Source organism: Epargyreus clarus, unplaced genomic scaffold, assembly GCF_041222505.1.
Source record: "Epargyreus clarus isolate Ecla_fem2 unplaced genomic scaffold, WU_Ecla_fem_2.2 ptg000014l, whole genome shotgun sequence".
In the NCBI taxonomy this organism is placed as follows: Eukaryota; Metazoa; Arthropoda; class Insecta; order Lepidoptera; family Hesperiidae; genus Epargyreus; species Epargyreus clarus.
The window spans coordinates 1,925,390-2,213,747 of record NW_027332222.1 but is presented as its reverse complement, the minus strand read 5'-3'; the positions used below and the strand labels follow the sequence as shown (position 1 = coordinate 2,213,747).

General features: G+C 36.4%; 3 protein-coding genes across 3 annotated transcripts; 2 read left to right on the top strand and 1 right to left on the bottom strand.

Annotated features, from left to right (window-relative positions):
- The first annotated feature begins 28,708 nt into the window (after positions 1 to 28,708).
- Positions 28,709 to 29,614, top strand: LOC140747522 (uncharacterized). Its single transcript, XM_073080030.1, has 2 exons — positions 28,709 to 28,735; positions 29,255 to 29,614. The coding sequence occupies exons 1-2, from the start codon at positions 28,709 to 28,711 to the stop codon at positions 29,612 to 29,614; spliced, it is 387 nt and encodes a 128-aa protein (XP_072936131.1).
- A 100,267-nt stretch (positions 29,615 to 129,881) lies between these two features.
- On the bottom strand, positions 129,882 to 243,893 carry LOC140747154 (neuroligin-4, X-linked). The gene is made up of 11 exons (XM_073079429.1): positions 243,734 to 243,893; positions 171,887 to 172,373; positions 169,364 to 169,581; positions 155,932 to 156,084; positions 152,198 to 152,398; positions 150,436 to 150,934; positions 149,985 to 150,075; positions 144,080 to 144,253; positions 143,524 to 143,675; positions 133,126 to 133,244; positions 129,882 to 132,361 (listed from the first exon to the last, which is right to left on the bottom strand). The coding sequence occupies exons 2-11, from the start codon at positions 172,228 to 172,230 to the stop codon at positions 131,364 to 131,366; spliced, it is 2,949 nt and encodes a 982-aa protein (XP_072935530.1). The 5' UTR covers positions 172,231 to 172,373; positions 243,734 to 243,893; the 3' UTR covers positions 129,882 to 131,363.
- A 25,800-nt stretch (positions 243,894 to 269,693) lies between these two features.
- Positions 269,694 to 274,351, top strand: LOC140747521 (uncharacterized). The gene has a single exon (XM_073080028.1). The coding sequence runs from the start codon at positions 269,694 to 269,696 to the stop codon at positions 274,257 to 274,259; it is 4,566 nt and encodes a 1,521-aa protein (XP_072936129.1). The 3' UTR covers positions 274,260 to 274,351.
- Positions 274,352 to 288,358: the final 14,007 nt, after the last annotated feature.

Genomic DNA, 288,358 nt, shown 5'->3' with positions numbered 1-288,358 from the left:
AGTCACCTCTTACGACATACAGAGGATACCGTAGCCCTAATCTGGTCCCGGGACTACAGGGACAACGGATCATTCACCTACAAGCCTAAAACTCCTGCGTACCCTGCTTGAATTTTTATAATAGGCTCCACTTAGTTATATTACACACGGCAAATTATATACCCATGTATGTATATGTTTATTAAACACGCCAAACATACCTACGTCTAAGTATGTTCCAAACTCCTCAGTAATGCCTACAAGTAAACTTGTTTAACTTAGACCTGTTTGCCAGAGGTCTCATAACAACAATCTGTGGGTATTGCTTGCAAACAGATTACGTAACGTCCCTAATATAACATGAGGATAGCTACGAGACCGGTCTATAAATGGGACACTAGAGTACACTTCAGATTTTAGTGTCGCTAGATCTACGACACAGTGTAGTGACGTATCATTTATATGTTATGTAGAAACTTAAGAGTTAATAAATCGAATAATTATTGTCGAATTTTAACCACTGCGGCAAAAAATATTAGTTAAACACAGCTGTCATCTTTGACATTTCACTTTTGTGTTGACATGCGTAACACATAAGTTATATTTTTTTTTCTTTTTACACTTCTTTACTATATCGACTCGAAAAATTAATACAAAGTTTTTCTTCACGTGTTAATACAGATATATATTCCAACATCCATTTTTATACATAGTATTACGGACGACAACGGCCTAAGAATTTAAATGTAAATGTTGATTAATGTAACTTGTGTATGTAATTAAGACTATGTAAATAAGACATTTTATTGCAATAGATATAAGTCCTACGTAATAAGAATAGATATGTAAGAGTAGGATAGCAATAGAGTGTAAGCATAGAATTGTAAGAGTAAGACAGGCTATGTTAGAAAGGGACGGCAATAGGACGCGGTTGCTGACTGAGCCTGCGCCTGTTGCGGTACCCAAAATAAGTACTTAAGCTCGCCTTTTTGTATGGAAAAGTCAAAAAAAGCGATCACTCTGCGTTTGAACGCCAGACCGAGCAGCCCCGCCTGCTCGCGCTCTAGTGTTTCCTAACCCAGAATTTTCTCTGGCCTTTCGGCCGGTTCTCGCCTACTCGATATTTTCGATAGCGGTCCGTGCTTTGTTTATTGCCAATTTATTGGGAATAAACAAAACTCACGTCCCGACGCGTTTGAGTTGGTGGATACCTAACGGTGCCAACGAAACCAGCTAGCGTTGACCCGGTGCGCTTCTCAGACCTCTCGGCCTGAGAGAAACCGGCAGACCCGATCCCACTGCACTTGGGCTATCCCAAGGGTGACGGTAGCAGTTACTTTCCCTTAGGGGTAATTGCATTTCCCTCCCCCTCCCCGTTAGCTCCCTGCCTCGGCAGGGAGGCATCCCAGGTTACCATGGCCTACATGGTAACAGATAGGTTTTTCGAGGCTCTGTCCTCCCTCTTGAGCAAGGAGCTCAATCGCCCATTTGACTCAGTCAAACTCCGCTCCCTTTGCGAGCCCTTGAAATCCGTAACGGATCCCCTGTCCGTTACTGATTCACCCGCATCCCCTGATGCCACCCCGAGACACGAGATGGACTTCGATGCCATCTCGCTCAAACGCCCCGCCTCCTCCGACGAATCGTCGGAGCACACCCTCATCACCGCCCCCTCCTCCGACGACGACCAGGGTTTCACCCCTGTCAAGTCGAGGAAGACCAAGAAACGACCGGTGAAACGCGTCGCTAAGGCGACAAGTGAAACCTCTTCCGAGGCCTCTTTCGAAGCCACCCCAGCCCCAGCGGCCCCCGCTCTGGCCCCCGTGCCAAAAGCCTCCACTCTGGCCCCCGTGCCAAAAACCTCCACCGAGCCCCAGAGCTCAACCCCCGCGGCTAAGCCCGCCAAGCCAGCCACGCGCTGCGAACCGGCACTTGCCAAGTGCAAACCGCCCCCACACATTTTCTTCAGAGATAAGTCGAAATGGTCCGACTTCTCTAAAACCCTAGTGGAAAAACAGATCCACTACACCAAGGCACGTAACCTTCGCGACTCTATTCGCGTTTCATGCCCCACCACCGAGGACTTCAGGAGCCTCATTAGGCTCCTAACTCACCTTCAACTCCCGTACCACACGTACGCTTTAGAAGAGGACCGCAAAATCAAAGCGGTCCTTAGGGGTCTCCCCTACGAGCTTCCCACCGACGAAATCCAAACGGATCTAGTCAACCAAGGGTTCCCCGTGGAAGGTGTACACAAGTTGTACAACCGCAACGGGGTCAAATACCCTCTAGCCCTGGCCATTCTAGCCAAGACCCCGTCGTCCAAGGACATTTTCAAGGAGAAGGAGCTCACAATCTGTGGCCTTTCTGAGATCAAGGTGGAACCACCTAACAAGCGTGGCTACCCTGCCCAGTGCCACCGCTGCCAGCTTTACGGCCATGCAGCGGCGAACTGCACTGCCCCCCCAAGGTGCGTCAAGTGCCTAGAACCCCACGCCACACGTGAGTGCAAGAGAACTCGTGAAGACGAGTCCCCTCCTGCCTGCGTGCTATGCACCACTTCAGGGCACCCGGCTAACTACCGTGGCTGCCCTAAAGCCCCCCGTCCCGCTCAAAAGAAGGTTGCTAAAAAGCAGCCCTCGAAAGCAGGCCCACCTCCGGTCAATTCGACCAATTTCCCGCGGCTAGGGGCCTCCAAAACCCCAACCGCTCCCATGAGTTGGAGGAAAGTCGCACCCGCGACCGCCCCACCAACCCCGGCCCCTAAGGCCACTCCCACTCCCCGTCCCACCCAAGACGCATCGGTAAGGGAACATATCATGTTCCTTAAGGACTGCGTTAAGGGCGTGAACCTCGACGAGATCATACTCGTCTCGCAAAAGATGCGTAACGCCAGCCAGGCGGAGCGCATCGCAATCTACTCTGAACACTTAGCGTTGTTCAAGTCCATTCAATGAGTAACGTTCATACTCAACCCCTTCATCCCGGTCGTCAAAAACCTAAAGGCGTCTCGCTTATCTCCTTCAATGCACGAGGTCTTAAGCCTTGCATTCCCGAACTCAAAGAGTTCGTCCGCAACAGGGATATCGACCTGTTGCTTGTTCAGGAAACTTTCCTCAAGCCCTCCCTTAAAGGCGTAAGTCTCCCCTCTTACGCGCTTGTACGTAATGACAGAGCCGACGACCGTCGTGGCGGAGGCACTGCCATTTACTACAAGAGATCCTTCCATTGCACCCCTCTGGAAACACCCAAGCTCACCAATATGGAAGCCACCATATGCAAATTAGGCATGACAGGACACCCGTCCCTGATCATAGCCTCAATTTACCTCCCCGCCAATAAAGCCCCTCTCCAAAGCGACTTGGAGGCCCTCCTCTCGCTCGGAGACTCTGTCGTACTATTTGGAGATTTCAACTGCAAACATACCGTTTGGAACAGTCGTCTGACTAACACCAACGGTAAGAAACTCTTAACCATTTCCCGCGCACTGGACTTTGATATCTTCTCTCCAACAGCGCCAACCCACTACCCCGATCGGGAAGACCAAGAACCCGACGTGCTGGATTTCGCCCTCCTTAAAGGCGTCGCGCTCAATACAAGAGCGATCGAAACACTGGACGATCTGGGCTCAGACCATCGTCCAGTCTCTCTACAGTTAGGTCCCTATGATCCAACTCCCCATACCTCCTCGAAAACCTTCACTAATTGGGAAGGGTACGAGAAATCTCTCACCTCGGCCATAGAGGCCCCCGATTCACCGTATACTATTCCCCCAGACTACCTTGTTAGCTCGGAGAAAATAGACAGTACGGTGAACTCATTCACCCAGCTAGTTCAGACTTCGCTTCATGACAACGCGAAGGTGGTAGAGGTCCCGAACCGCAAACTACCTCGCGAGGTCAGGAAGCTTATCCAAACTAAAAACGCAGCCCTCAGATGGGCCGCCAAGTATCCCACCCCTGTCCTTAGGAGGCGCGCTAACGCCCTCCAAAGGAAAGTCAGATCCCGGCTAGCCGAATTGAGGGACTCCAACTGGAACTCTCTCATGGAGGATATCCAACCTTCTCATAAGGCATTCTACAAAATCGCTAGACGATTTCGTACCGAAGCCTTCTCAAGCACTCCCCCTCTCACGCGCCCCGACGGCAGCATAGCCTTCGAAGACGCTGAGAAGGCCGAATGCTTCGCAGATAGCATCGCTGCGCAGTGCTCCCCCAGCACTCAACCGTGCGACCCTATCCACATTCACAAGGTGGAGGAGGAGGTCCTTAAAAAGATCTCTCTCCCTGTCACCTCTGCTCCCATTAAAATCACTACAGACGAGGTCCGGACCGTCATCCGCGGTTTGAAACCTCGTAAAGCCCCAGGTCCGGATGGTATCTCCAACCTGGCGCTCAAACACTTCCCCGAGCAGGCACTGACCCTTCTGGTCATTATCTTCAATGCCTGCCTCGATCTCAGCTTCTTTCCAACAGCCTGGAAGACAGCAACAGTTATCGGTATTCCCAAGCCTGGGAAACCGAAACATATTCCCTCCAACCACCGCCCCATTAGCCTCCTCAATGCAATGGGCAAGGTTTTCGAACGGGTGATCCTCGTTCACATAAGAGGGCACCTCTTCCCAATAGATGCTCCCCCACTCATCATTCCTCACCAATTTGGCTTTCGCCTCCAGCACTCGTGCCCCCAACAAGTCCACCGCATTGTCGAGTACATCACAAGCGGGTTTTATCCAAGACGTAACAAGACACTAGCAGTCTTCTTCGACGTCGCCAAGGCTTTTGACAAAGTCTGGCATGGAGGACTGGTATACAAGCTATACCATTCTGGTCTTCCTGATCGCCTAGTCCGCATCGTGGCTTCCTACCTTCAGGACAGAACCTTCCGCTACAGGCACGAAGGTATCCTCTCTCCCCCACGCCCCGTAACAGCCGGAGTCCCTCAAGGCTCAGTGCTCGCTCCTACATTATTCATATCGTACTCCAACGATATTCCTATCCCCAAAAATGGGGTGCAGCTCTCACTCTTCGCCGATGACACCGCCCTTTACATCCAAGGGCAAAAGGAGTCATCTGTCCTCGCCAAACTCCAACGCTCGGTCAACGAGTTAGGAGATTGGTTTAGGAAATGGCGCATCGAAGTCAATGCGGAGAAAAGCTCCGCAATGCGCTTCGACCACAAACGCAGGCGCTTAAACAACCTGCCCTCCGTCAAATTACTTGGGGCCCCCATTCCATGGAGGCCCACAGTAAAATACCTAGGAGTTACCCTTGACCCGGGCCTCACCTTTAGACCCCACGTCTCTAAGGTCACCCATACCGCCCGCTCCTACATGAGCCGCCTCAACGCCATGATTGGCAGACACAGCAAGTTGTCAGCCAGGAATAAGCGAACGCTGTATAAGGTTTGCATTCGACCGGTGTTAACATACGCCTCCCCAGTCTTCGCTCACGCGAATCCCACCATCCTAGACAAACTCCAGGTCATACAAAATCTCTTTTGTCGTCGGGCACTTAATGCCCCCTGGTATGTCAGAAACGCTGACCTCCACCGTGACCTGGAGCTCGCTCCAATACAACAAGTCCTCAGACAATTCTCTGAAGCGTTCTTTGACCGCTCAGAAAACCATTCCAACCCCTTAATCAAGGGTGCAGCGGACTATGCTGCCCCTCTTCCTACCCGTTACAATTGCCGTCGGCCAAGAAATATCTTGACCGACGCTCCTAACAAACTCTCCACCGATGTGGAGAATCTTCTGGCCGCCCACAGGGGCGTACAACTCTCCATAGAGAATCGTCTTCCCGACGATTCTAATCTTATTCATGATACGTTGACACCTTCAGTGTCATCTATCCAGCGGTAGCTCTCTAGGGAGCGCCGCTAGCGCCTCTCGCTCCGCAAACGAGAGGTCGCTATCCGATGTCGGCTGTACGGTCCCCTTGGACGAATGCCTTAAAGGAGTTTTTAGTGGGATGGTCCTCCCTTCAGGAGGACCTTTCAGTCAGCCCCACACGACGCAGGCACCGGCCGTCGCGGCCTGTAAGTGCTTGGACGCATTTTTTGCTCCTCCCTCTCCGTAGAGGGTCAGCCCTTTTTCCACCTACATCTGGGCGCCAAAAAAAAAAAAAAAAAAAAAAATGGAAAAGTGTGTACGCCTCGGAATAAAAACAAGAAGAAAAGAACTGAAGATTCAAGTTGGAGTTTTATTTGAAAACCCATAATCTACATTGGTCCTTCGAGAAGCCGGATTTAAAGAAGACTCAAGATGAATACGCCGATCGCAATGAACACAAGGGGTCGTGTTCGCTCCGAATCGGGGTACAGCGAGTCAGAAGCAGCCCCGGGCGCTAAGGGTGCGCCAGGGCCATCGCTACACCGAATTTATGAAGATTCTCCGCAGTCGCCGTCGACGGTCGCAGGAAATTCCCAAGAAAAAAGGATGGAGCACTCTCCGCCAGAAGGGGCGAGAGAGACAGCACCAGCGACGTCAACGCGGACGTCCGTCATGGGGCCACCTGCACGACCAGCTAGCACGCCACCAAGGCGTGAAACTTCATCGCCGGTGCGGAGACCTACATCGCCGGTGCGGAGACCTACGTCGCCGGCACACACCGCTCGCAGTAACACTTCAAAGCGAAGCATCGACGCACGTATGAAGATGGCACAATACGAAGCGGAGAAAGAACTCGCGGCTATAGAAGAGAAGCGGCTACTTATGAAAGAAAAGCTAATCAAATCGAGATTAGCCGCCGAAATGACTGCAATCGAAGCCGAATCTGAATATGCGGCGAGCTCATGCAACGAAAGGGTACAAGACTGGGTGGATAGAAGCATGGAACAACCAACGGCGACGAAATACAGGGAAGAACCGGAAGAGGTTCGCCCTCCCGTTAGTAAGCAACGGGGGGAGAACGCGAAATTCCAAGGCATTCAACGGCTAGCCGACACCTTAGAAAAACTAGTCGCCTCAAGACCGTTGCCTCGCCAAACAGCGGAACTACCTATATTCACGGGAGCCGTCGCCGAGTGGCTACCGTATAAGGCCGCCATGGAAGATTCTACAAGACTCTTTAAGTTCTCTCCAACGGAAAATCTCCTTCGACTGCGAAACAGCCTGCGAGGGGAAGCGAGAGAAACCGTGCTGTCACAGCTATTCACCGCATCTAACCCAGATATCATCATGCGCACATTAGAGATGAAATATGGAAGACCGGAATTCATAATAGATCGGGCCATGGAAGAGCTCAAAAAGATCCCGAAATTAGGGAGCGCGAGCACCGATCTGTATGAGTTCGCGGTGAAGATTCAAAATATTGTCTATACGATAAAAAGTATAGATAGAAGAGGCTACCTACGAAACCCGCTACTCGTTCGAGACGTAATGGACAAACTGAGTCCTCATCTCATAAGCAAATGGGCGGAGTACGCAGCCAATAACGAAGCACGCATCATGGAAGATAATGAAATGATAGTACTCTCCGAGTTTTTAATGGCCGAAGCGGACCTTATGATAAGGTACACCCACACAACGAAGCGAAGCGTTCCGGTACCCGTCAGAAGAGAAGTAGCACCAAAGCGGGTTGCTACCAAGGGCGTATACACTGCGGGGGAAAGTCAACCGGAAGAAAGAAAATGCTTCATGTGTCCAACTGGGGGACACTACACTACTGAGTGCGATAAACTCAAAGCACTCGACGTCAACGAGCGATGGAAGTGGGCAAAGGACAACAAGATGTGCTTCAAATGCATGAAAAGGAAGCACAGCAGGTTCACATGCAAAGCCAAGGCCTGCGGAGTCCACGGATGTACCTACCAACATCACGCGCTACTACATAAAGAAAAAGTAACGGAGTCTACGACTACAGTGAGCACTCCGGACGACGGCAGGGAAGACGAAGCAGCCGCGCTAGTAATGAGCGTCACGACAAGGAGGTCGCCTATTACATCAGTACTGCTCAAAACCTGCGAGGTGAAACTCAGCGGTCCACGGGGGGAGGTAAATACGTACGCCCTCCTAGACGAAGGGTCTACTGTGACGCTAATAGACGAAGAATTAGCGAAGCAACTCACTAACGGCGGACCGACTCGACCTCTGAACATAAGGGGTATTAACGATCAGAGAAGGATCGACAGCGAAGCGGTCAAGATTCGTGTCAAAGGGATACACGAACAAGAAGCCTACTTAGTGACAGCCCGCACAGTAAAAGGACTACAGCTACATCACCAACGCGTACCGCACAACTTAGAACGGTACAAGCACCTGCGAGTTGTACAAGATAGCATCAGTAAGGGAGAAGCTCGACCTCGCATATTGATAGGTGCCGACAACTGGCATCTAATAATATCGCGACAGCTGCGCGCCGGCAAGAGAAATGAACCCGCCGCGTCGAGAACTAAGTTGGGATGGGTACTGCACGGGTCGGTACCCAGGAAATCGATTTATCAAGACCAGGCGGCCATACTTCACATCTGCGCGAGCGACGTCCAACTACAGAAGCTCGTCGAGTCACATTTCGACGTGGACTCGCTTGGCGTATCGACTAAAGAAAAAATTAATAAGCATGAGAAGAGAGCCAACGACATTTTCGAAGCGACCGCCACAAGAAAGGACGGCCACTTCGAAGTGGGTCTGCCCTGGAAGATAGATAACCCCACGTTCCCAGATAGCTACGAGTCTGCCCTTAAGAGACTACACACGCTCGAGAAGAGGATGACTAAGGAGCCGGCGTTTAAAAAGGAATACGCGGCTCAGATCGCTAACCTTATACGAAAGGGTTACGCGGTGCAATGCGACGGCAGCGAAAGGGATAGCAACGTAAAATGGTTCCTGCCGCACTTCGCCGTCACCAATCACAACAAGCCGGGAAAAGTTAGAATGGTCTTCGACGCGGCGGCTAAGGTGAAGGGAGTCTGTCTCAATGACTTCCTACTAGAAGGACCCGACCTACTAGCTTCACTCACAAGAATATTGTTCGGGTTCAGAGAAAAGAGAATCGCCGTCACAGCGGACATCGAAGAAATGTTCCTTAGGGTTAAAATCAGACCCGAGGACCAACCGGCACAGATGTTTTTATGGAGGGACAAGCCTACGGACCCTCCGAGAAGATTTAAAATGGTCTCCATGATATTCGGAGCCAGCAGTTCGCCATACCTCGCTCACAGCGTAAGAAACCGCAACGCCGTCGACTATGAAAGTAAATACCCAGAGGCGGCCACGGCGGTCAAGGAGCGACACTACATGGACGATTACCTAGACAGTTTCCCATCTGAAGAGGAGGCTATTAAAATGGTGAACGAAGTTACCTACATCCATCAACAAGCGGACTTCAACTTAAGAAGATGGAACTCAAATAGCAAGACAGTTTTAGCTAGCATACCCGAAGATAAGAAGTCTGAAAGCGCGAATGTAAAGTTAGCAGCACACCAGAAGGAAAAGACATTGGGGCTGCGCTGGGACCCGAGCTCCGACACCCTCACCTTCAACACTGACATCAAGAGGGTTCCCGATGAGGTCAGACTGCGGTTGAGAGCACCGACTAAACGCGAAACCCTAAGCGCGGTTATGTCGGTGTACGACCCACTGGGGCTTATCAGTCAATATACGATCGTCGGCAAGATGATATTACAACGCTTGTGGCTCAAGAAGGTTGATTGGGACCAGGAATTGCCATCTGAAGACGCTAACCTATTCGACGAGTGGATAAGGCGACTCCCAGATGTCTCAGCACTAGCAATACCGCGGTGCTATAGCTACAACGTAACGCCGGAAACTCACATCGAGTTACACGTGTTTGTCGACGCAAGCGAGCAAGCCTACGCTACGGTGGCCTACTGGAGGATCGCACACGGCGATCACATAGAAACAATACAAGTAATGGCCAAGGCGAAGGTGGCTCCACTGAAGTTACTAACCATTCCGAGACTGGAGCTCCAAGCTGCGTTAATCGGGGCACGAATGGCTAACACTATAGTCAGGGAGCACAGCTGTTGGAAACCCAAACGAGTCATATACTGGAGTGACTCCCGCACCGTCCTTCAGTGGATAAGAAACGAGACGAAAAAATACACGCCGTTCGTCTCACATCGCCTAGCTGAGATCGCCGAGCTCACACATACAGAGGATTGGCGATGGGTGCCTACAACACTCAACGTAGCCGACGATGCGACCAGGCTTCAAACCGACGGGATCGACAGCCGGGACCGGTGGTTCACGGGACCGCAATTCCTACGAGCCACAGAAGAGCACTGGCCTACGGAGAACGGGGAAGGTGAAGAGACCGGGGAGACGTGTTACACCGTCTCAGAAGAGGACTCGGACCGCAACGACTCATTACCCGACATTAGAAGGTTCTCCAGTTACCTGAAGCTTATAAGGGCGACGGCACTTACTCAGCTATTCGTCGAGAAGCTTCGATCTAGAGACAAGACTCTACACTTAGAAGTGTCACACTTAGAAGCGGCCGAACGACGGTGGTTTCAACGCGCGCAGCGGGATTCCTTCAGCGAAGACTTAGCGCGGTTAAGTCACAACCAGCCGCTACAACGACACAGCAAATTTAAAAGGCTCGACGCAGTATTGAACGACGGGCTAATAACCGCAAGAGGCCGTATAGGTGCGCTCTATTCTACAACGCACTCTAATGAGCCGGTAATACTCGACGGGCAGCATCCCTTTACTCACCTGCTTGTCGAGCATTATCATCGCCGGGCGGGACACGCGAATAACGAACGAGTCGTCAACGAGCTCCGTCAACGATTCATCATACTGCGCTTGAGGCCTACAGTCAAGAAAGTAGCACGAGCGTGTCAATACTGTCGCGTGTACAAGGCGACTCCGACGACACCACCGAAAGGAGACCTACCTAAAGTGAGGTTGGACTCGGGGCACCGCGCCTTCACCTATTGTGGCGTGGACTATTTCGGGCCCCTAACGGTGACTATCGGACGAAGACACGAAAAGAGGTGGTGTGCACTATTTACCTGTCTCACCACAAGGGCCATTCATTTAGAGATCGTCCAGTCGCTCTCTACGGACTCAGCTGTTATGGCGCTGCGAAGGATGGCCGCCAGAAGGGGTTGGCGGCGCGTCATATACTCCGACAACGCCACTAACTTTAGAGGGGCCGACGTCGAACTGAGAAATACATACGGAGCATGGATCGCAGCACTACGGGACTACGGTCTGCAGTACAACACCGACTGGCGTTTCATACCGCCGGGGGCGCCACACATGGGAGGAGCCTGGGAGCGCTTAGTGCGTTCAGTAAAAACCGCACTAAGCACCACGCTCAAAGAAAAGTCGCCAAAAGAAGAGGTACTGCAGACGTTAATCACCGAGGCCGAGTACAGCGTGAACGCGCGACCGCTCACGCACGTCTCCGTGGACCCCGAGGACGAGGAAGCACTAACGCCGAATCACTTCCTCATCGGCTCATCAACGGGGCTACCGCGGACGGGGCCATGCACCGAGGCGGACCGCAGCACGTGGAGAAGGGCGCAGGCACTGGCGGACCAGTTTTGGCAGCGATGGCTGCGAGAGTACCTGCCTACGCTCATTCCGCGGGGGCCGTCCAACGCACAGGCGTCACAACTGCGGGAAGGCGATCTCGTAATTGTGGTCGACTACGCCTTACCCCGCAATACCTGGCCGAGAGGAGTCGTCGAGCGAGTTCACCCGGAACCTGATGGCATCGTCCGGTCTGCAGACGTCCGCACAAAGGGAGGTGTGTTCCAGAGGCCAGCGACGAAGCTTGCCGTCCTTCAGATGGAGGAGGCTTCGAAGAATCTACGCCGGGGGGAGAATATTACGGACGACAACGGCCTAAGAATTTAAATGTAAATGTTGATTAATGTAACTTGTGTATGTAATTAAGACTATGTAAATAAGACATTTTATTGCAATAGATATAAGTCCTACGTAATAAGAATAGATATGTAAGAGTAGGATAGCAATAGAGTGTAAGCATAGAATTGTAAGAGTAAGACAGGCTATGTTAGAAAGGGACGGCAATAGGACGCGGTTGCTGACTGAGCCTGCGCCTGTTGCGGTACCCAAAATAAGTACTTAAGCTCGCCTTTTTGTATGGAAAAGTGTGTACGCCTCGGAATAAAAACAAGAAGAAAAGAACTGAAGATTCAAGTTGGAGTTTTATTTGAAAACCCATAATCTACACATAGGTACATACAAGTGATATTAAATCCAATTACCTTTAATTTATTATCAAATTACCAAATTCGTTGAAAATATATCACACATTCGTCGTAATTTACAATAAAGTAGCACAGTTTTGGATTACAATTATATTAATTATAATTAAAGAACAAATATTATATAATTTATGAAACTGTTCATCTGTATATTATTGTACGTGGCTACCATATTACGCGATCGTTCAATAGCTGCAATATTATAGCAAAGTAATTTCATTACACAATTCAAATAAAAAATATAAAAATAAAATAACGAATGCATGACACATTTCACAATGGTTATTCGAAATTCTATTTTTGAAAAGTGCGTCGACATGCATCCGATGGGTGTCCAGTAGATGTCAAAAGAAAACACGCACGTTTTGACATGAGGTCATTCCGATGAATTGATTGTCATCCATCAGTACAATACCTAGGCGAGATAAAACCAATAATTACATTTTGTTTCAATGTGGTAGAAGAACGAATTGTTTTTTTTTGCGCGATAGAAGTAGCAAATGCAGTCCACGAGCTGATAAGTGGTCACTGTTGTCCATGGACATCTAGAATTCCCCATCCCTTTAACAAAGCATCAGCTACACCCATAACAAGAGTCGTAAGTTCTAAGACTAAGATAGAAAGCTTCAAATAACTGACACCCTTACCACACCGTTTAAAGAATGACACGGTTGCGTTGTACAGGTAACGCAAAAGCGTAAGAATAAAACTCTTCATCATCCCAATGAAATCATAATCAGGAATCGTGCCTCCCAACCAATGACACAGAATTCTAACTCATAATACTGTCATAATATTAAAAGATGTGAATAGACGGAACCCACAAAGATTGAAAATAGACGAAAATCCTTATGCCTAAATTCGAGAAACTTTTATCATATGTATAAAATAGAAAACGTCTCGAAGGAGGCTATAGTTTCAGGTTTTTGTTTTAGATCTCGTGTCAGTGTCTACCGACGTTACGTGACTTCGAGTGGCGTGACGTGTCCCTTAGGATGCGGTAGTAAAAGACTGATCGCTACACTATGCTTCTTACCGTTCCTTAAGATTATAGGAGATTTGTTTTAAAAAGGTCTGATTCCAATTTCAACTATTATTTATTCTTTTTAAAAAAAGTACCCGTTTTTGGTAAAAATGTTAGCGAGGTCAATATTAAACACGTTCCTAAAAACATATAAAGAAATATTCTCCCATCCTTCTAAATTAAATATAAGTAAACTTTAATTTCTCTAATACTTAGATTATTGATATTATTAATGCCATTATTTTCTACTTTGAATTTTTACCTGAAAAAATGACGTATCCACAGGCACGGTCGTCGGTCATACACTATATATTGTAATTTACGTTTCTTAATTTATAAAAATTTCCAGAAATACATCGTATTTGTGGGAATACTTTGTATTCTGTATTTTATGTCCGTTGTATAATGTTTATCTTTCCTTCTGTCAAATCTAAATTTCTGGTAGGAAAATATATTTCGTAAAGCATTACTTAAACCCTAATCTTCTTAATTATTTGGCTGTGTAAACTGTCATAGCTTAATTGGCTCCTGTCCCTGTCTGAATGAGAGACAATTACGGTAAATAATGATACAAAGACAATACTATATTAGTTCTCAAAAGCTCAGTAAATACGCCACATCTGTGGTTTTTCTTAGCCTTTGTTTAATTTAAGAACGTTGTAGAAATTCTTGTTCTTTTGTTATGTTCATTTCTTCAATCTATTCTACTGGTATTTTTATTCTATGTAATAATGTGTATTTATAGGCCTGTAGTTCTCAAAAGCTAAGTAAATCCTTTACATCTGTGGTTTTTCTTAGCCTTTGTTTAATTAAAGAACCGTTGTAGAAATTCTTGTTCTTTTGTAATGTTCAGTTTTTCTTTTCTACTGTTCTTCTTGCCCTCTATATGTCTAATAATGTCTATTCTTAGGCCTGTTAATTTTATTGTCTTTTTATATATTGTTTTGTTTTTCCGTTTGTCTGTTTGTTCTTTTTCTCTTTCGCCGTTCAATTATGTATGATGATCAGCTTTCAAGTTAATCAATTTACTTGTTTGTTTTTACTCTCTGTATGCTCGTCACTTTATCTATAAACACTATCACAATTAATTATAAGATAGGTAGATCCGATTATTCTTTCAATTATGTTTCATCTACATTTAAATTTTAAGTCTCACGTTTTATTAAAATTCTTTGAATTTTGTAAAAATATAATTAGGGTGCACTCATTTCTGTTTTATCTTTATTATCCAGTGTCTTAATTTATGTAACAACAAAGATCAGTTTTCTAGATCGCCATCGCCGAAGAAAATTAGTCAAAAGATAAGCAAACCATAAATTTCGAGACGAGTCTGGTGCATTAAAAATGAAGACCGTTTTCGCCGGCCATTTAGCAAAACAATTATTTATGAGCGCTCAAGGAAGCGCCTAATGTTTATGCCGACCCCTTATCTCGAGCAATTAGTTCGAGTTGCTTTGAGTCTACATAAAATTATTCTTCACTTTATTACCTTAAATACTTTTTTAAAAAAAGGTAAGCGAATATTTCATCTGCAAAAGCTTTTATCAAGGAAAATGTTTTGCGAATCGACGTAGCTATTTTCGTTCGTTCAAAGGTTATTATTAGAAGTGGAGAACCATGTTTGCATTTTTACGCTGACTAATATTTACAAGGACTGCTTCATTACACAAGGAGTACATTTACAAGTATTTACACGTTTGGTGTACAAAAATGTGCGAGGATTTATGAATTAGAAAGTATTTTTTGCGATTGTCCATTATTAGTACTTAATCTACCCAAATGCATAGTGTCTGTATTCCTAGTATGCAAGAATTGTTAACTGTGAATCTTTCATAGGATGAAATATTTAATGAATCAGGCTTAACGTAATTAGCACTCAATACAATAATGCCTACCAACTAAATTTTGGACATAGAGGTAATAATGTACATTCTATTATTTTCAAAATAATTGTATAGACACAAATATGAGAGTATCGGAGTAAATTTATAAAAATAATTTCTTTAATTAATTTAAGAAATTACCAAAATTAATACAAATAAAATAAAAATATTTCGTATATACACTTTAATGATCGTTATAGCTTACTGGACTTTTTGAATACAACCCCTGGGGTCCTCCCCTCAAAGCAAATAAGACCTACGGACCACTTAGAAATTAATAGTCAATGTTTTTTCTTAATCTTCTGGACAATTTATTATCAAATCAAGAGATAGAAAAAATAACTTCTTAATGACAAAGCCTTGACAATTTCCAGTTAAGAATAAAACTTATTATTATATCATAAAGTACGAAAGAATTATACTTTCTCTTTGTAAGTGGCTTCATAATAGTTAGCGGGATACGCTGAGAACTCACGCCTTTTTATTTAAATTCCATTTTCTATTTTACTACGCTTTTTAATGTACTATTTCTAAAGATCTAACATATATATGTTTTTAGCTACTTCCATTTGTGTTAATAGTAAAAAAAATGACACACATTTAGGGATGAATTATAATATTTCATACAGGTATCATTTTTTGTATAAATATACGAAAACTTATTTTGTATGTACTCGTATATGCATAGAAGATAATTAACATTGTCAACTCTGCTTGCGTAATTACTTATTTGCTGGTTTCACTCTCCCCTTATTCAGGGGGTCGCGGTGCACAGTTTAGAAAGCGCTGTATACCAAACTCTTTCTAGTTTAATCGACAGACAGACAGACACTGTGTTGTATGTACGAAAAGAAAGTTTTAACTAAAACGTTATTATCCTTTATTATATTAACGAAATTATCCTTCTTAGAATAGGGACCTCAAATAAATCCAAAACTATCCTTTTCCTAAGGGATATGTTAAGCCCGGGTCAATAAATGTTTTAGGGTTAAAGATCCAATACCCTTCCAATAACACATTCCTATTACAGACCTTTAGACCAAAATATCTGTGTGGCCCTTAAATCGAATGTTTAGGCTTCATTAAAATTCCTTTGTGGACCAATCGATCTACTAAGCGTCGATACACACTATGGCATGGTCACAGGGGATAGACTCTATATCTGTACATTCGGTCGTGTCGTGTTCGATACAATCAGTAAATTAATTTCTATATTCATTGTTAGTAAAATTGTGTGATCATACCAATCTCATAACTCTTTGGTCACAAAAATAAAAAAATATTACTAGATTCAAAACTTATTACTGCTATCAAAGTGTCTATAGGATAAAACAATATTTAAGAAATAAAAATATTTATGTTTAAACGACGAGGCGAAAGTTATTAAAATGAAACATAATTAAAATGTACTTGTATTTTAACGAAAATAATAATCATTCTCAGTTTCCAACACGGATGAATCATCATCATCAACCCATTACTGTCCCACTGCTGGGCACGGGTCTCCTCTCAGAATGAGAAGGGTTAGGCCATAGTCCACCGCGCTGGCCAAGTGCGCATTGGTAGACTTCACATACCTTTGAAAAAATTTTTTTTAAGTATTCTCAGGTATGCAGGTTTCTTCACGATGTTTTCCTTCACCGTTTAAGCAATTGATAATTAACTTCTAATACGCATATAACTTTGAAAAATCAGAGGTGCGTGCCTGGGATTTGAACCTCGGACCCATCGATCAAGAGGCCGTGTTTCGTAACCAATAACTAGGCCATCACTGCTTATTATTATTAACATTAGATACCTACATACAATTCCTTTATTTGTTCTCGTAATAAAAAGAACGAAACTCATTACGAAAATTCCCAAAAAGTCTATTCAGCGAGACCCTTAATTTATATTTAAGCACACATCCGGTCGGGCATCACAAAAAAGTAATGTTAATCGTACAATTTTTTGTACGAAATTCAATTTTACGATACATAAACCGTTGAGGTTGGTAAGGGAGTGCCTATATTTATTCGCGTTTAATCGGTGGAAATTTGGAAATATAAAATTAGTATTATGTATCTTTGGTACGATCATAGATTTTATTTTTTATAAAATAGGAGTAGCAGACGAGCATACAGTCCACCTGATGGCAAGTGACTACTGCCGCCCATGGACATCTGTAATCAACCCCAGATAGGATTAGATATTCCTACCTGAGGTTGGCCACAGATGCGCCGCCACCCCTGAGGACTAAGCTGGAATGCCTCGGTGAAGTCTGTCTCCCTTACCACACCCTTCAAACCGGAACACAGCAGCGCCAAACACTGCTGTTATAAAAACGAAAAAATGATTAGTAAAGATTAGTCGCTCCTAACAAGAAAATGTAACCTTTTGACAAGTGTCACTGTCAATTATTTTTGTGTTTGAAATATATTAAAATAATGCAGATTTTAGATCATTTACACATGAAACGATATTTCTTCGATTTCGTGACTTAACTGCGTATGTCGGCATTATTCTGCGTAAATTACAACATGACAGCCATTAAATGGCTGACAGAATCGTCAGCCGTTTAAGTCATTTAATGGCTTCCTTCAATTACAAGGTGGTGAGATATCTATACTTATCTATGGGTAAGATTAAGAATTTCTTATGTTTCTGATTTTAAAAGAATCTTTATAATTTCGTTCTGTTTTTAATTGTTAATTACCCCAGTCATGCACTGTCAGAAAAGAAATTGACAAATCACAGTTATTGGATTATAAGAAAGAAATAAAGCTTGATTCCGTTAGGCAAATATAACGTTTAAAGAATTGTATCATTACTTTTGTCAATGGGTAGGTAAATGAAATCCAGAAGGGTGGTGTATTCATGACATACTGACACAGACACATCGAGAGAGAGAGAGAGAGACATAGCGTAAAGAGAGAGACAGAGAGAATGAAAGAGAAAGAGATAGAGATCAGACAGAGATATAATAACATGTACAATTGCCCATTACATTTTCTTTCAAGATCTATCTCCAAATATCATACGAGGATGACAATCGTCTCGTCGTAATGATCAACGTACGAATTACGTTTAGCCGATATCATTGTCCACTGATTTGATTTAAGTTTTATATAATCAATAGTTCCTGTTTCCTTTGAATTTACTCTTACCTAAAAAGTTTAATGCCTCATGCAAGAACATTACGTAAATGCGGAAAACTCTGATATCGACCGGCGTCACCAACCCAGTGTGGAGATTCCCTAAGGGTACATTGTAATTGTTTGAAACGGCCCCTTTGCCCCCGAAAGGTATATAATCTGCCTCTTTTTATTGAAATTTCACCCACCATATCGTTGTGCGGTTGCTAATGTGTGTTTTACGGAGATTTCATTGTAATAAATGCTATTTGCTTCGACTGCTTTTCGTGTTTCAGGTGTGTTTTTACCTGGTAGTTTTGGAAAATGAATAAGATCGGTATGTGGTAGGCGTGACTGTGCATAACATTTATTTGACTGATTTTATACCAGATATGAAGTGTTATATTGTATCCAATTTATTACGACTATAGTTACTTTTATAAAGCGAGAAATTAGACCAAATAGTATGCATAGGCGTGGCATTACATTAGATTTATTTGAATGAAAGAACACCAGATAGGATACGCATTTATACCGTACTACTTACTACCATTTTAGGGTTATTCTTGGAAAATAAGTGCAAAATTTATAGAAATTGATTTGCATTAATAAGAATTTGATTTGTATAAAACCATACTTATCGCGCCACCTGAAGAAGACAACAAATGGTTAGATTCAAGGGCACCAAAGCAGTTGAAAGTGACCCCGATCGAGGGAGTTTTACTATCAGCAGTTGACCTCAAAAATTGATAGATTAATAGACTTACTATTGTTATGACAAAATCCAATATATTTTTACTGGCACTATCTAAGTTATCTATTGAATAAACATAACTTTTCATATTGTATCGGGGCTCTTATAAAATTTGCATTGAAAGCACGTACCGCGGCAAATTCAAAGCGTTTCCAAACGAACTAATAACTAATAGGAATGATCATCTCGTGATGGGAATAGGCGATTGTAAATATAGGGATGCTGAATATCTTAATATTGATAATGTTTTAAATAAGCACTATAAGCATAAATTTAATTAACCTCTTACACATAATGTACAGATTTCATTGGTGTGACTATAACGAACTAACTATTTATTATTTGTCACATTGTATTGTGAAAAATAAAAATAATAAAAATGTACCTACGCCTGATTCCCTTATTACACAAGTACTTGTGCGAGCATGCAGTCCACCTTGCCGGAAGTTGGTACTGCCGCCCTTGGACATATGTAATCAGCTCCAGATAAGATTAGATTCCTACCTAAAGTTGATTACAGATACGTTGATATATCTGAGAATTAAATTGGAATGCCTCGGATAAGTAGGTATGTCTCCCTTAACACACTCTTCAAAGCGGAACACATCAGCGCTTAACATTACTGTTACTAGGCAGAAATAGGTGTAGTGGTGGAGGCACAACGTCTATTTCTGGAACCACAATGCGTTCTACTACCTTTCAATATACAATAAATTGTAATGTAGTATCGTTCGAGCATCTGTTAGTGACCCTGCCATTTCTATACAAAACAATCGATGTATCATCAAACCATTACGGTGACCATGTTCTTTTGTAACATTGTCCTTACTTTAGAAACCTATAGCCATTACTATTTCCAAGAATCTTTGAAATGTCTATTTTCGTGGCACTCAAAGGTATCTTATGCAACAGGTGAGTATTATCACGCCGTACAATAGGGGAGCTTGTTAGTGCGCCAGACCCTTTATAGCACCCCGGTCACTGTTCAAGAGGTATAGACATTTTAACGATGTTCTATTTATACGTTCTACCCTATCGAAGTGTACATCTGAAACATTGATAAGTTACTTACATGGCTTCTTGTTAAAAAACTTGTATAACAAGGAAAACGACACACTTGAGAGTTCTCTTAAAAAGGTGTGTGAAGTATCAATCTGGACTTGGTTATGGGCATTGGGCAACAATCGGAAACGTTGATATCTTGATAAGTTAGTTATATTCTGGCCTTTTATACTTATCGACCCCAGTCCAAAGAACGTATTTTTAACTTTCACAGATTTTTTTAAATTTATAATCACATACACAACACTAAGGAATACAAGACACTTGGGAGTTATCGTAGGAAAAGGTGTGTCAAATTTATCAATCTACTCTTGGCCAGCGTATAAAATTATAGTCAGTATAACCTTATTGAACTTGCGAGCCAAATTTAAGGCAAGAATAAAATTTGTCCGTTCAGGAATTAGGTCGACGAAAAACAAGGCGATCCAATCTCCTATGTAAAAAAATTTGCTGCCCTTTAAAACCGAGTCGGATTCGGAAACCGAGGCGGCCTACATCCGTCCCATATGCCAGCGGTTATTTATTTACCCTAAATCCTTCTCATCTTAAGAGGAGAAACGTGTCTAACTTGGGGACATTAAAAAGAAAACGTTTCTACACTCACATCCCCCACCAGTATTCTTTGTGTTACGGGTGCCATAGACAAATACATAGACGAATACATACACCCAGCCACAGAAGACATAGTAAATTCATCATTTTGATATCTGTGGAATGCAGGATCGAACCTGGATCTTTCGGCGCGTCAGACCGTTACGGTGACCGCTTCGCTACGGGCTTTGTCTGCTTATATCACTCGATACTATTTGCTGAATGTCCTATGTTCCTTTACATTGAGCATTGTACGTACAAAATAATCTTAAAGACTGACTTCCTTTATCTTTTTGATTGAAAAATATAAACCACATAAATCGTAGTTTAAGCAGCGCTAGACGCAGGACTCTAAAAATAAATACTCCTCCTGACACACTCCTTCTGGCGATGAGGCAGTATACTAAGGATCGCTTAGAACCCGGCCAGCTCATCATGTCTTGAGAGAAAAGTTCTAGTGAAAAGCCGTTTAGATCGCTGGAGATACTGCGCTGAAAAGAAGTTCTTAGGTCCTTGTCCTATGTCAACTGATGAGCGTTAAGCGATGAAAGTATAAGTGCTAATCTTTTATTAATAAACTACGTTTAGAAAAATAATTTTAGTTTACTTAACGTGAACATAATATACATACCGAGCTCATAGATACATCGTATTGTAACTTGATATTATTTTATATTAAAATCATGGTCTTAAACAAATTTAAAAACAGACCCGGATAAATTTTCACTACTCAAAATAAGAAAAAATATATAGAGCCCTTGGGTAGTTATATAGTTTAATAAATTTATGGTATGTTGCAATTAAGTAAAGTAATTCTATGAAAAATATAACATACTCGTATCTTTTAAAACATCAAAACATTTCTAACTAATATTTAATTTATATTAATTCCTAAATATCAAAGTTAATTATTTAATTGAGATTAGAATCAAATACGCCAGAGTTAGCTGACAAACTAGTCTTAAGGCATATGGGAACTCATCGCTTGAATTAATTCGCTAGCAATTACTGGTAGGACAAGTCCCTTAAACTTCTCTCAGCCTTTGTAAATACTATGCCAATTAACGACGAAACTGCAGGGAATCCTTACATATAATTATTTATTATTTGATTAGCACTCTAAGTAACCTTCCCTTGAATATCTTATGAAAAGACAAAAAAAAAATATCGTATACAAGGAAGTTCTTGAATAAATATTTGATAATATTCCTTTCATATAAGTAGGTTTCATTGTAGTTATAAAAGAAAATCTGTTTGAAAGCCGTTATCACTCTTCCGCTTACAAATATTTTTGCATTATATTATAATAAATTATTTCTTACCCTTTTCTGTTATTTATTGTTGCACTTGCGAAAAGTTATTCGTGTTCATTATTAATAATATATTAAAAACGTGATGTACGTGATGATAAACCAGTCATATCTCTATCAGAATTTATCTGAAAACATTCGATATTTAAATATGATGGACCGGACCTATTATGATTTAAACAGAGCCATAATATTGCGTACTCTCTCAAGATTCTATTACAAATCTGTGCCCTTAGTATGTTTCAAGCACTCGATCAATGGAATCGACAGCTCGATCTGCATTACGTTACAATGACTTTTAGTTCCTAAGTGATCCAACAGAGGCGCTGCATGTAGATCTCTATGAGAGAACTCAATATCTAGTATCCACTCAATCAAATTTAAGCCTCCGCAGGCCTACACAACATAAATAATTTTCATTTCTAACATATTTTTTTAATATAATATATTAAAAAAATATTTTTTTTAATATAATATTTTTTTAATATAATATATTAAAAAATAATAATAACAATTTAATAATAAATTAATGCCTTGTAGGCAAAAAATAAGATGTCATAATTAAACTTATTTAATGGCAAAATTATACATTACTTACCTTATTTTAGGAAACAAAGATAAATTTATTTTATTCTTAGGATATTAATAGTAGTCTTTTCGCGCAAGGAGTGTAGTATGTACTTGTAGTGTTTTAAACTAATTAACTACAGACCCGAACAAGAAATAGATTACGGAACACATAGACAACATAGAATGGAGATATTTGGACAAATTTGGGTCAAACGGTGTATAATGAAGTTTCTCTTGTCAACTGGGTAAACGAACCCTACTAATTAACCGGGTTTAATCGTTTGTCCTCTTTAACCCGGAACTAAACAGTAGCACTATGTATTCTGTAAAGCATCGAATAAATAGTGTAGTTACATACGGTGAAGTAAGTAAAGCTTAGTAAGTTAAGTAAAGCTTAGCAGAGATGGCCTAGTGGTTAAGAAACTCGGCCTCTCGATCGAGAGGTCCGAGGTTCAAATCCCAGGCACCTCTGATTTTTCAAAGTTATGCGCGTATTAGAAATTAATTATCACTTACTTAAAACGGCGAAGGAAAACATTGTGAGGAAACCTGCATACCTGAGAGATTTATATAAAAAAATCGGAAAGGTAAGTGAAGTCCAACAATATGCACTTGGTCAGCGCGGTGGACTATGGCCTATGTACAATAATGGGTTGATGACGTGACGTGCGCAATGGAAATTAATTATGACTTGTTATAACTGTTCCTTACCATGAGTTTTCTAAACATCCCACAATTTTACGTTACGTTCACTCAATTCATTATTCTGTTCCGTTTGCTTGAGTAGACTGAGTAAACGTAACAATAAGTAAGTATTCAAGTCTTTTTGTCTACCTCACATGTTCGCAAAAAAGAGACAAAACATAAAGCGCCATTTTGTCAATGAAAACATCGTGAGGAAACCCACGTCAGAGAGTGCTTAAAAATAAGTTCTCAAAGGTGGGTAAAGTCTACGTATTCGCACTTTACCAGCTCGGTGGACTTGGCCAAAACCCATCACCGTAATAGGAGAGGAGACCCGTAGTGTGACAGTAATGTTGACGATGACGATATCTTGAAGTAAATTCACTAGTGCTATAAGAACTCATAAAAAACAAATAGCCCGACTGCTAAAGAATAATTAACTGTAAAGGTACTAAAATAATACATCAAACGTAGTTTTGGACGATTTTTCTTTGTTTTTTCCGACTGCAGCACCTTATCTTATCTCTAGGTAATAAATATAAATTCCGTTATTACAGTGTGTATTTCTTTCTTCCTTTTCAGATAAAGTTTATTTTTAGGTATTCAGATTTTGTTTTATAACACTAATGTTCACACTTAATCATTATACCTTTTTAACTAACACTTCATTTATTAGCACCACTTTTACGTCTGATATTATAGAGGCCCGATACCTTTTAGCTGATATCCTTATTTCGTAATCGATGAAATGCAAATGACTAACAAACAAGGGTTAGCTAGTTTGACTAATTACGCAAATGTGGCCCATAATGCTTACACAACAAACATCAGTAGATTCCATGAAAACGGCTGTTTCCATAATACGGAACGCTCAAGTAAAGTTGAATACAGGAAGTGGCCTACTTTAGTATTTACTAAAGATTGAATACGCGGTTCGAATAAGAAGAAATAAAACAAGTTTTTCTGTACCGAAAAACAATGAATTCATATTGTAGTCGGACATAATGAGGAAAGTAATTCTGCTTTTAAAAATATGACAATATTTGAAAAGTGGCCTACTTGTGGTTTCTTTTCAATTGGGGAAGGGATTTGCAGTACTTCCTTGATTCAAATTTTAAATTAAAAGTAGGCTAAAATAAAGTAACTTGATGTTGCAAAATACAGGCTTCAGTGACTACTTTTAATATGGAAGTTTTATTATGTTACCGTTAGGTTTAGTTATAAGAATAACAAAAAACTATGAAAAAATCGTCTAAATTATTATAAGTATAACTTAAAGGAAGTTTAGATTTTTCAAAAACAAACTTTTTGTGGAAGAAAATACACACGAATACAAGTTACACTTATGTAGCAATTGCTTTGATGACGACGTGAAAATATCTTGAGGTGACTTATATATATATATTATTATATACCTGAGATTTTTTTAAATTCTCACTTGATCAGTGCGGTGAACTATCCTCGGATATCCTATATCCATCTCAGGATGAGAGGAGACCCGTGCTTAGGAGTAAGACAATCATGGTTTGACGACAGCCAATTTATCTATCAAAAACTCATCTGCTTGGATGGGTCTTTGATTTTATACAATAAGAAGCTACCAATTACAAAATAACACACAAGTTACTAGAATTTCTGAACAAACTTCAACTCGAAGGGTATAGACCTATCTTAAATCAACAACCGCTTCAGATCCTCCCCTAATTGTTACCTAATCAAACAACTTATTAAGCCTGTAGGCATTAACTTCGAAGCTGTTGAAACCTCTTCGGTAGTTACTGTACCTTTGTATATTCAATCTACTACCTATAACATAATTATTATAATACGAGTAACTTTGTACAAATAATCCTTGTGTGATGTTCAAATTTTTAAATCCGTTTTTTTCACTTTTGTAGTGACGTGGTCGTCGTCAATCCATTACTGTGTCATTGATGGGCATAGGACACTTCTCAGAGTTAGTTGGCATTAGGCCATTGTCACACTGTGCTGGCCCAAAGCGAATTAGTAGCGAACTTAACAGAACGTTAAAAGACTTGGATCTATTTTTGAAAATAACTTCGAACTATTTAGTACGTGATAATTAATTTCTACTTCACTAAAAATTAAAAGATCGAAGAGAGGTTTCCAACCATCCAATTCCAACCATCTGATTGAGAGGCTGAATTTCAACCAGTACACTATCATTGCCTAAATATAATAATTAACATTCGTAGAGAAGTTTAACATACAGTTTGTGTTTATTCCCGTTAAGTGATACTATAGCTTTATGGTAATGATGATGGCTCTCAATCATGATCATGTGTGGTATTTAGGGAGGAAGCTGTGCGGTGGTAAATCAGAACAGATTTCGGATACAGCGGACGAGTTGCCGGCAATTCATTAAACGAGCAATGTGTCTGAGCTTGCTTGATGGACGGCCACCGGATTCTATTTGCTGTTTGGTTTGAGGTATAAGCTGAAGCGTGGTTATTGAAGAATCTAAATAAAAAAGTATAAGAAGACTTTTTAGAAGTTAAGGTGTTTGAAGTATTCAATTTACGCGACATTTATGTATGAAATGTTATTATGTATGAAGCATGCCACGGTGGTGAGTGATAGATGACAGCGGTAGGTGATCCGAAATAAATGAAAGGCGGCTAAAAATTGCGCGAGTTGTCGCATTGCTTGTTTATCGGTCGTGACATGTCGTGTCGAAGTCACATGTCAAACCTGGGTCAGTGCTCTAGTTACCTGTTATGGATAAAACAGGCAAAGTCCAGAGGCTTATTTAGATTGTAGCCGGTTTCCTCGCGATGTTTTCCTTCACAGTTTAAGCAAGTGATAATTAATTTCTAATACGCACATAAATTTGAAAATCAGAGGTGCGTGCCTGGGATTTGAACCTCAGACCCCTCGATCGAGAGGCCGCGTTTCTTAACCACTAGGCTATCACCGCTATATCTTTGTATATCGCTCCTGCTCTTGGTTTAATCCATTCGTTATAAGTGATTTGTTGTTCGGAACGCAACGCGATCGCCTGATTCACTCGCCCTGTTAATTATTAAATGCAATTACTGCTGCATATATTATAAAGCTTTGCTCTGCTCATTGTTTATTAGCATTGCTCGTTAGTAGTTCCGGTAATCTGTTACAAGATTACTGTGAATATGTTTAAGTTGAGTATTTTGGCTTAAATTTGAGGTGTTTTTTTTATTAAAGCAGCAGTGTGCAGTCAACCTTATGAAAAAGAATTACTGCCCAATACCTTTAATTAACCCTGTAAATCCTGTATTATTGTACCCTATAATGATTTAAGTCTTATCTGAGATCAGCCACATGATTTACTAACTCTATATTTTTTTCTAGTATTTTTTCTAGATGTTTGATTTTATTTATTTCATAGCAAGCTATGGCCAATAGGCCACTTAAGGTATCCTATCCAACTTCTGACTATTTCCAATTTTGTAAGAAGCGAGAGATCACTTCATATAATAATTACTCGGGTATAAATGAGGTGAATCTTACGGTCAAAGAGCCATATACATATTTAGTCAAAAATGTTAAAAAAAACTCTCGGGGCCGATAAATACTAAAATCTGAACCTTATTAGTTTAAATTTATCTTCTTACCTACTCCAGACTCGAAAAGGTTCATTTTGTAAAATATAACATGTCTTTTCATATTTTGTTAAATCTCTATGTTATTTACTTTAATAATAATGTGACCTTTTCATGTACACGCCTGGGAGAGATATGAAAGTTACCAACTTAAAATTTAAATAAGCTTACGAAAATCATCCATCATGAAGAAAATTCTCCGAAATTTTGAAATTACCACGCGACGCATTTAGTTAGCGTTCGTGTGAAAGCATTCATATCCACATACGAGTAGGGACATCTCCAAGAAACTAATTTGCATTTTAAAGAGTTAACGTGAACGTGAGTTACGTGTTCTACTGCGAGCGATGAAACGGTGGAAAAGATATGTCAGGTTTTACATATAAATCCATCGACGTATCAATGATAACTTACTTTAGTAATAAGTATTATTAAAGCTGTTTTAGCTTTGACAGCATAGTGTTCAAAATTTGTTCAATCGATTAGTGAGTCAGAATTCCAAGCATACGCGTCTAATTTTTCAAAATGATCTGTATGTTAAAAAATAATTAGCACTTGCTTGTAAGGAAATCCGACGCCTGATGATAAAGGGAGTGTGAAGTCCAATTCGCACTCGGCCTGCGCGGCGAATTGGGGGGTTACTACCATCCCTTAAAACAATATTATTTTAATCATACTTTGAAATTTCGTACGACGACCTCGTTAAAGTAAGATTGTTTTTATAACATTACAATAAGCAGTTTTGTATTATGTCGGTCAAAATTATTCATTCTTTTTTTTGCAAGAAATTTATCTATTTAAGCAAAATATGACAATTTCAGTTGGTTTTATACAATTGATAAGCGAAAAATGAATAAGGGTTTAAGTTTGTTCAACAGCATATGACAAAATATTTTACTGTTTTAAGGAGGTCGCGGTACGAAAAAAAAAAATGTTGATGCAATATTGAAATAAAACTTTCCTGGACTATGATGGTTTTTAAAAGATGATGGTAGTCTCCCTGGTTCCTTAACCTCTCCAACTGTGAGAAAAGATCTGTGCCCAGCATTGGATTAGGAGAGTCGTAGCGACTGACTGACCGACATCTTACGACCTGAGCTTGTATAATTAAAATAGAGAAATGTGTAATCTGGTGCTTTCAAATATTCTCGTAACTCGCTGACGATACAACAAGTGGCTTAATCTTTACACTAGACACGTGCGCGAAATAATGACTTTATATTTTGAAGCTGACTTAAATTTGATTTAAGTTATGTTTTTTATTTTGTTGTCAATAATGTTCTGATTATTACTTTACTAATAAAAATATAGGATCAAACGAAGAGGAAAAATAATAATGTGAAAAATACACTTACGCAGTAAGATAAAAGGTTTTTAAATATACTTAAGTAAAATACTATTAGATTTTACCCTTGATACTGACTATAAATTAATTGAAATTCATGAAATTTTAAATAATTAAAATTTCATGATTATTAAAATTTTTTACTGAGTATATTACATTCATAAGCGTCACATAAATAAGTCAAGTTACTTTCAACAAAAAGTTGAAAATTGATACTATATAACGGAGGTTCCGCTTTACAGTTTTCATTTTCACATAACATTGAAATAACCAAGTACGCGAATTCGTTTTGCAAAAATGTTTTACATTGTAGTATTATTTTGTGCTGTTATGTGCTAAAAAAATTTAATAATCATGAAATTTTAATTAATTAAAATTTCATGATTATTAAATTTTTTTACTGAATATATTACATTCATAAGCGTCACATAAATAAGTCAAGTTACTTTCAACAAAAAGTTGAAAATTGATACTATATAACGGAGGTTCCGCTTTACAGTTTTCATTTTCACATAACATTGAAATAACCAAGTACGCGAATTCGTTTTGCAAAAATGTTTTACATTGTAGTATTATTTTGTGCTGTTATGTGCTCAGCGTTGGGCGAAGATAAGGTAAGATATTGGAATTAATTTATTTCAATGTATTTTCAGGCATTAAATAATTACTGTTCCACTTCTGGTAATCCTTACGCTTTTTAATAATCAATATTTACCAACTTTTGTCTATTAAAGTTCGAAATTTGTCTATTTTTCAATGCAATTATTATTTAGTCCTCAAGGCCCCATTACTGTCTCACGGGTCATCTCTTATCAAGAGAGGGGCTTCCACCGCGTTGGCCACTAAACGCTAGGAACTAGTTACTACCAAGTCCAAAGAAATGGCCTACCTGAAATCTACCTCAGATACGTAACCAGTAACTACCAAAGGGTAGCAAACTAAAACGAGATATTTGAAGTTCATCTAGGTATCATGTTTAAGTTTCTGTTTCATGACACCTGTTTTAACAGAAGAGAGCACTAAGGTCATAAAGCAGAAAAAGATGATGAACCATGTTATGTTCTAACCTTTGAAGCCTGGTCAAGCGAGCGAACTTAATTAGTAAGCAAAAGTAATTTAAACTTTAATTTCAGATAATTCTTAACGTATCGCCGGAGCAAGTGTCATACATGCATAATAATGCGAAAACATGCGGCAACCAGTATGATGTCGACCCGCTTTTTGTCAAGAAGATGCTGGATTGGACCGTCCCAAATAATAAAGCGGTTAAAGAATTCCTCTACTGCCTTTGCGTCAACGCTGGGTACATCTCGAAGGACGGACGGTTTCTAATAGACAAAATGATGGAGATTGAAGTCCTGAGCGGCTCGAAGGAGGAGTACAGAAAGAATTTGGAAGAGTGCAATGAATTCGTCGGTGATGATCACTTGGAGACTACGTTCGAAATGGGTGCGTGTGTTCACAGGAAACAAGTGTTTAGAACACAGTCTTAGTCCTGTCTGATTTATTCTATTTCTCCGACGAAGCATCAGCAAATCTTATGCACTGTAACGTATTTTTATTGCTTTCTAAGTGGACAAATTGCGGGGTAACAAGAACAAATTGTGTGTAGAATAAATTTCAATAAAATTCGTTTGCTTATTTGTTTTTGTTTCTTATTTGTATCCAGTTCTTAGTAATGTTATTTGATACTACCGAAACATACATACAACATACAACTTTCTTCCGCAACTTTCATATAAATAACAAATTTATGTATCGTCATATTTCTGACCTAATGTGTTTTACCCGTATGTGACGCCAAGGATGCGCGGCGCCATTTCTTATCAAATACGGAAGGTCGACGGATGCATGCAACAATATAATTACGCTAAAATGCTGCTATAAGGCAGAAAAAAGAAGGCCCTGTATAGGGTTCCCTACCCAAAGCGTAAAAACAGAACCCTATTACCACAGTATAAGGATATAGATATTTATACTGTGCTATTACCAAAGCCTCAGCTGTTTGTCCGTCTGGCCGGCTGTCCGTCTGTCACAGGGCTCTATCTCCTGAACCGTAATAGATAGACATTTTAAATTTTTACTGAGTAATGTGTAAGGGTGGCCGCTATAACAACTAATACTAAAAAAAAATGAAAATTAATGGGAGTCCCCATACAAAAAACCACTATTACCCATACAAAAAATATCCCCATACAAAAAATGGCTTGTTATTATTCATATTATTTTCGTGATATTAGCACGAAATTCATTACAGTTGTAACATTAAACAAACGTAGGGTAGTCGTAAAATTAAATTGCCTCAAAGTTTTGAACATGCTCACAATGTAAATGATCTAATAGCATTAATAATGCTTATTTCGAGCGGTTTGTTATTAGAATGTTATTTATTGTTGCTTAGTTTCAACTTAAAGATAGGTCGAAGTTGGCTGTGAACCGATATTATAATATTTACTTTATAATTAGACCAATGAATAAGGTAAGTAAACGATATATTTTAACTTTAATTATAACTAAAAAAGACAAATAATACAAAACTCTTTATTGTAACACCAAATGAAAAGTAAGAAGTACAAAATTTTAAATTAATCTACGGTACAATTGACGGCTTTATCACTAAAATAGCGATAAATAAGCCTTTTAAACCACCTCGTAACAGCTTTTTTGTTTTTATAATAATTCTCTCGTTGATATTTTTATTATAAAACGTTAAAATTTCGTTAGATCGACGTAATAACTGGTGAAATAACTTTTGATAGGCAAAAATGTTTACATTCGAAATTTGTTTGCGAGTTGCAAAATTTATTTATGCATATTAGGTATGTATTTTCATATTTACATACAGTTATTTTTGTTATTTAAATTTGAGGTTACAGTTAATTTTGGTTAAGTGGTTTAGCTAATATTAAAGTTTTAACAGTCGAAAATAAAATATTCACTTGTAAATTTTATCCAATAAATATTAAAACGGTAAAAGACATCCATGTGCAAAAATGAAAAAGAAACAAGGCATTATAAGCTGCTACATTAAAGCAGATTGATAAGCAGATACATTAAAGCAGATCATTGGGAGGAAAGTGTTGTGCATAGATTGATTAATAACGAACATTATAATAAAGTGTAGTAAGGGAGTACTTTTCCGGAGCATTACAGTGTAGTCCTCAGAGTAGGGGCGCGTCTGTGGCCGTCCTATGGTAGGAATCTGATCTTATCTGGGTAAGAACGCAGATGTCCATGGGCGGCAGTAGCCACTTACCATCAGGTGGACTGCATGTTCGTCTGCTACTATTATGTTTAAAAAAAGTTAATATAATAAAGGTCAGATCAATTCATAAACGAACTTAACCTAACCTCTTTCGGTTATGTATTGGTCACAATATATTTTGACAATCTAAATCGTTTCCAAGTAACCGAAGGATTACCAACAAAATAAAATAGAAGACGAATCGCGATAGAGTACGTTGGAGTGCATTTCGCGGTACCTGCAGGTAAAGTTCCAGGATTTTAAATTTTGCAACGGAACGTTTTATGTATGCGTTTTATCCGCGTCTCGTTTCGACGGGAAAAAATATTTTAAACTCTATTTCAACTTTAGTACTATTTTAAATTATTACTAGCTGACCCGGCAAACGTTGTGTTACCAAAAAATAAAAAATGTTAAGGGTGAACAACCCTTATCACTTATGGGTATAAAAAATAGATAGTAGCCGATTCTCAGACCTACTGAATATGCATATAAAATTTGGTGAAAATCGGTAAATAAATTGAATAATATTGGAATTTATCACCGAGACTCGCGAGTAAAGTACTAAGTTTTATTTTTCCTCTTTTATAATTAAAAACTACATTTGAATATTTTTTTTTTATTTTAAATAAACTCAACATTCTTGTAATAATTCCCTACTTAAAATAAATATTAATTATCTAAATATAATCGTTTATGAAAACTTAATTAGCAAATTTAGTGGATAACTGCGCATGAATTTAACTTATTTTGGCAACTTAAACACAAATGACTTTAAAAACGTAAAATAAATAAATTCTTCAGTTAAAATATGTTTACTACATTATCGGATCAAAATACGATTTCTACTGAGATCCAGTAAGATATTCGGGTTTGTCAACAATTCGAAATCACGACGAATTCAAGTATCATGCACAATGCCAAACAGATATCGTACACCAGCGAGCACTAAAACGGCGCATGTAGTGCATTTCACAGTACCTGCAGTTCACCGGTGAAGTTCCGTGGAACGCGAGGGTTTTAAATTTTTGAAACGGAAACTTTTATGCTGGGTTTGTAAAGACCTAAAATCGTTATAACGCATAAAATGTTCTTTTTCTAATAAATACGCGCATTAAAAAGAAACAAATACAATTTTAAATTTTATGTTTTTTTTTAGGTATAAGGTATTTTAATATTAATATGTATTTATGACTTAAAACAGCAAAATTGCTTAAACAAAATTTAATTTAAAATTAAAATATACTTAATTTACAATAATATTTCTTATTTTCGTTTATATTCGTTAACTTAGGTAGATAATTGCTACATTGACATATAGGTAGATAGTTGATTATGGTAATTGCGATGTAATTATACAAATTACAAAAAAAGTTTTTTAATTATTTATTCATTAGATATGACATAACTGTTTTGTAAATTCAAATACCAGATTGGATTTTTTTAATGAAATTCAAATCTTACATGAGTGAACATTTTAAAAATTGATTATTAGTAACAGAAGCAAATAAAGTAAATAATCCTGTTTAACAATGAAGTCGCAGTGGAAACTTTGACAAACATCAAGTACGCTAGAATTCTAGGTAGTAGGTAGAAGCTAGGAACTCTAGGTACGCTAGAACTCTGCCGTGAGAATCGTACACAGGGGGCACTAAAACCGGCGCATGTTACCGTATTTCACCGTACCGGTATTTTGCCGGTAAATTTCCGTACGACGCTTTGTGGGTTTTAAATTTTACAACAGATGAACGGAAAGTTTTAGACGTCGTGTGTTGTAAATATTTTTCCTTTTTGTAATTGTAGTTACAGATGTACAGATAGTTACGTGAATGTGGGCACAATTTGTCGATTGACTGAGACTCGAGGGACTGAGAGAGACCATTTTATTAGCAACCATTTTCAAATAGTACAATGATACTATAGATCTGGTTAAATATATTTAACAATGTATAAGTTGAAAAGAATGGTCACTTACGTCGGTCTTATGTATTTCAAACGTATGAATGTATGTATTTGTATATATAAGTAATTCCTTGGCATGTGTTGTAGCCCAAACTGCTTAACAAATTTTATACTACATAGAATTTTGAACGCGAGTTTCAACAGTACTATTTACTTATTTATAAAGCCTCAGTCGTCTCAAAAATCGCGTCTAAATCAACTCAGCTGTTTCAAAGATCAGACATACATACAACATATTCAATATTCAAGCTAAAAAATACAAATACCTATTTAAAATCAGTGGTATAAAGTTTAACCTGTTCTTTACGTGTATTTCTAATAGAAGCGAGTCTAGTAAAATATTTCTAGGCAGAAACCTTTAAATTAATTTACCACTTTAAATTACTGAAACTAATTTTAAGTTTAAATTTATTTATATAACGTGTAAAAGACCTAAGACTTTGTCTTGTGCCAAGATCAACAGAGACTTAACATTTAGGTCATAAAATTTACCTTTATTTTATTAATAAATGTATGTATAATAGAAGCCTGTATTTACTAAAAATTAGTTCTTGGCAGAAACCTAGTCTTGTTCTAGCTACCTACGCATCGCCGATAATATTACAAGAAAAATCCTATTATCTTCACAACAATTGTTAATGGATGTGAGCAGGGCCGGATTTTGAGGTCTGGAGGCTCTGGGGCAACGAAGAAGCGGAGGCCCCTAGTTTCCCAAAATAACAAACAAGTTTTTTCGTTAAGTCTTTTAACAATTTGTTGCTAACAAATAATTTTATTTCAACAAAGACTGTAGTAACTGTAGTAAACACTATAGTTTTGTACTAAAAATGCGTATAAATTTGGAAAAATATGTAAAAGAAGTTGATCCATAAAAAAATGATTTTCTTTCTCAGTACTGAAGGGCCCTATCTTGTGGAGGTCTCATTACAGTAGCAATAAAATCCAGCCCTGGATGTGAGCGGTATATTTTCCATTAACATATAAGATAGTATGTACATAAATCAGCACTATATACACACAAGCAATGAAAACACAATTGGAAGTATAAGAAGGTTGAAGTAAGTAAGTAAAAGTATGGTTCGACGTATCTACGTAGAGAAATTGTCAGAAAAAATGGTTGATATTTCTATTAGAGGCGCATTTGAAGGTGGTAGCACCACCGCCACACCTATTTCTGCTTAATAACAGCAGTGTTAGGTGCTGCTGTGTTCCGTTTTGAAGAGTGTGGTAAGGGAGACATACTTTTCCTAGGCGTTCCAGCTTAGTCCTCAGGGGTAGCGGCGCATCCGTGGCCGACCTCAGGTAGGAATATCTAATTCTATCTGGGGTTGATTACAGATGTCCATGGGCAGCAGTAGCCACTTACCATCAGGTGGACTGCATGCTCGTCTGCTACTCCTATATTATAAAAAAATATAGTAAAAATATATAAACCCTACAAAGCGATAATTTTTTTTCGTTAGGTAGTCGCGCGGGTTGTAGAGCAGTATTTTCCGATCGGGATATACTACCACCGCCTCCTCTTCTTTGGTTATCGGAATAGATGCCGGCTGATTAACATATGAGGCCATCTTAGGACTTATTGATTGGGACCTGGATCTGATCGCAAAGTAGCAATACATATGTGATCAGATCCAGGTGAAACCTGCTTATATGGAGCTACTTTCATATGTGTGTATTTCATATGTGACTATTAACTGTCTGGTGGACTGTATGCTCGTCGGCAACTTTTATGTTATAAAAAAGGTGGTAGATTTCTTAGTTTTTTTTTTATAATAGCGCCGTCTTCAGAACTATGTACCTACTAAACTAACATTTATTTGATTTATTTTTGTTACTTTGTAGTGACATAGAAGTCTGTTTTATTTTTTTGTTATTTTTTTTAATATGCCTACTTAAGATATTTTACAGATGTCTATAAGAGGCAGTGACATGTAGTTATGAGATTCATATCCTCGTAGCTACTTCAATTTCATAAAAAAGGCACAATCATACGAGTATAAAAAGTACACAGTCTTCCAATCCTAAATACATAAACTTGTGTCCACAAATATCAAATATTTCTGAATACATCCGTTGTATCCTTTAATGTGGACAAATCCTTGGACGTATCGGATGGTCCAGTCGATCAGAGTGATAATCGAGCAGATTCGTTTCAATGGGAGTGGCTATTTTGAAAGTGCACGGTATAACTTAAATTTAAATTCGATCCCAAAATAACGACGTCTTTTACGTTGTTTTTAGCGTTCCGTACCCAAAGGGTAAAAATGGAACCCTATTACTAAGACTCCGCTGTCTGTCCGTCTGTCCGTCTGTCACAGGGCTCTACCGCTTAAACCGTAATAGATAGACACTTGAAATTTTTACAATGTATATAAATCGTGGGCACCTATAACAACAAATACTAAAAATAAAAAAAAGATGAATATAAAAGGGGGTCCAAATACAAGAAATCAACACCCCTACGTTACCTGTAACGACATCTTGGAACATAAAAGAAAATAGAAAACGTTTTAGTTTTCTGCGAGCGGGTAAGTCCAATTCACGATAATTCAGACTTAAACTATATGATTCGTAATAATTGTAATACAACAAGCAAGATGACGTTGATACAACATATTTCATCATTAATAATTTCAGTTCATTTAATATATTATAACATATTTAATAGCTATTTGATCACTTTGACTGTAACAGATACATTTATGAGTTCCTAGTACGATACGTCGATACTAATTGGTAGTAATATTTCTATTTCCATCCATCGACTAGTTTTTGACTGAATATTTTTTGCTGGATCATTGAGTAAAATACATAAAATTGTTCGATATTTGCACCTTTATAATATTTATGTAATATAATTTGCGTATAAAATAAAGATACGTACAATACACATAAAGATGGTCTATACTAGAAAGTAATAAGCATACACTAGGTTTCCAAGGTATAGAAAGAGTCTTACAGACCGTGTTCTCAATAGCCATAAATACAGAACATACTGTATTGGCAACATTTTACAAAATTTATGCAAAAAGCGATACCCCGGTACATAAAATATGACTCTTAATGTCACATGATACGAGAATAGACGCCCGTTTTATTTTCTCGAACCTTTTACCTTTTTCCTTTAAGCTCCGAACGGAAATTATCAAATACGTTATTGAAACTGGTTCTCTAAGTGAAAAGGACTCCGTTTGCCTTTATCGACAAATCCCGGCCTTAATGGCTTGTGAGAACATGTCTCTGGTTTTTTGGTCAAAGGTAGGATCATTTAAAATGTTTTGTGCCTACGAAGCTCGGAGATTGATGATCTGTTTGTTTTTAATCAGTTTCTAAAAAAATATTGTGTACCGAATTGTGAGTTATAACGGAGTTATAAAAAATGGTTTGGCATTTACCTTGGATTTATACTGATTTTTCAAGGTTTATGGATCGGTTTGCGTGTTTATTTGACCGCTTAGAAAGTTTAGTCTATTTAAAATAGGTAGTTAATTGTATCAGGCGTCATTTTGCGGAAATCCATTTCATTAAATAAGGATTAAAATTAAAGGATTTTTGCGAAGTAGTTTTAATCCTAACTTAATAGAATATGTGTTACAGCAGAAATCGATCACAGATACGTTGCCACTCCGACAAAGATGGTTGCCTTTTACAAGCCTTTCCATCGTAAGAACTGATGTGGCGTTGGTATATTCTATTGATCTACGTAAGCTCTACCATATTTTAAATGTAGTCAACTCCAGATAAAATTAGATTTCTACTTTAGGTCGGCCACAGCTGCGATGTTACATCTAAGCACTAAGCGTGTCTCCCTTACCACATTTGAAACCAGAACACAGCAGCGCTTAACACTGTTATTCCACTATAGATTTGCTAGTTAGCTACTTCATTTGAGAAACGACAAACAATTACCTTGAAACAGAAAAGCATTCCAGTCTCTCTTTCAAGTAGAAGATATACGTTAGGTTACAGAAAGGAATGGAAGAGTTTTATAAAATATTTGATCGCCAGAAAACCAGGTCCTTACCGCGTATTACGGGATAAGGAACGCAATAAATGTGACACGAATGCTTTAGGGTGACTGCGGGCGGCTGTTACACTGTCACGTTATATTGTGTTACAGTCACGTCACACTGATTTGTATATACCTATATACCATATAATTGCTGGTTATTCATATTTGTGTCAGTTTTTAAATATTTTTTAATTTTATATTTCATGCATATTCATTCTTGCTTAGACTTATGAGATGTCATCTAATTTTTGCAATGTCTTTTGTAAAAGAAGTATGATAAATTAATGAATAATAAATGATTGTAAATGTTGGGGATTGTGGAAGAATATAATTATTGTATTTTTGAAATCCCTTCCAAGTGTTTTAATAATTGTAAATATCCCCAAATAATCAAAGTCCTTATATAAAGTCAATGTTACGCTTCGGTGTAACAGGCGGTTTGTCTTAGCGAACTAGGCTATATGTTACCTGTACCTATAATTCGCGATTCCAGCCTTCACTATATTTTAGACAATTCTAACATTATTCGAAGATAAAATGCGGTTTAAAAGTAAAATATGTCGTTAAATCATGGTTAATAATATTAGGTTAGTGTTAAATTTTTGTAACGGAAGCAAACTTTAGTTTCTAGTGGTTTATAACTTGTTTCTATGGACGATATCCAAGGGGTCACTCTTGGACCTCAGATTTTTCAAAGTTTAGTGTATATAATAAATTAGTTTTCACTGGCTCAAAGGACGAAGGAATAGATCATGACAGAACCTGCATACCTGAGAGATCTTTTAAAAAATCTCGAAGATATCACTCCAACATTTCACTCTTGGTCAGCGTAGTAGACTATGGTCTTATCTGTCTTATTCTGAAAGCACACCCAGGATTAGTAGAGTAACAGTTATGGGTTGATGATGATAACACAATTATTTTTTATGACATAAGAGTAGCAAACGATCAGTAGGATGCAGATTATTCGAATGTCGTACCCTTCTATTGAGAAGCCACGCTTGAATACGTAGCTTATCACAGAAATCGTTGTGTGTGTGAGAGAAATGTGTCTAGAATGTTTATTTAAGCACACAGCAGTATCAATCGCCGTTACGCTTACTCAAATGAAAGCTGAAACGAAATAGCAGGGCGTGGAATCATTAACAAATTTAATTGCAATTAAGATTTAATTATTCCCTCCGCTGCGACCTTACGATGCTGTTTGGGGCCGTTTATATAGAAACTGGTGATTATCACAACACAGTTATAAAAAATACTCGGTTAAATATAGAAAAATTAAAATTAGTGTAATAGTAATAGTAAGTTTAAGGATTGTATACCTGTTATCGTGTAAATTAATTATTTCATATTTTGATTTAATATGACTCTACAGTTTGTGATTTATTACGCAGTATCCTGATTTTGATCTCTGATGAGGAAGATGATGGATGAATTGTTTATAGAAAGATTTATATAATGTTTCAAAAATAAATCGACATGTATATAAATTAATCCTTACACTCATAATGACTTTATAAAGAACCATTTAGGCGGAAAATTCGGCAAAGAAGATTTTAATACAATTTTATCAACATAATGGCTCCAATTGAGATGTTCTTTAAATACATGGGATTTGGAAGTCGTTTAAGATGGAAATTATGCTGTTTTTGGGCAGAAATAGATGTGGTGGTGGAGTCCAATCGCAAAGGGTTCTAGTTCAAGAACTTGTATTACTATTATTAATAGGTAGGTATATTTTTATTTGTATTACTATTAACTTATATTACTATTATTAATAGTTAGTTACTTTTGCATATGAGCCTTTTTTATAATAATAATATAGGAGAAGCAGACGAGCGGTCAGTCCACCTGATGATTAGTAGCTACTGCCGCCCATGGACATCTGTAATCAATTCTAGATAGATTCAGATTAGATTCAAAGATGCGCCGCTACCCCTGTGGACTAAGCTGGAACACCTCGGAAAAGTATGTCTCTCTTACCACACTCCTCAAACCAGAACAGCCATATTTGTCAAAATGTAAAAACACATGGTAAGGGTACAGATCACAATTCGTTTCCTTGGATTGATATTCTTGTCTTAACTGTATGATGGTAGAGTTTGTTTTTTATTTAATAGAGATTTGGTTAAAATGCTTTTGAATTAAGTTTCCACGTCTATTTTACGCATGTCAAAATTGAATATAGCACAATGTATTATTAATAGTAATAATGAATAGAAGATAGATGAATAGATATACAAATACAAGTTATAACCTCAGCCTCGATATAAAAATACAGGTTTAAAACTTGCCCAGGGTCAAGGTTCAAATCCCAGGTGCTTTGCTTTTTTTTAATATGAGCTTATTAGAAATTAATTATGACTTGCTTAGAAGGTAAAATAATACATTGTGATAAAAGTCTTTATTCCAGCCAAATTTTAAAAAGCCTTTTTAGGTGTTTGAAGTCTACAGATCCACACTTGGCCAGCACTGTAATTTATGACTTAACTCATCTTACTCTGAAAAACGACCCCTGCTTGCCCAGCAGTGGGACAATATTGGATTTACGATAATGTTAACCATTAACCAATTGACAAATTCTGATCTTTGTTTGTCAAAACATTAAGTAATAAGATATGAGTAAAATATACAGAACCTAAGACAAACAAGAGATTTGTGAGAAAACTGTAGCCCTAGCTTTCTAGTACATAAAAGTAATTTCGTACGTACCTGTAACTCTTCCTTTACCTTCATTTATAAGGAAAATGGGCCTCCAGTCCCGAGGGTAACATGAACCACTGTTCCCAATTTGGGTCCGTTATTAATACTCTGCCCTTATTGAAGATGTGGGTGTTAGAAGTATCTTCTTAGAAGTTTCTAAGGGTTTTCTACTTAACTAACACTGATGGACATAGACATATTTTATGTGACTGTTCTCACATGTTGGAATTGCTTTCGTTTTATATCAGCCGAAAATACTTAGCTTTACAATAATCATGATTTGTATATACTGTAGTATACACTATTATTGAATTGAAACTGTAAGTGCGCAATCAAGACATTTCTATCTATCTATTCTGATCTGAGTGTGTTGAGATTACGACTATTTCCGACAGGCAAGATGTTTGTAGTTGTAGTATAGATCTAGCCTAGATAATTAATATAAATGCGTTATGGATTTGGTTGTTGTATCGTCGTTGTGTGTGTCTACGACGTGTGTACAACATGTAGAATATACACATAATAATATGGTGCAAAGGATAACACAATGGAAATGAATAAATGAACTAGAATACATAAAGTTATATATCTATCATTTATCCAACCCACAGACTGAGTAAAGACAACGGATCTACACTGTCTCTATTAAAATTGGCTTAAGTTCTGAGAAAATATAATATAATCGGAACAAACCTTACCGACTCCTTCCCCCACTTCGCAATGAATTATGCATTATCAGAACATTTGAGGTTGTAACTGATAGCTGAATATACGAAGGCTCCGCAAACTCTCTTAAAGGTCAGCGATTGCTTTCTTGTTTTTACTTTACCTTGCTCCTTTTATAAAAAGGATTTTGAATGTAAATATTTGGTTTTCTTTGTCTTTTTGATGCTAAGTCCCTTGAACCCTCAATAAGGTTGGAGTTTGCTCTGACATTTTCTATGTACATTTTTGAAACATTTATATGTATTTGTATTTAAGTAACGTTATTTTGTGTTTCGTATTCTTTTCATCCTCAGAAAATCCTTTCATTTTAGATATAGCTAGTAAGTGGGAGTGCATAAAAAATAATTGGTATACCTTGGTACGTGCGCCGTATTGAATTAAGAATGACGGCATTAAACTTCAAACTAAACTTGTAGGCAAAATATCAGCGCAATGGGTTGGAATTAATTCGTTTTAAATTCAGATGCAAGATTTTTTACGATATATTTTTAAGACTAAAATATGAATTTACAGTGATGAAGTAAAATGAGTTAAAATGAGACATAATGAAATTAGAAGTTTTTGTATGCCTACACTCACTTACAAAGTTGTAATGTATGTATATTGTATATTAGCCAATATAAATAGAGAGTAGAAAGCGTCTAGAATATACAATTTTACTTTCTTAATTTAGTGAATCGGTATTTTTAGGATATCTTCATTACGCTTGAAACAGGCAACTCCTACGAGCAAGACCGTATAAGCGTTTTCTAACTAAAAGTTTCCTTAACGTAACTTTTAACAAAAATACGTAACGTTGAAAGAAACAAGTTTAAAGGTCGAAACAAAACAGCTGCGCCCTCAGCGGCCATGTTTGCTGAGCCCCTACATTACCGGGCACTTCTTGCCTCGGCTCGTTCGGGAAATTTTACATTACCGGCTCATGTTTAAAATTTGAACGTCAACAGAATTAGTATGAATTTATAGTTGTTTCCACGCTTCTTGTGTTACCGTATTGTCAAAAACATGTTTTTGTACTAGCTAGCAGTTTACCTTAATTTAGGTAAGACTAGGTAGTACTTACTTAGGTAGTTAGGTGTAGGTAGGACTTAGTTAGGTATTTAGGTAGGTGCTAGTTCATGTTGATGAACGTCGCTTTATGTCGTAGTCTATTGGCAGTGACATTCGAGGTCTGTTAGCGATTGTCGCCGACTGTCTTGTCGTTGGGTTGTCAGCTGTAGCCTTCGATAGTGGTTGAGAATAGTTGTGAATCGGTGACTATCTTTATTATGTAAGCTTAATGTTGCTCGTCTGTTACTTGCCTTACTGAATAGTCACCTGTATCATACAAACCTATTTATATGGCTTTGATAGGTTGGGAATCCTATCAGACGATGGTACTGTTACAATTGAACCACGTGGAGTTCTACTTTAAAGTCATTTGATGTAAAATTATAATGTATATATTTATAGTGATATACAAATGGAACATAAGAACATGTTCTATTTGTATGTCATTATAATTTTACCGTTTTACCTCCGTGAGATTGACTATAACTATCATTTATACGTAGGTACATTATTAGGTGGTGAACGCCTCGTGTAATTTAGTTCGCTACCTTTTAAATAAAAGCTACACAAACACTGCAACTTTACGGCAGAATTAAGTGTGAAAACGTTCGTAACTTTATCGCTTTCACGGCGTTTTGATCTGTTATAACGCATTTCGAGGAACGTCTGCTCTTGGAGGTATATTCTGTACATTCCTCAGCGAAGTTATCACTCCGTCCGAAAGTAACTTTGGTAAAATTATCCGATGAAAAAACTGTCAAACCGGTTTCATCCGAAAGTTGACATACGCTAGTTATTAATATTTAATCTATCAATCATATAAAATGGATGATGAAAATGGAATTATACAATTTTTACCTTAACACATTTCGATCTTTGGTACGAAAAACATTGAATAAATTGATCATTATTAATAACAAGCGATAACTATCCGACGAAATAACAATGAAATTTATTTATTCAGATGCCTGAAGGTATAAAGAAAAAGGTGTAGCCGTTAAATATACAATGTAATTCATTCTTAAAGCCATTTCGCAGCAGATGTCTTAAAGTGTGTCGGAATAGAATAAGCTCGAAATTTCGGACGAAACTACGGATTTCGTGTGTACAGAATAGACCTCCTGGGCTCAGCAAATATTAGCTACCGCTTGTATTTACAGGGTGTTTGAAATTTTATTTATCGTAGCTTTCACCAGCTGTTCTGTTTAAGATGTATTTATGGTACGATATTTTAGATTGAATTTCCGATATTGTTTTGTTCAAAATTTTGTTTTTGTTCCATTCGATTTGAAGTAAACTTGCAAACACTATCCATTTTGCATTTGCTTTTTCAAGTTAACACATATTTTATATTTATTATCGTGAAGTATTGATATTCAGTTTATATAGTTTAGTTTTGTTCAGTTTCATTTTATAATTGTAAATTTTGCAGTAAAACATATTTGCTAAAAGGTATTATTTTTTTACATACCAGCTAATCTTATAAAAACATTTCCTTATTAATTGACAAATTCACAAATTTTAAAAGTAAAAAATGATGTACTAATATATCCTAAATATTTAAATTCAATATCAACAAGAATAAGAACAATCCGAAATAAACAGTAATAAATCAGGGCACACTGTACATGAGAGCAAGGGCTTAGTAATTCCCGACGTCCTTGTTCGTTGCTATGTGGGCATTTATTTGTCCGAGCTCCCAGGAAGATTTCCAATGCCCTATTTATATTATTTATGATATGCTGTCATAATTGTAGACTTTGTAGCAAAACCTTATTTGATAGACGATTTTCTTTGTAACTATTGATATACCAGCTAATTTGTTTGTTTTTTGGTAACATATCTTATTATTAAAAGAAGTAAAATCATAAAAAATATTTTTCTGTGTATGCTTTGTATATGTATATATTTATCTATTACAACAAGAACAAGAAAATCCGAAATAAAAAATAATAAATTACAACACGCTGTATACAGAGCAAGGGCTTAGTAATTCCCGACGTCTTTGTTCGTTGCTATGTGGGCATTTATTTGTCCGAGCGCCCAGGAAGATTTTCAATTCCCTAAGAGGTTTTTTCTTTAAAGATTTTGATGTCCCGTGATAAATTATGAGGAAACTTAGCCTGTTCAAGGTAAAAAGTATTTTCAGTTTGAATTTTTTGTTAACGTTCTTTTCTTAAAAATTGCGGGTAATTTCTTTCAGTAATAACCTATATTGGATGTATTTTTAAACCTTTTATAAGCTTTATTGTTGCTTCGTTGAAGTCGACTGCTGTTTATATTGTTTTTAAAGGTCTGTAGGTACGGTATATTATTATACCGTTTTATTAAACCCCTTTTGTACAGTATACAATTTATACAGCTATCTCAAACGTATTTAGGTATTGAATAAGATGGGAGTGGAAAAGTAGTCGATTTTAGTAATAGTAGAACCTTGGATGGCTTGAGACAAGAGGTACTGACGTCACGTCTATTTTAAGAAACAAAATTGTCATTTTAATCTATTATTCCCCAATGTCGTTACAATGTAATTTTTAGATATATTTTATTACTAAATTTTTGAAAAAAATGTCACAAATTGAATCAGTCAGTAACTCTGTTTTAATAAAAAGATGGAAATATTGACAGCCAAACTAATTCTAGAGACAGGTTATAGTCGAGTGAACTCATTAGCCGTAGAGTAGCTACATAAATCGCGTAGACGTCATAATAAAAACCAATGAAGGACTGTTTAAAATGTTTAACCCTAAATAATATTAAAGTGTAATATTTTAATAAAATTGAAGTATCAAATAAGCGCACGCACACACACATATAGGCATACCGGACACCGGATTTTAAATTTCTCATTCTAAGTGATGTACAAGTCTTATGAGAAATAAAGATTCTTAAACCTAACCTTACTTAAGCGATTCTTGACCACCAAGAAATATCTGTAATAATAAAGTTGGAGTTCCACATGAATTCTGATACATATTTAAAGAAGAAATATTTGGTATTTGTCTAAATATTTTGCTTTGCAAAATAAAACCCTTGCTGGGCATGCCGAGTAAACTGGCTAGATTTGTCCCTTCGATTAGGGAAAGTCTATACTTTCCCTGGATACATCTCCCTAGATGGAGGAAGGTACGGGGTATAAGAGAACCACAGAATGGTCACCCATTAAAGCAACCATGTCCGATCTAGCTTAACTTTATAGATCAGTAGGTTTTATTGTAGCCGCAGGGCTATATGCTATCAACCTTGAGTTTTTAGTCCTATATCAACATAGATGTTCTCATTTTACTGCGATTTGTAATTAAGCGCCCGGATGTCGAGGTAAATAGATTTCCTACCATTGAATATATCGCAGGATTCTGTGGCAAATTTTATCTTAAGACTTGTGTACCACAAATGTATCTTATGTACAACAAATTCAGTTTTTATCGTGGTATCTTACTACACTAGGAACTAGTACACTGAAAACTAATTTACGCATGTCCTAATTAGCTATCATAACTAATGTAAGTAATGTAATAAAAGTTCAGCGACAGTGACACACTCTACCCTCTCTCTTTGTACAGAAGATAGAGTTTACAATACTAAAATTTGAAACTCAAATTTACACTATATATATTTTTAAACCAAATGGAAAGCGCTATTATCATTTACCTCTCAAATATATAAATTCTCACGAATAACTGAAATTCTACATCATAACTTCTGCTAAAAAGCCGCTATCAATATCAGCACGTGAATTGGAAGGACATGACACGGGGATCGCTTTTGATTTGTCACGTACTCGGCCCATATTTCGGCCGACTCGGGTTACTGTCTTTAAAGGATTGATTACAGTGTTTTATCTCAAGTTTCCTCAATATGTTTCGGCTCTGTCAAATGTAGGGACTTTCGTAGCTACGTAGCTAGTGTAACTTACTGATTTACACCAATATATTCAAAAAATGCACTCGATACAGTTGGATAATGTGGAGATCGTTTCTAATTTGTCACGTACTCGGCCCATCGTTCTAGGTAATATGTATAATTGTAGTTAATATGTATAATTGTATAATGTTAATTACTTATAATGTATTATAATTATTAATTACGTCACGTCAAAATCGCGTCAATATTATTAGTGTCTGTGCTATTTAGTAAAGGAGACACACACATATAAGGTGTTTCAACTTAGTCCTTACGGGTAGTAAGGTGTGTGTCCAACCTCAAGTATGACTCTTATCTTGTCCGGAGTTGATTGCAGGTGTCTACGGGTGGTTGTGGCTACTGACCATGAAGTGGACTGCATGCTCGTTTGCAAATTTTAAATAATAAATATAAATACCCATCTCATATCAGAAAAGAGTAGCGTTAACATTACCGTTAGCATAAACATTCGCGTTTCACGGAAGGTTATAGAGAAAAAAAACACATTTACTACAAAGATAAAAGGCACTAAAAGTTTATATAATCTTGTAATTTTTACAGTAATATAGATTAGATAGGTAGGTAAGGGTCTTTGCGATCTGGGTGTTTGGTCGTAACCACTAATGAGATGTTATTGAAAACCAATTCCGATAAAAGCCGAACGCCGGAGAGTTGGGTTTAACGATGGGAATAGTATTTATCTAAAAGCAAACTGCTTAAATATCTAGGTCTGGTTTTTGTGGGTTTATGTGTGTTCATGGTATTTATCAAAGTATCTAGTTTCATGAGATAGTACCAGGTTTTAGCCTATCACCAGTTATAAAATTAATTTAAAAAATATTTACCTATATAGTTAATATACTTTAGACATATGCGAGGAAGCTAATCAACTCGTATTTTATGTATCAATTTCACCAATATATAGTTATTGAAAATCCTTCACAAACGAGTACGTACCTACTTTCTATCTTTGACATAACATAGTTGAATGAAAGGAAATTAGATCCAATTAATGGATTCGGTACAAATAACTATCAATAACGATGTATTTTGATTAAAGAAATATATGAAAGTAATTATCTTGAACCAAGACTATTTATTAGTTGTCACTAATCCCTAAAATGTAGTAATCACTAATATATACATAATAATGTACGACAAAGCGCCATAATCTTGAGATAATCTCCATTAATGTTAAGCTTTCAATGAAGAAATCTATTCCCTCATAAACGCGTGGATCATGTTTATCCCTCACAATATTTGTGCCCGCTAGCTCTTCATTTCGCGTACGTGTGGGGAATTAAAATTTTATCAGCGTTTTCAACTCTGGATAACTACGGCGCGGGAACGATGTTGGTAATGCCGTGTGGTTGGATGGGGAGAAAAACAGGTATTGGGAAGATTATTGTTACATGTTATAGTGGATAGCGATATAATTGAGTGTGTAAAGCCGATTGGAGTAATAAAGTAGAAGTATTTATTTTAATGCCACTCACTCAAGTACACAAATAACACATCCCCACAATAATATGTAAGCCCTGTTAAAATCTGATATTCAAACCAAGAACTGTAATATATATATTTTTAAGATTAATGCTATGATTTTATGTTTTTTTTTGTGTTTAATACAATAACGATCTCTAGATGGGTATACAAACCTATAATACATACCAAAGGGTCTGAACCAAGTATTACATCTTTGAAACTTTTAAAATCCTAAGTTTAGGTTAGAATAATACTAATAATACAAATAGGTTCGACAATTATGTAAGAGAGATATATAAATACATTAAAATAGTCTTGTATTGGTGTATAGATTTATTTATGTACTATTCCATTATATGTCATGTATAAAAAAAGGAGCAAACATGGCTATCACTATAGATTCAAAACCTTAAAACAGACATTACACAACTTTGAAATACAAAGTAGCGAACAATTTCCATCAGCCGTTATCCGATGTTTACGACTTCACGAGACCCTAAAATTACCAATAATGTAAAGGATACATTGTAAAGGATTGAGGTTCGGGATCCGGATTGATCAATCGGGCTTAGTTTAAGGACTAGCCGTGTATCCGTAAAAGTAAGTTTTATAGCCTGACCGCAAACCACATATGGTATAAATCTGCGTGTATAGATTTAGACTCAGGTAAAAACCTCTAGAACTAAGGCATACGCATACCAAATTGTGCTGATTTACATTGTATAGCAATCAATATGGTACGAACAGTGAAGTAACACCGTCTCACCTATTTCTAGCGTCAATAAGTCTTCTTTGTAGGAGGAGGATGTAGATGTCGGTTGAATTACATAAGTAGCGATCTCAAAAACAATAACGCATCCTAAGTTGGCTTTGAGTAGCACTCCAAGAATATGAAATTGGTTAAAGCACATGGGTGATATGAATGATATAAAAATAATGGTTATGTTATGGTATACTATTTAGTATAAATGTAGTTAGGTATAATAGTATAAAATGCTACATATAATATTCAGAAATAATTTAAATATGTGCAAGAATACCAACAAGCCCGCCTATTAGAAATCAAGCTTTGCTTAGTTACAACAAGCTTTCAAAAATATTGTTTGCAAACGTCTTCTACACATTTCCCCCATTCTACATCACTAACAAAATACCAGGCGGCGGTATCCCACACCGGAGGCGTGAAGACACCTCTTATTAAATTCCCACCCCAGTTATGCACAGTTTGTGGAAGGAAACTTCAGCGGGATTGCACTCCTGTGGCCCATATCGCATAAACAGTTGATTTGAATAGTCGTTTTATTTTGAACTGAAGGGTAAAGGAGGGGAAACAGCGATTTTCTCTCAGATCAATTGATTTGATGTGGATGTGGGGAAATTTTTCGTCTTAAAGCGGTTGTATTTTCGCTACTTATTTTACCATATAGAAAGGTTTATACGTACCTATTGGTGTGTTAAAGCATAAATTTCTTTTCTTTTAAGATCTAGCTTGGAAGGTCTAGTTTATACTGTTAATGCAAAATAGTGATTTGATTGATTGATTACAGTTGTCTATGGGCGGCAGTAGCTTCTTTATTATGACGCTACTTCTATATTATGTAAATATAAAAAATACTCCCAATGCAAAGCTCCAACTTGTTATTTTTATATAGACCCTCACCTCACCTTGTGTAGAGGGCGAGGCCTTGCACTTGAGACATTTTATTGCCCCGAGTCGAATTTATTTTGTATACCCTACCCCATCTGCTCTCAAAGCTTTCATATGGTGTTTTGTGAGCAAAGCATTTTGAAAGGGAATATGAATAATATCCCTTTTGAGTATTCAAGTAACAATATTGGAGCTTTTATGAAATTTTGGTTATAAATGAGCATGCAGCGCACTTAAATAAAAGCCTAGCTGAGGTTGTAATGAACCTTGAAATAATTTGCCTGTGTTGAGTTTGGCGAAAAAATATTTATTTATTTATTCACAACTTACATCTAACATTACAGGAAAAAAATCCTAATGCGTTAGTGTAGCTTAAAAATAACAATAATTAACGTCCATTAAATACATTAAATATTAAATAAAAGAAATAATATAATATTATACTGCTACAAATAATTATTCACTTGGAATGCCTTTATATATATGTATAATATATGTAACACATATACATTTGAACCAGAATACAACATAGCTTCACTTTACCTTTATAAATGTGACGGTGAAATAACCTTGGTTGAAATAAATTCGTTTTCAAAAGCCAAAATAAGATGCTGCTGTGGATCGATAGCTCAATGTTTTGTTGGTCTCTTTTTGGCGGCCCGAGATTCGAATTCCAGGTATCTTTGATTTCGAAAAATTATCTCCGAATGTACATAAATAAGAAGCTATTGGAAAAAAATCTGTTTCAAGATAAATTGCCAGTTAGTCGGACAGCTATGGATCTTTTTTTTTATTAAATAGAAAAAGATTATTCCTTATCTCCGAAAAAAGCTCTATAGCATTGAACTGCGAACTATCTATCTCAAAGACGAAAGCAATGCATACAAATAGGTCTTGTATTTATTTTTTCGTACTATCTACATGGATAGCATAATAACTAGATGTTATCTTGTTACTAGAAATGTTCCGAGTTAATTAGATAAGGGACTGGCCTCGGCGATTGACCCCATCTTCAATCTAGACTAATATTATGACGTGAAGTCGCATTTGGCGGATCTAACGTACAAGTGAAGGCAGAATAAAGGATGGTTAGAAGTGGAATTATCTAAATTATTATTTTTATATTAGCAATTATGATTAAACTATTATATGTTTATTAAATGAGAGCAACAAATGAACATGCAGCTTTCTTGATTTTAAGTTGTTTTTGCCATCAATTCCCAAATAGGACTATGAATCTTTTTATTAGTCTCTACATCTCGAATATGGGATTCGTTGAACATGTTCTTCTGTGTTCTGTTTTGAAGGGCTTGGCAAGGGAGACATACTTTTCCGAGGCATACCAGCTTAGTCTTCAGGTGTAGCGATATATCTGTGACCAGGTAGGAATGTAATCGTATCTGGGGTTGATTACAGATGTCTTTGAGCGGAAGTAACCACTTGCCGTCAGGTGGACTATATGCCCGTCTGCTACTTGTTCACTTATTTATAAATAAATATTTTCATTCATTCATTCGCGTTTCCATACATTCATTCATCCATTTATTCGTTCAAAATAAATAGTTGAATGAATTACGCAGAAGAAGCTCACTTTTTGTCACTATTTTTAAACCTTTCAAACAAAGGCTTTCAACGACATAATTAATTCAGTTTTGACAATTCAACTAAAACAGTACAAAAAACAACGTACTGTAAACCGTATCTAATTAGCAACAGAACATCCTCGCGACGTGTTCGTAGTTAATTAGTTTAGGGACCGAGCGGCTGTACCGGTTTAATTGAGATTAGTACAATGTACTGCTGTTTATCAGGTCTACTGCCCGTTGGTTGCCACACGCTTTTAAGATTAGAACTAGAATATGTAGCACTGACATAGTATTAATCCGGGGTGGGATTGTTAAGAGTGTACCTCTGTTTTTTCCGGGATGCTATTGTTAGCCCTGTACCTCAGATTTTTCGAAGTTATGTGTGTATTAAGAATTGAAATAACTTCAAATCACTATATCTTATTTCTTTTTAACGTAAATTAGTTTTGTACTAAATAGAATGGTGTGATTGCTTTGGGTAGAATTTATTTTCCATATAAGGGTGGCAGCAGATGTATCAGGAAGTCTACTTGCTCCTTTTGGTACCTTTTATATTTAGAAATCATATAAAATATCACTTGCTTGAACGATGAAGGACATTATTGTAAGGAGAATATAAGTTTTCCGAGAGTAAAAAAAAATCCCAATTCTACCAATTCGCCGGTGTAATTTTTATTAATTCAACACTCAGTGAAATTAATTCTTTAACTCATATCGCGTTTTTTCCGAACACCAGAGCATAAAATCCCTGAGGATAGTCGGAAATTAAAACGGATGCCGGCAAGGATGCGACGTGACTCCGCGCCACCTTATCTTCAACGCTGTGTTATCTTACGGAAATATGAAAAAAAGATATATGGAGATTGAATGCCACAGAGGTTTCGGGAAGTTCGAGAAGAGGATGTAACAATTTGTTTAGGTGACGGGGATTTTTATCAAGACAGATAGATAAAGATAAAGTGGATTACTCGATTTGGCAAAGGCAATTTGAATTAGGTAATATTCATAGAAATGCATTTGTGACAATCTGGGACTGGCAAAGAAACTTGTTGGAAGTGGGCACTTACCATGACGTTAACTACATGCCTGTTGCCTCCTCTAAATCGAACTGTTTCATAGTGTATTTGCCTTCAATGAACCACAACGTCTAATACTACTATAATTATTATCAGATAGATTTTTTATTGTATAAAAGCAGCAAACGAGCATACTACAGTCTACCTGATGGTAAGTGGTTACTGTTCTCAATAGACTAACTCCATGAGAGTCGAACCTGAGGTTGGTCTCAGATTCGTTGCCACCCTTTAAGACTAAGTTGGGATGCTTCTTGTAATATGTGTTCCTTTAAAATATTCCTTTAAAAATTTAACTTTTGGAAGGTGGTAGAACCCTTTGTGGTTCGACTCTGGCTACACCACCGCCACATTTCTGCCCAATAACAGCAGTGTTAGGCGCTGCTGTGTTCCGTTTTGAAAGGTGTGATAAGGGAGACATACTTTTCAGAGGCGTTCCAGCTTAGTCCTCAAGGGTAGCGGCAAATCTGTGGCCGACTCAGGCCGGCTCAGGTAAGAATATCTAATCCTATCTGCGGTTTATTACAGATCTGCATAGGCGGTAGTAGCCACTTACCATCAGGTGGACTGCGTGCTCGTCTCTTACTCCTATATTATAAAAAAACTCAACAACGTTTAACTGTTATTAGGTAACTCTGTGATGCCACCTGAGGCAAACCGCAGTGGATTCTACCTTCTCATTATTCAGAACAAGAAATATACATCTAATTATAATAATGCTTTGATGTAAGATAACGAAGCGATCTCCATTTATATATTTGAGACGATCCATGAAATTTTAATTAAACATTCCTATGAGATGCTTGAATAGAAAAAAATAATTATATACGTTACGGTTTTACTAAGAAATTCTAGTCATTTTAATGAAATTTCAATGTTACTACACCAAATAATTCCAAGTCAATTCTTATGTAGAAATGATAGCGATTAATTTGTTCTCTTTGATCTGAGGGTGGGTTGCATCATGTTACTTTAATATTTACAAAAGCCTAACCAACTATCAAATCTATGGTCAAAAAAATAATTAGTTTCATCAGGTGTAGAGGTTGAAATTATATCATAACTAACACTTAACATAACGATAACTTTAATCCATCGAAATCGAGCATTACCTGCTCGATTTCGATGGATTAAAGTTATCGTATTGTCAATTTGCGTATCTGTCAACATGAACTAAAAATTGTGGTGACAGCAACATAAATGCTATTAATGACAAATTTGATGTTATAAAAAAAATGGTGCTACACAGAATTTTCATTTTCATACAGAGGTTACATTCGATCGCTACTATCAATCGTTATTGGTATTGTTAACTTTAACGCAAACTTTAAACGGGCGTTCGGTGCAACCCACCTAAGTCTGGATATTTATTGGTAGAAAGATGTCAACCGTGTTCCCGCTAATCAAGTTATTTTATTTTATTGCCTTGTTTGTCTATTGATTTCATCTGTTTTATTGTTAGGCTATAGATTGCAATAACAGATGGGAATGTACATTTTATTGCAATTCTATTCGTTCAGGCTATGTTACTGCTTTTTAATTAGATCATTTGTTAAATTCAATAATATTATATGTAAGTTTTGTGTGCGACTGCTGGACAAGATTCTTTCAACAACTGAGGAATATTTGAAGCATTCTGTAACCCTCTTAACCCTGGCGAGGGTAACCCTGTTGAGCCTTCTTGGGTTAGTAACCCGTGGGGCATGTTTTCAAACCGGAAATATAAGGGCTCAACCAGATGTAAGGTTTCCGACTAGGTTTTACGACTGCTATTCAAGAATGAAAATCGTCGCTGTGTCCGCCGTAGAACGAACGCGCTCATGCATTGCCACTTACGGTCACCCATCGAAGTCGCAAGCGTCCGACGTTGCTTAACTTTAAACAGTGAGCGAAAAACAACTAACGCAAAGAAATATGTCTTTAATTTTCATGTATTGAATAACTGAGCTAAAACTACAAACATTAGACTTTTATCTATTAACTCGGAACTCGAAACTTCAACACAGCGACGTCAATTGTAACTCCAAACCTCAACGCGTTCGGAAACCAAACTCGTCTAACCTCAGCCTTCATTAAAACTTGGGCCGCGTTCAAGCGACTTCCATTAAACTATACGTTTAAGCGCCACGCTAGGATTATCTGTGTAGGTACGCGCGATCTTTGTAAAAAAAAATACAGTAGCAAAAATACTAGTAGGTACTCAATACGCTTTGTCCCTGAAATTCCGGGACCAGAATAGGGCTACGGTATCCCCTGCCTGTCGTAAGAGGCGACTAAAAGGGGGCTTTGGGGTCGCAGGTGGCAAGAGTGGGACCTCGAACCGCCCGGCCAGCGGCCCCGGGAAGGACGGCGGTATGTGTGGTTGCATACCTCACCTGGGTGGAGCCCGACGGGGCAATGTGCTAAGAGGTTGCGTTCCTTTGGAGATCCCGGAGACCTCTACGCAGCGCCGAGGACGCTTTTGAAAGTTTCCCCCTCGTGAAAAAAATAAAGGTACTCAACACGCCTGTTATTAAGAAATTATAGTTGCGATGTACCTCCGGAGACGAACCACGAAGGATTTGAACAGTAGTACAAAATCTATCTTCGTCATCCAATTACCGTCCCACTGCTACGCACGAGTTTCCTCAAAGAGTGAGACAGTTTACGTCGTCGTCCACAACGTTGACTAATTGTGAATTAGTAGATTTCATGCATCTTTTAATTGAAAATATTTTTATAAAGAACTCTGTTTTACTTCACCATTACAACAAGTGACTGTTAATTTCTAAAAAGCACTACTTTGTAAGGGGATCTAGAAGCACCTTAGAAATTACTATTTTACTTTCAAAATAATGGTTAACTGTAGAATCTTTTATGATTCGAGAGCAACACTTATTTTTGAATTAAAAGTAGTATTTAAGAATTTGAATGGCCATAGCTAATCTCAACATAGTAAGACGGGTTCTCTCTCCTCTAAGTAACGACATTATTCCAATCTCCATTAAAATTACTAATTTTCTATACATAATTAACTACGTCATATATCCCGATCAAATAGTACTCACGCTTGATTAAACTGATTACGAATTAATAACTGCCTAATCGGATCATCAGTATGCTAATTTCACTGTTCAATTATTTTATTAATAAATTCGTCCCATTAATCATATCCTATTTCAATATTTCTAATTAATATTGGAAATGTATGATTTCTGATATAAGGATTCGTATTACTAAGCTTACGTTGTCCATCTGTCTGTATGTTAAGAGAATACGTCACTTGGTAGATCATCGTGTTATTCCTAGAATATATAATTCAAAGCTTCATGTACTCATCGTATATTTCACTAGGGGGTTAACACACGAGCGTCTGTCGACAAAAGTCAGCGACAATTGCTGACGACAGACAGCGACAAACGGCAACTTTCGGCGTGGGTCGTTGGATTTGGACATTGAACATCATCAAAACGAAACTTTATATTGTTACTATACTGATACATAAATTTTAATAGTGAAATATTTTAAACCGACTATCAGAAAGTGGGTTATATTTTTCAAATGTATTTAATGTACTAAACAAAGTAACAACATGATTCAAACCAATCATTTCATTATTTACCGTCGAATATGTAACCGCTACCGGGCTTATCGATTTGAAACGTTGGGATTTGTTGTTCCATATTTTTGAGATATTTTTAGAGCTACGAAACACACTTCACACGTCTCTCATACCACAATATCTCTCGAAGGAGTCCAACCCGATTCCGATTCAATTTGGGAACCGGCAGTAAAGGGTGTTGTATAATATGCACTATTTTATATTCACATTAGTTTATGAATTTGAAAGAATATAGCAATATATTTCAATAATATGGGATTGTGGGGAAAGGAAATTTCATAGTAAGAACTATTTCGTAAATGTATATTCATAAATATTAAAAGTGTATTTTCACAGAAAAAGAGAAAATTAATGTTATCTTCACTCGTAGGAAATCTGAATATCCAAAATTACAACTATATCTGAAATATGAAATGTATTGTCTGGAACAAAAGTCATCTACAATTTAATAACTATAACTTCAAAGACCGATCCGCTACAAAGCTAGCAAGAAAATTAATTAATTTTCATAATCAGATCCTCCTGTATCATCAGGTGTCTAAGTGATTTCACCTCGCAATGAACGAAAATTGAAGGCGTCGGAATACGTTGAAAGGATCAGCGGTTGAAGGCGAAATTCGCTCCGATGGATAATCCCGGCTTGTTATAATACTTATTCTCAGTTTGTTTTGGGTATTTTCAATGAAATTGAAGTGAGTTTGACTGCGTGATCATCATCATTATCATGGCACTGGAACGGGTTTCCTCCCAGAATGATAAGGACCATAGTCCACCGCGCTGGCCAAGTGCACATTTTTAGACTTCATATACCTGTGTTTTTTTAGGATATTTCAGATATACAGGTTTCCTCACGATGTTTCCTTCGCCGTATAAGCAAGTGATAATTAATTTCCAATACGGATATAACATCGTAAAATCAGGGGTGCGTGCCTGGGATTTGAAACTCGGACCCTCGATCAAGAAACTCGGCCTGCCTCACATATATTTCAAAATAAAATTTAAAATTTAGGCAAATATAAATATTCAGTAGATTAAACATAAAATACTTTGACAAATAAAGAATAATAACGTTTCATTGTCAACCGGTTGGTTCCCTGTCAAATAAAACGCTTACAAAATGGCGCCGCTATTAATACAAAATGGCGACGAACGAGCGATTCCCAACAAAAAGCTCGCTCTGTAAAATTAAATTCTAACTTGAGTAAATTGAGTGATTCTTCTCTGATGTCGGGCGACGTGCTTTTCTGGAAACTATTTCCTACAAAAATTGGAAAGTTTAACTTCAGTTTTCCAACTTTTAGCGGAAATATTTGGTAAGTAGGTTTATGAGTGTTATGAGTGTTTTTCATATTTATACATAACACGTGAGATTTTCCCGTGAAATTTTCTTGTAGCGGGCAAATTACGGTAAAAATTCTCATATAAAATTCAAATGTTAAATGATTTTATTTCAGTGTTTTACGATTATAAATATCCTGTTGACATTGATTAAAAATCGGCTAATACTATAGTTAAGTTGATTTACCACCCACCAACTCAAAAAATACATTTAAAATAGATATACCTCTTTGTTTCGGTAGCCTTTACATTTTATTATTACTTGTTTAATTTTAAATTATACTACTTTCAAGATTGAAAACATGGGGACATTTTATTTGTAATCGTTAGTCACAATAGCTCCACACACTTTGCTGTTACGATTATTCAGCACATTTCGTAAAGTCGCGCGTGTGTCAGCAGCCTTAGCTAACTCAATAAGCAAGTACATCTCGGGCGTCACTCGTCCGACTCAAGGAACGGTCAGCGTAATTTATTGACTCAGCGCAATGCAATCGAGCTCCAGGTGCCTCGGACTCGACGGAGATTGACGTGTAATGGAAACGTGTATTGATTGTGACGTTTCGTTTTATCGTTGGCAAAAATGTTTTACATAATCAGTCCTGCATAAATTTGAGTACATTTAACAATTGATAAATTGACTAACTTCTTAGTCCTTCCTACCTACTTCTTTGCAAGGACATGTAATGGAAACGTGTATTGATTGACGTTTCGTTTTATCGTTGGCAATGTGTAACATAATTCAGCCCTGCGTATTATTTGAGTACACTTAACAAATGATATTGATTGACTACATTCTTAACCCTAGAGTGCTCGCGCTATGAGCATTTTGCCGTCCGCGGTCAAAAAATCCTATTATAATAAATACGGTGTATTTGTCGAGATCAAGCTTCCTAGTAGCTGCCCCCTCGTGTCTAACCTACTAATTTTAGAAATTAGAAGAAATTTAAGGCGCAGGCGACCGCAGGAGGATGCGGTTATTGTTGGTGTGTCGCGTTTGGCGGCAAATTGCTAACTGCGCGACTACTCACGTAAGTAAAATTAATGTGCCTGATCTTTTAGTATTGTTGAAATATTGTTATTTTTAGTTGTATATAATGTTATTTTGATGTAAACATCGTAACACCATTGATTTTTATTGTGTTTTTGTGAATTATGGGCGATTTTCTATATTTTATTTTTTCTACTAACTAATATTTTTTAGGTAAGTGACACCGGAAAACTACAAGAAAATGAAGAAGTAACACGCACAAATATATATCCTCGGGTAAAGAAGGTATATGCGCAGTATGTCTATCAAAAACAAAAAAAGAAGAACCAAAAAAGGGTCCAATAGATGCGGACAGATACTGTGCAACGAACATTGTATGTGTATCTTTCCGGATTGTTTTGCTGAAGTACATATCGAAGATATAGGAAAACGTTTAATTTTGATATTTAGTTTCATTTTTTATGTGTTAAGGTAAAGATATTGCAAAAAGTTAAAAAAGTACCCAAGATATACTAAAGCTTTTTTTTTTAAATAATTACTAATTACAAAACTTTAGTAAATGATAATTTATGAAAGTCTATGTTTTATTCTATTCCTTTAAAATTATTAATGATTTATTTAACTAAAATTAGCAAAAATAAACATGTGCGGCAAAATGCTCACCACGCGAGCACTCACGTTTCATGGAAAGGCGCGACTACTCTAGGGTTAATCCTTCGGAGGCCCGGAAAGTTGATTGGAGGCCCCCAGTGTAAAAAGTAAATTTGATTTTACAAAATTACAAATGTTTCATAGACTTATTCGCCGACAAGCTAATAGCAATTGTTTGGAGGCCCCCAGGACTGAAGGCCCGGGGTAGACCATCCCTTACGCCCCCTTTCCCCTTAGTCCGCTAGAGGTTCCTATCTACTTCTTTGCAACTGATAATTTTGAAATAATTTAATATTGTTTTACTTTGGATGTTATTTTTTACATGATCGCCGTTCTCAATTTTTCGTACCATATATTACTCAATTTTCCAGCTCCTATTTATTTTTATCAAATTGAAGTAGTAAACGGACATAAAGTTCTATTAAGGATCTAGTGACCACTGTTACCAATTGACCTCTATATAAAAAATGCATTATTTCCCCGAATACAAAATAAATAAGGACCTCGTAGCTACCCTGTTTCTTATTCCCTAAAACAAATGACGTATAACACACACACACGCCAAAATTAATGATAGAGGGCCTTACTTGGTATATTCGCTACAACCCGGTACAATAAAATAATGATTTTAAAATGTTTTCAGGGGGTACAAATGCAAATAAGTTAGCGAACTTCACCAACCCACAACCAAAATATCTGTATGAAGGTAGAACCCCTAGTTGTTCTCGGAGGCCGCACCTATTTCAGTCTAATAACAGCTGTTAAACGTTGCTGTGTGTTGGTTTGAAGAGCGTGATAAGACAGACATATTTTTACGTACGAGCCGTTCCAACTTAGTCTTTAAGGGTAGCAATGTATCTGTGACCGACCTCAGGTTCGTGTGTCATCTTATCTAATAGTAATATTTATAATAATTAAATGGAACATACTTGAACAGTTTCCATTTACGAGTAATTCATCGATTAATTACTTAGTAAACAAAACTACACTACAGTAAATTCTCCAAATTAAAACATTCTCCATTCTATTCTATTCGAGATCGACGTTAATTAATGGGTTAGCAGTGTGCTAACAATATCTATATACAATAATAAGAATGTAAGCTTCGTGTGTCTGTACATATCAAACATATTTGTAATAAAATTAGGAGAACTGAAAATAAGTAATAATATCATTTTTTACCATTTTGAGAATGTTTGTCAGTATGCATGTTTGAAATTGCATTAAACCAAAACTATTAAGTTTAATTCAATTGATATATTAAAATATAATCTTTATTTCATTAAAATCGATCAACTCTATCAAAAGTTATTACAATTTATAGTGTGACGTACATTTTCTATTGCGTGACGCAATAGAAAAAGTACGTGACGTGTATGTGGAGCGGAGAATTTCAGTTTTCCGCTGTGCGCCGTGAGATATTAGCGAACGAAGTCGCAGGAACAGCTTGCTTTCCGATAAAATTGACGCTATGTTAATTTGTTCAAGAGTTTCAGGTCGACAATTAGTTGAATATCGATTCTACGTTAACAGTTCATTGGGTTCTTATATCAATTTATAAGGGATGTAGCATATTCAGACGGATCTCTTCAAAACATATCGAATGATAATGACGTTTATGTAGTAAGTAAGTAAAATGGAGGGTTGCAATATGTTTTTAAAACTATAACTCTACTGAAACATCTTTATGAAAAAAGCTTATAGCTAGTGCTATTATAGCTAATGCTATAAGCTTTTTTAGTTGTTGGCAAAATATAAATGAAAATTTTAAAGTGCAAAGATGTGGTAAAATTAGGCTTAAAGTTCCTACAAAAAACGAACTACTATAATTATTCTCAAGTTCATAAAAAAAAAGTTTATGCCACTGAACAACTACTTTACAAAGTTGTTGTACCTACATTAACCAGTTAAGTAAATTCAAATAAAAAATAATTGAAAAAATATTACGTTGAAGTTCATCACAATATTGAACCGTGTCATCACTATACGGAGTATGGTACGACACGACACAATAATGGCGGATGAACACGCGACTCTGACTGCTCAGTAATACATCGTGATACACTATACGATACAACCGTACTTTCATCCCATATGTACTAGTACATTGCCGCTAAGCAAGGCTTGTGAGTATTGTAGTTTAAGACTGCGTTGATTTATGAATAAACAATGAATAGTACAAAGGATATCTTGGATTTGGGGAAGCCGGGAGCATATCCCACCATACTGTTTCCTCTCACCACTCTTGGTTAACGAAGTGCGAATTGTTTGCTCATGGTCTTCGACATGCTTTAAGATTGTCATGCAATAATAACAAACAGAACCATCTGCTTAACGTGCTTTTTGAAGTCTTCAAATTTCGACAACCTATCCAACTACTCGCTAAATAGTTTTGCAACTGCAACTTCAAGGCACGACTCAAGTAATAGTTCTATCTCAAGACGAAATCCCAGGCGTAGGAGCCAAGAATTGAATTGTAGGTAAGGATAAGTGTCTTCGTCGTAAGAGGCCACTCAAAGGGGGCTACGGCGCTAGGGGTCGCAAGAGTGGGAGCTCAAACTGTCACCCAATGACTCCGGGAAAGATGACGGTATATGTGGCACTAGAAACACCACTAGAGGAGTGTAATTTGCTATTCCAGGGCTTTCAGAGCCCAGTGTTCCGTTGGAGATATCAAAGTCCTCTACGTTGCGCTGAGAATGGTCACTTTTTTAGTCTTAATAGATAGAAATCCCACATAACCCATTTTCGCCTTTGAAGGTTCCCATCGACAACAAAAAAAAAAACAAAAGAAAGGTATAACTGTCCTACAACGCTCTATAATTAGAACACAACTGCAGATAGAGCGGTGATGCCCACACTAAAATCTACCTACATAAAAGAACACCATTAATCTCGTAACCCAGCTGTAATATTACTAATTCATGAAGCAATAGTTTCTTGCTAAGTAATTCAAAGCTTTGGTTAGACCAGCTAAGGAAAGGTAGAATGTCGGTAAATAATTCCAGTGCATTCAACTCAGTTGGGGTTCGTGCCAAGCTCAAACGCGTCCTGGAAATAATCTACATTCGAACTCATTGAACCGGGTTAAGCTATGAATAAGCAATTGTGGGCAAATATTTTAATATTTTTAGTATGGTTACGAACAAATTCTGTGTTATAAAGCTAAGAACATGTTTTGTTAAACTATCCACAGTTTTACTTCTCCTTCTTTTCTTTTTCTTTTAAATGTGATCTACAGAAATCAAAGTAGGGCCATAATCATCAGTTTTGAACTGTTCGGCCGCGGACTGCTGCAACAAACGATAGCTGCACGCAAGGGACTTGTAGCCTTACACCTGTTATTAGTCATCAATCTATGCAATTTTTGACAATGTCTGGTATTAAGAAATTTTCAAATGTCGATCTTTGGTAGACAAAATTTGGATAAATTGATTATAAATAAGGCACTATTTTTGACCGCTCTTAATTTCGGACCGCGAACTATGTCAAGCATGCTTCATACATTTCTAAACATTTGGTCTAAGATTGTCTCCCCGTATTAAGCTGCCAATAGTCGTGGCGGATCTGTGACGTTCGTCTTGGTGACCGCAGTGAATTCATAAATTGGTAAGAAGACACTGACATTGTTTATTCATAAGAAAGAAGACAGAGACTAGAGGTCATGAATATAATTAACTCAAAACAGATCTCATTTTCAGGGTATTGTAGAATAAGGCAGTTCACTTCATGTCCCTCTCCATACTCTTAACTATGATAATTATTATCAGCAACTCATTGTAGTTGTCCTATAACTTGATTTGGATTTCATATTGGAAGGTTTAACAAGTCGATGGATATTACCTTTTCTCAAAGTCAAAGTGCTTAATATTCTTATATTGAGCACCGCTATAAGGTACTTATATAGTTTTCGTCGATGATACATATCATATCATTGGTTTTTCTGACAATATTAGTTCTCCATTAAATTGTATTCCTAAGTATTATGCATAATTTGTCTGACACACACACATCATTTGTCTGCAACTGGATCTAAAAATCGGATCACTGGAACGAAATAAACGCCATTGATGCACTAGAACCCATTGCAAGATAAAAGTGCAATACGTTTAGCAGCAATTTGCTAAAGGCAAAAATATCGGTACGGCAGTGCCACTACAATCGAACTGCAGGGTGAATTTAGAGTCAACGTTCAGTATATTTATTGAACAAGTTCAAAGTTGCAGTTTAGCGTGCGTACGTGGGGAATTGTTCGAGTTTTCCTTCTATAATTTTCCGGGAGAAACTGTGTCATATATACGTAGGTTTAACCTGTTACGAGTGACTTATTCTTCTGAGAAATCAATTTGAACGTATTGTTAATTGTTATAAAGCAAGTGTATATTATTTGGATGACAAAGACAATAAATATTGGTAGCATCGAGCTGATCTGTCAAAAAAAACAGGATGCCGCGAGTGAAACTATTCAATGTCTACTAGTAAGCTCTTCGGACTTCGTAGTTAGGACCCATTTGGTTTGTTTTGAAGAGGTACAGTACACTTACGGCGAAATATTGATGATGGAGTCAGGAGGCAAAAAGTGAAATTCTCCCATGAAGACTTTTTAAATATAATATGTTTGTCGGCGCAAATACGGCAGTTCTCCTAATATAAAATGAAATGATTATTAATTATTCTACAACGAATTCATTACCAATAGTTAATTATTTTGTGTTTTCTTTTAAGATAAATTAATGTAAAAACAATGTAAATCACCTGTATCTTAAAATATGAAAACAAGGGCACAGTGCGGATCTCCTTGGGATGTCGTTACGCTGGCCGAAGAATATACGAATCTGAACAATTCTCGTGTAGTTTTCTTTCGAAGATTTAAACATGAGTCATCAGCAACATAACGATAATTGTGACGTCAGCGATGCCACGCCTTTTAAAAATACGGATGGTGTTACTTCGTCATGTTATCATCGTCAAATATTTTAGATAACTCAATGTTATCTATTCAGTCAAAAAGATTACAAATAAAATTACTTTTATAAATTGATCTATAAAGTGATGTGATCACTTAATTGCATCTATGTTATTTTTACGCCAAGAGTCCTACATTCAATTCCTAAGGATAGCAAACGTTTGTTTGACGCACAAAATATTTGTGGCCTGGACATGTACACGGATAGGTTGCTTATAAAACAGTAGTTAAAGTACTCTTTAATGAACACCACATTTAATCAATTATTTTCATTCTATACTATCTTTAGTAGTTTATTGAGGAAGTGTCGAGGTTCTACTACGTTTGTACGGGATACATTATTCCAGCACAATACAAAATGGCTTCAGCCGCGCTCGTTTAATTTCCGCTGCACATAATAAAATATAAAAATACATAGGTCACTAGGATGCACATGATGTGCTGATTTAAGGGATTATTCCTGTTATAAAATCTATAAGGATTTTATCTGAAAGTTATTTCCATATATACGAGTAGATTAATTCTCGACCATCGATACGGAGCAGCTATAGGCACTAGCGGTCACCCAACAGTTTTTGGTATGTAGATCAATTTGGTATGTAGTCAAATGTACACGTTACACGTATAGTACGACGGCTTTAGAAAGTATTAATGTTGTTTCTAATGGTATATCTTATTATTTGGCACGCCCTGAAGGCAAAACGGTTCGGACGGATTTTAAGATATGGTCGGATTCGTCTAAATTATAGGAGTGACACAATGTTTTTAATATAAATCTCAAGTATTTTCCTATTTCATGGCCACCCTAGAACCGATGTACGTGCAGCTAAGTTCGTTGGATGCTCTCATAACCCTGCAAGTTTTTATGGCAACAGTGGCACATAAATACGTCGGGGCATATTCGATAACTTCTAAACTCTAAATCACTGAGCGTGTTGAGACAAGGAACTTTAGCGGCTTTGCCAGTTTAATATAAAATGCTATTGTAGAAGAAAACTCCATTTATTATTTAGGTTATATAAGAACGGACTACGGAAGGGTACTTAAGTCGTTTTTCCGTGCTAAAAATCCACGGGCCCCCATACTTTTTGAAAGGTTTTTGAAATAGGTGTATTGAAAATTAATTTTCAACTAAACCATTAGTGGAAATTCCCATGGTTCGACCTTGGAGGTCCCACCTCCACATCCATTTCAGTCTTATAACAGCAAACTTAAGCACTACCTTTTTAACGTGACAACGTCTTATAATTCAATAGAGCCGGCTGCAGGCACCAAAAACATGACTCATGTGGCGTTACCTGAGGCGTTCCATTTAAGGCTTGAAGTGCAAGCGAGAGCGCTGAACGAGCGACAAAGAGGCACAATCGGCCTCCGCGTTCGGCAGCGTTCGACATCTGTCTCTCTCTTACTTGAGTGAGCGATGCGTCCGCGTGGACAGCTACTATACAATTACATTTACATGTTTTCGTCAAGTATGAAGTGCAGTGAAAAGTGAATGTGGTGTCAATTGTTTATAGCAAACAAATAAAAACAAATCAAATATCTATCAAATAAATATAATGTCTATCAAAAAAATTAAATTAAAATTTTCTTTTGAAAAACGCAACCATTCCATCAATATTTTCTTATCACGTTGTCACGTTCAACTATCGTCAGTACAGACTTTATAGACAACCGATTTTTTATCCACGCTTTTTATTAGCTTGGGTTGTATCTATGTATGTATGTAACGGAATCTTTGAACTCGATTTTTACCCACTTTGAACGGTTTAATTAATTTAAAATTTTGAACAATTATCAAGAAACAATGACAATACATGATTTTAATCATGTTATCCCATTTTCTTCATCAGGTTCGTCAGGAATCAGGATTAACGATTTTCCTTGTGCGATATTAGCGTGGTTTTTAGTTTTTAAACTATAATTATTAAGTTTGAAATGTGTGTGGTCAGATAGAGACAGTTAGAATGCATCCTTTCTAACCACATAGATAAAATATTCAAAGTAGATAGTTCTAAGGTTTTTAGTCCTCAGGGTTGACCAGAGGCTACTCCTGAAGACTAAAATCCTAAGAACTATATACTGTAAAAGTCACGGCCTATGTGACCTCAGCTAAGACTCCTAAGATAGCTAAGACCTAAGCTAATCCTATCAAAGATTGATTATAGATCTTCATGGACGGTAGTTTGCACAACGTGGTGACGTTATCTTGAGGTCCTCCCACTTATAAAATTATGTCATTACCAAGCAGTGATAAAAAAATTTGCGAGCATTTGAAGAACATTTTACCGTTGAAATAAGCACGGAATAAATTGAAATTCCATTTTCATTAGTTCCGTATTTATTGCAACTGTTAAATTGGCTTTTAAACTTCATATTCTTTTTTCTCACTGGCAACGAGTAAACTTGAAGCGGAAAAACTTGAACGTGAAATAATTTATGAAGGTGGTAGAACCCTTTGTCTGAAGATGGTAGAACCCTTTGTGGTTCGACTCCGGCGGCACCACCGCCACACCTATTTTTACCTAATAACAGCAGTGTTACGCGCTGCTGTGTTCCGGTTTGAAGGGTGAGGTAAGGGAGTCAGACTTTTCCGAGGCGTTCCAGCTTAGTCTTCAGAGGTAGCAGCGCAACTGTGGCCGACCTCAGGTAGAAATATCTAATCCTATCTGGGGTTGATTACAGATGTCCATGGGCGGCAGTAGCCACTTACCATCAGGTGGACTGCATGCTCGTCTGCTATTCCTATATTATAAAAAAAAAACCGAGTAATGTACGTACGAGTAGCTACAAGATTGTTATTTCTCCATACAGTTTGGTGATCAGAAGGTTTTAGAACCCTTTATGGTTCGACACTGGAAAGACTACCGGCACACTTTTTTCTGCCTAATAATAGCAGTTTTAATCGCCGCTACTTCCTTCTCAGTCCTCAGGAGTAGCAACGCATATGTGGTCGACCTCAGGTAGAATTCTAAAATTATCTGAAATTGATTCTACTGAAGTCTATGAGCTGAAGTGGCCGCTTTGTATTAGGTACTTGCTTACTACTTTTATGTTATTCAAAATCTCAAAGGAGTATGAAGTGTATTATTTTTACACTTATTAAAGTGTACGTATAAAACGATCTTCAGGCGAGTTTCGTCATATATACGAAAATGCTTATCATTTACGTCCAAAATATGTACTTTACTACCTACGATATCCACAAAGAGAGGGAGTAAAGTATTTATTGGCTGACTCTTCCTCATATTTCAATTACGCATTGTTTGAAGTGAAACATGCCCGATCGTTTAATTTATTAACACGCCACACGGTAGATAATCTTATTCTGTATTTAGCTTTATAGTTGCCCGTAGTGAAACATGCCCGAGCACACAGTATTAGCACATCACCACGGTACGAAATAATATTGCTTAGTATTCATTTGTATTTCGTTGTTACTCGCGGGCAATGAAACATGCCCGAGCGTATAATTTATTTGCACTTGATGTACGTGTACAACACGAACTAATTTGTGCGGCTCAAGTTGCAAATAAATTAGATTTTTGATAATGTTCCGAGCTTGCAATCTATTTAATTTAAGCTCGAGTTTTGAATTAGTACTAGCTTACACATTTTAAATAATTCATTTGGTTTTCATGAGCAAATGAGCAGGGCGTTTCATTTATAACCGATTTCTGTTTGGCTGTTGGATGACGATTTCCTTTCAGAATGAAAAGGGATAAGACCATTGCGGCTATGAAGCTAGTGCATTGCGGATTGGAAGATTTTGTATAATTGTTACCTCTCGTTGAAGATCGTTAAGACACACAGCGCTGATGTTGTTACTTTGTCGGTTATAGCAAGTTAGAACTAATTAAAAAAAAAAACATACATATTTTTCTTATAGAAATGGAATCGTTCTTGGGAATATGGGCTCTCCTGAACCATCCGCCTAAGTGTATCAAAATTGGATAAAATTTTATTAAAAGATTTAATGGGTAGTAAACAGTTAGCGGTGGAACTACAAAAACTTGTAAAACATTCAACACAATATAAATACAATAGAATCTTACGATAACTTTTATTTCCCCGAGAACAAGCTGGTTACGCTTAATAAAAACGAGCGAATATTACAGAAAACAGCTCACAATGTGCACTTATCGGACAAATAGCGATATTTCGCACAAACCGTTATATTGAATGCTGGCGATTGCCAAAATGTATGGGATGGCCGCGTAATGACTGTAAACACGAAACGGCAGATTGCGGGCGATTTGTAAGGACTTGTTACGATGGTAGTACGTACGGAAATTATTGTCTTGTTTCAATGTGTTTACGTTGTTTACGAGTAATAGGACGAGCCTATTTGAAGTTTAGTCACCCGGGAACCACAAATACGTTTGAAGGGCCATGGTAAGGGAGTTAATAAGAAATCCTTTTTTCTTTTGTAATCAGATTATACTAATTATTGATAACCTTGTACTAAGTAGAGTCAATAAATACGGAAAAATGTTATCATTAGAAAGGCGTGTTAGTTACATGTTTACACACATAGACACATCGTTGAAAAATCATAATATAACAATTATACAACAACTAAAGTTCTCGAGTATCGGTGATTTTTAAAAACAAATAACACGACCATTTTGTGTTCTACCCAAAATTTGTTATTGGCTTCGATCCCCAGACCCATTACTATCTATAGCGGATTCCAATCTTATACAAAGTTGAATGAACGAATTGCCAAATCAATTACTCCACTCAAGGCAACACCGACTTAAGGGCGGGCAAGTAATTCGAATTGGCTTCCCAACGTACAAGTAGATATGGATCGATAATCCTCAGCTGTAGGTATACCTGATACCTTCGCTTTGACGAGTGGTAACAGGAATAGCGGGTAATTAGCTCATTGGTTTGACTTTGACATAAGTGGGCATGTATAGGATTATCACTTGCTAAAATTTTGAAGGGAAACGTCGGGTACCTATAGAGATCTATCGGGCCTGGGAGATCTTATAAAATAGCTGTATAAGTTGAATAAGTCTACCAACTTAGCCTGCGCGGTGCACTATGGCCTAAATACCTCGGTAAAGTCATAGATAAGTATAGATATATCAATGTCTGGTAATTGAAGGAAGCCATTAAATGACTTAAACGGCTGACAGAATTGTCATGGTGTCATTTGAAAAATGGCTGTAATTTACGGGGAACAATGCCGACATGCACATTTAAGACACGACGTCGAAGAAAAGTGCGAAGAAATATCGTTTCATTCGTAAGTGATCTAAAAACTAAATTTTTTTATATTTTTCAAACACTAAAATAGATGACAGTGACAATTGTCAAAAGGTTACATTTTCTTGTTAGAAGCAAGTAATCTTTACTAATCTATGGGTAACATTTGCAGTAGAATTAAAAACGGATGGATTTCAAGAAAACTAAGGTACATTTTTTGTGATATATCAGCACCTCGGAGCTATCTCTATTCAAATAAAATAGCTAATAAGCGTCCAATCAAGCTTATGGTAAGCTAAATTGTTACTACCACCTATGAACCTCAATAGACCAGAATAGACATTCCGGTAACCTAAGACAAGATGTCTTTTCCCACTATTTCTAAATTATCTAGAGTAATGTTACTTTACAGCGTTACCGGTAGGCGGACAAATTATGTTGCATTGTTTGGATCAGATTAGCAGATCAATTGTTATGGTACACCTTAAGAAAAACCTACGTCCAACCGAAGAATTATAAAGGATGATACGACGACCATAACATATCAAGAACAAACACCGAACCGAAACGAACAAATACGCTCAATATTGAACTATACCTTTACCTCCGCGACGTTCTACGCTACATAACACGCCACACCCTTATCAACCGATTGATTTCTCGTTCGGGTTCAGTAGCGTTTACATTATAGCCGACTGGTTACAAATTGTACGTCAAACATCTGTGAACTAATTTAAGCTACCAGCTTTCACGTCTCCACTTGGCTTTTGATATCGCTGGAGTGGAACAAGAATTGATCATACAAATGGCTTTAGACGTGTAAAAAGGATTTGATTATGAATTTTTTAGATATTTATTTCGACGCTAACGTTTACACTCATAGGTTCATATTATGTACGAGCTATGCCCCGCAGTTTCACTTACGTTTAAAGGTGTAAAAACTTTGCACTGACTTTTGCACCGATCATTTTTTTTAAATTAAAGAGTTCTAACTTACTCCTAATAATTTCAGCTAATTTCCTATGCAAATTTCGCCAAAATTGTTCGTTAAAGCTGTTTCGGAGATAAGCTGGAACAAACAGGCAGACAGACAAAAAACGTATGTGTTGTTGATTACAGGTGTCCAAGGACGCAATAGCCATTTACCGTCAGTTTACTAAATGCTTGTTTGCTACTCCAATATTATAAAAAAATCCGTTAGCACTTGTCAATTAAACTATAGGTAATAAAATCTTACTTCCAAACATTTGTTACTTAAGGTGATTTCTAACATATTTTTTTATAATATAGGAGTAGCAGACGAGCATGAAGTCTAACTGATGGTAAGTGGCTACTGCCGCCCATGGACATCCACCGCCCAGATAGGATTAGATATTCCGACCTGAAGTCGGCCACAGATGCGCCGCTACCCCTGAGGACTAAGCTGGAACGCCTCGGAAAAGTCTGTCTCCCTTCAAAACGGAACACAGCAGCGCCTAACACTGCTGTCATTAGGTAGAAATAGGTGTGGCCGTGGTGCCGCCGGAGTCGAACCACAAATGGTTCTACCACCTTCAACACCGTCCCTTTTTTTTACGTGGGGAAGCCCTCATTTCCTCCTGCTGCGGGGTCAGCTGGGAGGATATGCCGGACTCTTACCGGCTAAAACCCCACGGTGTTCCTCTGGACGATCTTTGCCGGGACTGCGGGTACGCTATAGCATTCGTCCGCGGTCCCGGCGGCGTTTGCCCACAGCAGGGCCCTTCTCCTTTTGGGATGGAGTTGGAGTTTACTCCATCCACTCATCTTTGAGCGGATGGAGTGGCGCGCGCGGGAACATCGTGCGCGCCACCTCGAGGCCTATTTATGACGTAGGACACCCCCGTGTCCTACGCCATATCTCCGTTATGGGGGTATGAGATGGGCGTGGGGAACCCTTCTCCTACGCCCGGTTTTCCGGCTGCGTAGCCTGCCCGGTGGCAGAGTTAGTGAACACCGAGCTGGCCCGGGGTTCTCCCGATTGGAGAAACTCCTCGTGCAGGCGATTTGCCTTGCACCTTCCCCGTTGACAGAACCATTTTGATTCCCGACGGGGGGTGAGCCGCTCTTAGTCTGGAACCTCCCCACCGAGCCTATCCGTAAGGATATTCCTACAGGCAAAGCCTTGGGGATCATAGGGTTACACAAGCCTTTCCACCGCGACAAGGTGGCAGCTCCTCGGAGGTAACCTTCAACATCTACCCATGTTAACTTACAAAATTATTAAAAGTCAGTACTAGGCATCTTATTAGGCAGTCCTAATAACAGCAATATTAAGTCCTGCTGCTACGTCGTTTGTATAAACGTTAAAAAACCCGTCAAGCTTATTTTGTCATTATTTTATATGAAAAACTTAATTAACTATTTTCCGTATAAAATCTTTGATAAGTAAAGAAAAACAAAAAGCAGCTATTCTGAATCTCCGACGGTAATTTACTGTAAAACTAACATTATCATAACTCCAATAAAACCAACTGTGTTATCTTCATTTCTATTTTACAATTTCTACTTTTTCATACATCTCATTTGAGTTTTATATAAAACTGAGTTAATAAAAGTTAAAATGTATGTACAAGTTTAAATTTGGCTGTGAAAAACCTACAGTGACCAATTTGTTAGTTTTTTTCCATCATCATAGATCAATTAAGCATATATTGGTCTGAAATTTGGCTTCACAAGCGAAATTTCTGAGGTTCGAATACCAGGGACCTGTGCTTTTTCAAACTTAGTGAAGGGTGTAGGCCATGTCCACCTGTGTCCAGAAGTAAAACTGTAATTGGTCGATGATGACGATAGCAATCTCATATACAGGTTCTATTATAGATACATAAATGATGGATCTAAATTTCTAATCAGGGTCCTAATGTTTGTGGGTACTTTTTTTATTTGTGTAGAGATTTGTGAGAATCTTAAAGTAGAACTAGGAACGCAAACATCGTTTTCAGTTTTCAAAGCAATCAAAATCCTTTGGACTAACACTGCTGTACTAAATCTCTATACTTTCTGCTGAACTACAAGAGTCAACTGTGTATTCGAAACTAGCTTACATTCAAATAAAAGAACAAAAACTGTCGTAGAAAATTTAAACATGAATATTTTTGTAACGGCCATTTCAGTTCGCATTGTACAGTATGCAGATAAGGTAAAATTCTGAATAGTAGTGGAATAGAATAGGAAAAAGCGTTGTGGATACTTTATAGTAGATACCGCGCTACTTTTGAATGAATCTCCGAGTTGGACCACAGATAGGCTTGGACAAAAGCTATGGTAGAATTCCATGTTTTTAGGGTTCCGTACTCAAAGGGTAAAAACGGAAACTACTCGTATTACTTCTATCCGTCTGTCACAGGGTTCTATCTCATGAACCGTAATAGATAGACACTTGAAATTATTACAGAGTATGTCTAAGGGTGGTCGCTATAACAATAAATACTAAAAATTCCAGAAAATAATTAGGGGTTGCCATACAAGAAACTTCTATTTTTTGACGTTTTTCTTTATCTATTGAACAATAGTAAGTAGACAGTTCAAATTTTAATGTACTTTAATGGCTGCTATAATAACAAATACTAAAAATAAAAAAAATGGTGCTACAGAACACTCCGTGTGCGGGTTCGTCTCTCACTTGGCCAATTATTATAACTCTATGCGACCTACATTTTAAGTGGTTAACGTAGCTTGTGGGTATGTAAAGGTGGTACTTGTGAACGGTGAAAGCGTCAGAACTAGTTGCAAAATATAACAGCTGCCGTGGTTTAGTTCCAACGTGCGATGTTCTAACTTTGTCTTTAGGAATAACTGTGCATCTGTGACCTCAAGGGCTAAATTAATATTAAAAACTGATTTAAAATGTCCAAGAACGGGTGTCACTGAAGTTACAAGACTTAAATTAAGTGACCACGATGATATGTATTTAAAAGACGAATACACAACAAATATTATTAAAATCTAAAAATAATTAATTAATTCCACTACTTTGATATGTGGGTATCATGTTATTGTGTATCAGGTATCATGGTATATGTGATTATTTATTTTAATTCTGTCTATAAGGCAGACAAAAAACACTTGCCAAAGGTTTTCGTCAAACATCCTCAAATATTAAACACTTGTTCTACCTCTCGGATAAGCTTGCTAAAGAGACGAAATTCTAACAATGTAAATATAAAAGAAAATAAATAAAGAAAGTTTCATGAGTGCAATACACACAGGAGTTGCCAACTCTTCAAAAATGTTGGGATGGGCAAGTAGAAGTTCTTTAATATTTACCTTTCAAAGGTCGAGAATATCTCGACTTGTCTTGACTTTCAAATTTCTCCCAGTGAATATTTCATTCGAATAAATTTGAAAGTTCTCAAGAAAAGGATTGGGTATACCTATTTCGGGACGTAAAGATTTTTTGTAATACTTCCATAATAAGCCCTTTACGCTGGATACAAATCTCAACTCAAAGTCAATATTAGCCGTTTTCAATTTTCAGCAGCTAATATAAATGCTACCTTCAATTTTATAAGGTCAGAGTAGAAGTATTTGGTAAGCACGATACTTGTAATTTTTATTTTTAACGAGCTTTTGCCCGCGGCTTCGCTCGCGTTACGAAGTAATATTTTCATCCCCTATTTTATCCCCTTGGGGGTAGAATTGATTAAAATCTTAGCAGATGCCTACGTCATACCAACTACCTGCATGCCAAATTTCAGCTCTATCCGTCCGGTGGTTTGGGCTGTGCGTTGATAGATTACTATGTCAGTCAGTCACCTTTGAGTTATATATATTTAGATATAGGAGTAACAGACAACCACCTCATGGTAAGTGGCTACTGCCGCCTATGGAAATCTGTAATCAACTACACAAGACTAGATCCCAGACTCGTAAGCTACAATGCCTCGGGTAAGTATGTCTCCCTTACCACGCCCTTCTAACCAAGTCGCAGCGCTTAACACTGTTGTTATAAGTCAGAATAGTGGTTGTGACGTCGGAGTTGAACCACAGAGCATTCTACCACCTTCAAATCAAGTTGGTTTGCTCATCATATTTGGTATATAATATAGAAAACTAGTTTTCGCCCGCGGCTTCGCCCGCGTTTAAAAGAAAATAGTATAACATAGTTACATACATAAAACTGAAAATTCGCACCTTCAACTTTGCTAAAGATCATCACTTGATTAAATGCATAGTTTACGACTCAATCCTTACTAATATCAATTAAAATAATCGATGTTTTGGGTCCAAAAGATCGATTCTCCGATTAATCGATCTTAGATCGCCATCCATAGTTCCCGTGGGATAAAAACTATCCTATGTCCTTTTTCAGGTCCCAGACTATGTTTGTACAACATTTTATTAAAATCGGTTCAGTGGTTTAGGCGTGAAGAAAAGACAACCAGACAGACAGACAGACAGACAGAGTTACTTTCGGATTTATAATATTAGTAAGGATTATAATTAGTTAAAATCTTTATAATTCGACTGCAACGGTACCAACAACACGCCTATTTCTACCTTATGATAGTGGTATTAGATACATGTTCTAATTCAAAGTACGGTAAAGCGTAATACGAGTATACCTAGTAATAAATCTGCGTTGTTCAAAGTTAGTCTCCAGGGACGCCAACGTAAACAGGTTGATTTAAAAGCATAGAATTTGCACAGATAAATCTAATATTTAATGAGCGCAAAGAAAGGATTTTCGAAAAATCATCAAAAAATAAAATTTCCCAAATTACTCTACCTCTAAGCCAAATCAAAACACTACTTTTATGACGACCATTGAACAACTGTCATCAAATGAAAAGGAAAAACTAATTAAAATGAAACTAAATGCTCTACAGTCTATCTGCATCTCTATTAAGTATGACGTTCTCGTTAAAGACGTCATAATTACACCCTTTGCGGAACACGCCGGCGGCGGCACAGACGATATTCTAGATTAAGGCTGACTACACGAGAGGAGTCATATAGTACATTGACATCCAAAGATAATTCTTCTAAGTATATATGTAGGTTATGTTAGAGAAATATAAATATGACATAATGTGTATAACTGAACATTGGTCAAGAAATCACGAATTGCTTATACGTTATAAAAATTATATTATAGCCAGTTCATTCAACCGTAAGTCTGCAATTCATGGTGGTACCTTAATATTACTGAGAAATAATATTAAATTTAAAGAACGTTTAGACATTGTGGATCTTTCGGTTGAGCGTTCTATAGATTTGTCTTGTGTTGAGCTGGAGAAACATATTGTGGTTTGCGTATACAGGCCCCCTTGTAATGATAACTATTATTGTTTTGAAACTGTTATGGAGGATGTTTTAAACATAATTTCCAAAAGTAATAAATTAATTATAATATGTGGAGATTTTAATGTAAATATATTGCACAATAGCTTATTAACAACTAAATTATTGTCTTTATTTAAATCATTTAACTTAAACAATGTTTTTTGTGAACCTACAAGGGTGACAACATCTTCAGCTACATGTATTGACAACATTTTTTGTAATTGTAATATTATAGATAAGTCCATAATAAATTGCATTCAGTCGGATCACAGTGGCCAAAGTGTTCATATTCTCTGTAATAATCACACAGAAAATAAAGTATTTTTGGAATATAGACTAATAACAAAAATGCGTCTAAAAAAGTTTAACCAGCAGCTATTAAATAGTTTAAAATTTTTAAATTATAATAACAATGTCAATAGTGTTTATTCAAATTTCTTTAAAATAATAAATACGGAGTTTAAAAAAATATTTATACTTAAAAAATATCAGAAATCAGTCGGTTTTAAATTCAATGAATGGGCTACCAAGGGTATTCGTATAAGTCGGGAAACTCTTTTTGACTTGTATAATAAAAGGGCCGATAGTCCTAGCCCCAAGCTTAACGAGCATGTTCGAAGGTACTCTAAATTGTTTAAAAGGGTTTGCAAAATTGCTAAGTCAAATTATTATCATAACAAAATAAAATCATCCGATAATAAAATAAAGGCAGTATGGAAAGTAATAAATGCCGAAGCGGGTAAGTCAAATATGTATACTGACGATATAACTCTTAATACTGAAAAAGGCATTGTCACATCACATAAGGATGTGGCACAAGAATTTGAATCCTTCTTTACTAATATTCCCATGAAAACTACACAATTTCTAAAGTCTTCGCCTGCTCTTTCTGTAAATTTCCTTAAAGAAAATGTAAAAAGTTGCAGTGATAGATTTATATTTAGACATGTTAATAGCAAAGAAGTAATTAAAGTGTTCAAAGATATAAACATTAAAACTACTGAGGATTTATGGGGAATGTCTATAAAAATTTGTAGTTTTATTATTGAGACTATAGCTCCTTACTTAGCCAAAATTTTTAATTTATGCGTTGATCATGGTTGCTTTCCTGATCTAATGAAACAAAGTAAGGTCATTCCTCTATTTAAGTCTGGTGACAACAAAGATCCTAGTAATTATAGACCAATATCTGTTTTGCCTGTTTTTAGTAAAATATTTGAAAAACTAATACTTAATCAATTATTAGTACACTTTAATTTTTATAATTTATTCCATAATAAACAGTTCGGCTTCACCAAAGGTAGATCAACCGTTGATGCGGGTGTTGAATTAATGCGAAACATTTTTGACGCTTGGGAAGATGCGCAGGATACTATAGGTGTATTCTGTGATCTTTCTAAGGCATTTGATTGTGTAGAACATAAAACTCTCTTGTTAAAGTTGGAATATTATGGTATACGCGGTACGTCTCTAAAACTGCTTAGGTCTTATCTAGATAATAGAGTACAACGAGTTCAGGTTAAGGGACACAAATCGTTAGGTTCTGGTGTTAAAGTAGGCGTCCCACAAGGCTCTATTTTGGGGCCATTCTTGTTTTTGGTATACATTAATGATCTACCGTATGTAATGCAGGACTTATCAAAGGTTGTGTTGTTTGCTGACGATACTTCCTTAATATTTAAAGTTAAAAGACAATCTAACGACGTGAGCGCTGTCAATAAAGCACTTGACATAATTCACAACTGGTTTAGCGCAAACAATCTTGTATTAAATAATAAAAAGACTAAATGTGTCCGATTTGCTCTGCCTAATGTTAAAAAGCTGACGATGAATGTTACCCTTAACAATGATCACTTAGAATTTGTAGATGAAACAGTTTTCTTAGGGATAAATTTAGATTCTAAACTACAATGGAGCCCTCAGATAGCAAAGTTATGTAGTAGACTTAGTTCGGCAGCCTATGCGGTAAAGAAAATAAGACATCTTACCGATATACCAACCGCTAGGCTTGTTTACTTTAGTTATTTTCATAGCATTATGTCTTACGGTATTCTGCTGTGGGGTAACGCTGCTAGCATAGATGTCATTTTTATACTTCAAAAACGTGCAATTAGAGCCATTTATAGTCTTCGCCCCCGTGAGTCCTTACGAGAACTGTTTAAATCTATAAATATTTTGACAGTGCCTAGTCAATATATTTATGAAAATATCTTATATGCTCGCAAAAATTATCCTTCTTTGGAAAAAAATTATAATAGGCACAGTCATAATACTAGAAATAAAGATAAATTGGCCATACCTCAATTTAGATTAAGCAAGGTGTGTAATTCTTTTATGGGGAACTGTATTCGTTTCTACAATAAAATACCAAAAGACATTATCGATCTATCCGAGAAAAGGTTTAAATCTACTATAAAATTAACTTTATGTGAAAAAGCTTATTATAATGTAAATCAGTACTTAAATGATAAATCCGTATGGTATGACAACTCCAGCTCCAACATCAAAAAATAATTATATGTACCACTATGTAAAATTGTATATTATTTACTCTTTAAAAGATGCAAATATGCACACGTATGGAGTTTCTTGCGCCGCTTCTTCTCCATAGCGAAATACCTTCCGAAGCGGTGGTAGTTTGTTGACTTTCAAAAAGTATTCTATATGAATCAATTTTGAATAAATGAGATTTGAATTTGAATTTGAATTTGTTAAATTACGTACTAATGCATGCTGTTCGTGCCTATAATTAAGGTGACACTTCGTTTGTAACTTATTTAGTCAAGCCTGTGTATTGGAGGAGATGGTGTACACTTTGTTGGTGCAACTAATAAAAATAAATAAATAAATAAAATAGAGAAGCGCGTATAGCATTGCTTTATATAGTCGCTGCTGTGTTCCGATTTGAAGGATGTGGTAAGAGTGACATACTTTTTCGAGGCGTTCCAGCTTAGTCCTCAGGAGCAACCGCGCATCGATGGCCGATGGTAGGAGTATCAAATTCTATGTAGGGTTAATTACAGATGTCCATGGGTTCAGGTGGACTGCATGTTCGTCTGCTACTCCTATATTATAAAAAAAAGAAACTTTAATTGATCTACGAGGTTAAGTAGTTAGGCGCCACCGTCAGTTGAATAGGACCACTAGAGTATTAAATCTTGTAGGAACCCTTGTGGGCTACCAGATCTAACCTAACATAAATCCTTAACACATCACTAAGCCGCATTAGGGCAGTGTGGTGAACACATGTCTTCCCGTTGTGTGGAGACACCGGAGATCTACAGTAGGATATAAAAATAGTCGCAGCCATACTAGAAATACCAATTGATCATTGAGATGTCTGCCTGAGCGAGGATCGAATCCGGAACCTTTAGCATAACCGATTAGTACCGTGACGGTTCTATTCCACGTCATATTGTTTCCTTATCATTCGAATCATGTTTATATTAAAAATTATTCTTAACAGGTGCCGGATCAAGTACCCGATAATTAGTAGTGTATAAGCAGCCTAATTCATTAGAGCTCATTACAAACAGCTGTTAATTCCGCTTACACTTCGCCGCCTTTGATCTATCTATTTGGTACTAACTAATATTTATCTCTGTTTTATTATAACGCAAGTGTTAAAAAGTACCTCATTTAATCAATCGTAACTGTAGGCTTAATAAAAAATATTTTTCAAAAATCTGACGCTCACACGTTTACCTGTATAATTTTTGAACTTTCATCCAAAAGCCATTAAAATATTTTTGTTTTGTATGAGTAAGTACGCAATTCTGAATAAATAAGCGTTATGTTTTTTAATGTATATATGCATGAATACTAATTTGACATTGTGGTTGATCAGCTTCATGAATTTTGACATACATATGTCTGAGGTGTCATTAGATTTGCCCAAAAGCATATCTTACATTGCACATGCACGGAGAAACCCTGCCATTCTTTCTCTTTCTATTTTCTTCTCTCTCTCTCTCCAAACAGACAAACAGACACATACACAAACACACACACTAACAAAAACATTACGCTCTTGAGGCAGTCTGTTAAAAACTTCTCATTGCTTTACTAATGTACATACAAAGTCATTACAGCAAGTGGTATTACGGCAATCAGGATAACGGGCATTACCGCGGGGTTCGCATGTGCTCAAAATGCTTCAATATCCATTGACCCCGTTTGGAAAGTGTGGGGCTAATCACACTTATAAGCATCAATACGTATCAACTACATCGTCGGCATCAACTACATACCCACAGTTGGGCACTTTGGAGGTGTTAGCACTCTCTGTAATTCGAATCTGGCGGCATCGTCAGTAGAAATAAGTGTCACACTTATTAACAAGAACTATAACTAACAACATTGCGCTGCTGTGTTCTAGTTTAAAGCGTGTGGCAAGGGACACATAATATATTTTGAGGCGACCCAACTTGGTAGCAAGGCACCTGTAGCTGAACTCAAATTGTAATCTAGTTTAGGGAAATATTCCCTTACCATCAGATGGACTGCATGCCCATTTGCTACTTCCACACCATTTAAAGCTGAACAAAGCAGCACTTAACACGGCTGGTACAAGGCAGAAATAGGTGTGGCCGCGGTTTGTCCGGAGTCCAATCACAGAGGGTTCTACCACCTTCTAGAGTCCTTGTCCTAAATAGACCTTGTATCGTATCACATTTAATTTCAACTACACAAACAGCCCAGAAACATTAAACCTAGCATTAGGCAATCAGGACGCGGGCATTAGTGAAGTCCACATGTGCTCAACGCTTCAACGTACATCGACCTCGTTTGCCGAATGCGGGGCTAATCACACTTATCGGTGCATAGTGCTCATCAGTATTAAACCGTTATTTTATGTCGTATTGCTTGTTAGAAATTCAGCTTCTCAATCGGGGGGTACAAAGTACGAATCCGAAGCCCGCAACTCTGATTTTTTCAAAGATATGTGCGTATTAGAAATTCATTATCGCTCAAACCCGTGGTCAAAGGGTATAGTAATGGGTTTACAACAAAATAATGTCTCGTGACAACATTGACTTTCCTGTTATAAAGATAGATAATAGACTTTCCAAAAGAGGTGGTCTGTTGTACTTACTTAGTTACTATAAGTAAGTAGGATTGAAAATTATATTGTATTGGAATTGAACAGTACGGAATTTAACGTGTAATAAAAGCGTGAATTAGCGAACGAGTCCGTATTCGCATGAGCCCGAAAGTCCTAAACATGCACTGACCTCATTTCTCTAAACTCAGCTAATCATACTTACCGACATCGATCTACTCTAAGCTGGAGAGTGAACGCATCAGCGTAAAAGCTGACATTGATAACATTTGTGTATCGTGCAATTTAATATGACGGTAATATAATAGTCGAAGTGTGCATATTCTGCAGGTATCGCAACCCTCTAACAAAGTTACACTTTTTTATTATATAGTAGTAGCAAACGCATGCAGTTCACTTGATGGTAAGTGGTCGTCTGCAATCATACCAAAAGATTAGAGTCCTTCATGACGTTAGCGATACGTCGTTACCTCTGAGAACCAAGTTGGAATGCAGATAAGTATGTCTCCCTTATCATACCTTTCAAACCAAAACACTGCAGAACTTAATATACATTACATCTTGGTAGTATCCTTACGAACGGTGCTGAAACATCCGACAGAGTTTGGCTACTAACCCAGACTTTATTCATTAATGCGAAATCAAAGCACTTGTAAACTTTACGGTATGACCGTAGCTTAATAATTTTCTAAATACTACTTAAAAGTAAAATCATAAAAAATATACCAACAAATATTCCTTAAAATGTGTAGTTAATTTGATGAATGGAGAAACATTTTTTATAAAAATAATATTAGCACAGTTATTAGCACGAACAAAAGGCTAGCGAAAATTTACGCGGAAAAACTGTTGAAGAAACATCAGGTGGTAATTACCGGCGAAACAATAGCGGATACTGTTTGACAAATGGTGGAGAATTAGTGCAATTTGTTCCGACCCTCAGCGGGAATGGGAATCGTGTATAATACGCATGTGTTGTGTGTATTTATGGTTTACAGTTAAACACATTAATAAAACAAATCACAAAAATAAATAAAAAATTGTATGAGAAAATCCACTTAGTAAAAGAAACTAGAGATTATTGTAAAAAACTCAACTGATAAAAATACTTAACTAAAAGTAAATTTAGCCTATAATTTTTAGATTAATCAAGCAATTTGAGTTTTAGGGCGTGCCAAAGAAAGAGACATACGTATCTGATATAGTAATACGTAATGATATACGCTTAAAATATTATTATTACTAAAAAATATTATTCTCCACAGTCGGGTAAAAAAGAGCCAATTCATTATGCTATTTCATTTCTGAATAATGTAACTCGAACACAACTCATATGTAATTTACCTCTGTAGGTCACACCTTGTGCGAAAGATACAATTCTCTACATAATTAAACTACAAAAAACTAACAGACGGTTAAAATCTATTTGAACTTAATCGTTTGAAATGACTGTTATTCATTACATTAGTTTACGGCCAATGCTTGGTAATATCAATAATATTTATTTATTTACTTTCTAATTGTTTCAGAGTCACTAGTTTCACATTTAGTATCAAACAATAATTGTTATTGGAGATGTATTTGTCAAACAATGGCGGACACTTTGACAAATGGTGGATATTAGTGCAATTTGTTCTGTCGCTGTACTCGTACCTGCATTATACTTGCATGCGGTGCGCTGATGGAACTGCCTTCACGGAAGGTGGACGAATTATTTGTCATTTAAATGTGTTAAAATACAACTGAAGTACCTTGTATATGGGAATGTAACAAAAAAATCTAAATATTTTAGTGAGACTGTTTAAATTACGGCCTTGTGGCCGTATATTAACTAATAATTATTGTTAATTGTCAATACTGGCAACACCAAGGCACGAAGCACTTGTGTGCCTGTAAAAAATGTGCTAACTCGTACTGTTTGTATATAAAATAAAAGAATTTAATTATTAATTACTACCAAAGTTCGACAAGCTTTTCCAACTAGAAATTATCTTTACAATTTTGAACTTTGTCATGTAAGAATCTATCTAATTCTCAATCTATTCAAGATTGAGAATAAATAAAGTGTCTAAGTGAAAATAACAATTCATGCTCGTACAACAAAAACTACGTACTACTACGTTTCGTCCGCGCCAAACTGCTAGTCCTCTCTGAAGGTGTTGCGAGCAGGTGTAGTCATACAATTTGCTATGGCGACGCGATTCATATTCAGAGCGGACTAGCAAATTTCCGCGGGCTCACGTCATATTACTAACAGCTCCCTGAAATCGAGTTGAGGCTAGCGCTACAAAGCTTGCAGTAATTGAGCCAGTTAGCGTGTGGCTAGCTTCTTCGAGATCGCTCGCCACTCGACATAGATATTCATTAGATTATCAGACGACTCCGGTAGAGCCTGTCGTGTTGGATAGAACTGATAGGTTAACTTAGTACTAGTTAGGTATATTAAGTGACTTGCGAAGTGGTTCAGTTTTATTAAACTTAATTATTTAAAACTTTATTAAAAATAATTCATAAAACGTTTTAGTTACTAAAGACTTAGAATTTGACAATTTAATTGAACGAGAAATTACCAAATTTCAATATTTCGTAGACAAAAATTTGATAAATTTTTTATAATATTTTTAATTACGGGCGTAAGTCAATATACTTCGTACATTACAAAGAATCCGTCGTACTAACAGGTCCCTGAAATCAAGTTGAGACAACAAAAACTACGTACTACTACGTATAGTCCGCGCCAAACTGCTAGTCCGCTCTGAAGTTGTTGAGAGCAGGTGTAGTGAAACAATTTGCTATGGCGACGCGATTCATTTATATTCATTATATTCAGAGCGGTAGACGGAGCGGTTTCACGCGGGCTATACGTCATATTACTAACAGGTCCCTGAAATTGAGTTGAGGCTAGCGCTACAAGGCGTGTAGTAATTGAGCCAGTTAGCGCGTGGCTAGCTTCTTCGAGATCGCTCGCCACTCCACGTAGATATTGATTAGATTATCGGACGACTCCGGTAGAGCCTGTGGTGTTGGATAGAACTGATAGATTAACTTAGTACTTGTTCCTTATATTGAGTAACTTATGACGCGGTTTAGTTTGTTACACAAGCAATCGTACTCACTGTTATATTAATTAATTAATTTGGCAACTATAAGCAGATAGATTTTGGTGAGTATATATTTGTGAGATTATTTAAAACAAGATTATTTCGTTTTCATTGCTTACTGTTGATTTGTCCAAATTTAAGTTACGACGTAACAACTTTCTTTACGAACTTATACGTTGAGCAGTGTAATTTTGTACTACACATTGCCAATAATAATTATTACTACACCTACATAAGAAGATGGGGAAGTTATTTGTATAGTAGTTATGTGCTATTGTTTACTAATTTGAGGTAATTTTTTTTTTTTTTAATTAAATACAGTGTATCTCAAATATATTGAACGGAAACTATTTTAGTACAGTTTTATTCAATATCTATAAATATAATGTTTTTCTGTGCTAGAATATCCGTTTCAAGAAGTTGATATTCGAACTAAGTAGGACCTAATTTAGAAGATTTCATTATAAGATAGTAATATAATCTAGTCGAAGCCTCTTCAGAACTAATAGACATAGATCCTATCACAGTGGATTATGATAAACTTAGCACCCGAAGTTTGATAGAATCGAGTTACACTAGTTAGGTATCAAAAGTATTTAACAAGGTTGAAAGTAAGATAAGATGAGCTAAGGTGAGGTGAGGTGAGGCGGGGAGAGGTGAGGTGAGGAAAGGTGAGGTAGGGCAAGGTGAGGTGACGTGAGGTGAGGCAGAATTATGTGAGGTAAATCATAGTTAATTATTTATTTATTATACACTTACATGCATCTATTCATGTATTCATCTACAAATTAAGTCTTATTAAAATTTACCTTTGATATAAAAAAAATAATTATTTCATTTGTCTGTCAGCTTGTAATATTTCAGTATGTACAGCTAATTTACCCGACAGCTGTTCACTGCTATAATTATAACTAAAATACTATAACGGGTTTTTATCAACCGCAATTACTCTACATATGCGCACCTATTCTATTTTATGAAATATTATCTTGTCATCAAGGGTTGAGTAAACGTTGCGTGGATGCCATGTAACCTTATTTAGCCTATTAAGATTTTACGACAAATGCCTATAAACCTATCTACCTGCACGGGGACCGTAAAACAGCTTACGTATGTTTACGTCTGCGTCGTAAAATTGAACGTCTGTCACAAAAAGTATATCTTATGTAGGCGCCCCATTTTTCCCTTTGAATTGTTGAATACTTAAAATTGTGCAGTACGTACATTTGTCTTAGATACATAAATGTTTTAGTAGGTGTAGATATTACATTAACCTTTCTTATACTTGGAAAATACCAGTGGCTGATATTGTAGTGTTACTTTTGAAGGCGTAGCAAAAGTCAATGATATATACTATTATAATTAACTATCAAAAGGTAACACATTACGGCTTTATAGGTAAAACGAAAAACAGCGAAAAAAATATATACATATGTCTTTCGTACGACGACTTACTTTATATTAAACTTTTGAAGCGGCTCTATACACTCCGGTAAAATTTTAAGTCTCCATTTTAAGTGTATTACGGTTCAAGAGATAGAGGTTTGTCAGACGGACGGACATGTAGCAAATCTTAGTAACGGGTTCACATTTTTACTCTTTACACAGAACCATAAAAAAGTAGTTATGGTCATTAGCTGTCTTTTCCCGTCTTACTAGAGTTCTTACAAATGCAAGTTATTAGTTAACTAAAGTTTTACTAATACTTAAAGGCTTATCAAATCAGACAAAGAGATTTTTACGTAAAATCCCTGGATGTAAACCAATACTCCGTGTCAAGCGCCATAAACCCACGTCATAATCGTAAACCAAATCGCGTGTAAGCGTTATAGTATCTTTGTCTTCGAGTTTTACTGAAATATACCTGCAGCGCATGAATACGTTTTACAAAGTTTTAAACGATTTCAATGGTTTATGAGTTGCTGTGGAAGTTCATTAAAAAGTATTATTCGTTTACAATATCGCGGTATAAAGTTTACATAATATCGCGGTAGCGAGCGAACATACAGTCCACCTGATGGTAAGTAGTTACTGCTTTCCATGAACAGCTGTAACCAACTTCATATATACGAGTAAATAAGAGGTTCCGCTTGAAGCCGATTATAGATGTGTTGCCAGTCCTGAGGAATACGTGTCTTCTATGTAAGTCATCGGCTACTTCACCACCCCATGACATTACAAATATGTGTGTTGGTGCCGGTGCTGGCACTGTTTAGAAATAGTTTCTATGTTAAAATATTTGTAAAGCGCTTCATTACACAAATACATTTCGTGATCAATCGTTATTAACACGTGTTAATATGTTTGATCACAAATACAAATGTATTTGTGATCAAACATATTAACACAAATTACTACCTATGCACCTGCTTGTTTCCTCAAAAACTCAAATATCTCGTTCTGTTCCGACAAAGCTGGAATGCAATTCAAAATGAATTCCCAAAATTTCAAAAGACTCCTAAACGAATTATGTGCTTTGGTTTGCAATTTCTGCGACTTCGTTAAGACCGTTACTCGTAATTTGCGAGTCACGTGAATTAGGATTTGGGTCAAGTGTGAGCGAAGTCTTCGCGTGTTTCTGTTTTATACTTACCAGAGCCTACAAAAGGCCGTATTAAGCTTAATTTTACCCGTGTGGTGTCATAAATAGTGCTAATGCATCTTAAAAAGTAAGCCATTAACCTTTAGAAATCATCTTTAAAGAGAGGGAAAAGAGTAGGGTGGGATTTTGCCGTAGTCATTACCCTTGGTAAAGTTGGTAGTATTGTAAAAGTTGGTAGTGATAGCCTGGTGGTTAAAACTCAAGAAGGTAAACATTGTAAGGAAATCTATACACCTGAGAGTGCTTTTAAAAGAGTGTGTGAAGTCTATCAAATCGCACTTGGCGCTCGCCAAGACGAGGTGGATATGGGACAAACCCCTCTAAGTCTGAGAGGAGACGCGTATCCAGCAGTGGGAATGCAATGGGTTGACAGCGATAACGATGACAACAACCACTGTCGGCTGTGCGTTTTGATGACGGTATCTACATAAATAAATAACTTCACAAGAAGATCACTGCTGTCTATCTCTTAGATATCATTCCTTAGATCTTTGGAGATGTCTCGTTGATAAACAATAAGATATGATTGGTTCTATTATACTTTTTGGAGAAGCATTGTTGATGAGTAAGACAATGATTAGTTTCATTATAGTTTTATCGTAGAGTGGGCATACAATAGGAGTCTATCCATTCCTCATCATAGACAAATCGAAACAAGAAATCGTATAACGGAAAATAGTTCACGAAACAATGTTTGATACAAATCTCGTAAGTTGGAAGGTATCTGTGGCATAACGGGAAACAGTCTCGAAAACTATCAAAAAGTTTACTCGGGAACGACGCTAATAGGTCCCTTAGGCGCTACTAGGGTTACGTTGGTTTTCGGGAATCTACGGGCTGACTTTTTATGGAATTGAAGTACCAAACTAATATGCAGTCCATATGATGGTAAGAAGTCATTTATGCTCATGGTATCTGTAATCAAGGTCATACAGAATTGGTGTTACCTGAGCATGTCTGATATGTTTTCTTTCCTAAGGAAGAAATTGGAACATCTCGTTGAGTGTCAAAAAAAATCAAATTTCTTTATTCAAAATAGGTTCTTTATAGAGCACTTTTTGAATGTCATTACATCTACAACCACTTCACAAGGTGTTTCGTTATGGAGAAGAAGCGACGGAAGAAACTCCATACATCTTATTCAAAAATAAATGTTTTATACAATGGAAAACTTAAACTAATGGTCCATGTGGAGCTGGAGCTATTTCAGACCACACCGTTTTATCAGTCAAATAATCACTCAGCCTATAGTACTTTTTTTTTACATAGCGTTTGTTTAACGACAAGTTTAAACGTTTTTTCTGTGAGAGTTGTGGTCGGGTATTATCATTTTTTTATCATCTACAGATAAGGAAATAAATAGGGTATGGAAGCTGGTTATAATAAATTTACGAAAAGTGTGACAATTTATATACTATATCGTACTGTATGTATTACGTAAAATTAATTTGTACCGAAGGGCGTCGTAAAATGTTAACGCATGACGCATGTGACAAAAACAAAAATCCAAACAACGTATAGAATTTTGGATTCTCACCCTTAATCCGATTTTCGTCAAGTTTAGAGAACCAAAGAATTTACAGGCTCAAGTGGGATACGGTTGAGTTTGGTTTTAATAAGATTTCTTTTTTGAGTGTTGTTAAATTGTGGACTTTTTGTTTGGATGAGGTCCATTATTTTGAAAAATAAATATTGCATGACGACTATTTACTGACGAACTTTACTAAATAAACTATCATCTAAATCAATTAAAAGAAATTAAGGCATTACGAGAGACATGATGTGATTATTATGAAGAAGTTTGAGATAGTAACGGTAGGTTTTACGGTAAAGAAAACACCTTGGTTTCTTTACCGCGAAAGCACATTTAATCGAAAATGTTGGTTATTTTAATTTTCATATAACTATGGCTGCTTAAAGTGTGTTGTTCTATAAGCTATTAAATAATGTTAAGTTCCAGCTCAATATTATATTGGTTTAGAACTCTAAAACCTTAGAAATGTATGGGTTTAATGACTTTATGTAGGTAAATGTTGCGGTGGATAAAATGAGATTTTTGAACGGAAGATCTGACGACCTGAAGAAAACAGCCGGTAAGCTGGAATTAGACAATCCTGCAGTGAAGAGGGCACAGAACCACACTAAGACACCGCTTAGTGTGGTTCTGTGCCAACAAGGGTCTATAGTTAAATACGAGAATAATGAGGTCGAAGAACCTATAAAGTAGATTTGAATTTATTATATTCGTTAAAAAAGCCGACACTTGGGTTTTAAACCTTAAAGGCAAAAAGTATTCCATTAGAATAACGTTTGAATAAATTTGAGCTGAATTTTAATCGAAAAAAGTTTATTGTAAGTTGATCGTTTTTACATAATTGAAAAGAGTTAGATACATTTTTTTCCTTCACCTCAAAAATAAGGTTAACATAATCTCTTTTTCAATGCTATGTATTTAACGCATAATTATATTTTTATTTATAGTATAGGAGTAACAAACGAGCACGCAGTCCACCTGATGATAAGTGGCTACTACAACCTGTGGACATTAGCAATCAACCCCTGATAAGATTAAAAGTCTTACCTCAGGTTGGCCACAGATGCATGTCTACCTCTGAGGACTAAAAAGGGAACGCCTCAGATACACTCCCTACGTCTCCCTTACCACACCCTTCAAAAAAGCCCATAGCAGCGCTTAACGCTGCTGTTATGAGGCAGAAATAGGTGAGGCGGTAGTACCTCCGGAGTCGAACCACAAAGGGTACTAACACCTTCAAATCTAACAGTCTTCCAGAATAAAATCTTACAGAATAGCATGGCTGTTAAGACATAGATGTTAGCTTAGTCTTTCTCTTCATCTCTTGGATTTGGAGTCAGAAATTCGATTTGAAAACGCCGCTGACTGATGGAGCGCAGTGTCTTATCTTAAATTCCTCTCCTATTATAAAAGGCTGGCTTTTCCATTACATTTGACATAGAGCCAAATGGAAAGCCGGAGATCTGATGGCAATTTTAGACAGCTTTCGTCGCGTTAGGGAGTGTAGAGACTTAGCAACGAGTGTTCGTCGAATGATTGTGATAAAAATATTGAAAGCAAGCATTTGTAACAATCAATTGTTAATAACTACTTTATGAATATTAGGATAGAATATTTATATGCAGTATATGGTTTATAATATCGTGTTATCAGGAATTCTTACAATATTATTAAAAAAGACAAATAAGCATTTCACAAATTCAATGCCATCAAAAACACTGCTTGTAAAAAAATCCAAGTCTCGCCATTCAGCTCTTCCACCGTAAAAAGTCGTGAGATCCATGCAATCCAAGTCACGCAGTCTCTACTTAAGAGACCTTCTGTCTTAAGATATTATCTCACTATCTAACCTAACAACATCTCATGGGACCATATCAATATTAAAAATATTTTATGATTCAAATAAATAGATTGGATTTGGCAATCGTACTAAACAAACTAATTTAATTTAATATACATATACTTGTGAGATGCATTGTTTTTTGACGTGACAACGTCTTAAATTAGGTTGCGGCTGGGAGTCACTTATGAAAAAGTGTAACGCCCGGTAACGTTACGATGAGTCACCGAACGAGAGAGAGGCCCGCCGAATGCCTTGCGTCTCTCTCCCACTCAACTATGATCGGTCTGCCGCGCGCGCAGCACTAGAGAATTAGGCGCATTGAATCGGCGCATGCTTGTGTCTCTGTCTTTGTCTTTCTCGAACGTTCTTGGCGTTGGAAAAACAAGAAAGCGTCACAATACAAGTTCACACGTGTGGTTAAAGTATCGTCAGCTGTGTCTGTAGTGAAAATATGGAGTGCTTAGATTCGTCATTTATCATTTACAACAACTACAACAATAAAGGTAAATAATTGTACACTGATATTTCATTATCGTAAACTATGATTGATTGATTAATTGTTAGATTGACACAAAAGTTGAGAAACTGAGTTTATAGGTTATGTCATACTATTGATAAATGTTGATAGTGTTAAGTAAATTATTAGTTTAAAATTAATTAATTAATTAATTATTTTCTTTTGAAAAATGCAACCGTGTCATCAGTATTTTCTTATGACGTTGTCACGTTCAACTATCGTTAGTAAACCGACTTTACAGACAACCGATTTTTTTTTATAATATAGAGGAAGCAGCCTAAGCTGGAACGCCTCGGAAAAGTATATCTTCCTTACCGCACTCTTGAAACTAGAACATAGCAGCGCTTAAGACGCAAAAATTGATCTAGCGGTGGTGCCGCTGGAAGCGGTGATACCACAAACAGTTCACATTGTGTTTTAATCGCATCATATCGCAGCACACGAGTAACATTACTACGATTGCCAAGTCCAATCTATTCATTTAAATCATAAAATATTTTTAATATTGATATGGTCCCATGAGATGTTGTTAGGTTAGATAGTGAGATAATATCTTAAGACAGAAGGTCTCTTAAGTAGAGACTGCGTGACTTGGATTGCATGGATCTCACGACTTTTTACGGTGGAAGAGCTGAATGGCGAGACTTGGATTTTTTTACAAGCAGTGTTTTTGATGGCATCTCATTCCTTTTTGTAGGTATGCCTACTTTTTTTCCTTTCCGGGACCTTCTATTACTTGAATATCAACAACAGATTTTTTTAAAGCCCTCTCACTGTCTTACGACAATGAGCGTTCTTTTTTGTAGGTAATATTTGTAGTTATTGTGAGAATTACTATTTGAAGAGTATATTAATAAAAAACATATTTTCCACTAGACCACGTTTTTATTCATTTCTATTTTAATCTTGAGTCATCGAACAATATCATTTTATACACAACCAGTAATAAAGATTACAATTTATGTTAAAAAGGTTCTTACAATACGCCCCCTTTATCTATATTACCCACCTTTAACAATCCTCTACATAAATACTAGCAAACATAACTCTTTCGTGGAACTAGCTAAATAGTTGAATCTCCCCACTAAACTCTGACACGGTAGACTACTGTTACTATCTGAGTTAACTTTTGTTTATTTCAAATCAACCTCCATTGAAGTTGTCACGGACTTACAAATGGACACACCAAACGCTTGCAATAATTTTAAAATACATTGTTTTTGGTCTCAAATAATCACTCAGTCATCTATAAGCATGCTATCACGCGAATGGCCAAAAAGAACTCAAGTTTAATTTTATTTTAGCATAAATTACGATCAGGCCTACAATCAGGCCGTTACAGGACCACTCTCTGAAATTAAATCACATATTATAAAGTTGTACAATTCAGTTTATTTCCTCTCTCTAACAGGATAACCTATTACTATCATTACTTATTATCAACAGATTCACGTTCCATTACTTCAGACTCGCTTACATCCGTCATATCCCTAGTCACATTACTTACATCACTTGTATCTGCACATACATAGCTTGTATCTTGCACTAGTCACATTACTTACATCACTTGTATCTGTAACCGCAGGCACACGTACACCTATATCACCTGTAACACCAGCATCAGTCACGCACTCTTTTCACTCATCATCTCTTTCATTCGAACATGATAAATTAAATCGAAAAAGTTAATATTTTAACAACTGGAATTACTCCCGTTATCCTCAGGAAAAACATCGTCTAAAACCTTAACACCTCGACTGATTGTGATTTCACGTGTCTTCGTATTAAATAATCGATATCTTCTTATGAATATCCGACAAAAATCATTGGTTTTGACTTTGCATCCAATTTTCGTCTTTTCTGTTTGGTATAAGAGTATACGCTGCACATCCAAATAAGCATAAATGGCTAACATCTACTCGTTTCCCAGACCATTTTTGTAGTGGCATGCAGTCTTTCACTGCCTTCGTCGGACTCCGGTTTTTGATATAAATCTCAGTATTTAACGCTCTTGCTCAAATTCGCTTCAATTTATAATAGACTTCTCGCTTTTTCGATAATAGTTCTGTTAGCTCTTTCAACCATACCATTCTGTTTGGTGGTATATACTATATATCGCTTTCTGATGTAGAATTTCATTTGTTGACAAAAAAATATCGTAAGCTCTATTAAAAAACTTCGTTCCACCATCTGATCTCATACACTTGTTCCACTTGCTAGTTGCCTTTTCAACGCGAATTTTATATTTTTTTCAATTTCGTAAAGTCTCACTCTTATGTTTGAGAAAATTAACATGTGTCATTCGAGTATAATCGTCGATAAATAATAACATGTACCTTGAACCGTTGAATGAAGTAGTTTCCATGGGACAACATAAACCTGTATGTACGATCTCCAGTACATCGTGCGCTCCTGTTCAGAGTTTTGGAAATGGTTTCTTACTAGTCGACATATCCGTCGTAATGTTTACATCATCAAGACGAGTCACAATATTCTTTAAAATTCGCATATATTCCAGATTAGTACGGGCTAGTCTTCTATGCCAATATTTATTTGACATTGTCAAATTACATATCGGTGATTTAACAAATTGTTTAAAATGTATACCATGTACGTTGTGGCCAGTTGCGATGATATTATCCATAACTTGTGTTGATGTTACTAATAGTGCAACCGTTTTTCAGGAAATTAACAGTAAATCCTTTTTCAGTAAGTTTACTCACCAATAACGAAATCATACTTAAATTATTAATCTGTATTTGTCTACTGAATTCAACCTGTAGTTATTTTTAAAATTATTATTTGCAAAGTATATTAATAATACATATTTTCAGCTAGACCATATTTTTCACCGAACAATATCATCTTATACAGGGTGAATTTTTCAAATAGGCCTTGAGGGCCAAATCCGAAACTATGAGGATTAGCGAAAAGTGCTGAAAGTGGTTACGAGGCCGATTTTGATAAAAACTATAACTGCATCATTAGTTTTTTAAAATATATTTTTCCGTAGCCGGGAATCGAACGAGTTCAGTTTTAAAAAAATACATCCTCTATATTATTCCACTATATGATAGTGTTGCTTATAAGGATAAAATTCTGGAAAGTAATGTTATGTGACAAATTAAAGTAAAAGGAAAATTTTGAAGAAAATACATCAAATCAAATCAAATCAAATTTTTTTTATTCAAAATAGGTTCTTTACAGATCACTTTTTGAATGTCAAAGCAACTACCACCACTTCACAAGGTGTTTCGTTATGGAGAAGAAGCTTAATAATAACTCGTAAAAGTTTAAAATCAAGAGAACGCTTGGATATAGTGGGGCTCTCGGTTGAACGTGTTATTGAATTATCATGTGTCGAGCTGGATAGCCTTATTGTGGTTAGCGTGTATAGGCCCCCTAACATAGAAAAATTTTCTAGATTTGAAGGTGTAATGGAAAATGTTTTGGATATTATTTGCAAATGTAAGAAATATGTTGTTGTTTGTGGTGATTTTAATGTGAATATTTTAGAAAACACCACATTGAAAGTAAAATTACTTTCCTTATTTAGATCATATAACTTAGAATATAGTTTTTTTGAGCCAACCAGGGTGACTTCATCCTCTGCTACTTGCATTGATAACATTTTCTGTAACTGCTCTGTAGTTGAAAAATCTATAATAAATCATATTAAATCTGATCACAAGGGGCAGTCTGTCCATATCCAATATAACATATCCAAGGAAGGGAACATAAAGTTTCTTCATAGACCAATTACAAGTCACCGTTTATTAAAATATAATAAAGTGCTACTAAATAAGTTGTCAGTTCTGAACCATAGCACTTGTGTTAATAATTTATATTCTGCATTTTTCTCCACAGTGCACACAGAGTTTAAAAAAATATTTTCTGAAGTTAGGTATGAAAAGAGTACTAGACTTAGTTTTTGTGAATGGGCTACTAAAGGTATTCGTCTAAGTAGAAGTAAACTTTTCGAGCTTTATAGTGAAAGAGAGAATAACTGTAGCCCTCACTTCAATGAATATGTTCGTAAATATTCTAAAATATTTAAATCAGTTTGTATGACAGCTAAATCTAAGTTCATACATAATAAAATAAAAAATGCTGATAATAAAATTAAAACAATTTGGAAAATAATTAATGCCGAAACACGAACTTGTAGATTAAGTATCAGTAAAGTATCTCTTACTACTGAACGTGGTCAGATTACCTCAGATAAAGAAATTGCACAAGAATTTGAAACTTTTTTCTCGAATATACCATTTAATACTACTAAATTTTTAAAATCATCCCCAATTAAAGCAGTGACCATCCTTAAAGAGAATTTAAGTCAGTGTCACATTAAATTTAAATTTAGACATATTTTAATTAATGACATATTAAAAGCTTTTAAAGAATTAACTGTTAAAAATACAGAGGACATTTGGGGAATGTCAGTAAAAGTTTGTACATCAATCATTAAAACTTTAGCTCCCTACTTAGTCACTATTTTTAATATGTGTGTTGATCAGGGCTGTTTCCCTGATTTAATGAAACATAGCAAAATAATTCCATTGTTTAAGGCAGGTGATACTAAAGATCCCAACAATTATAGACCCATCTCAGTACTGCCTGTTCTAAGTAAAATTTTTGAAAAGATCCTCTTACACCAAATGTTGCTTCATTTTAAACTAAATAATCTTTTACATCAAAAGCAATTTGGCTTTACTAAAGGCCGTTCTACCACAGATGCTGGTGTTCAATTGCTGCGACATATTTTTGATTGTTGGGAACAAGCACATGATGCTATAGGTATTTTTTGTGACTTGTCTAAAGCTTTTGATTGTGTTGATCATAAAACCTTATTGTTAAAATTACAATATTATGGTATTCAGGGAAATTCTCTAAAGTTGATAAATTCTTATTTAAACAATAGAGTCCAACGAGTGCAAGTAAATGGAGCATTATCAGCAGGTTCTAATATTAAAATAGGTGTACCTCAGGGCTCCATCCTAGGTCCGTTTCTATTTTTAGTTTATATAAATGATTTGCCAAATGTAGTAAAGGATTTATCTGAGGTTGTTTTGTTTGCTGATGACACTTCCTTGGTGTTTAGAGTAAAACGACAATCACAGGATATGAACGATATTAATGAAACTCTTTGCTGGATTCAGAACTGGTTTGATGCAAACAACCTACTCTTAAATTCTAATAAAACTAAATGTATTAAATTTATGCTACCAAATGTAAGGAGTACGGGGATGAATGTCGCTCTAAATGGTGAGACTTTGCAATTCGTCAATGAAACTGTTTTCTTGGGGATTACCATTGATTCTAAACTCCAGTGGGGTCCCCACATCTCTGCTTTGTCCAGCAGACTTAGTACTGCAGCTTTTGCAGTCAGAAGAATTAGACAGTTAACAGACATACCCACTGCCAGACTTGTCTATTTCAGTTACTTTCACAGCATTATGTCTTATGGCATTCTACTGTCGGGCAGTGCTGCTGACATAGACTCTATATTTACTATTCAAAAAAGAGCAATAAGGTCAATATATAGTCTGCGGCGTGGTGAGTCCCTAAGAGAACTATTTCCCATTATTAATATATTGACGGTGCATAGTCAATACATTTATGAAAATATTATGTATGTAAGAAAACACACTGATATGTTTGAAAAAAATAGTAACCACCATAACTTTAATACCAGAAATAGAAATAAATTAGCAATTACTAAACATAGATTATGTAAGGTGGCTAGATCTTTCGTGGGCAACTGTATTCGCTACTACAATAAAATACCCGACCACATTTTGAATCTCACAGAAAAAAAGTTTAAACATGTCGTTAAACTAACGCTATGTAAAAAAGCGTACTATAAAGTAAGTGATTATTTGACTGACAAAACGGTGTGGTCTGAATTAGCTCCAGCTCCACATGTACCATTACGTTAAGTTAACATTGTCAAAAACACATATTTATATATTTTTATTTACATATTTTTCATACCTTGGCATACTAATCCTTAAGGATTATACATAACATATGACTTATGTATAATTCTTTAGGACTATACATAAGTCATAACATTGAAGAATTTGTTGGTTAATCAACTAATTCTTCGATGGCCATAACGGCCATGACTTACGGCTTAGTATGAGAAAGTAATAGGTTGGCAACTAAGTTCCCGCCGAGGATTTATTTTTTAATAAATATAGATAACTGATTAATTAGTAAATTCTTATTTTTTGTTGTTTACAACTTCGTAATAACGTTGAATATGATTTTCAATATCTCTTTGTTAAGTAATCACTCGGATTTGACTCGAAAAAGTCATTCTCGCAAATTGTCAACTTTACATCTGTATGTAAACTCCGCATACGCATAGCAAGTTACAAACGCATAGCAATTTACAAATCTATTATAATGATCCTAAAAATAACCTTAACTAAATCGAATACAAAAATATAAATTCTTGGGGAACAAAACGTCCGCTTTCGAATGATTTAAAACATAAGGCCAAGAAATTGTTAATATGCGAAATGTTTAAATTAATGAATGGCGGAAACTTAACTGCCAAAATATTATGAAAAAATTTGAATTTTCTTAAAAATGAGGCTTTTCCTTTACTTTGTCATTTATCATTACTTTCAAGAATTTGATCCTTATAAGCAACACTATGAGGTAGTGGAATAATATAGAGGGTGTATTTTTTTTTCAAATATTACGTAAGTTGAAAACATGATTTTTTGTTTGTGTAGATATTGGTTTGTCTTTAATAGTAATTGGTAGGTTTAGGTCTAAAACGGATAGGGCAAAAGAAATTGTGTAATTAGGGTAATCCGTTTAAAAGTTATTAAGGATTTTACATTGTGAACTTTGTAAAACTTTATATGTAAGCTTATTTTCATACAGACATTTATTTAAGCGCAACAAGGCCGAAATTTGCTTAAACATTTGTTTCCTTGGAAACAAACTTATTATTATTTTATAATACGGTGACAGTTGCTTTACATCACGACAGTTATTGTATTTTGTGTATGTTACCGTTAGCATACACATTAACTAGTTAGTCTCAAGATTAGCTAGAAGATAATAATATGCAGATTAACTATGTAGTAAAATTCGAAACATCTTTTCAGACTTGTTCTTAGGGTTAAAACATATGCCTTTTTAACACGCTTTTTTACGACATAACGACGTATCGTGACACATAGCGACATCGTGCCGCAAAGCGATATTGTTTCTTGAAAATATGCAATGTTTGTCGTAAATTCATGACACGACGAAGCATCATGGCATGCACGAAACGACGTCAAGGGGTGAAAATTGATACAATCTTCGTTTTGTACTTTAGGTAATGGGCAAGCTAATCTGCGTTTTAACTGATTAGGCACATTAGCCGTAACATATAGTTTTATTCTCATGACATTTGTCAGAAATTCGGAATGTTTTTGATATCATATTACTCTTTAGGGTTCCGTACCTAAAGGGTAAAAACGGAACCCTATTACTAAGCTGTCCGTTTGTCTGTCTGACATAGAGCTCTATTTCTGGAACCTTAATAGATAGAAACTTAATTTTTTTACGGAATATGTATAATTATGGCCACTTTAACAACAAGTACTAAAAGTAAAAAGAAAAACTTTCAAATAAAGGAGTTTTTTTTTCTTTATGAGGAGGAAATCTTCAAAAGGTACCCGATGACGTGGAAGTGACGCAGGGTTATGTGGGACTTTTACCGCACTAAAACCCCCCGGTGGCCGTCCTCAATGTTTGTTGGAGAACTCCGGAATCTCCGACGGAACGCAACCGAAGTCCTCCAAGCGCGATGCCCCGATCGAGCTCTGCCCTGGGAGCAGTTTTCGCTCCTCCCAAACTATCCGGTGTTCACGACAGTATGCGACCACACATACCGCCGTCCTTCCCGGGGACACATATAGGACGGTTCGAGCTCCCACTCTTGCCACGCCCAACTCCGGCAGGCAAACAGGCAGGGGATATCGTAGCCCTACTTTAGTCCAGGAACTACAGGGACAAACATATAATGACCTGCTATTTTTTGGCGTTTTTCACTTTATCTATTGAACCGTAATAGATGTTATAGTTGACATTTTCACAATGCATTCTATGGCTGCTATAATATCAATTAGTAAATATAAAAAAACACATGTTTTTTGGTACGGAACCCTCAGTGTACGAGTTCGATTCGCACTTCACCCATTATTTGTATTGAAGTTAAATTGAAGTTGGAATTGAAAACTTCTTTTGTCTCGAGAATAAAAACAATTGACGTCGCCAATAATAGTAGGGGAGCCCAAGAGGGGATTGAGATTTCTGCTGCGCCTTGAGTATGTTCGTGTGACTCATTTTTTTACATCTTTCGAATCCTTTAAGAGCTATTCCCACCGTGAATCGAAAAATATCATACAAACTTTTCTTCACTCACTAAAGTGTAATCTATACAATCGTATAGGTCCAAACGACGCTCGAGTTTCTACCCATTTAGCATCATGGGCTCCCCTACTACTCGTACATTTCGCGGACAGGAACACAGATTCATTAACTGCAAATGTAACTTTGTAATCCTATATACTTATATAGGATACAAAGTTATTTTATGTAGTTGGTGTATCTAGATAACCGGACAGAAATTGCAAAATATTTTAGTTTTTCCATGAGTTATATACTAAACACTAATCGTATTCTCAATCTTAACCTTCTATGTCTGCTAGAAGTGCCTTAACATTTTGATGATCGGTCAGTCAGTGAGTGACAAAATTACGAACTTTGACTACTTGTAATTCTTAAACTACTGGTTCAAATTGAATGAAATTGGTAATACACCGTGTCTATACAATGCTTGCTTGGCTCCTGAAAATTCAAGCTTCTAGCTTCATATGCAACGAAGTTACAGGGGGTCAAAAATGGGCCGAATTGCTTCGGGAAAAGGATGGTACGGCCGTGCCGCTTCTTTTGGCTCGACTTGGCGGAGGCACTGCCGTGCCTCCAGATATTCTAATAATTACTTCTATTTAGTTTTACCACGTGTTTGTGACATGTGATTGTGCATTACACTCACATAACATTATACTCAGGATCGTTAATTAATGATTTTTAGCCAATAACTTTGTTCCCATTATACGGGTAGTTCAAGTACAGTACCTAGTTGAGTGATATCGATGAAGTCAAATTAAACTATTGGTTTGGAAATTTTATCACAGAATTTTATTCTCGCATAAGTACCTATCTAATGTCTTTGGGGGCGACGGCGATGCGATCTTGAATTCGGAGCAGTTATCTGCATACGGGTGTCGTGCCGGGCCAGTGAACCTGCATGCAGTACAATTTTATATAATTATGCGTCCACTGATGTCTTTGCTGTTGCCGTGCCGGTGTCGTCACATTCAAGAAGAGCTTAACGGATAAACGAAGGGAGTCCCCAAAAGAAATTTCGTTTTCATTCTCCCTTTATTTCGTGTGTTGAAGCGTTGGGATTGCTGAATCTAATTTTGATAGGCCTGATGTGCGGGCTCCAATCGTAATTTGTTTTGGTTTAAGATTGCGATTTTCAAAATGTATGGTTATTTAATAGCGGTTCATTTATTTTTAAAATGGCCGTATTAAATATGGGTTTAGAACGAGTAACTCGCTGAGGATTCTGGGTTGGAACTCAAGAAAAACAGCTAAATAATTGAGTTTTTTGTGTTTTAATGCACGTATGTATTATTACTGATTTGAAAAAAAGTGAATATTTTGACGTCAATAATCAATCCCTAATAGGATTGGGATTATAAGGAAGCTTTGAGAGTTGCATCAAAATTGGCTCAACCGTTCTTAATTACAATTAATGATGGGGATGATCCCCATCATCATCATGATATCCCAATATCAGGATCATTAAACAATCTGAGATCTATAGCACTGTAGTAATACTAAATCCTAACATTAACGCTTAGTGAACATTTAAATAAAGTATGAATCAGTGCTGAACAGTTAAATTGCACTTTCCTGAAATTTGGAATTCGCTGTAACAGAGTTCTATCTCTAAATTATTTGTTACATTATTAAGAGTGTAATATCAAACTAAACGCTAACATTCATGGAATTAGACAATGCAATTTGAAATTGAAAATGCACAACTCTGTAATGAAAAATATGTGTGAAATATATTTACTTTGTATAAGCCTACGGAGGCACTTACAAATTGTCAGTTACAATATTTTTTCTTAAACTACTACAGGATCACAACGCGATCTCAACTAAGAAGGTCCGGTAAGAAACTCAGTGGGTTTTTTTCATGATAATAATTACTATTTTATATTTTTTCTTATAACAACACCTATATTTCTCTTATAAATGCCATGCTAGTGAGGCCGCCACTCATCCGAGTCGTTTCAACTTAGTCCTCAGGGGTAGCAACACGGGCAGCAGTACTTACCATCAGGTTAACTACATGTTCGTCTGCTACTCCTACTATCTACCTACCTACTGATAAGGTAGGTATATGTAATGGTTTTATTTTGTTATGTCAGCATTTATACAATTTTAGTTACATTAATTTGATTTGTTAACCAAATTCATCTAATTCAGCAAAGTTATTACAACTTTAGACCTCCCTCCTGGATTCTACACATACTATTTATTAATACCACACAAACTTTATTACATCTAGCTGATCCCAACACCTGTTCCCAGAGAATTATTTCTCGCAATAGCTCCCTAAGGAATGCTAGGTCATGTGGCTAGGTATTTGAAACATATAGGTAAGTTTCGCCTTACGTATGTGCCAAGTAATTCGATAGTCGAAATGGGATTCGTCGAAAATAGTTTTAGTTTCTTTTTAGAATTGAAGTTCATCTGATGGTTGCTGTACGTAAATTACTATCATCAAAATCATCATCAGACCATCACTGTCTCATTGCAAAGTACGGGTCGTCTCTTTAGAATGAGAAAGATTAGGCCTAAGTACGAATTAATAGACTTTGGTCGCTTAATGGTTGAAAATGCCTCTCAATCGGGAGGTCTCAGGCTTGAATTCCAGAGAGGCTTTGATTTTTCAAAATTATTTGACTAGAGCAGTTAAACACTTCCCATTTTAAGTGAACCCGTGCCAACAACAATGCCAGCAAAAATGATGATCATAAGGAAAAAATTGACTTATTAACTAGTACCTACACTAATAACAGTAGTATATTATACAGACATAGACCTCGTATGTTTGAATAGATTTGAATATTTTCCATTCACAAACGTTTGTTTGCCTACAACTAGTTCTCATCGCACAAATATGTAGTTAGTTCAAGTTGGGGTAAGTTTAAACGCCCGAACTTTGAAACTCGCCCCCAATTTGCGAATTTCACTGCATATATTTACTTAGCAGTACTTCATTACTAGGGTTAGATACTTCATAATTTTAATCACAAGTCCCTTATTTTTCCTTCCTTATTATTATTTATTATACAGTCAATTTATAGGTTGGATTTGAATCTCAAACCTTAATCATCATCATCGTCTTATTATTGTCTCACTGCTGGGCACGGGTCTCCTCTCATAATGAGAAGTATTAGGCCATAGTCCACCGCGCTGGCCAAGTGCGTATTGGTAGACTTGACATACCGTTGAGATTTTTTTTATAAATCTCTCCCGTGTGCAGGCTTCCTCACGATGTTTTCCTTCACCGTTTTAGCAAGTGATAATTAATTTCTAATACGGACATAATTTCAAAAAATCATAGGTGGGTGCGTGCCTGGGATTTGAATCTTGGATCCCTCGATCGAGAGGCCGAGTTTCTTAACCACTAGGCTATCACTGCCTTCGCAATATCACTTTTATCTTTATCAATATTGCATTATCACCTTTATCATCCGTTATTGAAGCACTTTTAGGCACGGGGCTTCGGTCAGAACGAGAATCGTATAATGTACGTCTGTGTATTTAACAGTATTCGTGTCGTTAGCTAACTCATCATCATCATAATTATTGATGTCATCATCGCATAACTATTAACATCATCATAATCATGTTGATAATCATTATCCGGTATTGTACTACTTCTGTATATGGGATTCCTATCAAAATGGGATGCTTAAGAGTGTAAATGACTGTGTTTACTAAGTGTTTGTACTTTACGTACCAATGATGCAGAAAAAATTTAAGAAAGAAAAAAAATGATATTGCTTCATATAACACTTGTATAGGCTTGTAAATTTTACTTAAAACGCTTTCCTTCATTGTTTAAGTATGTGATAATATTTTTTTTATCCAGAGATGAGTGGGATTTGAACCAAGGATAGCCAACGTGAAAAGCGTAATAATATGTTAGCATATTTACGACAAAGATTTAATACAGGTAACTTATAACAAGCATTTACTACTCCAACTATAGCGAGTACGATAACTACAGCGACTTGTAGTTGAAGCAACAATTTAACTTGGTCCGATAGCGGAAGGTAGCAGATCTAAGGTTTTAAACTAGTTTGTTTATTTCATCTCCACGTAACTTTAAAGGTCTCTGGTTGAATCCCAGGCTTGTCCATTTTCTATAAATTTGTAATGGCAAGCGATGGTTCACCTGAGGGCAAGTGGTCAACTAGCTGTGCTGCAATAGATATCTGAAATCAACCGGTATGAGCGTGTCTACCATCTCTCCCAAAAAATAAGGTTTACTTTCGGTTTACGGCTACAACCGTTACAATTTTGGAATAGGTTGACGGAACCAGTTAAGATAAGAAAGATTTTACCTTTTTATAATAGAGTAGCAAACGAGCATGCAGTCCACCTGATGGTAAGTGGCTACTGCCGCCCGTGGACATCTATAGTAATCCCCAGATAAGTTTATATTCCTACCCGAGGTCGGCCACAGATGCGCCGCTACCCCCGAGGACTAAGTTGAAACACCTCGGAAAAGTATGTCTCCTTGCAACACTTCAATCAATAACACTGCAGCGCTCAACACTGCTATTATTAGACAGAAATAGGTGTGTTAGTGGCAATCTCTCACCTGTTAAAGGTGGTAAAACCCACAGCCTATCGGCTGAACCGAATCATTAATTAGAAAAGTTACAAGTATATGTTCATATTCAAATGAAGTAACTTATCTAAGTTAATCTATTATAATGCAGTAATTACTTGGTATACAGGAAGTGAAGTTATAACAAGTGCGAAGGTAAAGTTGGAGCGTCTATTTAACTTACGTTAATTAAAAGATTAGAGAGTAGTTTGCTAAGAAAATAAAGGTGGCGTCTTAATGCATTAAAATATCTAGATTATTCAGTCGCATAGACGTTTATATTTATTTATAAAAAAATCTCAAAGGTATGTGAAGTCTACTTACTATACGCACTTGGTTAGCGCGGTGGACTATGGCCTAATCATTTTCATTATGAAAGGAGAACCGTGCCCAGCAGTGGGACAGTTATGGTTTGATGATGACATATTTTCTCCTTTTCAGCTAATTATTTTGATCCTTTATGATAATTTGTTGGATCTACTTATTTGAAATAAACAGAGTTCAGCCAATACACTAATACCCTAATTCTAGACCTATAGAATATTAGATGCTCAAACAGTACCTAATAAATAAATAATTAATTGGGGCATTTGTTTGTGTTTGTGTGTCCATAGTGAACGGTCAGGTCGTATATTGGGTTACTAGTAATTTGCTACTAAATACATACAACCACATCTTATAAAAGAAAAAAATGTCATACATATTCTAAAGGAGTAGATATTATAGTTGTTAAAAACAGTACGTACATATTTTTGATGAGGAGAAAAAAAAAACACTTAAAAGGTGCCCAGTGCCATAAGAGTAACATTCGGTTATGTGGATTTTTTACCGCACTAAAACTCCTTCGGCCGACTTCAATGCTTAATAGAGGACTTCGGTATCTCACTAACTCCAACAGAATACAACCGGAGGCTTCTGAGCGCGTTAGCAGACTCTGCCCAAGAGAAGCATTTGACGCTTTTGGGTGTTGATTTAAAGATTTTAAATGTGAAACTAGATATTTCTAGACTTGTCCCTGTAGTTCCGGGACTAGAATAGGGCTACGGTATCCCCTGCCTGTCGTAGAAGGCGACTAAAAGGGGCCTTCCGGGGTTGCGGACGGCAAGAGTGGGAGCTCGAACCGTCCAGCAAGCGACCCCGGGAAGGACGGCGGTATGTGTGGTCGCATACCGTCGTAAACACTACATGGTGTGGGAGGAGCGAAAACTGCTCCCCCAGGGTAGAGTCCATTGGGCATCGCGCTTGGAGGGCTCCGGTTGTGTTCCGTTGGAGATCCCGGAGTTCTCCAACAAGCGTTGAGGACGGCCACCGGGGGGGTTTTAGTGCGGTAAAAATCCCGGCGTCGCTCCCACGTCGTCGGGTATCTTTTGAAGGTTTCCCCCTCGAGAAAAAAAAAAGGTATTTCTAGACTGCTACTATAACTTTAATGCAGTGACAGCAGATTTAGAAGAAGCAATATTGTAGATTCAACATCTTTCATGGCAAATCCTAATAACTTTTTATCCTACTTTCAAATAAATGTCAGGTATTATTAGTTTTGACTTTTCTGACTCCAAAGGTTTTTCTTAAGGCCTATAAAGTTTTATTAATAAGTCTCGGAGACTCGTAAATTCAAAACGCCCTGCGGCGAAGACTCCGTCTACAAATTCGTGTAACATAAATACCGAACATGATTTCATTTTTATTAGTGGAATTTAATTAACTTTCTACGATCGTTTAGATTTTTATTGATTTGTTGAAGGTCAAAATGATATCGTTAGCGATAAAATCTAGTCTCTGCGTATAAAGACGGGGATTTTCAATGTTTAAATAGCGATCGTCGTTTATGGGAAGCGTTAAGCTCTAATGCGGGTTGGCCAATATAAATCACTTAAATAGAAAAGGAGACAATTGTATGTTTTTTTTTCATATGTGAAAAAATAATAAATATATTATAGGAGACGAGCATTCAGTCCACCTGATGGTAAGTGGCTAATGCCGCCCATGAACTGTAATCAATCCCAGATAGGATAGATATTCCTACTTGAGGTCGGCAACAGATGCGCCCTTACCCCTGAGGACTAAGCTGGAACGTCTCCCTTACCCCACCTTACCTTATACCACACCCTTCAAACCGGAACACTGCATTGGGTACAAAACAAATACAGGTCTATGACTGCAACGCTTAACACAACTGTTATTAAGCAGAAATGGATGTGGCGGTGGTGTCGTCGAACTAAAAGTTCTACCATCTTTAAAATAAATGTCTCCATTTAATAGTTTACAAAAGATTACGTTTCTATGTACTTGTAGAAGGTCTTCCTCCTTTGTAATTTTCCTTATATCTACAAAGATTAAATTCTTTGATTTATTCTTTTTACTTTTCTCGTTTGCAAAAGTATTTTAATTACGTACTGAATCAACAGTGTATAAGGTTTTTGTAGATTATTTTCTTTAAATTCCTTCCATATCTTTTAAGGATTAAATTTCTATTTTTCCTTTTCCTTCTCCTCCGTTTACTATCGAGACTAATAAGACGGCCGTAAAGCAAATATTCTGGATCGTGGGCGAGCATTCTAATTAGGTATTGAATCAACGGTAATGTTAGATAGTGTTTACTGTTGCTGTCAGGGATTGAGTTGATTAATTATATGTCCAATCGTCAACCTATTACTGTCCCACTGATGGACACGGGTCTTAAATGAGAGTGTTTAGGGCATAGTAATGTATCTTTCGCCGTTTAAGAAAGTTATAATTGACTACTAATACTCGGCGTCTATCTGAGAGGCTGAGTTTTTTATCACTAGACTATCAGAGCTCTTTTATTATAATATGTAACGGTTTGTTTCCAATTTTACCGTTTAATTGTATAAATATAATTATTTTTATAAACAATTGCGTGCCGTATCGTGGATCTATCAATTAATTTGTTGATTGGTTTTTCAACTATTTTCGATCTACGTATCTGCGATTCAGCTACGATGGCAACAACACATATGCGCCGTTAAGGAGTCTAAGAAGGTCTAAGCTGAAACGCCTCGGATAAGTATGTTTCGCTTACCACACCCTTCAAACCAGAACACAACAGCAACACTGCTGTTATGTGGTAGAAATAGGTGTGGTGGTGGTGCCGCCGGAGTCGAAACACAAAGGGTTCTACCACCTTAAACCTCATGTCGATCTCATATTTTGGCATACTCTACAACCCAAACGGCTTGACGGATTTTAATATAATGACGTGTCGTTGGATTCATCTTATCTGCCGTAATACATACATAGACTACATAACGTTCTCTTGTTAGTTAATTATCTTTAAAAAGGCGCATTGTTTTTAATATATTTACTAGTATTCCTTTAGCATTCTCCCTTTATTATTGAAGCAAAAAATCCTCTTTATATGCAAAAATATCAAAGATAGCTAATGCGTCCGATACGCCACAACGCCTCGGGGCATCGTTAGAATTGCTGAATACCAATTTCGAGCTTCTCATTTCATTGCTTATTTTATTTTCCATCTCGCTAGAATTTATAAATTTCATTTTGTTGAATATCTTTTGTGAGGTGCGGAATAAGTCGCTGAATTGGTAATTACTTGGACCGTGGCTACTGTCTATGATTTAATTAACTAATTTATTAAAGCGCAATTTCGTTTTTTTTTCTAATAAAAAATAATAAGTTATATGTTATATCAGTAAATATTTCAGAAGATTTATAGTTTAGTTTTTCGAATTAGAATAAAGGTAAGTATGAAAATAATTATTATGTAGGATTATACCATGAAATAATTATTAAATTCTATACACTAAGCAAAATACTTTTGGGCCAGTTCGCCAATTAAAATAATATTCATTAAACCATAAGGATGTATTTTTACCAGACGTAACATGTGAGATAGTTAAACTAACGATGTATATCAAATCTACAAAAACAACGTTATTTTTTCATTTGTTTTCCTTAGTTTAGTGTTGCTGTTTTTTATACATGGAAAGATGCGAGCTAGGGATAGGAGCTATGAATGCGATTTAAGGGTCGCAACCGGCGAGCTAAGAATTTTCATAGCTTGCTAGCAGCATCTTACTAGCTAGTGGACTGTTTATGTATAGAATTGTCAAAGTTATAATACAATGAGTAGATAAAACCACCAACCTTGTCTTGCAAGTCGATCTGCAAACTCGAATCGTGTCCGAAGTGATCCACACGGCTCACAGCGTCCAAAGAAGTAGGCGCGGCCTGGTCTGAGGCGTAATCACTATACACTTCACAAGGCACACGCGATAGCACGGCTTATCCACGTAGATTATCGGAGCGAGAGGGCACTTACACTTCATCTGCATGATCCCACCGAGGGCAAAACCGCGACTGGTCGCACGAAGTGCCATTAAAAGACAACTCTTTGTCATTATTTTACATCTACCCACCTAAAAATTGACAAGGATTGAACAACTACATTAACAAAAATATTTTATGACATAACAAGATGGACTAACTCTTTCAATTAAACCATCTGCTAATATTCATAACTGCTACAGTTCAGTTCTATTTTATAAAATATTTTTAATACGCTCAAACAGATATCAATATACATCGACACCAAATACCATCGTTTCCTAGCTTTAATGCAATTGTTGCTTGTGTATGCAAATGCCATGGACACGAATAGCAATGCGGACGTACTCACCATCGGCTTGCAAATTGCGGCTGTCGTCTGCACACAGCTTTGGGTCTAATTCCGTCCCATGCCACTCTGGTCTGTTTGCTTCACGTTAGTGTATGTCAACTATCTTAAGTGTGCAGTTTGCATTAAAAGAGGTTAATTATCCCTTATATGAAATGAGAAATAATGTAATAGACTGGTTGAAACTTGATCTTGTAGTCGGTGAAGTCTGAGGTTCGAATCCCAGACGTACCTCTGAAATTCCAAAATTATGTTCGTATCAGAAATTAATACTAAAACGGTAAAGGAAAACATTATGAGAAAATCTACGCGGCTGAGAGTTCTTTAAAAAACAAAAAAAGATCAATTCTATTAGAATTCTGTTTAGATTCAGTCATGACCTTGTTATCCTCAACCCTGTTATTCTTGAAAACTTGGAACTCCTCGTTTACCTCTGCCTTCACAAAATATTCAAACTAGAACACAACACCTGAGGTTATACGGCTTTTAGGGGTTTATTAAGCTAAGACACGGTTACCTTAAAATAATCATAAAAAGAAACGCTTTCTAAAACTCAAAGTTATTCAACTAATTCATTACAAATATCAACAAATAATGCATATTGTAGAAAGACAAGGTATGGAAGGAATTAGAGCCAACGTGTGAGATATCGCTTGCAAGCCGATGCAGGAAGACCGCATTGCGATTCAGTGACTACGGAATCTCCATATCCCGGGACATTACTCCAACGGTGAATTGATGGATGCATGGAATTTGTCGAAAATAGTTATGTTACTGTTACTTGGTGCCTGTGCTTATTTTACAATACATTTAGAAGTTTTGTTTGTTGAAATTAAAAGTTCAATTTATTATTGCATTGATGGTCGTACGTTACGAATGTAGTACGGTAGTCGTTACGAAGTAAATTTTTCATCCCTATTTTATCCTCTTGGGGGTAGAATTGATCAAAATCCTTTCTTAGCGGATGCCTACGTCATAGTAGAAGATCCGAAGCTAAATCGAAAATTAATTTTCATTTTGCAGACAACCCTATATCAACGTGTTCACAATAAAACAGCGCTTCTACTGATATAAAATTTTATCTATTATCATCATGAGTGAAAGTAGTTGCCAGCGAAATACCTGTTTATACCTGACAACCCAGTAGTTCGTCCACGTAAATAATAGGCAACCCAAAGCCTGCACATTCTGTATGTTTTTAACATTCACTCAGAATAGAATTTTCTTATTATCTTGATGTTGCAAAATTTAATTTTCAATTAAATTTTAATTTTTCAAAAAATAATTAAAATTATCCTGTCCAGGATTTTTTTAGCAAACCCATTTTTAATGTATTACCCAATGTACTAATTTCATTATAAAATGAGTTTCATTCTATTATCAGCTCGGTCCAGTTCGATTTAGCTTCGGATCTTAGACCATCATAACATCTACCTGCATGCCAAATTTCAGCCCGATCCGTCTAGTGGTTTGGGCTGTGCGTTGATAGATCACTATGTCAGTCAGTCACCTTTGAGTTATACATATTTAGATAAACCATGTGCTTGGAAAAGGTATCAGGTATCAGTAATGATTTTGGTACTTTAGTATAATTTGATATTCAGCTTTAATTATTGTGAAAAATTTAAGCAAAACATAATAATACTATTATTTAAATGAATTTTATCGATCGTTATATGATTGTTTTAAAAATATTTTATATTTTGTACAATCTTCAAACAGAAATTATTATCATAGAAAATAACTTCTCTTTTTCATTATAAAAAGTCCGTAGCATAAATATCTTAAGTAGTTTCAAAAGCTATAATCAAACTATAACTTTTACTATAATAACTTAATTAATTGCTCCAAGCGTTAGTTATGAAATCCTTCACAGCATAATTACTTTCTGACTTATTTTCTTAGAAATTCTTATGAAGTAACTAATTTGTAACTAATTTGAAGTTACACTCGCAGTTTATGAAGATGCTAGGTTTGATCGCTTTCATTTTGCTTCAAGCATATCTACACTAATATTATAATGAGGAAAACTTTGTTTGTTTGGTTGTAATGAATAGGCTCAAAAACTACTGGACCGATTTTAAAAATTCTTTCACCATTCGAAAGCTACATTATCTACGAGTAACATAGGCTATATTTTATATGAAATATATTTGATAAATAGATTTTGAGGCGGTACAAAGTTTGAAGGGTCAGCTAGTCTTATTATAAAGGACTAGTTTATTTAATTTAAATATGCAATAGGTAACAAAGGTAATTATTATTAAGTAAAATTACGTAAAGACTTAATTCCCAAACTTATCTCGCATATTTTAGTATCTATAAATTAGTTGTTAAACAAAATCTTCAAGTAAACACTTGACTTAATAACGTATTAGCAATGCTCAGTAACATGAAATGATTTGCTTTCATACGAAGCCTGTGTGAAAAGACTTCAACAAACGGATACAAGGCTGGCTGATATTTTAAGGATTTAGGTTGCTAATTGAAAAAAAAAACATATATCAAACTATCGTAGCATTGTTTATAAAAGCTTATCATGAAAAACAGATTGTCATCACCAGGAAAGTTATAGTGTCCTTATTATCCTTTAAACTAAGCCCTTAAAACTTCAAAGTGCTTCACCGTAACAAGAAGAAAAACTGAAGGAATAAGGTATTCTGTGTGAGGATCGTACTAATCTTCCCTGAGTGCTTTCAGGCACCTGAACAATATTTCAAAGATACTTTATATTTTAAACCGCGATCTAACTTTTTGTCTCTTCGAAAAATTCCCCGACTTGAAGTTTTCTTAGAGGACTACATCAACATTAATAAGAAAGAAGTTTGGAGAAGACTAGCACAATGTGTCATAATACGACAAATAAATTAATCAAATAAAGTAAAAAATTATTCAAATCTATGTTGGTTCATTACATATTTCTGAAGTCGGCGCTCTTACTGGACACGCTGTTTACGCCGTTACCCAAGGAAATATTAATTTAAATTATTTTTACTGTGTACTGACATAGAAATCGGATTATTTTTTTTGTTAATTTTTTTTAGTATTATCTACTTTTTAATGAGTATTCCGCAATCAAGAAAAAATCCGTTTTATCGTGTGTTTTTTAAACAGTGATGCATTGAAATATTAAAAATCACAAACAATGATATAAATGAAAATCATCCTACGCGGGTCTTCATATTTTATATACCACATAAAGTCAAATCAAAATATTCAAGAGTGTATCCAGCTTGAGCGAATTTGTCTGGAATATCGTTGAGGGCACCGAGTGTAGTCTGAATCATTGCGTGGCATGGGGCTTGATCCGTCATTCTAGTCGAGTCTAAGTTATGAACGGAAACGGCAAATACAACTTAAAAAAATCCGTGTTAACAAACTGAATAATAATTAATTGAAAAGGAAAGTAAAGTAGCCTATCTCAATCTTATAATCAAAGTGAATCCAACGACATTTTCAACACCAACAAAATCTGTCACTCTGTTTGTGTTGTAAGGCCAATATGAAAATGACATAAATGTTATGAAAATGACAGCAACGCAGCAAAAATAAAAAAAATATATTAAAATAGATGGACTTATCGACTTTAATAAAATATCTATTACCTGAGCAGACAAATTGTATTCTTGTTGCTTGAACTTGTATTTTGTTAGGCGTTCTCCCAAAGTTCTATATTAAGTAAGAATTTCAAAAAGTCAAGGTAGTGTTTGTATCAGAAATTTATCATGACATGTTAGACGGTGAATATAGATATTGTAAGTAAATTTTAAGTCTAAATGTGTATCAATTGCCAAGCCAATGTGGTACAGTGAAGCGTACACCAGTCTGATTCTGAGAGAAACAGATTTTCATCAGTGTCCTCCGACCACCTGGAGGACTGAAAATCTGCACACGGAGCCTGGGCACAGGTCACACAGAGGACCGAACGCTGCACCGCTGCCTCACGGCAGTTCACAACACCGGTGGGCAGTGTACCCACTGAGGAGATTGCCCGGGTAAGGAGGGATCCCTCGAGGCTCGAAAACCCTGCGCCATGTGGCGAAGTCACGCCGCGGCATAGGACGACCATATAGCTAGATTTTTATCTAGGTAAGGTATTATACAAACTAAACGTTTATAATTAAGAAAATTTGTTACATTAATATAGGCTCTTTGTTTACAAGTGTATTGGTAAATCCGCCACTGGCCTGAGCGGACAAATTATTTGCTTGTTGCTTGCACCAAAGTCGAGCTTAGTTCCGTGCATTCAACGCCGGACTCAAATTTACATACAGCAGTACAACCAGAGCCCGTGTTGTGTATCCGTTGATCCGCCGCATCCCGTTCTTTGTTCACAGAAAATACTGCATGCATGCATGGATTAGTTATTTCGCCAATTTGATATTGTTTGTGGGTTATTTGGTTCTATGCCAGGTAGACTTCAAACATTTCAAAACTCTATAAGAATTAGAAATTAAATATGACAACTACAAAGTGTGAAGGAAACATTATGAGGAAACTTATGTGTCGAAGTTACTTAAATTAGTTCTAAAGGATCTATGAAGTCCGCCAATCCACATTTGGCCGTTGAAGTTTATAGCTTAGATCTCAATCATTCAGAAAAACAGATTTTTTTTCATATAGATAAGCTTCTTTAAAATCCAGAAAATTATACGAATTATTTTTATTAAAATCCCGATAGGCCAACTCTGTTTTAATAAACGAGTTTATTAATTTCTTTTCCAAAGGTCAATGAACATAAATGGTAACAGCAGTATCTGAAGGAATTTATCTAAAGAATACAAAGATCTAAATTGAAATACTCTGTACTTTATGATCACGTCCCGTGGTAAATTGTAAAAAATTTCATCAGAAAAATTCTAATTTGACTAAATTTCTAAAGGTATTAACTATGAGAAATGAGACTAATCTAATTTGGGTACTTAGTATAAGATTTATATTAGGATCTTATTTGTATGACTACGAAAAAAGTTAATTTATGTGTCTGGCTAGCTGTGACATATTTGGAATCCCATTTTAGGGTATAAGTCTCTCCTAAGAAATGACATATTCCTAGACCAAGTATAGTCGTACGCCATTATTGTTCCACTGCTGGGCTTGGGTATCTTCTCAGAATGAGTGGGATTTAAGCCATATGCCACCGCGCTGGCCAAGTGCAAATTGTTAGACTTCTCACGTCTCTGAGAACTTTTTAAAGATATTTCAAATATTCAGGCTTACTCGCGATGTTTTCCTTTACCATTATAAACCAAATGATAATTAGTTATTAATACGTATATAATTAGTGCGTGCGGGGATTCGAACCTTGTACTCCTCAATTTCGAGAGGCTTTCAACCACTATATCACGCGGCTGCAGATTTTTCATTTTAAAATGTATACATGAAGCGTAACACATATGAGTTACATGTATTGTTGTATCCCCATAGTGACTTAATTAACAAACATTTCCTATTACACGATAACATTGAAGCAATGTTAAAAGCTTGTAATCTCCAGTGAAATCAGGCTTTAACCGGATTTTCATTAAAGTAGAGGATCTTCTCTGGGTACTTAATGCAAGCTTACGAACAGAGCTTAATTCCTTAACAAGCTGTGGAGGTAAAGGTAGGAGATGGGAATTTAGTTTCCATTTCCCTTTCTTTATCCTGATAGTAATACGAAACGAGTATGCGGTTTTCTAAGACCTGATAATGAGTAGTCATCTTATACAATGGACACTGTAAATGAAATGCTATGTGAGTATGAGTTGTGGGTGGCAGATTTAATTTTCAAGGCGTTCCATTTATTCCTCAAGACTTCCTGAGTCTGGTATTAGTTCTAAGTATTTTGAGTACAAGTGACCACTGACTTAAGCGAAGTGTGTCGTTAATTAGGGTACCTGACAAATGAGTGATCGCCCACGTTCACGGTCACCAACAACTATCGCCCTCTGCCGAAGACTGTTGTCGGCTGTCGTTAGTAGCGGCTAGCGATCACCGATGGTCGTCAGTGCGGGCTGTTGTTTGCGTATTAGCTTACTGTCATTTTTATTTTACCTATTATACTGTATACCTCATAAAATTCGTTAAACCCAAACAAATAAACTGATATTAAAAATCTATCTGTTTTATCTTTTGCTTGTTACATTGTTTTCTTTTAGAAATAGAACAACTGAATAGGTCAGAGTACAGATTAGCAAGTCCCTCACGTAAACACACGCCACCGTCTGAAATGCTCTTTGAAACATCGCTCGGTCGTCGGTAGTTTTATATTTTGTTGTGTTTTATGTTACGTTTTATACTCTGCATACATATTAGATCAGTCTTTTATTGTCATTTTTCGATTGATGGAGCAAGCATTATTTAGCCCAGCTAAACATAATATAAAAAATACATGTTGTATGCAAGTCCTACATAATTATACTTAATGCCAACGAATTTATTATTTTTACAAATGTTTTTCTTTGGTAATAAGGCAACTATTAAGATGTGGTTCTGGAACTTTCATCTATTGTTGAATATATTCTTCGAAATAGATTCTTCACGTATAATTTCTATATACGTGTGATTTAGATAGTATTTATGTTATCAATGAGAAGCAGTGTCATTACCAAATGGTAACTGGAGAGACATCAGTTACCACGTTAATAGATTTTATTGATCAATAAAATTTGTATTTTGTTTATTGAGACATTGTTAACATTAAACAACACGATCGCATTATGCCAGCCTCGCTTCTACGTGGGATGTACCTTTAGAATTATTCTGTTAACACCCCTAAATAAAACATCTGAAACTTCGGAACTGGTACGATCGAAATACTGTTCGTCAGATTTTGCGATGTACATATGTCGAACTGAGCTGGCTTTTTTACTACTCTCTGCCTAATGCACGACACAGAAAATTGCAGTGTCGTAAATGTTTTAACACGACCATTCTTTCTGTGAACATGCAAGATGTGGAATGAACTTCCATTTATGGGATTCTCGGATCGCTATGATAATCATGCGGCTCTTAAAAATACCTATTTTTTAAGAGGCTACGGGCTACTTACTTTTTGTACCTACAAAAAGTAAGTAGCCCGTCTGTTTTGTCGTTTACACACAACCGAAGACTAATGTATAAACACAGATCAAAAACACTAATCTAAATTTATTACACACAAACAATATGGAACGCGCAGATCACTGTATCCTCGTAAAGACAAAGTTATAATCGTGGTTAAATGCAGCCTATTCGCTGGCATTGTATAAGAACATTTATTGTTAACTTGCTAAGTATCTCATAATTCATTTCTGTAGATATCATATAACTTAACATCAATGGAACGACGGAGAGGGTCGTCTTATCATCAGCGCACAATGTAACCAGCGCTGCGGAGGGAAATCAATAAGCAAACGAAGGCAATGTGACTTCCCGGCTGCCAAATTGATTTCCTGCATCAATCCGATAAACACGATATTCACGTTGTGCGTATAGTGTCAATAGTAAGATCGCGCGCATCTATCACACATATTTCTAGGATGGTATTTAATGAGGACTTGGATAAAAAGCAATGATTGATCATAGTTCGAATCCCAGCTACCTCTATTTTTTCAAAGTTATGTACTTATTAGAAATTAATTGCCAGTTGATTAAACGGTGACGGATAATATCGTGAATGTGCATTTCTGATTGCTCTTAAAAAAATCTCACTTGGCCCTGGCCGTGTACTATGATCTAATCCTTATCATTCTGAGGGAAGACACGTGACTAGTAGTGGGACAGTAATGGATTGAAGACGACTTTGTGGGTGATGGATATTTTTCCTCAAATTCTCTTGATATTCATTAGTAACTGTAGTCCAAATGTCTCAACGTCAGACACACCAGCAACCTTTTACCTAGAATTTCGTTCAATTCGTTATAACTAGCGGACGCTTTTAAAGTATTTCGAAATAAGTCTTACTTCTCTCATTCTTGATTGCACTGTTCAGCGAAGGTAAAAGTTCCATCCATATCAACTGAATCGCGGTCTTGCACAGTCCATTTATATAGCGCAATTTCAAGATGTGGGTTAAACTTTCTTCAAAGTTTTGTTGAAGAATTTTTGAGTACTGCAGTTTTTTTTTATTATCGAGGTATTTTTGTCTAATTTATAAAATTTAAATGTGTATGGACGATTAATCTTAAATTGGACCACTTATATTTTATTATAATTGAGCAAAAAAATATAATAAATAACTATTATAAGTACTTTACTTCATTTGGTTGCTTAAAAGCTTAACAGAGCTTTAAAATATGACATCAAAGTAGTAACATAATTCATAGTTGATTTCACAAAGTCAGAAATCAACGTCGTTAAAATTGGGTACGCAACAAATGCGTAAACTCACTTGATCTTTGAGCACAATAGGCCTCTCATTATTTTGCTCGAGTCATTTGACAAAGGTCACTCTCGGGACCTCAACGTTCTCTCATAAATATCGCTTACGTCGTTCCTAAAACACTTTCTTCATACACTGTTTTTTATAAATTAGAACTCCCTAAAATGTTATACGAGCAACCAGCGATGGATACAAAATTATTTGCGTCTAAATTATTCTCTCGCAATTTTGGCTACAATTTTGTTTTTGTGGTACTGATATTGTATACAGGGTGATTTATGAACATTAATTTAAATTACGGAGTGGATTACCATGTTGAGCTGCTTATTATTACATTATGAAACAGTGTGCCAATTTTCTGCCCCATAGGACTTGGGTAAAAAAATCAGATGAGTAATATTGTGTGTTGCTTTCCCTAATCAAATTTATATATTCAAATTTTGTACAGAAAATATATTTATGCTATAAATAGAAGTAATCAGACCTGCTGCCAATGTAATGTTAAATTAACTGTATATTATATTAAGTGCATTGTATGTATTGTTTAATGAACAGTGTACATCTATAACAAGTAGCTTGTCACAAATAAGACAACATTCTACCTGAAACATTTTACATCAAGAGTTTCGTTTTAATCATTTTGAATTATAAATTACAGATATTTCTTATATTAGACATATTTCATTTTAATATAGTAGTATTGTTGAAAGACAAATCTTGATTTTACCGTTCATTTTGCGAATTCCCAAAATAATTACCACTTAGATACCTAAAATTTCAATTAGCGTTGTAATCTGAAACTAACAAGAACTTCCGAAAGGTTTCTAACAAACGTGTAATGAAACAAGTCCGACAAAACCACCCTGTGGCGACCCAGCCGCCTAACATTATGGTAATGTGGAACTTTTGGAAGGAATCACGGTTTTAGTTCTACCAACTTCGTTTTGTCCCCCTTTGTTAAAACTTTACAATTGCGAGTCGGCGTAACTTCATTCTCTTCACTGTCTATATGTGAAACTCCACAATCGCGTTCTAACGGTTTTGTTTTCAATTGTCTATTCGCTTTGTCAAACGCTTCAGTGAAATCAACGCTGTCAGCGGAATTTGTGATGAAAATTTGAAAGTAACAAAATTGTTTCGTCGTTTGCGTTTTTCTTTCCCTAACTGTTATGCCTATGAACTCGATGAAAAGAAACTTTCAACAAATGTGTTAACTCAGCCGCCTAACATTATGCTAATGTGGAACTTTTTAAAGAAATCACGCCCTTAGTTTCTTGCTAACTTAGTTTCGCCCCCTTTGTTAAAACTTTACAATTGCGACAGTCTGCTTAACTTCATTCTCTCATTTTCTTCTCATTGGTAACTGCGAGTGAAACTTCACAATCGTGTTCTAACGGTGTTTTTGTTCGGTTGTCCATTTGTTTTTAGTGAAATTAAATATGTTAAAAGAAATACTACTTGTAGTCGTAAACCTAAAATAAATTATTGATTCATTACTCGGCCCGGGTCTCCTCTCAGAATGAAAAGGATTAGGCCTTAGTCCATTGGCCGAGTACGTATAAGTAACGTTTATTTGTGTAGGTCTCACGTATTCTCCGGTTTTCTCATGATGTTTTCCTTCACCGTTAAAGCTAGTGAATATTAATGTCTAATATCCACATAACTTTAAAACATCAGAGGTGCATGCCTATGATTCAAATCTCGGACCCCTCAACCTAGACGCTGACTCAATTACTAAGCTATCACTGCTTCGCAGAAGATAATTATTGCCACCTTATAAGAATAGATTTGTACATTTTTACGAGTACTTTACACCTTTAAGTTTAACTAAAACATCGACTTTAAAGAAAGCTAATTTACCTTGTACCATATCATTACCTTCCAAAGGTCATTGGAAACAAAGAAGCATCGATGACAGACTCGTTTATCATACGTACCAAGTCTTCGAGACATCATTCATAAAATAATCGTAAAGGGAAATCAGAATGGGTGGCCCTCATCATGTATTTACGTCCTGTATCGGCAGACATGAATTCGTTTTGTGTTATTATTGTACATTTCATATTCCACCAAATATTATGAGGTTTGGTATAGAGTATTGTTAGTTCAGAGGTTTTACTGAAGTTAGTTATTAGTTATTAGTTTATGAGTTATTAGTTTGTATGGACAACAAATAACATACAAAAGGCAATTCATATTACGTCCCTATGGACGTAATATGAATTGCCTTTTGTAATGTACCTATGTACATTTACATCCATAGGTAAATATTACATACATTTTTAAAGATATTTTTGAAATATTTTTTTATTCCTCCAGGTGGTAAGTGAACACTGTTGCCCTTGGACATTTGTACTCAACTCTGTATAAAACCAGGGTTCTCTGTATAAATCCGAATCCGATTATTCGATATGATCCGATTGCCACTCCTAAATGTTCAGATGTAAAAAAAACGCTTTCTACACTCACAGCCCCACACTAGGATTCCCTGTGTCGTGGGTGACATGGACACATAGGTATGGTCACCGCTCTGCGTAATGTAATGTTAGTCGGTGGCATGGTCCTCAGTTCTTTGGGTTAGGATCCTAGAAATATGTGTGGCGGTTGTGTTTCCTCGGTCGATCTATACGACCTCTCTTTACTAAATCTTGACCCGAGCGTAGCAACTGAGACTAGTTTTCAGTGGAGATTTACCTTAAGCTACATAAGCCTTGCACGTGTTACAGTGTCAACAGTTTGGAGACATGTTTGGAGAGTAAAATCAGAATATCCACAACAGCCTCCAAACGACTAATCTAATTTTGTATTGCTACGGAGTTTGCAGGTATTGTTATAGCAATACGGTGTTCATAAATGCAACTACAGCATTCTAAAATGGAATTTAAAACAGAAATGTTCAGTATGTAATGTTACGTTAATATGTCTGATATTTACCTAATTAAATATTTTTATTTCAATTATACGTATAATTTGAAACAAATTTGTCACATAAAAGTTTTGAAATCATTTTTCGGCAATAACTTAATAACTAAAACTTATGTAACAAGTGAAGCTGAAGCTACTTCAGCCTTTTTTCTTGTATAAATCTATTCGAGAAGAATGACAATGTACAGTGTACACAGATTTTTTATTGTAACTTTGTAATGATAAAATATTATTTGTCTCTGAATAATTAACCTAGCTAGTCTGTGGTTTCGTTACAAAGCGCTTTGTTTTGCTCTGTATACGTACACATGGATATTTCTCGTTCTATTAGGGTATTGGGTATGGTAATGCTAATTTTGATTTACGGTCCAGACATGTTTACCTATTTCCAAATATTTCTGGTTCGCCGAAACTAATAGTACTGTAGTTAAGTTAGGTGATTGTTAATGTTACTGAAATCCATTAGTAATTATTGTTAATTATGTCTAAGATATTGATAAATATGTTTAATCTTAACATATTTATCTCCACACGAATGAGTAGCGCAATTCGATTTTTAATGTGTGGTAAAAAAATAAAACATATCAATTTAAAAATTCCTCTGCCTGACCTTAACTTTTGTGATTATTTTCATCTGAAAACAGACCGAAGGAGTTCAATCGATTGATTATTGCCTAAAAGGCCGATTGATTGGACCAATTATGTATTATACAGAGTGTTTAAATAATCATGAATCTTTAATACTGTTAAGAGTTTGCATTGATAGAAGATCTCTAATCAACCCCAGATAAGATTAACTTCTGCCTGAGGTCAGCTATAGATCCGTTGTTATCCCTGAGGATTAAGTTAAAATATTGAATTTGTGGTTTAGAAAATAAAACATATAACTCTATAAAATCGTTTTTTATTTAAAAACAGATCGAAGGAATTCAATCGATTGATTATTGCCTAAAAGGCCGGTTGATTGGACCAATTATATATTATACAGAATGTTTAAATAATCATGAATCCTCAATGCCGTTCGGTGGTTCTATTGAAAATTTAAACTCGAACAAACTTGGCCGGAATATTGAATACCTCGTTTCTATTATCTGACTTTGATAGTCAGGTTTGCTCTTTAAATATCGCTGAATTGCTCGGAATTGTGTAGACGGATGGTATTCACTTGTTTCGTTTGAAGAATATTGAGTATTCCGTTTTATGTTACATTTATTACTAATTTTAAATAGGTATGTCAAAATTTCAAATTTTTGGTAGGTATACGATCTTTTATGATTTAGAAGTTGCAAACGAGTAGGCTCTCCACCTGATGGTCAATGGGAATAGCCGCCTATGGGTATCCGAGGCCTACCTGAAATTTACCACAGATAAGTTTCTACCCTTGAGGACTTAGATGGAACGCCTCGGATAAGCATGTCGACTTCTGTAAACTTCTCGGAAAGACAGTTGACTTATACTATACCTATACCTAGCTACTATTATAAATACGATTGTTTGTTTACCTACTACGATTTCACGTCTTAACTACAAAATCCATTACCATAAAATTTTGTACTTGTATCTTGTTGCCGAGGGATGGGAAAAAAACAAGTATTGCCATCGACCTATGTCCGCGTCCCAAAGCTAATTATTTATAAAAGATGAGCCATTTATTTCTTAATGTGAATATTATAAATTACGTAAGCATTTTTCCAATCCATTTCCATTCCATTCCACTTTTCGCCGAAAAAATACTTTGTCGAAAAGTAAAGTTTGCTTATTGTAAGTTATTTTTTCGGCGAAAAATGTATATATTCGTTTTAATTATTCCATTTAATTAAAGCGCCTTTATTGGCGCATACTTCCCGTGGGAACTGATGATTGCCGGGAAATCCTGCTTTTATACACGATCACTCAATTCAATAAAATATTTGTTTGAACTATGTATTTAATTCAATACAGGAAATTTAAAATATAATACTTTTTTACTAGGTAGTGATAGCCTAGGTTAAGAAACTCGGCATCGCGATCGAGGGGTCCGAGGTTCAAATCCCAGGCACGCACCCGTGATTTTTCAAAGTTATGTGCGTATTAGAAATTAATTATTACTTGCTAAACGGTGAAGGAAAACATCATAAGGAAACCTGCATACCTGAGAGATTTAAAAAAAATCTCAAAGGTATGTGAAGTCTTCCAATACGCACTTGGCCAGAGCGGTGGACTATGGCTTAATCCTTCTCATTATGAGAGGAGATCCGTGCCCAGCAGTGGGACAGTGGTTGATAATGAATGAAAAAATGAAAAACTTCTTTTTCACCAAGCTCGTTGATAGAAAACTGTTATTTTGTATCGTTTACTTAAGTTAGCTACAACTATATTTCCTAATCCACATTTATAGATATACACACAGCACAGCTTAAACCTATAGACGTAGAACATAATTTTTTTCGAGTTATTTATATAACACAGAAGATGGGTACTAATCAGCAAGGTCACTATCCTTATTTTAGTGAGTATCTCAAATAATACAAATGCCAAAATTAAGAAGACATTTGTATTCTATTATTTTTATAAGTACAAGTATTCACTGTGTTATATATGAACACATGCAACGACGAACACCCAGAGCCAGAGCAGGTATCGAAATTAATCAGATGCCTCGCCGGGTATCGAACCTGGACCCTTTGCGCGTCAGATCGTTACGGTGACCGTTCTGCCAAGTACGTCAAACGTGGTACGTTGGACTAAGTATATCTATCTATTTTTTATAATATAAGAATAGCAGACGAGCATGCAGTCCACCTGATGGTAAGTGGCTACTGCCGCCCATGGACATCTGTAATCAACTCCAGATAGGATTAGATATTCCTACCTGAGGTCGGCCACAGATGCGCTGCTACCCCTGAGGATTAAGCTGGAACGCCTCGGAAAAGTATGTCTCCCTTACCACACCCTTCAAAACAGAACACAGCAGCGCATAACACTGGTGTTATTAGGCAGAAATAAGTGTGGCGGTGATGCCGCCTGAGTCGAACCACTAAGGGTTCTACCACCTCCAAATACCTAAATTCCTTAGTACCTAAGAACATAAATAGGTCTATAGTACTTCATAAATACTAAATGTACCCGTGCCTATAAATTCTAGTGTTATCAATTTGTGTCTGACACATTACGACACCTCCGGATCTCGCCTACATCACTCACAGCTGATATTGATGTCAGACATTTATGACGCAATTAGTGTCTTGGTGTATGTTGGCCGTGAGATATGAAGGTAAGGAACTGATTTAGTATTCGCAATACAGTGGCAAATCAAGAGTGAAGAAGAAAATGGGTCTCATTCATCATTGTCTTTTGTATTTGTTAAAATTGTAATAGAAACGACGAAGGTTTACTTGATTATAAGTGGTTCGGCTACGGAGATACTAGCGCCACACCTTTTTCTGCCTTACGGCTGTGTTGAGTGGTGCTGTGTTCTGGTGTGGTAAGGGAGATTTACCAATCCGAGGCGTTCCAACTTTGTCCAAATAAAGCATTTGTGGCCGACCTCATATAGAGCTCTAATCTTATCAGAGGTTGATGACAGCAGTTCATGGGCAACGGTAGTCTGTTACATTCAGGTCAAGATTCTCCTATATCTTATTCTAAATTAAATTCTAATTAAAAAATTGCCCGTGGACCGTGGACTGTATCCTAAGATCGGATATCGCTGCGTTGTTACCTCTGAGAACTAAGTTAGAGGGCCTTGTGAACGTGTCACTAGTTTTTATTTTGTGGTGTCACTATGTATACATCTACACACATACACACTCTTTCAATTACGCCAGAGTAGGTACACTAAAGTTAACACAGTTTATTTTTAATTAATATGAACTATTATTCTATTAAATACGTGTTTCGTACTTTTATAGCATAAATTTTCTAGCTAATGGAAGATAACATCCCATTAAACTTTCCGGAGTTTGAAGCGCAGCGTCAACATTTGAATAGATTAGTTCAGAGTCAATTTGTAAGAAAACTCTTTATATAATTACCCTGTTATAGTCCTGTAAAACTGCTTGTCCGCTCTGAATATAGAAATGAATTGCGTCGCCATAGCAAATTGTATGACTACACCTGCTCGCAACAACTTCAGAGCGGACTAGCAGTTTGGCGATAACTATACTTAAGTTCTTAACTGTTTTACCCGAATGCGGAGGGTAATGTTATTCGCGTGTATTTATGTATGCATGTCTCATTCTTTAGCATGCCTGTGGGCCCAAATGTCTTCACGGCATTTTAACAAATGAAATGTCATTGGATTCTTCTAAATTATTAGGTCTCCCTTTTCAATTAATTATTTTTAAGCAGTCGGTTTTTAGTTTTTATATTAATCACTAATGTTAATGTATAAATAAGCACTTCACTCTATCCACTTACGCCACCCAAGAACATCTGACACACTAAGTAGAACAGGAGCTCTAGTCAAAAGCTATTACTGTAGTATGGCTGCTTCTAAAGCCATTGAAGTAAGTAGCTAAGTATCTACCTACGTAAGTACTTAGGTACTAAGTATAGGTAACTACAATTTTCATAGTAGCAGTAATTGCATTTTCATATAAATGTAAGTTCTTTGCTGTACAGCTATTAAAGGTGGTGTAAAGCTTTATAGTGTATTCCACTTATGAAGTCTATAAATATATTAATTTAATTTAATAAAAATAGTATAACAAAGATTTGTATTTCCTGCTATAATTATTAATACTAGATACATGCGATTGGTATAATTTACTATATAATTAACTATATTGTATTTTTTGTAATATTATAATGTTTATCTTTTTAAATCTACATTACTACAGTAACTGATTATTTCTGGCTATAATGATATTAAGATTACTATTTTATTGCTCATGTTAAAAACATATTCATTTATGCAATTATAATTGACCCCCAACTGTGTACTTTGGGTCACCCGTACCCCTTAAAGTAAAAAATACTCCTTCATAATAAAGTTGGATAGAATCCAATTTAAATTTTCCTCCAGCCTAGCGCAGTGTCAACATTGAACGGATTAGATTAGAATTAATTTGTGAGAAAACAATTTACCGACCCCCGAGTTAACCTATGGCTTTTCAATGTTAACCCTTCCTTTAGTGTACTTATCTTTATGAATGGGAGAACCCGACTTTTGAGGGTTAAAAATTCTAGAACAAATAGGCCACGTTACAATGCAGTATAAAAATGAAGTAATAATATCTATTAAAATGATATATATAGATTGTTTATAAATTGTTGTTGCCAGAGATATTTAACTACCACAAATATCTCGATTGTATACGCAAATTAATCTTAAAATTAACTATGATTAACTTTGCATATTTACTGCCCTTATTTCCTGCATTATGCGTATCATAGCTACTAAATGAAAGTACAAAACCATGCAGAATAGGTTTCTGAAGTAATCAAAAATGTGTGTGTGTTTTGACCTCAAATATCCATACCTTGGTCGATGAACTGCCAAATTAATCTATCATCAATAATAATTATAATTAAATCCTAGAGGAATCCTTCGAGTTCTAATAAAGACATTTATTTACCAATCTGTTAACTTTATGAGTAAATAAATAATCTCCATTAATATTCCGTGAACAATTCCATAAATACACCATTATGGAACCACCGGCATCGAATGTCATATCTCGGATTTCTTCATCTTCTAATTTAGTCTTGGCTGTCTTCCAACGAACTTTACCATTAGGGACATTTTAGTTCGAGCCGATTTTCGGAAACTTCGGTGTACTTTCGTTTGCCGGTACACCGACTTGTCCAACACTTGCACTATGGCCGGTATTAGCCCCTCTTGCTAAAAGGTTTCAAGATACTTAGGTCAGGTTGGCAAAGTCACGTGGGCCTATTTATGAAATACTGTGCTTTCTTTACCTGCTTAAATATTGCTAATGTAGTCCATTTCCGGTCGAAAGACTATGATTGTTTCAAAAATTGACTGTTGTAGTTTATAAATATAAGATCTGCCATTTAGACCGATTTACAAATGAAATTTATTTTATCAAAGTTGTTAAAAGATTTAAGTTAAACGTATGGTTGAAGGGTAAATCCCTAAGGATAAGAGTAATGACCGTAGAACTAATTAATTTAATAAGGCAAGGGTTGAACACAGCAATTTTAATATTATACGCCAGATTAAAAAGGTCAAATTGACCCTCCTTTTTCTAGTATTACTTACATCAGCTATTAATTCGAGGTCTAACGTCCAGTACACTCTTCAAAGCTATCGAAATAGTGGCGCGAAAGCTCTTTGTGAGTTTTCCTTTCCCTTTTTGCCTTTTTCTCTTTACTTTCACATTCCTTCTTTTTCTCTTTTACACTCTCACGTTGGCTAATGAAGCTATCAATGTTTAATGGATCTTTAAATTGCTGTTCACTAACAAGGAGATTCGTTTTATCATGTGCATGTATACGATACTTGTGTATTTAATATATCGGATTATTAACCTACAATAAGCATTTTCTTAAGGTTTTACTCGCCGTATAAAGTTTGAGGCATAATATCAATAGGATTTGGCTCAAAGGTTAAATTTATTTTAACCTACAGATTATTAGTTTGCGTCCTATGAAACAATATTTTTATAATTTGACGTTGAGTATAATTATGGTACACCTGATAGAGAATGATTATTTATCATTGCCGTTGCTTATCTGTTATTAACTCTGAATAGAATTAGCCATATGTAAAAACCTTCAGCTAAGACTCCCTTTAGACCCTTGCAGTCAATTGCAGATGCGTTGCGATACCTCTAATTGAAATTCCTATTCTCTAAGTGTAAGTTTTACTGCCTCTCCAGCCACAATACATAAAAATAGGTATGTGTGTGTATACGCTAGTATCCCTGGAGACAAATCGCTGTATCCCACTACTGTGGGAAATTAAAATGATGATTAAAACCTCTGTCATTTCGCAACTATCATATAAACGTCAAAACCGCTGTTAATAATGCATTGAACTTGATGAGGTTAACCAGAATGTAACACACGGGAATCAAACGTACTATATAGTACTGTAAAATTATATTACAATTATTTCATATGCAATTATTACGGTTTTTACTGTTAAAAGCTTTGTTGTATTATTGCCTTACATTAAGGAGACTGTAATCCCACGTGCTACTTCACTAACACAAAAAGTGAGTGCTTTGCTCTTAGGTGTTCTCGGCTCTTTTGAAAACGTATTAACATCTGATGTTATTAATTTGAAGCGTCTCCCGTTAACCGTACGCTCTTCAACGCCATCGAGCTAGTGGCGAGGAAGCTCTTTGTGAGTTTACTTTGAACGCCTATTTCTTTTTACTTTACTTTTATCTTTTCCTTTCCTATCTTTTTCACTCGTACGTCTGCTAATGGATCTATCTGTAATAGGTTTAAAAATTGCTATTCATAAAAGGTATGAATGTTATCGTACACTTTATATTTACCAAGGAATTCTTTGCTTATTCGCTGTATTAATTGACATTTGACATAAGTATTTCATTTCTGCAATTAGTGTTACAAGATTTAGGAATTATTCTTTGTAAAACATCATCGGATTTTTTTTTTTTTTTTTTTTTTATATTCGTTTGTAACTAATTAGTTTTCTGTACTACGATAGTAAACAACAGTATTATCCTATTACGCACAATTAACACATTTATTGTTTCAAAAAATAGTCTACTTATTTTGATATTTGAAAATTAAGATGAAAAAGAAAATGTTTTTATTAGAACTACAGGCAGAATACCTTTCGATCTAACATTGACTTCAGAGTGGCCATACTTAACATTACTCAAGCATGACGTATTAAGGGAAAAGCGAATGAGCAATCAATTCAACGCCTTAACACTCTTAGGAAGTTTTTTTCTTTTTCCTCATTTTTTAAGGGCTCGCCTTTTCCTTTCCCGTTTCCCCTATTACTGCTCTGAGCTCTTAAATGCTCAGTAGAGCCTCCACTATAAAGTTAATGAGAGCGTTGAACTCTATCACATGGGAATCGGCATTTGGGCGATTGTGGACTTTTATGAAGAGCGCTCAGTGAGATATCAAATTGGACAAAAGGGAATTGTGCTTGGTCAGTTCAGTTAAAAGCAATGTAACCTGCAGCTTTATTTATCACATTTTAAACAATCTAGGCTTAATAAAATAAACACTGACTGAGTGATACGTAAAGCATAAAACAAACTGATAGATTTAGAAAAGGTTTCCTCAGAAATTTTCTATAGGCATAGTGTCACATGTATAACTTTACACGCTCCGAAACTACTACTAATTTGATTGTAAAATCATAATACAGACTCACGTTTCGTTGAAAAACGTTTCTTTGCTAAGGTAATTCAATAATCATCCATAATTCCCGATTAATTTGACTAACGGGGACTGTACTCCCGAGACGAAATTCAAAGGCAAATTGGATTTTGTTCCCTATTAAAATTTTGCACGACTAACGAGAACAAAAGTTGTTAAGTAGATTCCCTTATTATGTTACATGGAAGTGCTGACAAGACGAATCTGTGGATATTCAATATTTATTCGTCTATACTGTCGAAAAAACAGTAATGGCTTGATGACAATAAGAATTGTCGATCCACGTGATGCAAGTGGCGTGAGAAATACCCAGAATATTCGAAGCATGTATTTTATATATGATATATATCGATAGATATCAACCACAGATATGATTTATCTAATCAGATTATTCCTACTTGAAGTCGGCCACAGATGCGCCGCTATCCCTGAGGACTCAGCTGGAACGCCTCGGAAAAGTATGTCTCCTTTACCACACCCTTCAAACCGGAACAGAGCAGCGATTAACACTGCTGTTGTGAGGAAGAAACAGGTGTGGCGGTGGTGGTGCCGGAGTCGAAACAGGAAGACCACCACCTTCCTTTGTAGCTATTATGTGACTAACTTGCATCTAGTCAGAATGGTAGACTGTGGATCTAATACTTTGTCAAGTTGAAAGGAGAAACCCGTGCTTCATGGAGCAGTTAAGGTAGGTAATGATAACTTAATACATAATGTAGTACAAAATTTACTAAAACATCCGACTCTAAATAGCAAAAATTCTCCAGATAAACCAGCTAACATAACCGTAACTCTAACATTATTAAAACAAACAGTTATTAAAGTCTAACATCGCAATAAAATGTTTTATCCTCAGTGTAAAATAAAAATGGCGCTTACCATGTTTTATGATGTGTTAAAATTCGCCACTTTGTACCACGGGTAATGCAGTTTGCTTTACATCTCAGCTTATTGCGTTATTTTGCTACTTTGTTTCTACTGACGCAAGTTTGAGATGGTTTTTCATTAAATTAGTAGTTAGGATGTCGTAACATGGACATTATCCGTAAGGTTGTCAGATCGAATGTAAGATTTAATACATTTTACTGCTTTTACAATGTAAATAACTATTTTTGTGCATTTATGAGATTCAATATATTACAGTTAATCATAGTACTTTCGTATTTCTGTTTCTGCCAGCACCAACGTCTTCTAGTATAAGATATCATCCAACCCAAAAACTCGATTATTTAACGGTAAAAAATCTCGAATAAGCGTAAATCAGTGCAACGCAAGTGATATTTGAAACAAAATGTGGAACGTTTAAAAATAAAGAAAGTTTCAAATCTTTTTATAAAAATTTCGACCGAAATTAACGTTAAGATTCTCGTAATTAGAACAGCAGTAACCCTGACCCGAGTGGAGAGGCCGAATCAGGTCAGCTGCAGTAGCGGCTTGCCAGATTTTATTATATATCGTGTTTTAGAAGTATTTTTTTATATTCCGTATTATTTACCAACAAACCATATACCTGAGGTTATAGGTACAATCCTCATAAATTGTATAATATACTCGTACTCACAGGAGATAATATGCGATAGTTTTGACGTCTATTCGAAGTAAATTGAGGGAAATTGGAGCAAATTACTTTGAAGCTCAACTTTAAACATAATTAGCCCTGTTTTTACACTATGCATAAATTCAGGTCACAGTTGATTGAAGATTGGTGTACAAATCTTTGAGATCTTTTTTGTAGAGAATTATTAGGTATATTTTTTGTATATTTTGTCGAGTTCGAGAATTGTTTATTATCCAGCAGAACATGACTGTGGTGATTAGGTAATATGTAATAAGCACAATTTCACAAAATATGTCTAGGATTTCAACACCGGACCCTAAATATGAGACAATTTGTTATTATTACCATTAAATACATTGGTTGAAATAAATAATAATGTCACCCTCATTGAGAGTCAGCGTCACTGAAATGTTACGTTTCTTTTTCGCTCCTTTTTCTATGAAATACTGACACAATTCACATTCATTGCGTATCATTTACTAGAATTCTAGTAGGTTTTTCTAGCTGAAAAGAAAATTGCAACGTTTTATGTAAAGGCGATTTCCCCTCAGATTTCCAAGCTAGTTGGAAACTTATACTCCACTTGAGATGTTTTTGCGGGATCTGGAATATTACAGTGTCTTTATCAGCTATTTTCGAGTGAAGAAAGTAGCTGGCTCTTGAAAGTACTTAACTCTTGGATCTGGGATTATAAAAGTAACATTTTTTCAACACAGGTGATATTGGTGCGCTTTAGTTTAGGTACCTCTTTATGCATATTTTCCACAAAAAGTTTGAACATCGGTAGACATAGATTAGAGTAGAATCTTGTCTCTTCAGGAATAACACGTATTTAAATACATGATCGCCGTATATAATAAGAGAATGTCAAAATATATCTTTGTATATTATAACATTTATTTTTCTAAAATAATTAAATTTTTTCGTTATAAAAATAAAATAAAATAAAAATAGCCTTTATTTGTAGAAGTACAGAACATAACATATGGTACAGGATCCCTAGTATAGTTTTCATCATTTATCACTAACAAGCTGACCCTTCGTGAGAATTTTTTCGTTAGATTTTTTTAAAGGTGTAAGAGAAAAGACAATAAGTTTTCATATACATATTTTAAGTAAATCAGTTTTTGTCTCGTGTAAAGTTTACCTTGAAAGTAACGTAGCTTTGGAAGTTAGCCGTAAATATATTTTAATAGAAGTATGAAAACCATATCTGCTTATAACCAGTTCCAAAATAAAATCCTCGGGGAGTCTCACTGAAGTCGGTCAAGCATGCGTATCACTTGTTAGGCTTAGCACTATACGCTCAAGATTTTTTCGCTCTACAATACATTTTTACGACTCTGAATTTTCTCGGGTGGATAACAACTAGGTAGAGAGAGAGAGAACCGTCTTATAAACACTTTAGCTTAACACACCTCTTAAACCCCACATGTGAAAATGCTATTACTATTGACAGAAATAAGTGTGAGGGCAGTGGCTATTGAAACAAATGAGTTAATTTACCCGTCTGAGGAAGGTAATGCACATGTATGTATTATGTATGTCTGTACGCTGATATGTATTTCTGAATTTATATAATTTTGTTTGATTCTTTAGCACGTTATATAGCCCAAACGACTTTTAATAATATTTAAAGGTTTCTCGTTGGATTCGTCAAAATTGTTGGAGTGATATTCAAGGGGACTGCAATACTTTCCTTTTTTTTAGTTATTTTCAACCAATTTCAATTATTGTTTTGTTTTTAACAGTATTTAACGTTTGATTTGTTAAGGAAGAATGAATAAATAAACTTGTTTTCACGAGAAAGGGGAAAAAAATAAACTCGGAATTTTATTTTCACGAATTTTATTCTGTCTTATTTTTTTAAGATGATACTTGTCATAAGATTCATAGTAACGGTTAGATAATATGATCAAACAAACAAACAACATGATGTTGGTGTTATGTTGCAACGAGAATAAGGATACACATAACACATAATATTATATGTATTAATAATCATCGAAATATTACATACATGTAATATATTATGTATCAATTGCAAGTATATCAGTCGTACTGAAATTATTGTGATGATATTTTTTTGTAGGATTTTATACAGAAAACAGTAATAAAGGCTTATTGGTATTCATTTAACCAACTATTTAATATAATCCAGAGATAATTAAAATCTTATTTAATTTGATCCAAACATTCATGCTTATAATATTTCGATGACTACAATTAAAATTGTATTTCATTTATTTGGAATGTTTTCATTCAGACAGATTGGATTTATAAATACAAAAGTTATTGAAATGTCAAAAAGAAGAAAATTTATGACCACGATTTTACTGTACATAACAATAAATAAAATCTGATACTTATCTGTCGACAGTAGCAACAAATAAATTTAAATTCATTTGAATAGTGGTGGAATATATTTGTTACCGCCCGTTGCCACTTATAAAATATTTTTCTTGTACTATTTCATTTAATATCGATTCTATGAAATTGACACGATTTAATCAATGTTTACAAATATTGGAGTATTAATCAGTTTATGTTAACGTAAATTTCAATTCTTTTTACATCTAGAACATTGACATTGGGCAGTGATTCGAATAAAATATTCAATTTAAATTAATTTAATACGCATAACATCCATAGTGAATATAATTTCCCATCGAGATAAATACAGGGAAAATTTGACACGAAGTCAAATAATATTATAGTATTACAGTCTTTAAGGTACTAATTATTTACAATAATAACGCCATTCAGAACGACGTTAGTCTAGAGTGAGATAACAATGGGTTTATCATGAAACCGTTAAACTCGACGTCAGAAATTTCGTAACGCATCGTACGTATAGTCCACGCCAAACTGCTAGTCCGCTCCGAATATAGATACGAATCGCGTCGCAATAGCAAAATGCAGATATTAGCAGGATGAATACAGCGCGGGTCCCTCCCGGCACCCGTCCGCTGCCCGCTCTCGCCCACGGGTACATAGTTGCGTTGGTGTGCCCTTACGTTACGAAGTATATGGTAACTAAACCTGCGCGCAACAACTTCAGAGCGATCTAGCAGTTTCGCGCGGACTATACCTTTATAATTCAAAATGTTTATGTACAAGAAAAACAATATTATTCATTTACACCCGACTTCGCTTACATTTACGATACACTATAGACATTAAAATGTACCTGTTACGTCATACACTTATGTACACTGTGTTTCAATTTACGATATTTACAACCGTGCTTTGTCCAGTGATTTTGATTTTAGTGTCTCTGTCACTATTCATTTCACTTTACACATAATTGTAAATATCCTCCATTTCTCATACGTTCATCTCGGACATTGCTGCCTGGGGGACCCTCGACTTCTGCGAGAAGTGCTGAGAGGGGGGCGAGGAAGGAGGGACCGACCCATTCCCTGGAGTTTGGGATTGTCCGGTCTGAGCTTGCACATCTGGCAGATTACCGCTACTCATAAACGTCGCATTCTTCGGCAGAGTCATACAGTTCGACGCATTACAGATCTGGTTCTGATAGCTGAATCCCACTTTTCTTGGTAAAGTTGTGCATTGCGCTCTATTCGTCGGACTCTGTTTCTGCGACAAATTCGACATCTGAATTCCTGTGTGGCAAACATTTGGACAATTTGCATTTGTAAAGTGTGGTACGCGGTTTGTCATTGCGATAATTGCATTCTTATCTTGATGATCTATATCTACAATCGTGCTCGAGCTTTGCGAATGGCCAACAAAGTAATGAGGATGTTTAGACGATACGCTGTCGAACGTCGCATTGTGGTTTCTCTTTTGCTGCTGCAGTGCTTTTACTTGTAACCTTGTTTTGTCCCGTTGGTAGTACACGCCAGCAAAAATAAGCACGTTAAGGATAAGTAACGAACATCCTATCGCTATAGTAACGCTCAAAGCGGTAGAATAAGCCGTGTATCCAGCGACTTCATAATTGGATACGTCTTGAGCGTGCGTGTTATTGTTCGGTTGGCTTTGGGTCACCGGCGCACCCGGGCGAGCCGACATGACGCTGATGCAAGTAGTCACGTACGTGTCCATTGTTGTTGAGGGCACGTCGAGGGTGACGTTGTAGGGTTTTCTATAGAGCTCTAGAGTGGGGTCGTAAAAGTTGGCCCGGGTAAGCGGGTCGGGTCGGACGAGCCCGTCGTAGAGCTCCGGGTCATTGTGGTTGCGGAATAGGTTGTGTTTTGCGACGACGTCCTTCATCCCCGCGCGGTGGATTTCGGGGATCAACCGCAGCCACACGGACAGCTGGTGTGCCCGGTAATGGTTCTTCATGCGTGGTTTCATGCCTGTAATTGAATTTTGGGTTTGAACCGGACAAAATATTTGGGATTAGTTTCGGGGCTTTCGGGATACCTTTTTACATGTATGCTTTTTTGTTAAAATTATATGAGACTGAATCTAAACTTTATACGAATTCTTATCTCGTATGTAACCGTCTTTTTGAGTTATTGCCTCTGTGAAGTGAAGATACCCATAAAATATAAAAATAATCTTCTTTAAGAGAGATTTCGTATAATTGCGGAATTCATTTGAAATATAAAGTAACAAAATGCTTTACTACCGACGAATGAGAAAACAATTTAATAAGTAAGCAGCTGGCAATCTTAAATAACTAAGTTATGAAAAACAAAATTAATTCGGAGGACTCCAAGGATTTCGGACAACTCGTGAAAACTTTGGAATTGCTAGCTATTTTCAATTACTAAAGTTAATAATTCTTGACACGTAAGGTGCTAATTAAAGTTGAAATTGTTTCCCATCCCAGATTGCGACTTGATTATGAAGTTACTGAGAAATGTGATTATGAAACAGAGTAATTAATTACTGTTTGCATAAACCTTAAAGATTCTTATCAAAGTTAATTGATCTAAACTGAAGTATTTCAAATACAAACTCACATGCAGAACAATATTATGTTGTTAGATTTCTTACAGATGGTACGAATTTAATTATGTCACTGCATTATTCTGAGTTAGTATTTATTTTCTTTTTCTTGAGAAAGTAATTATAATATTTCTTTAGAAGGTAGACATTCATGTATATTTCTTACCGATTTCCAAATACTTTTGGTGGAGGGTGTCATACTCGTCCCAGACGATGCTTTTGTATCTGTTGCGTTCCCTGGAGATAGGCAGGACTGACTCCTGACGTTGAAGTTCATTCGGATTCCTGACAAAATAGACTTTTTTAATAAAATTTGTTTGATATTATTTGGGTCTGGAAATAGTACTTTACTTAAATATTACTGGATAATCTATAGGAAGTTTATTGTTTTAAAATAAAAATGATAAATTCCTCGATATCGATCGATAGTATGCGAATAAACTTTCGTTTTCCATTGTATAAACATATTCTCCCATACATTAGGCACGGGAGAATATGTTTTTCATTTACAGTGCAATTTTTTTCTTTTTTTTTTATGAAAGCGACTGTGGTGTGGAGTTCAGAAAAGTTCTGTCGTCGGTTGGAAAAACGTGATACCTTCGAAGAGGTGAGAAAAGAATGAAGGTGGATTCAAGGAATTCAATATAATGTAATTAAAAACTTTGCTAACAACTTTTAAAACAGATATTCGAAATAACGAACGTTATTTTATTAGCCGAAACGCCAATTAGGAGAAACAAAAAGAAATTATTCATTTCCGCGACGATTTGAGGGCGCTCAAAAATGATTACAATTATATTCTTAGAGAAATTTCCACAAACTTATTAATAACGTAATGAAGGAAAACACTCCAGGCGAGGAGCAAACTGTCAAGAAAATTAGCGACAATTGTAAATTAATCACTTTATTGTTCGGAGGAGGGTCTCCGGAAGATATTATGTATGCGTGTTAGTTTGTACAGTATGATAATCAAGATATTAAGGGAAGGAAGTCCATTGTTTACAGAGTCCTCTCAGGATGGTGGATTCTGAATAACGCACACCATTAAGTTAATAAGCAATTGAGAATATGCATGAGTGATCATTTCTGTTTTGATATGAAATACAAGTAGAATTATATAGCACGTGGACGTTTTATAATTGTTTTTTTATTCTAATTACGTACGTGAATGAAGTATATAGTTAGCTTCAATAATGTTAAAAGGCTAATAGTGTTAAGAACTAGAGGTAGAAAATAAAAAAAGCTCAACTACTTTCAGAATGTAGCCCATGTTACTCCTACAATTTAGATTAATCCAAAGACTTCTATTTAAAATCCGTGTAGCAGTTTGGGCTGCTGGGATGAATGGAGAATGATACATACATATTTTTGGCACTAATTTTAGATAATATAAAAGGAAGAACAACTCCAGGTTTAAAGTGATTAAAAGTATCCAGACAAGGTTATAGACCGCTGTCCAATCATAATACGAAATTGTGCAAGTTATAGCTACTAACGAATCGCTCGACGTCGCTTAACTTTGTAGACTAGTAACCAACTACATAACCACAGGGACTTTGTAGATCGGTAAAAACTATGATCTTCCCAAGCTACACACATCCATTATAATAAATTCAAAATTATTAGTAACTTTTGCTTTGCGGAACAATATTGTTGTGAACTGAGCACCAAACAAAGCTAGCTAAAACTTTTAGCTCTTACAGTTTAATGGATTTTAATGTTTTGTATCAAAACATTAAACCTGACAGCCGTGTAGCCAACAGCTGTGTGTGAGAGTGCTGTAAATGTTGGTGTATTATTTGAGATGGAAAATACTTTTGTATGTAATACAATTTGTTAGTGCGAAGTTGACTATGGTATAGTAAATATAAAATCTCCATTAAGTAATTTTATATTAACATTCATTAGTAATATGTATTAGTATATTTTGAAGGTAGTGGTAACCAGAAAGGGTTCTCTTTTTGGTTCAATTCCGGCGGCATCGTCATAACAGCAGAGTTAAGCGCTGCTGTGTTCTGGTTTGAAGGGTGCGGTAAAACATACTTCTCTAAGGCGTCCTAGCTTGGTCCTCAGTTGTAATGGCGCATCTGTAGCTGTCCTCAGGTAGGTTATCCAATCCTATCTGGGACTGATTACAGATGTCCATGGGCGGCAGTAGCCACTTACCATTAGGTGGACTGCATACTCGTCTGCTACTCCTATATTATAAAAAAAATCTCATCATACTTCATTCATGATCAGCAACTTAAAAGTAGATTCTTTACAGAATTCGGTTTGAAGGTATTTCGGTACAGAGAAGAAGTGGCGCAAGAAACTCCATAACACAAAGTTCGTTTTAATGTGGATTACAAAACTTTCGGCTTTACTTTAGAAAAAACTTGCGCAAACAATACAAAATACATTCCATAGACAAAGGAAACATTTACTAGACATTTCAACTAACGATAACACGTGTGGATAATGTCTAAACTAAATGTTAGTACAATTTATACGGGCTGCTTCCCGCTGAGGTTAGCGCAGGTGGCGTGCGGAGCAAACGGTTATTATGTGGTGCGTTTGGGAAGATTGGGGCAATTATTATTATGCTTTAAGAGATCCTTACATACGTAAGTCATTATAATTTACCTATTTAAAAAAATAACCATATTAAAATATGTTTTATTGTTCTTATTTGTGTTTATTATAACAGCAGTTACAGTAAAGGGATTGCAAAAATTTCAACTGTCTTTCTAAAAATACCGGTTTGTGGTGTGGAGACACGTTTAATATCAAACTTTATGGAGTTTACTCCTTAAGAAACGATTTGAGTTATAAGGCCCGGTACGGAAATTTTATGAGGAGTAAAATCAAGTGTAACACGAAAAGGTGAGGCGTAACGTAGAAAGAGACAAACATATATATCTGTAGGATTGAACGTGTAAAAGAATGAGATGGAATACATTACACAGCGTATCTCATTCTCGGGGTCTCCTCTTTGCGCGATACTTCGTAGTCTCACTGTATAGTTCACTACCTCCAGTCTGAGAGTTGAATGTGTGCGTATGTTTGTACGTGTGTGTTGCGCGCTAGATATGGTACACCTATTGATGCGGTGTTTTCACGATTCATAACTCATGTAACTTCCGAAGTTCACGGATCGTATTTCAGTTACCACAAACCTATAATTACAGTATTTAAGAATGATATTATAATTCAAAGTGAAAGAAATCAATCATCCTAAAATTGGATTTGTATAAATTGAACACAATTATTATTATTATTATTATTTATATTATTTTGTAACATACTTTATGTAATACGCATTATTGAAGTAATATAAATAATCCGAATAATTACAGATATATGTTTGTTTCTCTTATCATTTTAGCAGATGCGTTCATTTACCCTTTTATTCTATTCGATATATATCATAATTATCGTTCGTAAGGAGTAAACTCCAATCGTGCGTCGTAGCTGACACACACACACTTTTTATTTATTTATAGTATTTGTTGTTATAGCGGTCACCTTTATGCATACTCAGTATAAAATTTCAAGTGTCTATCTATTACGGTTCCTGAGTTCTGTGACAGACGGACAGACAGCTCCGTTTTTACCCTTTGGGTACGGAACCCTAAAAATCCTTATAGAATCATCTTCTGTACGCCTTTCACTAGTTTTACACGAGTTTACAAGTAACTCGAGAGGTTTCATATTTTTTGCGTGAACCTTGATTATTTTTTAAAATAAAATTAGCCTAAGTTACTGTAATAACACCAACTAACTGCCACTTAAAGTTCCGTTCAAATAGTTTCAGCTGGTTTAGTGATTAGCCTAAACAAACATACAGAAAATCATTTTTTCCAAAATTTCAATATTTTAATCTCTACGTTCTTTGCAGTATTCTTTTTAAATGACAATAATCTACCATCTTGAAAGGTGTTAGGAGAATAAGCGGCAAATCGGATTGTAGTGCGGTAAGAAGTTTACTTTCCGTAAAATAAATTGTAGTGAAATATTTTTCGTAGTGGTGAAATAGTTGACGTTCAATGAGCTGTAGAAATCAATTTTGATTAATTGGCATTCAAATTTAAAATTCGATGTAATTTGATTACCCATTGTTTACAATTTCATTATCCCATGCCAATTAAGTGATTCGTATGCCATAATGCTTAAATTTTCATTGCAATAAAATATATTTGTCTATTAAAATTATAATAACAATTTCATACCTAATATGCGACACATTTGTATGAAATTAATTTGTGTTCAGTAATCGTATAATGATATGCAAATTTAATTAATGTTTTGTGGCGTGTATCACGGTTACGAAAAAATAAAATGCGTATTTGAAGTTATATATTGTCCCTTGTTTTAATGGTTTTACTCTTATTTTGTCATTCCATATTTTATTGTTTATTATTATAATAATCATATTATAATGATATTAGCTGACCTGGTAAATGTTGTGTTGCCATATAAATAAAAAAAAATGTTAAGGGTGCACAACCCTTATCACTTAGGGGCATGAAAAATAGATAGTAGCCGATTCTCAGACCTACTGAATATGCATATAAAATTTGGTGAAATTCGGTAAAGCTATTTCGGAGGAGTACGGTAACTAACATTTTGACACGAGAATTTTATATATAAAATAAGTAGGTATAGTCCGCGCCAAACTGCTAGTCCCCTCTGAAGTTGTTGCGAGCAGGTGTAGTCATACAATTTGCTATGGCGATGCTATTCATTTCTATATTCAGAGCGGACTAGCGGACTATACTATGGTAATTAATGGCTTTAGCCAATTAATCATAGTCATCTGTCATCAACGCATCAATAAGTAAACACTTCTACCTGATTCCCACTGATAAAATAAACATTTTTTCTTTCAATCTGAATTTGACCATGGCCTAAAAACATTTTGGAGAAAACTCATTCCGTAATTAATAGTATTCTGCATGAAATATCCAAAAAGCAGCATTGATAAAATGTTTTCATCGACATAAAACGCGGTTTTAAAACATTTTAAAATTTGCGGGTAGTTTTGATACAGCGGTTACGCGTGAGTGCTTTTTGATGCTGCTATTAGCAATTTAATATTCTCTATACATATTTTTGCCACAAAATGCTTTTATAATACACTAACATAATTGATTGACCGGACTACCACTATAGCTAAAAAATACTTATAAAAATGTTCCTCGTTTATTTTTTAGTTGGTATTTATATTTTTGGAAAAGCAAATGAGCTTGTTGTCCACCAGACGGTAAGTGGCCACTGTCGCTCATATACATCGATGATCGACTACACAGAGAACAGTTTCGCTCTGAAGCTGATCACAGAAGCGTTGCGACACTTGAGAGTAAATGTACTCACTCATATGTAAATGTAAGTCACGCTAGAAATAGGAGTTATGGTGGTCGTTCCGGTCGGACCATTGCCTCTAAAACCATTGAGTGCCGTTCATTTAAAGACTTTGATATCACTTTGCATAGAAGGTGGTAGAACCCTTTGCGGTTCGATTGCTCCGGCGGCACCACCGCCACACCTATTTCTTCCTAATAACACCAGTTTTAGGTGCTGCTGTGTTCCGGTTTGAAGGTAGTGGTAAGGGAGACATACTTTTTCGAGGCATTCCAGCTTAGTCCTCAGGGGTAGCGGCGCATCTGTGGCCGACCTCAGGTAGGAATATCTAATCCTATCATCTGGGGTTGATTACAGATGTCCATGGGCGGCAGTAACCACTTACCATCAGGTGGACTGTGTGATCGTCTGCTACTCCTATATTATAAAAAAATCTAGTAGGCACTGTCTCTCATACACAACCGCAAATAGGATTGAAGTCCTATTTGAGGTTCGCCACAGGCGCTTTTCTACTTCTATACTACTATAGATTTTATGGGAAACTATATTTAGGACTTAACTACACTCCGTTGCAACAACTAAAAACTAAATTTTATCTTATATGCGTATTTGCAAATATTTATTTAGCAATGCTCATAACAAATTTATTTTAAATCAGTATTTATATCCTATTATTTATAATACATATCTACATTCTACATAAAGAAGACTGTATTATTGATCGCGACACAATAAGTAATTCCTCTATTGACGAGTACTTTGTACTGAAAGGGACGTTTGATTGAATCCAAAAGGGTAGAACCTTCGTATTGGACATTAGGGAGTGTTCCTGCGAGTAAAATATTCCGGTGAGTTTGAGATAGAGGGATGGAAGGTTATATAGGCAATTTCGTTACGGTTCACTTGGCATAGTAAAAATATAGAACACGCAGAAAGTTCAGGATTCGATCCCCGGCCAAGCCTACTTAAATAATTTTTAATTCCTTATCACAATCATATACCTATCATAATCTCTATTTGCTAAACTAGGGACAAATATGCTAAAAAAGGTGCTAAAAAAATTACAATATCCTCTTATTTTCCTTTAAGGCGTTCAAATACACAATTATCATGAAATTATTTAATTGACAAATTAATTATAATAAATATCATTAAGAAATGAATATCAAAATTACTTTATAAGAAGTTCGTTCGCTACTTATCAACTTAACTTTTTTGTAAAAAAGAAACTTATAATTTGTTTCCATTGATGATTAATATTTCTTATTTATTTCAATTAAAAATCCTACTATCAGATATCTACACGTAGTCGTCTGATATATTATTATAGTATTGTCCGCGCCAAACTACTAGTCCGCTCTGAATATAGAAATAAGTCGCGTCGAATAGCCAATTATAGAAATAAGTGGGACGAAGACAGCGCGGCACCTCTCTAGGGCTCGTCCACTGCCCGCTCTCGCCCACGGGCATATAGCTGCGTTAGTAAGGTGGTGGTGGTAAGGTGGTAGAACCCTTTGTGGTTCGACTCCGGCGGCACCACCGCCACACCTATTTCTACCTAATAACAGCAGTGTTAGGCGCTGCTGTGTTCCGGTTTGAAGGGTGTGGTAAGGGAGACATACTTTTCCGAGGCGTTCCAGCTTAGTCCTCAGGGGTAGCGGCGCATAAGTGGCTGACCTTAGGTAGGAATATCTAATCCTATCTGGGGTTGATTACAGATGTCCATGGGCGGCAGTAGCCACTTACCATCAGGTGGACTGCATGCTCGTCTGCTACTCCTATATTATAAAAAAAAGTAAAGTAGGTATAGTCCGCGCCAAACTGCTAGTCCCCTCTGAAGTTGTTGCGAGCAGGTGTAGTCATACAATTTGCTATGGCGATGCTATTCATTTCTATATTCAGAGCGGACTAGCGGACTATACTATGGTAATTAATGGCTTTAGCCAATTAATCATAGTCATCTGTCATCAACGCATCAATAAGTAAACACTTCTACCTGATTCCCACTGATAAAATAAACATTTTTTCTTTCAATCTGAATTTGACCATGGCCTAAAAACATTTTGGAGAAAACTCATTCCGTAATTAATAGTATTCTGCATGAAATATCCAAAAAGCAGCATTGATAAAATGTTTTCATCGACATAAAACGCGGTTTTAAAACATTTTAAAATTTGCGGGTAGTTTTGATACAGCGGTTACGCGTGAGTGCTTTTTGATGCTGCTATTAGCAATTTAATATTCTCTATACATATTTTTGCCACAAAATGCTTTTATAATACACTAACATAATTGATTGACCGGACTACCACTATAGCTAAAAAATACTTATAAAAATGTTCCTCGTTTATTTTTTAGTTGGTATTTATATTTTTGGAAAAGCAAATGAGCTTGTTGTCCACCAGACGGTAAGTGGCCACTGTCGCTCATATACATCGATGATCGACTACACAGAGAACAGTTTCGCTCTGAAGCTGATCACAGAAGCGTTGCGACACTTGAGAGTAAATGTACTCACTCATATGTAAATGTAAGTCACGCTAGAAATAGGAGTTATGGTGGTCGTTCCGGTCGGACCATTGCCTCTAAAACCATTGAGTGCCGTTCATTTAAAGACTTTGATATCACTTTGCATAGAAGGTGGTAGAACCCTTTGCGGTTCGATTGCTCCGGCGGCACCACCGCCACACCTATTTCTTCCTAATAACACCAGTTTTAGGTGCTGCTGTGTTCCGGTTTGAAGGTAGTGGTAAGGGAGACATACTTTTTCGAGGCATTCCAGCTTAGTCCTCAGGGGTAGCGGCGCATCTGTGGCCGACCTCAGGTAGGAATATCTAATCCTATCATCTGGGGTTGATTACAGATGTCCATGGGCGGCAGTAACCACTTACCATCAGGTGGACTGTGTGATCGTCTGCTACTCCTATATTATAAAAAAATCTAGTAGGCACTGTCTCTCATACACAACCGCAAATAGGATTGAAGTCCTATTTGAGGTTCGCCACAGGCGCTTTTCTACTTCTATACTACTATAGATTTTATGGGAAACTATATTTAGGACTTAACTACACTCCGTTGCAACAACTAAAAACTAAATTTTATCTTATATGCGTATTTGCAAATATTTATTTAGCAATGCTCATAACAAATTTATTTTAAATCAGTATTTATATCCTATTATTTATAATACATATCTACATTCTACATAAAGAAGACTGTATTATTGATCGCGACACAATAAGTAATTCCTCTATTGACGAGTACTTTGTACTGAAAGGGACGTTTGATTGAATCCAAAAGGGTAGAACCTTCGTATTGGACATTAGGGAGTGTTCCTGCGAGTAAAATATTCCGGTGAGTTTGAGATAGAGGGATGGAAGGTTATATAGGCAATTTCGTTACGGTTCACTTGGCATAGTAAAAATATAGAACACGCAGAAAGTTCAGGATTCGATCCCCGGCCAAGCCTACTTAAATAATTTTTAATTCCTTATCACAATCATATACCTATCATAATCTCTATTTGCTAAACTAGGGACAAATATGCTAAAAAAGGTGCTAAAAAAATTACAATATCCTCTTATTTTCCTTTAAGGCGTTCAAATACACAATTATCATGAAATTATTTAATTGACAAATTAATTATAATAAATATCATTAAGAAATGAATATCAAAATTACTTTATAAGAAGTTCGTTCGCTACTTATCAACTTAACTTTTTTGTAAAAAAGAAACTTATAATTTGTTTCCATTGATGATTAATATTTCTTATTTATTTCAATTAAAAATCCTACTATCAGATATCTACACGTAGTCGTCTGATATATTATTATAGTATTGTCCGCGCCAAACTACTAGTCCGCTCTGAATATAGAAATAAGTCGCGTCGAATAGCCAATTATAGAAATAAGTGGGACGAAGACAGCGCGGCACCTCTCTAGGGCTCGTCCACTGCCCGCTCTCGCCCACGGGCATATAGCTGCGTTAGTAAGGTGGTGGTGGTAAGGTGGTAGAACCCTTTGTGGTTCGACTCCGGCGGCACCACCGCCACACCTATTTCTACCTAATAACAGCAGTGTTAGGCGCTGCTGTGTTCCGGTTTGAAGGGTGTGGTAAGGGAGACATACTTTTCCGAGGCGTTCCAGCTTAGTCCTCAGGGGTAGCGGCGCATAAGTGGCTGACCTTAGGTAGGAATATCTAATCCTATCTGGGGTTGATTACAGATGTCCATGGGCGGCAGTAGCCACTTACCATCAGGTGGACTGCATGCTCGTCTGCTACTCCTATATTATAAAAAAAAAGTATGCCCTTACCTTGCTACGGAATATATGCCTGTAGTTGTGCGCAACAACTTCAGAGCGGACTGGAGAGGTTCCGCGCTGTCTTCGTCCCACTTATTTCTATAACAGGCTATTCGACGCGACTCGTTTCTATATTCAGAGCGGACTAGCAGATTGGCGCGGACTATATCGAGTTTCGATTCCCGGTAAGGCAGACCTCTGAATTACTAAATTAGCTCATTTACTACTTAAACAACTTATTCCTACTGTCTTAAGTGGTATAATTTAATATTCCCTTTATTCCACTAATTTGAGAAATCCTCTAACAATCGGCATGTACTGGCAAAATACTTAGTGACTCATTCATTCCACTAGACCTCCATTCCTATTGTTCGGCGGTCAAAGGCTGCAGATTCACTACTTTAAGCTTCCTTTGTAGTTGAGCTTAATAGAGTTGTAGGTTCTGAGCTGAGAATATACGTACTTATGGACGTAATTTATTGTATATGTTAATAACTTCTAAACTATCTGTAGATAATGGTTTCTTAAGTCAACAGTAAAAATGTAGAAAAACATCTTATATTAAGTCAATACAAACAAAAAGTACAAAAAATATGTTAATTAGTATTAAAAGTAACAGGTCAACATCATTAGTATCGCTTTGTCGGGAAAGACAACTACAATGTAGTTAACCTGTTTTTATGGTTATTTCATTTTTAAATAAGCAAGTAGCCAATTTATCAATAATCTATTAAAATTTTGATAATTGGACAAAATCTTTTTAAAATGTGTCGAAAATTACTTCTCATTCGATTTGACTGTAAACAATCGTAATTTTTACGTCAAATACTTATGTTGCCAACTTGTAATATGAAAAAAAAACTTGGAGAATAAACACATTGCACAGGAATTTCATATTAAGAAATAAAAAAGAACTCACCCGGTCCTCGCAAAATTAGCGATGTACAGAATAAAGGCTTCAGCTAAGGCCACTTCAGACTTGGTGTAATTTTTAGGAAAATGTCCCAACCCATCCACAAGCGGTGCGCCAAAGAGGTACGGTAACTCCTCGCCATGAACTGAGCCCATGCGCTGAGAACAAAGATAATTTTAAGCTTATGGCATACTTCCATGGATCGCAATTGCATACGATAATAATATTTGTCCTGCTTCATACGTAAGCCTTGACAATTATACTAAATATTGTGAAAATATAGTAAGAAGACTTAGAAGTCTCCGTTTAAAAGCTTATTCGAGAAAATTTAAAAGTTCAGGAGGCAATTTTTATAAACAATTATTTAAGAACCTTATTGTGGTAATGTGTTTGATGTGTGTGTAGCAATAGTACCGCTTTGAAGCCTTAGCTTTTAAGATAGATCTTTGATTATATAGATTCCACATGAAACAAAAGGAGTTCTTCTTCAAAGAGTTTCTAAAACACTTACCATTTGCATTACTTCCCTTATTTGCTAACTAAAGGTTTTGACATCACTCACCTGAGGATAATCACCATCCTTAGTCTGATAATCGAAGACATAAAAGAAGGTTTTAGGTCCGGAGTCAGGAGTACTCTTGGCGACGCTGAGGAAGTCTCCAGTCTGGACAAGTGGTGCTACGTATTGCGCGTCTGACAGCGCCAGAACTGCTGCGTCTCTCGTATTGATTGGATGCTGTTTGGAAGAGAATTTTGAAATTAGTCGTAAACTACATATTGCTTTTGGAATGAAGCAGAATTTGTGCTACCGTGTTGAGATTTCATGGGCATGGTTGGGTAAATGAAGCGTGATGAGCCATTCCAAGTCAATCATCTAATTAGTTCAAAAAGGAGCAAAGTAATCGGCTTCAAGTAGGGTTATGTTGTAGCTAATCGGTTTTAATTAGGATTCCTGACCTGTCTAAGGTTAGTCACTATCTATTGGCTCCATACAGTGACTTAAAGTAAATTGAATTTTTAGTTTGATAAATATGGTAATATTTATGCTAAGCAGTTGATATATAAAACTTGTACAGAGTAAATTCATCCGCGGAAATCAGTGAACTTAAAATTACTTTGAAGCACAGTCCCAGAAAAATAAATACAACTCCAGTTACTACACTTCAAAAACAAATTACATATTAATCCCAAGCAAAATAACGTTAGAAACTGGAACTCGAACCGTCGTTTCAGCAGTATTTTCTCATAAAGTTGGAAGCTATGCATAGAGTAGCAAAAATCGTACAATTTAAAACGTCAACGTTCCGCTCATATTAAAATACGAGAGCTAAAAATATGACCACGCATTTGCAAGTCTGGAAATAGTTTAAATTCTAATATAGAAAGTGCTTACTTCAGAAGGTCTGTTTTTGTCGATGTAAAAGAAAAAGGACGTTGAGTTTAGGTAAGGTTGACAAGTGTCGGACCTTTTTGCCACAGTTTGTGATAGACAGACGTAACGAGCATATTTGCCTTTCTAATATACCGTAGAATGGCAACGTATTTCAAATTTAGAATCAACTTTTTGCTTTTCTGTTTGAAGTAATAATATGTGGTCAACTTTGTACAAAAAATATAAAATTTGGAAATTCGTCAAGATTTTTGCACTTTTAAAACACTTTTTTTTATAATGTTAAGATCTGTACTGATTCTAACGAACTGTTCCTGCTTCCGAAGTGAGTAGAAAAGAAACAAAACTGAATAGTTTATTAGAAAAAATGGCTATGGAATCAAAACAATTTTTATACAACAAACTGATATTTTTGTCGGAAAATCAGATGCATAAACAAGTAATTAATTTAAAAAATCAAAAACCCGACTGCACCAAAAAGGCTGAAGTAAAATTTCCAAAAGCAGTGAAATAGGCATTTCATTATTTTTATCCAGAAAGCCAAATACGAAGTTTCATAGTAGGTGTCTGCTTCAAAAACAAAAGATGTTCAAACAATATTATCCTATTTTATCCTCGTAGTGTTCATTTACGCTAATAAAGAACCTATGTGTAAAATTCCAGCACGCTTAAGTTCAGCGGTTTCCCTTTTGCGTTGATCTCTGGCACAGCAACTCACTCATTTAGTCAGACAGTCATCTCGATGTGTATATACGAGTATATATGTACTAGCTGACCCGGCAAACGTTGTGTTGCCATATAAATAAAAAAATGTTAAGGATGAACAACCCTTATCACTTAGGTGTAAAAAAAAATAGTTAGTGGCCGATTTTCAGACCTACTGAATATGTATATAAAAATTGGTGAAAATCGGTGAAGCCGTTTCGGAGGAGTACGGTAACTAACATGAGAATTTTATATATAAGATATATTATATAATGTGTAATCTCCTCTTAATTTCCTTTATTTTGACACCCTACTCGATAGGTTTGGTTAACTTTTTTAAAACGTGTTACTATTTCGCGAAAAAAATCACTATTTACGGTCTATAAAATATATAACTTCAGTAAATCAAAGTTTCGGTCATTATTTTACCTCGTTAGAGGTAGCATTTCATTATTTTTATCCAACAAGCCTGATACAAAATATTTTCATAGCGTTTGCTTCAAAAAAGACGATTGTTGAAATTAATTTTTAACCCTTATTTTACCCTCTACGGGGTTGATTTTTCGGAGGGGGATAAATAAGTGCGTCCTTGTTCCTATCCAGAAAGCCAAATACAAAATTTTATAGTAGTTGCTTCAAAATTAAAGGATTTCAAAAAAACTGTTTCCCCAATTTTACCCTCTTAAGGGTAGAATTTCCAAAAGGCCTTTCTTAGTACTTATTCAAGCTATATAGAGAACCTGTGTGCAAAATTTCAGAACTGTAAGGTCCTTGGTTTAGGCTGTACTTTGATTTCTGAAAAATGAAAAAGTCATTTAGTTAGTCAGTCAGTCAATCACCTTACTGTTTTATATATGTACAAATATGTTTTCATAATCTCCGTTTAATTTCCTTTCATTTGATACCTTACTCGATAGGTTCGGTTAACTTTTTTTTTTAAATGTGTTACTATTTCGCGCCAAAAATCCGCCATTTTGATTTTTTTTTACTAACACCTATCTAAGGACACTCGGGTCATTGAGACAAATATAATGACACCTTAATTGTTGAAATTTATCCAGCCGTTTGTTAGATCGGATCAAATAAAGAAAGACAAACAAACAAGATACGCGCGAAAAACATAACCCTTCCTTGGCAGTCGGGTAAAAAGTCACATCTATATACTAATATAGAAAGTGCTTACTTCAGAAGGTCTGTTTTTGTCGATGTAAAAGAAAAAGGACGTTGAGATTAGGTAAGGTTGACAAGTGTCGGACCTTTTTGCCACAGTTTGTGATAGACAGACGTAACGAGCATATTTGCCTTTCTAATATACCGTAGAATGGCAACGTATTTCAAATTTAGAATCAACTTTTTGCTTTTCTGTTTGAAGTAATAATATGTGGTCAACTTTGTACAAAAAATATAAAATTTGGAAATTCGTCAAGATTTTTGCACTTTTAAAACACTTTTTTTTATAATGTTAAGATCTGTACTGATTCTAACGAACTGTTCCTGCTTCCGAAGTGAGTAGAAAAGTAACAAAACTGAATAGTTTATTAGAAAAAATGGCTATGGAATCAAAACAATTTTTATACAACAAACTGATATTTTTGTCGGAAAATCAGATGCATAAAAAAGTCACATCTATATACTATTTTGGAATAACTCGGTCGTCACAAAAACTCTGAACTGGTACAAAATACTTTATTGGATGAATGATGACAAAATGCTTCGGTCGTCTCGTAACTTAAGGGCAGATATTCTACCGCATACGAGTGGTTTTTTTCATTTTTCTCTCTCTGTTCAGGCAGTACTGCTTTGGAACGCTCTGCCCGTGCATATTAGGAAAGCACCAAGTAAAACAATGTTTAAAAAACTTGTCCGAGAGCATTTTCTAAACACCGCTGCAATATCGTAATCATCTGTATTGTTTAGTTTATATAATATGTATGTATTTGTATATATTTTGATATATATCTGAACTATATATATCTATGTATATATAATTAACACCTGCCGCCATTCTCTCCTTCCACCCAGGGTTGACTGGCAGAGAATGCCATCAGGCATTAAGTTTGCCCTATTGTATCTTTTTATTTTTATAGAGGTGCAATAAATAAATAAATAAATGATCACATGGATTAAATAATATAATGAGAAGTTATAAGGATACTTAGTTATAAGTACGAGGATATCCTACGCAGACTTGTTTTGTCAATACAGAAACCTGAAAGACTATTTATTGAAACTCACACATCTCTATGCCCTAGAAATCTGCACTCACGTAAGTAATTTCTAAACAAAATAGGTAATACAACAATCTACTGTTCAGCCGACATAAGGCGTACTGATGACTTGGCTTGAAAAGTGGGGCGCTGCCAAACGGCTTTTGTTTCACAGTTTCAGCTCTTTGCGACGAAATGAGATCCGGATGAAAATGATTCTCAGTCACACTTTGAATTTTTATATTTTTATTTATATAAATGATAATAACGGGTGTTTTGTGAGATGTGTGATTAATTACTAACGTATCATCTCAACTCATGACTTGCTTGCGAACTAACTATAATAAATCACAAAAATGACTTTTGGTACCAAAATATTGTGGACTTTTCCTCATTTTCAGTACTTTTAAAAGGAGCATAAATATAAGTTATCATTACTTATCATTACATCTATTCCAATTACATTTACGCCCATTCATTTATTTTGCGTTTCATACATTGCGTGCTTTGTTCAAGGTCGAACGACTAACTTAATTTTTAGCGTTTGTGCACATATTGCGTTGCATTACTTTGATTGTATATTTACGATTGAAACACATGTGTCAAACCCATAATGCAACATTGAAATATGACGCAAGTTACTTCTAAGCTTAGCATCGTTGTTGCTGTTAAAGTTATAATGTAACATTAAGATGTAGCGCGACCTAGATCTAAGTTCAGTCGTAACTTAGCGCTGTAATGTTACAACTTGTATGCACACGCGTGCATCGCAACAGCATTTATCTCATTTCTTATGCATGGCGCTGAAGATTTATGTTATTGCAATGAAATTAGTTCAAGCGGAGTTGTAAATTACACTGTAACATGTTTATTTTAAAGTTACATGTACTGAATATGTTAAACGTTAAAACGTAGCTAAATTAGCATTTCATATTTAAAACAAGTTTTTTAAAAATGCTTTGATTATCGTATTTTAATTTCAACAACAACTTTACAAATTTCAATGAGGCAAGACATTGAATTATTAATATTAAAAATTCGACTTTTTTTTCTATTTTCTCTCTCTCTCTATTTTATCAGTAAACTCACTGAGCTTAAATTCATGATTTCGCTAAAATTCTGTAGCTATTTGAGTGGATTGAGTGGACAAAATCACTTAGTGTGACCTAGATCTAAGTTTATCATCATATCTGACGCTATAATGTTACAACTGCAACTTGTTATGCACGCGCGTGCATCGTAACTAAGACATTAATCTTGTTCTTTATTAACTTCACTGGATCGTGCTATTGTACTGGAATGTAAAGTATTAGTTTATCTAACTGAAAAAAATATTTTACGAAACAGTTTACTACAAGGTATGAGATATACTTTTCCACGGGATCTAAATATATTAAACTTTAGTAAATTCTTGTATTTTTTATTTTTATATGAACGTTATGTGAAGTTAATGTCATATAAGACTTGCTAAAAATTAAAAAAAAAGAACTTATTGCAGCAAAAATTGCCAAATAATAATATTTGAGATTTCGCTCCAATTGAAATGTTAAAAAATATATTTGACGCTAACGACTTCAAAGTAAGGAAATTAGTATACTAAAAAAGTAATTAACGTAATCAAAATGTAAATAACCTAGTTAAGCTTTAGAAATAAGCCTTTAATACACAATATATATTGTGCTAAGCTGGAAGTAGCGTTACTTTCCTTTCAGCGCACGTACGCTTGTAATCGACAATCGATATAGGCTTTGGCCAGCCAACGCTAACAAAACGAGTGTAATTGCCTGATCTTTACTTCAATAACATTTATGGAACGTGGAATAACGGATGGTATTGCGTATCGATGTCATTGTTCTAGTAAGTTAGAACGAGTTTTCAACTAATTAGTAGAATCAATGAACCTAAATGTGTTAGGAATACAATTACAGACATTGTTTTACCCGACTGTGGAGGGTAATGTTTTTCAAGATATATGTATGTATGTATGTATGTCTCTAGTATGTTATTATCTAGTTCTTTTAGTATATACAGCTCGTTCCCCGTACACGATAAGCCATTTTATAGCACTATGCTATGAAATAAGTTTGCTATATCCATTACATTGTGAAAAAGGATTATGGTAAATATGAATGTAAAAAATAAAATATTTTAAAAGTACAACTCACCTGAACTGTCCGCTCCCAGTCCGTATATTCATTGACTATGGTAAAGAAAATTTCGCTCAAGTGATATGTGTAAGCGTTTCGAACGTAAGTCCTGTAACAAATATAGATTATTACATTTGAGTGTAACATTCAAATCATAATAAGGACCGCAACTATTAAGTACAAATAAGCAAAGAGATGGTGCCATAACAAAATCACGAAAAGTTTTACCGACTTTACTCGCAGAATACTAATAAAACATTTATTTAATGTCATCGAAATAAAATCAAAATAAAATAAAATATTACAAATAAAATATTACGTTATTGAACAAAATCAACTATTCATTAAAATTACTTAATCTAAATATCTTGAGCACATAGCAGCAATCAGTCGAGTCCTATCAAAATATTCGCATAGCCGTGTGTCCAACGGCAAAGCAAACATCAATTTGCTGTACAAACACCCTCACCTTATTATTCTGTCCCGGCGTTCGCCTTCGAAACCGTTTTGTATGTCCTGAGCTGAGAACTTCCAAAGGGCTTCGCTCGTTACAACTCCAAACAGCAGATCATATTTGTTTTGCCCGCCTCTTATCCCAAAAATCCTATCACCGCTTCTCTTGTCTGCCTTGAAGTTGTTCACGCCTGACACACTAGTGAATCCTTGAAGATCGTTCGGTATGAAGAATGTTAGTAGCTCTTTCGCGTAGTCCGTTTTCACAACTACGCCATCCACTGACGGGCCGAAGGCAGTTAAGTAGCTCGGAGTACTGATTTCAGCTGACATGAGCTCTAAGAGAGGAACTTCTCGAAGACAATCGACAATTAGTTCGTGGTCTTTGACGATGTCTTCGGGAAGAGTGCAATTCGATTGTTTTGCTAGTTGGACGGAATAACTCACTGGGTCTTCTACCAATGCCCACGAACTCAATGCTGATCCCGATAGAAGAATCGCACGGTGGAAGAGCCCTGAAAAATATCTGACTTGTTATTGCTTTCAAAAACACTATTAATTAAGGTTAGTAATATCAAATTTTGTTACAATTCCTTTTATTTTCAAGACCTAGTAAAAGGTCACCAATTACTCAATATAAACAAAGTCTAGCCTTAAAGCCTTTGTTCCGAAATGAACATTACAATACCTATTCTTATTAGAAAATATTACCTTCGTTAAATGGACCGTTACAACCTTACTTAATGAAAATGGCTAAATGATTAATGAATTTGTATATTAATGACGTACAATGGATTTACCTTTACAGAATAATAAAAAGGGAATTAGGTAATTAACTAAAAAACCTAAGTCAAGCTCGGTATTTACTTTAATTAAACGAAAGAATCGTCGTCGTTATTATACGAATAACATATTATTTGTTCATTTTATTAAAGACTAGCTGACCTGGCAAACTTTGTACCGCCTAAATCTATATCAAATATATTTCATATAAAATATAGCCTACGTTACTCGTGGATAATGTAGTTTTCGAATGGTGAAATAATTTTAAAAATCGGTCCAGTAGTTTTTGAGCCTATTCATTACAATCAAACAAACAAACAAAGCTTTCCTCTTTATAATATTAGTATAGAAATCACTTTAAGATATCTTCTAATAGGTTCTAATGTGTTTAAAGAGCAAATCATAAATTATATCTGATACCAACTTATATATCGTTGCCTGAGTTTAATCTATCATCCCAATTAATGTAATTAGTATGTAATTGTATTGACATTCAAAAAGTGTAAGTAAAGTAAAGAACCTATTTTGAATTAAAAAAATCGATTGATTGATTGATTGATAGTTAACAATAAAAAAGTATTCAGGGTCTGAAGTAATTTCTCGATTTATAAGGACAACAGTGGCGAGAAAACTTTATTTTATTAAGTTATGATTTTGATATAATCTGTTTTTGCATGATAATAAGCAGTAATACTCTAATGCTATTTATATCAATTATACCTCATTCCCCAGATCTAGGTCTGAAACTTTCACACACGTATTAATTAATTACTCCATTGCAATCAATCGCAATAAAAGAAAATATCGTAAGGAAACATTAATGCTAGAGACTTTTGCGAAATATTTTCAAAAGCAATATTTGCAAAAGTGTATGTGGGTTTAATCTTCTGGAAAATATGGTAGAAGATATAGTAAGAAAGGCAAAGCACCTTTATCACACAAGAAAGATAAAATATTCATGCCTCGTAATCACACAGTTTGATGATGATACTTACCCGGCATGACGGTAGGGGAGATCATTAGAAAGTTGATACACGCAGCGCCAGAGCCATGGCCCAGCATTGTGACGTTACCAGCGTCACCACCGAAGAGAGCAATATTCTGCTGCACCCAGTGCAATGCAGCTATCTGGTCCATTAGTCCGTAGTTCGCTACTCGCGCCTTCATATGAGGTATTGGGTTAGCGTTGAGGAAACCTGCAAATAAAAGACACTTTGTAAAACTAGTAAATACGCATTATGAAAATCATTATCTTAAGTGGATACAGCAGACCATGGACATCTGTCTTTAATCTCAGGTAAGAATCCTACCCAAGGTCGGCTACAGATACGTTGCTACATACTTTGAATAAGTACGTGTGTCTCATTGATATCGTTTCTGCAGATTATGTGAAAGACTAAATAGACTCTTTTTATATCTAGTGAATACATGTTATTTTTTTTAATTTTCGTATGATTTTAAAAAAATGTTTTTAAAAATCAGATTTTACTTTTTAATTCCATAGCAAATACATTAGAACGTCCAAACTGTTCCATCTATAAATTTATAAACTGTAAAATCCCAAATTATTTCCCTCGTCGTTAACTTTAATCTTGAGTATCTGACACTCATTCGCGATACGCCCAATAAATTTAATTTTAATTCAATTCCCGCGCCATTACTTCCGATAATCCTTTCTATCTGCTTCCTTTAACCGTTTTGGCAGCACGTCCGGTTTCCGGAGCCTTGTAAACTATTTCTGCGTCTATTGGGCTATGTTCTGCTGCAACCCAGTTGGAAATAAGCCCAAATCTATTTATACGTTCAACTTAATGGCAGCTACAAATCTTATAAGGATCTTAAACTGCTTTCGGGGATATAGTAAATTTTTAAAGTTAATGATCGAAACTCCGCTATTATCCGCTTCGTGAAGTCACGTACCAGATGAAATTGATTAAAACGAATGATAACGTTGATCGTGACATAAAACGTTCTAGATACGATACGATAGATTTTATTTATATTTTCAGGGGTTTGTACTATATTGTCGTAAATGGGAAAGGACTGGATGAATAGTATTGCTATTCGAATAGATAGTAGCCATTTTTATTGTCAACTGTAGTTTTAGTGCAATGAATGTTGAAGAGCTCTGATGAAAAGAACATTAGAATTAGAGTGATTCAAAAGGGTGGTAGGAGATGTTTTTACGTTTGACATCATCATCATCATCATCATCAACCCATTACTGTCCCACTGCTGGGCACGGATCTCCTCTCATAATAAGAAGGATTAGGCCATAGTCCACCGCGCTGGCCAAGTGCGTATTGGTAGACTTCACATATCTTTGAGATTTTTTTTTTTTTTTTTGGTTTGACATCAATACGTCATTATATGTATGTCAGTACTTCTTGCGGGAAACGCTAATATGAATTACCCTTATACTTGATTCCTATGATATACACGGGAAGTTTCACAAATAGTACGATAAATTTTATTTATATTTTCAGGGTTTTGTACCCAAAGAGTGAAAACAGAACCGTGTAGGATTACTAAGCCTCTGCTCTTTGTCTTACAGTCTGTCCATCTGTCTGTCTGTCGCAAGGCTGTGTCAAACTTTAATAAGTACAGAGTATGTATTGCTGTGGCCACTTTAACAACAAATACTACAAATTACTACAAAAACAAGTTCGACTCGCATTTATCCAATTATTTGTACCTACAAGGATTCGAAATTTAGTAGAGAAAAAATAAATACCAACCAGATTATATATAATGTACATTCTCTTATACTTATAATTTCGGCCGGAAATCAATCTGAGGATCCTTTGAATGGAGACCATTAACTTTGTGGACCCTAGTTATTTACAAGTTCATTGGGTATGACAGAATATTAGATAAGCTTTTGGAGTTAAACGCTGATATTGGATTTGATTTTAGTGTTCCACTAAATAAGTATATTGCGAAAGATGATTTGAAGAAAACAAATTAATATATATCTAGATTATTCTTAAATAAGTTAAGTTATAAATAAAGTCGAAGTTTAATCATTTATTAATAATATGATCTGGCCGGGAATCGAATGCTGAACTATCTGGTTATTATTAAAAAAATGGTGATGGAAAGTTCAATTATATAATTATTATACTAAATATTTTTTTCATGACTTCATTCGTATAATACAAAATATATTTCTGCAGTGGGAACAATTAATAAACCATGACCTAAAAAGTGGCGAAACTTCATTAAAACTTTCAACCCTTTTTATATTGTAAGATAAATGTACAAGCTCTGCGAATTCTAATTTGTCGCATGGTTGTTAGTTGTATGGAGCTTTAGAATCGACCATGTGGATGCCACCACGTAGGCGCCCTTTTGTCTAAGTCAATACAACATAATTCCATCCACGCCAATCCAATTCCACATCAGCTCTCGATAGCTTCATCACTCACTTTGCTTAATTAAACATTTCTTGTCGCTCTTTTCAATGGCGGCTTAATTTGAAACGTGTACGTTGGAAAGGCAACCGTATCTCCACATGTTTTCGTTCTTTCTCCATTGTTTGTGGAATGTAGAGTAAATTTTGATGAATTCATTCCAGCTCTCGTATTTCGCTGAAATATTCGTTGGGATTTATGCTCTTTTGAGGGGTAGAGCGTAACCTGATTACGTATAGAAATATCTTGACACTCGTTATTATTCAGTGTTATAAATGTCACAATAGGTGCGACTGTATTAAACAGCAGAAGGTCAAGTGAAATGCTTAACAATTTACATTCTGTGTTTTAAATAAATGATCTACAGACCTATTTGTTTGTGCTTGGTGTAAGGTAAATGATTAGGTAATTTCAATATTTTTTTTGTTTTATTAAGGGTTTTTTAATGTAATTAGCAAGAGCGAATAGATTAACAAATGTTAAATGCAAATTTGTCATGCAACTCGGTCTCTGAACTGAATGGATCCCATGTTTGAATCCCAGTCTTTAATTTTTCTAATATATTATGTGCGCTTTGAAACTAAAGTAGGTATGACAACGATAAAGGAAAACACCGTGAGGAAATCTTAACGCCCGAGAATTAAAAAAATAGTTTATAAATATGTTTAAAAAGTTATGTGTTAAGTCTGCTATTTCGCGGTGGATAACGTATGACCTAAACCTATACCTATATAATATATACTTAGCATAAGAAAAATTGCAGTAAACGAACAAAACATCCGAAAGGAATATAAAACAAGCGGATACACAACTCAAAGAGATATAGCACACGATCCGCCATAACTAAAGAAAATAACAAGAACGAATGAGGTTAAGTCAACACAAGAGAAACAATGAACATAGGGAAGCGAAGATATGAGCAGTAAGAATAAGTTGCGTAAACAATGTATTATAGAATTCCCCTGTCTATGATTAATGTGAATAAAACAATATTGTGATTGAAAATAGTTAGTTTTTCATCTGGAGAAAACACACAAGTTTTATAAGTATCTTGTAGAGTTCCGTTACAAAAGAATACAGAATCAATATTGTTTTATATGTATGTATTTGCGTCTGTCCTTCTTTGCATGTATCTTTGTGTTCTTCTATGTTTCTATCTATTTATCTATCATACTGTATGTTTGTTTGTTTACAGATTTGTTAATTGTTTATTTGTTTTTTCTTTACTCAAAGTACAAAACTTTGTGAAACTGACAAATATGTTAAAATGATACACTACAATTAAAACAGAAATATCTGGATACTTTTTGACTTACCAAGAATCCCTAACCGGTAATTGATGGTGATGACGACGAGTCCCGCGTAGCTAGCGAGCACGGCGCCGTCGTACACATTCCCGGAATTCCACTCGAAAGATTCCCCATGGATGAATATCACCACTGGATACTTCGCTTGCAATGTTGGGCCGACTGGAACAAATATATTTTTATGGTCAATAAATCTGTAGCCAAGAAAAGTTCAACATTTTTTTAATATCGTAGGAGTAACAAAATGGTTTTAAGTCGACCTTCTGCTGAATATTGTTGCTCATGAATATTTGTTTTCATCCATCCAGCAAAGTATACCAGTCCAGTGCTGGACAGATAAAAAAAATAGTCACCTTGCTTAACTGCATGTCGATGACTTTGGTAGATTGACAGTGACATTAAATTTAATCCCTCACGCCCTATGTCGCATACGGTATGTGGAGTAGACGGTTGTCGGTAGTCTTGCAATGTGACGCCAGAGCCCATCTACTGGATTTAATCCCTTAATCACCTTTGTGATAATGTTATTGATATTAGATACCGTCACATTATGGTTAGAATATCTACTTCTCAGTCCAAGTATTGGATTGGATGATTACTTTCAAGAGGTTTTCTAATAATTTGGAACATGTCGTTTGATTTGTATATCTGCTGAAACAACTGTACTACTGTACGCTAAAATCGCACTGCATCTCAGTTCGGGGCACAAAAGTTATACAAGTAAGTAACTCAAGCTACGAGCTGTATCTGAAACGTACGAAAGCTTTAGAGTATGTATCTTATACATTTGTTGTCTACTGTCTACAACTTTATTCAGAGACAAACGGCAGAACTTATCTATTCTAAGTGAATTCAAGTGTTTAGATAAAACTTTGCTGCGAAGCTTTATTGCTAGACGTTCACCTTTGCTTAGGATTGAATCAGATGCACGTTTTATGGTAATAATTTGGGACAAGACTTGTTTATGTTGACAGTTTGTGATTTATTTACTCCAAGATAACATTTATAAGATTTTTCTTTATGTTCTAAAGATAAGCCAGGATATTTTTTATGCCTATAAACTGCAGAATAATGGAAGATAAATTTATATTACTGCTATCTAACGTAAAATCGTTTCTAAATCAGTGCATGAATAGTGATTTACAATATTACAATACGTAACTTCATATATTTCATTGAACATTTTAATGAATTTCCATCGAAATATGAACAATTTAATTTTCACCTACAATTATCGCTCATCTATTATCAGCCTTATGCTATCTGCTGTTTCGCATGACAGATTCTTAGGAGCAAAATATCTTTGGACGGTTTCCAACTGAATGAAACGTATTTTACTTATTTCAATAGGAATACGTCCGTTCTGTGTTGCAAAATATTGAAGCTGATATTTTTGGCATTAATATTAGAGACAGAGATGATTTCCTTTGTCATTGGACTTAACGACTTCCTTGGCGGGATTTTATCTGAATTTTCGAAATTCGCTAACGAAGATGAACTGAGTATAAAATTTGTATTAATTTAACTACTGTACGGGTATCTAAAATTTATCGCCTAAAGTTTGAAAATTGTATCTTTACCAATTCTTATTGTTTACTTTGTGACGCGTTTCACGGAAGGTCCCAAGTAGAAGAAATATTCCCAGCGTATAGAAGATTTTTTTATAAAAGATGAGAAAGTATGATAAGGAAACGAATAATCAAGAAGATTTTAATAGATTTTAAAACTGAAAAAGTAATTCTAGTTTTTTTATGCGAAAAGTTTTTGATATGATGTATATAAAAATACGTATAAATTTTGAACAAATGATTCTGAATATCAATTTACTAAAAGAACCTAAAGTAATAAAGGCACGATTTCATTATCCAGCTCTATTTGAATTTTCGAAACAAACAAAGCTTAAAAAGTCAAGAGCCATAAAAGGGGCATTGAAACTGTATTTTTTCATAAATGCAGAAATGGACGAAACAAAAACACTTTATCAAGTGAAGCATCGTTGAAAAGCACCTATTTTTTGTTTCAAGCACTTTTTCATGAAACAAAGAGGCTTACGGGCATGCAGTTCATCGCATGTCATGAGGTCATCGAAGACTAGCTCATAATGCATCTCCTTGATGCCAAGGAAGCGTCACTGGTGACCTCTATGCCTAGAGAATACGAATACAGTTCATAGGATAAACTGGAGAGGCAAGTAGAAAAAATAACGGGATTACTCAATTGGGTTGACTGTAGAAAACCCCAAACTTAATAACTAAGGATCACTTTGCGCCTATGAAACGGTTTGGACGGATTCGAAATTTAGTTGGATAGTTATGAAAGGATTTGCATACGTGACATACGCGTATTCACTCCGTGCTCCAACACTCAGTGAACGTGAACTCAGTGCTCCAAATCATGGGAATGGTTTACCAAAATGGCGACAAGTGAATAGTTCGAAGACAATACTGTATTTTTTTATAGTTCAAGTCTAAGCAATTCTAAGAAGCGCCCTTTATCGTATGGAATTCACAAGTCAATCACGCAATAACGTCAGGTACAATGCCAGGTTGCCATGATAACCATTTTATAGCGACCATCATGCTATGGCTCCGAGCGCCGGACACGTAATTTTTGCATCCATTATTTATATAACTTTCTTTTTCATTTCTTACTTCATAGCTAACTTTATTACCGTAAATGGAAACGGGCTGGATCAATAGCTATTCGAATAGAGAGTTGCCATTGTTATTGTCCGCTGTACCTTTAGTGCAATGAATGCTGAAGAGTTTTGATAAAACGAACTATAGAATTAGAGTGACTGATGAAAAGAACATTAGAATTAGGGTAGTAGGAGATCCGGGGCCGGATGGTATCCCAGGCCAGGCTTGGGTCTTGGTGCTGACAGTGCTGGGGGGGAGGCTGCAAAACCTGCTCACCGCCTGCTTCCGCTATGGACGATTTCCGTCGGTGTGGAGGCACGCGAGGTTGGTGTTGTTGCACAAGCGGGGCAAGCCTCGAGACTCCCCATCAGCGTACAGACCCATATGCTTGTTGGATGAGGCGGGCAAGCTATTCGAGAGGATCATTTCATCTCTAATTAGCCAGCACTTAGCGTGCCATGGCCCGGACCTCTCCAAAAACCAGTTCGGCTTCCGGCAGCGGCGTTCGACGGTGGACGCCATCCTCAGAGTAAGAACGCTCTCAGAGCAGGCCATATCCCAGGGTAGAGTAGTCTTGGCAGTAAGCCTTGACATTGTCAACGCTTTTAACTCTCTACCCTGGAGTGCGATCATGGAGGGCCTGTCTGTGCATCAAGTGCCTTCCTATTTACAGGAGGTTTTGAAGGCCTACTTGTCGGACAGGTGTATCCGTTTCCCAGGTCGCTATGGGAGCGTTCACGAGAGGAACGTCATGCGCGGGGTGCCGCAAGGATCGGTACTGGGCCCACTACTGTGGAATATTGCATATGACGCGGTGCTGAGAACGGTGCTCCCACCAGGAGTGAGCATCGTCTGTTACGCCGATGACACCCTCGTTCTCACCGAAGAGGTGTCTTTTACGAGAACGGTTCGGCTAGCAGAGCTCGGGGTAGCATGCGTCGTAGCAAAGATCCGCGGGTTGGGCCTACAGGTAGCGCCCCAGAAAACCGAGGCGATATGGTTCCACGGCCGTAGGCCGAGAGTTGAGCCAGTTGAGACCTCAGTGCGTGTCGGTGAAACGGATGTCCGGATAGGCAGGTTCATGAAGTACCTTGGCCTAACACTGGACAGCCGCTGGTGCTTCGACGAGCACTTCGACCGTCTCGTCCCTCGAATTCATAAGGTAGCGGGTGCTTTGCACAGACTGCTGCCGAATCTCGGGGGACCAAGGGAAGAAGTCCGCCGCCTCTACGCGGGTGTGATACGCTCGATTGCGCTCTACGGTGCGCCGGTATGGTCGGACAAGTTGTCTGCCAGCCGGCGTCGTGCGCGGAAACTGAATTCCGCGCAACGTACGATCGCAATCAGAGTCGCCCGAGGTTATCGTACTATATCGTATGAGGCGGCGACAGTCCTGGGGCGGTTTCCGCCCCTGGACATTCTGGCGGATATGGACGCACGGGTCTTCTATAAGATCCGCGACCTCCGTCAGAGGACTGAACCCTTCGACGAAGAGACGATCGGAGCGCTTCGGAGGAGAGCCAGATGGCGCGCTCTGAGGTGCTGGCGCGAACGGCTCCATGAGCCTCGGAACATACGCCAAAGGGTGGTTGACGCTATCCTACCAAACTTGCGGGCCTGGCTGAAGAGTAGGGGTAGAGTGACCTACCGTCTTACTCAGATACTCACCGGACATGGCTGTTTCGGTGAGTATCTGAATAGGATACAAAGAGAGGAGACGGCCCATTGCCATCACTGCGGACACGACGAGGACTCTGCACAGCACACGCTGCAGTACTGCCCAGCGTGGGAGTCGCAGCGGCGGATCCTCGTCGAAAAAGTGGGACCGGATCTGTCTCCGTCGGCCATCGTCGGAGCGATGGTTCAGAGCAGCGAGGCCTGGAACGGCATGATCACCTTCTGCGACGTGGTCATGTCTGCGAAGGAAGACGCCGAACGAGCAAGGGAGCGCGCTGAACCCGCTCGGAGGAGGAGTCGCCGCGGCCGTAGGTCCCCCGGCGCGGTGTCCCTGTAGTTCCGGGACTAGAATAGGGCTACGTTATCCCCTGCTTGTCGTAAGAGGCGACTAAAAGGGGGCTTCCGGGGTTGCGGGCGGCAAGAGTGGGAGCTCGAACCGCCCGGCCAGCGGCCCCGGGAAGGACGACGGTATGTGTGGTCGCATACCGTCGTACACACCAGATGGTGTGGCGAGCGTCAAGCTCACCTGGGCGGAGCCCCACGGGGCAACGCGCTAAGAGGACTCCGGTTGCGTTCCTTTGAAGATCCCGGAACCCTCTACGCAGCGCAGAGGACGGCCACCGGGGGGGTTTTAGTGCGGTAAAAATCCCACATAACCCGGCGTCGCTCCCACGTGCCGGGTACCTTTTGAAGGTTTCCCCCTCGATAACAAAAAAAAAAAAGGGTAGTAGGAGATAGTTTTACGTTTGTCATCAATACGTCGTTATATGTATGTATGTCAATAGTACTTCTTTAACTTTTACGGGAAACGCTAATACGAGTACCCATATGAATTACCCTTTTACTCGATTCCTATGATATACACGGGAAATTTCACAAAGCAATCGAGGTCGTTGCTTGAACGTAAGGTCGTGAAAATTAAGAAAAAATATTGCAACCGATTATTTGAAAACATTTCGTAACATTAAATACATTTCATACAAAAATATTAATAAATGCAAGTTAAATATTTTAAGCGTCCGAATGACATCGCAAACGAATTGTAGTATCCACAGTCATTTATACAAAAGATTTTTATTACAAATTCAAGATAATTGTACATTTCCAAATGTCAAGGCATTTATTGTTTCCAATTTCGTGAGCCGACGTTGTAATTACACGGTTGACATACATTGTCCTATAAATAAATCAGTATTTATGACACACGATTTTAACTCCCACGCCTTGTTGGATATTGTGACGACTTTATTCATTATTTTCATGAATAGAAGATAAAACAATGAATACTCGAATGACTAAAGCTTTAAGATAAACAAGCTGCCGTACGAAGCAAAAATACTGGAAAATGATTATTTGCATTGCTTTTGTCCGTGAAGCGTTCCAAGTTAGTTGCTTGAGGACGTAATTATGAACGTATCTTTCAGTTTTTAATTCCTACTTATTGATAAGACCATCTATTAAATGACAAAAGATAGTTTGCCTATATCACTCATTCTATTACACAATTTTTTTTAAAAAAGGAAGGTATCGTATATAAGTAGGGATTTAATGTATTTTTATAAATCTTATTCAAATTAAGTCACGCAGGCCTTCGCTGCAAAAATATCCAAACTAAATAGGTATCCGACAGTGTCGCCGTCTACCGGATATCCATTGAGTCAACATTTGCTTGGGCCGTATCCTGAGCTTCGCCCTACTTAGTGAATACCAAGCAAAATATGAGATGTGAATAATAATGGCGGAGAATATTTTAAGTATGTTAAGTGCTTTAGCTTCAAAACTTTACGCAAAAAATTAAAAAAAAATACATAACTTACATTTTTTATGTTTTTATCTAAATAGTGCAATTACAACACTGGCACATAAAGCATTCTAACTTTGTGTTTAAAGTTGTCCTATTTATACTTGATGTAAGTGCGTTACTAAAATGTTTAAAAATGCGTCTACGTCAGGTTTAGTTACGATTTTGGTGGGATCGTATTGAATTTGTAGAAAGCGACAGCACAACATAACTCTATAATTAAATTACATAAAATATTTATAACGTTTTCAACAATATATGTATGGTCAATCTGACTTCAAGTGTATTTACAATTCTTATTCAAATCACAAAACCTACGAGTAGGTCTAAGTTACAAAAATATCCGAACTAAATATTCGACTGTGCCGCCGTCTGCCGGATATCCATTGAGTCAACATTTGCTTGGGCCGTATCCCGGGCCTCGCCCTGCTTAGTGAATACCAAGGAAAATATGAGATGTGAATATTAATGGCGGAGAATATTACGTATGAAAATATTTTGTAATTTTTACCTTAATATGAAATGGAGTGTACATTTCATTGGAATGTAGACTTTACGTTTAAAATTAAATAAAATTATTGTTGCGTGCTGGTAGTGTAAAATAAATATTTTTTCGATCCTCTTTGTAGTCGATTTCAGGTGGTAATGGGCGACAGTGATCACTTATCGGTTGAACGCGCACTCGTTTATCTCAACAATGTCATAAAAATAAAAATAAAATTCGCGTCCTTACAGTCGACCTTATCTTATTCTTGGTATTAAAATCACTGGCTTAACATTATACTAGTAAAATTCTACCAACTTTAAAATATTCTAACATTTCTTAACCACGTTTATCTCACTCTTGATAGAGTACGTGTATCATCTATCATCTTTACTAACAGAAACAACAAAGAGTTCTACAATGTTACATTTTTCAACAATATTCTTACAGTCCACACTTATCTTATTCTTGATATTTACTGTATCATTTGCTTTACTTTATTCTAGCAAAATATCTAGATCCAGCAAACACTGGGTCATTCAACTCTGCATTAAATTTCTGCACATCCGTTGCTTTTTGTCTACAATTCTCATTTTGCTTTAGAATCGTGAGTCGTTTTGGTGCTTGCTTTTGTAAATGAAATACAGTTTTGCTTATTTTGGAGCAGTTTCAAAGGATAACGTACTTGATTGTATGTCTAAATTTTTGCAAGATGAAATGATAGTAAAATAAAAATCCGAGTTGTGCGAATTCAATTGTCGTTTCTAAAGTAGTAGTTACCTACTAAACATTAACACCTGATACGCTTTTGCTTGTTTTTAGAATACCACATTCATTATCTATTACTTTGCATAAACTACTAAAATAATATTCCACGTTATATGAAGTTTCAAATAACTACATAATGCTTACAAAAAGTTCCATCCTTATTCTTTTTGAAGAATTTTATAAGATGGATAATGATCTTCATAAAGTGCATAATTTACGATAATTGGCTCACTTCGGATGACATTAAAAGTCCGATCTATTTCTACTATATAGTTGGATATCTTTCCTCAGACTTCAGAAACTATATAAGTGTCAATAACACATTCCAGACACCAAATACAGAACATTCAAGCCACGTATATTGAGTTGATCTGAACACGATGTGACGAAACAGAGATCAGATCTGTATATCCGGATAAAATTTGCATGAAATATTCGGATACGAATATTAAATATCATTTTTATTCCCTGATTCATTGCTAGATCATGATAAGACTTATTTTTCTATGAATACCGACTGCTTATTAATTCCATTGTGCCTTTTTTATAATAGCAAATTACCATGCAGTCCGCCTGATGGTAAGAGACTACTCACACCCATAAACATCGGCAATCAAGTCGTGATAAGATTAAATTCCTAACTGACGCTGGCCAATGATACGTATTTACCCCTGAGGACTAAGTTGTAACGCCTCAAATAAGTAGCCTATGTCTTCATACGGGTGCCGTATGGATACTTAGTTCAGATAGGAACATATTATTAGACTGTTATTAGAGGCGGTGATACTTCTGGAGTCGAATATATTGATTTCTACTACTTTGTTTAAATTATTAGTTTTTTTTATAATGTATGAGTTGCAGACGAGAATGCAGTCCACCTGATGGTAAGTGGCTACTGCCGCTCATGGATATCTATTATCAACCCCAGATATTCCTACCTGAAGTCGGCCACAATTGCACCGCTTCCCCTGAGGACTAAGCTGAAACGCCTCGGAAAAGTATGTCTCCCTTACCACATGCTTCAAACCAGAACACAGCAGTGCTTAACGCTACTTACGCTACTGTTGTGGCGGTGGTGCCACCGGAATTGAATCATAAAGGGTTGTACCACCCTCAAATGCTGCTAAGTTAGCCGCAATTGCATCGACTACGTATTTGTGCTAGTTTCATTGCATTAATTTATAACTATAATTTCATTTTCCTTCTCATCTGGTTGTCAACTCGAATGTGGCTATGTATTACCAACACTGCATGAAAAAAATGTTATTGTTTATCTTCAAACGTGAATTAAAACTGTTATTGCCAATATTTAAGATTACCACCCTTACCTACAAAAACGTACAATAATGCGCGAAAAACATAACCCTTCCTAGGCAGTCGGGTAAAAAGTAGATATCGTTAAAATTGGTCAAATAAAGTATTTTTATAGCTACTAAAATCTTCTTGTTATCGGTAAGGATAAAGTCATTAGGTAATCCTAATCCTAAAAAATAGCATAATCCGTAATAGTTAGTAGATTTAATGTTGCTAATAAGCTTTACAAATCTACGAACTTGTTATATTATGTGAATGTTTGGTGGAAAAAATGCATGATGGGAAGAAAATGGAAAAGTTCTTACACGTTCAGTATTGTAGGTACTGTCGGAATTCGAGCGACGTTGCTACGCTGAGTGAACAGGCTTTGGCGGCTGAGATCAAATCCGTGTATCCAGTAAAGTATGCATAAACCTTTCATGTCTAAATGTTCAACATTTTTACATTTCCGTCTCTCGATATTTCGATTTGGGTAGATAATTGTGTCTTTGCTACTTTCTTCGTGGTTTTTGATATATTGCTGGTAATTTTCATTTCATTGACAACATAATTATGTTACAAATATAAATTTTACGGTTTGTGACTATTGTGTACATATAAACATTTTCAATTCAAAAGTAGTTTCTGAAGTAGGTTAATTATTTGAATGACCATAAAAATCATTTTGTGTGTATAACAGATGTTTTATCAGAAACAGATATAAAGTAAGATTAAACAACTTTGGCAACCCGTCCTAATGAGTTTACAGGCACAAACGAATGCTCTGTTTCATTTAACTAGTTATATAGTTATAAATAAATGTATAACTAGTTTTTAGTAACTGATTAACTACGTTAGATAGTAACGTAATGTACACGCAATATCCGAAAACTGATACTAAATATGAAGGGAAACCGGTTAACACGAAAGATAAGAATTTCCAGCAACGTTGCTGCATTGAGCCGAACATGCTTCGGTGAGGCTGAGATGATCCAGGCAAATTATGTATAAACTTCGTGTATAAATGTTACAGATATTTACATATATTGTCGAATATTTCATCGTGAGTATTGTTTCTAATAATATTTTCTGCGAACTGTTCCTTGCTGTATGGAAAAAGGATATTCATTTTTTATTGTCTATGTCTTGTCAAACTATAGTTTGGATACGGTTGAATCATTTAGTAGACTTTTTTCGGTCGTAAAAAAGAGAAACATGTTGACCAGCATAAGTCTTTCGTCAGTTCTTATCCTCACATATTAATATAATGATGACTGGCCAACAAGGATAAATGTCTATTAAAGCATCATCAACATTATCAATCTCTGTTTATTCCACCAATGGGCATGCATCTTTTGTAACAAAAAATCTTAGTTACACAATATAATTCGCAGCATCCCAAAAGTAGTAGCAAATTTAAATAGAAACTAAATAAGCGTGAAAGATACAAAATTCGAGCAACTTTGCCGCGCTGATCCGAACATGTTTCAGCGAGGCTGTAGAGCCAACGTGTATGCATGTCAAACGTTTCGTATATAAATATTAAACATTTTCGTATTTTCCTTTGAATATTTTGACATACCGCAGGTATACGAACTGGTATAAAATGATAAAATGAAATGTCATTTCAAATATTTTAATATACTGAAACAGAAAACGGCATACTGGTTACAAATGCTATTGAAGTAATTTGTGCATCAAAGTTGATCTCTTTGCAGTCTAAATTAAAAAAATATATGAGCGATAAAATCTTGATGAAATATTATTAATATGTATTTTGAAATACATTTAGGTATACATTATAAATTATATTTTGTTTCGTTAACAAAAAAGGCAAACTGATAGCATTTCACGCTTTCATTTAATTACTAAAAGATATCAAACATTGGAATTTCCCACATTGAAATCCCACAGAAACCAAGGAAGAGAAATCTATTGTACGACGGAGGGATAATAAAAACAAGTCTTGTTCGTACACGTTATTCACACCATTCTTCGATGAGCGTTTAAACACAACAAAACTTAAAGAGCTATTGTTGGAAAACGTAGAAAATTTTCTCTCCATAAAACTATTCGTATGGAAAGGGGACGCTATTGTGGACTATGATTAAAATTTTCGTCTGAAAGCCGAAGGAAAGCCTCCACGGGCGTGCGGACGACATTTCATTAGTTTCAATAGAAACTATTGACATAAAGTATTAAAATTTAGTGCAGTTAAATCACAGAGGAATTTCCCTTATTGAGCCCGAGGACTGAAGGAGTCGCTATTCTTTGCCGCTTAAATTACGACTTCGTTTGAAAATGATTTTATATTACCGTTTGAATTCTATGGCTTCTCTTAAATCGTTATCCATCTTTAATCAGTCTAGATGTATTTGAATTTGACCTAAATTTTGAAATATTAAAATCTTTTCCTATAAACAATTGGATGATTATTTAAATGGGTATTAAATTCGTCATTATAGTTTTCCACTTCACGTTAAGTAATCACTATTGACGCTGATATCAGTTTGTTATTTCTGTGTCTTCATCGGTCAATATGATTACTTCATCGATGTCATTACAGAATATTACATTTCAAACGACCATATTGTAAACGTTGTTGGTAACTTACTGCTTTCGAAATGTATTGATCAATATTATGTACGCCTACCTCTTAGTGAACTGTAAGTAATTGTATTTCAGTATCGTAATTTAAATCGCCATTTAATACTTCGTTGACATCACTGTAATCAATTTTGTCATCCGCATAAATACATTTCGCGTTTTCAGCATATTTCATTTCATTACTCATAAAGTTTCCGGTTGAACGTTGAATTTACCAGGAACAAATCCATTGCAGAAATTACTCGATAATATGTTGAAGCGAAATATTTTTCCTTCGAAATGCAACGATGGAATTACATTTGTCGTTCCACTGTTGTATAATTTATGGGAGCGAACAACCGGATAATTGCTGGTTTGAATAAAACATGGGAGTAATTTTTTACATAACAATAATGGTCGGACCTACAACAATGAATTTAATGTTACCAAAGCTATTATGGTAATCGGTCAGTTTGATGTATGTTGCCCACGAAAATTTATTTTTAATGGATTTTTTTATCGGCACTTACTTTTTCATTACATTTATTGTTGTTTGTTTTATGATTGACGAATACGGTGAAGCGTATATGAATGTGCTTGAAAATAAGAAAAATAGCCATCACTGATGAATTTGTAGTTTTTATCATAACAACCTCTGTGTTTCCATAAACAATATTACCTTTTTCTGAATTAGTGTTTAATAAAATTGGGTATGCGATTTTTACAACCTGCTTCATAAACTTAAAGAACTTTAGCGATTGTGATATTTCACTTTTTAAAGAAAATTAAGTTAAAACAGCTTGAATATTTTGATTTTTATCCGTCTTTGAAATTTCTGCTTACTTGATGTTGCTCAAGGAATTATTTTCGTTACAAGTTTGTTCAGCAAATGAGGTGAATGTTCAAAGCCATGCTGAAGGTAAATCTTGCTTAGATTTTATTTAAGGTTTATTAAACATTTTACAAAGTTATCCATAAAATGTGTATCGCAAGCTTTAATATGAAATATAAAAATATTTACTTTTTAACTAATATCAGTATAAAAATTCTTAATATGAAACTTATTATTATAAATATTCATGAATATTTCTTCTATTACCTATCAACCTTGTTTATAACATAAATTATCTTGACAGCACCTCTTTAAACGCTGGGTTGCTTAAAAGTATACATTTTGTTATTTCATCTACGAGTATGTCTTCAACTTAAAACTTTTAGTATCTTATTTTTAATTAAGCAGTCACCTTCTCAATTATATGAAATCATCTTCCTAACTCACCACGACCACAATTTCAAAAAGCGTCAGTAGATCAGTAGATATGACGTGATATTCATAAAAGTAAATCCTCTGTAACCGTCAATCGGAGCATGACGCGTCCCGTAGCGACAAACTTCGCAAATCTACCATAACGAATGCAGTGACGCGTGATCTTTATATCTCCATGATAATTTTCTTCTATATAAACATGTCTCACTATGAAAGAGATCATAACTGGCGATAGATTATCTTCTTACTCCGGGAAAAATTCTACTTTTGATAGTACTAGACGAATTATTATAAACTGCTTAAAAATACGGCATTTTTCACTCCTACATATAAAATTATCTAACAACCCTTTAAGTATATTAACATATTTCATGTAGGGTGTGACAAAGAATAAGACAAACATATGCTGGAAAAACATTAACTCTGAAACACTAGTTCAGTCACCTGTTACTGAAACAGGTCCCTTAGGCATAGTGAAATAAATTGTGCGTGACTGTGATATGGAATATGTTCAAGTCCGCTGAGCACGGAATACGGGGGCGCGGTGCGGAAACATTCTGTAGGTGAGGAGATAAGGCGAGTGTAGGATTGTGTGTGAAATATTCTCTTGTTATTGTTTTATTTTCAGCTACTACGTGACTAGTTTCATAATACTTTTCTGTTTCTAAACCTGACGGGAGAACTTTATAAGTTTAAAGCCATTTTCTGATTGTATTTTGTCTGTCTATGTTGCTGTAGCTAAGGCGTTGAATGGGTTTTGATGCAGTGTTTCTATTAAGCTCAAATTAGGCACAGGGTTACTAGTTATGTTTAAAGATATCCATTTAAAGATCACAGCTCTATTTAAGCAATATACGGCATAGATCTCAACTACAAATATACTTTTTGTTACAATTATCAAAAATTGAATATTATCATTCACAAACCTTGCACTGGCGTATAAATGTTCATGTACAAACAGTCTTCACTCTGGTTCTTCAGTCTTGGCAGTAATCTCCTGAGGTACTCCAACCTGCCCTTAGGCATTCGCTCCAATACGAGAGTCTCGTTGGCGATGTCTGGTAACCTTTGTGGACAGACTGGACCCATCGTATCCACGGTCTTCACGTCGTCCCAAGGTGCTGGCGCTCGCGTTGGTGCGAACCTGTGGAAAATAATTATTGTTAATAAATACTTACAATTTTTTTATAGTAGTTGAAACGGAATATGAATAACTAACATGATAAACAAGAGTCTCCACGACATAAATAATTATGTCTGTTTGATGTGTTGGCTAAACTTTAGCGTCTTGAACAAGCAGTATACCTGCTGCTAAATATTGCCCTTGTGTTTCTTATTATAAGACTACTTCAGCTGCAAGAACATCTACACTTTAACTGTATTTCCTCATATTTTTCTCCTCTCAAAACGATCGCAAACGATTTCACCCATATGCTTTGATAACCCCAATATACAAAAATAACTTTCAATATTATTTCAAACGAAATGAAAAGGAAATAAAAAAAATCTAAAAAGGATTTGTACGTATAATTAAATCATTAAAAAATAATGATCCTTTATTTGTCCTACATTCGTCGGCCCTCACTTAACCTTTTCTATAATATCATTTTCGTAACAAAATTTAATATGTTTTCACGTTTAAAGTAGATCGTATTAGTATTTTCTATTACCAATATTTTTCAATATTTATTCGATAAATGACGAGTAAATCTTAATGAAATTTAATTTAATAAGCCATAAGGCAAATAAGTGATAATAGATTTTGGGGTTATAGTACCATGTGAATAGCTCCGCATAGATTTATGACTTACAGCATGTTTCAGCTTCTATTATATAAAGGGTGGCATTTTGTATGTCAAAAGACCTTGGACCTCAGGAGCAGTGATGTTTCGAAGGCTATAAATAGCGTACTAAGTACTATAAGTGTTGCTGAATTTCTAAGATGTGATTGGCCGAAGTGCTCCGACGTGGACTGCACGCTCGTTTACTCCTAAATATTCTAATAAAATCGCAGAGAGCTGAATTATGGACTGCAGACCCTTATAACAGTAAGTATTAATTTGACAAACTTTAGATCTAAACGTAACTTAATTTCGCATTATAACTAAAAGTCTGAATGTTATAATGAAGCATAACAATATAATTATTCTCAGGAGAGGTGGTTTCGCAGCCAAAATCTAGTATTCAATAAGTAAATCGATTTAATATTGCAAATCGCTCTTTACATCCAAAACGAGATAATTATTCCATAAATTATTTTAGGACATCGGTCTAAACTATTGAATTTGTCATACAATTTCATAGTTCCAATCTATTTCGTGCGAGTTTGAAAATTGAAATCTATAGAAACGGTCGCTGAAATCGGTATTATTAAACCAAATGGTCCAGACGGGAATGTAATTTATATTTCAATTATGAATATCGGTCCTAACTTTAGTAGTAAAGTTTCAAAATTGGGAAGATATTCTGAGTTTAATAGCTGGATTGTATTCGAAGATGTCGAAGCCAAATGCATTTTTATCTTGCGAATAACTTTTTTGGTATTGACTGATCTTATCGACGGCGAACGTCAAGAGATATAAATATCAAATTCGAATTTAAATTTCAGAAGCATTATTTAGATTTATTCCAGTTTTCTTCACTGCTTATCGATATTATAAGTAGCAATGAATCGTAAAATCAAAGTTTATTTTTTGAGTGGGCCGAGTTTAAATATTTTTATGAATATTGCTGGTTTAACCCTTATTGACATTTGATAATAACTTGGATCCCAAGTAATACGTAGAATAAAAGAATATGGTGCTATTTTTCTTAAGTTAAAAATTGTAATATATTGAATTGTCGATTAATCATAATGTATATAAATTTTGTCTTCGAGAATTTTATCTAGGAATACCTACGCCATGACTTCTTCAAAATATTTTACTTAAAAGAAAACAGCATAACAACATCAAAGTGTACTTTTGTATCAACAATCCTAAACATTTCTTAGTTAGTCTCTACTCACTCAATGGAATCAGTAGCTTATTATGCCAAAATATTTAAATAATGATAGTCAAGTGGAAAACGGCTCATAAATGGAATACATTTTATGTGCTACCCGTTGTGCTGCATACATCTCGTTATGTGCTGTCCGCGGCGCTGTGTTTACAAGATACTTGAAACAAGTATGAACAGCACAAAGTTATTACCCTGTTCCATGTTCAAAATGTTAAATACTGAATATTTCAAATGAAATTTTCTACAACGCCATATTTTTGTGAAACTTTTATTTTAGTGTTACTCCTTTTTGCACTAAATTTATTATGCACGTTATCTTGTGTTTTACTACAAATATGGAGTATTTATGTCGACAAATTTTAACATTTGTTTTACTAAATACAATCTTTAAATAAATTGTCACATTTATTTCATTTAATTGCAGCGAACACAAATATATTTGTACATACCTATTAGAACCTGTGGGAGGTGTAGCGTAGGGTACTCCGAGATACGCTTCAACTGGTTTCAGGTACTTGTGTTGATCCATTGGCATTATCACACCTTGTAGTTTCCCGTACCTCGTCCCGATCACTCTAGTCCTTAACATAGAATTCCTACCACTGTAACTATTACCACTCGAATTCACACTCAACAGTAACACTAACAACAAGACTAACTTTATCTTCTCCAGAACTATTAACTTTGGTTTTCTTTTTAGTTGGCATATGAATAATCTATCTGCCTTCAACCAGTATTGCTTTATTGAGTTGCAAATGTGTAATGGCAGTCTATCGGTGGCCATTTTCTGCATATATCACCTTGGTAGACCCATTTCTCTATTCACCTACACATATGTCAGCTGTCAAATTCATTATAATAATTGCTACGTCATTTTGTTTAATGATTTAAAGTAGCGGTCCTGGTTGGAGTTTCGCAGGGCACTTGTGTTTATACCTGGAACAAAAAATATATACATTAATGACTTTTTTCTCCTCAAGGCTATTATAGAAGGCACCTATATTTAAGGGAGACATACTATTCCGAGGCGTTCCAGCTTAGTCCTCAGGGGTAGCGGCGCATCGGTGGTCGACCTCCGTCGAGTCGATTACAGATGTCCATGGGCGGCAGTAGCCACTAACCATCAGGTGGACTGCATCCTCATCTGCTACACCATATTATTATAAAAAAAAATTAAGAGTTCAAGTTTATGAGATTTATCTGTAAAAAGGAACAGGAAACTCTGAGCTTAGACTTAGGCTTATAATAACTGATGAATAGAATAACGAGGCTGCCTAGACTAAAGGTCATTTTACAAACAGTTGTTTGAATGCATAGAAAAGAAAAGTTTCTGTTCCATGTTTGAATGACACTTAATTTCAGACCTACTTATGGAACAATATGTATCGTTAAATATAAACTATTCATCGTGAAATACAGAAATATACAAAAAAACTAAAGGGCCTGTAGGATTCAGGTAACAATTTAGGACGTTTCGTTTATATAACTGGATGTTGAATGGAATTATAATGATAATTTACGGTAATAAATTTACTTTTACCGACCAAAGAACTTTGTCTGAATCTAGAGATATGTTTGACCACCTGCCAGTGTAATATTAAAATCTTGCAGTTTTAGTGCTAGTGCAAGAGATTTTAGTGCTAAAATTACAATTTCTTTGAAGCAGTTTGCCAAGTTGGTGAAATACTACTTAGTCCAAATTTGGAATTCTGAACAAGGATGAAGTAATTAGTGCTGGTAATTAGGCACTGCAATTCCGTTATTAAAATCTGTTTCCGCAATGTTCTTCATTTTGGATTTTGTTTTAGGTACTGCAGTAGAGTGGCATGTATCAAGGATGTTACCTACCTAAAATATAAATATATCGAAACTGTAACCAAATCCGATATAAATATTTCAAATGATTTTGGATACAAGCGTAGTCTAAATCAGATACTCGTACTGTATTTTTACGTTCGACCGAACCGATGCTGTAATGTTAATTAACAAATAAAATGAAAGCAAATAATTACAGTAGGCAACATAGACTTAGATTTTTTCGCTACGCTACTAGGCAAGCAGTAGCCACTTAACATGTAGTGCTCGTTTTCTACTTCGGTATCATAAAAAAGAAACTAAAATATTGAAATTGCTTTCCAAAAACTCGTAAAAGTGAAGTACCAGTAAAAAGTGATACATGCTTAAAACATTTTTCATTCCTTTTTATTTCGGACGACGCACAGTTGATATTTTATCAAAAATCATGTTTTCCTGCGCATAATAGTACTATGAAAAATATTACTTCATTTATACAACCATAACAAAAAACAAGAACCACGTTGGACTCTAATTTTGTCGTCCATTATATTCAACCGTGAATTTTAGAATGTAAAGCGGATAACCGCCTCGTTAATATGAATTTATTATGAGAAAAAATACGTTAACGTGTTACACGCTATAAAGATACCGGTGTTACTAATAATTCATGTGTTATCCGGTTTTTTAGCCGAAAGGATAAAGGTTAAACCGTTTAGTTATTATAATTTGATAAAATATGGCTTTGATGTTTTGTTTACACAAAATAAATTTATATATTGTGTATGTGTTTTCACTGATAGTAGTGCCGAATAATAATGCGTAACGCCTGTATTGGATATCAATCTATCAATTCTTTATCTACCAAAGATCGAAATTTGATGATGTCATCAAGCATATGATAATCGACGAAAGCTAAGCCTTATTGACATCTCAATTATGAATTTAAACTTTCTAAGTTTAAGTGTATAAACATCGTCGTTAAAAGAATGGTGACTTTGCAATTCTTGGGTCTTAATTTCTTTATATTTTTACGTAATTTTAACTTTAATTAATCACTTTCTATACATCCCTCTCAAGAGGAAGACTCGTGCCCAGCTGTGGGATCACAATGGTTTGACGACGATTATTTATCGTTCACTACAAACAGAGCCAAGTACCAATCCGAAAATTAAGATTTCAGAATATTAAATGAAATAAAAATATCATTGCTGGTTTTAAAAAAAATAGCATTAATTGTCAAAAAGGCAACGCTCAGAATATTAAATATCACTTTGTTTTGTGTGTAATTAAAAATGGAGTAATACATTTTAATGGTAATTATTAAAAATATCTGGGTTAAGTATCTGGTAATTTAATAACAGACGGCATAATAAATTGTAATGATAAATATTTAAAATATTCGGCTTAAATGTGATGGAGATTTAATAAGCAGTCAGCGTAAAACTGTACAAGTATTATAATTATTTATAATATTGGAGGTGTAATCTTTTAAAAAGCTGTGGTAGAATAAGCGTTACTTTGAGATATGATGCACCAAACAAGATGGTCAGCGGTCCTTGCCTGTGCCGGTTTAATTTTCAAACCAAAATTAATCAAATTGAAAATTAATTTTATAACGTTATTAATGTTCTGTAAATATTAATCAATGTTTAAGGTTTCTGAGACTGAAATTCTGTGCAAGATTTTAAATTAGAATGCCCGTTTACTTAATTTTATAAAAAAATGTGATCTTGTGCTTTCGCAATCATTAATATCCTTATCATAAATCTGCTTCATTAGACCACCTGAGGCCTCACTAGACCTCATTAAGGAATATCCCCTCAACTGTATTTATTTCACTTATTTTGTAGGTACGTGTATCACGGCAGAAATTCCATATAGAATTTCATATTATGTGCGAGGATTTTGATAATGAGGGCACTTGTAATGTCGAAATACTGAGTGTATTTTCAATGTACAATTGAATAAAAATATTTTCGCTCCAAATTTTATTCAAGTTATTTCGAATTTTAGGTTTTCGCTTGTGTAATTTGGTAACTTTAAATGAGCAATCGTGTATCGCTTGTAATAATATACGAAATACATAATTAATATGCTTTTCATGTCATAATTGGTATTGTATTATAATAATAGACAAAACATACATAATAATTAAAAAATATGATTGTTTTAATAAAATCATTAACAAGTTACTATCATTTTGTTAAAAAACTTACTACTAGAAGATAAAAAATATTTAAAGTGGTTGTAATTGTAGAATTCGAAACAATCTGTATTTTATAAAGTTATTTAATGTTTAAAATATTTTTTGCATAAATTTTTGATTTTTACAAATAAATAAGAGATTTCGGAAGAAAGTATTTTTTACAGCTGCACACAAAATTTCACTGTAAAATTTAATACATTAATGATCATATTTTCCCAGTATGAAACAAGGCTTAGGTAAATTAATCAGGAAAGGAAATATGAATTAATATAATTAAATATGAATTAATAAAAAGGATGCAAAGAATGAAATGTTTGTGGATGAAACCGTAATTTAAATCGTCAATATAACGCTTAAGATTTCATTGAATTATTCCGATGATTGAAAAGTTACTCTTAATTATGCAGTTTCATTAAATCATGTTTCAGTTTTATCGACAAAATAGCTTTTGCCAGTGACTTCGTATTCGATATCATAACGTTATATAATCCAAAGTTTTACCCCCTTAAGTTTTATTTGAAATAGATTTTTCTTTATTTTGAAATAGAATGCTAAATAATAATTTCCATAGAGTTTAATCTAACTCTCTATTTTAATCTAAGTTATGATGCAGTTTTAGTTTTAATTAAATTGGTGTAACTCCTTTCAGGATTATTCGCTAATCTATAGAATTTTGGACATCGCCATCCAGATCCACTTTAAAAAATCATCCTGTATATAAATATAATAATAATGATGGAACAAAGCATTTTGATCCATTATCCATTTTTGTCCAAAAAGAACGATATGAGCTTAACGAACCGAGCAAATGACATGAATTAATTAAATTAAAACAATATTATATTGGGAGAATAAAATATCGGCATTGTTAATGAATTTGTTTCACTGTACGTTCCAATTTATAATTAACGGTGACCACATAACGTTGATCAGCTTGATTTATTTACTTGTTGACATAACGTTCTGTAGCAGAGCTTAGTCGCGTAAGTTTCCGACTACCATGAGTTTTGGGTTTGAACTTAATAAGAACATGACAGATGTTCTTATTTTATAAACTGTGATCCTGTATATAGCATATTTTAATTATATATAAGTTGAATACGAGCATGCAGTCCACTTGACGGGCATCTGTAATCAACTGGAGATAAGATTATATATAGGCTGCTGCCCAGAAGTACCTTGAAGTTGGAACACCTCGAATAAGTATATAATATCTTCCTTACCACACTCCTAAAAGCACAAAAAAATTACACTTAACACTGTTATTATTATGTATAAATATGTGTGGCTGTGGTATCTCCGGACTTAAATCACAAAGGATTCTAAATCTCGTTCTAAAATTCAAGGAACATTAAACAGCTCCTTTCCCTTCCTTCTTAAAAAATCGTTTCCTCAAATTACCAAATCTGAATACCAATAAGTGTGAAAAATAGTGAAGAGCCTCGATAAAAATATATTACGCGTCCTCAATTTCTCAGCTAAAATGACAGACCAACCTCAAGGTTCCTATTTCATATAATATTAACGCACCCGTCAGGACCGTTGAACGACGTCACGCGCGTCCCGTAAATCTAGCCACGGAACATAATATCACGTTTAAACTACGATTTGGGTGCGTTTACACGGGTCGAGTTACTTGAAACGTAAATTATATTTCATTTTGCCTAGTATAACGATTTGAAATTTTTGAGTGTATTTTTCTGGGTAAGTCAGCATTTTGGCGATTCGAAGTATTACGTTGAAAATACTCCCTTTGTGGATTAATTTCGATACCACTACTACAAGCAAAGATATCAGCAAACAAGCAGCTAATGGCTCCCATTTTTTTCATACAAAATAATACTAATTAAAGAGCTAAATGAGAGTATACTCGTATTCATAATTGTAAGTGAGTCTTTAGTGAGAATAATTTCACTGAGTCTTAAGATTTTCAAATATTAAATTAGCAAACAAGTATGAATACAATCGGACAGTAACTAGACACCGATACCCTATATTTTGTCGAATAGGCTTGGATTGACTGAGCTGACAAAAATTCATTCTATCATTTTACCACATCTTTTGAACTAGAGAATAGCAGTGCGATTAATATTTTGCCTTACTACAGCTGACAATCAACGTCGCCATCGTAGAAGCTCAATTTATTAGTACTCGTACAAGCACTAGCAAACACTCAAACAGGCCTCCCACACTTCGATGTAAATTGACTAAGTTTTTAAGGTAAAATTGGGTTGAGCGAAGGCTTATTTTATTCACTTCTCTTTTTGTTTAAAGGGCAACTGAGCAACTTTCCTGTTTGGGGCCTGTCATTACACTTCAACTTTTGGGTGTAAGATGATGAATATCGTTGTCTTTGTTCAAGTTAGTTTTAACTTTAAGAGCTAATTATGCGGGTTCGGAATATTTTACGAAGACTTCGAAACTTCGGACCTAATAACCTTTAACTACAATTGCCCTAAAATATGAATAGGCTAAGTAAGGCTTTCGGTGTAAATAGTATAAATTTGAGTTTCAAACTATATGATCGGGTTTGATTAAAACAAGGCTCCGTTTTTGTTGTGCCAGTTTTATATTAAAATTAAAGTTCTTTATAGAACAAATGTTTAATTATTAGAATCTATAATCAAAATTTTATAAGCTCAAAGTGTTGTCTACGGTCGACCAAAAATTGCCCAGTGTCCATTGTGTGGATCAGAACTGGTTGACCTCTTGGTCAACTAGTGCCATTTGCCAATGTGGAATGTCCAGTATAAGTGTGCTTTACCACCATGAGAAAAGCATTACCACTCACCTCAAATCAGAACACAGCAGTTTGACGTAGATTTTAAGAACACTGGTGTCATTAGGCAGAAATAGGTCTAGCAGTGGTGCCGCCGGAGTCGAACCACAAAAGGTTCTATTACTTTTAGGATAATCTACAACTTCCATTTAATTACAAACAACTTAATACATCTGTGTGGAAGCATCTTACTTTACATGAAAATGGTAGGAAATAGAAATGTTCATCTAAATTTAAATTGCAAAAAGCGACGCTCAAGAGCTTTCATTTGGCGAAATTCTCTTATTATAGCGAAATTAAATTATAATTAAGACGGCTACATGTGCAAAATACGTGTAAAATGAATATTATTACAGCCTCGCTGTTTTAATGAGGTCTACGATTTCAAGATTTTCGTTATAAAGAGAATATGGTTTAATTAGGATGCAAATTTAGTGTGGTCTCGGCGTATTGTGCCCGGTAGTTTCTTTGTTTACTGTAATTTACTGTTTTGAAATTTACCTAAACTAAAGTATTATAAACTCAAAAAGACCGTCTCAAAAATATAGTGCATATCACTCTACAGTATCTACAATACAGGCGTTAGGGATGAAGGGCGTGCCAAAGAATGAAGCATATATACGCTCGAAAAACATTACCTTGAGCAGTTACGTCAGCAGCTTTGAGAACGCATATATTTCAGTGTGTGTCTGTCTATGTACATATGTTTGTATGTTTGTATGATTGTATGTATAAATGTGTGTGTGTGTGAAATTGAACTTTTAGTTTGACTCTAAAATCATAGATACTATACAAATACTAGCTGACCCGGCAAACGTTGTGTTGCCATATAAATAAAAAAATGTTAAGAGTGAACAACCCTTATCACTTAGGGGTATGAAAAATAGATAGTAGCCGATTCTCAGACCTACTGAATATGCATATAAAATTTGGTGAAAATCGGTAAAGCCGTTTCGGAGGAGTAACTAACATTGTGACACGAGAATTTTATATATAAGATGAGATGCCAGTACATAGTAATTATTGTAGTTTACTGTAAAGTTAATTAGTATCAATTCATGTTCTGGAGAAGTACGACAATTATATTTTTTTTCCTTAAAAATGTTAACCTCCATAATAGCAAAACTTATGAAATTACATTTGTAACTTGAAAATTGTTCACCTCATAATACAAAACTTATTAAAAAATAAGCACTCGAGTAAATTAACAATAACATTTCAAGCGACTAATGCCGTATTTCTGCTGGTCATTAATTCTCAGCAAAATATTTTTGCAAGACCCTAACTCTCTTTTAATACCACATTATTTTAAGTAAAGCGCTCGATCTTCTCTAGTTGAAATAATAAGAAAGTATTTTCGCAGGCTTAATTACTTGTGGTGAAGCTTCATTTATTACTTTTTTAAGATTAAAGTGGTAAATGAGCATACAGTTAACCTATTGGTAATCAGTTATTAACACTCCTACATCTTTAACTATCTTCATATACAACAGGAGTTCTACCTGATGTCGATCATATATGTATTATTTTACACCTTTTGCAAGTATTTTGTAGTACTTTTGTAATTTAGTTGTCATCGATACGCTTCTATAAAAATCGCAAAACTGCTTCACACGAGAAATAGGTACCTCCTCGGTCGAACCATATTGGGTTCACTTCATTACTAGTTACTATTAGTACGAATAACTGTTATCCGCGGCTTTGCTCGAAATGCGAAGTAGGTATTAAATGAACTACGCAGACCCCATTTTATAATTAATTTAAAAATAACTTATTTTATATTAAATGTATAATAATCTACCTGATCTCTCTGAAGTAAATATCCATATCTACAAATAACTTTATGTATGTAGGTTTCTGTTTGCCTGACCTAAACCTTAAATAGAAAAATAATAAAATAGAACAGAGAGTTAGAGTTGACAAAATTCTTCTATTAACATAGGTACTTCACCACGACAGACAGGAAGGTAGGTGCTTTACGCCACCACCCTACTGAGTGGGATGTTGAAATACTATAACCATCCTTTAACTTAAACTTAAATTTAGCTATATTTTCATCCAAAACCGCAAATAGTATCTCATTTGAAATTATTTTATATTAAATCCTAAAAAACTACTTAGCTTGTTTTATTTTACTTCTTTGTTTTTATTCTTATTACATTTGGATTTAATTAACATGTCTTCCATACGAGTAATTATCATCTGTAATACGCCTAATGAGAGTTTGTAAGCAGCTTTAATAAACCAAGACCCGCGTTTACTCTGTAACTGCCCAATTTAAACTTTGCCTTCGAGTAATGTAAGAAAATAATTCTCTTATGACGTCACAAAGTCGAATTCTACCATTAAATTTAATTCGAGTTTTATTAGGACACGGTAGGACAGATTTGTAATAAACTTAATATTGCTAACGTAAAGACTTCAGAGTAAGACAATTTCAATTGTGAGGATTGAATTAGATGTTGGTGTGACGACACGACTTACGATAAGTCGTTGATTATAAATTATTTTTATTATAGCTAACAAACAAATTTAGTTTCATTTGTGCACTTGTTTAGAATAACATAGGTAGGTGGCTATCTCTAACAATTTTTATCTACGATTCGTATTAAGTATTTTCAGATCTACAGTTTGGCAAAGGGAGATCTCCCGCCGGGCTAGGTGATCATGTCCGGGGAGCGGCCGTGCTCCGACAGTCTCAGTTCGGAGCTTGTATATATGCAAGATTCTTAGAAAACTTCGATAGCGTGATTCAGCAGCGCCATTTCTTGACGAGTAGCGGGAAGTCGCTACAACAGCAAGGCTTAAAATTTGTTATCCAACTATTTCTCGTTAGTAAAAACACAAATCCAATTTACTTCTACACTAACCAATCCCATGTTTTTAACCCACAAGTGAATTTTTTTTCTAGGCAATAATTGTCAAATAATGAAATATGGTAGGCAAACTTAATTTAGATAATTTATTACTTATCGGAGCGTAATAAATAGAATTAACTTCTTAACGGACAGGCACGAGCACTACAACGCGCACAAAATATTGCCACTAGCGGTCGCCCATCCAATTCCCGACAGCGCTAAACTGTGCTTATCTTTTTAGTTCGGTCACTATCTACCGACCCGCGAGGCGCATTCCGTTTCATGTACGCCAATTTAAAAAGTTAATACGTATAAATATTTTTTAAATGAATTAAAAACCGGCACAGACTCGTTTAATACAAAAGAATCAAATCGTACAGCAACAACGTAATCATGCGGATGTACAAAAACCTGACATGGTGTCTGCGCAAAATTCCATTCCATTATTTATTTAAAATACAAACGGCCTATATTGGCCGCTGAATATTTACGATAATATTTATCAGATCCGGTGCCAGCGTTGGCCAATAACGAATAATAATATACGGAGATAACACCGATTGAAAATAAATAACAGTTACATTGAATACTGATGAAATGTTTTTCTAAAACAAATACCAATGTGTCATTTATAATCTATAGAATACAGAATTTGTGCTGTTCAATTTATAAAATAAGTGTCCTGATTTTTTTTTATAATATAGGAGTAGCAGACGAGCAAGCAGTCCACCTGATGCTAAGTGGCTACTGACTCCCATGGACATCTGTAATCAACCCCAGATAGGATTAGATATTCCTACCTGAGGTCGGTCAGAGATGCGCCGCTACCCCTTAGGAATAAGCTGAAACGCCTCAGTCAAAAGTATGTCTCCCTTACCACACCCTTCAAAACGGACCACAGCAGCGATTAACACTGCTGGTATTAGGTGTGGCGGCGGGGCTGGTGGAGTCGAACCACAACGGGTTCTACCACCTTCATGATACCTAATATAGGCAGCTTACGGTTATTAATATTTAATGTCTAACAAAGATAAAAGTTTGACAATTTCTAGTATGATGTAATTGTGAAATGTCAATCTTTGATGGGTAAAACATTGGAGATTGATTATTAATTACGGGCGTTAATCAAGGGCACTAGGGCTTACATTAAGTATTGCATCTTGATAAGGTTAAAAGTGCCGTTTCTTATAATTACGTTCGATTTCAGAAATACATAAATTCATACATTTACACTATTCTATTCTATACTCAAAACCCTTCTTAAGTACCTAGTATATTATACAGATACTTATCATTGTTTCAAGGATTACTTATGCCAACGATTTGTTTTTACAATAAGTAAGGTAAGAGTATTAATGAATCACGGTATTACAGGATGATGAAATAAAATCTTGGCTCCCGTATTGACATTAATTATTTCTTGTATCTATTTACTTTTTCTCGGTAGTATTTATCTTTTTGTGTCTCAATCGATAATGTTATAATTAGGTTTGTTATAGAAGCTGTACCATTGACAATATTTGCATAGCAATCCCGTTTCCTTTTCTCATTTACAAGAAACAAATAAAAACAACAATCGCTTTCAACGAGCAAATAATTCCTGTTCAACCTCATTTACACTTTACGACCGCCATCAAAACGTCGTAGTCGTAGTCGATTAACGCTCGGATCGTTTCCGTCGCTGATTCGTAAATTGTCTCAGCCGAATTTGTCGTGTTCTAAAATTCGTCGTTTCGTCTCTAATTAGAAAACTGAACGGCTGTAACTTTGTAATTAACTTGAATTCGCCTGCGGTTCCGCTCGCTCCGATGGAGGAAAAAATGGGCTCGTAGAGATGAACTCTGTTTGTTTGCTCGGAGTTAAATGTTTGGAATTTTTGTTGATTCAATTTATTTTGGATTTGGATTTCGAGTACTGGGTGGTTTAATGGATTGTAATTTAACCCAACTCTGTTGGGATTGTGTATATTCCGTTTTCGGGAGTATAAATGAATTTAACCATAATGTATAACGTCAGTATAAGTACGTTAACAATTCCGTACAAAATGTACCAGTTTATATTAGAATTTTTATATTTCGATAGGTATATCAAAAGTTTCGAGGGAAATAGGAAAACTTGTAAGTCACTAACATACTTCAGTGTATTATATAAAATCGAAGTCTTATTAAAAAAGTATGAAGACAGTTGATATATTATAAGAAAGTAGTTAAAGATATAGTGGACTCTTAAAGGATGATGGATGGATGGATGAATGGAGTAAAATATATCATTAAGAAATATCTCAACATTTAATAAGTAATTTATTAAATATTATTCATTTAAATCTGATACCACACAACCAAAATATTCACGTCACTTAAAAATGATAAATATACATCATACGCATAATTACGTGGAAACGCTTCAAAAATCCCTAAAGGCAGCAGGAAATAAATCGGAAACACATCGGAAATACGAGCAGATGCTGAATCGTTTGAAAACGTAACTTCCCAGCCGTCGGGTAAGATAAATGTGTAATTGAATCGATGTCCCCATGCGCATGATGTATGGCTCATTCCGTATAACTGCCTCAAGCGTGTCACGAGCTGAGTAATAGCTCGGCTTCTAAGATGACGTCAGTTAAGAGCCTGATAGCACATTCTGAAACTGTGACGTATGATGGTGGCTTACGGCTAACGGATTGGATTAAATCATAGATTAGATGTAGCTGTTGCTAACTATTTTTCTGTTATAAAATCGTAGCAAACTTAATCTTAAATGCCTTGTACTAAATCATAAGTAGTCTCTGCTATCCATTAGCATATCTTATCAATTCTAAATAGGAATGTAGTCCCACTAAACGGGTCCTAACAAAGAGCTCGTTACGTAAATTTGCTGTTTTGGTGTATGAGTATATTTCGACAAAATAATGGAAGATTTTCCTGTTACATGAAACATATTATGTAACAGGAAAATCTTCCATTATTTTGATTTGATTATTGAATATAAGTAGGTGAAAAAAATAAGATTTCGTTAGGATGACATCCACATTAGTATTGAATTTATATAAGACATAAAAATATTCACGATTACGAGTCTCTTGTGGTTCTGAAACACTATACTAAATGTTTTGTTATGTAATATTAAATAAAACATTTTTGAAACTAGAAGACAGTACCTTCATACACCAATATTGTAAGACAGAACTTCAAAGAATTCTATTAGCTTTAAAATTTCAAATGCTATTTTTACGCCTTAAAACTGACCTTAAAATCGTATACAGACATTAAAAGTAAGTAATTACATTTTTAATATTAATATAATAAAATGTATTATTTGACACGAACATAAAACAAAAACTACAATAAAGTATTGCAGCTAGAAGATTAATGGCAACGTTAATCTTTGTAGAGCTTTGGACGTCGTTTGTTCGTGTTTTTAGTTTTATTAAATTTGATTGATGCTTCTTAAACTTTCCACTGTACAATATTTTAATTATTTGTAAAACCTTTAGTAAAAACTTAAGTTAAATCCTTTAACCGATTCCGTGCGGATGGCACCACAGTTGTGCCATGCCATTTCTTTTGTATATGGCGGGTGGCACCCGATTGAAGCCATAAAATTCGGATAAATTGACGTTTATCAAAGTTGTTCTGAAAACAAAAGTGTCTTTATTTATCACATAGTTCCTTCCTAGAATGTTAGTTTCAGCAGATCACGTGATTTCACGTACTTCAGGGATTGTAAACCTTTCAAAAAAATATATTATATTATTTTGCAAATTACTGTGATTGTATTACTATAATAGTACCTACCTACTTTTCGTTAATAGTAAGCCAATAGAAACTGGATTAAAATATTCGTACTTTGGTGTTTATCTTTGTCTGAATAAACAGCGCAATCAATTTCGATATTCTATTAGAAACCTATTCATTAATAATTTGAATTTTTATTGTAAACAAAACACCAGAAAAGAACTATCATAGCGCTCTGCACGTCTCGAATGTTCATATTTAATTCTATAGTAACACTAAAACAATCAATTCATCAAAAACTTACAAAAATGTTTACAACACCCGATAGACATAAGACACTTACCTTCCATTTCCGTTATTACACGTAGATAGTCAGTTTTGTAAATACTAATCAAAAAGTTAAACCATTCACTTTCGCTTTTGGGTTGCTACTAAACTTACAGCACGTGGGAAAAGCAAAAAAAACGATAAGTTACAATTCGTGGAGGATGGCACCTTAGCGGTGCCATCAAAGTCCCTGGCGTTTGGCACCACAGTGGTGCCACGAAATATTTGTTCGCCACCAGGCGTTAAAGTTTGTCCAAAAGGCCGCCGCATTGAATCGGTTAAAAAAATACGTTACAAATAAGGTAATTTATATGTGTTTGAGGTGGTAGAACTCTTTGTGGTTCGACACTGGCGGCAAGTTATAAAATATTCTTAAAACCTTTGATATGACTTATCTATTTTATTTCTGTAATCACAATCTAATTCCCGACAGTCCAATATTATATATTACATTTCCAATAAGCGCTGTCCTGGCCCTCACGTATTCAACTACAAATAAACACTATCTCAGTAGAACTAAACCTTACGCTTTCATCTTAGGCAGTGTAATGAAAAAACCAGGCGAAACCACTGAACAAGAAGTTCTTTCAGTGCTCTATAACAGAATGACCTATTTCAGAATCGTGAAAGCTTACTTTGCGATGGTTACGTTGTAACTGATAGTTATGAAGCTATAAGCTAAGTAGTTTCTTTTACATTGATTAATGATTAGATATTCTTAATCTAGATTTTTAAGAAATTAAAGTAGGAAACGAGCTTACAGTAATTCTAAGAGAAAGTTACTATCCCTAGATTACTTTTTATAATATAGCAGTAGCAGACGAGCATGCAGCCCACCTGATGGTAAGTGGCTACTGGCGCTCATGGACATCTGTAGTCAACCCCGGACAGGATTAGATATTTCTACTTGAGGTCGGCCACAGATTCGCCGCTACTCTTGAGGACTAAGCTGGAACGCCTCGGAAAAGTCTGTCTCCCTTACCACACCCTTCAAACCAGAACACAGCAGCGCTTAACACTGCTGTTACAAGATATTTGTAATCAACCAATAATACATGTAGATCCTGTCTTAGGTCGACACAAGTGCATCTTTACCCTTTAGATGTGAGTTAATACGCCTCCTATAAGAATATCTCATACAGCATCGCTTTAACTATTGTTTTAAAACAGAAACAGGTGTGACAGTGGTGCCTTTACAATCAAACCATAAAGAATTCTATCACCATTAAGATTAATCATAATTACAAATATTTATTTTTCGAAATGAATCCAAATCGCTAATCTGGAATAGAAAATTTAAAAGCAAATAAAAGATTTATCTTCAGCTTTACCCTAAATCGCCGATACTTTCACGGCAGTTAACTCACTTTATAGGCGATCTCGGTTAAATGCCTGTAAATGCCTGATAGGCAATTAAGAGAGCCGAAAAATTAGAACAAATTACCCGATTTAGCTCTAAAACTTGGACTTAATTACTATGATAGCTTTGGAGGTTAAAATAGTCTCGAATTTAATGTTTATAAAATTTTAAAAGCAAAAACTAATATAAGTGCCTCATAAAAGATTTTTTCTGCCTGTTCGGGCATCAGCTACCTACCTAATGTTATATATTTATATGAAGGTAATACATGCCTTGGTGGCTCGACTACAGAGACACCTAACCTATATCGACGCTATCCCTACTTCGGCCCAATCATCATAAGTAATACTGTGTTCCGCTTTGAAAGATGTGGTAAGTGAGGCATATTTATATGAGGCGTTCCAACGTAGGGATTTTATTTATCTGTCGTTGATTACAAATGTCCATGAGTAGGCGTAAGCATAGGCGTATGAGAGGCAGTAGCTGACCATCAGGTAGACTACATACTTCAATTCAATAGTATAAAAAACACGTGTTCTTTATTATGTTATAGGAACAACATACACACACATACATACTCGTACATAAAAATCTCCAATTTCCTTTCTTTGCGTGCATAAATATGTCTCAAAAACAGATTCACAGGCCAGTACCCTGCGAATTCACACTAGGGCGTTAGGCGTTGCGCCAAAAAAGCCTACCACAGTACAATTACATTTGGCATGAACACAGAACATAACAATAAAACAATGCACTTCATTGTTTTAAGGAATCGGAGCAAAAACTGCAATCAACCGTTTATGATGTCCGAAGATCTGGTTTATGGCGACTACGTGCTTAAAGGAAATGAGTTTTCAGATTTATAATGTAATGTCTCTCATAATTTATTCGTTTAATACGTTATACTTTAAAATATGTAGCTAGGAAGTTTAATTAAAGTGGTGGTAAAATGTTTAAAGATCTTTTAGATGACCCATTTTTAAGTGTGTGTCTATGACAACAGCTAAACGTTGCAGTTCTAGTTTTAGTGTAGAGACATTCAAGATATTTATGTAAGCATTGATAGCCTAGTGGTTAAGAAACTCGAGCGAGGGGTCCGAGGTTCAAATCTCAGGCACGCACCTCTGATTTTTCGAAATTATATGTGTATTAGAAATTAATTATCACTTGCTAAAACGATGAAGGAAAACATCGTGAGTAAACTTGCATACCTGAGAGATTTATTAAAAAAATCTCAAAGGTATTTGAACTTTTGAAGTCTACCAATAGCCAGCGCGGTGAACTATGGCCTAATCCATCTCATTCTGAGAGGAGACCCGTGCCCAGCAGTGGGACAGTAATGGGTTAATGATGATACAAGATATATTTCCATTCGAGGCTAAAATATATCGCATTTGCGGTCAACCTCAGGTGCCTCAATTGATAGGTGATACGATCGTTCATCGATGTTAGGTTAGGTTAGATGAACTGCTTATTCCTTATTTGCTATTTTATTTTGAAATAAATCCATCAAATTGATCAAAATACATCTATATAAGCAAGTACTACATAGTATTAGTATATCAGTTGGTATAACAACAATGTATAAATATGGATATTAACTATGTGTCTCTGGCTAAATTAAAAAAAATGATTAAGACGGCAGGTTAGTCTTTTATAGATTAATTAATTAGAGTATACATACAAACTGTACTTTTGTTATTATTGTTATTGTTATTATTACGTTTTACCTTTTTTGTATGCTTGCAAGGAGTCTTTGGTACTCACCTATAAGTGATTATGCATTTATTGTTAACTGTATTCCTAGTTCTTAAGTTAAGGTGGCACATGTAAATGTAATAATCGTTGATGATTTTAATAAATAAATATTGCATTGAAACGCATTCTCATGGTTCTACAAAAACGTTACTGCATTTTTTGTTTAAAGTAACCTTCTTTAAAGTAACGCACACAAATTATTAGAAACGTAGTTTGTTTTGTGAGCAACAACAATTAGTAATTAATTAACAACAAGCGTTGCTAATCAACCTCATACATAATTTGAAGAACAAAAACATTCTTTAAGTATTTCATGAATGAGATGAGTTATCAGCCGGTAATAGCCGTAGAGTCTAATATAAAGCGTAACTAAGGCAGTGGGTTAGTTTTATGATATTCCAGCTGAAAAAACCGTCCTTTCACGGCTGGCAGGCAGTAAAGCCGACCATAATGCGCCCTCAGCAAACAGGTCAACACTAGTACTAGGGGTGGCTCTTAAACACTGAAATGGTGTTGCTGAAAAATGGAAAATGTGAATTTTGAAGCTGTTTTGTTTTTTTTGGGGTTGTAGTTATGATGATGACACTTCGTACAGTTAGTAAGATTCTGTGTGGTTCCTTTACATAAATAGTAAATACATACGACGCAAGTTTTAATTCAGATTTTGGCAATACAACAAATGTAATTTCGGTAAAAAAAATTAAGATAGAAATAACGCAAACAGATCTATGAATATTACTGACTTCTACTCTAGATCTTATAAGACTTCTAAAATGATGTACTGCTTATTTTGATGTAATGGTAAAGCAATGAGTACATGAAAGCGGTAATAGCCTAGCGGTCGTAACTCAGCCTCACAGTCAGGCATCCAAAATGTAATCCCAACCACGCATTTCTATTTTTTCAAAATTATTTGCGTATTAAATATTAATGATCACTCGTTTAACGGCAAAGAATAATACCGTAAAATACACGTGCACGTTGCACGCCTGAGAGTTCTTTAAAGGAAAACATCTCAAAGATGTGTTTACCAAACAGCACTTGGCCAGCGTGGTGGACTACGACCTTACTCAGAGATGAGACCTGTGACCAACAGTAAGACAGTGATGGGTTGACAACGAATGTAGAAACATATATACCGTAATATCATTAATTTTCATATATTCCTTTTAAGAATATAATTTTGTGACTAAATAATACTATGGTGTCTCTATCACATTATGCTCAACCCTAGCGGACACACTTTAAGGACTCGACCCACTATACCGGACATGAACGCCGTAACCGTACCGATATGACATCCGGAACGTCGCGGCTCAAGTTACGGGTATTGGAAGGTTGTTGACAGAAAGTCATAAAGGATTATTTATGGCTTTGGTCACATTATTAGGAATATTTTAGGTTATTTGAGATAATTATTATCAAGTTATGGCTTTTTTGACCTTAATATACGTCTAACTAGCTTGTTTTGTCCATACTTAATAAGGATGTTTGTCGTTTTGACAATGCTTTCAAACATCTGAGTATTAATAAGTTGAGCATAAAACAATAATTTATTTATAAACGATATCCTCCCTTTATTTAACTAATTATGTATTCCAGTAGGATTGCAACCAAAGAAAAATTAATTTCGATAACTATTTATAAATAAACGTAAAGAGGTCACTCCAAAAAGACTAAAATCGATAAGTTTTAAAAAATAACGAATATGACTAACGAAGTGTAAAAGTAGCATCCAAATCGTTTTAATCATTCCTAAATTGTACCTGTACGGATAAACAATAAAAAATATGTCAGTAAGTGGTTACAGAATGGTTGTTATTTGAAATTCCGGATAGATACTGCAATTTATTTATTAAATACATTGTGTTACATAATTAGTTAATTACCCTCATAAATTTAACGTTTACAAATGTTCATAATTGTCTCGATAACCGTAACTGTTATAACACGCCCTATGTGGGTGAGCGTCTTATCTCGACCTCGTTAATAGACACCTAAGCGGTTTTTTTTATCATTTTTTTATACTTTAGCGATATTTTTAGCGTATCAGCGAGAATAAGCTAAAAAGGAATAGTGGTTGTGATGGTTACGCCACTACAGTCTAAGGGCAACATATAAGCGACTATGAGCTAATACAGGAACGACAGCTCGCTCTGATGACGCTCGCGAGAGTTTGCGACTGTCGATCACCGGAGGAGACTTCAACATTGTTTGCAATTTTTGTCTCGTAAAATAAGTATTATTTGTAATTCAACTATGATACCGCCACAACAATTAACATATCTTATTGTATTTTGCAGTAATAAAGTCCAAATTGTCTGATATGTGATCTTTGAGAAGGTGTGGTAATTACTAAAAACTTAACTGGTTCTAAATCCTAAGCCATTACTGAAGGAAATTAACACAATATTCGAAATCTTACTTACACTAATCGATAAGTTTACAAAGTAGTTGGTAATTATTTCCTCGCATCTATATAGTAGTGTTAGAACTTGACGGCGGAGTGCGAATGAACGGATACCACAAGGTGATAGCTTACGCCGATGATCTTGCTTTGCTAGGCGAAAGAAAAGAAGAGGTGATGAATGCAGCGCTAACCTTGGAAACGGAAGCAAGAAAAATGGGTCTTAGGATAAACCATAGTAAATCCGAGTATGTTCACATGCGCCGTTATAAAGACCTTAGAGTTACCCGGGACAAGCTAAAGGTTGCAGACATCACCTATGAAGGAGTAGGGAAGTTTAAATATTTGGGTTGTACAATAACGGATACTAACAGGAGGGAAGACGAAATAGACATTCGCGTACAAAATACTCTTCGTTGTAGTGCAGCACTACACAAAGTATTGGTGTCCAAGGTTCTCAGCAAGCGGACTAAGATACGTATCTACAAAACTGTCATTAGACCTATCTTAATGTATGGCTGTGAGGCCTGGACACTAACTCAAAAAGAAGAACAGAAACTGTTAGTTACGGAAAGGAAGGTGCTGCGTAAGATCTTGGGACCGGTACAAACGGCAGAAGGAATGTGGAGGCAAAGAACAAATCAAGAAATTGAAGACCTCATAGACGAGCCAAACATCATCGGCAAAGTAAAGGCTCACAGACTCCGCTGGCTCGGGCATCTTGAGAGAATGGAGGAAGATCGGGCGGTAAAGCGCGCATACCTGGGACGGCCGAGTGGTAGACGCCCAGTCGGCCGTCCCAGATATCGCTGGAAAGATGAAGTGATGAAGGACCTACGTGAGCTCCGGGTAGATAACTGGCTGGAGATGGCGCAGGACAGGCCGAAATGGTGTCTCTTCGTATCGGAGGCTGAGACTCACTTTGGGTCGTTGCGCCAACGTAGTAAGTAAGTATATAGTATATTTTAAACTTTATTTATATTCTGAGGCGGTCGGGTAAAAACGGCAAAAAATACTGTTTATTTTTCTTCAGGACTTACTAGGATTTTACTAAACTTAGATCCCTAAAACTCGTAGATTCACAACACATCGCACACAACATATGCACGGAAATGTGCGCCCGATACATTTTAAATGGACACGTATCTCGAGGCGAGCCCATGAAAAAGAAAAAATATGTGCCAGTATTTTATTCAGCGACTAAGTTAGTTAACATCCAGTTTTACCTATTCAAGAATTTAAATTTTAACGAGTTAAATCTTTGCGTTGTTACTGCAAATTTTTTTGAGAATTTTAATTTTAACGAGATATATCGTAAGCCGCATTTATTTTTAGATTTGGTTCACATATTACGCTTATAGAAGATAGAACGTGTGAGTATTACGGTATCAGAATGACACTTTTTGAAATTGCATCATTTTTTCCGTTTTTGTTACAGTGTTTTCGTTTAATTTATCCGGTTTAACATTTAGGTATAGCCTTTTTTTTGTTGACTAGGGGGAAACTTTGAAAAGGTACCTGACGCCATGGGAGTAACGCCGGGTTATGTGGGAGTTTACCGGACTAAAACCTCTCCGGTGGCCGTCCTCGGCGTTTGGTGCAGAACTCCGGGATCTCCAACGGAACACAACCGGAGTCCTCCTAACGCGATGCCCTTCTATCGGGCTCTGCCCTGGGGGGAGCAATATACGCCCCTCTCACATCCACTGGTGATTACAGCGATATGCGACCACACAATCCGCTGTCACCCGGGGTCCCTTGCTGGATGGTTTGAGCTCTTACGACAGGCAGGGGATACCATAGCCCTATTCTGGTCCCGGTACTACAGGCACAATTTAGGTATAGCCTATTAGATCTTCATTGTTTTGTATATTTAAAGGTGTGTTTTGTTTTACAATTTTCACTTGGCCAGCGTGATGACTATGAAATAAACCTCTCTCATGCTGAGAGGAAATTCGTACCCGAATTTGACATTTTTTATTTTCGAATGCCCTAACGTGTAGTAAACCAGTTGCGCATTGGCCTTATAAAACTTACTACTCGTATCAGTTGGGCTGCATGCTCGCTCGTTACTTCAATGTTTGTAAAAACCCTCTGTTGTAATGCAAGACTATTGTATCTGTAATAATAAACTTATCTAATTTATTAAACTTAAAGGTGGTAGAACCCTTTTTGTTCGACTCTGGCGGCACCACCACCACACCTATTTCCATCTAATAACAGCAGTGTTAGGCGCTGCTGTGTTCCGTTTGTAGGGTGTGGTAAGGGAGACAGACTTTTCCTAGGCGTTCCTGCTTAGTCCTCAGGTGTAGCGGTGCATCTGTGGCCGACCTCAGGTAGGAATATCTAATGCTATCTGGGGTTGTTTACAGATGTCCTTGGGCGGCAGTAGCCATCAGGTGGACTGTATGCTCGTCTGCTACTCCTATATTATAAAAACAAAAAAACAAAGTCTTTAATATTCCATCCTTTATAGTTCTATCTTTCCAATAGAAACACACAAAACCAAATATAAATAAAAGATATTTACTTAAATAACTTAACAGTAACATACTCAACATTAGTCAACATTGTTCTGAAACCAAGAAACATATCATGTTACTACGCCATTGCGAACAAAAGGGTCTTTATGATAGCGACCTCATACATAACATTTTTAATTAAGTATCTCCAGTTCTTAAGAAATGGAGTTCAAACTCATGTAATCTAGGAACAAAGTGCAATGGTTTTAGTTTTATCATTGTTCATTATTTTTGACGTTATATAATCGATGATACTTTACGATATTTTACACATTGTAATCCTAATGAACAGTTTTTATTATTATTATATATACTATTATATACTATTATTACTATTATTATATACTATTTATGCTGGTTTGACGCACAGAGAGTCCCGGGTTCATCCGCCGGCCAGACAGATTTCTAAATGATGAATTTAGATTTCTGTTTCTGGGTCTGGGTGTTTGTGTATCTGTCTCTATGTGTGTTCATAGCACCCACGATACAGGGAATCCTAGTGTGGGGTTGTGAGTGTAGAAAGCGTATAATAATGAACAATTTACAAAGAATGTCAAACATCCATATCTATCCTTAATCCATCAAATATTCACTCAACTTAATTCTATTCACGCAAACTCAACTCGAAAGAAAGTTGTGTCTAAATTAAATACTTGCTCCAAAACTTCTAAATATTTCTTATTCGCGATTTGAATTACTATTCGCGTCGTGTTGCCAATTCCGTGACAGGTGGCGCCCTCTATCTGCTCAAACACTTTTTACGCCCTATAATTTCAACTTTTTATTAATATCTGAACTACTTTAGACGTCTGACTTCGTTTCTCTAGTTCGGTTGTAAAGATTTGTAATTTTATTTTTACAGAAAATTATTGTTACTTATATTTGCTTGCACTCAACTTATTACTATGAATCATAATTATAAATATTTTGAATTTGTAAATTATTATACAAATTATTTTAATACATAATACTGTAGCGCAACGTGGGGCGCCACTATGACAATGGTATCCTCGAAATCCCTTCACGAGCGGTGGAACGGAGCTTAAAAAGTACTACTGTTAACTGTTATGGGAAAATACTATGACAACTGTCAATCATTGGCAAAAGGGTGCGCGCGACGCCGTTCGGAAACACGAACCTGCGCTACAATACTTGTATACTAATTACTCGATAAATCTTAATTTAACCAAATTTTAGATTGACGGCATTATATTAACACCTATTATAGGGTACGCAAAGGTGTAATTTACCCTAAAGACTAGCAATTTTCGTCATAAATTGGTACGCATTTAAATATTTATTTTTCACCCGGAAGAAAAACATAACGAAAAAATGGTTTTCCTTGATAAGAAATCACGCGGACATTTCAGTTACAATTTCATAACATTAGAGAATCGGGTCTTATCTGTGCGGTCGTAAAACTTTGTGAAGGCCGAAACAATTCTTCGATCGTATCTCCGCAGTAAAAACTGTTCGCAGACATAAAAGTCTTGAGCACCGCCCACCCTTCTACTGTCCCGCCCAACACACATTAAGTGTTTCCTTGTAGTGAAATCACGTGAAATGTATTGTTTGTAGTATTAAGCAGGCTTTTTAATCATTTTGTATAGAGAAAATTGACTAAAATTCGATGCATTGTAATGAAATTGAAGTAGTGAATGCCATTTCACTGTTCCGCCCAACACACTTTAAGTGTTTCCTTGTAGTGAAGTCATTCATAGATATGAGAACTTAACTTCGCTGCTCAATAAATAATTCTTAATATTACATTTTTCTAAAGACCATGATATATCGTTATTTAAAAAGATTCCATCTTTAGAACGCGTCTTTATAAATACCGATTTCATTTAAAGACGAGACGTGAGTCGCAAATAAATATTCCCTCTAAAGAAAAAAGTATTTGTCATACAAATGAACTATTACGTGTACTGTGCACGTCTGGTTTATGAATTGAGCTTCATAATCTTGGATATTCCTCATAAGAATTCATATGAGGCGTCCGGCTTACATTATGTGGGTGCTCTGAACATCATGTTCAGATTATAATATTGGGAATAATGTATTACTTCTTATGATATAATGTGAGTCGTAAAAGTCTTAAACAGTTGAATGTATTGAGCAAAGTATGGATATAAAGAAACACTACCAAATATGGTGATTGAGTGAACCGGGTGTAGGTATTGCTATTCTTAAGGACCCATTACTGTTCCACTATTAAGCACGTGTCTCCTCTTAGAGTGAACAGGGTCAAGGCCATAGTTCACCACGTTAGCCAAGTGCGAATTTGTAGATATACATATCCTTTAGAACATTTTTCAAACTGCCAGACTTGAAGGTTTCTTAACGATGTTTTCCTTCGCCATTAAAATCAGAGGTGCGTGCCTGGTGCGTTCCACTACAAATAACACTATAACAGATGTAGCAACTATCGCCCAGAAACCCACAAGTTATTTTAGGGAAAACATTTTTTACTTTCTACGAAAAGGTAGTTTTACCTTCCATATCATTTCCCTATAAAAGCCCCGCCTGAAAGTGTCCCATTTATATTTTTTAGCTCCCAAAGAGGTAATAAAATATGCAGTACCATTGAAACTCACTCTATTCTCACTTTTATGTTTTTGCTTCTATAGATTGAAGGTCTAAAACATGAATAAAATCTATATTCAGAAGCATATTCATAATGATATTCTGTGAAGTTACTCTCGAAGTAGAACTAGTAACAAGTAAAATTCTCATTGACATTTTAAATCCGAAAGTTTGTTTGCTCTTCTTGAGTAGATGAACGAACCAATACATTTCAATGTAGTTGTATAGTGAGTATCATCAAGATGTACTTAGAGAAGTTTTTATGTATATTTTTTGCAGTGGTCAATTGTCGTAACTGACGCAAGACAGTATTTGCAGAAAGTGCTCGAACAATAATTAATTAGAGCGTAGTGAACTGGGCTCTTGAAAATATCGGCCTCAATTTGGATGACAGTGTCCAGAAGTGGGACTTGATATTTCTATACTTGAATTAGTATTTTTTTACTTGCTTATAGTTGACGACGATGAAGAAGTTAATAATCAGGAGGAAACCTACATGCATGAAAACCATGTATGAAACATGTATGAAAACCTGTGTATGAAAGTTCTTTGTAACCCAAAACCGTGTTCTTAAACGCTTAAAGCAGTTGAAATTGCAAGATAATGAGAAAACTGCCGCAGAATTAAACTAAAACGTATTGTAGCTATAAAACATTCCACGGCGCGTAACAAAGAACAAGTATCGTTAATGTGTTCGTAACGAACTTGAAAATGCATCGCTTGATGCCTCAAGAAGTATAGTCGTTACACTTCGGAAGTTTCCTGAAGTTATTTAATGATGTACCTATTAAGTTTATTTAATACTAACACAGGAACAAACATTTTGTAGAGGTATAAAATCGTGTAATTCCCTTGTAAGGTTTTGCTTAATAATATGTTTTTGTAATATACAGTAGCAAACAAGCATGCAGTCAAGCGGATATGGCTAATGCCGCCCATGGACATTTGTAATCATCCCCTGACAAGATTAGATTTCTGAGGTGAACCACAGATACGTGGCTACCCTGAAGAGTAAGCTGGAACACCTCGGAATATTTCCCTTCAAACTATAACACAGCAGCGCTGAACACTGCTGTTGTTAGGGAGAAATAGGTGTGGCAGTAATGCCGCCAGATCCACACACAATCCACATAGGTTTCTACCTAACAAATCTTCATTATTCAGTCTAGCTCTATTCGAGTAGCATTTATTGTTGAGTGTCAAGTAAAATAACGTTACTTCAAAGTTATGTTGACACAAGAACAAAATGACAAAGTAAGTGCAAGATTACTACTGAAAATCCCCGAGGGTTTCAAAGTAAATGTATAAAGAAGGAACTTTACTACTATAGTGGCAATATTGTTAGTGTTCCTGTGAGCCATATCGCGATGAGTGGCAGGAGGGGATCAGAGGTATAAAAGGCCCAGCACGTACCGCGAGCGACACTTTACGACCATCCGTCGTAGAGTCCACTTACCCGATAATGCTGTTTAAGAGCGAAAGCCTCTTCGTTTGATGTTGCGTGCCTGTGTATTTTATTTTTCATTTTCGAGATAGTGTTGAATGGTATACTTTTCAGTATTTTAGATAGTGACTACTATACACTCATTCTTATATCAGAACTCATGCTTCAGAATGTGTGCAGATTCTTCTGAAATAAAGGTGGGATTTTCCTTAATTTTCCTAATTATGTACCATACATATCAATTGTGTTTAATATAAAGGTAGCTATCCAACTTTTAACGTGTTACTATTATGCCATAAATAAAATAAAATTAAATTATTCATTTCACTCCTATGTAAATTACAATTACAATAGATCTAAACATATATTTTTTCATAGCTAGAAATATAATATTTTCGGTATTAACTCGCCGCTTACTCGATGTTAAAGGATTTGAAATAAAAATAATCGTAAGTGAAAACAAATAGTAAGGGCTCATCCGATATGGCCCCATTTTCTCCACTCCCGAAAGTCGAGAGCGGCAATTTTGAATGAAAAACCACCTCCGACCCGGCGGCAGCTAATTTATGGCTAAATTTATCTGAACAGTGCTCCGAACAAACAAACAACAAATTCCGACGCTTTTTCGAAACAAACTTACTTCGATGGAGCAGGTGTTAACTCCGACAAATCCATAATAAATGTATCTGAGTGGAGGCAATTTTTAAGGGCATGTCCCATCGCGGCAAATGTTGGTAATTGCTTCGTTAGGGTTGAAACGTTTAGCTTTTAGTTGGAACTCTTTATGGACTATGGCACCCTTGTTTCACTTATTTTTGCTGATCACAACAGAGCTATTGAAGGTAGTAGAACCCCTTGTGAACCCCTTAATGACAGCAATGTGACAGTAATGTTTTGAAGGGTGTGGTAAGGGAGACAGACTTTTCAGAGCTGTTCCAGCTTAGTCCTCAGGGGTAGCCGTGCATCTGTGCCCGACCTCAGGTAAGAATATTTAATCGTATCTGGGGTTGAGTACAGATGTCCATGGGCGGCAGTAGCCACTTACCATCAGGTGGACTGCATGATCGTCTGCTACTCCAATTATAAAAAAAAAGCTAGGAGCTTTTGTATTATAGTTTCAAGAGTTTATTGAGGTCAATTTTACGAGGCGTTCCAACTTCATCTTCTAGGGTAGCATTGAATCTGCGGCCAACCTAAAGGTGGGTTGCATTTAGAGCTTCTTCTAATTTGATGAATGGTGAAAAACAGTGGGACCACCGCCAAACAGAGGCACCAATTGTCTGTGCTTGGACAACCCACGTGGTGGAGCGGTCGTTACCGGACCAATGCGTAGCGGGCTACGTGTTCAATCCCTGGCCAGACCAATATAAATGATTTTAGTTTTCCTATGACGCCTAGAAACGTAAGGTGGAACTTTAATAATATTAGCTCTATCTTTTAAATATTTATCAAATATTACATTACACGTACCATAATTGTTTGTCATCTTATGTATTTGTAAACAAAGCGTTGAATATAACATCGAAGGGGTATAATAGGGTTATCATCCCTTAAGCTTCCAGAATTAACATATTAATATTAATACGTTAATATAGCACACGAGAGCACTAATTACTTGTGCAAATACTTCTATACATTAAAGTTTAATTGCACATTGGAGAAGGGATGTGTCGTACGAAACTATTTGATTTTATTATTAAAGTAACATACACACAGTGGTCAGGCAAGGGTAATCAACCTCAGATAAGATCTGAGGTCTACCGGAGGTCGACTATGGATTCGTTATTACCTCTATGGACTAAAATGTAAAAAGCAGCGCAGCAGCGCTTAACACTGCTTTTATAAGGTAGTTTTGAGGTCATACCTCTTAACTTTTTTTTGTTATATTCAATTAGCCAATAAGCAAACAATCCGCCACATAGTAAGTGTCTACTGCCGCTCATGGACATCTGAATTCAATCTTTGATAAGATTACATTCCTACCTGAGGTCGACCACACGTTGCTGCCCCTAAAGGCTAAGTTGGAACGGCTTGCACAGGGATGTCTTTCTTACCATATTCTATAAAGCGGTACACTACAGCTCGAAACATTGCTGTTGTTATGTAGGAATAGGTGTGGCGGTGGTGCCTACGGAATCGAACCACAAAGCGTTCTCCCACTACATACGAACTAGGAAGAGATTTTACCCTTTAAATTCCTACTTAAGTTATAGCCTTGCAAATATAGTAGTATAATAATAATTGGGGGAGTAAGTCTGTAACGTGTTTGTACGGATTACATAGAAGAAATCAATTCTCAGATTAACTCATAACTTCAAAAGGTCACTGTGACCATAAAACTGAAGCCAGATTGTTATCGTGTTAACTAACAATGTAAGTTAGGAGTTACCGAGCGAAAACTGATTTATCGGAGAGAAAATATATATAAGTTGAACTTCGTGTATTTCGGTCTTGGCAAGTTGAAAAATTAAGACATTTTAACTGGAAACATATTTTAAGGAAAGCGTGGAGAGTACTACATACTTTAGAGTTGTCCATAAATTCTCAAAGTTAGGTCAAGTCTAAACCTCACTTAGAGAAACAGTGTGTGCCAACATTAAAACAACAATGTATGATTTTTTTGTTTCTTGTTTTTCATTTTAATTTTCACTTAATTTTAGTGCTTCATAAACTTCTCATAAATAGTTTGACCTTAGACATAACATTTAATGCTAAAATAGCACAAAACAACGCTACTTACATTTATTAAATCCAAAAACTGACATCTAATTCATCATTTAGCTTAATCAGGAATCAAACCCGGAAACGACCTTTCATACGTATACTTACGCCATAGGTCGTTAAAATGATACCTAAATACAGAAAATAAACATTTTCAAGCACAACACTAAATATAAATCATTTAGCGAGATAGCGTTGTTCCACCCTCGTCAGGGGCTGATTTATATGCTCAAGTTAGTGAGCTTGTTCTTTACATTATATATCATAAAAGCAAACATAAATACATACTGATTCACACGAATGTTGCGTAATTTTACTTGTTGTTCAGTTTGTTGGAATTGTTGTTTACAGTATGTAGAAGTTATTGTGCCTTTAATTGACGTATGAATAGAATATGAAATGAAATTGAAACATAAATAAGCGTGCTTTCTATCGAATAAGTAAGTGGTCACTGCCACTGACTTCTCCCATCAAACGAGATTGGGTCAGCCACAAATGCCTTGCTTTCCTTGATTGCATTGCATTAAGCAGGACATTGAAGCGCGTAATGCTGCTATCATGAGGCAGGCATACTTTGAAGTGGTAGAAGTCTTTATATTTCGACTCCGGAGGCATTACCGTCCTACTTACATATTTCTGTATAATAATATCATCGAGCAAGCGCTGCTCCTGTTTTGGTTTAAACGATGTGGTAAGCGAGCACTTTTTCGAGGTGTTCCAAGTTGGTTCTCAGGGTAGCAAAGCACCTACGGTTGACCTCAGGTAGGAATTTAATCTTATCTGAAGTTAATTACAGATGAACATGGGTACAATCAGGTGGATTGTATGATTGCTTGCTGTTTCTATATTATGAAAATCCTATTTCTGACGGTCACATCACATCCATTCATACTTAGACGAGTACTATCTACCTACTAACCTACACCCGTTAGTTTTACTATAACCTTACCATTTTGTGATAAGTTAAATTACTCAATGACGTAACTTAAACAATAAAAAGCGCAGTTAATTTCAAAGTACAATTAAACGCATTAGCCAATACCGTTGAACTTTTAACCTATATAGAACTGGCTTGTCTCGTCAGCGATTTGGCACTGCCCTGACGTCTGCCCGTCGATCGTTACTAAGTTAAAGATAGACTAGATGGCTCGACTTGGCGGAGGCACTGCCGTGCCTCCAGATTCATGATTTTTCAGTTTTTTTAGAGGAAATTGAACTAAGATTTGACATACCTCAGAGACCTACGTAAAAAGGAAACCAAAGTAGAATCTTAAAATACAAGAAAAAATCTGTATTGTGAGTCATTTAATTAATTGTGTATATGTGATGTGGTATGTATTAGTTACCCGGTTTTTAGTTTAATAATAAAAAACAAAAACCATACTTATTGAAGATTAAAAAATGTCTTCAAGTACAAATTTGACTCCCATTCTATATTTTCAGTAGCACGTTACCTATTTACCAAGAATCGTTTTCAATGATTCAATTCGGGATATTTAACGTGAAGACATCCTTTGAAGGTCACCAGACACTCACACTTGTTTATTTTTTTTATTTGTTGTTAATAGGAACTTCAACACAGTATTATTATTATACGGTATTATCTTACCTCTCGAATGTGTATGTAACCGTACTTACCCGATTCCCGAATAGTTTACATAATACCCATGTATTAAGTTCAGAATCCGACAATATCCAAGGCTATCGAATTACATACAGAGCTTATGTCAGATTAGTGTTGGACAACGTTAGCTCCACTAATCTCATCTTGAAGGCCTGAAAACCAATTTCCACTAATCCATCTCTATCCAAATGATCGGCAATTTTCACTAAATGCTATAATTAATTCCTTGGGATTTGAAGCTGAGGTTCGAGCGCAAAAAATATAGTCATCGTCGCTTCGTTCGTGAAATATAGTTTTGTCTACCTCAGGGCAAAATGAAGATAGCTTAGCAAAAGCAGCTTAGTAGAGCTTAGCAATAAAAGTTTAATTATTTTTTATATAATATAGGAACAGACGAGTGTACAGTCTACCTGATACTAAGCGATTTCTGTCGCTTATGTACACGAACATCAGTAATCAACCCCAAATAAGATTAGATTCCTACCTGAAGTCCTCCACAGATGCGTCGCAAGCCCCGAGGACTAAGCTAGAGTGCCTCGGAAAACTATATCCCTTTGTATGCTACAAGTTATAATATGTTTATTATAACTTAGTTTCATTGGAACATAAATGTAAATAATGGAGACGTATCTCGTAGCGGCAATAATGTAATTCTGTTGTTTTTAGTCCGTAGGAAGTGTTGAGATAAATTCACGAGTTATTTACTCTATTTCATATCAAATGAGTTCCTTGGCTTAACTTTTATAACATAAGAAAAACGATATAAATATTATAAAATAATAAACATACATAATTAGCACTTAAGATGCTTTAAATTTGTGGAGAAAATTATAACAATCATCAGAAAAAAAATAGAAGTCCTTTTAGTCATTTATTCTTTTTTTTTACAATATAGAAGTAGCAGACGAGCATGTAATCCACCTGATAGTAAGTGGCTACTGCCGCCCATGGACATCTGTAATCAACCCCAGGTAGGATTAAATATTCCTAGCTGAGGTCGGCCACAGATGCACCGCTACCCCTGAGGACTAAGCTGGAATTTCTCGGAAAAGTATGTCTCCCTTACCATACCCTTCAAAACGGAACACAGCAGCGCCTAACACTGCTGTTAGTAGGTAGAAATAGGTGTGGCGGTGTTGCCGCCGGAGTCGAACCACAAAAGGTTCTACCACCTTCTAAATTAAATTAAAATTTATTCAGGTAAATTTGGATGGATGGATGGATAGATGGATGGATGGATATGATGAATTAAATAAAAACTTAAAAATGCTTAAATACAAATCAAGATGTATGAATTAAGAAAGAACGTGAAAGAGAATTTTACGACGAGTATAGTAAAACTAGAAAATGAACATGCATTTTGTCTGATGGCAAGCCGGCCATGGACATTTACAATCAACCTACAATAGGATTGAAGTACACTCAAAGAATAAATTGGAAAGCTTAATGTATGTCTCTGCCTTTCTAGGGTTTCTTATTAAAACAATGCTATAACTAGTAATTTTATAAAACTACTAATAATCAAGATTTATACATTTCACCTTAGTTTCTTTAATATTTCTCTCGATGAACATCAATCAAGGGCGTTCGTAACAACCCCGCTGTTTTAAGTAATTACTTTTTGATTCCCAAAGTCAATTAATAGAGTCGATGAGAAAATTAATTACTTGCGGGCCTATCAAAATATTCGATACGTTTCAGCTGATCGAAAATCCCAAGTTCATTGACAATCTCGTCTTAACGCTAAAGTGCTTCCACATGTTAGCTCCTATATTAATCACGGAATTGACGAATACATCTTTGAATATATTATGTAATATCCCTTGAATCGAGTCGCTATGTAGATTCAATTCATTATTCACCCGCCGCCCATCCGTCATGTCTTCAATTCGAAGATAAAGCCAAAGAACGAAATCGTGCCCGAATCCGTGAAATTCCCGCGATAAATCGAACGAGCGTTTATAAGGCACGAAAGAAATTTCTCTTATCTGCCATCGAAACTTTTTTATTGTAATGAAGGGCAAGAAATTCGATATCTGTTTTGGAGGAGAGCCAATAAGTTCGGATTACGTCCCGCCTTTTTAACATATGGAGAAGAAAGGACCGGGACCTAATTGCGTTTACGTAATATGGAATGGTCTGGACATAGAATACGTGAGGGCACTCGGTCGCGGTGGAGAACTGTTTGGAATGGAACTTTTTGCAGTAATCAACTGGAAGTAGGCAAGCACAGTTGGCTTAACTATTGCAGTAGTACTTTTGGGAATTTGTAAAATTCTAATTCTATTATCTATAGGATTACGTTTACGTTTAGAATGGTAAATATTTCATTCTTCAACTTTAAATGCGAATTCATACTTAGTATGGGATTTTTCATTCTTAGTTACGTATATTTACAGTGACGTTTACTTAAGTATTCCTACTTTATAGACCAAAGTACATAATACAATGGTGTTATCATAAAACGCAGAACCCTTTGACAGTAAAGTCATAATGGTATTTTACTACTATAAATATTTTGGCTTTGTACTGCTATTTTGAAAGAAGGACAAAGTACCAAAATTATAATTAAGGTCTTCCACAAGAAGGTTTTTAATATACAGTTGTTTAACGTCACAAAATTAGCAACAATAGACCTTGATAGCTAGATTACTTGAGCTACGGCTGACGACAATATTAGATGTCTGAGGTAAAGCTAATTACAGCTGACGCAATAATTACATTATCTTCAATGGAGTCGCGTCTGTCAGTTAAGCGAAATACTTGTGTGAGGCGAAATGTTATCGCTTGTCGTGAGGAAGTGTCTTATAGTCGACGAGAATGTGTTGAGCCAGATAAGAATTGGTAATTCAGCGCTAGTAGATACATAACTTTTAAAGTGTATCAGTATAAATAGCGGTCACCATACCAATCTGACACGCAATGGGTTCCAGGTTTGATCCCCAGTTAGAACATCTAAATACTGAATTTAGATATCTAAAAACTGTTGAGTTTAAGTATTCGGAGACACGTCTCTGCGTGAGTTCTTAGCAACAAAAAAAGAAAAATTATATTGTGGGGCTGTGAGAGTAAAGAGTGAGTTTCCTCTCCTCCAGTCTCCTCTCAGTATGAAAGGAACTTCAAAACTTTATTATGGTGTTGAAACGTACATTTCCTCACAATGTTTTCATTTTTAGAACAAGAAATAATTAATTTCTAATAGGCACATTAAAAAATCAGAGGTGCGTGCCTGACATTCAGACGTGATAGACAAGTTCATCGTAGAAGAGAAAAAAATCTGTTTCTAAATTTTTTATCGCATATCGCCTACACACACATGGTAGTGCTCGTCGGTTAAACACTTGCTAAGTTTGAAGTTTAATTAAAATCTTGGTAATTTCCGTTTGGGACTTTAATAAAACATCGGCGACAAGGATCAAAGGAAAGTTTTGTGTATTATGGGCGCTTGTCGGTTAGAACACGTCATTAAAATTAAGTGTATTATTTGATTTTGAGGTAGTTTTCTTGTGAAAACTTTTTCGGCGTTCCGAAATAATGAGAATCTAATTAGTGCTTTGAACTCATGTACCAAAGTAATGACTGCTATTTTCTTTCCTTTTAACATACTAACTAATATAATAAATACGAATCTGAGTTTGTTTGTTTTCTTCACTTTCACGTCTAAAATACTTATCCGATTTTCATGATATTTTGTACACACGTTTCAGGGCTTCACAAAAGGATTTAGGGTACCATTTATCCCAAAAAAGTACCGTTCCCGAGGTAAAGAAAAATCCTCTGGGCACGAGCGAAGCCGATGGTAAAAGCTAGTTTATATTATAAACACAAAATTTTACTGTGTGCGTTTTTTGTGCGCTTATACCTCGAAAAGTATTCTTCCGTTTTACATGATATTTTATTTTTATGGAAATATCCTTGTGTCGCTTCCGTTTTGCGTTTGCCCTAAACTGCAAATATCTACAAACGTTTGCCTTTGATCAAATTCTATGTTATAAGCGCTTGCAAGCCTACACAAACAAAATGTTCTATCCACACGTTTGAAGCGAGCGGTATTATAGTCCACCTCGGTTCCTTTATCAGTGTAAAACACATTAAATGAATAAACACGTAATCTTGCCACATTTTAGTATACATTTGCTTATCATAGGTAATCAGTAACAATTTTAGTTCTTACCAAAAGAAAATTTGTTACTTACTAAAACAAAAGTAGTTTCATCCTATGTACCGTCCACTATTGTCTCCTCGAAAGATGTCTGGCATATAATACCTATTATTACGTTTAATTGTATGTCTTATGCTGGCTTTGAACGGTGACTCCGCGGAATTGTACACGGACGGGAGACGACCACACATAACTACGTAGCATACCAACATCGTGAATGTTCTGCTTCCAGGGCCACTAGTGGCCCCGAAGGTGTCCTATTTAAGGCTATGCCTTCTTTAGGAGAAGTCTCCCGCTGCCTGTGAAGACAGGCAGGTCGTTGGGGTGGTAGCCAGAGGGTTTTTTTTTTTTTTTTTTTTTTTTTTTTTTAAATAGATATGTAAATCATTGTATATATATATGTTATATTAATTTTTTTTTTTTTTTTTTTTTTTTTTCCCTCTGGCATACCTGTGGTCATGGTTCCTGTTCCTCTTCTTCTTCTGGTAAGTAGAGCCGTGGTCCTATGGGCAGATCGCCCATAGTGGCGTCGTGTCCGTGTAGTCAATCCGGTGGGGGCGGCACTCTTGAGTGCCGCGGTCTTCTTGAGCTTCTCATGAAGCCCCGACGTCCGCCGGCGGGTCCCGCGCCAGGAGATCGCGCGGGAACGCCCTGCGGTCCGGTGGTCGAGCGTGGAGCGGCGCCAGATCCCGCAGGTGCGGGAATCGCGCCGTGTCGACACGCTCGAACATCTTCGCGGCGAGGCGGCCGATGAAGTCGTCCAGGCTCTCGACTCGTAAGTCCCTCTGGATGACAGTGTTCCTGACGTACCACGGCGCGCCGGCTACCTGGCGCAGCGCCCGCGATTGAATAACACGCAGGCGTTTGCGCTGCGGTTCGCTCACGAGCGCGTACCAGGCCGGCGCCGCGTACGTCAGGCGGGGTCTTATGTACTGCTTGTATATTGTGGTCTTCACACCCAGAGGGAGGCTTGAGGAGAGCACTGGACGGAGGGAGAAGCTGGCCGCCCTCGCGCTGGCGATGACGGCATCCACGTGGGGCTTCATGGTAAGCTTCCAGTCCAGGGTCACGCCCAGGTACTTCGCCCGGGCGGACCACTGGACGTCCAGTCCGTTGAACTTCAGAGTGGGGTCGTTTGGCGAAAAGCCGCCAATCCTGACCGCTTGGGTCTTCCCCACATTCACCGACAGTCTCCACTTAGAGAGCCAATCAGGGAGGGCGTCTAGTGCACGTTGCATCTTCGACGCGGCGTGCTTGGAGTTCAATGACGTCGTCACATACGCCGCGTCGTCCGCGTAGAGGGCGAGTAGAGCCCCCCCTTCCGCCGGAATGTCGTCGGTGTATGTGGAGTAGCAGGCCGGTGAGAGGCAGCTTCCCTGCGGGACTCCAGCTGCCACGGGGTACTCATTGGATGGCGTCCCGTTGACCACCACTCTGAAGCTCCTGTTCTTCAAGAAGCTGGAGATCACCTTGACGATACGCCTGGGCGCCGACGACTGCGAGATCTTGTAGAGCAAGCCGTCGTGCCAAACACGGTCGAACGCCTTTTCCATGTCAAGGAATACTGCACACGCTCTCTCCTTCTTGTTCAGGGCAGCGGTGATGTGGTGCAGTACCCTTGACAACTGAAGTGTCGTTGAATGTTCCGGCCGAAATCCGAATTGCTCCGGTCGGGGTGTCAAATAGGGTGTCATGTGTTGCAGCAGGAGCTTCTCGAACACCTTGGACACACATGACAGCAGCGTTATTGGCCTATAGCTCTCAGGCTTCAGGGTGCTTTTCCCCTGCTTGGGCAACATGATGATGTGCCCAATTTTCCATGAGTGCGGGAATGTCCCCGTGCGCAGGATGCCGTTATACAGGCGTGTAACGGCCACCACCGTCTTCCTCGGTAGTTGGCGGAGCACCGTGTTGGTGATGCCATCTGCGCCGGGAGCCTTTCTGGCTTGAGTCCTTTCGATCGCACGCTGGACCATGCTCGGGGAGAAGACAACGGAATCTTCATCTGGAGCTATAGGCTGTGCGAGGTAGTCTCTGAGGTGTTGCTCGACTGCTGCAATATGCTCCGTCGCTTGTGACGGGTTCGGCCGGAACTGGCGTTCTAAGTGCTCGGCGAAGATCTCTGCACGATCTTCCGCCCGGTATCGAGGCGTACCGTCCGCATGCAACAGAGGACGGACCGGGGCCGGGGAGCACGACATCTGTCGGCAGAGTCTATGAAGGGAGGGCCAGTCGTCATAGGCCTCCCCTAGCCGGGTCTCCCATCTCTCGGTGGCATGCGCTTCCAACTCGACCTTGAGCTTTTCAATAGCTCGGTTGAGGAGAGTCTTCTGCGTCGGGCATCTCGTCTTCTGCCAGCTCTTCTGGAGGCGCCTTTTATGGGCTAGAAGGTGGCGGATGTGGGGCGGCAAAGGGGGCAGTCGCCCGCGCGCCGGTAGTTCCACCGTTGAGGCATCCAAGGCGCCCCGAATGCTGGCGGTGAGGTCGACCGCGAATTGGTCGACGTCTCCTCCCGTGCAGATGGGTCGAGTTGGAGTGGTGATCTCCAGTTGCTCCTTGAAGTGAGTCCAATCCGTTTTACGACGTGGCTTCGGTGGTGAGACTCTGAGTGGTGTCTTCGCCAGGACCAGCAGGACGGGAACATGGTCGGACCCCATGCCGTCTAGCAGCGACTCAGGTGCGAGCTGTACCCCTATTCCGCGGAGTACAGCTATGTCGATGACGTCCGGCGCGTCTGTCAGGCGGTCAGGGTAATGAGTGGGGCACTCAGGGCCCCTCACCTCATACCCGTGGCGCTCGGCGTCATCGAAGAGGCGTCGTCCGTTGGGGCATGCTATATGGCTGTTCCACCCCGGATGCTTCGCGTTCCAATCGCCGGCGGCTACGGTCGAGTGCGGCGCGTCCAGCAATGTGTGGACGTCGGCCAGCTCTAACCTGCCGCCTGGCGGCCGGTACACACTGAAGATCCGGAGCGGGGTGTCGCCGAAGCAGACCTCGATCCCGAGGGCCTGCAAGCTGGTGAACTGCTGAGCAGGGAGGGGCTGGTGTAGTATCCTCCTACGGACGAGCACCGTGAGCCCTCTATAGGCGCTGCCTGAGTCGTTAATCTCGTCCTGGCGGTATACGTTGTATCCTGGAATCTTGAGGTGGTCCGACGAGGACAGGAGAGTCTCGGAGACCAAAGCCACGTCGATGTCCTGATCCCGCAGGAGGAGTCGGAAGAGCGCGGCCTTCTTCTTTAGGCCGCGGGCGTTCCAATATAGGATACGCAGGGGCTTACTATCCATAGCGAGCGGACATGCTCGCTATTCCGCTACGGATAGCTGGCCCCGTGTCGTGGCCCTCACCCATGGCTGTAATAGCATACCAAATGACTTCTTTCTCATTTTAATATGAATGAGTGAGAGAGATGCAAAAAACAAGAAATACGGGAAGCTTTCACAAAAATTACGACTAGCTTCACATAGAAGCAAAGGGTTGCTCTAAGCTCCATGCACATAAAATTGTTAACGCGACAGCAAACATAATTCAACAAGAATTTAACTTATGGTTCACCAATTAGCGGTAAGAATGTTAAGGTTATACCGTGCCGGTTCCGAAAATAATTTACCGGCCCTATTCGCCGTGGAAGTATTGTTAAATGTCGTGACGCACGACACTTTGATGTCGGCACGTGATCCGGGGAATCTATTAAATGCAAACACGGTAACCTGTGGTTAAAACTGAGATTAGTTTAATACAAGTTTTCGCTCGCGGATCCACACGCAGCAATTTTTTTTAATAATAATATAGGAATAGCAGACGAGCATGCAGACTATCTGATGGTAAGTGGCTACCGCCCATTAACATTTGTAATCAATTCCAGATAGGATTAAATATTCCTACCTGGGTTCGGCCACAGATGCGCCGCTACTCCTGAGGACTAAGTTGGAACGCCTCGGAAAAGTATTTCTCCCTTACCACACCCTTCAAAAAACGGAACATGCGCGTTTACCGCTAGGTGTGGCGTTGGTGCCGCCGGAGTCGAACTACAAAGGGTTCTACCACCTTCCGAGTGAGTACACGCTTACGTTTCTCTTGACAATACATATTACGAGCAGCGCCAATGGGCACCCCATTGCGAGTAAACATATCTAGTATAAATCTGTATTAAAAATACATAGAAAATCTTGATGGTTCTAGAATAGGTTAAGTTAACATAAGAAAAATAAGATTTTTTTCTAAAAAGTGCATAATTGACTAAAATCATTACTATTATTACGGACGACAACGGCCTAAGAATTTAAATGTAAATGTTGATTAATGTAACTTGTTTATGTAATTAAGACTATGTAAATAAGACATTTTATTGCAATAGATATAAGTCCTACGTAATAAGAATAGATATGTAAGAGTAGGATAGCAATAGAGTGTAAGCATAGAATTGTAAGAGTAAGACAGGCTATGTTAGAAAGGGACGGCAATAGGACGCGGTTGCTGACTGAGCCTGCGCCTGTTGCGGTACCCAAAATAAGTACTTAAGCTCGCCTTTTTGTATGGAAAAGTGTGTACGCCTCGGAATAAAAACAAGAAGAAAAGAACTGAAGATTCAAGTTGGAGTTTTATTTGAAAACCCATAATCTACATTGGTCCTTCGAGAAGCCGGATTTAAAGAAGACTCAAGATGAATACGCCGATCGCAATGAACACAAGGGGTCGTGTTCGCTCCGAATCGGGGTACAGCAAGTCAGAAGCAGCCCCGGGCGCTAAGGGTGCGCCAGGGCCATCGCTACACCGAATTTATGAAGATTCTCCGCAGTCGCCGTCGACGGTCGCAGGAAATTCCCAAGAAAAAAGGATGGAGCACTCTCCGCCAGAAGGGGCGAGAGAGACAGCACCAGCGACGTCAACGCGGACGTCCGTCATGTGGCCACCTGCACGACCAGCTAGCACGCCACCAAGGCGTGAAACTTCATCGCCGGTGCGGAGACCTACATCGCCGGTGCGGAGACCTACGTCGCCGGCACACACCGCTCGCAGTAACACTTCAAAGCGAAGCATCGACGCACGTATGAAGATGGCACAATACGAAGCGGAGAAAGAACTCGCGGCTATAGAAGAGAAGCGGCTACTTATGAAAGAAAAGCTAATCAAATCGAGATTAGCCGCCGAAATGACTGCAATCGAAGCCGAATCTGAATATGCGGCGAGCTCATGCAACGAAAGGGTACAAGACTGGGTGGATAGAAGCATGGAACAACCAACGGCGACGAAATACAGGGAAGAACCGGAAGAGGTTCGCCCTCCCGTTAGTAAGCAACGGGGGGAGAACGCGAAATTCCAAGGCATTCAACGGCTAGCCGACACCTTAGAAAAACTAGTCGCCTCAAGAACGTTGCCTCGCCAAACAGCGGAACTACCTATATTCACGGGAGCCGTCGCCGAGTGGCTACCGTATAAGGCCGCCATGGAAGATTCTACAAGACTCTTTAAGTTCTCTCCAACGGAAAATCTCCTTCGACTGCGAAACAGCCTGCGAGGGGAAGCGAGAGAAACCGTGCTGTCACAGCTATTCACCGCATCTAACCCAGATATCATCATGCGCACATTAGAGATGAAATATGGAAGACCGGAATTCATAATAGATCGGGCCATGGAAGAGCTCAAAAAGATCCCGAAATTAGGGAGCGCGAGCACCGATCTGTATGAGTTCGCGGTGAAGATTCAAAATATTGTCTATACGATAAAAAGTATAGATAGAAGAGGCTACCTACGAAACCCGCTACTCGTTCGAGACGTAATGGACAAACTGAGTCCTCATCTCATAAGCAAATGGGCGGAGTACGCAGCCAATAACGAAGCACGCATCATGGAAGATAATGAAATGATAGTACTCTCCGAGTTTTTAATGGCCGAAGCGGACCTTATGATAAGGTACACCCACACAACGAAGCGAAGCGTTCCGGTACCCGTCAGAAGAGAAGTAGCACCAAAGCGGGTTGCTACCAAGGGCGTATACACTGCGGGGGAAAGTCAACCGGAAGAAAGAAAATGCTTCATGTGTCCAACTGGGGGACACTACACTACTGAGTGCGATAAACTCAAAGCACTCGACGTCAACGAGCGATGGAAGTGGGCAAAGGACAACAAGATGTGCTTCAAATGCATGAAAAGGAAGCACAGCAGGTTCACATGCAAAGCCAAGGCCTGCGGAGTCCACGGATGTACCTACCAACATCACGCGCTACTACATAAAGAAAAAGTAACGGAGTCTACGACTACAGTGAGCACTCCGGACGACGGCAGGGAAGACGAAGCAGCCGCGCTAGTAATGAGCGTCACGACAAGGAGGTCGCCTATTACATCAGTACTGCTCAAAACCTGCGAGGTGAAACTCAGCGGTCCACGGGGGGAGGTAAATACGTACGCCCTCCTAGACGAAGGGTCTACTGTGACGCTAATAGACGAAGAATTAGCGAAGCAACTCACTAACGGCGGACCGAACCGACCTCTGAACATAAGGGGTATTAACGATCAGAGAAGGATCGACAGCGAAGCGGTCAAGGTTCGTGTCAAAGGGGTACACGAACAAGAAGCCTACTTAGTGACAGCCCGCACAGTAAAAGGACTACAGCTACATCACCAACGCGTACCGCACAACTTAGAACGGTACAAGCACCTGCGAGTTGTACAAGATAGCATCAGTAAGGGAGAAGCTCGACCTCGCATATTGATAGGTGCCGACAACTGGCATCTAATAATATCGCGACAGCTGCGCGCCGGCAAGAGAAATGAACCCGCCGCGTCGAGAACGAAGTTGGGATGGGTACTGCACGGGTCGGTACCCAGGAAATCGATTTATCAAGACCAGGCGGCCGTACTTCACATCTGCGCGAGCGACGTCCAACTACAGAAGCTCGTCGAGTCACATTTCGACGTGGACTCGCTTGGCGTATCGACTAAAGAAAAAATTAATAAGCATGAGAAGAGAGCCAACGACATTTTCGAAGCGACCGCCACAAGAAAGGACGGCCACTTCGAATTGGGTCTGCCCTGGAAGATAGATAACCCCACGTTCCCAGATAGCTACGAGTCTGCCCTTAAGAGACTACACACGCTCGAGAAGAGGATGACTAAGGAGCCGGCGTTTAAAAAGGAATACGCGGCTCAGATCGCTAACCTTATACAAAAGGGTTACGCGGTGCAATGCGACGGCAGCGAAAGGGATAGCAACGTAAAATGGTTCCTGCCGCACTTCGCCGTCACCAATCACAACAAGCCGGGAAAAGTTAGAATGGTCTTCGACGCGGCGGCTAAGGTGAAGGGAGTCTGTCTCAATGACTTCCTACTAGAAGGACCCGACCTACTAGCTTCACTCACAAGAATATTGTTCGGGTTCAGAGAAAAGAGAATCGCCGTCACAGCGGACATCGAAGAAATGTTCCTTAGGGTTAAAATCAGACCCGAGGACCAACCGGCACAGATGTTTTTATGGAGGGACAAGCCTACGGACCCTCCGAGAAGATTTAAAATGGTCTCCATGATATTCGGAGCCAGCAGTTCGCCATACCTCGCTCACAGCGTAAGAAACCGCAACGCCGTCGACTATGAAAGTAAATACCCAGAGGCGGCCACGGCGGTCAAGGAGCGACACTACATGGACGATTACCTAGACAGTTTCCCATCTGAAGAGGAGGCTATTAAAATGGTGAACGAAGTTACCTACATCCATCAACAAGCGGACTTCAACTTAAGAAGATGGAACTCAAATAGCAAGAGAGTTTTAGCTAGCATACCCGAAGATAAGAAGTCTGAAAGCGCGAATGTAAAGTTAGCAGCACACCAGAAGGAAAAGACATTGGGGCTGCGCTGGGACCCGAGCTCCGACACCCTCACCTTCAACACTGACATCAAGAGGGTTCCCGATGAGGTCAGACTGCGGTTGAGAGCACCGACTAAACGCGAAACCCTAAGCGCGGTTATGTCGGTGTACGACCCACTGGGGCTTATCAGTCAATATACGATCGTCGGCAAGATGATATTACAACGCTTGTGGCTCAAGAAGGTTGATTGGGACCAGGAATTGCCATCTGAAGACGCTAACCTATTCGACGAGTGGATAAGGCGACTCCCAGATGTCTCAGCACTAGCAATACCGCGGTGCTATAGCTACAACGTAACGCCGGAAACTCACATCGAGTTACACGTGTTTGTCGACGCAAGCGAGCAAGCCTACGCTACGGTGGCCTACTGGAGGATCGCACACGGCGATCACATAGAAACAATACAAGTAATGGCCAAGGCGAAGGTGGCTCCACTGAAGTTACTAACCATTCCGAGACTGGAGCTCCAAGCTGCGTTAATCGGGGCACGAATGGCTAACACTATAGTCAGGGAGCACAGCTGTTGGAAACCCAAACGAGTCATATACTGGAGTGACTCCCGCACCGTCCTTCAGTGGATAAGAAACGAGACGAAAAAATACACGCCGTTCGTCTCACATCGCCTAGCTGAGATCGCCGAGCTCACACATACAGAGGATTGGCGATGGGTGCCTACAACACTCAACGTAGCCGACGATGCGACCAGGCTTCAAACCGACGGGATCGACAGCCGGGACCGGTGGTTCACGGGACCGCAATTCCTACGAGCCACAGAAGAGCACTGGCCTACGGAGAACGGGGAAGGTGAAGAGACCGGGGAGACGTGTTACACCGTCTCAGAAGAGGACTCGGACCGCAACGACTCATTACCCGACATTAGAAGGTTCTCCAGTTACCTGAAGCTTATAAGGGCGACGGCACTTACTCAGCTATTCGTCGAGAAGCTTCGATCTAGAGACAAGACTCTACACTTAGAAGCGGCCGAACGACGGTGGTTTCAACGCGCGCAGCGGGACTCCTTCAGCGAAGACTTAGCGCGGTTAAGTCACAACCAGCCGCTACAACGACACAGCAAATTTAAAAGGCTCGACGCAGTATTGAACGACGGGCTAATAACCGCAAGAGGCCGTATAGGTGCGCTCTATTCTACAACGCACTCTAATGAGCCGGTAATACTCGACGGGCAGCATCCCTTTACTCACCTGCTTGTCGAGCATTATCATCGCCGGGCGGGACACGCGAATAACGAACGAGTCGTCAACGAGCTCCGTCAACGATTCATCATACTGCGCTTGAGGCCTACAGTCAAGAAAGTACGAGCGTGTCAATACTGTCGCGTGTACAAGGCGACTCCGACGACACCACCGAAAGGAGACCTACCTAAAGTGAGGTTGGACTCGGGGCACCGCGCCTTCACCTATTGTGGCGTGGACTATTTCGGGCCCCTAACGGTGACTATCGGACGAAGACACGAAAAGAGGTGGTGTGCACTATTTACCTGTCTCACCACAAGGGCCATTCATTTAGAGATCGTCCAGTCGCTCTCTACGGACTCAGCTGTTATGGCGCTGCGAAGGATGGCCGCCAGAAGGGGTTGGCCGCGCGTCATATACTCCGACAACGCCACTAACTTTAGAGAGGCCGACGTCGAACTGAGAAATACATACGGAGCATGGATCGCAGCACTACGGGACTACGGTCTGCAGTACAACACCGACTGGCGTTTCATACCGCCGGGGGCGCCACACATGGGAGGAGCCTGGGAGCGCTTAGTGCGTTCAGTAAAAACCGCACTAAGCACCACGCTCAAAGAAAAGTCGCCAAAAGAAGAGGTACTGCAGACGTTAATCACCGAGGCCGAGTACAGCGTGAACGCGCGACCGCTCACGCACGTCTCCGTGGACCCCGAGGACGAGGAAGCACTAACGCCGAATCACTTCCTCATCGGCTCATCGACGGGGCTACCGCGGACGGGGCCATGCACCGAGGCGGACCGCAGCACGTGGAGAAGGGCGCAGGCACTGGCGGACCAGTTCTGGCAGCGATGGCTGCGAGAGTACCTGCCTACGCTCATTCCGCGGGGGCCGTCCAACGCACAGGCGTCACAACTGCGGGAAGGCGATCTCGTAATTGTGGTCGACTACGCCTTACCCCGCAATACCTGGCCGAGAGGAGTCGTCGAGCGAGTTCACCCGGGACCTGATGGCATCGTCCGGTCTGCAGACGTCCGCACAAAGGGAGGTGTGTTCCAGAGGCCAGCGACGAAGCTTGCCGTCCTTCAGATGGAGGAGGCTTCGAAGAATCTACGCCGGGGGGAGAATATTACGGACGACAACGGCCTAAGAATTTAAATGTAAATGTTGATTAATGTAACTTGTTTATGTAATTAAGACTATGTAAATAAGACATTTTATTGCAATAGATATAAGTCCTACGTAATAAGAATAGATATGTAAGAGTAGGATAGCAATAGAGTGTAAGCATAGAATTGTAAGAGTAAGACAGGCTATGTTAGAAAGGGACGGCAATAGGACGCGGTTGCTGACTGAGCCTGCGCCTGTTGCGGTACCCAAAATAAGTACTTAAGCTCGCCTTTTTGTATGGAAAAGTGTGTACGCCTCGGAATAAAAACAAGAAGAAAAGAACTGAAGATTCAAGTTGGAGTTTTATTTGAAAACCCATAATCTACAACTATAATACAAAATTTATAAATATTCCATTATTCTTACAATATTGATTAAACGAGCATTGTACTCGAAGTTAAATAGCAACTGCTGCCCATAGGCATCTTTAATCAAACCCAGATAACGCAATTCATTTCTATATTCAGAGCGGACTAGCAGTTTTACGCGGACTATGCCTGTGCGGATAAGTATGTGGGCCTTGCCACGCCATTAAAACCAGAATACAGCATAAAATATCATCGTTGTTATTAGATACAATGATATAAAAGCATATACCATAAAGATTGCTAGAAAAAATAAACATTATTATAATAAAACAAGTATTACTTTGTAAAGCAGCAAAGAGTCTTAAAAAGTCTTTTCAGCGAAGGCCGTGAAGCCACGGCACTGACTTTGAGTCCTTGCTTTGAGGTCGGTTATTTCTGTCATTTAATACGAAGTCAGACTTCTTTTCACAGTAAAGCTTAAGAAGTTAATCTGCTTAGTGTCTAAGACCGCTACCAAGTTTGACCTTCATTATAAATATTTTTTCCATTTAATAGCAGTAATGTCAGTGACTGTCCTAAAGTAATATTTATATCTATGACACTTGAGAATATGTTACGTTATGAGAATGTATTACAAGTTTTTATTTAACTTGAGTTATTAATTCGTATGTATGTATGTATGGTTCAAATCTTCCAATTGAATTTTTAACCAGACTAATGATTATAATGAAGTGTGTTTTACAACAGCGTTCTCCAGCTAAGTTAAGCGCTGCTGTGTTTTGGTTTGGTAGCGGCGCATCAGTGGCCGACCTCATGTATGAATATCCAACCCTATCTAGGGTTGATTTCAGATGTCCATCCTCGGCAGTAGCCACTTACCATCAGGAGAACTGCATGCTCGACTGCTACGCCTCTATTACAAAAAAAATAACATTATATATATATTCATCATTTAAACAGAATAAAGTGCAGTACATAAATCTATAAGTCCATCACCCACATATAAATTTGACTACATGTGTATAGCGAGTCTACCAAACCAAGCAAGAGTCGGTTAATACAAAATCATTGTAAATACTAAGAATTAATTAAGTAAAGAGAGAATTATATATATTGGCTAGAAAGATCGCAGACAACAGTATCGAAGAACTACACTAAGAAAAGTTAAAAAGTAAATAAAATAGTTCATTCCGTATGACAATGCAATCTAGAATTCATCCTACCATGCCTTCGTTTGTATCTACAGTATACTCCGTCTAAGTAGAGTAAAGAGTAGAAATAGTTCAACATTTTTTTCTAAGACTTATTTTATTTTCATTCTCGAGCGTAAATGCGGTCGACATCAAAGAACATCGTTAAAGTTGTTTGTACGTGTCAATGAAGTGCAAGGACCATAAGGCGCCATTTTGAGTTATAGCTTGTCTGTATACAACTGAAGTTGCAAATGAGCATGCCGATCTCAGAGGTATTACCAGAGGACTAGCGCCGTTTAGTAACTTTCCAACTTTTACCTGCCAAAGATTGAAAAATTACAATGTCTATATTCCAATTATTAGGTAATTATTCAAAATTATGGTTAGGTTAGTTAGAGCGTGTCAACTAATCTTCAGGATTACTAACTCACCTATTTGTCATTTTGTCACTTTATATTCTACCTATATCGCAATGAACACACACAAAAACATAAGCTAACCAACCTCAACAAACCTAGATAAGATCTACAACACTTTAAACGCATCCTTTAGTTATGCCTGGCGGACTATAGAGCCTATACCTATCTTATTCATATTTAAGATAGATTTTTGCACTTTTCTTAAAGAAACCCATTTCATATCGTTCCTTATAATATCGGGAGGATGTTCATTCCACATCTTGCACGTTCGTGGCAGAAATCGTCCTCTGCATGAGTTGTCGTCGGCGCTTAGGTATCAAACTTTAAGTATCAGCAAGCTATCACTTCTCCAAAACACAAAAAAAAGGAAATAAACTTTCCGTCCCAACAAATTTAATCTCTGCTCGTAGTCAATGTAGCGTAATCCTAAACGCCGGGAAAGTATCAATTCGGGAAGAAATGTATCATTACTTACGGTTGGATGGAATCGTATTAGTTTTCTCTCATATTTCTTTGTGTTGTCACAGGAATCGTTGATCGAACGCTCGAGAGCTGCGGATGTCTAAACTTAATATCGAGAGAGCTTACAACGTATTTTTTCGTCTCAATTGCTTTTATATTTGACCCGATAAGGTTCGATAGGGATGCATCGTTTCGATATCTTCACATTCATACTTGAATTCCGTATTTCTTAATTTTTAGAAATCATACGCGTACAACAACTTACAGCTCTGTTTTACGGATATGTTAGAATTTGATTTTATGTACTTGAATTTCATTATACATATAAATAAAATTGGAGTGTCGGTTTTTAACATTGAAATGATCGCTTTTTAGTACATGCATATGAATATATATACGGTTCACACACCCAAATAACATTTTTTAAAATTTTTGTCTGTCTGTCTGTTTGTTTGTTCTGATTAATCTCTGAAATGGCTGGACCGATTTTAACGGGATTTTTATTGGCGGGTAGCTGATGTAATAAGAAGTAACTTAGGCTACTTGTATTTTAGAACTAGCTGTTTCCCTTTTTCTTTTTAACGCGAGTGAAACCGCGGGGCACAGCTAGTATCTTATAAATAGACTTACTGAAATTTTGATGGGAGCTCTACGAAACTGAGTAATAACTTTTTGGTTATAAATAGTTAGAACTTTATTCAACATGAAGTCTATGCTGTTTTCTGCTTTCCTTGTAAAACAATAAGAATGTAGTATGTGTGCTAAACTTATAGGAACTCATAACCAGAGTTATGACTCAATTATTCCGTCGATTACGTCACGGGCAACACCCCTACAAGTTAATATGATCATGCGTGCACACACATGCGTGGCAATAACAATAAAATGTTACTATATAGACTAATTTAAAATCGACTTTAATATCTCACGGATTTTGTAACATGAAACGTTTTCGTGAAAAGTAAGCATGAAGAGCCAACACTTAATTGAACTGTACTCCTACTAGGTACAGTCAGCTTCACAAGTAGATGAGCAGATGAAGATTTCAAAAATAATATTGTCTCTAAAATGATGTCATTGTTCAGCTACTTTTGACACTGTAGTGTTCGTCTACTTTTCAAACTTTACGACGTTTATCTAATTATGGTCCTATTTGAAATAATAAAAAAAATTGTATAAAGTATCGTATATTTTATTCGAATCTTAAAATAGCGCTCGTTTCGTTTTTTAATGTGTTATTTTAGAAGTTAAATACCATTTTTGTCCTCTTGATACTATTATTGCAATTTACAACTTCATAAAGTGACCATTAAAAATATCAGCAAAACTACGTACTACTTAATTTTATAAATTGGCCATTGAAAAAACCTGTAAAACTACGTATCTTAATGTAATTAATTGGTTATATCTAAAGTTTATCGTATTTTGAAACAAACTTTATCTAGTGTGTTTGTCTCTTCTAGAGACAAACAACAATTGGATATACCCAAATAAGTCTCATTTATCTGTTATGTTGTAAGCAAGTAAGTTATAAGCAACGGAGCATTTTGGTACTTAAATATTCAATACTTGTTTTCAGCGGGATCTAGCGAGATAGCGTAACCAGTTGGAATCGTTCCAGTGGACTAAACTGATCCTACGATTGGAATTGTGCTGCGATCATGTTATCTTTCATAATACTCGTGAAAAGCAAAAACCAGTCGTGTACTGAATTTGGTGGAACCTTCAAAGACGAAGACATTGCATTTATTTGTACTTTATATAGGTGGTTTAAGATGCTATTTTCAGATGTGCTGTAAGATGTTTAGTTGCTACTGCCTCCTATGGACATTTGTAATTAACCGTTGAAGCGTTGATACCCTAAGCATTAAGTTGGAACGCTTAGGGTTAGTATGACTCTCTTACTACACCCTTCAAACCAGAACAAAGCAGCGCTTAGCACGGCTGTTATTAAGCAGAAATGGGAGGCGGTGGCGCCTCCGGAGACGAACTACCGAGGGTTCTAGTAATAAATAAATTATTTAATATTAAGAAGAAGATATTTGAAGTAGAATTGGTGATTTTTAAGGCGTGGTAAATTTTTTTGCTTATCGCATAGATTAGTATATATGTATAACGGCGCGGGATATTATTTTCAATTAATTTTAGTTAATTTTGAGTTGAAGCTATTTAATCTTATTTTATGATTTCCATTCAAATTACTTCATTAACAATTATTTTAGTAGACTATATTTTTGGAGCGGGTAACTCCGGATGGGGTTGCAAGTGTCGCCTTTTTGTTATAAGAACTATGATTATTGTTTCGTTTTTGAGAGTGGGTTGTCAATTGACGTTGATGGCGTGTGGACTTGTAAATCCATCGGCTCCGAATTTATTATTTTCTTGTGTGCTTCTTTGTTGGAACCGAAAGCAGTTGGTGCACTATGAAGGAACGCCATCTGGCATTTCTATATCGGTCAGACGCGAGGCTCGGCGATCTGACATGTATATCTCACTGCCTTGTAATTGAAGAAAGCGATTACAGCCATTAAATGGCTGACAATGTGTCAGCCATTTAAGGGTTGTCATGGTGTAATTTACGCGGAACAATGCCGACATGTTCAGTTAAGTAGTGCAAAAACCCGGTATCGAAGTAAAAGTGCGGAGAAATATCGTTTCATTCGTAAATTCTCTAAAAACTACATTTTTTTAATATTTGTCAAAGACGAAAATATATGACAGTGACAATTTCAATTGTCAAAATTGTGGTTACATATTCTTGTTAGGAGTGAGAAATCCTTACTAATCTATGATCTATCGCTATATCGTCAAGTCACTGTCCTGCTGCTGAGCACGGATCTAGTCAGGATGAGAGAGGTATACCTCTAGGAAATAGTTCACCTCGCTGGCGAAATAGAAAGAAAGAAAGAAAGAAAGAAAGAAAGAAATAAATATATCTAGTATAAATCTGTATTAAAAATACATAGAAAATCTTGATAGTTCTAGAATAGGTACTTAAGAAAAATAAGTTTTTTTTTAAGTGCATAATGGACTAAAATCATTACTATTATACAAAATTAATAAATATTCCATTATTCTTACAATATTGATTAAACGAGCATTGTACCCGAAGTTAAATAGCAACTGCTGCCCATAGGCATCTTTAATCAAACCCAGATAACGCAATTCATTTCTATAGTCAGAGCGGACTAGCAGTTTTACGCGGACTATACCTGTGCGGATAAGTATGTCGGCCTTGCCACGCCATTAAAACCAGACTACAGCATAAAATATCTCTGCTGTTATTAGATACAATGATATAAAAGCTTATACCATAAAGTTTACTAGAAAAAATAAACATTATTATAATAAAACAAGTATTACTTTGTAAAGCAGCAAAGAGTCTTAAAAAGTCTTTTCAGCGAAGGCCGTGAAGCCACGGCACTGACTTTGAGTCCTTACTTTGAGGTCGGTTATTTCTGTCATTTAATACGAAGTCAGATTTCTTTTCACAGTACAGCTTAAGAAGTTAATCTGCTTAGTGTCTAAGACCGCTACCAAGTTTGACCTTCATTATAAATATTTTTTCCATTTAATAGCAGTCATGTCAGTGACTGCCCTTAAGTAATATTTATATCTATGACACTTGAGAATATGTTACGTTATGAGAATGTATTACAAGTTTCTATTTAACTTGCGTTATTAATTCGTATGTATGTATGGTTCAAATCTTCCAATTGAATTTTTAACCAGACTAATGATTATAATGAAGTGTGTTTTACAACAGCGTTCTCCAGCTAAGTTAAGCGCTGCTGTGTTTTGGTTTGAAGAATGTGGGAAGGGAGACATGCTTTTCCGTGGCATTCCAGCTTAGTCATCAGGGGTAGCGGCGCATCTGTGGCCGACCTCATGTATGAATATCTAACCCTATCTAGGGTTGATTTCAGATGTCCATCCTCGGCAGTAGCCACTTACCATCAGGAGAACTGCATGCTCGACTGTTACGCCTCTATTACAAAAAAAAAAACATTATATATATATATATATATATATATATATATATATATTCATCATTTAAACAGAATAAAGTGCAGTACATAAATCTATAAGTCCATCACCCACATATAATTTTGACTACATGTGTATAGCGAGTCTACCAAACCTAGCAAGAGTCGGTTAATACAAAATCATTGTAAATACTAAGAATTAATTAAGTAAAGAAAGAATTATATATATTGGCTAGAAAGATCGCAGACAACAGTATCGAAGAACTACACTAAGATAAGTTAAAAAGCAAATAAAATAGTTCATTCCGTATGACAATACAATCTAGAATTCATCCTATCATGCCTTCGTTTGTGTCTAAAGTATACTCCGTCTAACTAGAGTAAAGAGTACAAATAGTTCAACATTTTTTTCTAAGACTTTTTTTTTCATTCTCGAGCGTAAATGCGGTCGACATCAAAGAACATAGTTAAAGTTGTTTGCACGTGTCAATGAAGTACAAGGACCATAAGGCGCCATATTGAGTTATAGCTTGTCTGTATACAACTGAAGTTGCAAATGAGCATTACGATCTCAGGTATTAACAGAGGACTAGCGCCGTTTAGTAATAATTTAAATTTCCAACTTTTACCTGCCAAAGATTGAAAAATTACAATGTCTATATTCCAATTATTAGGTAATTATTCAAAATTATGGTTAGGTAGAGCGTGTCAACTAATCTTCAGGATTACTTACTCACCTTTTACCATTTGTCATTTTGTCACTTTATATTCTACCTATATCGCTATTAATACCCACAAAAACATAAGCTAACCAACCTCAAAAAACCTAGATAAGATCTACAACACTTTAAACGCATCCTTTAGTTATGCCTGGCGGACTATAGAGCCCATACCTATCTTGTTCATATTTAAGATAGATTTTTGCACTTTTCTTAAAGAAACCCATTTCATATCGTTCCTTATAATATCGGGAGGATGTTCATTCCACATCTTGCACGTTCGTGGCAGAAATCGTCCTCTGCATGAGTTGTCGTCGGCGCTTAGGTTTCAAACTTGAACTATCACTTCTCCAAAACACAAAAAAAAGGAAATAAACTTTCCGTCCCAACAAATTTAATCTCTGCTCGTAGTCAATGTAGCGTAATCCAAAACGCCGGGAAAGTATCAATTCGGGAAGAAATGTATCATTACTTACGGTTGGATGGAATCGTATTAGTTTTCTCTCATATTTCTTTGTGTTGTCACAGGAATCGTTGATCGAACGCTCGAGTGCTGCGGATGTCTAAACTTAATATCGAGAGAGCTTACAACGTATTTTTTCGTCTCAATTGCTTTTATATTTGACCCGATAAGGTTCGATAGGGATGCATCGTTTCGATATCTTCACGTTCATACTTGAATTCCGTATTTCTTAATTTTTAGAAATCATACGCGTACAACAACTTACAGCTCTGTTTTACGGATATGTTAGAATTTGATTTTATGTACTTGAATTTCATTATACATATAAATAAAATTGGAGTGTCGGTTTTTAACATTGAAATGATCGCTTTTTAGTACATGCATATGAATATATATACGGTTCATACACCCAAATAACATTTTTTAAAATCTTTGTCTGTCTGTCTGTTTGTTTGTTCTGATTAATCTCTGAAATGGCTGGACCGATTTTAACGGGATTTTTATTGGCGGGTAGCTGATGTAATAAGAAGTAACTTAGGCTACTTATATTTTAGAACTAGCTGTTTCCCTTTTTCTTTTTAACGCGAGTGAAACCGCGGGGCACAGCTAGTATCTTATAAATAGACTTACTGAAAGTTTGATGGGAGCTCTACGAAACTGAGTAATAACTTTTTGGTTAGAAATAGTTAGAACTTTACTCAACATGAAATCCATGCTTGTGTTTTGCTTTCCTTGTAAAACAATAAAAATATAGTATGTGTGCTAAACTTATAGGAACTCATAACCAGAGTTATGACTCAATTATTCCGTCGATTACGTCACGGGCAACACCCCTACAAGTTAATATGATCATGCGTGCACACACATGCGTGGCAATAACAATAAAATGTTACTATATAGACTAATTTAAAATCGACTTTAATATCTTACGGATTTTGTAACATGAAATGTTTTCGTGAAAAGTAAGCATGAAGAGCCAACACTTAATTGAACTGTACTCCTACTAGGTACAGTCAGCTTCACAAGTAGATGAGCAGATGAAGATTTCAAAAATAATATTGCCTCTAAAATGATATGTCATTGTTCAGCTACTTTAGACACCTTAGTGTTCGTCTACTTTTAAAACATTACGACGTTCATCTCATTACGACGTGTTATTTTAGAAGTTAAACGACATTTTTGTCCTCTTTTGAGACAACTATATTGTGATTTACAACTTTATAAATTGACCATTGAAAAAACCAGTAAAATTACGTATCTAATGTAATTAATTGGTTATATCTAAAGTTTATTGTATTTTGAAACAAAGTTTATCTAGTGTGTTTGTCTCTTCTAGAGACCAACAACAATTGGATACACCCAAATAAGTCTCATTTATCTGTTATGTTGTAAGCAAGTAAGTTATAAGCAACGGAGCATTTTGGTACTTAAATATTCAATACTTGTTTTCAGCGGGATCTAGCGAGATAGCGTAACCAGTTGGAATCGTTCCAGTGGACTAAACTGATCCTACGATTGGAATTGTGCTGTGATCATGTTATCTTTCATAATACTCGTGAAAAGCAAAAACCAGTCGTGTACTGAATTTGGTGGAACCTTCAAAGACGAAGATATTGCATTTATTTGTACTTTTTTAAGGTGGTTTAAGATGCTATTTTCAGATGTGCTGTAAGATGTTTAGTTGCAACTGCCTCCTATCGACATTTGTAATTAACCGTTGAAGCGTTGATACTCCTAAGCATTAAGTTGAAACGTCTCGGGTTAGTATGACTCTCTTACTACACCGTTCAAACCAGAACAAAGCAGCGCTTAGCACGGCTGTTATTAAGCAGAAATGGGAGGCGGTGGCGCCTCCGGAGACGAACTACCGAGGGTTCTAGTACTAAATAAATTATTTAATATTAAGGAGAAGATATTTGAAGTAGAATTGGTGATTTCTAAGGCGTGGAAAATTCTTTTGCTTATCGCATAGATTATTATATATGTATATCTCACCGCCTTGTAATTGAAGCAAGCGATTACAGCCATTAAATGGCTGACAATGTGTCAGCCATTTAAGGGTTTGTCATGGTGTAATTTACGCGGAACAATGCCGACATGTGCAGTCAAGTGGTGCAAAAACCCGATATCGTTTCATTCGTAAATGCTCTTAAACTACATTTTTTTAGTATTTGTCAAAGACGAAAATATATGACAGTGACAATTTCAATTGTCAAAACTGGTTACATATTCTTGTTAGGAGTGAGAAATCCTTACTAATCTATGATCTATCGCTATATCGTCAAGTCACTGTCCTGCTGCTGAGCACGGATCTAGTCAGGATGAGAGAGGTATACCTGTAGGAAATAGTTCACCTCGCTGGCGAAATACGAATTGTAGATTTCACACACTGTAGACAAGTCCTTTTATTTTAATTTTGGTTTTCCGGTAACATTATCATCATATCATATCGTGTCTAATATTTAGCTACTGTTACAAAAATCAGTTTTCACGGAAAAAAATCTCACGTAGTCGTTCCAGATCGTCCTCGTAAGTAAAATCTGCTTTTATTTCACTTTTTCCTGTTCTTCTTATTTTTTATTGCCAACTCGTGATTTTCCGTATGTCACTTATCTTGCGTATTGTGATTTCCTGAGACTGCTGTAATCCTTAGATATAAATAATAATACACGTTTATTTTAGATGTTGGTACATCCATTGTTAGTGATTTCATAATATTGTGCTTAAACCCTTATGTACAGCCAGCTCCAAAAGTAGATGAAAATATTAAGGTTCCAAAAATACCTGTATACCCAAGCGTTCATAAGTAGTTGAACACAACTAGCACCATAATTAGATAAACGTCATAAAGTTTCAAGAGTCTGATTTTAGTCTATGTGTGTCTACTATATTATGGTTGTAGAAGTAATTAGTACCAGTGTCCTACGTCTCTCTGCCAGCTCTCGTGTCGTGATGGAGTATAGTATTTTGACTTCCAGAAACTGGTATTGTTTCTACAACGTTATCGTTATATCGCTAAATATTATCAAGGTTATAGAGCTTCAATATCCTACAAGCTCTAATATAGTGACGAAAGTCAACGTTATCTGTTATCCTCTGGATATCTGTGATCAAACCCAGATAAGATTAGATTCCCGCCTAAAGTTGGCAACAATGCGTTGCTACCCCTGAGGACTAAGTTTTAACGTTTAGGATACGTATGTCTCCTTTACCACTTATTTTCAAACTTCAAACGGAGTTTTACCATCTTGAAAATTTTGCAAATTTTCTTCCTTCACTAAACATTTAATATTTGTGCTCAGACTACAATTTTTATACTAAAATCTAAAGGGGTAAAATAGTTTACATGTTCAACAAACAAAACACAATTCCGCATTCAACCCTTACATTATCAGCTAATATGCTGTGCGTGATAACTGCATGCGTGACATACGATACTAAATCCATTGCTATTAGGACTGCTCATTTCCTAGTGTAAAGGACTTGTTACACTACAAACGATTAAAATGTTGCGATGTGTGTATTAAAATATGAAATGGTATAAAATTATCGAAAATATATCTATCGTGCTTTGAGATGATAATCGACGCTCAAGATTATTATTAGTAGCAAAGAGACATATGATCTTCACCATTTATGGACTAATTTCATATATGTAGGAGATGAGTCTCATAACTCAGGTAGGATCGATTTCAGAATCAATCATATATTGGGTTGCTATTCCTCATTTAGATACTGTGCCTGGAAAACTAATTTGCCTCTAACCATGTCAGGCTAGAATATAGCACATCGCTGTTATGACAGAGACAGACGAAGACAGGTAGGCATGGCAGTACCAACGTAGCTGGCATACGTCATTCTAAAAAGCTTTACAGACAGTTATGTTATACATATCGATAGGAGGTTACTTAAAACAGGTGTCTTGCATGCGTTTGTTACATGAACTTTAAAAATAAATCGAACGTTGCAATTAATTTCCTTAAAATTACGCATGGTCCATCTTTTATGTACCTACTCGAAAAATATTAGGTACCTCTTTGCAGTCAGATAAAAAAATATTATTTAGTTGCTAGCTAATAGTAAGACAAAACAAACTATCGGTTGCTAACAAACTTATCATTTCCTATTACAAGACGCTTTGTGGAAAGTACTATACTCACGTGTACGTATTTTTCAAACAATTCGTTAAATGTACAGTAAATGCGATTTTAATGTATGTGATTCGTGGAACACTTTCCGTAAGTGAAAAAGTTTATTAGTTTCAATGGGTTGCGAGAGTGGAAAAGTTTGTGCAAAAGGTTTTGGAGAAAGGCGAGTATATTTATAAATATATTACAAAGAATAATATATTAAAGGTACATTTTTTGTGGTTTGACTCCAGAGGCATTACAACCACACCTTAGTATTTGTATTCGTACCTTATAAGATTGCAGTATTAGTGATGCGCTTAGACCGGATTGAACCTGGAAGTCTCCTCGTTTTAGACTAATATAGAAACCCGTCCGCCACGTGATTACTCAAAGATCAACCAACCAATTTTCTTGCGGGATTGCTGTGGTACGTGTTCTTATTCAATAGTAAGTAATGGGAAACTTTGTAGCTATCAATTTCTAACAGTCCTCGTAGACTCAGCTAAATTCACTTCATATTTAATTTTAGTAAAATAATCTTGAATAAACTACAGTTACATTAAATTAAACTTTTATAAAGTCAAGAAAGTAAGGTAATAAATACATTTAAATTTTGGCCAAACATTTGGCCAAATGTCTGCCGAAACGAAACGAAACGTAATGTATGTATACTGAAACGAAATGTATAATGTTTATCAGATCTTTTTGGGGCCGCCGTAGCCTCGGGTCAAAACCGCAAACGAGTAAGAAAGATTTCGTTACGACCATAAAAATATTGTTATACTTTGAAATTGAGTTTTTTATACCGAAAGTTTGAGAACAATCTGGCAATTTATTCAAAAGTACTTAAGGTGAAGTATATTATTTTACCGCGTAATATTAACCAGCTCTTAAAATGTCGTTTTTAAAAAAATTACTATTAGTATTATTTTCAGTTCATTTTTAAAGTTTTAATGTGTTTCATTCATTGTAATTTTGTAGTATATCAACAGTTGTAAAGGACGCTACGTTTCAGTTGCTAGACCGCGGTAAATTAGATATATGAAGTATTCCTTAGCCCTCAAAAGTAAACACGCATCTGGTAGGACAAAATTATTTTTATTAAATTCTAATTTTGGTTGACTAAGGTTAAGGTTTACTTTACAGATGTACATAAGCAGTAATTGTCACAGGTGGACTGCATGCTTGTTTGCCACTTCTTTTATACAAAAACGGTAGGAAGTCTTTGGTGGTACCGATTCATAAAGCAAATAGGAGTGGTGGAAGTATCGATGATAACGAGATATGCCGTCCATTGTATTAAATCTAAATTAGGGTGATGGAATTAATAAGGTAAAAGCAAAAACGACCCTCCAGCGCCGGGTAAATTAAAATTAAGGAGTCATTTATTCCGTTCCGATTAATGTTTTAGATTTGAACTGAGCGTAATAACTTGTATTCTAATGTTGATTACATTTTGATTTGGAAAATAAGATATTTTGTAGAGTAGAATTGAATAAACAAACCAAGTATTTAGATACAAAATAATAAAAAGAAAAACATAAGGAAAAATATATGAAGGTATAAAAATACTGTAATAATCGAAATTCTTAATTTTCTGCTGACAATAAGGTTTATTTCGTCTTCATAAGAAATATGCGTTGAGAGGTCTGCAAGAGTCTTAATTTCAATGCTGGGCTGGTCTCTTTCTATAACTGAATGAGATAATGGACCCAAATACCCAAAGAGAAGTAACTGAAAATATTTTATGTCAATATTCACCCTATAACTAAACGAGATATGAGGATATGGACACCCAAAGAGAAGAAATAACTGAAATGTTTTATGGTAATATTTAATTTATAACTCCTTAAATATCAAGCTGAAGAAACAAGCCTTATCTAAGATGTACTCGAGTCAAACAGAATCCTTGAGATAAGAAATTAGAAATAGCCATTAAGCCTTGCTTTCAAAGCAAAAGTTTATTTATAACGTTATCTGAAACGGGACCCTTCATAGCACCAAAATTGGGGCTCGATAAGCCCTCAAAAGCCAATCGTGTCCAATCGCTCAGCCGTAATTTGACACGTCAGCTCCGAATTGAATAAATCAAGTTTGAATACGATAGATTTACCAAGTGTCAATAGTGATCCGTTGGAATCTGATCGGCGTTCCACGCTTAAAATTACTACAGACATCCCTATTGTCCCTTAGCCAAAGGGTTAAAGGGACCATCTGACCCAATTAGACATTTCTCCCGTTACAGGCGTGGGGTTGGATTCCCCACGCGTTTTGTTCCGAATTGCGCGGTAGAATTAATTTTCTATTGGAAATTTATTTATTGCAGCCATCGGACGGAATTTCGAGCTGAAAACAAAGGTCACATTCCAATGAAGCATTTAAACATGTCGATTAATTTCGATTGATGTGGTTTTAAAACGATATAGAATATGCAGTTTCCCGAAATTGGATTAAATGTGACGTTCCATTAAGCAAATTTTATTTTGATCCTAATGAAGTTTTCATACGTGTCATTTTGTGGTTGTGGAATTAAGCCAATAATCGACGCAATATAAATTATATTATTTTACCTATCATCGACCCACAACGGTATCTTTGCTGGGCACGGGTCTTTGTGCAAGAAGGATTTATACCGTAGCCCATGCCTACTAAACGCGGATTGGTAGACTTCGAACTTATTTGAGAACTTTATCACGTAGCAGTGATAGCCTAGTGGTTAGGGAGGAAACGGCCCAGTGTCATCATTGCGGGTATCACGAGGATTCCGCACAGCACACGCTGCAGTACTGCCCAGCGTGGGAGTCTCAGCGGCGGATCCTCGTGTCAAAAGTGGGACCGGACCTCTCTCCAGCGGCCATTGTTGGAGCGATGGTTCAGCGCAGCGAAGCCTGGGAGGGCATGATCACCTTCTGCGACATAGTAATGTCCGCAAAGGAAGACGCCGAGCGAGCTAGGGAGCGCGCTGAACCCGCTCGAAGGAGGAGTCACCGCGGGCGTATATAACGTCCATCGGCGCGGCGTCCCTGTAGTTCCGGGAGTAGAATAGGACTACGGTATCTCCTGCCTGTCGTAAGAGGCGACTAAAAGGGGGCTTCCGGGGTTGCGGGTGGCAAGAGTGGGAGCTCGAACCGCCCAGCCAGCGGCCCCGGGAAGGACGGCGGTATGTGTGCTTGTATATCGTCGTACGCACCAGACGGTGTGGCGAGCGCCAAGCTCACCTGGGCGGAGCCCGACGGGGTAAGGCGCTAAGAGGGCTCCGGTTGCGTTCCTCTGGAGATCCCGGAGCCCTCTATGCAGCGCTGAGGACGGCCACCGGGGGGGGGGGGGGGTAAGAAGGTTAGTGCGGTAAGAATCCCACATAACCCTACGTCGCTCCCACGACACCGGGTACCTTTTGAAGGTTTCCCCCTCGTAAACAAAAAAAAAAAAAAGCCTAGTGGTTAAGAAACTCGGACTCTCGAGGGGTCCGAGGTTCAAATCCCAGGCACACACCTCTGATTTTTCAAAATTATGTGCATATTAGAAATTAATTATCACTTGTTTAACACGATGAAGGAAATCATCGTGAGGTAACCTGAATACCTGAGAGATTTATAAAAAACATCTCAAAGGTATGTGAAGTCTACCAATACGCACTTGGCCAGCGCGGTGGACTATAGCCTAATCCTTCTCATTCTGAGACCCGTGCCCAGCAGTGGGACAGTAATGGATTGATGTTCATCATGAAGTTTCATATGAATAAATTTCCTTATTATTCTGGTCCCTTTAAATCAATAAATAATTTATAATAATCATAATTTGTAATAATTATACCACTTATAACGGTATCTTCTTTCTTTATTATTCTATTCTTTATTCCTTAAAGAGCAGTGGCGTCAAGTCTTTTTATACCCGAATGCGGAGGGCAATATTTTTCGACTGTATGAATGTATGACTCATTCTATGACATGCCCTACAGCCCGAATGGATTGACGGAGTTTCACATACCTAATATGAAAGGTTATTGAGTTCGTCTAAATTGTAGGAATGAATATTACTTGCCTTTTCGAATTGTACGTATCACTGATTTATACTCTGCGCATATCTCAGTATTATGTGTTACATATACTAGAACACTAGTACTAACATACGCAATGCAGCTCACGACGGTCTATGCATTCCAAGCGGCAATTCCTGAGAATGCAGCGCCTGCCTCGATATGTGACAGGAATGTATGTATGTGATACAAGATTCCAGATCAACGTGATACTGCGAAATCTGTTTGTTGATATTTACACTCACGTCTCTGGATTTTTTTGGAATAAAGGAGTTTAAACGGTTTTTTTATGAGTCTAAAAGCTTGTACAGTTGGTAGATTTCAAGATTATACCTTAGAGACAGAAAAAAACAGTTGTGTTTTAAACATATTTTAATAATATTATTTTAGGTAATCAAAATATTTTCATTACTTTTACTTTGTATAAGTGTAGAGAAAAACAGAAGGATCTTTTTTTACTTCAATTTAATGTAAATTAGTATTTATTAATGAAATTGTGACGACCTTCAAAAGAAAAGTAGACCTCCTGTGCCATATTATGATCTTAAATCACGCTTTAAAAGTTTTATAAACATCTTTCGTATAAAAACAAGGTTATAAACACAAGATTCGAAGTATGGGTACCTAACCGTTTTCCAGGCATGATCACCTCACCTTGTGGTTTTTCTACTCATGCTCATATATCAATACAAGCTTATATCAATAATCGCGGACATAATGCCTTTCATTATAAAGATTTCTGTCCATTAATATAAAAAAATAGATTGTAAAAAAAATGCACACAACTTTGTAAAAACTAAATAAGTATAGAGAATAAACTCCGAAATTAATCCTTAACGCTTGTCAACAAATAAAGCTGGAACAAAGGCACGAAATTACAACGTGAGCGGAGCCAAGTCGCAAAGTCATACTTTTTAAGTGTTTCCTGGAGCATTGTAGTTTATTTGACAAGTCTTTCCGTATGAACGTCTTTGCAATTATGTGATTTTGGATAACGTGATATTAATCAACTAGTGTGTGAACATGGTAAAATCCTTACTGGTCTAACTCCAGAGGCAACACCGCCACACGTATTGCTGCTCAATAGCAGCAGTATTAAGCACTGCTGCGGTATAGTTTGGCGGGTGCATTAAACGAGAGATACTTTAAGATCAAGGGTAGCAACAAATCTGTGGCCAACCTTATAAAAGACTCTTATGTTGCCTAGACTTGATCACACATGGCCATGGATGCCAGTAGCCACTTACCATCAGCTGGACTGCATGCTAGTTTGCTACTTTTATGTATATAACAAACGAGACACAATCTTTAAGGCTATAAATATGGAAGCGTTATAAATTTTAAGATTCAGAAATTTTATGAAACTTAATATAAAATCTCTGCTAATATGCCAAAAAAATTGGGTTCCTGGTCAAAAAACAAAAACTGTGGTAGCTGGCAAACAATACAATTGTAAATCCAGGCTTTGGAAGCTCCAAAAACAAGCGTCTCTAAAAAATAAAAGAATTTTCTAGACGGAGCCGCGAGCACTATTCTACTAATAAAAACACGCTCTGACAAAATACAGAGACGGCTCAAGTACTCTCGACAACGACCAAAAAATACAAGACATTGCATGGGTGTCTGTCTTATATCAACACAGTTAGCGGTACCGGCGATTAACGGTTAAACGCTGTTAAAAGTAGGATGAAGAATATGAAGATGAAGAACGCAAAAAGTATCCTAAAGTATTGTACAACTTAGAAAATAGTCTATACCAATATTCCTTATCATGTTGTTTAAACATGAAATATGGTTTTAAACAACTCGACTTATTTGCAAGTAAATTCGACAAAAATGAAAAACTAAACCTCTGTTAAACAGAAACAAATATAGTGGACGAAAACAAGATATTACTCCATATAACTTGATTACAATTTATAAATATATACAAATATAAATTTATGAGGACGTTTATTTTGATTTTCGTCATATTAGGGCATCCGACATATTGGATTTAGTTATTAAATTATGAACTTTCATCTAAACCAAACGTGTACGCTAATATCTACATAACATAGATAACCCTCACATACTGACTAACTAAGTTTCATAAAAACTTGTAAAAATATGTAGTTTCATTCAGTGTCTGTTTACCGTTCTTACTAGAACCACCGTCTTACTCGCGGACGTACACCTGTCTCGTATCTAGTTCTATTGTATTTTAATGGAATGAAGCCACAAGATCTTACCCCACAAAGATCTTTACAGCTTTCACGACGTAGTCGAGTTCTATGTGTGTTATTGTTCTCTTAAATTTCGCTAACAGCATTTTACTAACAGCGAAGTGGTAGGCGGCACGGAGTTTCCAGTTAATACTTATTAACGAAATATTTGCTGAGTTATTTATAATTTTAAAAGTTCTAGAGAAAAAATACAGTCCGTGAGTTCTGATTTAATTGGTGTGAAAGACAGTATCGCAATTCTAAATACTGTGTCATATTTCTGCCTCATACTAGCAGTAGGGTCTTATAAGCTCTACTTTGTTTTGCTTTGGAGGGGGTACGCTGTGGCCGGTTGTAGACCAAGCGCAAAGCTAAGTTAAGCTTAGCTCTTATAGCTATAGCAGGGCATTCATACTAGTACACAGACAATAAGATATGCAAGGTCACAAGCGAAATTACAAAGACTTATAGGGAATATTTTAGTCGCAGGTAGCATTTTCACTTAGAACAGATTATAGCGATTCCTTGAAAAACTGGGGTTATTTACAGATGTAAGATATATTGTGAGAAAATCTTCTTTATATTTTCGTATCATTTAAATCCTATTAGGTACCCACTGAAACTTTCATAACTCATCAGATCCTTACCATTCATTTATCATCACCAAGGAGTGAACGGCTGAATAACTTCAAAAGGTAAAGTTGAATACGTTCAAAGATGTTTTTCCGAACCATTCATCCAGACAAATTATTCAATTAGAACCAAATAGCGCTACAAACAAATTAATACTTACAAAGTACTTTGAAGGATTTGGTACATTGCTTTAAGAAATTTTGAGAAACTTGTTTCAATAATAAAACACTTGAAACATTTATTATATTTGTCTGTGTTTTTCATTAATATCTTTTATTTAATTAATATTGGTTTAGATATTGGGTTTAAAAGGCCTAAATATATGTCTATTTTTATCACAAACATAAGCTGTATAATTACAAAAATCTAACGATAGGCAAAAAACACTTTGACTTATTTATTTACAATATTTAAGTTAATTAAAAAACGACTGAAGAAAAGACCTGTTATGGTCATTGATCTGCGATAAATGATACCACGATTAAAATATTACTAGACCAAGTTAGAACTCATTTAGTTTAAATGTATGCTTTAACCACTCTTTTACTTGTTAAGGAGCACGCAGTCTGTTGAATAAGTGGTTATAACCGCCAACCGCTACCTGAAGGCGATCACAGATGCTCTATAAACATCGCAATTAACGCTATCATAGTCGAAACACAAGAAATAACCTCATATTTAGAACATATTCGTACATCTATGAATAAACTCCGAAGGTTTTTAGTATCTTCAAAAAGTATTCCTATGAATATATATTGTGATGGTAAGAAATATAACTAAGCAACCATTTTCTAGGCTCAAAGATTACGCGCAGACACTTTGAAAGAAGACCGATTTATTTACCTTTTACGCCGTATCAAGTACTAAGGGAATGGTCTCTTTGAGTACGCTACCGCAACGCCACATAATCTAAATAGTTACCTAAAAATCCTAAGTATTTACTCTAGTCTCTTTGATCTATGTTTACACGAAACTTATTGTCATCAAATGTTTTCGCTTCATTTTGATTCAGGTGTAGATATTTTGATTCAATTGTGTACACAAATCTGTGTTTGTCCAATAAAATGTACCTAAATAGTTACTTTAGCCATTTTATACAAGTTAGTATATTGATACTATGTTTATTGGAACATACTAGATCTCTAATATAACAGCGAAAAACCGCCACGACGATCATCGTCGTCAGTCGACAGCAAACCCTAACAACATGCGGCCACCGCCCCTCCGACTGTAGTTGATTGTGGTTAATTGTAGTCAACGGTCGTCAACGAAAGCAAATAACAGCCACGGACCGTCGTCGATGATCTCAAACTGTGGCTGGTCATCTGCGAGCGCCGTCAATAGCTGACGACTGTCGCAGCCTGTCGTTATCGCTAGCGACAGTCGGCAACCGATGACTACGGTTATCAACGCGGTTATCAACGCACGCGCTATCGTTCGAGTGCGCCTCCCTAACTCTGTTTGTCCACCGCAACTGTCAACGAGCCGATACCGACAATTAATGACAGCGCCGAAGTAGCGTACATACATTTACTATAGTAGCTTGTCCACCGCACGTCCGTCACCCGAGCACCGTCATTCCGGCTGCTGATATTTCGAGTAGATCGGCGTGACCGCTAGATCGGCACCGATAATTTGACGGTCCAATGTGCCGGCAATATAAAACACGTTGGAACTTGTCCATATACTACCGTCACACGCGTGGCAGCTGGAACAAAATAAACCAACGATATCGGTCTCGGTGGAGACACTATCGCCGTCACGACATATTAAAATCGGCTCCAAAATAATCTCTTTCTCGGTATCGGCTCGGTGACGGTGCGGTGGACAAACGACCTAAAGCTGAACTTGATGTGAGGCAATTTTAAAATGAATACGTAAATATTTATTTTAATATTTTTAGTACATGTATCACGATATGACTGATGCGTACAGATAAAAACCAATAAATTTTATTAAACAAATGTAAACGCTACGCCTTGCCCGAGGCAACAAAAAATATCAATGTTAGTCAAAAGCTAGTAATAAAATATAAACCTTTTTAAACACATTTTTAGCTTTTGAGCATCAAATATTTCTAGATAAATGTCGGTCCCTTTGAGTTGGAGTCATAACCGCAGGCTATTCAAACAAATATTTGCCTAAATATTAACCCTAGACTTTGAAAAACTGGTCGGTTATTTGTATGAAAATTAGGCTTACTGAAATAAAAGAGTTTTATTTGAACACCAATTACTTTATTTGTATATTTTTACTACTTTCATATTTTTCAAATAAATTAAATTCTTGCTTACATAGGATATTTCAAATTAGTCATGTGGTTAGTTTTCTATCAAATTTCTATTTAATTACAGCCTTTTTCACAATGTCCGAATAAATTCTCAATGGTCTTTGGAGATTATATAAGGAAGAAACATAATTCTTACGTATTAAGTATGTCTGACTTACCACACCTTCAAACGAAAACAGCTGCGTTTAACATTGACGTTATTGGACAGCAATATAGAGGTGTGACGGTGATGACTTAAAAGTCGAACCACAAAGGTTACTACCACCTTTAAAACCACACTCATACTTAACACCTTTAATATTATCTATTATCTATACTAATATTATAAAGAGGTAACGTTTGTAACTTTGATTGTTTGTTTGTAAGGGCTAATCTTCGGAAACACTAAACCAATCATGAAAATTCTTTCATATTCAGAAAGCTACATTATTCAGGGGTGATATATAATTACATACAGGCTATATTGTATTATAATTGAATAAAAAGCGGTTAAAGCCGCAGGTACGTTAGACATATAATAATTTTAGTCAAAAAAATATAATGAAATATACAAATTCAGTTATGTAAATGGGCGGCAATTAATATCATTCTGCTGCATGCCAGTTTGTTGCATCAAATTACACAAAGAACAAGGTATTGTAGAAAGTTAGGACGTTATTCACCGCTTCCGAGGAATATTCTCCGAAAGTTATTTGATGTTTTGACGTTGTTCTCGCGTACTGTAATTGTGTTCCAAGCCGTTTAAGATTGTTCGCGAAATAACGTGGCCTGTTATAGCAATTCAAAATTAAGATGACGTTTATAAAGAGTCTTCGTCGTCAACCCAGCGGTAAAAATCCCACATAACTCGGCGTCGCTCCCACGTTGTCGGGTACCTTTTGAAGGTTTTCCCCTCGACAAAAAAAAAAAAAGGCACGAGTCTCCTGTATAGTGAGGGATTTAGGTGGATACCGCACTAGTCAAGTTCGAATTAGTTAGAACTAACAGTCTTGCAAGTTTAGTGAAGATGCCTTTCATCACAGTTTAATCAAATTATAAATAATTTCTGACATTCACATTACTTTAACATATCTGGGATTTGAATCTTGGACCCCGAATAAACCGCTTTCTACACTCACAGCCCCACACTAGAATTCCTTGTATCGTGGGCGCTATGCACACACACAGAGACAAGTACACAAACGCCCACATCCAGAAACAGAACCCTAAATTCATCATTTAGAAATCTGTCTGAACGGGGATCGAACCCGGGACCCACTGCACATCAGACCAGTATGGTAACCGCTCCGCCAAACGGGTCATCAAACCACAACACAAAAAAATACTAAGTATAAATAATATAAACTTTGAAACCTTGAAATAATATAAACTAACATAGTATGAAATTCTTCGAAGTAATTTAAATTCCTCGTAAAATCTGTATTAATTATTTTATATGCTTCATTAATGTTTTAACGCTACTTAAGTGTAATGATTATATTTGAGAATCTCTTTGAATATATAATTTCACGATACCAGCCTACACGTAAAACATCAGTAAGGTTAGTCTTTAGATAATAATTAAGATATCTATTTTTGAAGTCTAAATAATAAGTAATATTAAATTACTACAAAGTTTCCAGAATTCCATTTTACTTACTATCACTATACATAAATGTACTATTTAACTTAACCAAAACTTAAAGTAAAAAATTGAGTACAAAACTTAGTAAAAGTAATAAGTAATATTTACTTTATATTATCTCTGTTCTTTAGAATTGTTTAAGATGTATACACTATTCAAATAAAAGGTAATACTACTAAGTCATTCAGCCTAATAAATAATTCTGTTCCTGATTGTAAAATTCCAATTGTATTTGAAGTTTTGTATAGACGGCAGAAAAAATCATAGTTCGACTCCACGTGTATCACCGTTACATATGTTTCTGCCTTATAACAACATTTTTAAGTATTTTGGTTTGAAACATAAATAGACACTAGAAGCGAGACACTTTTATATAAGGCGTTGCAGCTTCTACCTCTTTAGTTACTTAAATTCTATTAAAAATATATTTCAGTTATACCAAAGACCCACTTTCTAATTTAACAATAGATATCATTATCTAATACTTTTCATTATTGAAACCTGTTTATTAAAAAGGGGAAAAATCATATGAATACTATAAAAAACCTCAATGTTCTTTCATCAAAAATATATTATTTAAATATATACTCCATATTATTATTAATGACTAAAAGAACAGCTGCATAAGCAATTCAATTTAATCCATTAGGCAATGCCTGTAAATAGGCAATGAAAACAAATTGATTGATTAATTGCACGATTAATTAAACAGACATTTAAAGCTTATCAAGCCGCTTTCGAATCAAAAGTTGTATGAAGCTGGGAAGTACGTTTTGTAGCCTGTATACATTTATCATACGAGTATTATCCTATATATTATAAAATATATGAATACCTTATATCAAATTTTATTAACATAGGTCATGAAAAGATTCAGAATCGTTTGTATTTATGTCATAAATTGATTGAAAATATTGTTTCAATACTAATATTGTTCTTAGCACCAAAATAAAAAAATCTCGATTATTTCTTTGATTTTACTTAAATGTTACTAGACTAGAAGATTAACATATAAATGAACGTCAAAATAAGACATTTTTTTAATAAAAAGATCAAAATTGCAACGTCTCAAAATTTTAATGTTCATTCACCACAACAATTTCCAGTTACAAGCACAGTTAAATCGAATAATGCTTTATCGTGTTGCAACAAAAGCCACTTTAATCAGGTCGCGTGAAATTCTATATAGGATAAATCTTGTATCTGCAATTCCGCAGACTTTTCATAAACAGAAAGAACAGCCTACGCTACTTGGAGGCGGAAACAGGTCGAGCACTAATTGTTGTTTTCCGCTTTGAATTGTACGAGCCAGTGCAATTACGGACTCTTGAACATTTTTTTCTAAGGCCAACAGCGCAGCTACGCATCCGTAGACGCGCTACGGTGTAGCGCTACGTGTTTCGTAGTACCACGGCGTAGAAAGTAGAATGCGTAGCGGATTGATATATTATGTATGTGTTGACGTATGATTTATTATGAGTAAGGATGGTTGGTTTTAAATGTGGTAATAACCTCGATGGTTTGTCTACGTAGGCTACAAAACATACATTTTTATGCTGTATAAATGCAGTGTGAAGTCATTGTTGTGGTAAAATTTACACAAGCCATGGTTACTTCATTGTCAGCATTAGAAATATGACAGTTACGGAATTGTTACCGTAAGTGAGGTTTATTATAAATGACAAAGAGCCTGCGTGCACATTTATTACACCAATATTTTTAAAAAGATTCCGCTAAAATCTTATAATATTTCGGATTACGTTGACATTTATCAAAGCGACATAAAAAGAAAAATAAAATGCGAATAGGGAATTTTGGGAGAGAGATATATGTTCGAGAAAAGTCGTTTTGTGGTCCAGAAATATTTTGCGTTTTATGGTCCAGAAATATTTTGCGAAAACGACATTCTTCCTTTAAATCTAAACCTTATGCCTTTGCATATCATACATGTGTGTAGCCATCGTAGCAGATGTGTAGTCTAATGTTGAATGGTTACACACTAGTTTATGACTTCTGTATTTTCAATAAATTACTTGAATATCTTACACACAGATTTTCACACTAACGCATCACGCAAAAAATATAGAAATAAATTTAATGCCCGATCGTGTATCACCATAAACTGGGAAATCTCGTTTCCCAGTGAAAATTCCGACCCAGATAGTAATCTGGGTTATTTTTAAATCGTAAAATCAACTGTCCTCTCGGGAAGTTGAAATGCAACGAACCTTTTTCAGGGTTTAAATATATGGATATGTATTTACGGTCATGGAATATGTATGTCACAATGATGATTTTCAATATGAATTCTGCAGTGACAGTTGTTCGAAGCTGAAATATTAATCGGAATACGTTATTGTAGCTTAAAATGAGAATATGTTTTTGTGAGGATATGCGTATGGATAAAGTTTAATCCGAGTGTAAATTGCAAGTAATTTTGGAATAATATTTTGATTAAACCATGTAGTATTCGAGAATATTGATATTTGTAAACCATTACTAAATAATAAAAGTCAGAGTTCAAGAGTATTCAGTTTTTATCTCTCAGCGCATTATTGTGTGGTTTTAATGTGGCATCCGCGGATTTTTAGTGTAATCCTATTTAATAACTACTTTGTATTCATTCAGTAACGGTTATTGTAGTTTCTTTATACAACCAATAAAACAATACTTTTGCTTTATTTCGGACATTTTTGTTTAACTTTTACCATGGTTAATAACTCCACGCTTCAATTGACAAGATACATAAAATTGTTAACAAAAGCCACAATCAAATTTCAATTGTAATGTTATTCACGTTCAGACCTAAAAATAAACTTCAAATGAATGAAGGTGGTAGAACTCTTTGTGGTTCGACTCCGGCGGCACCATCGCCACACCTTTTTCTACATAATAACAGCAGTGTTAGGCGCTGCTGTGTTCCAGTTTGAAGGGTGTGGTAATGGAGACAGACTTTTCCGAGGCGTTCTAGCTTAGTCCTCAGGAGAAGCGGCGCATCTGTGGCCGACCTCAGGTAGGAATATTTAATCCTATCTGGGGTTGATTACATATGTCTATGGGTGGCATTAGCCACTTACCATCAGGTGGACTGCATGCTCGTCTGCTACTCCTATATTATAAAAAAACCAAAACTTCAGCCCTAACTAAATATAATAGTATTTAGCTTATATCGTATAAGTTATCTGATAGATTGCTTACAATTGTTCCAGGATTAAAGGAGGTATACAAGTAATTATATTTGGAGATTAGTTACTCGAGCACTCGAGCCAGTTGTTGGTCTAACTGGACCCTAATAAGTTATGATAGCATGAATACAAACATATTAGAATTAGAGATGGGTTAGAGATGGGCCCCCTGGTTAGTAATTTGATGAACCGACTAATGATCAAACGTTTTAGGTTTTTAGAATAGCTGGCAATGCCCTGGTCGGTAATTTAAAAACTAATTAGTCAGCTAGTCAGCAAAAACCGTAGTCGACCTATTTTCGTTTTATAGCTATTTAAAAATAAGCTTCTGTATATCTGTGACTGAAAAACTGAAAAAATAAGATGGATTGACTTTTTTACACGACTTTTCATTCTATATGGGAGTATTTTATACACTTTTAATCCGAAGTTTCCCCGGGAATCACATCAAAAAGTTGGCCGGATTAGCTAGTTATAATATAACGGCAGAGTCATAACCGGAAGATCGCAATCATAAAACAAAACCTTAGTAAGAAAACCTATTTCAAAGTAAATTATTGTAGTGTGTACTTAATTAAAATGGCTACTTAAATGACTTCACACTGTGTAACGTGACTGTTTAAATATAGTAATTAATTCAAAGGTATATAAACATATTTTTTCTCGCTCAGTTGTAAAACATTGATTTGGTATGATATCATTTGGTAACGCTGTATATATATTTTTTTATATAATATAGGAGTAGCAGACGACCATGCAGTCCACCTGATGGTAAGTGGCTACTGCCGCCCACGGACATCTGTAATCAACCCCAGATAGGATTAGATATTCCTACCTGAGGTCGGTCACAGATGCGCTGCTACCCCTGAGGACTAAGCTGGATCGCCTCGGAATAGTATGTCTCCCTTACCACACCCTTCAAAAAACACAGCAGCGCATAACACTACTGTTATTAGGCAGATATAGGTGTGGCGGGGGTGCCGCCGGAGTCGAACCACAAAGGGTTCTACCACCTTAAAAATATATTGTATAGATTTATGTTGTGCTATGGTATGTTAAAGAGATACTCATTAAGACAAATGTTATGTTAATGTTAATGTTTTAAATATTTTTGCCTTATGAACTTAACCTGAACAAACGAGTTTTTAAATTTTTTTAATTTCTTCTTGAATAAATAAAATCTGGTACCTTTTACGTGTCCTTATAGATAATGGAGTGGATGGAATGGGGTCATTAATTTTAATTATTTATTTAGTTTGGCCCTCGCCGGCCGGCTTCCATCAATCCGCATTGAAATAGCGTAGAGTATACAGACTTTTAGATTTGTGGGAAGATCCGCGCCCAAAAGTATGACATAAAAGGTGTTTCGATGCTTTAGATGCTGGAAACTCACATATTTTCATTGTAAATGAAAAAATCCACCAAGTAATTCAAGTACACACGATGACACAAGAAAATAGTAAACTTTGCCCATCCTTATGTATAAATTAGTAGTAGTCTTTCATATAACTGGACACTGGTGCCAACCCATTAACGTATCATTGCCTCGCCCTGTTAGGTACGTGGAGCATTTTACACCACGCTGCTCCAGTTACTAAGAAAAAAGAAAAACAGAAGAAGACACGGTGACCTAAATTAGTAGCTGTGGATATTTCACTTGCGACATTTTCTAGATTATAAAAAAATCTTTACTAAAAATCTTATAGAGTACAAAGTATACCATAGATAAAATATTCTTAATGTCACTTTCACGTTATTATTTAATAATTTCTGAGCATTTAGCATCGAATAAATTAATAATAAACACTCGTCTCTTACAGTCTATTCTAGAAAAAAAATCCATATTATTAGTGCACTTAAGACCCTTCAATATAAATATTGTAAAAACATGTTTAATAAGGTATATGTATAATCTATTTCTGTTGGAGATTCGATAAATAATATGTAACAGCTTGTACTAGAAAAGTTATGTAAATTAGATCGAAAATTAATCACTTTTTACGTTTAAAAATCCCATTTACCCTAGGGTATGCTGTATAGATGAAAACGAACTGTAAATAAACAATTTATGACATCGACCCCATTCCTAACCTTATCCCAAAACATATCAATCTCTTTACATCGACATACTTACATTGCATGTAACTCCCAACGAGAATAATCACACTCACAACACTATAATGGTACAACGGTACAACTTGATCACCACTGGTATAACCACTACACTACGATCCGATTCCAAATTCAAAATTCAAAATTTGGACGCGCCGTCGCGTTCGCCGGCGTTGGCCACACTGAACTGTGTAGGCCCGGCCGTGTGTCTCTCTATATCCGTTCCGTTCGCACGTATGAAAGTTTGTACTGTGATATCGTGTCTCTCGCTCGCACGCTGAAAGCTCTGAGAGTACTCGTATACGTATAGGTCAATATGAACCTTCTCGGGCTGGAGGCTGCAGTTAGGGTGTCCATGTCTGTACTATTGAGCCACGGAGCGTGCTTTTAATTAGTCTTTATTGCTCTGTGTTTTTGGTTCTCTGAGCAGAGTTGCCAAGATGCAAGTGCTTACTTAAAATATCACTTAAATGTTATCAAGGAATTTAAAAATGTTATTTACGAGTACCACTATCGTAAAAATAAAATAATAGTGGCGCGGAAGTCAAGAGTGAAGTATATAAAAGTTTGGAACAGAATATCGCATTTAAATGATATATTCTGGATAACATTTACATTCTTTGTTTTTAAGTAAAGTATTATATCTATTATTTAAATTAATAATATGTATGTTATACATGTTTCCGTATAATTTTCCATGTTGATATAATTTCTCTTATTTAATACGCTCCAAGGAACAAGAAGGAATGCTTCTCAAGCATTTTTACAAACATAATAATTTTCAATGTAAACAAGAACTGTCCTAATATAAAACACTAGTAGGTAGCCCTACTCAACCCGCTTCGTGCTGCCCCAGCGCGCATGCGCAGTTCACAGGCCTCCAACACACGTCACACACGACAATTAATTATTTGAAACTCCACCATTTAAAATGTTTGTTGTTTTGGTAATAAAATAAAAGGGTGATTATGAATTAATTCGCATTTACGGGTTTATTATTTTTCGGAATGATGTGGTAACTCGATAAAACTGTGTTAAGTTGTCCAACTTGTAATTTAGGAAGATAGAACTTTGAGCCTGGATTAATTGTTTTTCTAAGCCTATTTCGCGTTCTGGGAAGGACAGTGTTTAGCGTACCGGTTTGCAGACGATTACGGGTTAGATTTTCGTTAAACTTGTTGTTTAATTTATACAATTACAAATTTGTTATTTGTCAGTGCCAAATTGTGTACATACATGTATTCCTAGTGTAGAAACCATGCAAAGCGTCATTTATTTACTGTTTAATAGTGCTTATTTCCACATTAGTAAAAATATTTATATGTACCGATACTTTTACTGTACCGATTTTAAGTCAGCAACACACACACACACACAACTCAGTATAATAGTTTTCACGAAAACTCAGTATAAAAGTTTTAACGATGTTTTATATTTTCGCCTAAAATTATTTTTAACTTATTTTACATGCATACTTTAAAGCGCTTTTCTGGGAATCTACTTAATACTCCAGATTTTGTTTTTTGTATGAACATAGCAGAAGTGCCACTTATGTCGCTATTCAGCTTGTATACCGGATTAAATTGTAGACGAGAAATGCCCACGTATTATTACAATAGAAATTTTGGCGTAATTTTAATTAAATTTGGTATGATTTTTGCGTTTCTATTTAGTTTTCAGGTAAGGCCGATCTCATCTTTTCAGGCTTATCAGATGTCCATGTGTGGCGAAAATCACTCACACAATCTTAAGATCATATTTAAGTAATTAATTATTGTATGCTTAATTCCTAAGTAACAAAAAAATATGATATTTTGTGTAGTTTAAATATCGCTAATGGGTAAATAATATGAATGAATAACCTTTTTCCTTGCAGAATAAAATACATGATCAGCAAACTGGAAGTGTGGTTGACATAATCCAATCGAACCAAAGATTACTCAGTACAAAACTATAAAAAAGTAGGCAATAAAAAATATGTTGTCCCTACTCCAGCCTTAGTCATATCCTCATTGTACTAATTGTCCCGTTTCCGACCACAAACATGCAGCCTCTACTCAATCCGTCAACGCATGCGCACAACTGGGCCGAACGCACACAACAATTAATTATTTGAAATACCTGCTACAGTGAAGGTGATTATTCAAGCTTTTTGCCACTAATAAACAACATGATTAAGTGTTTGTATAACTTGTTTCAATAAAGATTGTAATACAATAGCGGCATTTGCCTCTCGCTTGTTTTGTATAGCGTGAGAATTATATAGAAAATCTGACATTTTGTAAATATTTTTTATTGAAACAACTAATACACAGTAATATGACATAACATTGAAATTTAGATTGGAGGACGTATTCAAATGATGAAGAAACTATAGCAATATTACAAGGATTGTTTACACTATTTTTTTGTAATATAAGAGGAGCAGACGAGCATGCTGTCCACCTGATGGTAAGTGGCAACTGCACCCCATGGACATCTGTAATCAACCCCGGATAGATAAGATATTCCTACCTGAGATCGGCCACAGATGTGCCGCTACCCCTGAGGACTAAGCTGGAACGCCTCGGAAAAGTCTGTCTCCCTTACCACACCCTTCAAACCGGAACACAGCAGCTCCTAACACTGCTGTTATTAGGTAGAAATAGGTGTGGCGGTGGTACCGCCGGAGTCGAACCACAAAGGGTTCAACCACCTTCAAATATTTATCAATAAAAATATAATTTTAATTTATATGATTTATATAATATCTTAAAATATTTTTCGTATTTATATTTATCTCAACACAAACGTGCTGTGGTGCTGTCAAAATTGTATAATAGAAAAAATATTTTTTTTCCTCAACGGGTAAGGTCTGACATCAATGTCTGTTAATTGTATCCAAAGAAATTCCACGGGCCTTAATATTAAAAATATATTTCATGGGAATTTTGTAAGAGTCTAATTAGGAAAAGATTTCACAAAACGAATGAGCATTGTCTTGCGTTTTATTTGAAGAGGCTTAACGTAATTTGAAAGCTTTCCGGACTTTTGTTACGGATTTGCGTTCTGCGGGGTTTTGTTTTGTTAATAAACACTGAGACATTTCTATTCGGTTTCAACCAACCCTTAATACTTGGTCCTTAGTAGCTGAGAACATAGAATCGTACGGAACTTATTATCACCAGTAAATGTAGTACAACCCTTTGTGGTTCAACTCTAGAGGCGCCACCGCTACGCCTATTTCTGCCTAATAACAGTAGTATTAGGCGTTGCTGTTTTGCATTTTGAACAGTTTGGTAAAACATACTTATCCAAGGCATCAGTGTGTCTATAGCCAACCGCAGGTAGAAATATAATCTTATCTGGGTTTGATTACAGACGTGCATGAGCGGCAACAGTCATTTAACATCAGGTGGACTGCATTCTCATTTGCAACTTCAATCTTATAAAAAAATCGGATGTACAAATAAAAATGTGGTACCGACAGGATACTAATGTAATTGTTATTAGCATAACATTAAAATGCTTTTAAGTACAATGCTCTTATTTTTTATCCTAATACAAATTATCTGAATTTGTAAGCATATTAACGTACAGATATGCTGTTTCACTCCACATAACTCCAAAAAGAATAATAAAACCGTCACTTTCTGACAACCTACTGAAATTTTCACAGACATTTTGTGCTAAAAAGAAAGTCGAAACACAGCATTGATTTTAGCAAAACAATATCTCGCGGAGATAAAAGAAATATACGCGCAAATATTTACTAAAGACAGCAAGGAAAGGTGTGATAATGTGCCGGATTCGAGCATACAATTCTCGGATTTAGAAAATTGAATTACGGCTTATTTTTGTGTACACGAACATAGCACGTTGGGACTTATATTCCGTGACGTATTACTATAAAATATTGAAAGCAAACGCGTTTTATAGCTGCGAACGCAACTGTGACTTAGTTCATTGCTGTTACAATGTAGTGTAAGCGTAAGGTATACCACACTTGTCCGTGTATCTAGGGATCAGAATAGAGCTTGCCCGTATGCCATAAGAGGCGATTTGAAGGGGGCTTTGCCCAGCCAGCTAGTCAGGGAAGGCTTACGGTATGTGTGGCTATATAGCGTCATTTGAAGATGTGGAAAGAATACAAGTCCTTTCGCGATTACAACCCGAATTGGTCACCGCGCTCAGAGGATTCCAGTTATGTTTCGTTGGAGATCCGGGAGTCCTCAATGTAGCGATAAAATGACCACCGAGATGGTTTAAGTGCGGTAAAAATTCTACATGAGCCGATGTCTGTCCTAAAGGAGTGTGGTAGCTTTTTCCTCCCGTCACTAATAAACATTTTTAACAAAAAAATAAAACCGACTTCTATGTCAATACAAAGTAAAAAATAATTCAAATAAATGTTGGTTTAGTATAGTAATTCTGAAGTCGGCGCTCAATATATTTCGTTGGATAACGGCGTAAACAGCATGTCCAATATAAGTCCATCAAAAAGTATGCTACATCGGCATACAAAATTGGCAACGCGTAAATTTATGGCGTATTCTGTATATTTCAACACACGTAAAGATCCTAACTTGTCTTGCTTGAGTAAATAGTGTGTAGGCAGCTGGCGTACTCAATCGAAAGTTGATATATGAAATACATTTTGTTAGTTTGTGAATTTCATGTTATCGGATATACTAGTACATATTAGATAATTATATGTAATAATTTATATTGTTAGGAACGTCAATAGAAGATCGAAAATTTAATTGTCAAATGAGGGTATTAACTAAAAATGGGCGTATAAAAAGGCACTGTAGATCGCCTTCTGGGTAGTTATTTTCTGATTATTGTAAAGAACGTTACTCTGCCACTTTTGTTGTCGAATCTATCATTTTTAAGCTTACTTGTTATATTGTTAACTTAGTAAAGTAAAATTATGAAGTAAAATGTTCTCAGTTTATAAACGTTGTTTTTAAATATTTTCCTGACTAGTTTTCCTGATAATATTTTATATTCATTTAGTATAACAGTACACATAAGTGAGATTATTATGCCCGCGGTTAGTAAATTCATAAATTGTTGTTGTAACTCAAGCTATCTCTTATTTTTTTATTTATGTAATTTTCCTTAGGGTTCACCATTGTTATTGTTTTTACAAGATCTTAAAGTATTCCGGGATACAAGTTATCCATTATTACTCTCACTAATATTTTTATCCCTGTAGGAAAAATAATGTAATATGTTATAAATTTTCAAAATAAGTACGAGTTGAGAGTATAAGGTTATTGTTTTATAATATCAAGCTATAGTACTCCCTTCCTTCTCATTATATCGAAAGGAAAGATCTAATAGGTCTACCTAAACAATATCACGCACTTTTCTGCGAAATTATTTATTACTAACTGACCCGGCAAATTTTGTATCGCCTCAAAATCTATTTATCAAATATATTTCATGTAAAATATAGCCTATATTACTCGTGGATAATGTAGCTTTCGAATGGTGAAAGAATTTTTAAAATTGGTCCAGTAGTTTTTGAGCCTATTCATCACAACCAAACAAAGTTTTCCTCTTTATAATATTAGTGTAGACAACGCCCACTTAGATAATATTATACTAACAAGTGTAATGACTACGTATAAAAAACTTGTCCAAAAACAGAAAGTATAGAGGCTCCGGTAATGTCCAGAAGTGTACCTGTTAGACCCAACTGAACAGATTGTTGAAAGATTTTAAAGTGACATAAGTATAAACGCAAAGTTACATACGAAATTCTAACAGGCGGTAACTTTGTCAAAATTGCTCAGAACCTCTGAAAATATTGAAGAACCTTGATATTTTCGTCCAGTACCCTTACCATGAGTTTTTACGTTTTCACAAATATGACTGTTTTGGTATTTGTTTACGTATTTGTCCATACAAATTCCAATCAGCGCCCCTAGCTGCTTGTATCAGAACTATAGTGTCAGTAACGTAACATTAAATGTCTAAATTGACAAATGGCGCTTTATATTTTGTCTCTCTTTTTTGCGAACATGTGAGGTAGACAAAAAGACTTGAACACTTACTTATTGTTACGTTTACTCAGTCTATTAAGCAAACGGAACAGAATAATGGATTGCGTAAACGTAACGTAAAATTGTGGGATGTTTTGAAAACTCATGGTAAGGGTACATAATGTTTATTATTACGGACACCCGGCTTCCCATACTAATTTCCGTATCGAGACCGTATCGATCCGATGTCACAACCGCGGGCGGGTGCCCAAATAATATTTAAATATTCAGTGCTGTCGATATTTTACATGGACTCCGAGTATAATATTTATAACAGCCTTTAACGCACATAAATAGTTGTTTCATATTTCAGTAATAGTTGTCAATGATTGATTTTATTACTATTTACAGCTACAACGAATAGTTTTTGTATATATTATGGTCATAATCTAAACAGATCCTTCGACTAGCATTTATCATTTTTCCATTACAACTTAACTTTCTACTTATAATACAGGGGCTTCAGGTCTCACCAAAGTGTGTTGGATGCAATAAAACCTTTGTTGTATTGAAGGTGGTAGAACCCTTTGTGGTTCGACTCCGGCGGCACCATCGCCACACCTATTTCTGCCTAATAACAGCAGTGTTAGACGTTGCTGTGTTCCGTTTTGAAGGATGTGGTAAGGGAGTAATACTTTTCCGAGGCGTTCCAGCTTAGTCCTCAGGGGTAACGGCGCATCTGTGGCCGACTTCAGGTAGGAATATCTAATCCTATCTGGGGTTAATTACAGATTTCCATGGGCGGCAGTACCATCACTTACCATCAGGTGGACTGCATGCTCGTTCACTACTCAAATATTATAAAAAAACACACACACTTTGCTTTACATGAAGATCAAAGTACATAAATGTTATAACGGAAAGAAAACTCTTTTGTACTTTTTTTTAAACTCATATAGTGCCGAGAACCCTTGCAAAGGAATGAACAAATCTTCTATTGTAAAAATTTGGTTAAAATTTGCAAAAAGATTGGCATTGCAGAGGGTAATGTTTTTCAAGCGCATGTATATTCTTTGACATACCCTACAGCCCAAATAGCTTGACCCATTTTAACATAATATGAGATTTTTAAAATTATACTTGTAAGCAATTAGGTTTTTTGTTTTAATAATATTTCTCCAGATTCATTATGTCAAAACAAAAATAAGTATTCTTAAACCCTAACTTCTTTAATACTTCCACGTTAAGCGCTAGGAAAATAGTGTCAGTAGGTACCTATTTGAACCCTTGCCGCATGCCGGGGCTCCATTCAATTTCGCGAGATTTTGGAGCGCGACCCAAAATCTTACTGCCCGCTACGGCACGTGATGTTCCTGTTAAGTGTAAATGATTTGAATATTTTCAAGAAACCATATTAAATACGGTATTGCAGATGAGGTGGTAGAGATTCGTCATTTATCGTTAAAAATAGACCTTTTGGATTTTTATGTAAGCGATGATGAAAGTTTTACTGATGTTACTGACTAAAAATGAGATGAGAAGTTTTTCTTTGTAAGCCGTAAGTGAATTGTAGTGATGAAAATAAAGTAACGAATTATGTATGATCAAAATGTGTTAAATTTTATTTATCATTTCAAATAAAATCGTTTAAAGAATAAGCAATAACTGGTCGTATACGTTCATTTTACAAGTAACAGAGGAAACAAATAAAAATCTTCACAAGAAATAGCACTGACCACATTTAAGCAAATACTACGTTTGGACGGGACTACCTGTATACCCTTATTGCTAGGTTATAATATGTTTGTTACAAGCTAACAATATCAATGGCCCAATGGAAATTGCTCGCTCTTGAATTATAAGGAATAGAATTATTATGTGAATAATATCAACCCAATAGTGCAACGTATTTGCAGATAAGGGAACTAGATTTTTTAATTTAGTCCACTACTAATATTAGTGTTACCGACATTACAAAAAAATAAAGGAACAATACGGTTATAAAAGGCCAAACGAATGCCTCCTAAGAAAGCAGAAAAAATGACGATTATCTTTACCTTAACAATTGTAACACAACACAAATAACATTATTGTATCAACACATTGTGTTTGTGAAACAATAACTAATTTGTAATTATGAAGTCTCCGGATTTTGGATATACAAATCATCCTCACGCATCAAGTTTTTGAACTGAACTCTATTCCCTTCGTATTAAAAAATATTTTTCTTCGAAACTTTGAGGTGCTCAGGCTGTTTTGATTTGACAAATTCGTTATCAAAGCCGATGAGTGTAATAAAGAGAAATGTCAACGGTTCCAAACTTTTACAGTACAAATGTCAAGTTGTCTCGTCAAATGATGCTTAGGCAATTTCGTTTACTAGTCTAGCTTTGTCTTATTTGAATAAGGATAGGATCAGATAGACAACTCTTATCAAATGGACAAATATATGCTTAACATTATAATGTTACAGCATCATGCTAGGACATGTTGTACCTATTACTTGAGCCATTTGAGCCATAGACTAAACATACTTATGTCTGATATATGTCTTAATAAGTCTTCTTATAGCCTATAAGTCAAAAATCGTTATAAAGCCGTTGTATGTCAATGGTGTCTCGTAGCTCGATTTCCTGTACCTTAGAAGCCATTAGAATCTAAAAATTACACAAGTAGCAGAAGTACAATCATTATAATCTTAGAAGCCATTCGCACCAAAAAATTACATACAGAAGTATAATCATTACAGACAGAAACAGAAAAGCTTTTCCTTGATAAATATTAAATATTCCCTATATATAGTAAAATATAGTAATAAAAACTAATTGCTGAATAATGTAATGTCTTAAATTGATTTATTAGGAAAAATACAATGATTTAAAAAGTTAAAAACCAAATTATTGACTTGGCCTTTTACTCATTCGTAGTAGAACAAGTAAACTTAAAGGCCAAGTCAGAATAAGCTTCCAAGCGATATTATGAGTACTGAATACAAATAAGATGTTATCGGAGCACCCGTATTGGTGAGTTCAAGTTGGATTTTCTTGGATTTTAAAATTTAGGACTTTAACTACTATATCTTCTGGATCAAGAAGCTCGCTTTAAGCATGTGCAATGAAGTGTAATATTTTCTTGGATTTTGCGATTATGTTAAACTGACTTAACTGGGCTATTGGGCTTATTTGCACACGTAAGGAGTTTTTTGCGCCGCTTCTTCTCCATAGCGAAACACCTTCCGAAGCGGTGGTAGTTTGGTGACTTTCAAAAAGTATACTATATGAATCAATTTTGAATAAATGAGATTTGAATTTAAATATAACAAATATATTCCGTAATAATAATTTAGTCGTGATGTATGATTTAAGCGTAATGTTTATAGTCGTTAATAAATTCTAGCTCAATCTATAAACATTTAAAGAATTACTCTAAATGCTGTCTTTCAACTTTCCTTACCGTGAGTAATATTTACATTTATAAATGAAACGTAAATGGAATAATAGGCTAAACAACCAAAAAGTGCAAATATAAGAATAATATTGCCTCACCTGCCAATAATATACACTTTGACAACCCATTTGGTGGAGCGGTCACCATGACGGTGAAACACGCAATGGGTTTGAGATTCAGCCTCCGGCCATACATAAATTTAGATTTCTGTTTCCATGGCGCCCTCGACATAAGAAAAAAATCTATTATGAAGCTATGAATTTAAAAAAGCGTTCTTTATTCTACCTTCTGTTAGCCTTTGCGGTTCAACAAACTCAAAATTAAATCCCCTAGCCTCATAAACATAATTTTTGTAATCCTAATTATCACTTCCATTTACCCGCCATAAAAATAATAACTGAAAACCTTGTAATTTGTATGTAACATGAGGATATCATTATATTCCACTCCGAATTTTCAAAAGGGTTTTCACATCGTAATGGATGTTGTTCAATTCTGTCCCTTAAAAACATAACGTTGTGAGTCCATGCGCTGTTCCTCTGCATTACTTTGCGCCATTATCCCGCGACGCTTGAGTGTGTAATAAAGACTGTTCGGTTGTAATTTTATCTCTTTGCAATGTTTTGTACAAATTTCTCAATATACTAGGAGAAAGTACATAGATGTAAATGGAAGACTTTAAGCGAGTTTAGCTTGTTGTTCAACTGGACTTATTTTTTTATTTGGGTAGTCTTTTCGCCATTTTTGTATTCTCTATTATTATTGTCATTTACCTGACATTAAAATGCAATGTAATCTCTAAATAAGAACATGTACGAGTATTATGATAAGGTAATTAAATGTCTCTGGGAAGGTAAAGAGAACCTTTCAAATTGTAATGTATGTCATTAAATTCTGTCCTTTTAAAACATAATGTAGGTATATATGCTCGCTGTTCCTCTGCGATTACTTCACGCTATTATCCCGCGACGCTCGAGTGTGTTATAAAGACTGTTCTGTTGGTATTTTCTCTCTTTGAAAAGTTTTGTAATCTCTAAATGTGTTTATATTCTGAAAAAATGTAAATCCAAACTTTTAAGCATTAACTATGCTAAAACATGCTTAAATTGCTTGCTTGGATTTTTGTTTTTTTTTTTAACAGGACTTAAATCAATTATTTATGTAGTATTTTTCGCAAATTTTGTGTTCTCTATTATTTTTGTCATTTACTTGATATAAAAACACAACCCTTAAATAAGTATGTAATATGATTTTGTAATTAAATTCCTCTCGGAAGGTGCAGAGAAGCTTTCAAATTGTAATGTATGTCATTCAATTCTGTCCTTTTAAAACATAATGTAAGTCTATATGCTCGCTGTTCCTCTGCGATTACTTCACGCCATTATCCCGCGACGCTTGAGTGTGTAATAAAGACTGTTCGGTTGTAATTTTATCTCTTTGCAATGTTTTGTAAACTCAAAATGTCTTAATACTCTGAAACAAGACAGTTTAAATTCAAGAATTTAGACTTTTTGTTTATTCTATAGAACATTTTTTTCCATTCTAAAAGTTTTCATAATGGAAGTAGGTGGACGCACGCCCATGCGTCTAGATTATTGGCATTTACTGTAGTATATAAAATACAATTCCAAACCGTACAAAATGAAAATGTCACACGAGGATATAATTAAATTCCCGTCGGAAGGTACAAAAAGGCTTCAAACTGTAATGTTACTTAATTCTTTCATTTAAAATGATAATGTTGTAAGTCTATACGCTCGCTGTTCCTCTGCAATTATTTCACGCCATTATCCCGCGACGCTCGAGTGTGTAATAAAGACTGTTCTGTGTAATATTTTGTTCATACTTTTAACATTTTGTGTATTGTGTTGTTGTGTATATCAGTAACAATATTATGGATTACAGATATTACAGATATAACAAATATTAAGGTAAATGAACGATTAACTTGACTGCGATGTAATTGTAATGTAATTTATGAGTAATTTAAAACTCATCAATTTGATGCTCATCAGCTGTAATGTATCATTAAATGGATCTTCGTGAAAATAATCGTAAATAAATATAGGCACTTTTTAAGCACAAATACTATTTTAATAATAAGATCCTTGATTATACATATACAAATAATTAAATGTATACATGTAGAAGTATATAAATAGTAATAAATTTACATACAGAAGGCAATGTCTGCCGTGATCTGTGTAACGCCTACAATATCCGCTGTTGAAAGCTTCACGAGTACTTCGCGTTAATGCAGCGAGTAACACTCGAGTGTAATAAAGACACGCTGCGATGTGGATTATGAAATATAAAAGAAAAGTAAGCGTGTAAGTAGCTAGATACGAGAAAATAAAGATAAAAGTAAGGGAAGATAAAATTATCTAACAATAACTTGGAACATTGTTTATATTTTATGAAGTCTCATAGTAATTCTTGTATCTATAAGTAGCGACATAAGCTAAAATATGTTTATTGATTAATCTTAAGGATAAATTAATTTTATACGTTTGTGTATTTTTGGCATCTTAAAAATTGAAAGGTCTAACACATAAATTATAAGTCTTGGCACAAAATTTATTTATGAATCTTTGTTTTATACATACATGTATATATATCTATACGAGTATGTATATGTACATTTGTTTTTAATAAACCACTCATTGAAATTAATTGAAATCATTGATTGTGCAATTATGTTAATTTAAAATTAATATAACTGGCAAGTGACGTGGTTACAATATTTACTTGTTTGTATTATTTCGCTGTGCGGAATATTTAAAAGATATTTTAACAACCAGATACTTTACAAGATATTTCATGAAAATCTCTATATAAGTACTCATTTATTATAATTATATTAAGTAATTAATAAAGTAGCTAAATAGTTGGATGGTTTCTTCAAAATATTTCGATTTTCAGATATTTCGTTATGTATTAATAAATGTTAACTTTCCCACCTTAACGTGAGAAAAAAGGACGAAACATTTCCCTAAGCCCACAAAGTGCTTACAAATGAGAGAATAATTTAAAATCCCCAAACAATACATTCAGGCACATTCAAATTTCAGCACGAAGCCCAGACGGTAGCAACATCTAAATTATTTTGGAGCTTGAGCCAAATTTAATTGGAGCAACTGATATTGCAGTTTAATATAAATTAATTCACGTTCCGTGCTTCCCGATAACACGGCCATTTTAACCGAGTTCATTAAATTGTATTAATAATAATCGTTAAATGATCGTGGATACCGTACATGTGGGATTCCTACTGCGATTATGCAAACAGAAGAGAATCGGAGTAATTGTGTTAACGCCAGTACTGAACGGTTGACCGGTTTGAAGAATAAATCTTTTCTCATTGAGAGTGATGGGATGAGTTTATGTAATTTAGCAGCAAATTTTGATTTTAAAAGTATACCGGATATACCGTAGTTTAATTATTGTGGATATTAATGTGCAAGTGAGATTGCTAGTGCGATTATGCAAATGTGAGCAGTAATTATGGTAAAGCCACAACTGAACGGTTGACTGACTCTAGGAATCAGTTCTTCGTTGTTGAGGTTGAAGGGATGAGATCATGTACTGTAGCAGCATAGTTTGAACTTTTAATCTTCCGATTGAGGACCCGAATTTTTATCCACTGGGCTATTACTGCTATTAGGCCTAATCTCAATTTATAAGTGTCGTAACAGTTTTAATATTGAGACTGACAGACTTACTATTGAGATGTAAGGTACTGTTTTGTTTTTGTTTTGTGTGCTCTTTTTATATAATCCAAAATATATTTATACCGTTCTCCTTATACCAAAATACTAAAAGTAAATAATAAAAAACGTAATGTCATAAATATAAAGTGCGAACTCCACAAATCAAGAAATCGTTTCAAATAAACCTCCGCAGCCTTCGAGTTCAAATGTTCATATCACACCTCACAGTAACAGCAAACGGTGTCTTAGATTGCACAGTTTATTTCATCTGAGTCGTCATGGCGAGGGGAGGAATGACTCAGGTGTCAGTGCAAGCTATTTATGTATATTTATTTATTAAAAATATTTTGATTTTCTATTGATATTGAAGTAGCAAGCATAACAAAGTGTACGTACAGTTCACCGTCGCCACATCTCTTCGTGTTTTATAGCAGCGAATTAGTGCTGCTGTGGTCTCATTTAATAGGCTTGTGAAAGCAGTTATCTGATTTGGTTTATTATTTATAGCTAGGCGTGTAGGACAGGGTTTTTTAACATTTTATGTTTGTTTTTAGTGATAACAAAACACTTATGATCAGGTTTAGGAAGGGCCCCAAATAAATTGATGATAATTACCCACGAGCGCTGATAACCATTTAACATGAAGTAACCTACGTACTACTTAAAAATATATAACGTCAAAAACACCTTGACTAACTAACAACAATATATAAATTGCACTCTACGAGTATGTAAAGGGAGACCAAGAATATTATAGTAAGTAAAATGAATACCATTAGCATTCTATTAGAATTGACGTTAGTGAGAAATGAAAACTTACCAACATACGTAAAAGGTTATCCGCTTCCGCTTATAACCCCGCTTGGAGTAACACCGTACCCATAATGCTCGTCCAAATGTGAAAAGGCGTGAATACCGCGTTGATAGAATTCTTTATACCGCCAGCCTCACCTCTAGTTTGAATTACATTTGATATAACTGTATTGTGGCAACTCGTGTAGAAGGACTTTGTACACGGCCCCAAAACGTTTTCTCTTTGCCAGCTTCGAGGTTTGAGCCGTCTATTCTCTTTGTTCCTTTGACACGTGTTTTGTTTTAAAAGTGAAGATGTTGTGTTGTGGTGGACGGACGCGATTCTTGTGATGTTAATTCCCAGGTCGTATCTGATAGTTCACTAATGATCATAATAAATGTCATATTTTCATAATTAATTAACATAAACAAATAACATTTAATATTGCAGTATTTACAACTTTTTAAACGATATCTCAATCTAAACATTTTTGTGATCACAGTTTTATATATTCAGGGACTATTTTGGAATCGAAATCTTTTGGTTTACAATAAAAAACAGGGGTTCTATATGAAGCCTATCAAATATACGTTACGCGAGGTTTATCGCATTTAATATATACTAAGTTTATCGCATTTAATATATTAACTCAGCTGTCTTGCATAGCCTTATACTGAGCCGACGCCCAAGTATTGCTTCATACTAGACACAGGTCCTACAAATTGTCCAAAGTCCTATCTATATCGTCAAATCTAATTGCTGACAACTAGAACGTAATCTCCAGCACCTAATTCACTAAACTTGCTCAGAATTAATCTGGCACCTTCCGCTCCAACAAAAAGCAACCACAATTTCCTCAAAAAGTTACAATCTTGCTCTACAACCCTATCGTGATCGGGGAACATGCATCAATCAACGTCAGCATAGGGCTGGCACTTTAGCTTTTTTCGTTAAAATAACTTTGGGAATGAGAATTTGGAAAGTGGGAGCGGACGAAGTGAAAAGTTGGTTTGTATTTCCAAAAACTCGGTTCTTCGCCCTTCTTAGTGAAATATAGAAAGAGATTTAAATTTTGTAATAAATTCCAAAAGAAAAAACGAGTGAAAAGTACTCTATGGTATTGCTCATACTGTGCAATTTATGTGCATATGAATTTAAAATTCACTTACCTGTTTTGTGGTTCTACCTGCATGGAGATTGCAAAAGTTTTCAAATAAGAATATTTTTATTTTGATCTGAAAATGTTTGTGGAATGATAAAAACAACATTATTACTATTTGAAGGTGGTAGAACTCTTTGTGGTTCGACTCCGGCGGCACCACCGCCACACCTATTTCTACCTAATAACAGCAGTGTTAGGCGCTGCTGTGTTCCGGTTTGAAGGGTGTGGTAAGGGAGACAGACTTTTCCGAGGCGTTCCAGCTTAGTCCTCAGGGGTAGCGGCGCATCTGTGGCCGACCTCAGGTAGGAATATCTAATCCTATCTGAGGTTGATTACAGATGTCCATGGGCGGCAGTAGCCACTTACCATCAGGTGGACTGCATGCTCGTCTGCTACTCTTATATTATAAAATAAAATATTACATTAAACAGGTCATTTTACTTCATTTCATAATTCACGGCAAATTGATCGCATAATATAAATTACTCGTAACGTATCAGTGTATGTATTTGTCACTGATCCAACAATAATACACCAACAAACTACAACTAACAACAAAACACTGTCATTGAATCTGCTACAGAAATATGTTGAGTGCAACCCTACATGGAGCATGGTCGCTGATCCTTTATGCAATGTTGTATGCACTACGTTGCATAAGTCGAAGGAGTTCCGATACGAGCTTCCTGCATATTCATACAGAAAACTATATTGATAATTATTAGATGGTCACTATGACCCTATCTTTCGGCTCTGTACCCTTAGTTTGAGTTTTAACGTTTTTACAATAATGACTGTTTTTGTATTTGTTTACGTTTGATTCCCATACATTTCCAATCAGCTCTGATACACTCCGCTAGGGGCGCCGATTGGAAATGTATGGGCAAATACGTAAACAAATACAAAAACAGTATTTTTTGTAAAAACGTAAAAAACTCACACTAAAGGTACTAACACTAAAAGGCTTCTTTCTTCTCGGTCCTGTGAAGCATGTTGCAATAACTTAGCTTACAGTTTATCGACCTTTTTAAAGAATGTCCATTAAAGATTGCTTTGAACGTATGCATTATTATTGCATATCTAAGTGATGAATTTAGTTTTATGTTTCTAGGTCTGGTTGTTTGTGTATTGTTCTCTGTGTGTGTCCATAGCACCCACGATACAGGTAATCCTAGTATAGGGCTGTGAGTGTAGAAAGCGTTATGTTATGCGTTATGTTTATAAATTCCTTTGGGAATATATTCATCAACACTTCTAAATTATTCAGTCAAATATGCTTGACTGTGACCGTAGTAAATGAACATAAATAGTTTGCTGCCCATTTCCTAGATTGAATACCTTAGTCGCACTAAATCCTCAGCAAGATTACTGTTTTCATTCTAAAGCTACTCCAAGAAGTAACTTAACTATTCATACTTAGAAGAGATGCGTTCACTTGGATGGGCTGATGACGTCATATCAGATGATGATATTAATGTTATTGTAAATCTGTTTTAATTTTAATGTTAATGTTAATGTTTAAACCTCAGGTTCTGTTACACAAGGAATTCAATTTAACACGGAATTTGGCTTTAAAAGTTAATGTACTGTGACAGACCATTTTGTTTTTATGACAACTCGCGAATTGTCTCACGCAGGTCACAGACCTGGAAAGGGTTCTGGGTTTTGATCTTCGAGTTATAAAATACTGAAAAGTTATTAAGATTATTGTGGGTAACACTAACTTCTACGTGGTAATCCCACTCTTTAATTCTATTCTAAGAATTGAATACCATTAAGAGCGTTTATTACATTCGTTTGATCCTAAAAAGTCACTAAATATAATTTTATCTTCAAGCAATATTAAAAATCTTTATGTTATTTGCACAATAAAAGTTTTATTGATCAATAAAATGGGAAAACAGAAGGATCGTGAAAGCATGGAAGTAATTCACGTACTAAAGGTGGTCTGCGCACTTTATTGACCCATGCTGTAATATTTTAGATGCCCCGTCTCGCGTGTCTATATTACGAGGCAGATTTGGTATCTATTGTTATCATTGAATTTATATAACATGTATCATTATCCATAATACGACGCTCATATATCCATAATTTGATATGCTGGATGTGATATTTATAATTAGTGAAACTATTAGGATTCTTAGTGCTTCAACGCCACTATCACAAATACTTCTGACATATACTAGAAACGTTAAGCGAGGTAGTACGAGTATCATGGTATAAAGTATGAAGTAAGGCAGATACTTGTATGACGCGATTTTGGTCCTTAAGCAATGCATTTATCATAATAACATTTACACGACGTAGAGTAAACGATTTACAACATCAATTTATTTAAAAAAAAAATAGTTTAATTCTTAATTAAAAATTAATGCTTAATTAATGATCCATGTAACTGGGTCCAAATATCGGCAATAGAGAGATCGAAAACCGTGAATCATGAGTACCTAATGAGCATCTAATACCGCACTAACATGAGGGTTTTGGTTTGATGAGTGTGGTAAGGGAGAGATGTTTTTCGAGGCGTTCCAGCTTAGGGCTTAGGAGTGCGGCGCAAATGTGGCCGACCTTAGATAGGAATATGTAATCCTATCTGGGGGCGGCAGTAGTCATTTGCCATCAGGTGGAGATCATGCTCGTCGGCTACTTCTATATTGTAAGTCTTAATCATTTATCTTTAAGCATACACACATGACCTACGTAAACATCTAAAAGTATATTTAGAAAACGTTACTACAATGTGACGACAGCCTTACACAAAGCGGAATTTTAAATCGAAAGTGCTTTCGATCAGGCCCTTTGTGCAGGAATGCTGGGATAAAATCACGCAGTTGGAAGCCCTTCTGGAGTTCTATTGTTTATGAGCGGGAATATTGATGCTGTGAAATGTACTGACAGGCTGAAATATGTATGGATTTACTTTTTACCGACTGCGGTGTGTAAAACATACATACGCTCGAAAGACATTACCCTATGTCTTTCGAGCGTATGTATGTCTCATACTTTGATACACTCTACAGCCCAAATGGGTTTTACCGTGGATTTTAATACAAGAGAAATCGTTGGATTCGTCTAAATTGTGGTTGTGACATAGGCTGTAATTTCAAACAGTTAGACTTTTACAACTCTATTGTAATCATAATATTTATAATAACCATAAGATTATTTAATTTTAATCTATAAACTTGTCAACAACTCCACTAAATGCAGACCTCCTACACTGCTACAATATAAATGTTTTATTTCTAACAAAATACCTAGCATACTAATTTTAAAGTTTACATTAAAAGTTTCGTTTCAATACCGTTTTAAATTTCAAAAGAAATTCTTGTACCAATCTTACTTTATCTTAGCGAACAATACTCAAAACTGAAGTAATCGAATTAATCCGGAAATTTAATTTAAACTACTTCTAGCTTCTAGTTTTAAAGAAAACAGTGACAAAGTTGAATCGAACGGTCCATTTCAGCTCGCAGTGAATTTAATCAAAAGAAAAGAAAAGGACGAAAGTACTGTGAAACAATGTCTTACTCTGGCTTTGCAGAGCAGACTACAAATGATGAATAGAAGTTAGTAGGACGAGGGCAGATTAAAGCGATTGTATGTAACGTTATTTTTAACGCGCATAATTATCTAGAGTTATTTAGCATTAGAAATATATTCTAATCTGAAGGTTATGTTGATTTATAGTTTGTTCGCTAACAAGCACAACCAAATACAGAGCCTAATTATACAGAAAACTTAAATGTAATTAAGTAGTAAGATTAATAATTCGGCAAGTGCAAGTCGAAGTCGCACACGGAGTTTTCCGTACCACCAACATTTTCACATTTTTTTAATTTTTAGTATTTGTTATTACAGCAGCCACTGAATAAAATACATTGTGAAAATTTGTACTGTCTACCTATTACGGTTTAACAGATAAAGCGAAAAAACGTCGAAGTAGTAGCGGTTTCTTGTATGGCGACCCCCATTTATTTTCAACTTCTTTTTATTTTTAGTATTTATTGTTATATTGGCCACCCTGTATAAAAGAAGAAAAAATAAAAAAAAGTTTAAAAAAATCATTCTGTACATTCAGTAATTTAAACGTTTCAATTTGTTTTGGAAACTGATTAGATTCTTATTAAATAAAAATATTTTTTTATTTAAAAATATAAATATTAATATAAAATAGCATGTAATTAACTAGAATTTATTGTAATTCTAATATAAATTTACTACTATAAAATAACTAGCAACGAGTGGAAGTAAAATATAAATTCACTTCGCAACATTAAATGCTGTTTGTACAAAAAATACCTAAAATAAATTCCTAAAGTTCCACAAGCATTCAATCTCAATTAATCTTTAAACTGACCGCTCTTCACTTTCCAATAAACTGAGATGCATCGAGGATTCTGCTACAAGCGAACGCTCTAATCTGTTAGCAGCTTAACGAAGGCTCGAAGAAAATATACCGATACAAATTCTTTAAATGGAATTGTCTCTCTCGATGACCGGCGATTTTCAATGATGCCCTTTCAAATAGAAAAAAAAATATTTTAACTAAAAATACAACTTTAATGTCAATAGAAAGTAAAGATAAATTTAAATAGAATGTTGATTAAAGAGATCGTTTTGAATTCGTGATCTTAAAACGTTTTGTAAGTACTTAGAATATTACTAGAACAAGTACATATCCATTTAAGTATCGTAGTGCAGTAAGGGAGATACCGAGATAGCGACGCATTTGCGATCGACCCTAGGTAGAATTCAATTCCTATCTGGGGCTGATTACGGATGTCCATTTTCCATGAGTCACTGTGGTCACTTAAACTTAATGGGCTTTATGCTACTCCAATATTGTAGAAAATACAGAAACAATGTGCAGAAGGTTCCGAGTTTGATTCCTGACCAGGTAAACATCTACGAGTAGTTAATTTTATGTCTTGGTGTTATTTACGGGACATTCTAGGTATTAGAGTAATACACTACTTAGTTGTACCAGCTACTGAAATTTCTTAACAAATAATATAATTATACAATGTGCATACATAACTTGTATACATGCAATGTATACATACATGCTTCGACAAAGCCAAATGCACCTTGCATTTGGCTTTGTCGAAGCTTTTGTCGTATTACAATAACTGTTTATTCGCGACAAAAGTGGTAGAAATCTGTGCTTCTGTTTCCTACAAAGTTTCGGACATTTCCTACTTCAAATGACTTGCGGATACTTGTTTCTGACGGGATTTACGAAGAATTAATAATAATTATTTGACAGGTAAACTTTACTCTGTAAATTCTCTTAAGCTTCTCCGACGAATTTGATAGTTGTTTCGTCGGATTGCTAATTTACTCAAATAATACTATAATAAAAATATTTCTACAATTTCTTTCAATTCTATTATTTAATTAAGGTTTTTAACATGTTTTATTAGCTTGGGTTGTATGTATGTATGTAACTAAGTAACGGAATCTTTGAACCCAATTTCTATCCACTTTGAACGTTCACTTTAATAGGGTGCTCCATTTATCAGTTTTCGAAAAGCGCCCCACACTTTTTCCACAATAATACTATTTACTGTTCCTTAATTGATTCCTAGATTGAAAATTATTTTCTACTTTTTAGTTGATTTTATCATAAAAGCGTGTTTCTAGTTTTATGAACTATATTTATTTTTATTAAGGCTAGTAATTATAATAATAAATTGTGAAAACCAAGTGCAAATCGCGCTTATCCTCAAAATTCCAGACAATTTGTAACAAAGTATTTTTATAAGTTTAATTGAAGTTGTAAACAATATAAATACTCCAACTTACGGTAAGTGGTCACTATTGCGCATAGACGCATATAAACTTCGAATAGGATTGAATATCAGTGCCTAGAAATTGGTCATTTTCTATGAGAACTAATTTAGAATGTACGTATCTGCCCTACCGTTGAAAAGCTCCAAAAAACCTTAAAAAGAAGCACAATATTAGAAACACAATGTAAAAAAGGAGAGATAAAATACACAACGATATCACGAAAGTTGAACTACAAAGGACTCCTAAGAACTAAAAAGGATTAAAATTATCATTATAATAGGCCAGGGCCCATTTATCGATATAACTTTAATTTACAAAATGAAACTCAAGAACTTAAGAGTAATCATCGAGACAGCCACTACTGTCCCCGGGGAAATAAATTGAGAATAATTATATTTAGACTCCGACGAAGTTTCGTAGATTAAATTGATACAAAACTTTTGAGCTCAAATCTGGCGAAATATTAACGACAGTTACCTACATTTATTATTAAATGAGACTTAGTATTAGTAAAAAGGTGCGCCTGTCAGCGATATTGTAGTTAAAATGAGCGCTTTATGCGTAAAAAAAAGAAACTTGTGTATCACGGTACTTTTTTTTATAAAATTTGAATAGTTAACAAATATGGCGATTTACCGCAACCCGTCAAGAATTGGCGTCATATGTACCTATCTGAATCACGCTATCGATGTTTTCTTAACATCTTGCATATGTACAAGCTATGAATTGATATTTTCGGAGCACGGCCGCCCCCGACCCATAGCTCATTGGGTCCCTTTCCCAAATGAGCTTACAGTTAACTGATGTTAAGCTGTAATTGACAATTTCATATCAAACAGGACCTAGAATCAATCGCAGCTGTTACTCTTGATTAAGATGAAAAACTTTGCAAAACTGTATCTGTCTTACAAAAATATCTCTTAATTTACAACTGAAGAATAAGTTACAAAAAGAATAACTCAGAGCTTCACAAAACAAAATGAAGTACGCACGAAATATTCCCCGGGGAAATGATTCGGCACAGAACAATTATACGCAGACTACCCCAAAGTTATAAAAAGCCTAAATGGACAGAAACTTTCTGAAAACCGAAGTGCTTAACAGATGATAATGTTTCCCTCGGCCATTATCTGGGGAAATTATTATAACTTTTAGTTTTTAATCTAATCTGGATTATACTTTGTAATCATTTATTTAATTTTACTTGTGTTTAAGTGCTTAGTTGGCAAATACAAAGGTAGTAGAAGTAGTGTCACTGGAAAAGGGAGGTACCACTACAATAACTATTTCTAACGTGAAGCATTTCTTCGGTATCAGTGGAAGGATGTCCTTGCCATCTAACATACAGTAGGCACCCTTACCATGAGTTTTTACGTTTTGACAAATATGACTGTTTTGGTATTTATTTATGTATTTGCCCATAAAAAATCCAATTAGCGCCCCTAGCGGATTGTATCAGATCGATAGTGTCAGTAACGTAACATTAAATGTCTAAATTGACAAAATGGCGCTTTATGTTTTGTCTCCCTTTTTTACGAACATGTGAGGCAGACAAAAAGACTTCAGCACTTACTTATTGTTACGTTTACTCAGTCTACTGAAGCAAACGGAACAGAATAATGGATTGAGTAAACGTAACGTAAAATTGTGGGATGTTTTGAAAACTCGTGGTAAGGGTACAGATGAGTCGATTATCGCACTCCGGCGGAATAAGATGGTCTGCACCTGTGATGGAATTAAGCTAGAAACGCTGTTATACATATATAAAGTTAGCTACAGATGTCCATTGCCCACGGGCGGCAGTGATCACACTATCAAGTGGACTGCATGCTCGTTGGCCACTTTAATCTTAAGTATTTACAAATAACTCCAATTTTAATTGAGGGCAGCAGTAACCACACCATCATGTGTGTTTCACGCTCAAGCATCGTCATAAAAAATCTATCTTGACTTATTTACCCGATATATACTTATTCTGCAGAGGTAATGATCACAATGTGTGACTTCGTAACCCAAAATAAACTCCAAAACCGTTCATATAATCAAGCATGGTAGACAATGAGGTGATTATTTTCTCCTGGGGGCGAGATTAAAACTGTTTCAAACACCTCAGTCTGCGAGCTTGAAGAAATATAGGCTTTACTTCAAAGTGTTCCCGCACGAAATTAAATGGGAATTTTTTGTTCGCTACAACAAAGGGATTCGATTATCGTCGGAAAGGACGGAGGAGGCTCGTAAAGGTAGTGTTGGATTGATAGGCGGGAGCGTTTAATAGTTTAAGAGCACTCGAACCATTCCATACGCTTTAGGCAACCAAATTTGTATCATCGTTTGTTGATTACAATTTGGTGTTTAATTAAAATTGGTTTAAAAAAACACAAAGTAAAATGTTCAGTAAACTTAATGACTATTGATATGATTGATATGATTATTGATAACTTTCAGAATAAGTCACTTGCAATGATTTTAAGTGACATATTCTACCCAAAATCCTAATTTACTACTAATTTCCACGTGGTGAATAAATATTACGCAAGATGATGTTATAAGAGAAATTTATATAAGATTATTGGGATACGTAGATAATTTTATTAATCCCATGAGTTGACTTAATTAAAAATACCTAACGTTAATTAAACGGATTCGTCGTAATTACATGATAATTAATTTAGGAACAGGAAGTCTTAATGAAATACGTTATTAGTATATTAATAACATGAGGATGTTATACGTATTAATGTATCGTACTCTAATTGATGTAACTTTATTAACGTTATAATATATTTTATTGTTTTGAAGACAAATTAGACACACGAACGTTGTTCTTGTTAAATTAAGTAATAACTTAATTTAACAAGAACAACGTTCTACACAACAACGGTAACTTACTTGGTAAACTCATAGTCGAAATATAATATTTCGGAAAGTATTTCAATATATTAAATACTTTACATTATTACTGTAATCTTTGAAATTAACTATTTCGGATCCTAATTTTTAATCATTGTATTTTGGAATTTAATTTGAAGGCATTTTTACATTTAAATGCAAATTAGGTATTTGTATTTTATTCGCCTGTTGAATTTATAACGGCAAAGAAAAACATAAGTAAGAAAATCAACGTACCTGGGTGTTTTCCATAATAATATCACGCAATCAATACGTACAAGTATGTATATACGTAAATATGTGATTTTTTCTTATGTTGAGATAATCCATAGTTAAAAATTCAAGGTAAAATTATGTGTTTTCTAAACTCTTACGTTGTAAGCAAACATCAAACAAACCTAATTAATATTACTTAAGATATATAATAAAGGACACTGTTATAAACAAAACCGCTCATTACAGTGTCCAGATCTTTACTTCAATTGAGAACGAGATTGCACACGAGATGGTTCTTATCAGGATGCTCATTATGCCCACTCCTTGAGGAAAACCCACTATTAATATAACCAACAAGCATCATTACTGCCACCAAAGATTTATTGCGGTGAGTTATGGCAAATTTTTGCTGGAACAAAAAAACATGAGGAATTTAACTCTGCACCTTATCTTATTTTGATTAATCTGAGACAACATTCTATGTTTACAAAAGGAACTAAGGAAATAGGAACACTTAAAAATCTGGTGATCGCGTTAAACATAGTAAATCCGCATTGACAAAGCGTGCACTAAAACGACGTAAGCCAAATAAAGTGCTCAAAAGAAGTACTTACTTCGTATTAAATTAATACTAAAAGATTGTGTTCATTAAACACTTAAAAGCTGGAAGAAATATACGAAAACCTATTGGATTTTGTTAGACAAATGAATAAAACAAGTTATTAAACGAAACGTGAAAATCAGATTTTTTAGAGATATCGATCGAGAGGCCGAGTTTCTTAACCACTAGGCTATCACTGCCAGTGCAACCTTGCAAATAATATGTTTTGGAACCTAATCACCTATATAATTATAATACATAATTATATTATCAATTAAAAACAAACTTTTCCCCTGTATTTTTGATTCTTCAGGTCAATAAGAGATGTCGCTGTACAACAAAGTCAATGTCAAATGTTCAAAATAAGTAAAACCGCCACGATACCACTGATTCCCGGCAGAACAACTGGAACGGTGCTTATAAACAAACTTGTTCAACAAAAACTTTTCCCAAGAAACTCATCATGTATCTCCATTTAATCAATGAGAAGCGGTTAGTACAACGGTCTTACCAAATGAAACACGGGTAGTAAAATGTTCATTTCGACAAGGAGTTTTATGAGCTGGCCCTAGATACGGGTCTCACCATGAACGAATTAACTATAAGCGGGTTAATATTTCTCGGAATGATTACAAAAATACAATTTTGGTCCGTGCATTGATATAAGTATTATTAAATATTTTCTTGCTTCTGACCTTCATGACAGATCTCGACAGCTTGTATTAAAAACAAAAAATAGTTCTGGCTTAAATGCCTACAAGAATTTTTGGGATAATATAAATTTTATTTCATTAAATTACATTAGCTAGTGGCATTGTGTTTGTTAGCGACGTCTTCAACCCGTTAGAATTAGTTATGTATAATAAGAGTTTTAATTGAAAATAAAAGATAATCTATATTAGGTATTAGGGATATTTATAAGAATGTAATTTGATAGAATAGGTTGTTTTATTAGTTAGAATAGTTTTAGAAATAATTAAAATATAAATAGTAACGAAAAGAGTTACACGTGTCAGTTACACGTGCCAGTTACACGTGTCACCATTATAACCTTGTAACCTTGTGAACCCCGAATTATCCTTGGACACGTCGCGACAGGTCCGAAAGACAGAAAGAGACGCGTGAAGCGAGATGGGTATATGCTCGCACGCCATTGGCCTACAGAGGCATATTACTAGTGAGACCTGTCGCGCGTTCCGCACCTTAATTCGGGGTATAAATATAGGTCTGATTTGCGGACTATGTACAGTCGAATTCTGAGCTTCTATGGAAATATACGCATTTGAAAGATAAGAACATTGGAAGGTTTTCTTCGGTCGACCGGCACCTCTCCCGATACGTCACATTGTTTGGTCCTTCTACGTCGGATAGGGAAGAGAAGAAAAAACCGAAGATGCCTACCGTTCGTTCAAGGTCACCGTCACGCTCCAAGCAGGAAGAACGAAGCTCAGAAGAATCAAGAACGGACTGGTCGATTTTTACACCTACGGACACCGTGACTGCGTCAACGTCCACATCTCGTCACACGATCGCCACCGCCTCAACCGCCGCATCCGCCTCAACGCATGGAAGAAGAACGCGCGCCGCGACGGCCGCGACCGCAGCCACCGCCGACGCCACCGCGACCGAGGCACCGAGCGCGACGACTACGACTACGACTACGACCGCGACCGCGACCACAACGACGAGTAGAACTACGCGCACCGCACCGACCGCGACTGCGCCCGCACGCAGCGTGTCCACGAATCCCGCGACTACGATGCCCGCACCCGCGAGCATCCCGCACCACGAACCACACACGCATCTGAAGAACATTGGAAGGCCTAGCGTCCCTCCGTTCGCGTCTTCAGACACCGTGGTCCCTCGGACGACCAGATCCTCAAGGTCACGCAAGGCAGAACTCAGAGCACAAGTGGAACTTCAGAAAAAGCAGCTAGTGGCCGCGGAGACCGCCGCAGCCCTCGCACGCACCGAACTGGAACTTGCACAATGCGACTCCGAAGATGAAGTAGACAACGAATTCGAAGCTGAACGTCACTCGCACATCGAACAATGGGTCCAACACACCGCGTCTTACGTGGAAGCCCCGAATGAAAAGGAAGTACCTTCACACAAGAGCGAACTTAAAGAACTCGCCGACGCCATTATCGTCGCCGCGCGCACAACGCAACCAACGCCTGCGGCTCATAAGGTATGGGACTTACCCGACTTTAACGGATCTAACGAAGAATGGCTGCCTTTCAAGAGGTCATATATGGACAGCGCGGAGCAGTTTAACGACGTACAGAACATAGCTCGCCTAAGAAGAACAATAAAGGGAGCCGCCAGAGAAGCAATACGAAGCCTGCTTTTCGCATCGTCGGAACCTCAAGAAATCCTCGCCGCGTTAGAACGTCGTTTCGGGAGACCAGAGCAACTAGTTCTCGCAGAAGTTGAAAGGATGAAGGACTTACCCCGTATTAGCGACGCACCCAGGGACATCTGCGGATTCGCGAGTCAAGTCAGCAACGCCGTTACAACGATAGAAGCTTTGAAGAAAGTCCAGTATTTATATTCACCGGAGATCACAAGAGTCGTCATTGAGAAGCTGTCACCCATACTTCGGTATCGATGGTTCGACTTCAACGCCAGCATGGGCCACGATGAACCAGAACTGGTGAAACTTAAGAAGTTCCTCAATTCTGAAGCTGATTTGTGTGGATCGTTTGCACCGCCCGAACTGATTAAGAAGAGGTTCGGGCAAAGAAGATTCCCTGTCCACACAACGCAAGATGACGAAGAAGAAACGCACATTGTAGCAACGTCATCGGAACCATATAAGAAGAACTGCTTCCATTGCAATGGAGAACACTGGCTCACCGAATGCAAGAATTTTAAGGAAGCAACAACCGATGAGAAATGGGAAATAGCGAAACAGAAGCGTTTATGTTTCAAGTGTCTGCGACTGAGACACGTACGAACGAATTGTAAAGCACAGCCGTGCAGAAAATGTAAGAAACCGCACCACACGTTGTTGCACTCGGAGCTGACTCGCACAACAGCACCGTCTACGCAACAACAGAAGCTCGCACCGTCCCACTGTAATCAAGCAAAGGAAATAGAAGATGTTCGTCCCGTCTACGCCGCAGCGGATGGGGCAAGAATTTATTTGAAGATGATGCCTGTCGATATCTACGGACCCAAAGGATCAGCCCGCGTACTAGCACTACTAGACGAGGGCTCAACGGTTTCCCTGCTGGACGCCTCCATCGCCTCACGTATTGGGGCCACGGGGGAAGAAAAAGAATTAATATTGGAAACCGTCGGTGGGAAAATAATCACCAAAGAAAAGTCACAGAAAATGGATCTGAAGATAAGAGGCATACACAGGAGGGACAAACGAGCCTTGAGAGGCGTGCGCACCGTTGAAGAACTGAAGTTGTCACCTCAATATGTAGATGGGAAATCTATTGAACGATGCGACCATCTGAAGAATTTAAAGAATGAATTAGTATATGAAAAAGGAAGGCCCGCACTGCTCATCGGTCAGGACAACTGGGACCTCATAGTCTCAAGGAAGATCGTGAAAGGGAAACGAAGCGAACCTGTGGCTTCTCTCACAAGCCTGGGTTGGGTACTTCACGGGGGCCACACCGGGATAGCTTCAGTTCACTTCATCAACCATTGTCGAATAAATAATAAAGAAGAATCACTTGAAGAATTAATTAAGAAGCACTTCGAATTAGACTCAATTGGAATAAGAGAACGACGTCCTAGCAACGATGCAGATGAACGAGCGTTGAAGATACTTAAAGAATCTACAAGGCAGTTACCAGATGGAAGATACGAGTCCGGGCTTCTGTGGAAATCTGAAGGCGAGAGGTTGCCCAATAACTACACTCAAGCTCGCAACAGGCTGCTGGGTGTTGAAAGAAAACTGGACAGAGACGCAACACTCAATGAAGAATATAGCAAGCAACTAGGTAACCTCTTGACGAGCGCGTACGCCAAAGAAGCACCGGAGAACATCACAATGGGCCGGACTTTCTATCTTCCTCATTTCGCCGTGAAACATCCATTGAAAGGGAAGATTCGAATAGTATTCGACGCCGCCGCTAAGCATGAAGGGAAGAGCCTGAACGACGCGCTGCTACCAGGTCCAGACCTACTCCAATCTCTCTTTGGGGTATTAATACGATTCCGAGAGGGGCCCGTAGCAGTCGTCGCTGACGTGAAAGAAATGTTCCTGCAAATCCAGATAAGAGAGGAAGACCGCGACAGCCTACGCTTTCTTTGGCGAGGTGAAGACCGAGGATCGAAGCCCAAAGAATATAGAATGAAGTCTGTAATCTTCGGCGCCGCGTCTTCTCCAGCAACGGCTATCTACGTGAAGAACATCAACGCGGAGCAACATGCAAAGGAACATCCGAGGGCAGCCCGAGCAATCATCCGCAACCATTATATGGATGATTACCTACAGAGCTTTTCTACAACGGAAGAGGCGGCATCCGTTGCTGACGAAGTAAATCAAGTGCAGAAGAAGGCTGGATTCATATTGAAGCAATGGGCCAGCAATAAAGAAGAAGCCTTAGCCAAGATAGACGCGAACGAGAATATTAAAGAAAAAAGACTTGGCCAAGAAGAAGAAGAGAAAACATTAGGTATGAGGTGGCTCGTACAAGAAGACGCATTAGCCTTCAACGTCGGTCTCAGAAACACACCATTGGAGGTCAAGAATGGCAACAAGAAGCCCACGAAGAGAGAAGTCACCAGCGCAGTAATGTCTACCTTCGACCCGCTTGGACTCGCTACCCCAGTCCTGATAATGGGGAAAAGAATCATACAAGACCTCTGGAGAACCGGAGTCCAGTGGGACGAAGAAGTCAATGAGGAACAGCATCGCGCCTGGGAAGAATACGCTGGGAACGTCAAGTCCTTGAGCTGCTTGAAGATACCTCGATGTCTAGCACCAACAACGAGATCGGGCGAAGTACACACCTTCGTCGACGCCAGTGAAACCGCATACGCCGCCGCCGTGTATTGGAGGTCAACAGCTGACAACGGGGAGGTCAACATCAGGCTGATGGCTGGGAAGGCGCGAGTGGCCCCAGTGAAAGCCACATCGATTCCCCGCCTCGAACTACAAGCTGCTCTGTTGGGTGCAAGACTGGCTGCGTCCGTATGCGAAGAAACCGATCTCACTGTTACCAGTAGAGTATTCTGGTCGGACTCCACGACCGTTCTACAATGGCTGAAGGCGGACCCACGACGATTCAAGGTGTTCGTTGCACATAGACTCGCCGCCATAGAAGAACTCTCTAAGCCGAACGAATGGAGGTGGGTATCCACCAAGGACAACCCAGCTGATGATGCGACTAGGAACACCCCACGAGACTTCAACGAAGAGGCAAGATGGTTCAGAGGTCCCGCGTTCCTTTACGGTCCAAAATCTGACTGGCCCGTAAAGAAGATACTGAAACAAGAAGATGACTCTGAAATAAAGAAAAAGAGTGCCTGCACCATCGCCGCCGTTAATGAAAAAGAGAAGTTGCTCGACCCTCGCAAGTTCAGTAATTGGTGGCGCCTTCTGAGGACGACGGCCAGGGTTCATATGTTTATAGACATGTGTCGAAGGAAATGCAACAAAGAAAACTCCGAAAAGAAGGCTAATGAAACTCACCTGTGTATCGACCGCAAGTATTTAAAGAAGGGCAAGAACACGGACTTCCGCGAGGGTGACATAATCATCATAGCCGACGCCACGCTCCCGCGCAACACATGGCCGCGCGGGCAAATCGAGAAGACATTCCCTGGGCCTGACGGGAGAATCCGCATCGTCGACGTGCGAACAAGGGGCGGAACGCTGCGCCGACCGGTGTCCCGACTCATCGTGGTGAACCAGACGCCGCCACCTGAGGATGGAGTGTCCGGACCGCCGAACACTGGGGGGAGATTGTTAGCGACGTCTTCAACCCGTTAGAATTAGTTATGTATAATAAGAGTTTTAATTGAAAATAAAAGATAATCTATATTAGGTATTAGGGATATTTATAAGAATGTAATTTGATAGAATAGGTTGTTTTATTAGTTAGAATAGTTTTAGAAATAATTAAAATATAAATAGTAACGAAAAGAGTTACACGTGTCAGTTACACGTGCCAGTTACACGTGTCACCATTATAACCTTGTAACCTTGTGAACCCCGAATTATCCTTGGACACGTCGCGACAGGTCCGAAAGACAGAAAGAGACGCGTGAAGCGAGATGGGTATATGCTCGCACGCCATTGGCCTACAGAGGCATATTACTAGTGAGACCTGTCGCGCGTTCCGCACCTTAATTCGGGGTATAAATATAGGTCTGATTTGCGGACTATGTACAGTCGAATTCTGAGCTTCTATGGAAATATACGCATTTGAAAGATAAGAACATTGGAAGGTTTTCTTCGGTCGACCGGCACCTCTCCCGATACGTCACAGTGTTCTTTTTTTGTAATTTTCACGATCCTTTCTGTTTTAGAACTGTGAAATGACACTTCTATTCATCCTCTATTCTCTATCTTTGAAACTAGATACTCATTTGCTCTGTAAAGCAGCTTAGCATACCGGTTGGATAGTTGAAACGTGCAAGTAATTTAATCTCATAGAATAGAAACATAAACCTGTTAGTAGATACGATTTATGTCCTATTCAACGAAATAATGACTGGAATTGCAATATTGCATAACATAATGCATCGTATAGCTCAGGCGCTTATACTCTAAGAGTATGACAGGTCTCTAATTGGGGACTAATTTATGAAAATGTATACAACAGATAAGGGATTCAAAGAGCCTGGCGTGTCTAGTCTTGTATAAGAAATGGGGAGGCAGCACTATCCCTTAAAAACAGACAAATGGGCCAGATATCACTACTGAATTAACCTTCAGATAATAGTGAAGTTTGAATAATGTGTACACGGATTTTGGGTTAAATTTTCGATCATATTTATGGAGAATTAATCATTTATTAAAAATTTTGGTATTTCCTTATTTCAATTGACTTTGTTGGATACTTGTGACGTACAAATAACTTAGGGGTACAATAGTAGATGTAACTGTAAATATTTTTATAAATACTCATACCTATCAGATTCAAAATTGATAATTTTAAAGAGATTTTGCCTCGACATTACTAACAATAAACATAGAAGTACCTTTAAATCCACTCTAGAAATAAACTATTGTACCATTTTGTCTATTGATAAAGATTTTTTCATTAATTAACATAATAGTAATTATATTCCTTTTCAAGGACTCTAGAACAGAAAATAATACTAAATTCCGTTAACAATGTGGTAATTCAGAGCACTCGGCGGCTCTTAGCCACAGTTTTGTTTCTCGTGGGACGGTAATATTCTCTAAGAAACTTTTACTTTCTTAGCTAGGAGCCTAGATATTTGCATTAATTATAAAACTAGCTAGTACACTTAATAGTTAACTATTTGGAGTGACTGTAGCCTTTCGGCTTATGACATCTTAACAGATTTACAAAGCTTAGCTTAAATTCATACATGTTTCCATGCTTTGGAAGGTATAGTTGGTCATGCGCCTTGAATACGAGTTGTCAAACCACGTTAAAGGTGTTTTGAGTATCCACCACGGAATCTTTCTCCATAAAAACATATGAACAGGGCGATGGCCAACAATAGTTACACTATTGTATGTCAGTCAGTTAATAGTGAAATATTTACGCCGATAGCTTATCGCTTGAGGTTATAAACGTACCTAGGAACGGTAACAATGAGGGCTGACCTTATAAAATTTACAGAAGGACAGCAAATTTTATTTTTTCACTTTTAACTTTGTTTCATGCCGGTACCTTTTATAACATTTGTTGTTTTTGCAGTGTTATGTTGACACTAGAATATATTTTACATCAAGTGATGAACTCAGCATGTGGTACCTACGTCTGCATCTGTACGGAGCAGTTGAAGGTCGAAATACTGAGTATTGTGTCAGATCATGATTGAGTACGTCTGAAAAGTTTCATAAGTGTGATTTATAGGTATAGTTTAAAAGATTACGCTTTATATGATCTATTTCATACAAACCGCTTTAAATCTTTTCTTCGATTATTTACTATCTTTGATTAGTCACAACCACGTTGAAGAAAATTTAGCTAAAATTAAATTAATCTTTTGAAGTTGTAGTACACTTGTAATACTTGTCTCCAACTTATAACAGATTAGAATCCTTATTAAAATTAAATATATTACAAGCTAGATAAATATATGAAAATAATTAGGAATGTAAACAAAAACTAAAAAAAAGGAATGTGAATATTAAATAAAAATAGATGCAATTTATTTAGATCCGTCTAAAATACAATAGAGCGGGCAGACGGCCAGTTACGAAGCAGTCAATAGCCAGTGATCAGTATTCAGCGAAAATCCCTCTAAAGGAACAATTAGAATTAGACGCGACTCTGCAATTTCACTGCACTATCTATCAGTAAAACTGTCACGATTTGGAACTGCAACTCCTATTGATTGACGTCCCCATTTGAATTTTGCGACTTGCCTTCCTCGCAAATTCGCTGGTCGGGCATAAGCGCTTGGATTTTTCGGTTTCGATGGTTACGTTTAATATCTTATATGATTCCGAATTATTATTGTTTACCTGACTGTGATAATGTTTTTCGAGCATATGTATGAACATAATATATATGTATGTCACTCTTTGCACGCCTTGCAACCCAAACAGCTTGTTGGATTTTAACATAATAATTTGTCGTTAAATTCGTCTATTATGGAGGTAGCATGTGCTATATTTTAAGCAGTTAGTTTTGATTATATAAAATATTTAGCTCTGCTAAGAAACATTAGACTCATATGCTATTTTTATAATAATACAAAAGTAGCACATCTAATACTCATGGGTAGCAAAAACATTGCTATGTCTCCCTTACCGCAACGTTGCCGTTATTAGGCAGAAATAGGTATGGCGATGATACATACAGAGCCGAGTCACAAAGACCAAAGTCGATGTCGTAACTTGACCAACATATAAAAAGCGTGTATTCAGCAAACATTTTAACAATAATGGTGCCCACGCGCGGTTTGTCCCGAAGTAAATAAACAGTCACATCTGCTGACCGTGTGCCGTAATTGAATTCGTGCCGTGATATCCCCAGCTTTGTGTCAATTGGTATTTTGGAAAGGGCCTGAACTGGCTGATTCGCGATTGGCAAATGCGTCAACAGTTTAATTTATGTTGATTATAAATTCTTTCGAAATCACAAGAAGTTATGTCGTACACTTAATATAGAGAAAATAGCAAAGAATTTTCAGGCCATTTTAAATATTCAGTGAGTGAAATTTCAGTTCCTAAGTAAAGAGTGTTCGAAATAATACATACGTACTATTTCAAATTGTTAAAGCATCTAGCAAAAGTAATAGTGTTAAACATGGAATTTTATACTTGTTGCCACGAATAATACGAGTCCAAAACTTTCCTATCATAACCTTCAAAACCACATCAACGCTTACCAATGCCATAAGGTAAGAACAGGTGACCATCGTACTACCGCCGTGGCACTACAAACATTTCTACTTGAAAATAATATAGTAGCGATCGTGGTTTCATATAGTAGGTAATACAGTGTTACAAAACTAGTTTTATAAAGAAATAAAGTCACATCTGCTGACTCTTTTCGGTAATTGAATTCGTGAGGGGCACATTCAGCCGCATTGACATTTTGTACAAAGAGGGTCCAATTGCACGTATCTATTTCGAATATATTAAAACGGCACAAGCAAAGATTCTTAATCGAATTTATTTCTCGAGTCATGATTTATTATTTGAAATCCAGAATTAATTGCATATAAAGATTTCCACCAGGATAAATTCCTGGTTGCTGCCCAATTAATTTTGATGATACAATTTTGGAGATAATAGAACCCTTCTTGTTGACTCGCCTGTTTTTTTCTGCTCCTTGTTCCACACTGCTGATTTCCGGTTCGAAGGGTAAGGAAGACATAGTTAGAGCCAAGGCATTTCAACTTAGTGCCCAGGGGTAGCAAAGCATTTGTGGCCGACCTCAGATAGGCCTCTTATCTGGGATTAATTACACATGGGCGGCGATAGCCATTTATCACTAAGTGGGCTGAATGCACTTTTGCTAGTTTAATATGATAAAAACGTGACATGAAATAGTGAAGAATCAAATTCCCATCCAGATATAGAATATACGTCTTAATTTATCACACAGATTGGCGAATAAATACAGGTAACCCTCATTGCGAATTTAAATGACAAACATTGCACTACGTGAATCTCCGAAAACAATATCCAAATTATTACAGGGGTTTGAACCCGATAACATAAGCTGTAGCATGCATACGAACTTCAAGAACAGACTTCAAAAACATCTTAACTAAATTAACTCATAAGAACGCTTCCCAGGATTTCAGGAGAATCAAAACAAACTCCTTAATACTCATTTGCTCTTCAATCTACTCATTTGGTAGCACTCATACGGGATTTGTGAATATACAAGTTCTACCCGTGACACCGTTTGTGTTCATATTTTTAAAGCGTTTCCATTTTCATATAATTTAAAAAGCAATCAAACAAAATTAACTTAGATTTTTCTCGTAAATATCTAAAGAAACAAAAATGACAGGAATCCTGTCTATAAAAGCGAACATTTTCCTAGTTCAAATTTTGTAACAAATGCAAAGGCATTTGTTACAATAATGGCTCAATGGAATTTAAAGAAATTCCATTGAGCCCAACTTGCAATGACGTAACTTTAAATACTAATGAAAATATAACTTTTACCTTAATCTCTGTACAAATATTACCTCGTAAATCAGCTTTGAAATTCACTATACTCAACAAAGCTTATATACAGTAGCACAAACAGACAGACACTATATCTAATAAATATTTACGGAAGAACCACGTAGAGAAACTGACAAAAGTTACAGGAGTCAAGCGCTCAGCTTATTCAAAACAACGTTATGCGAGTACACTCCGCTTCATAAAACACGTGAGTACCTTGATATAAAACCATCGTACTACACATAGGTACGCGTTAGTAAAATTTAAGACGAACATATTACATGTGTATCATAAATATGTCCGGGTTTTAGGCTTAAGAGTCCTTAAATATGAGGTATGATATCCCAGCGTTTGTTCGCTAAAATCTAATTTGAAAGATCCAAATGACAGATGTTCGTCTGTATTATATTTTTTGTATTGTAATCTTATTTCAGAACTGCTGAGCTGATTTTGATCAAACTTAAACGCAATCATAGATTGAGTTAAAGGGACCATATATATAGCACTCCTAGACCTACTTGACGAGTATTACGCTTGAGGGTCTTTTAAAATTGTACAGTTTGCAACCAGGGGGGACTAGGATTACCCATGACTCATCAATTTATATCTACGCTAAAAGAGCACACACAAAAATAATACACTTAACATCAAGTTCCGCTTTATTTATATTTATGAACAAAACAGCAATACATCACACGTACAGAAAATGACAAAAGTTACAAGCCGCTCAGTTGAGGACATTCAAAACGTAATTACCGAGTACACTTGCCTACATAATACATTTGAATGATACCCCATTAACTGTCTACGGCCCCCTAGCGGCTCATCGCAATATTAAATTCTATCTACGTTTTAATTTGCGGTGTCAGTGACTTTTACTTTTAGGGTTATAATGTTGGGGTTTCTACACAATTATCATTTATGACTCATTAAATATTATATTTTACATTTTTGGAATAATAATTTACAGTGTGGTGGAATATAGTAAACAATGTAGTTTTACTGCTTTATCATCAGATTTATGCAAAGCTTTGTTTGAATTGGGTAGAAACGTGAATAACAATTAAACTAAATTTATGTTTGTTAATTTTGAAGGTGGTAGAACCCAATGTGGTTAGACTTCGGCGGCACCACCGCCACATTCATTTCTAACTTAAGAGCAGTGTTAAGCACTGCTTATGTTATATTATGGTTTATTAAGCACTGTTATATTTTGATTTGAAGGGTGTGGTAAGGAAGACTTACTATACAGAAAGACTTACTAAGACATACTTTTCAGAAGCGATTTAGCCTAGTACTCAGGGATAGTGTCGCACCTGTGGCCGGTTTCAGTTGTCCATTTGCGGCAATACCCACTTACATATATATAGCCATCAGCAGAATTTATGTTTGTTAAGTATTAAAAAGTGGACATAATAGTAATATATCAAAATAATGCTTCCAATACAGCAATCAGCAGATTATTGATTACCAAATTAAAATGTTATTTCTTGAAACTCACTTCATAGTAAAATAAGACCAGCATCAGAATCAAACCTATTCTCAGTACGTGGATGTACATAATGCATTAGACCATAAAGCCTTACTATAGCGCCTCAGAAGCTATTCACAAGATCGGAAGTAAATTAAATAGTCCATTAACATCATTGTTCTATTTCCGACTGTACAAACCCGAGCTGCAAAGTAAACAGACTTGACGAATATTAATCATATAAGCTTCTTTAGGAAATTCCCAGTCTAAGCCATTGTGACTCTGTGTTAGCTCTTAATGTACCTTATTAAAGTATTCTCTGTGTTTAAACAATTACAGAAGTGCAAGTCCTAATTAAAAATTGAAGAGAGCCACGACTACACATTTTTGAGTTACAAATATTGTGATTTAAATTAACTTTAACATTATTCATTTTATTTCACCACAAAAATGGTCAGCAAGTCAACAAGATCCAGTGGACTACTTTAATCTATTATCCATTTAGGCGTGTCTAACACTGCCACAATAATATATTTTTAATGTTAATTGTATTATTATTAGTATCAGGCTCACCATACATACGTACACAAAACCTCTATAAAATTGATTAAGCAATTTTGAAAATCACCATGAATTTACACAGACACGGTTTATTTAAGAATAGAAACATTAGAATAGATTATACAAAGCCCTAAATAAAATAAAGAAGTAGCAGACTAGCAAGCAGTCCACCTGATGGTAAGAAGCTACTGCCGCCCATCGACATATGTAATCAACCCTAGATAGGATTATATATTCCTACCTGAGGTCGGCCACAGATGTGCCGCTACCCCTAAGAACTAACTTACTGGAACGCCTCGGAAAAGTCTCCTTTACCACACCCTTGAAACTAGAACAGAGCAGCGCTTGACACTATTGTTTATAGGGAGAAATAGGTGTGGTACGCTGGAGTCCACCTACAAAGGGTTCTACCACCTTCAAAATATTATTGAAGATATTCATTTCATTGAAGTTCAAATAAAATTATAACCGCAACCTTCATAACGAAATGCTCAAAACAATGCAGACATAAAGGTCAGACAGACACCACTTGATTATATTGAATCTTTTATCTCGTGACAGGGGAATTTTAATTAACAAGTCAAAAAGTTTCTACAACTTTTGCTTCAAATTAATTTAAAGTTTTATGACTGTATTGTTCGTGATAAAATATTTTATTATTTATTGCTTTGTCTTCGTTATCAAAGGTTGATTAAAGGGTTACATTGAAGTAACCTTGAAATATTTTGCTCATCACACTGCAAATTGATAGAGAATTTATTTAACGCCATTATTTATAATAGCAGTGATAGCCTAGTGGTTAAGAAACTCGGCCTCTCGATCTAGAAGACCGAGGTTCAAATCCCAGACTCCTAGACAATTCAATCACACACCTCTGATTTAACAAGATTATGTGTTTATTATAAATTAATTATCACTTGCTTAAACGGTGAAGGAAATCATCGAGAGGAAACCAGCATATCTGAGAGATTTCAAAAAAGTAATCAAAGGTATGTGAACTCTACCAATACGTACTTGGCCTGCGCGGTGGACTATGGCCTAACCCTTCTCATTCTGAGAGGAGACCCGTCCCCTGCAGTGGGACAGTAATGAGTTGATGATGATGATCAGTTATAAGATAGCGATACAGGAAAATATCAAATAACTTACAAATTAAGAAAAAAAATACGAATATCGATCTTTGGCGGGAAAAAGTTCGGTAAATTGATTATTATCACTCGTAATAACTGTTACGCTGCGCATCATAAATAAATATGTTACTGTCAGAGTTAAATTAAGTAAACAATGTGAAGTTATGTATAAAGTTTAAAGTGTGGTTAATTCCATATTGTGCAATAGCAGAGCAGGAGCACCAAGTTGATTTTAATTACAGTTCCATGATCACGAATATACCTCTTTTCCTCAAAATAATTTGGACCCAAAGTCTTCAAAGCTTCACCTAGCTGTGTTTCCATCGAACTTTAAATTAATACCAACTAAAATTAGTTTCTAACCATAATCCCTTGCTTTGCACACTACAAAGTTTCATCCCACCGCAGGTAACAATTACGTTTATCATAATAGATCAAGTTCTCTAGACATTTTCGGGACAACATAATCATTGAAGTAATAATAAAATAATACTAAAACAATAAAAAATAAAAGCACTTCACTGATTTTTTTTTTTAATTGTTGCCACTTTATACGCCCACTTTAATATCCACGTTAATATCCGCATTAAACAATTCAATTTTCTTACTCTTACCATCATTGCTAACACTACCAACCAATACAAATTGATGAAGTAAGATATTGGAACTTAAGCAATTAGAATTTAAACTTTGTGCTACCACTATTCTACCACATTTCGAAAACAGCATCATCCATTTGTTCTTAGTCTTTCGAGATAGAATTAACTATTTATATACACAAAATTTCTTTGAATTCGGTTGAACCGAGCGGTTTCACATTAGCATCGTGATTTATGTACCTAGTACCTAATATTTTAAAATAAAACTCCGTGACAATAACGAAAAACTGTAGAACATAAATCTTTTACAACATATTCAATACAACAACAAAACAACAATATCTAAACGCTAACCGCAATGCGAAGAGATATTTCAACTAGGAGCAAAATGACGCTATTAGTGTAACGACAGTTTGAACTGTCTTCAGATAATGTGAATTAATGGTTTGATGGCTCTTTCGAAGCTATGATCACTTTTATGGGTATATATGACCGCTTTTAACGTTACATTGGGTTGATATTACGCGAATGAGCCAATAAGCAACCCGATTTATTAAAAACCGATTTTTATTTCAGGCGGAAAACAGATAGTATTTTATTTACACACACTTATTCGAAGTACCAAACGAGTATGTATACTTAATAAGTGATCACTGCCACACATGGATATCAGTTAACCACCTAAAATAGTATAGGAGTCCTACCACGTCGGTCATACATGCGTTGCTACGCTATAAACATAGTGAGGATGATTTCTGTTTAACCAAGCCCTTCAAAATAAAACACACCGCTTAAACTGATGTGAAAAGACAGAAATTGTGATCTTTCAAACCACCTTGTATGAGTTTTTACGTTTTGACAAAAATTAGTGTTTTCGTTTTTATTTACGTATTTTCCATATATTTCCAATCAGTTCTGATACAATCCGCTAGGGGCGATGATTGGAAATGTATGAGCAAATACGTAAACAAATACCAAAACAGTCATTTTTGTAAAAACGTAAAATCTCATACTAAGGGTATCTTACTCTTAGTATTAAGTATTAGTATAATACTATAGTATTAGGACCACAACTTCACTTAACAATGCTGTTATAACCCAGAAATAAATATTGTAGATGTGACCACGACAAACCACAACTGGCACAAGCTTTAAAACATTCCACTAACCATACGATACGATTGCATAACTTTGCACTGTCATGACAAATGTAGTTGTAGAAACTTAAAAACATCTGTTTCCTGAATTAATTTAGGCCTTCCAGTCAGCGTTTTGCAACATAAGAAAAACCGTTGTCAGGATGTTGGCCTCGGGCCAGACGATGTCCTTTGGGATCAAAGGCCAAGGCACAATCAGACGAAAATGTGTTTTCACGTGGCTTTTAGTTAGTAATTATTATATTTTTGAGCGTAAAGTAGAAGTTTCTGGGCAATATGTAAATGTGTTTTTCATAAATATATCGAAATGTACATCTGTGGTATATCGCTGCTTTTATAACGGTGATACAAAGATATTTAAATATAATCTGTGTCGTAATCATTTTGTTTAGAAAAACAGTACCTGTCATTTCTATTTTATTCAGTAGATACCTAAGAAATACTGACTTATTTCCAAGGAGTAGCACTGTATCTATGATGGATTTCATTCTTCTTATATTGGTCTAAACAATTATATCAGGTTCACACAAGGCAAGCTTGTCTTATTTATAAGACTATCGGTCTCTGTAGACGACCGTTAGTTCCTCGCGAAGCTGGAACAATTCTTGCACGAAGCAAGAATTAGTAATAACTAGTCGTAAAACAAGCTAAGTGTTTCTGCATCTCAAAAGTGGAGCATTTATAGGAGAAATTCTCACCAACGTTAGATCTTTTTTTTAATGTTAGAAAGGAGTAGAGTGAGGCGTTCCAACTTAGTTTTCAGGGGCAGCATCGCTTTTGTGGTCGACCTCAGGTAGGACTCTAATCTTAAATGGGTTTTTTATTATGTAATGGGTACTCACGATACGCGTTTTTTAATTTATTTATTGCCGATATTTTGACCCAGTTGCATGGATCGTGGTCACGCCGAAACTGCGGTGGCGTAGAGAAACCTATGACAAGTACTAGTGGTAGATTAATCTATCTACCCTACGTCTAGTTCGTTTTTCTTTCGTTTCATATTACGACACACAGCATTAACAATACCCTTACGCACCGTATTTTGCGCTATTTGTGACTTGCATAAATATAGAAATTAAAAAACGCTGTCGTGAGTACCCATTACATAATAAAAATTTTCAATTTCGCGATACTTTATCTAAAATCATATATTAACTGGGGTTGTGTGACTGGGGTGGGGTTTGGTAAGTAAGTGGCCACAGGCGCCTACGGATATCTGTTAAGCTATTAATAGCAGAGCCAAGATAGCCATTTCACATCTGGTGAATTGCTCACTCGTTTGCTACATTCATATTTTAAAAATGTAGATAAGACAAACTACACAAGTAGTGATGCTAAACGCGTTCCATTATAAAGATAAATAAATAAATGGAACAAGTGAGACCTCACAACAGTTTATCGTTATGTACTTAAGTATGCATATACACAAACACATCATAAAGTTATTTTATAGCGAAATAAATTCTGCTTCCCACGCCTCAAGAAATGCAGAACAACTTCACACTAACGACTGGCTGTGGAGACCGATAAAACTGTTATTGTGCAGTGCATGTCTCCGGCAGAAACATAGACTTGGGTTATATGCTCGTAATTTAAATGTGTTTTAGACATTTATATTATTAGATTATAAAATCGTCATTAAATTGAAGAAAAAATATTTTAGACATTAATGGTAATAGGTTCAATTATGTTATATTGAAGAAAAATACAAGATTACTTGAACAAATTTAATTGCAATATATATTTTTAATTTTTCCTCTTAACTGGTACGTCAAAGGTCTAATCCGATGTAACTGACTTGATAAACGGAATCTTTGAAAAGGGCAATTATATTTAGTCTTTTAGAACACGGAAATGCCCAGATTATAATGACTGAAATCGAATGATTATTATTATTATTATTTTATAATATAGGAGTAGCAGACGAGCATGCAGTCCATCTGATGGTAAGTGGCTACTACCGCCCATGGACATCTGTAATCAACCCCAGATAGGATTAGATATTCCGTTAGATATTCAGTCAAGAATTGCACTTCTAAATTGAAATATTTATTTCTTGGTTGCACTAATAGTGAATACTGATTTGGTAAATTAAGGGCTACTTACTTATAGCTCCTTATTAAACCATCTAAGTTTTATAAAAACTAAGAATTGTGAGGCACGTGTGTCGCCGAAAAATGGAAAAGAAATTAAATTGAATGTCTTTGGCAAACATAACAGTTAGTTATTACAATAAATTCCCTTTACCTAAACCTCGGGAGCAAATTTACACAGTGCTAACGGTCGTATGTGGAAACCGATAAAAGTGTTATTGGAGGTTTATGCTCTAGTGTTACTATAACCCAGGAAATATATGAAAATACTTAACCGTTACAGCTCCTTGCCGTTAGGAACTTCACACGCTAACGGTCGTCTGTTGAGACCGATAAAATTGCAAGAACTGCGTTGCTCTAGTGTTATGGTCTAGGAAATGTATGAAAATATGAACCCATTCTTGTTTGCAGGGCTACAGAAGTAAAAACTGTGTACCTATAAAAGCCAATAATTTGAACTAACAATGTATTTTATTTATTAGCGCTCAATACCAGGATATTTGATATTGAATATTAATATTGAATGAAATGAATGAATGAATGAAATTGAATATTAATATTAATAGCAAAGGGTAATAAACTGGGTTTACTAGATCAATTACGACTATAATGGCGTTCTTAATAAATTGATTTTAATATTACAGCATTGTTCTAAAACGGTCACAACGATTTAGTTAAGTAAAATCGGGCGCGCGGTCAAAGTTGGATGGAATACTGCTTATAGCAAAATTTCTTACGCTTCTTCTTATTCTATGCTATGGGAGTAACGTCTTGTAACCCTAAATAAGTTAACCACCAACCCGTATTTTCTTCTGAAGCCATGCACCACCGAAGTGGAGCATATTATAGGCCTCCATTTGGATGCTGTGAAATATAAAAAAGGTTGTAGCCAACATAATCCAGCTTCACCCAATGAACAATACATCGCATTTACAATTAATATAAGACTTGGTCGGGTATACTCAGATTATGACATTCTGCATAACTGTACAGAACTATTCATGCATGCACAGCATGGACTGAATCCATCCTCAATACAGACTGGCGGATGTATGCAAAATAGCTTAGAACTAATATTGCGTCACCGTATTAACATGGAGCGCTAACAGAAATGGCTATTGTATCGAATTTTGTTATGATTCAAGCGACACCACCAATATTTTGATATTAATTAATTTAAATACATTTTGAAGGTGGTTAGCTCCTTTGTGGTTGGAGACCGATCGCCGCCTATTTCTGTGTAATAATGCTGCTACGTTCTGGTTTAAAGGGTTAAGTAGAACAAACTAAGTCGTCAGGGGTAGTGTCGCATTTGTAGCCAATCTCGGGTAAGAATCTAATCATATCTGGGATTGATTACGATTGTCCACTGGCGGCAGTAACCACTTACCATCAGGTAGCCTGCATGCTCGTCTGTACTCCTATGTTATATAAAATCATTTATATTAAAACTCTATCTAGTACGTCTCTATTGGTACCACTGTACCACCTATTTTTGTTGAATAATAATAATAGTTAACTTTATACCGCATGCGGTCCACCTGAGATGGTGAGTAGTACTACCGTTGAATTTATATTTGTAATCAATCGTAAATATAAGGCCACACATGCGTTGCAACTTACAACTCCTACTAAGTAACTTAATGTGTCAATTAAGTGCCCCTTACCGCGCTCTTGAAACCAGAACTCTGCGCTTAACACAGCTATTTCCAATATTGATATATTCTCTAATTCCTAACCATCAGCAAGGTTTTAGATGAAATAAAACTTGATTTTTTACAGAGTATGTATAATGGTAAGTGGTATAACTACAAATACTGCGATAGACGGACAGACAGCAGAGGTTTAGTAATAGGGTTCCGTTTTTGCCTTTTGGGTACGGAAGCCTACAAATTGGTAGTACGGAATTCTCCGTGTGTGAGTTCGAATCGCTCGCTACTACATTTAAAAAAAATTGTCATATTGTACGTACGTACTGATATGACACCTGTTATGGTCTACTCAAACCGTGTACTATGGAAGTAAGTAGTCTTTATTGATCAAGCATAAATAAAATTGAGGTATAAATGAAACAATAATACTTAACAAAGTAAAAAATAACTGAGATAGGAATTATATCTCTAGGAACTACATATAATAATGACGTCATTCCGTGATATTTATAGAAGCTTCCCGCCATGCCTGAAGTGCGGAGCTGACGTCGAGGATAACTTCATACATATTGAACAACAGCATTGTGTTAT

What these genes read in the sequence shown, in the direction of transcription:
- LOC140747522 (XM_073080030.1), top strand. Translation starts at nt 28,709, where the DNA reads ATGTGCTCAGCGTTGGGCGAAGATAAG. An exon ending in CAGCGTTGGGCGAAGATAAG is followed by an intron (nt 28,736 to 29,254) that starts GTAAGATATTGG and finishes CTTTAATTTCAG; the next exon opens with ATAATTCTTAACGTATCGCC.
- LOC140747154 (XM_073079429.1), bottom strand. Translation starts at nt 172,230, where the DNA reads ATGCAGAAAATGGCCACCGATAGACTGCCATTACACATTTGCAACTCA. An exon ending in CATTTATACGCCAGTGCAAG is followed by an intron (nt 156,085 to 169,363) that starts GTTTGTGAATGA and finishes TATTTGTTCCAG; the next exon opens with TCGGCCCAACATTGCAAGCG. An exon ending in TTACCGGTTAGGGATTCTTG is followed by an intron (nt 152,399 to 155,931) that starts GTAAGTCAAAAA and finishes TTTTATTTGCAG; the next exon opens with GTTTCCTCAACGCTAACCCA.
- LOC140747521 (XM_073080028.1), top strand. Translation starts at nt 269,694, where the DNA reads ATGCCTACCGTTCGTTCAAGGTCACCGTCACGCTCCAAGCAGGAAGAA.